Raw genomic sequence first — 214,969 nt, forward strand, 5'->3', positions numbered from 1 at the left:
TCCAATTCTAATCTGAGATGCAAAAATAATGCACCTTCCAGAGCCATTCCCAAACAAAATCCAGGTGCTGAAGCCTATATTGAAATCAGTATAATCTGAACCAAAGATAAAAAGAGGCAGACTCACCTTTTAATTGCTCACATGGTTTCTGGGTGGTCTCTGTGTAAAGGGCATTACAAAATGTGAAATGTTTTTTTCACTGCCAAAGGAGTTGTTACAAAATTGGCATTTCTAGCAGAGGTCTTAGTGATTATAGTTTATTAATAGCTTTCTAGCAGGGCTTTCATACATAAGCTGACAACAGAAGTTTTGCAAAAGAGTTCTTTATAGCAGAACTAATACTCAAAATACGCTGGAGACATTTAAAGTTCATCTTTTATACCCAAAATGAATTTCATCAGGAACAGCCACTGCTAAAATGGTGCCACGTATTTGTTTACAGGTTCTCTGGTGGGTCTCAACGTCAAGGGACTCAGTGCTGTGGTGTGGACATTGCCCTGGCTGCCTTGGGCTGCACCTTTGTCACCAGATTGTCCCCTGAGGGACCACTCAGCCTCTGCAGGGCAGGCAGAAGCTGCTCCAGTGCCCAAAGAGCAGCGCAGCAGTCACCCCAGCGTGATGTGCCAGCTCGTGGGCACAGGGATGCCCTCCAAAGGCATCAGTCTCTTGGAGAGCCAACCACCCTGCCTGGGGCAAGTACTGCAGCAGCACACGCCTCTGCGTGGATCCTATCTCCCTTCTTCACATCTCTCCTAAGAAGAGCTGCATGTAAAGGTTTAGGATGAGTCCTCAGTCACTTCCCAGCACAGCCACAGGTTCTGCTCTTCCTGAGGCCAGACCAACTCTCCTCCAACACACACAAAATGACCCCTCAGGTCAGACCTAGCTTGGGAAACCAGGCTCTATCCTCCTGAGACCCCTCTGCCTCACTGAGATCTGCTGCTAGAAGCAATTTCTGATTTCTGACAAAAGGAGCAGCATGTTTTTTATCAACTGCAGGAAGTCACAGAAACACCACATTGTAATTTCACCGTTCGTGTTCTTTTCAAAGCTCATCCATTTCAACTTGGGACTGTTTTCCCCCTATAACACAGTTCCTACTCCTTCAGGAAGGTTTACCAATTAACCTAATCCACTTTTTCACCTTTTCATACAAAGCTGACAGGCTGCAGAGAGATCTCTTGGGTCCAGAAAACTCACTAGGACCGATCTTCTACCAGGCTCAGCTTACCTGGGCCCCGGGAAGCCAAATGCCCTGGGGGCTGATTTACATTCACACAAAGGTGGGGGCTGCTCAACGACCAGCTGACTTTGCTTGAATCAGGTGTTGTGACTAACACTGATCAAAAATCAGTAGTGAAACAAGGGCTGGAAAACAGGGTATCATCTAAACAGCTTCTTCTGCACAAAACACACCAAATGCTGGAAGAGAAAGCTCCACCACGTTTTCCAAGCTCCAACAGGCTCCAAGCTCACCAGCTCTGCAAGTCAAGCATTGCTGCGCATCAGCATCAAGCTCCTCTTGCTTTGAGACAGAATGAGCATGTGTTTCATCCCAACCACTAAGTGGGATTACAATGCATTCCATTTGTTCAGAAACATTTTCACAGCAGCTCTAACACAAGCCACATCTTGGAGGAAATTTTCTGATGTGCTGAAGTAGTGCTGAATAGTTTTGTATTCACCTTAGAAACTTTTCTCTGTGCTGGAGTGGAATGAGATTTTCCCCAGGCAAAGGGGAAGTGCTGCCTCCTCCCCTGCCCCAGCTGCACGTTGGCTCTCTCTGAGCTGAAACTGAAAGTTCCTGCTGAAGGAAAATAAATGCTGCTACCACCCCGTGGAAAGCCATCTCACAGCCAGGATGCCTGGGTGCTTCACAAAACTTTGGCCAAGTAGACTTTGCAAAGACTAATCCCAAACATCCCTCTGGTACAAAGCTTCCCGTTCTTATCCTGCTGAGTTCATCCTTGTGGACACAATAATCCTTAAATTTGAAGACAAAAACCTAGAAGGTTTGAATGCTTTTATTTTAATTTTTATACAGCAATACAAATTATACAGATTTGTTACAGTACAGATTTTGCAGGGGTTTATAGAGGTACTTTGTGAGTTTTTGGTTTATTTAAAAGAAAGAGGCAGATCTCGGGAGCACGGTGACATGAACAAAACAATCTTGTGGTAGGAAAGAAATCCTGACCACAGGGAACACTAACCTGGCTGAAACCTACTGGGCAGAAAGGTGGTGGTAGCATTCCCAGCAATAACATCCCAAAAACATCAACCCTGGGATACTCTAGAGCTTTACACAGGAATTGGTGAGCACACAGGTAAGAGGGTTGTTTTTGTAACAGTGCTGAAAGTCCTCGAAGCCCTTGGATGTACTTTGCTGCAGAGGGGACAGAAATGAGGGAAGCTGATGTCACATTGAACCCGCTGCTGAGCAGGTGGTGTCACAGAACAGAGAGGCTGCCACGATGGGAAAGGAAACCAGAAAATGCTTTAGTCACTCAAACAGGTACAGTGAGATGAGGAACATGATTTCAAATCCAATGCTGACACCACGTGCCCACCGAGACACCACCAGAACCTAATGGCTCATGCCTTGTGTCCACCTCAGGTTCCTGTGAGCACACACAGGAGAACAGCAGAGCTCCCTGCAGGCCCTAATGCACAGGAGAGGGGCTGAACATGTCATGTCATCAAGGTATTGCTATTACTAATGTGCACCAGGCTTGGGGTCAAGTGTCTGGCACTGAAGGATTAAAGCCTGTCAGCAAGCAGGGTCAAAAACATGATTACACCATCCTAAATGCTTCTATTCAGTTTGGTTTAGTACTGCTACAGCAAGTGCTATCACAAACAACAGAATAAGTTACAGATTATATAAATAAAATGTATGCACCAAATAAAAGATGTCTCTCTGCCACTTTTAATATACTTTGTTTCTGCAGTAGCTAAGTGGCATTTAAGAGAAGGGAGTCAACTACCAGATGAAAAAATTCCACTCTCAGCTTGAAATCAAATTCTTTTCCAGTCACAGAAACTCCCCTTTCTAAAAATTTAAGACAAGCAACACCAACTAAATTGCATCCCGAGAATCCATCCCGGGGAAGCCCTTGAGAAGTACAAAGGTAACTGTATATTCTACACTGGAATAGACAAGCAGCCCCTTTCCTTCAGAGCCTTTGCACTCCACTGGTAGTGAAACACAGAAACCATCAGAATGTAAAACATCAACTTAACACAGATTTCAAGATGCTCAATGTTAACAGCTCCTCTCCTTTGCTCGTTGTGAGTGCAAGTAACCACGAGACAGCTTCTGTGCACAGAGAGGGGATGGGGCTGGCACAGAAAAGCTGTGACTACGCCTTGGAGCCAACCTGACACACAGAGCTGGTGTCCAAAACACACCCAGGGGAACAGGGGGTTTCCAGCAAAGCCACTCCGAGCAGATCTGTCCGAAGCAGGCAGCACAAGGGCTGCTCTGCGAGCTGCAACACGCCAGCACTCTGGTTGAAGAGGTTGCACGTATATTCCAAATTTTGCTGGATTTAGTATTAATTTTTTCCTACAAATAGGAAGGGTTGCAATATTACAGGATTTATCCTAGAATTCTCACAGTTTTATCATCTTTCCTGAAGACAAGTCAGCAGCCAATACTACAGGTAGCAAATACTTCTACTAGACTATCTGCTAAAGTCAGGATTGAAGCTGTAACAGTGTTCTTAAGTTATAAGTATCAGTATCATCCAAAACTGCCCTGGGACAGCAGCTTGGCCACAGTCATCATCAGCCATGGGACACCTGGGGAATTTCAGAAATCCAGTCAGCTCTGGAGATTCATAGCAGACTGGTGAGCAAGTTGTTGCTGCTTTAGGAAGGCCAGTAAACCACACTCAAGGGCATGAATTTAATGTGACTCTACCATCACCAGCCCATTATTTGAGTGGGTGAATGCTCCTCCACCTCTTTCTCCAGCCACCAAAACAACCTTGACAGCCACAAGCACAAAGAGCCCTCTCAGAATTTGCTCCAGGTTTACACAGGCCAGCGAGTTGGCAACACACCAGTGCCAGAACTGGGTGCTGCCCTGAGGACTGGGATGAGCTCTCCCAAGGGCATTCCTGGACTCAGGAGTTCAGTGGGGGTTGTTTTTTGGTGGTTGACAGCAGAGGTTTGCAGCACATTAAATGCTACTGTCCCCTGCTGCAGTGTCCAACAGCTGTTCCAGACTCCCACCTTCCCCACTTGCTGGAGTAACATGGAAAAGCACTTCCTAGAGTAGCAAAGCAAACTCGGTTTCACTTCCAAAACCTGCCTGGTGCCTTCCTGCCTTTTGTTTTATTTTTCTACGTTTAAGCTGGAAGAAAGCACTGCACAGCTACCAGAAATAAATCAGTGAGAACATGAATAGCCACAAAGTGAATGATCCATTTGCTACACTGCTGGTACCTCCTCAGTCTGGGCTTTGTCATGCCAGGCTTAGCTTTATGCAGCAGGTAAAGTTAGGCATCACAGGTTAAACCTCAGTTGCTTTTCCTGGTAGGATGGGAAGAAAATAATATTACTTTCTCCTACAAAACTTAAATGCCACACCCATATATTAAAAATAGTTGTGTTAACTGTTGACAAAAGCTGGTCTAATAAGCTTCTGTATAGGAAAATGTTCTCCACTGAATTTTTGAAGGAAGAAAAGAAAAAGGACTGGAGGAGTCTGACCCTGAGCCACACAGGAAGCACAGTGTGGAATGCTTCAAATAAGCCAGGAAATGCATATAAAAATTCTTAAAAAAACCCACAATGATTTTGGGATCAGGCTGCATTCACTAGTGGGAAACCCTTAATCAAACCAGTATTAGTAAATACAAAAAAAAGACATCTAGAACTAAGATGACCCATTTGCACCTCTCTCTTCAGGGCTCCTTTTCTCCATAAGTGATGAAATCCCTGCTTCCAGCAGCACCAGATTGACAGAGCAGTGTGTATAAATGTGGCAGGAGCTGCAGAGGACCTACTCTCAGCCAGCCCTGCTCTTCCACGCTCCTCAGGGTGACACAGGACAGCCAGGTGCTGCCACACCCAGCTCCAGTGCAGGACTGGGACTCCACTCAAGCTGTGGTAAGAGCAGCTCTAAAGAGAGGGTGGACTGAGTAGCTGGAAGCAGCAACACTTTCCATCCTTTCAGGCTATGGAAAGCAGGAAAACCAGCAGGCAGGTCAGAGCTCATTTCCTCAATGAAAACATGGCTCTACCTCTCTGAACTTATGCTGCAGTACATGAAAGCACAGGCCAGCCACAGGCAGGGGCAGCAGCCTCCTTAACCATGATGCCTAGTGGGAAATGGGTCACTTGGAAAAGTTTGGAGGAAGTTGGCAGAACAGCAGCTGTTGATCCATTTACTGTCTCAGCACAAAGCCCACATGACACTGCCCAGCACTCACACTGAAGGACACGTCCTGCCAGCTGCAGGGCAGCAGCACCCACTGGAGGAGCACAGCCTGATCAGCTGCAACACCTGCAAGCTGCAGGAATTCCAAATCCCACCTGGCAGCCTTAGCAATGCACTCAAGTGACACTAAAGTCACAGGACAAAGAAGTTGGGCTCATTTCCACCCATAATTAATTTTTACTTCAGTGTTCCAGCACTCTTTAGATTCCTCCCCTTTATCTTTTCCTCTTCCCCCCCTTATCTTGTATCAGAATGGGACAAATTAACAAAATATTTGAAAACTGAGGGGGGGAAAACATGGTAGAGTAGACTCAAATAAAGACCAATGTTAAATATTACTTAATGTTTTCTTTTATTTAAAAGATCATTCACAAAATACCATATCCATAAATTTATTTTGTTATGAAGCAGAATGTGCTAAGTGTTTGGAATTTTTTTTTTCTCCTTTGTTTTTACATTTAAAAGTCAACTGTCTTGACTAGAAGTGAGGTTTTATATGGGAATTTGTTCTTAAAATATTTTCCACATTGAAGATGTAAATAGATCAATTATTGGTTTGGAATACAACCACACAAATGCATGTCTGTCTTAAATTAAGTATTAGTGTTAGACAAATGGTTCTTATCTCAGAAGCAGATTAAGTGAAAGGCAGAAAGAAGGAAAGAGTAGTTCTGTAAATTGCTGGGACTCTGACTTACAATGGGAACCTCAGGGAAGAAATTCATCACTAGCAGTGGTGCTGGTAGTGGGGCAGCCATGCTTCCAACCTCCTCTTGTGAGTACTCTGGGGTGCTGGCTGGTTTATCTGAAGGCTCTCAGCACTGGCAATATGGGCCCAAGCTTTTCCCATACACTGGACATGTCCAAACTTCAGTGTGGTAGAACCAGGTTTTGGTTTTAAAAATTAATGATTTCTCCTTTTCCTTCAACCTCCCCTCCCCTCCTCCCACAAAACACTGACAAGAAACATTTCAAGGGAAGAGAGGTGTAGTAACAAGAGATGCTTTTTACCCAAACTTCCACATGAGAATCTACAGCAGAAAGATTTCTAATCTGCCCATTTTCAAGGTATTCTGAAAGCTGGGGTCCTAAAACTGTACCCCACTGGGCAAAGAAATACAGGGGATAGTGACGATCAAATACTGCATGGCAAAGTATACACTCCTTCAACAAAAATAAAAAAGTCAATTTTATTTGTAGAAACTTCATTTAAAAATTTACCAAACATGTAAAACCCAAAAAAGTAAGCAGAAAGAGCCAGTGAGCAGTTGTGCTCAAACAGGCATGGCTTTGCAGCACTAACCTTGAGCTCAGAGTTGTAGTAGCATCATACCATATGGAAGTCAAGAGCCAGCAGGAAGAGGCTGCTGGCAGAGGCTTTATCCATACTGATTCCACCAGCTATTCACCAGGCCTGTCAGGCAAGGCATCCAGTAAATTGATCCTTCCTGGCAACCCATGTGAAAGTGCAGCTGCCCCCCTTAGAATTTAATAAGGGGCTCTGCTATGAACAATGACTATCACCAATTCTCATAAATGGTATTTCACTACTTGCTTAGAATTGTAAATTTCTGTTCAACTCATCTGGACTCTTCAGTTTTCCTCTTCAGAGCCACAGCAATACAGAACGAGACATGCAAGTCAGAAGAGGAACACTGAGGAAGTAAAAGGAAACAATACAGGGAAATAACTAAGTCTAACCTGTGCTTCTAAAGTAAAACAAACCCAGAAAGGAAGAAGTGAAGCAGCACCTTTGTCCAGAGACCTCCACACTTGTGGAAGCAGCCACACTGCCTTATCTACTGGCAACTGTGCTGCTTAGAAGGAAACAGAAGAGGGAAACTCAGCACAAAGCAGGCACTAGATACAGCAAAGCCAAGAACGTACTAAAAACCACTTGTTAACAGCTGACATGCATTCACAAGCTCTGTGTTTTCGGTTTCAAAGAGGACAAATACCAGATGGCAGGAATGGTAAACTGCAGGGTTGACATTCCAGCAGAGCTAGTCACTCTGTACTGTCTTGCTTTTTCTCCCGCCTCCCCATTCCCTCTCAACCCCAAACTCAGTCGTGTTCTTTTACTACTTCCTCCCGGGGCTTGGCTCCTCCAAAGATCGCAGAGTTTGGATTGGCTACTTGATTGAGGGGAGTATCAACTGTTCGAGGTTTGAGCTGGAGTCGGGGCCGCTGTGCTCTTTCCTCTGAAAGGAAAAACATTCCACTTGTGAGATCTGCCTGGGAAGGGCAGGAGCTTTAGCCTGACAAAGAAACCAGGAGTCTCCTTTGTGGAGGAAGGCCAAACCACACCCAGTAGGGGTTTACCTTCTGTTGGCTCTCTGAAGTCCATGGAAGACCCACGAAGGGGAGGCCCATCTCTGAAGCGACCAGTGCCGCCACTTCCCATGGAGGCACCTGGTGGTCGCCGGTCTCCAGGGCGGGTTCCTCTACCCCGACCTCCCAAGAAGTCATCATCTTTGAATCCTGAAGATGGAAGACAGTGAATTTAAAGAGCATCTTTTGCAATGTATTTAATTTAGATTTATCTGGATGACTGGAAAACCTTGCTAGTCACCGCGGTCAGTCCAAGGTGATGCACTGAGAGCCTTTGTCTGCAGACAGATTGTTTCACAGAGCTCTAGCACCTTCTGGAGGAGTTGTTCGAGTTCCATTTGAAACCAAGTATACCACGCCAAGTTCAGAAAGTGCTTTATCCACTTAGAGGTTTACTGGAGTGTTGGAGAGTGGGTCAAGTGAGTTTAAAATACAAACCTTGGCTGAAACTTGAGTTTGTTAACATCATTAGCTGAGCTGAGAGACAGCACTACAAGTACTCAGAGTACTTCCATAGCCAGATCATCACACTGGCTGCAGTGTCAGCGTGAAATCTGCAGGAGCAAATTCGAAAATAGCTGGGGAGTAGTGAAATACACTTATAAAATAGAGTAAAATCCCAGGGCTGTTTAGCTGTACTATGAATTTACCAGTCATTTACTAAATTAATTAAAGGACTGGGGGTGGTGGGGGTGGGAAAAGGAAAAAAAAAAAATCAGATTTTAAACTGACTGCATTTCTTCAGTTTACAGATCACAAAAAAAAAAAAAATTAAATCGAGAACTATCTGTCACTGACCAGAGCTCCAGTCTGTACCAGTGACTACCCCTGAGTATCTCTCCAAGCCACCACTGCTTGCATTTCAGTGGGAGAAGGATACTTCAGGCTATCAGCATACAGAAAGGGAATACACTCAGATTTTCAGAAGCTGCCTGGAAGAGAAAGTTGTTTGGTTCCCAACTGAGATTTGCCTTTCCACTTAAGTATTTGGCAGAGTTGCAGAGCTGTCTTTACTTACTTCAGTGCCAAACAAGCCATCTTTAAGGGCTTGATCTAGAGCAAGGCTGTACAACCTGAGAAGAAAAGCTTCCATAGCAGCTAAGGCTGAAATGCTAAACTTCTGGCTCACAAATCACTCATCCAGCATTTAACAGGCTGAAATGCATCCACGTTTGGAGAAGCTGCCAAAGAAGGTACGAAGCTGTGACACAGAATGCTTAGCTCCAAAGGCAGGTTAAGCGCAGCACTGCAGCAAGCTCCTCTCTCCAGCATCATGCTCCAGTCCGTGCTGGGGGCAAGGACACACTTTGCTTCTCCTACATCACTCATGCCACTCACGCAGAGACCAGACATTGCAAAGTTTTACTTGCCAACATCTCTCCATCAGAAAATGGACCAAACCCATGAGTTCAGAGGACAAAAGCAATTGTGTTAATGGCACCCTGCATTCTAATAGCTGGAACTGACTGGAAGTTAGGAGCAAACCCAGTGGCTCTGTCACTACCTTCCATTCAGCAAGCTCAGTCATTTGCTGCACCTGCATTACCAAAACAGGTCTAAAAGTTCAGGAACATTTTACATTTACAAGTGCTTTGGAACAGCAATCTGACTTAGGAGAAGTCAGTTACTTCAGGGACACACACATAATGACATGACATCTCCTTAAGATCAAAACCTCTGCTCTGACAGAATATCAGCCTTCCTACATGATCTGTTTCTGCTACTATTCAGAAATTACTCCGCTGTATGCTTGAGAAATGCTTATAACAGTCACTCATAGGCTGCATCTGGACAAGAATTCTGTCATTTATGGTTGTTTCATAGAATTTTCTACTGAGACACTTTTCTCTCAAGGCAATGGAAGATTCCCCATGAGGAATCCCATCACAGCTGCAGGATGTCTAAGTTGGTACATACAGTAGATTCAATCAAACCAGTAACGGTGACAAATGAAAATGAGAACATTTCAGTGCCTTTTAGGCTTCCTATCTGTATAAGTGTTAATACTGATACCAGAATTGAAGTCCTCTCTGGAATCCCATCCACCTCCTCTGGATTCTCTGGAACCTCCTCCCATTCCTAGGAAAAAAGCCACAATTGTGTTCAAGTCTGAAGCTGTGTGAAAGACTGAGCAAGGGAATACCAAACCAATGTTTCAGTCCTTCAATAGTCAAAGTTATGCTGCTGGAAAAGACTTTTCTTTTGGTACTACCAAGTTCCATTGCACAGGAACAAACAGTCAGTTTAAGTTAACCAAGAATAAGTGGCCAGAAAAGTTTCTTCAGTTCACATTCAATGGAAACCTGTGGCGAGTCCAGTTCAACCAACCTTCAACTACAGGCAAGAATGTTTGTACACTGGAACAAGAGACACACTCCAAAAGAAGCACTTGTCTACATGTGCTTACTCACTTTTCATACATCATCATAAAATAATAGCAGATCAGACTGTTGGGCTTATCATTGTCCTCTGCAAGACACAACACATTATTTGGGGTATTGGTCTCACTTCCTGTGTTAGGAGTGACAACACATCCAGCCTTTGGATACAAAGCACAGCTAAATTTCAGACACCTCACGAGCAGCAGCAGCAGCTGGTTAGAAACACATACATATTTACATACAAAATTTCACCTTTCAATATCATCTTCATGTTCACTTGCATGCCTTGTCTTAGCATTAGTCAGCACGAGAAGCCATAACTACAACCATCATGTTTAAGAAGCTACTTAGGAAAATGGAAGTCACCTCTGTCATCAGGCCCGCCACCTTTTCTGAAGCCAAAGCCACCTTTATCCTGTTTCCTGCCTTCTGCTATGTCCACTCGGAGTGATCGGTCACCCAAAAGCTGTTAAATCAAGGGGAGAATCTCTTCAGGATGTATCATAAGGGCTGCCAAAGAGTTTGAGACTTATGCTTGTCTTTGATTTCACAAATTAATTGCAAGTGTACTTACTGCACCATCATATGTAAGAGCTTCCTTAAGTGACTCCACCTCATCGAACTCTACGTAACAAAATCCTGTAAGAAACAAATCTCAAGTTAATAGCACTTTAAAAGGCCTTTGTAAGAGGCTACTCCTTCCTGCATGCCTGCTAATAGCCTCCTCTTTTAAACACGAGTTGTGATGTGCACATGCAAGATGCACATGTCTTAGAAACACATCATCATCAACAATGAACACATTTATCTGCACCTGTTAATGATGGGGCAAATCCAAAAACAGAACTCTGGCACTCTGTGAATAACAACAGCCCAATTCCCTTTTCCACAGAGTTCTCATTATAGATTAGATCTGATCTATGCCTTCAGACAGTTATTCAGCTGAATATTGACACTTCGTTCCTAGAGTTTTTAAACAACAAATTGAAATACTTATGTGGTCAGCAATGTGATTTTGTGTCATCACATAATTTAGTGGATTTACTCCTTTTCAAATGCCCTCTGTTAACCAAGGTAAGTCTTTTCACCCCATACAGTAACTTATAAATATAGTCAATTTCCTCCAAACAATACCCATAGCAGTTGAATTTGCATCCTCAAAAGCAACTGCCTGAATGGGTTATCTACTTGCTTTTTCTCCCTGTCTACTGAAAAAAGACAAGTTGAAGCAATGGGAGTCTTCTGATGTAAAGGAATTACTTAATACTTAAGGTCATAGGATTTAAGTGGGTCAGCTCTGGTAGAATTCATACCAGGCAAGGTTTGAGAAAGTTCTGTTATGTCAGGGCAGATACTGACTCCTCACTCAGGTTACTCTGTATCTCAAGATGATGGAAACAATGACTCTCACTCAAATGATACACTTATATATCAGTGAATAAAAAAACCTGCATAAGTCAAACTAACAGGCGAAAATTGTGCTTTAGACTGAAATTCCTTATTAAAGTGACTTTCTTTCCTACTAATTTTTCATCTACCACCAAACACCGCTGAACACTCACCTTTAAATTTGTCTGTTTCCTTGTCTCTGACTAGTCGTACACTCCTTATGCTGAGATCCTTGAAAATGGCATCTATGTCTCCTTGGACAGTGTTGAAGGGCAGATTTCCCACATAGGCTGTGAAAGGGGGTTCTGTTGGCAGCTCTTTATTTCTGCGGGAACCAAGGCCACCACCACGAGACCTGTTGGAAAAAGCACAGTTCCTCTGGACCTGTCTCCCAGCACAGCCAGTGCAGTCCATTGCAGAGCTCAGGTGCTCTGTTTAGCTGCAAGTCCATTTTCCCACAGCTGTGCTTAGTTTTTCTATCATTTTGCTTGTACCTGCCACCTGAACTGCTGGTCACCTCCTTTCCAGTATTACCTAATGCAGTAGTTCAGTGAGAAACTGAATACATTACCAGGTGAATTCATTAATCAAATGATGAATTAACTTCTTAACCCACAATTCACTAAGGAAAGCAACATAAGGTTACCTCTAAGGACCCCTATTCAAAAACATTACCTCTAAAAACCAAATCTTAGAATCAATTCTAAGAACAATTTATGGCAATGAAGAAATACTTGTACGGCACAGGTTTGTCAGCTTATCCGGAAATTATGCTGGTTCCAATGCTTTTAACTAAAGAGTATATTACCAACATCCACTCCACAATCATCCAAATTATCTCAGCAACATTTAGCTTAAGAGAAACACCTTCCCCTAAGTCTGAAGCCGTGACCATAATTGTTGGCTATCTGGACTGAGATACTCTGAACTGAACACAAAATAGATTTGGCTGAACAAAGGGTTCTGAGGCAGAAAAAAAAATCACATGCTCTCTGGATGCTCGCTTATTTTGTCATTTGAATTAGAGGTAAACTGGGTGGTCTTTTCCTCTTTCTCATCCCTCAGTACCAGTTAAACTCTTGGCACTGTGTGCTGAGGAACTAAACTGTACCAGCTACATTCTTTACTGTACTAAGGTAACACATCTGTGTGAACTTCCTGCAGAGCCCAATCTTCAAAAGCCAACCTGGAATTTCTGTACAGAGAGCAAGGTATGTACAAGGCAACCTGAAGTTAAAGCTCCTAGACTTGTACAGGATGCCACTGGTTCCAACACCATTTGTCCTATATAAGCAATCTCTGAGCTTTACCTGAAAAACCTACTTACTACTCTGTCCATCTTTCCTTTATCACCTTCCTTCTACTGGGCTTTGCTTGTGTCTGCTCCCTTTCCCTGAGGCTCCCCGTGCATTTAAAACCACAGTGGAACACAAGCTGTACCAAAGCAGGATTTGCCAATCTGACATGGACCAATTAAATAGCTGCAGAGTCCTTCCTAAAATCCAGAAGGTCAAATAATTTTATAATTTACTTTTATTTGGGCTGGTTGCATGCAGTCAAAAAATTCATTGGGTAAACAAGGTACTTGACAGTAATTTTTTTTCATTAATATGAAATAAATACTTTACTAGTAATGAATCAGATAATGAATTAAGATTGAATAAGATTCCATATTTCTTCCTAGGTGAGCCTGTCATTTGTGCCTTATTTAGCAGCTCCATGCAAGAATCATTTGTCACCAACACTATCAACATGCTGCTAAATCTACTTGAACCATAATCTACATATCTTTAATTAGCGTCCACCCAGGTTTGCATTTTAGCATTTTTGACAATATTCCTCATCTGCCTTTGTCTCATTAACAAGTCAAAAAACATACTGGAGAACTAAGACTGCAATAGTTTTGAATTCCTTTAGTCAGAAGACTGAGTTTTACGGAGGAACGCAAAGAAAGCCCAGTTGCTGCTCTAAATAATCCCATAATTCATAGAATCAGTTCCATGCTTTGTCCTCATTTATCATTTACAGCATTAGGAACAGCTATTAACATACCATACATTTAACTTGCATCCAAAAAAAGAAAATCTGAATGTTTAAGTCCTACAGAACATCAGAACGGGGTTTCAAAGGAGCATTCTCTCCTTGTACACATTCTCAGGACAATCACCTGAAAACCCACCCTGGAGTAGAGTCCACAGCCAACAAGGTGATCAGGACAGCTGCAAAGAGCACTCTGCCAAGCTAGGAATGAGAACAAGGCTGGGACTACAGCTTCCATCAGCAACCTCCACTCAGCTCCATTTGAGCCACTTCTAAAAGCACACTCTCAATCCCCAAAAGGATTTTTTTGTGCTATAGACAAACCTCTTTCTACCACAGTGCACCAGAACTTCATGGGCTGCATGTGTGGAAATCCATGCCCTATTATGCAATCAAGACTGATTTTCAAGTCAGAAAATTAAATATTCTTCTCCAATTTGATATTAAAGCTTTAGTTACCAAATCTATAACTATAACCTTTGGTATTTTAGTTTCCATTTGAAGAACAGGAATGGTCAATAACTAAGTTTCAAACCAAGTTTCTTATGGAACTCAGGTACAGCAACAGAAAAATAAACTGTTTCTGTACTTCCCTACATTTTTTCCAACGCTGAAACAGTGAAATAAAAGGGCTGACTTCAGTAACCACACAATGAGATTGGAAGAAGATCCTCTCATTTGTAATGAAGTAGGACAAAAGTAAAAAAATAATTGAAAACACATCTGAATTAGGCAAGTCAGAGTTCTGAATGAATATCTGCATTTCCCACTCTAAACTTTTGTTTAGACACAATTAGGTAATAATAATAATTATTAAATCATCTTATTGTGAGACTCTGAAAGACATGACTTGATTTCCTTCTCAGAAAAAGCAGAAAGCTGAAGAGGAAACTTGCTTCTAGCAACACCCCCCTAATTAAACTCTGGTGGGCTGAGTTAATGACATTGGCCATACTGGGAAGAAAACAGCTCAACTCTCATTTTGAAGGTACTCTTTTGCAAAGTTTAGTTATGTCTCCAGAAAAGAGTATCTGCCAGAAGTTCAAAATGAAGGCTATTTTGAATCCCAGTATCTGAGTTCAATAACCTTTCCCTAGAGATCAAAGCTCAAGATTTGCCTTTTGCACAGCACCAAGACAATAGCCTACCCTGGGTTCTGACATTAGAGCTTTTCTGGGGCAGCACAAGGATCAGCAGGATGACAGTGCCAACCTTCCAAGACCACAACACTAAATTCAAACCAAATTTATTCAAGCAACCCAGGACATGTTTGGAGTAAGTATCAGCTGTCTTCAGCAAAATGCTTACGCTAAAAAAGCCTAAAAATTAGGAGTAATCCTTTAATGGTAGATGGGTAAGACACAGGATCCAAGCTGCCAGAAGCACAAGGACTAACTCCCCCTTTTCACTGAACTGTGCAGCACTTCAGCAGGTGAATCTTAACCTTTAGTAGGGTGCCCAGCATGTGAAGCCACACCTAAATAAACAGCCTAGCAGCGATTTAGGAGTGGTAAACACTCCCCTTCTTTCAATTCTGACAAGCTTTACAGACAGTTTCAGTTTCTATTAGGCCTTGGTATACTCACCTACAGGTTTTCCTGTCAAATTTTGGGCTCCAAAATACTTTCTAAAAAGATTATAGTAAGCCTATTGTCATTTATGTCAGCATCACATTCTTCACCAGGAATAAAGTGACTTCTGCATCTTCTAATATTATGATTCAGCTTTTAGTCAGTGCATCACTAAACATCCCAGGTGTAGCAAATCCCATCTCATCACACCAGTCATATCTTTATGCTCTTCCACCATTATTTTGATGATTATGAGGAAAAGAAAGATAACTTCCATATGTTAGAGCCTGTCGGGCACTGATTTTCCATCTGTCATACTGAAATCCTGTGCTCACACACTGTGTACACCAAAGGTTATGCAAAATGCAACGTCCACAAAAACTACTACACCTCAGCTGAGGTTACACTATTCCTACAGTCCTAGAGTGTCTAAAAATGAGCAGGAGCCACTTCAAATTAAATGGGATTCTTTAATCAGAACCTTCAAGAACAGTCATGTTTTCATTACACTTCATATATTACAGGACTTCATACAATAGACACAAACTAAATTGTGAGTTAGCCAATAGTAACTTAATAGTGATAATGATAAACTAGATAGAAGCATACACTGGACTCTGATGTTTAGAACTGCAGGTACATTAGAATAAGTACATTTTCTTATCTGTAAAGACATCTACTGATTTGCAGGATGCCTTTAGTTTATCAAGCAAGGATCCACATCTTCCCTGGCAGCAAATTTAAGTTCTCTTATAGGAAGCTAAATAACATTTTACCTGGTATTTTATTACTTCACAGAATATGCCTACACTGACTAGGATACACTGTGCAGCAATATCTGAGTTCATAATGAGTCAAGTATCACTTTAGGCTGGTGGCAAGGCTATGTTGTTACAGAATTAAAAAAAAACCAGAAATGCAAGGGGCTACATCATCTGTTTGCTCTGGGAAATCTCCAAGTTAGACACAAAAGGCATCAATGCATGAAAATGAGCTTGAAAAGCTTAAAGTGTCAGAGTACTTCCAAACACAAGGAAAACTTACTGCTGTTCTAACTCCAGCAGCTCCTCCATGTTGCCTAAAGAGTCTGAAACAAAACTAAGTTATTTATCTAAGAGCAGAAAAGGGCATGAACACTTTTGATCAGGAAATAAACCCTGGAAGATTAGATTATAGAGTAACACACTTGTGAAGATTTGCTCACAAAGAAGTTTATTCCACAGACTTATGCCTACTGTTTTATTTCAGAGAAATTTGTAACAGCACCAGCCTCCAAAAAAAATCAATTGTTTGACTGCACCTTCCCAGCTTGATTTAGACAAACTTCTATTTACGGGTTATTGTCTCTGTAGCTCCTCCCCTAAACAATGTTCAGCAAAGAGACGGAGACAAGTCCGATTGCTCAGGATCAGGGATTTGCAGTCAGCACCCGGAGTCCCGGATAACGCAGGACCGCGGCTCCTGGCGCTACTGGAGCGGAGACACCACAAAGGCCTCCCATTTCCTCCCGCCGCAGGCACCACACCGCTGCCCGCTCCCGGGGGCGCCTCGTCCCGCCAGCACAGCGGCCTCCTGCCCCGCTCCAGTCCTTCAGGAACGTTCCCTCCGCCCATCCGCACAAGCTCCTCACGGCCTTCCTTGGCTCTGGCCCAGCACCTCCCTAAATCCCCCCTTCACTCGCCTCCGGGACGGCGGGAACAGCGACACCCTGCTCCTCCCGCCCCTCCCCGGCGCTCCCGAGCCGCCCGGCCCCGAATCCTGCGGCGCCGGCCGGAGCAACGCGGGCACGGCCGGGACCCGCCGGCACCGCGGCCCCCACCCCGCCGCACAAAGCGGGGCCAGCGGAAGGGCACCACCCGCGCCAGAGCAGGATGGGCGGAGGGCAGAACGAGCTCAAACAGTTCCCAGGGGCAGCGCTCCAGTCCCGCAACCCCCGCCCGCCATCCCTGCGGAGCGGGGCAGGCCAGGCCCTGCGGCCGCGCCCCTGCCTCACCCGGCCGGGGCCACTGCTCCCTGCTGCCGTCCCAGCTGCGGAGGGAGCCCCGAGTGCTGCCCCCGGCCCCGCTCACCCGCGGCCGCCGCCGAAGCTGCTGTAGGCCCGGTCGTCGTAGGGATCGAAATCCGCCATCGCCGCCGCGGCCTCGTCCCCGTGCGAGCGTGACAGGACCGCGCCCGAGGACCCCGCAACGCTTTTATACGGCGGCGCGCGGGCCGGGGCTGCCCCGCGCGGTGCCTGCCTCCAGCTCCCCGCCCCGGCGGGGCTGTCCGCGCGGCTGCCTGTCGGGAGGGGCCCCGCGCGGCTCGCTCCCGTCGGCTCCGGGACGGGATCCGCTCGGGGATCCGGGCGATGTCTGCTCTGCGATCCGCGCGGGATTCGCCCGCGGCTCCGCCCGGGGATCTGCTCCGGATCTGCCGGAGGATCTGCATGGGGTCTGCCCGGGGGTGTCGGTCGGGGATCCCCCCGGGGATGTGCCCGGGCTGCGCTGCGGTGACGCTCCGGTGGGCGCTGGGCCCTCCCGTGCTGGTACGGGGCCAGCCCGCGGCTCTGATTGCCCGAGCATCCCGCTGCCGCTGCGGGCAGCGATCACAGAGCTCATGGAAATGGATCCTGCTCCGGGTGTCACAGTCACCCACACTGACCGCAGGCATGGATCCTGCTCCGGGTCATTCCCTGCACTCCCGCGGGTGTCTGGCAGCAACACGCAGTGTTCACAGGGCTGCTGGAGGATAGTGCTGGAATTTATTGCAAATTATGACAACGGGCTGTACCCGAGAGTCCCGCAGTCTCCTTTAAAAATACCATTTGTACCAGCTGGTTTGTCTCCTTTTACCAGGCCATAATGTAATGTTTTCTAATAAAACCACACAACAGATTCTCATGTGATAACCAACTGTGCGTGTCCCTCCCTGATCCTGTGCTGCCGATCCCGGCTCACCCCGCAGGCTTTGCCCCTCTGTCCCCCGTCGATCCAGCCTGGATCCCGGATCCCGGATCCCAGCCTCCCTCCAGAACCCGAACCGGGCGAGGGAAGCCCAGGAGCCCTTGGGGCAGAGGAGGACTGATGAGTCCTGCAGAGGAGCAGGGTTGTGCCAGGGAGGGAACGTGGCGCTGAGGGGAGCAGGGCTGTTGAAAAATGAGGAATATGTCAAGATTATCTTAAGTAGTAATGTTCTTAATGTAAGATCTTGGCATACTTTCAGCAAAAACCCGTGGAGAAGGCAGCAGCTAGCATCCCTTACTCAAGGACATCCTGGAACGAATGAGCATTAAGGATGTAGTAAATTCAGATTTTGGTGTACATCTGCGTATACTTTGCTAACTTAGCAGAAGGCTCCAGGACCATGTATCCCATAGCTGATCTATGTTCGTTATAATTCTAAGGACCCTGTGAAAACCCCCTCAGCTTGTGAGGAATGTCTACAAGTTAGCTGAGGTTATGCAACTTGTAAATTACTAATCAATCCCCATATATATGGGGAGTACTTGGAAAGTTAGTAACTCTGAACTGAGTATAAAAAATAGTGTGAAAAGCCCGGTGGGGTGTGCTGGATTTGTGGAGCACAACCGAGCACCGCAGCTCACGCAACACTGAAATACCAATCTCTGAAAAAAAATACCAAACTCTGAAAAATCAATGTGTCCGTTGAGTGTATCATGGCTGGCTTGTAGCACACCGGGAAAGCAATCCAATTTTGTGGGATGAGGGGTTGAGGGAGCGGGGTGGGAAAGGTGGCCATGAGGGGAGTGGGGTGTGAGGGGACACGGGAGGGGCCAAGAAGAACTGAGGGGAGCAGAGCTGAAGGGCTGGGAGGTGCTGAGGGGAAACAGGGCTGAAGGATCCTGGGGAGCTGAGGGGAATGGGGCTGAAGGACCATGAGGTGCTGAGAGGAATGGGGCTGAAGGACCATGAGGAGCTGAGGGGAGCGGGGCTGAAGGACCATGAGGTGCTGAGGGGAGCGGGGCTGAAGGATCATGAGGCGCTGAGGGGGAACAGGGCTGAAGGATCATGAGGCGCTGAGGGGGAACAGGGCTGAAGGATCATGAGGCGCTGAGGGGAGCGGGGCTGAAGGATCCTGAGGCGCTGAGGGGGAACGGGGCTGAAGGATCATGAGGCGCTGAGGGGAGCGGGGCTGAAGGATCCTGAGGCGCTGAGGGGGAACGGGGCTGAAGGATCATGAGGCGCTGAGGGGAGCGGGGCTGAAGGGCCCGGAGGCGCTGAGGGGAGCGGGGCTGAAGGACCGGGAGGCGCTGAGGCGCGACCATGCGGGGAGCGGTACTGAGGTACCGCGGGGACTGAGGCGAGCAGCTCTCCCGGCGGCCGAGCCCGTCCCGCTGCCCCGGAAGAGGCGGAGCGGGCGGGCGGCCCCACGTGCGGCGGCGGCGGCATGGCGGGGATGGAGCCGATGGAGCCGCTGGAGCCGCGGGGCGGCGGCGCGGCCGTGACCGACCCCCGCGGGGTGCTGCGGCAGGGCCGCGCCTTCCTCGACTTCTTCTGGGACATCGCTAAGCCGGAGCAGGAGGTGCGGCTGGCGGCCACTGAGAACCTCCTGCGGCACCTGCGGGAGGGCAAGAAGGTGAGGCGGGCGCCGGAGGGGCGGTGGGTGCGGGCGGGCAGTGGCTCGTCCCTCCGCTCCCGCTTGGGAACGCGGCAGTGCGGACGGGGCACGGGCCGGGCGCGGCGGTCTGGCGGCCGGGCCGCGCTCGGAGCAGCCCGGACACGGCCCAGCTCTGTCTCTCTTGCAGGATGATGAACTCAAGTACACCCTGAAGCGGCTGGTGGAGGGACTGGGAGCCACCCGCGAGGCCGCCCGCCCTGGCTTCAGCTTGGCCTTGGCGCAGGTCAGTGTGTCCAAGCGCGGGTCGGAACCGTCGGCAGCCTCTGTCCATGCTTGGGGTCACTTTTGCTGTCTGTGCAAGGCTGGAGCCCTTCTGGCTGCTCCTGTGTGCACATGGGAGGGAAGGCTCTCACAATAACCGTAGTTTTAAATGGTGCTACTCTGCTTTAGAAACTTATAAAGTTATGAACTATACCAATATCTATAGTTATGAACTGTAGTTATAGTAATGAATTATGCCAATACATTCATACTACATAGTTCTGCTTCAAGGACTGTCCTTGATTTACAAATTTTGACCAAGTTTTCAGTTATTCTGTGTTTAGCACTATTACTACTTCTTGAAACTGTCTTGCTCTTGGTTGGTTGATGTGGATATCTGCCCTTTCTCTAGACCAGGTTGCTCCAAGTCCCATCCAGCCTCGCACTGAACATTTCCAGGGATGGGGCAGCCACAGCTTCTCTGGGCAACCTGTGCCAGAGCCTCACTGCCCTCACAGGGAGTGATTTCTTCCTAACATTGAACCTAAATTGGCATTTTGTCAATGTGAAGTCATTCCTCCTTTTCCTGAGACTCTGGGACTCCAGAGTCCCTTTGCAGCTCTCTTGGAGCCTATTTAGGCCCTGGGAGAAGCTCTAAAATCCTCCCTGGAGCCTTCTCCAAGCTGCACAAGCCCAACTCTCCCAGCCTACTTCCTGTTCTTTACTGATCTGGTTGTCTTCATTCTGGCCTGATAAAGCAGCACATCTGCTGCTGTGCTGTACACCTCTTCAGCTCTATTTTAGCTTAACCCAAGGTAATGTCATGAAGTAGAAGAACTGCAAACGGCTATTCCATCTCTCTCCTCAGGTTTTGCAGGCTTTTGAGGAAATTCCACTGTGCAGCATTTTGGAACAGATAAAAGAAAAACACAATCTGGAAACAGTGAAAAAAGTAAGTCAGCTCATGGCAACATTTGCCAACTGATACTTTAAATGAATTGTTCTCTATTCTTTGACGTCTTGGTGTATAGTGTAGCTTTGGGGTTCGTGTTAAAGCAAGCAATACAATAAAATAACAAATATTTCTAAAAATTGCAAGTTGATGACATTGTAATCTGGCCCTGTTTTAGGTGAGATTTTTCAGTGTGATGAAGAGGTACTGTAGGACAGTTCTTAAACATTATGTAGCAGGTTGCTTTTCAGTATGTTCTCTTCCCATGGTGAGGTGTTCAAGGCTGGGTTTTCCTGCCATCTTGCTCCACTGATTGTGTAGTTGTGTAGCTGCATGTGAGCTTTAGTCTCTCAGGAAAGTAGATTTTTACTATTTTCTTTTTTTTTTTTCCCTTCAGAAACTTGTGAGAAATGCTGCTTTTGGGAACTTTTTTGGAGTGATGGCTCTATTCCAGTCTGGGCGGCTTGTGAAGGTAACACTACTGTCAGGTGTGCCAATTCTGCTTCTGGGGCTTCTGATATGGAAAGAAGATTGACAGAGAAGGGCTGGGTCACTGGGTAATCGATGCAGTGGCACTTGAAGCATCAAGTTCTGTTTATTTCTATTGTGTCATCCATGGACTCTTTGTGCCTTTTTAATGTCTGTTCCTGGGCAGAATGTAGGAACTGTGTCAAATAGTGCAGGAGGCTCCTACCTCTCCTGGAAGGAAAGGATCTGTTGTCATATCCATCTGGAAAACACAGTTTTGGAAAAAGCTGAGTGACCAATCAAGAAACAATTGTGTTTCTTATTACAAGTAGGCATAAACATCTAAAGAGTAGATTATTACCTTAGCCTTCAGATTAATTGCTGATATATGTCCTCTGGTTTTGGCTTATCTTTCCTTTGTAGGACCGGAAAGCTCTGCTGGAGAGCATCCAGCTTCTCCAGCAGCTGACAAATCACCAGACACACCTCAGAGATCTCCCACGCAAAACTCTCATTGACATCACCTCTGAGGTACGGGCACAGCATGTGGCCTTGGGGCTTGGTGGGGCAGGAGGAAGAGAGGGCTTGGCTTTGGGGCCAGATCTTCCTTTAGTTTGTTCATAGCTGGAAATTACAGGGGGTGTGGAACAGTGAGAGTAAACTGTGGGAGCTGTCCCTGTATGGCTGTGGGCAGATGCTTGTGCTCTGGTTTAGCTTAGTTTGACTTCACCATGGACAATCCCACAACCTGTTGTTTCCCATTTTACTTGCTTGGATTATATGTTAGACCATGTGCTCCTTTGAACAGATGTATGCTGAAAACTCTGAACAGCAAAGCAGCTTTTTTTTATGCATCAAGCTTGGGCCTAAGGTTGAATTTTGGGCTGTTGGGAATGAAATGATGTAGGAACAAAGGAGTAAAAAACTCGGAATATGTAGTAAAAGGAAAGAGTTTATTTCCTTTTTTAAAATGGATATTATTTATAGACATGAAAACTAGCAGTGTTAATAAGAATAGAGTTTCCTTGTCCCTGGGTTGCCCAGCTGTACAGGCAGAGCAGACAGCAAGAGAACAATTGCAGTTAGAGTCAGTTGGCCAGAATTGCTGTCTGATGACAGCATACTGTCCTACTCCCCATGGTTAAGCACCTGGGACTGTCTGGCAGTCATGGACACATCCGTTATTTATTTTTCGTTGTGTCACCATAAAGATTATTTCTAGAGTTTCCAGAGCACTGCAAGCTTTTAGTAAAATGTCCTCCAATGCAGATACTTTAACATGCTTACTTCACTGCAAGTTAGTAAAATGCCCTCAGATATTTCTTATATGCTCTCATCCTTGTTCCTGTCTAGGTACCTGAAACTGTGTTTGAGGAGGTCCTGTTTGACATCTTGCAAGGTGACCTCTCTTCAGCCTTCACATCTCCAGAGAACCTGCACCTTTTGCTTGTGGGTATGCAGAAATTCCCTGGTGTTCTGAAACCTAAAAAGCTGAAGAAGCTGTTTGGCTCACCTACTGTTGTAAATAAGGAAAATATTTCCAGGTAAATTCTTAAATAAGGAGGTTTAAATTAACATTATTTTCTTCTTGGCTAGCAGTGAGAGAAATGTGGCTGATTCTGGTTCCTGCTTGTATTTGCCTCTGCCGGTGGTGCTAAGGGTTAGGTGTTAATTGTTATGCAGATTCCCAGGTTATAGTTGTGTCATTTCTCCCAGGGGGCACAGCCTCCAGTTCTCGGGAAATGTTCTGTCTTTCTGCGCAGGATGAATTTGGCCTTCAGCAATTCCCTTTCAGGTCAGATCTCACATTATTTTATTTCTTCTTCTAGACTTGTAGAGCTTCTGAAAAGTGCTGCCAAGTCTGAGAAGGAAGACAAGAAATTGCCCAGTGTAGTCTTTGATTTGCTACAAGTTGCACTGAAGGAAGGTGCCTTTGAACTCTTCTGGAGTGAAGTTGTGGAGAACGGGCTATTGAAGGAGAAATCAGGACCTGTGAGGTTTGTTTTAACATCCCCTGTTTGTGGTTTCCCATGTTACCCATCTGTTTCTCTACCCAGAGGTTTTGACTTTGTGTCCCTGCATGCTCCTGTACCCTGCCCCAGCACTTCGTCTGTGTCTTAGCCCTGCCTGTGGATTTACTGCTGTGCTTTAGCCTGAGGGAATGTTCTTTGTTCCCACTCAGTTACATGTGCTACCGATTGCTGGGCAGTGCTCTCCCCTTGCTGTCCATGGAGCAGCTGCAGGTGGTTCTCAAAGGGAAGGTGATGCTGCACTATGGAGAACACGTGGTAGCGACTCAGGTAGGTCTTTGAACAAGGTAAAGGCCGGGTCTTGAGCACAAGGAAGTCTCTACCCAACTTCTAGTTTCAAATAATCTTGTATAAAAAAAAGTAGATGTAATTTTAGGCCTTGAACTCTAACTAAAAGCAAAGTTACTGTATGACCACTGGTTGCAGTGGACTGAATATAGCCCATGTTTGATTGTCATTGCCTATTTTAAGGGAATGGAAACTGTTCAGCACTGTCTCACCTGCTTTCATTGCTGCTGCCAGGAAAGCTCTAATGGTGGGGGAAGCAGAAGAAGGGCAGCCCTCAGCAAATTGACAGTGTCATGTGTTGTCCTTTAACAGTCCCTTTGCTTTTGTGTGTCCAGAAACTCCTTTTTGTTTATCATTGTGCTGGGTGTCTCATGAACATTGGAAGACAAAGACAAAAAGGGACAACTCGTGCTTTTGTTTGTTAGTGCTTGTTTCAATAAGCACATCTGAGGTTAAAGCACAACATTTATTTGGAATTGGAGTTTTGAACTCCTCTTTCTCTACTGGGAAGCCAGCAAACAACACAAGCCTGCAATAAACACAAGAAAAGTAAAAGGGGACTATTGATAGAACTAGCTTTTAGCTTGACTTTTTGTGGTAACACAAGCCCAAACCTCCTCACGTGTGTCCAGAAATAGTTGTATCTTGGGAGAGATGGGTCTGTGTGATCATTTTGTTCTGTCAGAGCAGCTATAGGTGTGTGGGTTTGCTGTGCAAATACTGCATACCATGGTACCTCCCTAAATGGACCAGCTTTCTCTGGGATTTACCCGGTGGCTTAATAGTTTTCCTATTTCTTACTTTTTGTGCTTGTTGCAAATTAAATTAGGCTGTAATCTTCCATGTGCTTCAATTTTTCTATTTGGTTCCTGTCCCCTGAAGACAATGAGATTAAATGGAAGAAGCTCCTAATATTGTTGAGAGAGTAATGATGAAAAGATCTTTGTTTGAATTTGATTCTGGTTTGGGGGTTTGTTTTCTTTCTTGGCATAGGTTGTTTGTTTCAAGAAGTAAATGCTGTTACCTTTAGTTCCTTATGGGATTCTGGTGATTGTTAGAGATGGAGATAGAGTCTGATATTTACTGGCAGTTATCTTCTTAATTCCACTTTTTTAATCAACAAGAGAGTAAATAAATCTGATTCACTTGAGAGGTGGTTGATGAACTCCCTGTTGTCAGCTATTAACCTGTTTACAGTGTCTTTTCTGGAGTTTTTCTCCCAGTTTTCATATTGATGCACAAGTATTGAGTTCTCCAACAGTGGAAGCAGGAACTTGCTAAGGTGTATTTTCTATGAGTTTTCTCTCAGGGGTGTTTATGTTATAATTGAATGGATTTGTAGTTGTAATAACAAGTTTATAGCCCCTTTATTTAAAAGAACAGTGTCCTCTAGACTTTTGTTCCTGTTTCTGCTCCTGCCAGGTCACTGTATTGAATGTGACAGTAGACCAAATGAGTTGTTTTATTAATTTAAAAAGATATGTTGGGCTTTTGGAATGAGACCACCTCTTAAAGATCTCTCCAGTTAAGCATTTATTTTTTTTTTTCTAGAACAAGTTGAGTGGGATTGAATACTGTGGGCTGTTAAAAACTGTAAGGGAATGGGATGCACGGTGGAATGGGACATGTCCTGGTGGTCCCTGTGCTGCTGGACAGTGTCCAAGGCCAGCAGTCTGCCAGCTGTATGCCTTTTGGAGCAGTGACAGGACTGAAGATAAAGCTTGTCACAAAACAGCTATACCTCAGGATATGAGTTTTAGCTTAAACATATCAACTCCCCCTCCTTTCAGAATGTCTCAATGCTTCTGAGACACCTGGGAGAGTAGGTGGCATTTATTCTAAGCCCATGGGTCAGCAGGCCCCAGGGTTGCTACATGAGACTGGAATTGATGGTGGGGAATTTCCAAATCTAGGCAAACTAAGGCAGATGATAAGAGAAACATCCTGGAACTTCACCCAAAATAAGGAGTTGATCAGCCTGGAAACTTAGTTGCACTGGACAGCATGTGATCCATCCTGCTGAAGCCTCACTGTTCTGCAAGGTGCAAATTGCAGGGTTGATGTTGGTCCATGGCAGCATTCTGTTGTTCCTTGCAGAGGCTGCCGCTGTGAGAGGACAGCAAGAGGTGAAACTGATGACTGACAGTAACCCTGAGGACAAATATTCAGGCTTATGACTTTAATTTACTTACTGCAGCCAAATTCTTACATGTGATTTACACTGCAAGTGTTCAAGGCCAGGTTGGATGGGGCTTGGAGCAATCTGATCTAGTGGAAGTTGTCCCTTCAGGCCCATGGCAGGGGGTTGGCACTGAAATGAGCTTTGAGGTCCCTTCCAACCCAGGCCATTCTGTGATTTTTATTTACAGAGCCATTCAGTCTGGGTGTGAAGTTCCTGATCTTCTTCTTCTTTGACCATGTTTTTCAGTCTCCCCAGGGATTTAAGTTTGCTGCAGAAATGGAGGGATATATAGATACGTTTCTGAGTGGCTGCGATGACCCAGAGAGGCAACTGGCTGTGATGATGGGCTTCTCTACCCTTACCAATGAAGGGAGGCCAGTGTTGTTGAGTGCTTCCAGAGTAGTCAGACACCTGCAGGCAGTGGCCTTGCAAAAATACATCTCCTGGCTCAAAGACATGTTCCTCAGCCCAGACTTGGACTGTTGCTTAGACTTCTCAAGAAACCGGCAAAAACAGAACCGGCAAAACACAGACATGTGAGTACATGGGTATTGCACCTTCCTCTCAACGTTTGCTGGTTCCCTTGCCATGAGTTGACAATTGTTTATTTCCTCTGTCTCAGAACAGTTTAGCCCCAGCATCAGACTCTTTCACTGGGGTAAAATTCAATTCTGCAAATTCTGCTAGCATATTGAGAACCAGCCAGCCTGCCCAAAGCAGACTGGATCACCATAAGAGCCTTTTCTTTTTCCAGTCCTGACAGTTGCTTTGGAGAGTATATCTGGTGGTTTCCTCTTTCGCTGCAGCTCCTCAGGTCTTCGTAGGAATTGTGCCTCTCTTTTATCTGTGTGTTAGACATGCTGGTATTCAGGCCAGGTTACGTGTTACCTGGCACCTGTAAACCTCACTCTACTGACTGCTGCAATTCTTGAAGTGCTTTTTGCTCATCTGCAGACTCTCTGTGGGGTAAATAGATAGCCTTTTGCATAGTAAAAAGCAAACCTGAGAAGATTATATATCTTTTTTTGTGCCTGTTGCTTTGTTACTACATAACTTTGTAGTGTAAAGTTTTAGTGTAAAGCCTCTAATATCTGAAAGTCACCTCTTGATGTGGATTGTGCAGTATTTATGTTGGGTTAGTGTTCAAACTGATTGTGCCCACCCTCTTATCAAAGAGCACCACAGAAGATTGCTCGACTGAGAAGATGGATCATCCACCGACTGGTTAGCATCACTGAAAGTGCCACAAGAAAAGAAGAGAGCCTTGTGATGGACATTGCCAGGTGAGACCGATGTAAAGACACATGTGCTTGGGATAATTCTGTGTAGCTCAACAGCAGTATTCCAGATAAGCTGTCCCCATGACACTAGGCAAATCCAGTAGTGGAAATGCTCCATAATAAATCATTCAGAAGTCTAGATTTTGTTTTCAAAATACCTTCTGTGTGATTGGACTAACCTGTGTAATATATAGTTGGCATTTAAAATCACATCAGTCCTATTTATTTTTAATAAATTTTCCATTCCTGCTTGCCTAAACTGCTTGAAGATACTATTTTTAACATCATGTCTTAATAAGTATTTTTCTGTTGCTTAAAGTGTCTTAGAGGGTATAACCTGCATCTGACAGTCTTAGTATTGTGTCTTGTGACCTTACGTGTTGGTACTTCACTTTTGTGAAGTCCTGAGCTTCTTTTTCTCTTCTTTACCTTGTGTATCTTGAGAAAAGTCTCATTGTACATAGTGCTTTTTTCAGTGCTCAGACTTCCTTGAATGTGGAGCTGTTTGGTTTCCATGCATGGGTTGATTTTACTTTGTTATGACCAATCTGGGTTTTCATTTTTTCCCTATTTCTGTCTATTCTAGGTTTTGCTTCTTTCATGCTTTCTTTGTTGCTAAGAAGAAAAATTCCCAGATAGCTGAGGCTAGTGTCCTTCCATCAGAGCCCCTAAATGAACGGGATCATACGGAGACAGAAAACTACTTCTTTGGGTAAGGATTTGATTGCATGCTTTAAGCTTGGAAATGTCTCCTTTTTCCTGAGGATGAGATCAGCTTGTGAATAGTGGGGCAAGAAGTTTGGAATAGTAGGCTGCTATTGGAGCATTTCTTTGATGCCAGCACAAGGAAGTGGGTTTTTTAATGTAAATGGATTTTTCAAAGATCATATTTTGTCCATGACAGATGAGTTTATATGAGATGATGAGTATATGTGAGATGATATGGCAGGTGTGGAGTTGAGCTTATACTGCTTTTTTCCCATAGTATTTCCATTGCCTCTATTGCAAGCTGAAAGTGGAAGGACCCAAGAGGGAGGTGCTGGGGTTGTGCTGGTGGCTGTTTGCTTTCTGGCACTCTGTGTGTGAGGTGCTGGTGACTCCACAGCCCTTCCTGTACTAAGGAAGATAGAGTTGGTAGTAGATATTTTTAGATGATTGCCAAACCTCAGTAGAAGAAAAGTAGAGGACATGATGGGATACAGAGTGAGAAGCAAGTGAGATTAATAGTGTCCTTGAGAACACCAGGTACCTTGGGGCCACCAAGATAATGAGCTTTACACTACTATCTTGACTACATGTGTGGGTTGAAAGTTGAGCACTGTCAGTTTGGGCTCTGGGATGAGAGTGCTTTGCTGGTGGGTGTTATTTTGGTAAGTAGGAGCAGGCCATTTGGTTCTTCTGACAGTAACACAGTGGCTGTCTTTCTTTGCAGGTTACTTCAGACATTAAACACCCTGCCTGTTTTGGGGGATACAGCAAAGGCTGCAGCCTTGAGAGAGAAGCATGTCCATGGTGTGACTGCAGATGGGAAGCTGTGGGTCTTTCTCCTTGTTGAGTATGCCAGCAAGCTGCTCTCCAGTGAGCATGTCAAAGCTGTGAAACCTTTTACCAAGGAGCAGAAGGATATCTGGGAGAGGTGAGATGCTTGGGAAACTGGGTGCTGGGTTGGCGAAGTGAGAAAGGTGGGAAAGTCCTGGTCTTGGCTTCTCTTTAGGACAGTAAAAGAGATGTGTTCTCTTTGCCTTGTGGTGTTCTGGTTGCTGTAGCACAGCCATTTCACAGGCAGTGGCTGTTCTTTTTCTTGCCTTTTAGTATACTGTACCCATGGCTGGGTTTCAGACTGTCTTTCTGTTTCTTTTCACCCCATTCCTTTCTTCCTCTTCCTTCTATGTGTTAACTATGTGATAGTCATGTCCTTCTCTATTTTTGTTCATTGTCCTTCTCCCAAACATGATTGTAATAGTCTGTTCATCTTTTCTCTTAATAATGCCTGTACAAACTTCTCTATGACCTTTTCTGAGTTTGATTCCCCATAAAGGTCTAGCCTTGGCTGTGGTATTAGGAATGTAGTCTGCACAAGTGAAGATTTTTATAACCCACATTTAGTCAGATACTATTCGGGTTAGGATTGTATACTAAAAGAGCATCCCTGACAGCATTCCAATAGATGAAATGTTAAGTACACAAAACAGTACTGTAGTTTTGGTCACGTTTTTAGTCTGATCATACAAGATCATTTGCTGTTATAATTGTGAAAAACTCAGAGAAGTTTCTTTCTTCAGAACACTTCAGTCTGTGAAGAATCTGCAGAAGAAGGAAAACAAAGCAGACAGTGCCAAAGTTGCTGCTTTCCAACAACTTCTGCTTTCAATAGCCATTCATCTTTTCAAGGTAAGATCTCTGATTAATATTTCTGTAGTATAAAATAGGCTGATAGCTGGGCTTTCTGAACACCAAGGTGGGGAGTTTCTTTGTTCAGAGATCCAGCTTTTCAGAACCTCTGGCTTCTGAAAATGGGCAACTGACAACTAATAAACTGTGATTCTTACACTGTCTGTAGACATGAAGTGGGCAAAGCTTGGCCTGACCATTAGTTCTGCCCTTGATTTGCTGCTGACTTGAGCAGCAAAAATTTGAAGGTTTTTTCCTGCAAAAGAGTTATAGTAGTTGATTGTAATATTTGTACCTGTTTAGAGTGCTCCTTAGATTTGGAGTATATTCCTTCTGTTGTTGGTAGTGGGGAGTTCTGAGCCTGTTTCCTGTCTGCTTGTGACCAAACAGAATCAGCCTGAAACCGTGGATGTTCTGAGCGACCTTCTGAACTGCACAGAGAGGGCGTTCAGCAAAGAAGCCAAAAAGAAGAAGAAGACTGGTGAGTCCTTCCTACAAAAGAAGGGGAGTGGGATTGTTAGTGGTCTGTCAAAGACAGAAGATGGCAGTTCTGTGTTAGTGAAGCACTCTGCATTGGTTCTGACTTGATGCACTTACCCTCAGGAGAATCCTTTCTTCATTCTCTTTCCGTGGTGGAAGACTCTTAGACTCTTATCTAAGTCTCTGCTCCAGCTCTCTGTCTGCACTGTCAGTGGGTTGTGTTCCTGTGTGCCTTGGAACGGGGAGCTGAGCTCCCCAGCTGCCCTTGTTTGGGTGAGCACTCCAAGGGAGTTCATTCTCCTTGAGGCATTGATCTGTGAGGGCCAGTGGATGGTGGTGAGCTGGTGGTGTCTGCCTGGCAAAGCTGTGGGCTCCAACACCCAGCAGGCATGAAACATGTTTTCTTCTTAGCTTGAGTTCTGAGCAAGCTAAATCTGTCCTCTGAGTATACACAGCATGTTTGGAGATAGAGGCTGGTCCTTGTTTAGGGCCTGTGGACCCTCTAGGCTGGGACTTGACCAGACTTAGTGTCATCTTTTGATTTCCTCTCCAACTGTAGTCTTGTTCTCCTAAAATCTGTGTAAATCAATTTGAGGGCACTGTGAAAATAAAAGCTGTAATTCTTTGGTGGTTTGGTTGGTTGTAGAACAGGATTCCCAAACCTTTGGACTAAAGGACAAATTTCAAATGCCATCACTTTTCATGGGCTGCTATGACTTCAAATTTCACTGGAAACATTATAAAATGCATGTACTTTTGCTGACCAGCTGCTTATTGCTTTAATGTGGCCAAGTAGGTGCCAGGCAACTTGCAGAACTGCTAATCTAAGTAATTTTTAAATAAAGAGTAGCTTTTGTTACCTGGTAAACCTTTACAGTGGTCAAAAGACTATTTCAAGCATGGTTTTCCCTGTGGTTTCTTCCTTCCAGCTTTCTGGTCTGTTGTGTTGTTGAGTGGTAGTTTTAAGAGTCAGCTAGAAGGACAATTTCAATTTTTTTTCCTTGGTGAATTTTTCTGCAGTTTCTTACTGATATACCAATACCTCTTCCTGTCATTGTTTGTTTGTTCCTGTGCAGACAACTCGGAGCCAGGATGGGTTGAGGTGATGGTGGAAATCCTTCTTTCCCTCCTTGCCCAGCCCAGCCTCCTCTTACGTCGGATTTCCAAGAGTGTGTTTGTATGGATATGCCCTAACCTGACCAAGAGGGGCTTGCAGCTGATCCTGGATGTAAGTGAGGCACTATCAGGGTCTTGTACTGTTTTATCCTTAACAGATGTATGTACAAGCATGTCTCGATTTTGGGTTTAATTTAAAGTCTACTTGGTTTAGGAGCTGTCCGATGATGTGTGCTGCTGAATTTGAACTGTAGTTTAGAGAGAGTTGGGGCTATTTTTTGTTTTTGTGGGGGAGGAGTTTTGTTGTTTTTTTTACAAGAGCCTGAAATCTGCTAACTTCAAGCTGTATTATTTGATAGTTTTAGGCTGAAGAAATTCCTGGGTCAATTTATATAACTGGTAGATTTTATATGTGAGTATAAATGGTAACATTTCTTTTTTCTAAAAAGGTGCTTTTTTCATAGAGATGCTAAAAATAAGTGACACTGAAAATCTGAATTGGTCATACCACTAAGAAAAGTGATGCCTACTGAGAAAATAATATGTGAATTGCAAACATGGGCTGTCAGCTACTTTGTGATGAACTTAATACTTAATTTGTAACAAACCAAGATGTGTGATGCCACCAGCCTCTTCAATTTTCTTCACCTTTTTTGTTATTTACAAAAAGAGCTTGGCATGTTAACAAGCAGAAAGTTAATGCCCTTACTTCAAATTCCATTATTCATCTGATTTACTGTGCTGAAATTTCTGTCTGTTGTACATAAGAAATGGTTAAAAACAAAACAATGAAAAAATGCAAGTGCCTTTTTTTTTTGTAGGTTTTTGACCCTAACCAAGAGCAAAATGAAGAAAGTGCAGTTGTTGTGATGGAAGAATCAAACAAAAAGACCAAATCTGCCCAGGACACGGTAATTGTGCATTGCCAGTGACAAACACTCTTCATATCCTCAATATTTAATGGCTCTCCTGAACTGTGTTAATAGATTGACATAATTTCTCTACTTGAGGAAAATGGCTGTTACTCTATTAAGGTTTATTTTAAAGGTTCAGCACACAAATAGCTTGTTGGAAGTGCATGCTTGAGTCTCTTGGCCTGCTGTCGTAGGTGTGGCTGGTTGAATAGATGCCTTTCTGAGAAGAAGTAGCTGCATCCTGAAATGAGCACAGGCCTGTTCTTTTTGCAGCCACAGACAGAATGGTGGTTGTGATGCACAGCCAGCTGGATTCCAGATCTCACGTTTTTATAGACTGTAGAGATTCAAGTCACAAAGCATTACAAGCATCAGCAGAGAGGAGGGTCAGGTGGGAGCTGTTCCTTAGAAGCTTCTCTTTGATACTTACTTAATGTGACAGAGAAGTCTTTATTATATTCCACTTTTAGCTCTTGTGGATACCTGGCATCTCATTATCTGAGGTGTCTGTACTTGGATCTGAGGGCTAGAAGGAAGGCATTAGGGGAGGGTTGAAGTTTTATTTCTGAGAATTGAGTTGGGCTTGTATGGTGGGCTCAGGAGATGAACTTTCCTTCCTTAGGATGAAGAAGGAAGTGAGGACTCTTCGGATGAAGACAACACTGACAGTGAAGATGAGGAGAGTGAAGAAGTTGATGATAATTTTCGCAGTCAGCTGATGAAAGTTCTCCAAGCAGGGAATGCTCTGGTATGTTTTCACTGCCTACCTTGATACAGATACCAGGAGGTTGGGATGGTGAGAGATGATCTAGTAACCCTCATCCTGCCTGAACTTATGCAGTCTTGGCCCTTGCAGCCATCTTTGTATGGCACTTGAAACAGCTTATGGTCTTAGGTGAGCTGTGGAAATAAGTCACTTGTCCTTTTATTTATTGTTCATATGTCTTAAGCACTTTAGCTTGTTCAGTCTAGCCTGACACAGCTTGTGCTCCTGCCTGTAATAAATGAGATTGATGAGAACTAAAGCACTGAGATACTGTTACGTGTGTTGGCTGGCCTGTGTGGAGGAGTGTTCCCTGAAGGCCACTCTGGAGACTTACTATAGCAGTGATAGAGTTTGGTTTAATGATCCCAATAAAGGTTGCAGGCATAGCAACATATGAACCTCTCTACTGAAGGAGGAACGGCACAGAGAGAGTCAGGTCAAAACCTCAGCCTCTTTCCTCTCCTGATCCTCTCTACATATTAGTGCTGTGCAGCTGGATTACCTGATGGGAAATATAAGTGAGATTTCTCATGGGTCTGAGCACCTGTATTTCCTCCATACGGTATTATTCTGGCTTAGCTACATCCCTCCCCCCAGTCCTTCTGAAGCATATGAGTTGATGTGTTGGGTTTTCTCTTCTCAAAACAAAAGGAAGAAGATAAGAGTGATGAAGAGCTGGATGATGAGGCTATGATGGCTCTTGACAAGAACATCTCAGCCCTTTTTGCTGAGCAGCAGAAACGGATCCAGGCAAAGAAAGATGAGAAAGACAGAATGCGAAAAGAGAAGATCCTGCGGAGGGACTTCAAGGCTAAGGTGGGAGACAAGTGTTTGGTGTGAAGACCTCTGGCTTAGTAGCATGTCACTTGAAGCCTGCGCATGCCATGATCTACCTAAAACTAAACAGCTTGGACATTCACATATGTCATGAACTCCTGGAAGCTGGGACTGGATTGTTCTGGCTTTGTACAGCACCTGGCACAGTACTCTTGGGGTCAGTGACTGGGGCTTCACAGGCCTATTTGAAAACCAGGCTTATGCTGTCAAAAACTGCACCATGATTTTCATTTGCTGATTTGAATTGCTTAAACTGATAAGATCCTTTCCCTCAACTACTCAAAGATGCTTGTCAGTTTTTTTATTCAACTGGACAAGCTTGGTGTTCCTTAAAGAGACATTCATAAAGTGCCTCAGGTCATTTTGCAACATGAGCTTTTTTTTGCCAGTAAGATTGGGGATTTTGCTAAACCCCCTGGTTGTTGTGACTGTAATGCTGAGGTCAGGCCGCCTGGTGTCAGCATGGACCTTCTGGGACATTCCAGCATCCAGGGACAGCTCCAACTGCTCCCAGACAAAAATGGGAGTCAGGTTAGCCAAGTGAATAGCGAAGTCATCCAGTGGCTCTACTGCATTTCCCTTCTGATGCTGTTCTATGAAAAGGTTGATTTTATGCTAGTGCACTGTCTGTAATTCAGGGGAGACTTGCAGAGGTGTGAGCTGTCTAGTCGGTGCTAACAGGGACCTGTGCCAGGTTAGACTGACTGCAGGTCTGGCCAGGTGACACTGATTCCTGTAACTGTTCTTTCTAAATGGTGTCACTGCATGAAATAAGAGTTGGAACCAACAGATAATTCTCAATCTTCAGTTTCAAATTTTAATTTTCAGTTTCCCATGCCTTGAGAGCAGAAAAGATACCAGAATGTGTACAGATCTCAGCTGTAAATAATTTTCTTCAGTCCCCTCCAGCTGCTCGACAGCCTAGGTGCTCTAGGTAAATCCATGTTGTTTCCATGTCTGCTGCACTCCTCACATGGATAACTGTGTTTGCAGGTGTTGGATCTGATTGATGTGTTCCTGGTTAAGCAAGCAGAGAACCCCTTGGTGTTCGATATCATTGAGCCCCTGCTTCAATTGATTGAACAATGCATGAGTTCAGACTCTGACAAGCAGGAGGTTGACTTCCTCCAGAAAACAGCTAGTATCTTCAAGTAAGTGTCCTTAGACCTCCAGGTAATAGGCAATGGCTTTTGATAAACAGCTGTGGTATTGGTTGAACACCAGGAGCTGGTCTTTCTAAGGCTGAAGGCAATTGCTATGCTTAGAGATTGTGTAGGTTAGATTACCAACACCACACACATACGCAGTGCTTAGTCATAACTTGCAGGAAAGGAATTAGCATCTGGATTTCTTAGGTTAAAGGACTTGAAGTATCAAATCTGTTTGCAGGTGGAAGCCTCAGGAATAAACACAGGTATTGCAGGTATGGAGCCATGTCACTGAATATCTCCATGGGCCTCTGACTCTGAATCAGACCATGGAACAGCTCCCAAGGCATACAGAGCTGCTGCTGTGGCTGGAACAAACTCTGAGCAAGTCATTTCTGAGATGGTCAGAGTGCAAATTCTCTGTTCAGGGCCAGAAGTAAGGGATGATACCAGCTAGACAGATATAATGCATAGTGTGACACGTGTCCTCTGTGCACCACTTCTTGACATCCTCAGCACTCTAAAACATTTTCAGTGCTGCTCTCTCACCCCAGTTGAGAAGCAGTTGTGAAGTAACAAGGTTTGAGGTAGTCATTGCCCTTTGTGGGAGCTCTGAAGGAAAGTTGTCTCTGATGCCTTAATTTACGCTTGAAGGTGAAGAGTGTTAAGTGTCCTCACCCTTCTTGCCACAGCCCTGTGCTGCCCACAGCTAGCATTGTTTGTTACCACTCACTGTGTTCTGGTTTTGCTCTCACCCTGATAAAATTTTAAGTGTTCCTGGCCATCTGCTCCCCAGAACTCTGTCTGTAGGTAATGGCTTTGCATTTGTTTTACTGCTGTGCAGGAACTCGTTGTGCCGCAATAAGCAGTACTGCAAGACAGTGGCCTCCCTGCAAGAAGATGTGCATGCTTTAGTGCAGAGACTGGTCAAGAAAGCCTGCAAGCACACAGACTCTGCAGTGGCTCTCTATTACTTCAGGTGAGTGTTCACAAGGAGCATCTCTACTGATGCTGTGAGATCTGAGCAGGTGTGATGTTTTGTGTTAAGAGGTCTGGGAAGCAAGAGCCTTGCAGAAGCCTTCATACCAGCATCTGTGTCTTACAAAAGGATTAGTCAGTCCTGGCAGTCTGAAGCATTTTCAAATATGTCTCTTCTTTGGTGATTGTCTTTTATAGCTTCTGTGATACAGAAATGGTCTGGTATAGTGTTGTTGCTGCTGGTGGGAAATGCATTCTTGAGGCTTACTCTGGGAATAATGCAGTGTGTGTGCTTCAGTGGGGGATAATATAATTCCTAATCAACCTGTGATGATTGTTCTTTAAATGCAGTGTTTACTGTCTCCATGATAGCACAGTGAGGGTGATAGCCATCAAGTCCTGACTCTATCTACCAGTATTTTCTCCTTTGTTGTAGAATAGAGGAAAATGAGGATCAGCCAGATACATATTTGTTAGAAAGATGAGTGACCTTGCTGTTCTGTGGTGTAAATAGGAGTGTTATTTACCAGCAGGCTCTCTTGTGACATTCAGTCAGTTTCATGAAGGCTTTCTTACTCAATCTGGGATTTTTCAGCTCAGCTGTGTGTGCAGTGGGTACCATGTTGCACGGTCAACCCAGTGCCACTGGACATTCTTGGCTGTGCAGCACATCCCCCTATGGCTGTGCAGGAACCATGGTACTTCTGGCAACATGGGGCTGGCTGTGTGTGCTGCATGGTTCCCTGACAGCTTCCCAGCAGTGGCAGTCCTCAATGGAGCAGTGCCCAGTAAATACTGCATTTTCTACAAGCACAGAGCTCTTTGCATGCTCTCTCAGTGGAGAATTCTCCAGCCTGAGTTCTCTGGCACATGGCAGCTGAGGCCGAGGCCATGCTGCAGCACTGGCTGAGCTGTGCGGGCTCAGAAATCCTGGGCTAGGTGCAGAACTCGTACAGCAGTGCCAGTCAAAAGCATGGGCTTGAGGAAACCAGGCTGACAGTGGGGATATCTGACTGTGATGGCACATAATGAAATGATTCAGCTTCCTAAGATTTCTTTGTCTTTAGGTCTGGCCAGTGTGGGTTAGATTGAGAGAAGGGAGCTTCTCAAATTCAGTAACCATCTTTGCTACAGAGTGAGCTGCCTGCACCCCTTGGCCTCTGCCTCTTCACTGTGGCACTGTGGTAACTGCTGTGTTCTCCTGTTTTCTTCTGTAGTGCCTCATTATACCTGCTCAAAGTGTTGAAAGGAAACACATCATCAACTCTTCCTCCCCCTGAGCCCAAGAAACAGAGTGACAGCAGAGCACAGCAGGCATGTCAGGTAAGACATGAAGCTGCTCCTGAGGATTTTTTTTTGCTGGTAAAGCTGCATTACCTGGTTCTGCTGGTGGTGGGCCTTCCTTGTTCATTGTCACTGGGCCTGCTGCTTGCAGGTACCTGTCTACCTGATTTCCATGACACTGAAAAGTTCTCCATCCCATTCTGGCCCTCACTCTCCTGGCTTTCACCCTTTCCTGCCTGCTTGCCTATAGGGCTGCTGATTTAGTGGATCCAGGTTGATATCCAAAGAAGCCTCATGTGTATTTGTGCTGTTCTCCTCCCTGATTTGCTGTTTTTTCCATTAAACTCCTGGCAGTCACTCTTGAGTTTTTTTCCAGAGGGTGCTGAGTATCAGGAAGACACAGAACAGTGGTGGATGAGAGTAAACGTCTGTTCCCCTGAGGTCTGGGTTGAGGTGAAGAGTGAAGGGTGAAGAGTGTGTGGAGCAGCCCTGATTTCTGTGGTAGTTGTTTGGAGGCAGACTTTATGTGATTGTGCTACAGGTGTCCATTACTAGAAGACCCTTAGTCTGATCCCCTTTCACCTATTGTCTCTGCTGTATTTCACAGGTCTCAGAGTATGGTGACCCTTTATAATGGGCATCCCACTCCAGTTGCCTTCACTAGAAATGTAGCAGTGTCTCAGTCTCACCAACTGACCCTGGCCTTGCCTCTGAACCCTTTAAATTGAGCACAGGAATTAGTGTCATAATCTTGCATCTTGTGGGGTAGAAAAGTAAACAGAGCTCCCTCATGGAAATTAGAGACATTGAGGTATTACTGGAGAGTGACAAGACAGCCAGTGTTTCTAGGGCTTAGGGAGAAGTGGAGGGTGTTAATCCAAGTAGCTCCTGTGCAGTGCTGGGCCTTCTGTGAAGGAAAAACAAAGTGGGAGATCTTGGGGGGGGGGGGGGGGGAGTTACAAACAACATTCTTTACTTTGATGCTTAGAGTGAGGCATGCTTTACAGCATCGTTGTGCAGTTTTGCAGGGAACTTTCACTGCTCTTACTCCAATGGGAGCAGAACTCTGGTCTTGAGCAGTCAGGGACAATGCCAGCAGCTGACATGAGCTGCCAGTTTGAGGGAAGTGACAACTCAGTTCATGTGATGCTGCTGATGCTGACATTGTGTTGAGGCCAGGGAGATTTTACATTGGGGAACCAGAGACAGAGGTGTTGTGTGTTTCCAGTGAGCTGTGCTTCATGAGCATAATTTGGAGCTTTTTAATAAGCAGGAAAGTGGAACTGGAGCAGACACTAGGATGTAGTAGCCAAATTTATGGAAAAACTATAGAAGAATTTTTTTTCAGTAAATGTATGCATGGAAGGAGAAATCAATTATTTCCCCTGCAGACATGTGTCAAATAAGTGCTAAGTAGAGACACTCAACTAGAAAAACGGAGGTAATATTTCAAGACCCATCTTCCTTGTTCCACTTGAGCCTGTGTTCAGCTGCAGTAGTACTGGGAGTTTGACCTGAGAATGGGACACCATGTTAACTTGGCTTTAGATTTCCATGGGGCCGTGGAAAAATTCATTGGGCAGAGGTTCACTGCAGTGAAGATTACTTTTTCCTTTTGGGCCCCAATTGTTCACTCTTCCCGAAGAGCAGTACTTCCCTGTCAGTGTAAGAGCAGTCAGGAAAGTTGGGATGCAGTGCCCCACACTTGGCTCTTCAATGGCTCCTGTTTCTTTAGATCCATGTAGCCTGAGCAGGTGTCAGCTGGTTGCTGTGTGTCTGGGATTCTTGTTCCCCACCAGAGGGGGATATTGGAGCATGGATGCAGTGCTGGGATTGCTGGATCCCTGATCAGTGCTAGGGCTTGTCTGCTGAGTACCTAGGAGTCCTGGACATAGGTGCTGAGTGTATGTAGATACAGATATGTACATACACTAAAATCTACAGATACATATAGCTCTTCACCATGTGCACAGCCCAGCTGCTCCACGTTGGGCTTACATTGCCCTCCTGAGCCTCGTGTACTAATGTGCCAACCACAAACCTAGAGCACAGCCCACACTACATAGAGTGTGTGTAGTCCTACTAGAAAGCTGTGCTGCCCTTCAGTGACAAGGTCATATGGCTGTCAGTGCCTGGGAGAGCACATTTGGGGCCCAATTGGCTGTTTATTCATGGTTCTGTGTCACATCTCAAGCATAACTAATTGTTGGAAAAATCTCTTAGAACTTCTGAACTGATGAAAATTAATTTATTCATTGTTAGTGATTCATTCTTGTGTTTCACTAGAAATGCTTTTGTTCTATTTTCTTCCCTACAGCTTTTGAACCCAGGCTGTTTGAATGTGAAGAAGGTGGCTGTTATCTACCAGCAGGCCCTGACCCAGTTCCTCAGCAAACGGAACAGTCCCCTTACGTGTTCCATGTTCCATGATCTCTTCAAACGCTTCCCAGTAAGTGCTGCTGGCTCCGAAGGAGGATTAATTATTCTGGGGAAAGTAGGAAGAGAAACTTCTCTGCTTTATTGCAGACTTCTGAAATTGCTGTGAGGTTTCCTTGGGTTTTCACCTGCTCAAACTCTTAGACTCAGTTTTTATAGCAGCACTGGAGGAGGCCAGGATCTCATTTATGGTTTGGACTGGGATGCTGCATGCAGAAAGCAGGTGAACAGCAGGCTGGTCTTTAAAACATAGCCTAAGAAGCTCTAATTTTTTACCAGTATTCAAGACAACATGGATGAACAAGGTTTACACAAAGGCAAAACAGGTTGTTTGAACAACTAATGTAGCTCCTGTCCAGCTCTGCTCTGCTGGCTCAGTTTCTCAGTTTTCTTCCAAGAAGGCTGAGGAGTGTCAAGTCTAATTGGAACCTAATCTTCAAGCCTGATACTCAGACAATGCAAGTGTCTGAAATGTTTGAGGTATTTCCTGCAAGATTGACCCAAGCCTGGGGCTGGTCTCTTCTATGAGGAAACAAGCCATGAGCCTGAATGTCATACAATTCTTCAGGAGATTTTAGGTCAGGCCAAGCTAGAGACAGCTGCCAGAAGCCATTTCTCAAAACTTTTTAGAACTGATGTGTGACATGAGAGTGGGAGGAGATGTAGGCTTGTGTAACTGGGGCAGGATGCTTTCAGACTCTGAGGACTCCATCCAGGAGAGACTCCATCCTCTGCTTGCCAGGTTTCTTAGGACACCAGCCCACAATGCCTCATACGTAAGTTTGAGAAAAGGAGGGAGAACAGGGCTGTGTGTTGCCCACATGGACAGCAAACTTAAGATTCCATCTACACATTTCTAAAGCCTTTGGATTCCATATAACTGTTCCTTGTAGAATAACTTTTAAAATCACCACATCCACATGTCTTTCTAAATACCTCCAGGGATGGTGACTCAACCATTTCCCTGAGAAGCCTGTGCCAGTGCCTGACAACCCTTTCAGTGAAGAGATTTTTCCTTATACCTAATGTAAACCTCCCCTGCTGCAACTTTAGGTCCTTTCCTTTTGTCTTGTCATTTGTTTTCCTGGGAGGAGACCAACCCACACCTGGCTACAACTCAACATGTTCTTTGCCTGAGACTGGGGGTTCTGCACAAAGTGAATTGACACTACAGGAAGTGTCAGCCAAATGCAGACTTTAGTTTTCACCTGGCAGAACACAGGAGATGGAAAATATTTGCCTGATTTTTCCAGGTGAAAAGAGGTGAAGAGTTTTGCTGCTGCTTTTTGTTGTGATCAAGATTTCACTCAGAGCTGGTGTGAAAAAAGCTGTTAATTTTCAAATAAACTGTTGCTGATTTCTGGGCACTTTCTTGTGTCATTTTCTTCTTACTCAGGAGGCTATGTAAAACATAGACTGCTTTGCTTGAAAAACAAACCTGTCAGCAAACCACTAATGAGAGACTGTCTTTCTTTGTTACAGATCATGTGTAAGCCATTAGTAGATACTCTTGTTGAGTTTATCACAGCAGCAGCCAGGCAACATCAGCAGGTAAGAATGAAAGTAAACAAACAAAGCTCTATAGCAGTCAATCAGAGAAATAACTTAAACATGGCAGCTCAGATGATTTTTGATATGTTTATAATATGCTTTTAGGGCTGCCCAGTTTTGGAAGTGGCTCCTGGGGTGGGGGCAGAGCTTTTGCAAATACTGCCTTGCTGCTTCAGGTGTATAAAGTTGTGGAAGTGCCACACAATATATCCACAGTCATGGGGGTTCTTTGGTAGCATCTCCTTTAAAAACTGCCTGCAGCTTTCAGGGTTGAGGTCTTACGGTGGTATGTGTTGACTCCAGTTGCTTATTCCTTGATTACTTCCTTCTTGGTAAGATGTTCCTTAGTATTAATGGAGTATGCCTTAGTCCCTGCCTCCTCATGCTCCCTGGAGGTCAGGTTCTTGAGTCTGTTCTGTGCCTTGCTAGCTGTCCTGCATTTTAAAGTCTGTGTGCTGCTGTATTTTGTTTAAAACCACCTGTACCACAGATCTGATTTTTGATGGTTGGTTGCCTGTGCCTGACTAACACAAAATTACTGGAGCCTTATCAATAAAACGTTGCAGGGTGAGTGCACAGCTCAGTGTTGCTGGAGCAGGGAATGAGGCCTGTCTGGATTTTCACTGCAGTGGTGGGGCCTTCCACACAGTTAATAACCAAAACCCCTCTAGGCCAGTAGCACTGTCTCAAACTTTCCCACCCCCCAGCTGTACCCTGTGTCTGCCCCCTGCAGAAGTGCATCCTAGATTGATCTTCCTGTATCATAAATAGCTGTTTTATTGTTTCTGATCATTGGAGGGAATGTGAAGGGGTAGGTATGTGTTTATAGTGGGGCTGCTTTACATTGTCAGTGTAAATTGCAGTTCAGACTGTTTTACCCAACAGGAGTGGCTTTGATTTAAAGAAGACAAAAAAAAAATTAATTGAGCTATTAATAATTTCAGTGGATTGTAATAAGGATGTGTTACACAAACAACAAATTAATTGTAAGGTACATACTTGATCTTATCCTCAAGAGACCAGAACAGCATCCCAAGCAGACAGCTCCATTATGTGGAGCTTCCATTATTTTTGCTTCTCCACAGGGAATAGCATTCTGCTTCTACCAGGGCTTCTACCAAGCTGATTGATCTTTGTTTGCAGAGCCTGTTTGCCTGTGGGTGGGAGGAGTAGGGGAGGACATGTAGAGTGTGTGGGAGCTGGGTACAGAGCATGGATATCCTGCTGTTCAAACAAAGGCACATGGAGAGTGAGCTCTGGAAAGCCTGTGGAGCTTGAAGCTGCAGCTTTACATTTTTTACACAGTGTTTCCTTTTCAGGAATTCTGGCTTCCCAGCATCAAATGTCCAATTTGTCAGGTTTTCAGTTAAATTTTCCCACTGATTCTCAGTGTAAATGTGTTTTGGTGTTACTCTAGTGAGTAGGGTAGAAGTCAAGCTAGGTGGGTATATGTGGCAAAGTGATGTGGGTAAAGCAGGGGGGGTAACTTCTCCCTGGCAGCTTCTGGGAAAATGAGGTGGAAGGACTCAGCTTCCAAAAGGGCTGTACTAACTCAAGAGTCCTGAAAACACCAAAGGTCTTATGGTACTTTGAATTTGACCAGCCCTGATGACTGAGAGGCAAGTGGGGTGGTCTTCCACTTTTAGCCCTGAATATTGGCTTCTAATTATTAAACTAGCTTAGTCACAGGGACTGGAGGCTTAATTCCTGTTCTAACACTCTTGTTAGTGGAGATTGTTGTGGGTATGGCTGCTGCATCTCTATGAACAGTTAATCCCACTGGGATTCTGACTTCCTGGCTGTGCAAATAGCTTTAGCAGGGTGTCCCAGGGCCGTACCAGGTGGGAAGAGCCATGATCTGCATGAGAAGGTGGCGGCTCAGCTCTGGGCAGGTGTCTTGTGTTGGCCTGATCACAAACTCTGGGGCTGTGGCCCAGCAGGGCTCCTGGCCCCTGTCCCAGCCAGCCTGGGGGAAAAGGAGGTGCACCTTCAGTTTGAGCTTTAATATAGTTGTGAACAAAATGAAAAGTGATTCATGAAGAGGATGTGAGGGGGCTGTTCCTTCCTCCTCACCCTATATACCTGGAAGTTTGTGAGAGCAGCATGGAGGCAGGAGGTCTGTTCCACATCTCCTCTCAGCCAGACTGGTCCTTAATTTTAGGGCCTCTAAGGAAGATCTTGTGGCCACTGGCCTACATGCCCAGCTCTTACTTCAAGAAACTCTGCTCTTGTTGGGGCCTCTAGTGTAAAGGTAAACTTGGTCATTAAGTGATTCCCTTGGACCAGCCTGTCTGAGGTGGTTTGCAGAACATTGTGTACAGCAAGGCCTGGGTCTGCCTGGGGTCTGGTTAAGAAACAGCAAACCTGGACTGTGTGTGCACTGTTGTTCCTGTGCCTGCTGCTGTGTGCTGCTGCAGGTGTGTCAAACTCAGTTTCTGGGCAGAGGTAACAGAGAAGATCCTGTGGGAAATGCAGGAGCCATTCAGATGCTGCTCAGCTGACACTGGCTTGGAGAGGAGCAGTCTGGCCTCTCCAGCCCCAGCCCTTAGTCCTGGGGACCTCAGTGCCTGCCTGCTGCCCAGGTGTTCGTGCATTTTCATCACAAAATGGGACATGAGGATGATTTAGATGAAAACTTATCTTGCCTTTGCACACATAGTTTGTTTTTTTCCCCTTTTGCTATGTTAAAGTTAACTTCAGTCAATTCACTTACAGCAGAGGAACAGTCTGTTCAGGGGCAGGAGTGTCTGGGTGAAAGCTGTGATGTATTTCATCAGAGGCAATGCTCATTAACATGGAATTATGGCTTCTGTGAAGTCAGTACAAGAATATTGTAAAGGAGAGGCTGTATGCACTGAACCTGTTTCCCTCAGCTGGTCACCTCTAAAACCTGGAGAGCAGCAAACCCTCAGCAGCAGTGCTGTGTCTTTACAAGCAGAGGTTATTTGCTGTTGGATGGGTGTTACATGTTTTTCTGGAGCTACTTTCTTTTGCCCTGGGCATTTGCTGTAGAGTATGGTGTTCTGGAGATATTCAAAGGTTGTATCTTGATGCAGAATTTAGCAAAAGAATAGGAAACTTTAAAACTTTAGCTAGTGTGACTGACATTGTCAGCCCTTTTCCTCTGACACTGTTCTTACATGCCTGAAGGAACTCCATGTTGAAGTAATTTGTGAGATAAAACAACACTTTAGGGGGGTGAGAGCTCTCAAGCCAGTTTTAATTGTGGCTCACAGTGAAAGGGTTGGTAGGTTTTCTTAGCAGTAAGCTCTACCTATCTAACGAGTTTTAAACTGGAAAGGTGAATTTGCAGTGGTCTTACTGAGGCTGAAGCTTGTATCTGTGGCCAAGTTCTGCTTCTCTGATGTTACTGCTGGGGCACACATGCCTGCAGGAGACAGTAATGCAGCAGTTTCCCAGGAAAAGGAAAGAGATGGAGAGACTGGTGTTATTTTTGAGTGGGGAAACAAAGACAAGGGATGTTTTAACCAGGGAAGGGGTCATCCCACCTTGAATTCATTTAGTACCTGTTTAAACCTTGTATCAGAAAGATACAAGATGTGTGTGACAGTGATCTGAAAAACCACCTTGTTCCAGGCAGTTCATGCTTCTCAGCTGGGCTTCTCACCCACTGTGAGACCACACTGGCTGCAGGACCCTGTGACTCGTGCTCTGCTACTTCAAATGCATTGTGCCTGTGGCAGCTGGTGCTCTGAATGCTCAGTGATATTGGCTGGCCTGTTTTCAAACTCTGCCTTTCTTCAAGTGGGAAGTTTAAATCCCAAACATGCCTGTGTGAAAGTTAAAATGCTTCAGGCTTTAAAAAAAAATAGCGCTTGGTTGTCACTCGTTTATTGAACTGAGAAATCTGGTGGGGTTTGTGATGGTTTGGGTGGATTTTGTTTTGTTTTGTTTTATTTGTGGGCTTTTTAATTTTCTTTTTTTCTACAGTAGCAGTTTGGATCCCTTTCACAAACTTTTGTTGATCCTTGCCATCCCATATGTATGTTAGACCAACATATAACTTAAGGTTGTACTGTCTTCTCAGAATGTGGCCTGCCTCCTCCCTGCCATGTGTCCTTGCAGTGTTCTCTGTTGTAGAAAGTAGTGACTAGAAACTATACAAAATCACTTGTTTGCCAGCAGCAACTGTGAAGCTTTTCAGGAGGACCTTTAGAGTGGGAGAAGTGCTACAAGTTAAAGTAAAAAAAGGAAGAAAGAGGTAAAGAATGACTCTGTAGTGCAGTCTAATTTAAGTTGCTGAATGCAGTTCTGCAGACTGAGGTCGTAAGAATCAGTCACACTGTGACCTTGTCCTTGCAGAAATGTCTTCAGTGGCAGGAGATGGGGCCAGTGCCCACATCACAATCTTTTGGTACATCCAGGCAGGTGTGAGAGCTTTCCCTTAGAGACAAGGTGCTGCACCACAGCGAAGTGCAGCTGCCATTCCTGGAATGCCTGTCACACACTGCTGCTCCCAGTGGCTCAGGCACAAATGGCAGCTGGGGAAAGAGACCCCAGGGATAACTGGTATGGGAAAATGGCAATCACAGGTGGAGCTGCATTATCCCTTTGAGTTGTCCTGGTGCTAGTGAATTGTGGTAAGTGTCTGGCACAGATGATCTCACTGGTAGTGCAGTTAGCCAGCAGAACGTATGTGGTGCTGACAGCATGGAGGAGGCTTCTGCTGTTTCATGGATGAGGGATCTTCCTGACAGCCTGATGTCTTTTACAAGCACTAAATATATTCTCTCAAATTCTGTTTGGAGAAAAACGTGTATGAGCTAGTCCTCACTTTCTCCTTTCTTAGGACAATTCATTCTTGCTGCTACACTTGCTTTCCAGGAGACTTTGAACTTCAAATTATTTCCTTGTGCCTGTTTCAGTGGGTGTAGTGTTGCTCTTTCAATATGCACAAAAGCCTGGTTTTTTAGTTTGTGCTGATGGAGCATAAACCAGGGATTAAGATGTGTTTAATTTAATGATTCTTGCATGACTCAGCTACATACCAGAACCCTCCTGAGCATTAGGTGAGGAATGTCTTCCTGGTTTATTTTTAACTGCATTGGTCTGATGAGCAGAGCCAGAGTAACATCTAATTCTGTAATTGTGCAGTCCTGGGCTGTCCCTGGGCTGCTGCTGTTGCAGCACAAAGCCCTCAGTGCTGCACTGTAGTTGTGAGGTTCTCACTGCAGTATCCCCCCATTCCCATATATAAGGACTGGATGAGTCCGTGAATTAATGTTTCTACCTTAAAAACGCTCTGTGAGCGTGAGGATCAGGTGGAGGGGGAAATGTAGCTCCTTGCACTGCAGTACCAAGGTGTGCTGCTGATGCAGGCTCCTGCAGGCAAGGGCACCTGCCAGCTCCCAGCTGGAAACAGGCTCTGGAGCACAGCCTCTCTGGAAGCCTGGCCTGGAGCAGCTGTGCTTTTCCATGAGAAGTCCGACTCCCTGAGAAGTCCAGCTTGTTGGCTAGCAGTATTGGAACCAGTTTGGAAATGAGCACTAATAAATGAAAATTACTACTGCCAGGAGTAAGGTGTTGTCACCATCTTGCTCATGGTAGACACTTAAAACCTCTTCTAGTGTGAAACTTTTTCCATGGGTTTACAGAAATGGTTTCATGTCCATCCCTTGTTCTTTTCCTTTGGGAAGGGCACTGGGATTGTACACATCAACACAATTGCTAAGAGCCTCTGCAATTACTTTTGCACTGTGGTCACACATCCATTTGAATACATTCCTGCCTTCTTATTTACATTCAAAGCTATATTGATTGAGGATGTTGCAGTAGCTGGAAGCATAATAAGGCTATATTTGTCCATCAAGTGAGTTTATTTTCTGTGATTTGGCGGGAGCTCTGCAGAGCTGATGTAAGTGCAGAGCTGTCATGAAACTAATAGAAGTAATTTTACTTAGTGTGGAAATGAGAATGGGCATTGAGACAGAGTTCAAAATGTCATCTTATGTCATACAGATTCATTAGTATTTCAGAATATGTTTTTTCTAAAGCTGTCTGTGACAAGGAACCCTTTAAGATCTAACAGAAAGTGTATTTTAGGTAAGTTGCTAATTAATCTTGGTGCTTTGGCAGTCTCCCTAAAGGGATCAAACATACATAGATATAATTTTACAGAACTGAAGCAGGTCTGTACCAGAGCTGCCGTCACCAGAAGAGTAAAATATGATCCCAAATTCCTGCCAAAGAGGTCTTGGCTGGTTGACAGTTATCCTTCTGAACAGTTTATGTTCTATGTAAATATCTAAGTTAAAAATTAATTAAACTTTAATACAGCGAGAGCAGTAAAAGTGCTGCAAAGCCTCAGAAGCCAGCACCCCTCTGTGTGAGTGTTTGGGAGTATTTCACTTCATGCTGGGGGAGATGAATGGATCCCCACATTAATGCACCATGCCCTGCCTGTGTGCTCACAGATAGCTGCCAGCAGGTAGTAGAGGAAGAGCTTGTTATGGAACATTTTGCATAAGCTGTTACTAAAAATGAAGCAAAATAAACCTCCCCAGATAAGAACCAGCACCAGTTCAGCTCTACCTCATTTGCACGAGGAATGAGCACTGGGCAGGCAACCTGTGAGAGCTGAGCAATAGACCATGAGTGAAAGGCTCCCTTTCTTCCGAGCATCCTCTGTCCACAGGTGCCTGTGTCCTCTGTCAGGGTGTCACTGGTGGTCAGACCTTCAGAAGGTGACTTGTCCCCAGGCAGTGAGATCCAAGGGGTGCAGTGCTGGAGAGGCTGTTGCTTGTTGAATCCATTCTTTTCATCATCCTTGGTTCAGTATGTGCCCTCTCCTCAATAAAAAATCATTTGCAGCTGGAAAATCTATGTCCAACTGACATGCTTTGGCTCCAGTCAGTGTCCTGTTCCTGTTTCTGTTTTGTGCAAGGAGAGTCTGTGTTTTACAAGGTGAAGCTGAACTATGTGTGGGTTCTTGAGCATTTTTGATTTATTTCATGAACAAGCCAACAAAGCCCTGTGAATGGACAGCTCTAGATAATGTAAACTGTCCGCTGAAGTTGAAGGGAGAGCAGTTGAATGCTTAAATGCTTTGCTGGGTCAGAGCCGGAGTGCTCTACATTTTTGTATGAAGATTTTGAGTTCCCAGACCTTCAGGATGCTTGTGCATGTGGATTATTGCATCCCAACCTTGCATTTTTGAGAGCATTTCTTGCAGTGGGATTGTGCAGAAAAAACATTTTCCTTTGGTGAGCAGAACATAGACAGCATCTATAAATAGTCTCTGATGTTCTTTAGAAAGGTGTCTGATGCCACAGCAAAACGTTTCTCCCTGAGGAATTGCTTTCTAAGCTGTGTTTCTCTCTTACCTGTTTGAGTTGGTTGAAAATTTAAAAAGGTATGTTTAAATTTTTCAGGTCCTCCTGTCTGCATTTAAATCTGAGTGCCTGAAATCCCGTGGCATGAGTTTTCACTTGTGTTTGTATTGAGAACTTGGTGTGCTCGTGGTGTATTTCAGTTCAATGTGGGACCCCTGTCACTGAACCTGCAGGGTCCCTTGGGAGCATCATGCATGTTGTGAGCTGTTTATGTGTGCTTGTTTTTCCTTCATACATTTTTTTTTTTTTTGGGGGGGGGGTTTGGTTTGGTTTTTGGTTTTTTTTTTACTTCTTGGTGCCTTCTAATGGCCTCTGTCTTTTGCCAGAAGTGTCTAGCAGACAGTTGTCTGCATTGCCCACAAACAAATCCATAGTGATACCAGCATTAATTGACTGGCACAGACACTGCCCTGTTATCTTTATATTCCACCATACTCAATGCAGCACAAGCAGAACATAAAAAAGCTTCTGTTTGCCTCTTTGTTGTGATTCTGGAGATCTAGGCTGTATTTATGCTGCTAACTGCTGTTCAGCTGATTGTATTGATGATCATATAGCAAATCCTCAGTAATGGAGGAAAGATTCTAGTTTGTTGCTGGGAAGAAATAAGAAAATTAAAAAGTCACATAATCTAATTCTTGCTATAGAGACAGCTGCTGGTAAGAGCTGTCCAAGGAGAAAAGTGCTCCAGAGCAGTAACAGCTCTGCATGTAGGATGGACTTGCTGAGTTAGATCTAAACCATATTGCAGTGATTTTCCAACTCTGAGTAATTTCCTAGCCTACTAAATTAAACTTGCCATCTGACACATGGGGAGTTGATAGTTTTTAAAAAGCGAGTTGATAGTTTTTAAAAAGAGATTGAACCACTCAAGTGTGTTGTGCTCAGCCTCCCAAATACAGCCCCTCCAACAGTTTGAGGAGTAGGTGTTTGTGTGGAGCAAATGGGGAAAGTTTGCTCGGAGACAAGGTTATTGCCATGTATTTAATAATGGTATAACAAACACAGGAGGGGAAGAATTGGCTGTGGTGTGAGAAAATGAGCTACTCTCAGTCATATGGACTCAAGATATATTAATGTTGCAAAATATAAAAAGAACCCAGGATAGAATCCTGTTGAAGTTCTGGGGAATGATTTATACTCTCTTTACAGTGAAATCTTGGTGTGGGAGTACTAGGAGGTGTGTTGGGTGTTTTGTTGGCAAGTGAAAAAAGACTAGGGCTTCAGCAGCATAAAATGAAATGCCAGTCTGGGCTCTGCTCACTGACAAGGATGTCCCCAGGTGTTTGTATACCAAGTGGCAGGTCCATTTTTGTTGTAGTATGGGGGTGTGGGAGTAGTGGGGTTTGGCTGCTTCTCTTTCTGCTCTCCCTTGGCACATATTAAAATGCCACTCTGCAGAAGTTGAAGCACAAGAAAGGAGTTCAGGTATCTCTGCAGGATTTCTCAGCAGCCTCCACACAGAACAGGGTTTCCAGCCCTGTCCCACTTCTCAAGGGGACTGTGCCCTCTGTCTTGTCATCCTGCCTCTCTCAGTGGATTCTGCAAAATGAAGAGAGGTCTGCTGGTGAGCATCCAAAGCAATGGATTTATACTATGTGAAGGCTAAACTTCAGTGGTTGATGTTTGAGTGAACTGGAATTCTAATTTCTCATTATCTGCTGATGAATGTTCTCAAAAGATGAAACCTTGGTTCTTGCAATATCAAGCCTGGTCTAGTGTATCAGGGGCAGCAGCTAAAATCACACAGTGCCTAGGCAACACGGGCTTTTTTTAAATGCATGCTGCTCTTAAATCTCCTAAATTATTAAATTAGACTTCAGCAAAGTCTCCTTAAATAGGCTGCATTATGCTGTAGCTGCCTTCTGAATTGCCTCAAGAAAATCCTATTACAAGTCTCTTCTGAATTGAGGGTTTTGCTGTGCAGAGGAGACAACTGGATTGGAAAATGTTGGGAGGAGCAGTGAGGGTGAGGCAACTGGGGACAGTTTTGGTTTTGGTCTTACCAATATGTGTGAGTAACTTGAGGTGTCAGTGAAGCCTCATGGTGTTCAATACTACAATATATAAGTAATAAATAAATAGAAATTGACAATTTCCCATTTGGGGATGGGTTGGTTTGGGTTTTTTTCAAGAGGAAAGCCAGTGTTGAGAGCGAGTGTCCCAGATGATTTCCTGAGAGCCTTCTTGGTCATGTTTCTTTGAGCCTCAGATGCTGGGATGTCCTGTAAGAGTCTTTGCTTTGATTTCTTGACAAAAGAACATTTCTCGCTCTGATGTTTAGAGTGAGAAACTTGTAAAAGCAAAGTAAAAATGCTCCAAAATAAACAGGGTCATATTAAGAAACCAAATTGTTTTTGATTATTTTTTAAATTGTGACTGTATCCTTAACTTGGGAGAGAAGAAGAAAATGGGCACATTTTCTGATTCTTTTTTTTTAATGTGGGAAAGGGAGGCTTGGTTGAATTCCACAGAATCCATTCCTGTTCTTTTCTCCTCTGGTCTCAGTATGTCACATGGTTCCAGTGTTCCCCACCAGGGTTTCACTCCTGTAACTGTGCATTACAGGAAGAGCAAAAAAACAGCAGAGCTGATGGATGCTAATTTGTGCTCTGCTGCTGATTTATCTTGTGTCCACATGGCTCACTTAATTATGGCATCTTTTCATTTTTCAAGAATTTAGGGCAATAATATATTGATTTTTTTTTTTTTTGAGCGAAATATTTAAACTGATTGGTCTTTCTGATATGGTAAGTGGTTACCCCAGGGAGAAATGAATCTCTGTGTTGACCAAAACAGCAGTCCAATATCTGGATTGCTGTGTCCCAAGGGTCTCCCTGCTGGCCTGTGTGAATGAAGAGCACAAGGTTTTCCCCAGCCCTGAATGCTCATGAGGGGTGATTTTAGATGATTGGCTTTAAGGCATTTGGTGTGGCAAAAGCTGATAGGCCAAGAAACACATATAATGTATTGTAATTAGTTTGATTCTGATCGTGATGGTGTGAATTATAACATCTGTGTTGTCTCACCCTTCACATGAGACTGAAAATAGAATAAAAGTTTTTAAAAGGCCTCTCAGTTGTCCCATCTCTGGGTCAGAAAAAGGCTTAGTCCAACACTCACCATTTGCTTGTATGCCAGTGAAATACTCAGAGCTGGTATCTAATACCATCAGCCAGGCCTGGCCCAGGGGTCCTGTGTATTATTTTATATATTTGTTATTTTGGCTGCAAAAGTGTCTTGCAGACCCTTTATCTGAGGCAGAAAACCTGCCAGTGCAGTCCAGTATTTAACATGCAGGAATCCTCTGAAAAACTGCACTGTCAGATCTCTCTGTGGCTATGGACTCCTCTCTACTCCCTTTAAAATACAGCAACTTCTTATTTGTATCTTTACATCTTGTTAGAGTGTGGTGACCATAGGGTAAAGCTTTAATTTTTCTTCTAATTATTTTTTTGCCTCTCCTAGCTGCCAACAGAGCAGTGCTGAAGGAAGCAGCTGCACCTGTGCACTCTTGTATTGGGCACAGATGTCCTGCTGCAATGAGCAGACTCTCCCAGATGGCCCCTCTGGTTAGTCAAGTGCAAGTTGAGGCTTTTCCTCTGGTAAGAACATCCTCCAGAGCACTGTTTGTAGGAGAACCAAGCATGGAAAAAGTCCATTCCTTGGCAGCAGTGAAGAGAATGTGATTTGCAGAGTCCCTGGTTAAACAAAGTAATGATGGTTTAGGGCCTGAAGAAACCTGTGTGTAGGTAGGGTCTGCAGGCTGTATAGATAATCTGCCAGGATTGCTAGCCCTGGGATTTCTGCTGTCTCAAGTACATTTAAACCCATCTGTTGTGACTGTGTCAGTGAAATCAATGAGGATCTTTACCTGTAGGGTCTGGACTGACACAACTCCTGCAGGTGCAGCTGCATTATATAAAGGTGGGTGATGTGGGGTGGAGCTCAAGCCACGTTTTCAGACAGACTGAGGAGCAGTGGTTAAAGTGCTTGTCATGCTATGACCACTTTCAGATTGTGGAGGAGGAGGAGGATGTGCCAGTGTAACTTATGGGATAAACTTCCTGTTGTCTGGCAAGTGCTCAGTCATAGCAGAATGAAGTGAGCAGCTTGTCTGATCAATCAACTGCTGCTCTTCAGAGCCCTGGGAATGGTAGTGGATAACAACAGTTTACTTCTCCTTTCTACTACCTAGAGCAGGACATCTGAGCCACAGGTGAAGAGGTTTGTGTTAGCAGGAGGGGTAGGAAGATGGAGATTCCTTCACAGACAGTTTTGTCTCTGCTTCCAGGGAGCTTTGTTCTTTTTCAGAAGAAAGGTAGCAAATCCTGAAACCCAAAAGCAGAGTATCCAAAGTAGGGACCAATGTCTGATCTAGCTCCACATCCTGTGGTTTTCCTTTCCTTGGAGGCACTTTTGCCATCCCTGAGTCCTTGGGATGGAGGTGTGGGATCCAATCCACCTGCTTTTCCATTTTTTTCCACTGTTGAGATAGGGACTGGGAAGTTGACCTGCACTGGGAATGTCTGTATGGGTGTATGTTCTAACAGTCCCAGGAAGACACAAACCTTCTTTTGTTTGCAAATTGCTGTTCTGCATGTTTAAGCCAGCCAGAGAGAGGGAGAGGTTTGGGAATAAAAGTTAAACCCACAGAGTTCATTCATCATTTTTTGTGCTTAAGAAGGCCTAAACAGATCACCTATGATGCTGATGGTCGCATGAGCAAAATATGTCTTATATACAGTTATTTTCAATGTACTAATTATATATAAACTGTTGTGAGTGGTTTAAAGGTTCCTGCCAGATCTGTGGAAATCTGCATTTTTCCTGGGAAGGAAGAGCAGGTAAAGATGCCTGAAGCTGGGCTGCAGTGCAGGTTGGCTTGTTCCAAACCACTGAAGATTGCTTGATGACATAGGATGTTTGGTGGGAGTACACTGAGATTGCCTTTCTTGTCCAAGGTTGTAAAATGTGATTTAGGTGTCACTTAAATGCTTTACTTGTTGTAATTAACCAGCCTTGCAAAATTTTTCTCATCCATTTGTTGAGGAACTTAATTTAAGGTGTAAATTTGTTTTCATCACTTTCTAGCACAGAGAATTTTATTCCTGAGCTTATAAATCTCCTTTTTTTTTTTTTTTTTTTTTTTTTTTTTTTTTTTTTTTTTTTTTTTTTTTTTTTTTTGGCAAGGCCAGACTGAGGGAGGAATCTGCTTTCTGGCCAGGACATGATGTGTGGAGCACTGTGAAGGTGTGGGAGCAGGGCATAGTGGATAATGGCTGGGGGTTTCTGATAAGTTTTTACTTCTGCATTCTTCTATGATCTCTGTTTCTGGAGGCAGAAGGACAGACCTTTAAACTGTCATCTGTGTCCTGCTCATGTTCTGCTGACCTTAGACAGCAACATCACACCTTGTCAAGACTGGTTGAGGGAATGCCTGGGAAAAGCCATTTCCTTAGTCTGAGGACACTGGGTTGTAGCAGAAATTACTGAATTCAGGCTCCAAAGCCAGGTGATCATACAGGAGATGTTTTCATGGTCTTTGTGGGGAGTGTGAGCTGTCTGTGACTGTGCTTTCAGGCACCAGGAGCCTGTCTAGTGACTGGCAATGTCCTTGTGCCAGGCAGGAACAGGGTGCAGGGAAGGCTCTTCTCAGGTCTCTTAATCAGAGGGATAACAGCGTAAATTTGGGGTAAAAATTGATGTCTAATTTTTAAACCAAGAAATAGTTGTGGTTTTGCACAGGTGTCCTTTTATGGGCAGTTCTGCACAAATGAACATGGCAGCCACGTTCTCCTAACAATCCACTTATCCCAAAAGGTGTGAGCACTTCCCACACTGAAACCTTTTAGACAGCTACTAAATGTCAGTCTTGGCTCTGCTATTTGTGTGTGCTTTGTTTCAGTGGTGGTAAATGGGAAAAACTAGCTTTTGTTACCAAAAATAGTTTCCTTAAGCCACAGCCAGGGTTTTGTCTTAGCCTCCCTCCCTGTTGGATTTGAAATGTGTATGAATCATGTGTGCACATGCTGTCTGTGAGATACTGCAGGACATCTTGGGCATTGAGGAAAAAGGATTTGGCAAATGTTTCTTGAGCATCTCTGGCTTTCATATATCTATAGCATTCAAATTTCTATATCTAAAGCATTCAAATAAGGTTTGTTTGTTTTTGTTTTAAATAAATAATTGGTGTTTGATGCTTGTTCAGTGAGGATACATGTTAAGGATCTTGAAGCATAATTTCTTGTTTGTAAATGTGGAAGAAATCTTCTTCTGTCCCTATTCTCCTCTTCCCCCAAGGAGACCATGGAGATGCTTCAAGAGCTGGAGCCAGGCCAGAAGAATAGGGGTGCTCACCTGGAGAGGAGAAGGCTCCAGGGACACCTCAGAGCCCCTTCCAGTGCCCAAAGGGGCTCCAGGAGAGCTGGAGAGGGACTTGGGACAAAGACCTGGAGTGACAGGACACAGGGAATGGCTCCCACTGCCAGAGGGCAGGGATAGATGGGATATTGGGAAGGAATTCTTGGCTGTGAGGGTGCTGAGGCCCTGGCACAGGGTGCCCAGAGCAGCTGGCAACACTTCTCTGGAAATGCTCAAAGTCAGGCTGGACGGGGCTTGGAGCAACCCGGGACAGTGGAAGCCCATGGCAGGGGTGGAACAGGATGGGCTTTAAGGTGTTCCATCCAGGCCAAACCATTGCATGATTGTATGGTATATACAGCATACATGATACATGCAGCCCTTGCCTCTGAACAGCCTATTGGGAATGGGAATTTGCTGTGTGGAACACATCCATTGTTGTGGTTTATTGTCCTATCCCTCTCATAATTTGTCCTTGTGAATAACCTTCAAGGCTGAGTTTCTAACTGGGACTCAGCTCCCAAACCAGTATCAAACAGACTTGTAGCTCATGGGCTCAGAAATACTCAAGTGGATGATCAAAGATGGTTAAGAAATAAGAGGCCTTGAAACTCAAAACTGCCCCATTGGAGCCTTTGTCTCCATCCCACATCCAATGGGAATGTAAAATTAAAATAGTTTGACTGTATGAGCGGAAATGGAGGTATATTGGCACTTGCTTCATGGCTTTGGATGCTCTTTGTTTTCTTTTTAAAAAAAAAGCTGTAAGAGTAATTGGAAGAAGCTTTTGCTGTGGTGCTCTGCATCTCCTGCCCTGTGGTAATAAATGACAGGTTGTTCCGTAACCAATACCACTGTAAGGTGGAGCTTCTGGTTTTTGGAGTGGGTTGGTTGGTTTATTTTAAACATGTAATAAATTGCAGATAGCTGAGGAATTTATTTCATAGTTTAATTATTTACCAAAATTCAAAGAAAATTTATTTAGAATTTCCCATGTTCTTGGCCTCTGTTCTTTTACCCAGCTTTCCTGGTAACATTTGTCACAAATGCAGCATGTGATTCATGAGATTGCAGTCTCAAAGGGCTTGGGAGGAGAGAATTTCTAGAAGTGCAATTATTTTTTGCCATATCCCTGTTGCTGTAGAATAGTCATAATGCTGAGGATTACACACTGAGAGCTGCTGTTTTATGCTGTGTGCTGGCACTAAGTCAGATGTGCTGCCAGGGCAGGCTCTGTGCCACAAGGGAGACATCAGTGCTCTGAAATACCAGTGTCCTCTCTGGTGTGATACCAGCTGTATATTTTTGTCTCCTGGACTTCCAAGAGCAGTTGAATGTTGCTATTACTAAAAATCCTAATGCTTCTTCACTTCTAAAAATGTATTTGAGTTGCACAAACCTGTAATTTTCCAGGTAGAATATATATATATATATAACATAAAGGGAATGAGATGCTCTTGCCACACTGGTAAGTTTCATGTTGATAAACTTTGTTCATGCTGCAAAAACAACAGGCAAAAAGATAAGGAAAATCCATCTTCATGTCTTTGGTTAGCATTTAAACTCCCCACTGCTTCCCTTACAAAGTGTAAGGAGATGTGATAAGCTCCTAATACTGTCCTGGGTAGGATTTAATGAGAGTTTCTGTCCTGCCATGTGCTTTAGACAAGCCAGGTGAACTTGCTGCCTCTTTCATGAAAGCTGGAATTGGCTGTCAGGGAGTTTGGAAGGGTTGCTCAGCTGTAGCCTGCAAACTGCTCTGGGATCACCCAGCAGAACAACTGTGTGAAAACTCAAGAGTTGGGGTTTGGTGTGTCACAGTGCAGGCACATCTTAAGGTTCCTGCTCCTGTGATGGTGGCAGTGGTGGCTGCTCATTTCTTTGTCTTTTCTCTCAGGAGTGTGCCTGGGTGGCAGGTTTTTTTTCTTATTTGCAAAGCCATCTACAGCCAGTATCCTAAACCACCTGGGACTGAAAAGTGTGTATTTTTGCATCAGAAACAAGTGTCCTTATATTAACAGAGTGCTTTTCTTTGGAGAAACAACTCTGAATTTAGGTCATGCCTTCATCTCTTCAGGATTGCCAACAGAATCTCTGCAGTATTGCAAAGGCTTATTTGTTTTGTTCTTTTTCACAAATGCAGTGATTGAAAACATCTTGATCTGTTCCCCTCCATCCAGCTCACCTGGCTGGTGACTGGGGAGAGCAACTTCTGACCTACTTGTGCTGCTTTCAATAGGAAACCAGTGCCTGGACTGGTAGGGCTTTAATACTTTTTAAATTTTATTTTTATTTATTTATTTATTTAGGCCAGATGTCTTGTCCTTCCCTGTGCAGGATAAATTTGGGTTGTATGCAAACTCCACTCATACTCCTTTTTAGTATCTGGTTAAGGTGGGTGAGCACACCTGGGAATTACCAGCACATCTTGATTACTGCAGTGGGCACATTGCTTGTTTCAGAAAGAAATCACAACCATTTGCACAGAGGAGTATTTTGTGTAATTGTAGTAGATAAGAGAGAAATGAACAAAGGCACAGAAAACCTTAGGGTCAGTTCTACCCTTAGTTATTGTTTGTTCTCTGCTCCCACATGGACTGATAATGAGCCTTTCTGTCTTATTTACTTGTATGCTTGATAGATATATGTGGGAGTCTGTAAATGTATCTACTGTGCCTGTTTCAATAGACTTCCCTTGTATTTTTTTTTACTATTTTATGTTTGTTTTTTTTAAACTGACATTAAGGAGAAAATGTTTTGATTAGGATGTTGGGTGGCTGCTAGTGCACAGGATGCACTGCAGCATACAGCTCCCTTTAGAAAAATCTCTAATCTGGCTGTCATCTGCTTGTAACTGTTCTCACACATTCTCATTTCAGCAACTGTGCATATGGGGGGGATGACAACCCTCTTTCCTGAACTGGACTGGAGTTTGGTAGCTGGGACTCCTGAGTCTTCTGCTATTTTTGTCCATTTGTGAAGTGTTGATAATACTTGGCTCTCTCATAGAACACTCTGTCAGGAACACAGCAGGTTTGATTTGGCACTGAGAAAATGCAGAGAGTCTTCTATGATATTCTTGGGGACAGTATTGTTCTGCCAGCCTCCAAAATTGCCAAATGCTTGTAAGACATTCTAAAATACCAGTGTTGCTGGGGAGGGCAGGAGGGAGAGAGACAACTGGGTTGTCAACCCAGTGTTGGATTTTGTTGAAGTACTTTCCAAACTTCAAATTACTGATGGTCTGTGATTTGATGGTAAAACATGCAGCTGGTCATGTGTAAAAATCACATCATGAATATATTAAATGATGAGCTGTGAGAAATTACAAGGGTTGAAAGTATTGATGCAAAAGATTTGAACTGTCTGGGGTGGCTTGGCTCCTGCTAAGGTGCTCTGTGTGTGGTTTTGTATTTCAAAAGTCTCAAAGAAACCTCTGCATCAAAGAACTGAACATAGGTAAATTTTGTGACTATTCTTTATTTCTGAAGAGATCTTTCTGTATTCTAGTATTGCTGCCACTGTTTGATGGTGCTCCAGTGATGTGTTTCCAGAACTGGCTGGGTATGGGAAGATCCTCATTCCAGAAGATGGCTTCAAAAATCCCCTGAGCAGTCTCATTTTTTTTTTTTTAGGCTATTTTCATGAAAAACATTGAGTGTTTGCATTCCCAAAAAGTGGGATCTGTTGAGATGGGCAAGAAGGTGGCTTGTGCTATCTCTGGGTAGCCCTCTAAAGCAGGTATGGGGTGATGAACGTTCACTGCCATGTGTATGCATGTCACACTCTAACATGCTGGCTTCCAGCTGCATTGTGTCCATGTATTTGAGAAGATAAAGCAAGGAAAATGAAATGCAACAGCAGAGCTGTTTCTCTTCCACCTCAAGGTGATGGCTCCTGAAGTTCTCACTGATTTTGGGTTTCTCCTTACTTTTGAAAACTGCTCATACTCTAAGTTCCCCTTATATTAGCTGATAAAGCAAAGCTTTTTTTTTTGCCTGGTGAAGCTCCTGAAGGCCATGAAAGGGATTGCTGTTTGAGTGTCCAGAATCCTTTTTGAAAATCCTGTCAAGGATTATTCTGGAGAGCTATTCCATGCCTTTGCAGCCAGTGGGTTGATGTTTCTCAGCCCTGACAGATGAATTGTGGCTGGAAAGCCATTGCTGAGGACTGTTGCTTTCCAAGGGGGTGTGACAGCTTTGTGTTCCTGGTTGCTAGATTGTTTTCTGTGGGTACATTTGCCTGTTAAGCAATCTTCTGATGACATTCAGGATCCTTCTTCATGTGCTTATGGATGCTATCACTGACATTGTTGCACCACCTTCTAAAGAAAACTTGGTGCCCCTCCTGGTTTGGTTTGAATTTGCTGATATGGGATGGTATGAGCAAGAGGATTGTGGAGTTACTGTTGTTTCTTATTTGGTTTACCCTTAGAGGATTGAAGAACTTGATTCTACTTTTGATTCTGCCCCTGGTGTTTTTGGCTGAGTCCACTGATGTCAGTCCCTCTCCCTGTGGTTTAACTTTTGCTGTTGAACTTTTCAGGTTGCTGTGAAAGAACAGGCTGTATGTTAATAACAGCTTTAGGAGCAGAGACATCTTTGGCTCTGGGATAAATATGATAACCTTAAACTACAGCATAGCATGGTACTGATGACCCTGTAGTTATTAGTGTCATATTTACTCTCTTGACATGTTCTTAAGCCAAATTTTATTTCAATCAACAAGTAAATATTTTAGTTTTGTTGTTTCAAATGAGAAAAGTTGTTCATGCTTAGGCCCATTGGTTTGAAAAACAATCAGGAAAAAGAATAATGTTGAGTAGAGCAATAGCAGTGTTTTAATTATGTGAAACTCAAAACATATTTTCACTTTACTGGAATCCAATACACAGGCTGGAGGTGTGAAAGCTCTGAGTGTGACAGAATTACTAAAGAGTGCTAGCACCAGCCAGGATCCTCAGATGACTGGGTGCTCTGACTTCCTCATTTATGTCACACAGAAGGCCATGCTCAGTGGTTTGGGTTGGTGTTTTTTTTTTTTTCCTTTATTTTAAAATACTTTTTAATTTTAGTGCTTCCTGAGGAGTAGGTCCCATCCAGGGACTGTTCTCAGTGCACTGTAGGAGTCTCAGCTCTCCAGAGCTCCCATTCCATTGGACAGCTTTGATTTCCTTCCAGTTCTTTTCCTCTTGAGCTTGCAGTGCTCCTGCCCACTGCTGACTGGAGCAGTTCCCAAGCTGCCCCTTGGCACTGGTGCCTCTGGAGTTAACGTGTAGTCCTGAGATATCCAGGATACCCTCACACAACCCTTCTCTCTGCTTTACACCCACTTGCAGTATAAATGTGTTTGTGTTTGTCAGAGAAGAGCTGGTGCCTGAGGGTTTGTGACCCTGCCTGGGCCTTTCAGAATGAATTACAGTCTTTCATCTACTACAAGGATCACATTCTCTTTTTAATTGCACTGAAGTGACTTTCCACTACATTTGGTAGACACATGCCATAATTTTTTCTGTAAGACACAGCCTCACCATAATTACAAGGAATATGTAAGCCTGCATGCCTTGAAGATGGTGTTAGGGTATTCTCTCTCATTGAATGAGCATAAATCTTATGATATGGTCTCACTGGTTCCCTGCTGCATTTTCACCTTCCAGTGAAGAACAGAATTTCTGTGTGTAATAAAATATCCATCTGTTTGGATAATTCTCTTCTTTGGCCATACTGGTGCAAGCTGGAGGTAAGCTTACAAGGATGTGTGACATTATCTGTTGTGAAACAGATACAAGTGCTGATATTCTCCAGGGAGCAACCTGTGTTCCAGGATCCCTCTGTCCCAGAAGCCTGGAATGTGTTGTGTAGGAAACACAGACCTCCTTGAGCTTGTGATATGTTCTGTTTGGCTGCCTATGACTCTGGCTGGTCATTCTGCTCCCAGGAATTCCAGGGATTTCTTCTCTTTGCTCACTTTGAGTTGTTCAGTAAATAGCTCCCTAGAAATTGAAACCCTAGAAACCCAATAGTTTTCCCTAGAAACCCAATAGAAGTTTTTAGCCTCCTGCTCCATGTTTTTCAGGTTGCTTCTGTTTGATCTCAGGGGTCCCTGGAGGCCAGGCTGGGTATCTCCAGGCTGCTTTTATCCTCAAGGTCTCAGACTTTTAATCTCAATGATGTCTTTTATAAGGAGCTTTACAAACTTTGCTCATTTGTTTTCTATGATATGTGGTTAAGGAACAGCAGCCATTGCTTTCTTTGGATAAGATTAGCTCTTGTAAATCCTTCTGATTTTTGATATTTGTAACTGCATTCAATTTTGGTCTGTGTGATGGCAGCTAGAGGCATAATTTCTTTTTGTATGAGTAGAATTTGCTCACTAACTTTGTGCTGCTACAAAAAATTCCCCCTTAAATCCTCTAAGCTATTTGTACTAATCCTCATTACTGTATTTTGTGCATTTCTCTATTTTGCCTTTGACTAATGCTGCATTTGTCTCTTGTACCTAAGAAAGTCTTAAAATAGGAATTTTGGAATAGAACAGGATATGTAAGAAGATTGCAGATTACTGTTGGTTTTCTAGTGGCCATTCTTTTCATTGCTGTGTTAATGTAGAGGCTTAATGAGCAAGTTTGACTCCAGGGCAAGGCCCAGTGCTGCTCTGAACAGCAGTGCCCATCTAGTATCCCTTTGAAATGAAGTATTTGCTCTCCTGCAGCTTTTATTTTTTATTATTTGTGCCTTTTGCATTGGTCAGGGCATAGTAAAGGGTGCAGTCACTCAAAGGTGCTGCCTGAAAACTTGGGGAGATTCACAGTGTTGCCCTTGGAGCAGCTGCTGAAGCGTGTTTTGGATATGTGTGCCTAAATCTAGAGCTGTCATGATTCCTTCACTCCCCTTCGACCTTCTCTTTTCTATATGTGCATTCAACCAAAACCCACCACACTTTCTCCTGAGGGGTCACTCTGTAATGTGCTAGAGAATGTTTTCAAGCAGAGCCTTTTGCTGAAGGAGGGCAGGTTTAGGTTAGATACTAGGAAGAAATTCTCCTCTATGAGTGCGGTGGGGCCCTGGCACAGGTTACCCAGAGAAGTTGTGGCTGCCCCATCCCAACAAGTGTCCAAGGCCAGGTTGGATGGGGCTTAGAGCAGCCTGGGATAGTGGAAGGTGTCCCTGTCCCTGTTCTGGTCCTTGGCAGGGGGTTGGAATGAGATGATCTTTAGGGTCCCTTCCAACCCAAATCAGTCTGTGATATACTTGTTTGGTGAGGATATGCAGCCTTTGTAAGCTGGCCTCCCCTGGATGGTGTGTGTAGCTGTTTACTTCAGCAGGGTATTTTCATTGCTAACACCTTCCCTGAAGAGTTTCATGTTCTTCTCTCCCGTTTCTCTTTCAGGCCATGGCCTGTTTGCTTCTCCACAGAGTTCTGCTACTTCATGAACTGAAACTCTTCGTTACAGAGGAGGAGTGGGAGGAATTGATCACCAGAAGCATCAGCCAAGTGACAGAGGTAACAAGTTCCAGCATGTTTGAAGAACAGATGACACTTAATGGAAGCTGCTCTCATTTGTCTGGTGCTTGGTCTCAGAGCTGCAGTCTGGGACTGGGCTCAGTTTACGTGGTCTTAGAGACCTTGTGCCTGATGGCACCAGCTCTGAGTAGTGCCTACCAGGCTGGCAGAATTCTTGTAACACCATTTTGATGTTCCTGGCGCACCTCAGTGAGGCTGTATAGATCCAAGAGACAGAGCTTGAATTTTAGGGAATTCACTCCTACAGATCAATTGAAGGTGTTAAAAAAAGAAAAATTAAAAAGAATGGAATGGTATTGTGAACATTAATTTTAGGACATGTAATGCAAATTCTGCATTGGAATGAACTTCAGGCCCACAAAAGTAGAGCTGAGGTGCCCTGGACTTTTGACTCCTGGTGAATTGCAGGCCTCCTGGACCAGACTGCCTTGCTAATATTGCTCATCAGGGAAACCTTAAAATACACTGGAAATTCCTTTGTACAGAAGAAACAGTGACACAAATTGCAGGGCTCCTGAGTCAGTAGCAAGTGCAAATTGTACCTGAGGACAGTGTTTGGGTGCAGCTGTTACGTGGGAGATGATCTTGGGGCAGGAGGTTGAAGGAGCAAATGCCATTCACCTTTATTCTTGTGGATTGATGTGGAGGGAACCAAGCAGACAATTAATGTTGTGATGTGGTGACTAAAGTTGATGACATGGGAGATTCCAGTGTTGGAGTTTCTACGTAACTGTAATAATGACCTCTTTCTAAGGGTAGCTTTCATTACTTACTCAGATGCTGGCTACATGGTAATTTAGGCTATTCTATAATTTACTGTATTGAAACAGAACAATTAGATCTGTTTCTTTCTGTCAGGGACAAAATCTAAGCAAGTTTAAAACAGAATTTAAAGATGTTGTTTATAATCTGGATCCTCAGTTTCATTAAACACTTTTTATTTAAAGATTACATCAGGAATCCAATGGGTGGAGTTAGGTATGATTTTGTTTCTCAGCTGCATAAAACATGCCACTCCTCCCAACCTGGTCATTTCTATGCTTCTCTCTAGCAGCTGAATGCATGCAGAACTCAGTGATTCACTGGGAAACCACAAACATTTACAATGCCTTTATGTTGTTCTTGTCAGGGAGAGTTTAGCAACTTGCAACCCAGCCAAGATTATGATGAGCTTTGCTGTTAAAGTTTCCTCAGTGCCTCTCATTTCTGTGGTCATGTGTGTTTAAGTAAAAATTCCTGAGAAATACTGTCAGTTTGTTTGGGTTGTCCAAGGTTTACCCTGTGGGCAAGAGGCCTCCCATATTGTTAAGTGGCAGTGGCATATAGCTGCTGGTTCTCTTTTTGGCCTGAGAAAGTCCTGAGATACCATTTTTACTGCTGTTGGTGTTCATACATGTGAGGGTTTTGTCTCCCTTCCTCCTGCTTCCCCCATGTACTTAACCCAGCTGGTGTGGCCCTGTGGGGCTGGGGCAGCTGCACATTAAATATTGCTGTAGTGAGAAGGGGTCAAGGACTTTATATTCCACATAATTGATTCATAACCAAAGGCTGGCACTTGTGCTGAAAGACTTCCTAAAGCTGTAAAAGAAATGCTGTGTCTTTTTGGTGGTGCAGAAATGCTCACTTCTCTGATTGAGAGCTGTAAAAATGTGTAGTGGCTCTATGGTGTAGTAAAACAATACTCACCGTGTCACTGATCTCTTTTAAAGATGGTAAAAAATCTCTTGTAGAAGTCAGAGGCTGGGAACTGAGCAAATTTAGAATCTGTAGAAAGTATGTATTTGTCAAAGAGACTATTCCACCACTGAAGTAATTTGCTGAAGGGTTTATCAGCTCTGAATCTCCAGGTGGAAGCTGTGTGCTTGGCTGACAGAGAAGCTGCAGGTGGGTAGAAGTTCCAGGCCTGATGTTGAAGTTATGGGGTGAGTTTGTCTGGGACGAGCTTAGACTAAACAACAGCCCTTTCTGTCACTGCTGTCCTCACACACTCCTGCTTAGCTGGAGGACTGGGAGGATGTTTGCAGAGCTCTGAGTTCTCCTGCAGCTCAGTCTCTCAGTCTTCTGAGACTTGTTTCCATGGACCATTCTAGGTCAGCTGTGAATTTAGAGGTGAGTATGTGAGTGAGTAGATGCTGGCAGATGTGGGTGCTTACCTATGAGAACCTGGATTGGAAGCTGTGGCATGCTGTGGAAAATTATAATATTTATTACCCTGCCTCTGGTTGAAATGTCTGCATTTGTCATTGGCCATTCCTGCCACTGTCCCTCACAAATAGCTGTTTTAAAAGGAAAAAAAAATTATAATTATGAATTTCATACCTTTCTTTGACCCAGGAAGAGGTTTGCAGCTCTTTAACTGATGTGTTCTTGTAATTCAAGTGGTGCTGTTGCTCACAAGGACACTGTCACCTGAAGGCTGTGCCACACTCTGTGGCCTGGGTCACATTTGCAGCTAGGAGGCTGTAGCTCCCCAGGTGCAGGACTGCCCTGGCAGGCTTAAGGCTGTCAGAGAGTACAAGATATTATCTCCTGGTGTCTGCCTGCTTATCCTGTCTTGCCTCAGGGATTGCACTGCATACCTGCTGAGATCCCTTGGTGAGGAGCATCCTCACCAGGGAAATCTGGGCTGGGTTAGGCAGTGATATGAGCTGGAACTGGGGAAGAAACAATGTGAGACAGTGCAGTCTTGGATATCACTGAATTATGCAGGCAAAGCTAAGAGGCAGATGAGGGAGAATCAACAGCCAGGAACATTAAGTGAAGAGACAGATTCCTGAAATAGCAGCTCTAGCTGCTGCGAGGCAGTGGCTCTTGTGCTTACATAAGCTAACTTGACCTTATTTGTTCCCAAATTGTTTAAGCATGCTTATAAAACATACATCACAGCCATGAGGGATTCATGTTTGCCCTCTCCTTAGGTGAGGCAGGCCTGGATGTCCCATCAAGTCCTTTGGAGCTGACTCCTTTGTGTGAGAGCCCTGCTTGCTGTTGGTGCTCTTGGCTGGTGCTGCTGGGTCACCTGGGCAGAAAGTGTTGTCCACAGCCCTGCCCTGCAAAGGTGAGGAAGCAGAAAAGCAGCTCTGGCACACTTTTGGCCTCCCAAATCCTATATAGTTACTTTATACAAAGCAGAATCTTGCTACAGTTGTTCAAGTCTGTTCTAACTGGGGATCTGGATGGCTCAGTTGTGTTCATGGTATAAAGAAATAAAGTTGCTTCATGTTGTAAGTGACAGAGCTCACCTGGGATGCTGGAACATTTGACAGAAACATCTTCCTCTTGGAGAGCTTTGTTCCTTATCAGTTGCTCTCAAAGTGCTTTACAAAGGTAGTTCAAAGCACTGAGTTGTTGATGTAATGGAGAAAGTATTTTGCAGAAACCCAAGACATAATGGATTTCGTTTGCTGCAGCTGTTCATCCTGTTCTACAGGTGACACTCCTTGGCTGGGAGCTGAGCCAAGAATCAAACTTGGGTCTCCTGAGGCATCTCAGAGACCCTGTTTGTGCATGGAAAATCTGGCTGTCTCTTAACTTGGCTTCAGAACATCCTTGTGTGTTGGACAGTCATCTGTGTCCCACCTCATCTCTGCTGACTGTGAGGCTGCTCCAAGAACAAGTGAAGCAGTTGCAGAGCCTGAGAGGTCCAGTTCCCCATTCCATACAGGAAGCTCTCACCCAGTTTTGGTGAGGGATCTCTAGGTTTGCTGCTAGGGCCCACACACACTTTTTTACTCTATCCAGCATCTCTCCATTTGATCTTTCAGCTCTCCCAGTTGTCACTGTGGGCAAGTTTTGGTGTTTGTTTCCCTTGTTAGATATAGTTATGTTTTCTTTTTTTATATGTTACAAAATTGCTGTCTTGGCTTTGGAGCGACCTGTACCAATTTTTTAGTAACTCACTGACAGATTCAGGGCAGGAAGTTCTAGGCTTCGAATACAAAATTTCATTACCTTTTTTTGTCATCCCTTTCCTAGGGGCCAGCTTGCCCTCCTGAACTGAGATGTTCTGTGTAATTCCCAGCTTATGCTGAAACTCCCAGTTATGATGTGAGTCAAAGGGAGTGGGGATAGTCCAGAAAATACATATTTTGATGATTGTGAGCTTCAAAACAGAACAGCCCTCAGAAAAATGTTGTTAAAATTGCTTTCTTTGGCTTGAACACAGTGATTTCCTGAGGGTTTCCTTTGTCTGTCTTCTACAATAAGTACATCCTAAGAAGAGACAAACTTTGCTGCTGATTTTCCCTTACTTGTTTTGTCAGTGTCATAAGGACTGGGCAGAGCAGACAGGGTTCCATTGGCTGTTTGAAACCCAGATGGGATCAGGGCAGCCTGTGCTGTGAAAGCACTGACAGAATCCAGTACCTAGGCTCAGTGCAAGACCAAAGCACTCCCAGTCACCACCTCTGGAGGCTGTCAGACAGGCACACATAGTCCCAATGATTTGGTACCTCCATACACTTAGGTGGTTGCTTAGGCATGGATGAGGACAGACAGGGAATTACATGTCCTGGGAAGGGATGGCACAGATAACCCCAGAGCTTTTTTCCATATCATGTGGAAGTTCCTGTGTGCTCCCTGAGGACCATTGTTATACAGCATTCCAAGGTTTTCTTAATCTGGTGTTGTTCAGCAAGGGATTTAAAATAACTATATGGAGATACTGAGAATGTGTAGGGGAGAGAGGTATATACTATCTGGCCTTCCAGTGTAGACATGCCCTTAATTTCTGAAGGGCATCACATTTGATTATCAGTGTCTTAATTTGTAGCGAGATAAATTATTAAAGTGACTTCAACAAATCTCTACAACAGCCATCCTTCAATTTTTTCCTTGAAGATTGCCTTTATCTGTCCATCTTTATAAATTCTTAATTCATTGCCCTTTCTCAGCCTCTTAGCTTGTAAAATGAGGCCAGTAGTGATTTAACTGATAGCTTTCAGATTGCTGGATGTCTCTGTGGAGACTTCGTTTTCCTATGTTCCCTCAGCTGTCCTGTGTGGTTTCTCCCTGCTGCATTTTCATATGGCCTTTGGAAAAAAAAAATTAAGATCATTATACTTGGGAAAGTGTTGACATTTTCTGTGAGGATGGCTTCTGGATTTTTTGTCTCCTTGCTCTAATAACTGCCAAAATAAACATCACCAGAAATGTCTTTATTTACACCCTTCAGCATGTGGGGTCTGCTTAGTCCCTTGCCTTCCCTTCTTCTCAGTCAGGGGCAGGCAGAGACTTGGTGGTTCCCATCCTTTGGGAGCATTTCTTCACAACTTGTTTTGTTAGAGATGCAAGGAAGTAAGTTTTGAACATTTATACTTTCAGTCTTCAGAAACTTAGTGAGAGAAAATGGCTGGAGGAGGGACTGTCAGTGCTTCTTTTCTGCCTTTAAGTGCTCCCAGCAGCAGCTGCTGCTGGTCAGGTGAGTGGTGTGACAACCTCTCCTTGTGTGCCTGTTACCTGGTGTACATGGAGTTGGAAATGGATGTGGCTCTGGATAGATGAAAACTGGAGTGAAACTACATCCTGCTCTTCCCTCTTCTTTGTCTTCCATGGTTTAGTCCTGAGTTCATGGTTTGGGATCTATGGTATAGTGAATATAACCATGAGAGGAAGTATTTGGGGCTGGTGTGTGTGGGTTTGGGAAGCTCAGAGTTGATTCCTGGCTCTGCCATGGTTCGTGTGGCATCACGTGTGGCCTCTGTGAGATGGGGGAATGATGCTGGCTTGCCGCTTACCTCTCAGGAGAAGCACAAGCAGAATGACAGGTGAGGGGATCCTGAGCACCCAGCATTCTGTATGGGGCAGTAACAGGAGCTGTGAGCACACAGAACACTGCAGGCTTTCAGTTGGTTCTCAGTTTATGCTCAACCTCTCAAGAACACAGGAAGGCTCTGCCTTTCCTTTACCTCACCTGTCTGCTGACATGGGATATCTTGTGCCTTGGCTCAGGTACTGGACACGGCCTGTAGGACCCCAAATGTGCTTGCTGGGCCTCTCTGGGTGTGATTCCATCACAGGGATCTGAGCCACACCACAGCAAAATCCCAGGCTGTGCCATTGCTCTGGGATCCAGCATGGAGCTGGGGCACAGCTGGGAGCTCAGACCTCTGGCACTCTGTGGGCTGGAGCCTTTGCTGAACCCTGCTGCTGGAGAAGAGGCTTTACCTCAGGAGCCCCAGGCTGTCCAGTGGTGTGAGGTGGTGGAGGGGTGTGCTGCAGAAGGACCTGGTGCCCTGTCCAGCCATGAATCCACACATTGATCCATCAGCTCCTGCTCTGCTGTGTGGGAGAAGGGCATGGGTGGAGGCAGCACAGCAGGAATGCAAACTGACTGGGCTTCTGCAGCTCTCAGTGATGGATCTGTCAGGCTGATGGAGGGGAAAGGCTGCTTGCTTCAGCTAGGCTGAAGGACATGCTGGGAATGCATAAATACAAAATGGTATTCAAACTTCTAGCTGGGAGCTGAGCTTGTCTCTGGTGGCAGAGCACCCTGTGACACTTGGAGTTCTGCTGTATCTTGTGAGTCTGGGCTGAGCGTGTCCCCCAGGGGTCCCTGTGGCGGGGGCAGAGGTGCAGGCAGGTGTGGATGTGGAGACTTGCAGAACCATTGCATGGCTCCATGTAACAGCATATTGCCATCTCCCCTGCAGGGAAGTTGGGCCCTGGCTGGGATGCTGACTTTGCCTCTAGGTGTTCATACAGCACTTCTGTGTGATGGCTTTCAGGGGAGTTTTGGACTTTGAGCTGCGTGGTTATAACTACCTGCCAGCTCTCTGTCCTACCTGTGTGACTGAATTACTGCAGATATTCACCTGTGCTCTTTTACACTTTGTGAAGATGGGGGAATGCTGTGAAGTGCAATGTGACATGGAACAAAGGCTGGGATATATCCATGTGTGATACAGGAATGAGTGAGATAATAAAACCTACTGATTGCTAAGATGCTGGCAGTGTGCAGTACTTCTTGTAGAAATCTGAGAAGCAGAGAGCTTTGGATCCAGGAGTGCCCTCCTCCAGAAACAGCCAGAGGCTTTTGGAAGCAGCGTGTCTGACATAACAAGACAAAACCATCTCTGCCAGCTGCATCCACGTAGGGTGAGGCAGGAGCTCTATTGCTGTGTTGGCTTGAGGTGAGATGGGAGTTCCAGCTGTGGAAATTGCCTCCATAGTTTTTCCTTCTGGAAGACGACCTGCCCAGATCTGCTGACAGCTCAGATGTGCAGACTTGATTAACCATCACAGGTATTGCTGAGCTGGAACTGTAAAACTGAGATACCCTGTGAAATGGGACTGGCTGTTCCTGAAGCAGCAGAGTAAGAAACGCAGAAAATGGGAGAAAAACAACATAAATCAGCAAGTGATGCCAGTGTAGCTGTTGGGTATGAATCATGAGGCCTCTCTGCTTTTAGTAGTGTGTAATTGGGTTGTGTGACCCTTGGGTTGGTAGTGCTTTGAGAGGCCAGGGAGTTGGATACCTCTGGAACAGCACATGGCACAGAATCAAGGAATAGGTGGTTAGACAAGTTCTTCTGGGTTTTCCTTTAACTCTCCAGCACTGACCTGTAACATAGCTGGAAGCAAACCTCTGCTTTGTGCCTCAGTCTTGCTATGTAAAACACATCTTTACCAGCCTTGTGCAAGTGTTTGTGATCTGATCAGTGTTCAAGGCTCTCCCAGGGGTGCTGCAGAGGACTGAAATACTACTTGTCTTTTAAAGGCATGTTTGCCATCTGTTATATAATAGCTTTTGCTTTGATTTTATGGTTGGATGGTGTACATTCCCCAAATAAAATCAGGCTAGGCCTGTAAAATGATTGACCTCTGCAACTGGGGTGGCAGAGCTGACTTCATCTCTGAAATCAGACCTGAGTGAGGGAGCAGAACACTTCATGCAGACAATAGTTGGTGTCCTATGTAGCGGGAGGTTTTATAATTACTTGGGATTAAGTTATATAAATTATTGGGGAAGCTGCTTTTGACTTCTGGACCCAGTTCCCATTGAAGGGGCTTTGGATTTCATTCCCTGGGATCAATTTCCTCATGCTTGCCAGCAGTCCCAGCCCAAAGCCAGCTTCTTTTACATAACCAGAGTGAGCATGTTTGTGTTGGTGTCTCATGCTAACACAAATCCCATTGAAGCAAACGATGTAAATAACACAAATCCCATTGGATCAAATGCTCCATTCTGTGCACTCTGTGCTCTTGGGGGGAGGAGAATGAAGCAATGCCTAATCCAAGACACCATCTCATGGAATGCTAATGGGAAGTGCTCTGAGTGCTGAGATCAAGATGTAAGAACTCTGGGCTGAGCAGGAATTGGGCCCAAGTCTTTAGGGAGGCTTGACTGTCTCAACCTACCACATACAGAGGTGGTGGTGGTGGTTTTGTGTTTTGGTAGCAAATTCGTTTTACACCTTTTGTAGCAGAAGGGAAAAGGAGGAGGCATGTGTTGAGAAACAGTAAAATTTTATCTGAATCCAGCTTCCTTAAAGCCAGTCCTCCTTCCAGGCTAGAGAAAACTGTAGAGTCTGTAGGGATGAATTATCTGCTGCTTCTTTGACTTCTCCACTCACCCTCATTCCTTCCTGGTCTTGGAGAGCTGTTTTAAAGGGATCCATTTCAGCAGGGAGCTCTTTGTTTGCAGAGCATCTAAATGGTACCAGTTTGCTTCTGGCTGTTTGTACTGGTGGTAGTGTGGTTGTGTTTCCAGATTCATGCAAAACACTGCTTTAAATAGAGATATTTAGTCACTAGACTAGTGATGTTTTCCATCTCCAGCTGGGCCAGACACTCTTTTCTTTCCACAGGTCTGCATGAATTTGGTTTGGTACCCCCCACTAGATGCATATCCCAGTTTCTCCAGCACCTGGGAAAAAAACACAAACTAAAAATCTGTATATTGCTGAAAATCAGCCCCTCAGGTGTTGTTTCAGAGGTACAGAACTTTTCTGTTGACTTCAGTAGGATTTATTTCAAACCCTTCAAAGCATCAGGGCAGCAAGAACAGGCAGAGCCAAGCCAGCATGATTTAAATGCAGTTGTCCACATCACTCATGTACAGTGAAGAAAAAATGCAATTTATTTTTAACACCTTTTTAATTCTAAAGTGTTTGTATATTGAAAAGATGAAATGACAGTTGACTTCACTTTGGCTCCATCTCACAGCACTGCCCTAATTCTTCTTGTCCCAAGGAGCTGACAATCCATGCTGATTTTCTTATACTGTGAACTTAGGCACAGCTTAGCAAAATAAGGATCTCAAGCTAATAGTCTCTATGAAAGGTGATCTAACACAAGGAAGACCATTAGCCTGGCAATATTTTGTTCTTCAAATTACAAAGAAAAATTTTTTAAAGAAAATGTTGATGTAAAACAGTCTCTTTGTTTATTATTATTTTATTATTATTAGTGGTAAGCCAAATAAACTGAATGTGCCTGACCCACGAGGTGTTACATCCTACATGTGAAGATTTTTTTTTTTCCCCTATCATACCCCCTGTATTTGTCTCTTTTTACGTGGGAGACTTCAGAGCTATGGAATTGTGACCTTGTAGGCTAATGACAGCTCTGGAATAGAGTTGCAGTGCATCTGTCTGTATCAGGAGAGAGTAATTAGCAAGTTATTGATAGTCAGATGAAGTTGCAGCTTGAATTCCAGCCAGCAGAATGGCTTTCTAATACAGGGCTTGAGTGGACCATCCTGAACAGGGAATAGCTGTATCTTCATTATTTAAAAAAGATACTCCCAGGGTGTGGAACCTGTACAGATAGTGAGTAATTCTACTTGAAGGTTGCTGTTTTTGCAGACAGGTTACCTTGTCTCCCCTCTTTCTATGCTAAAAGGGTTCCCTACACTCTTGCTGGCCATTATTATTTTTTCTGTTGTGTCATTCCTGAAAGAATTTGCTTTGGGGAATAGATTTCCTATGTCTCTTAATGTCTGCAAGGATTTATTATTTGCCAATATTATGCTGATGTAGATGGAGAAGAGTTTGCTGAGTCCTTAAATTGTTTCCCATCTGACTGGAATACAGGATCTGTGAGAGAACCATGACACACCACTGCTGGGTACAGGTTTGGGGCAGAACTTCTCAGCCTGAGGACTGAGGGTGCTGAGCATGGGATGGGCTTTGCCCCATGGCTGTGATGAAATGTCCAGGTTCCAAGGAAAGGAGAGCTTAGCCACAAGTGCAGCCTTCTCTAGAGGAACAGCCTTTGATGGGACATGCCCCTCTCTCCAGCACACTTGTCCCTGCAAATCCTATTTCATATTAGTGTGATCTGTGTGGGGTTTGCTGTGGTGTGTGCCCACACAGAAATGGAGTGGGGAGGAAAAGGACCATGCAAGCAGGGATGAAGGACCAGATGCAGGCAGAGGATCAGTGCCACTGGGCCACCTCTTTGATCCAGCTGCCTTTTTATGGCTATTTTCTGCCCTTTTTATAAATAACTGGCTTTTATTTGATCTATCTTTGGTGTTATTTTCCTCTAAGCCAGACCTTTCATTGTCTCAGAAACCCTGCAGCACACAGAGAGCACAGGGGAGATTTTTCCCTCGGTTACTTCAGTAAACTTAGGCTTGACAAGCCATGTTGCAGGCTGGCCCTTGGGATTTCCTGGGCATAAGTCTTCATGGATTTTTGCAGTAATGCTTCATGTGTAAATCCCAGCTCCAGAAGCTGAGTAGCTGTGGTCCATCAGGTGTGTCTGTTGTCTGGCAGCTTCTTGGCCTTTCCAGGGTGGGGTCAGGGATTATTGTACCTCATTTGTCTAGGAAAGCATCTCCACTTGTGCTTTAGCTTAGAAACTACGGGCAGCAGCAAGGCTGTGCTTCTGTAATATTGCTTGCTCTTACTTTGTGCAGTTGTTTCTTAATTAAACTGGGTATCAGAAGCTTTCACTAAGTGCCTTCCTGAGTTTTTTCAGAGTTTGGTGGGGTTTGTGTTCCAGAATTACTTTACTGACAGGTGAATCCTGCCATTCATTACTTGTTTTCTGCTTTCTCCTGTGAAGTGTGATTCGTTTCCCCATCTAATGTCTGTTTCTTCTCAATCTTCTGATTTAATTTGCAGTGTTTGAAAGCACTTGGAAAACCCATCATGAAGGCTGAGAAAGAGAAAGTTGCCAAGAGCTTGGAGCTGTTGAACTTTCTCCTTAAAACTGTGAAAGGGCAGGTGAGTGTGTGACCCAGGATGTGACAAATGGCTGTTTTCTGAGTATCTTCTAAATGTCACACTTGGATTTTGCCATGTGATTGCTACATCCCACCTCACTTCCTACCAAAAGTACTTCTAGAGGGAATGCATGGTTGGATCTGAGGGCAGAAGAGTCTGAAGGAGTGATCCATAATCTTCATGAGCTGATCTCCAGAGGAGAATTTGTGCAGTGCTCAGCAAACACTTGTGGCATCTGCTTTCTTAGCAGCAGAAATAAAACCTGAGGTACAGTGAGGGTGGGTTTTATACCATGTGATTGCTCTTTCCTCTCCAATGAACTCCAGAGATCATGATTCCCAAAATCAGACTTAATAGCTTTAAGAGCAGAGGTGAAGCTTTGTTCTGGGGCTTTGTTTTCCCTAATAAAAAATTACTTTTTTCAGCATGCACAGATTTTCTATAAGTGATAAAATATGTCCCTAATGTGGTCTTATTTATTGGAGGAAAACACCACAAGCAGCAGAATTGCTGAAGCCCAGTTTCCTCCTGATAAGGCCAGAGCTCAGACCACAGCCTGTTTCTTTGTGAAGACCTAATAGGAAAATGGGTGGAGAAGAGAGATTATTTCCAAGGCTCTTGTAGGAGCTGCATAACCTTTGAGACAGCCCTTTCTGCCTGGTTGGACTGAGATTATGCAGTGGGTTACAGAAGAGGGTGCCAGATCTTCAGAAACCAGACTGAACATGCTGCTGCTTTTCTCCTGGATGGGTACATAGCCAGGTGTCTTCTTTTCCCTGCTCCCAGTTGTGGGCAGGAAGGGAGAGCAGACCGAAGGACACTCTAGTTCTTTTTATGCCACTGCAGTTCTGTTAGGCTCATGCTTCTCATGGTGGAAGTTTTCAAACAAACCCAGTGTGGTGTGGTGTGACTCACCAGTTTTTGCCCCAGACCAAAGTGGTGCAAACAGCCTCAGGCAGGGGCTTGGAGGAGCCAGGCAGGATTAGTAATTCCTGCCATAGCCTTCCCTAGGAATGGCCTGGGCCCTGCTGCTGTGAGTGCCCCTACCCTGTTCACTCTGCAGATTGCCTCTCCTTGCCTCTTGCAGAAGCTGAATGTGCAGCTGACAGAGGTGGAGGAAGTGCTGCTCAGCCTGCAGCAGCTGGAGGACATTGGGAACTCCCCACGGCTCGACTCTCTCTACTGGAACGTCATGCACTGGCTGAATTACACGTATGTGTGCTTGGCACCCTGGCATTGTGCCTTCTCTGGGGCCTGCCTGCCTGTCCTGCTGGTGCACAGGGAGGTGGGAAGAGAGGAAGTCAAGGCAGCAACTTCAGGGTGGAGTTCTATGGAGTTCCTTGGTTGGTGGGGTTGAGACACTCATTAATGCTTGTTTGGAATAATTCCAGGCTCATTGTTCTGTGTGCTTACATCTTGGGATTTGTCCTTGATGGGGAAGGGCTGGAGCAGGTGACTGACATGTCTGATGCCTGATCCTGTGCTGCCAGAGGAAAAGAAAGCCAGGGCCAGAGGCAGGCATTCCCCACCTCCATGGGCAGTACTCATCCTCACAGCCCTCATCCTCACCCTGTGCTTCCTGCACCTTCCTGCTGCTGCTGCTGTTCGTGGACTGCCTGTCACATGGATCACACTGTTCCCTGCCTGTAAATTAAGTTGCTCTTGATTTTTGGCATTCTCTGCAGGAAGCCCAAGAAAGAGAAGACAGCCACTAAGCCCACACAGGGAGCGGAGCTGCTGAAGCGGAAGAAGAAAGGATTCCTGCCAGAGACCAAGAAACGCAAGAACCGCAAGAAGGGCGTCCAGGAGAACGGGGTGGGACCAGGGGAGGGTGGAGAACCAGCCCCAGAGGAGCAGCCCCTGGGAGCACAAACCCCCAAGAATAAGAAAGGCCCCGTGCCTGGTGGCAGCAAAAAGCACCCAAGCAGGGGGGGCAGGGAGAACGGAGTGGCAAAGGCGGGCGGTGGGGACCTCCCCACTGCTGATGAAGGAGAAGCTGTGGCTGACAAGAAGAAGAAGAAAAGGAAAAGGAAAAACAGAAAAAGAAAAGGTGCTGCAGGCGATGAAGCTGAGCAGGTTCCAGCTGCAAAGAAAAGCAAGGGGAGCGTTGTCCAGGAGACCCAGAAGCAAGACAAAGCCAAGAAGAAAAGAAAAGAGAAACAAGTGCTGCAGGAGTAAACTCCATGGACTCAGCCAGGCCTGGCATGGCTAGCATGGCTCAGTAGATTTATGAAATATCTTTAATATCTATAGTTTTTATACTCTCCATGACTTTTAAATAAACCTTCCATGATGCTGAGCTCTAAAGCTTGTCTGAAGGTCTGGCTTGTGTGAAGGGTTCAGCCTAGAGCACAGAGAGCTTCAGGAGGTTACACAGGCTCTGGAAGATGGCCACTCTCTCTTCTCTGGCAGTGCCAGAGAATCCTGTCTCCATGATTTCCCAAGGCAGAAGCGAGAGTCTAGTTTGGATTCCTCGGGGAGTTGAGGTGGGTGTGCTGGCACAGCTGAGTTAGTGGTCAAGCCCATGTGGGAGATTCAGAAGTGGCTCCTAAAGGCTCATCCCTGTCCTGCCCAGGCCTAGCAGTGCTCACAGCTTTTCCAGTGTGGGAGGTGCAGCTTCCAAATGGCTGTGGTTGAATGGGTTTGCACAGCAAATTCTGGGGTCAGCTATTTCCAGTTTGACCACTCTGGTATTGTCTGTAGCTACCATGATCTGCTTTTTCTTGCCTTTTTGCTGCTGAGTGCTGGAGGGGTCATGGCCCCTGTGGTAGTGCAGGGAATCAATAAATCAGTGAAACAATTGAAATGGTTGATTGATTGGCCACTGTGCCAGGCCTGTGTGCAGCCATGCAAGGCACCTGGAACAGCAGGCCTGCAGCAAACAGTCTGGGAAGGCGACTGCCTGGAATTGCATCTATTTATCCCCAGGCTCCTGAATGCTGGGATGCCATCATCCCTTTGGAGAGTGCCAGGACCAAGTTCTCCCAGGCGCTGGGTACCTGATCCTTGTTGAGAGCTGAGGCTCAAAGTGTTCGAAATTCTGCTCATGCTGGAGTTGCCACCAAAGCTTCCCCTGCTCCTGGATCCAGAACATGGGTGTTGGTGCCTGGCCCTGACTCCTCTCCATGATCTGAAGGAGCAGTGCTGGGTTAATGCTTGGACCTGATGACCTTTTCCAACCTTAGTGATTTCTGGGATTCTCTGAAGGCCTCACTGCTCTCCTCCCTACTGCAGAGGAGTTTGGTGCTGGTTCCTGGCAGAGGGAAGGGCTGGGAGCAGGGCTGTGCCTGTTGTGCCTTCAGCTCTCATCCTGCAGGTGGGTCTGTACCACCAGGCAGAGATAAGGGCACTGGAAATGTCACACTGCCTTTGGAGGGGGTGAGAGAAGAGCTGCAAAGGGCTGTGTTTGCCCGTGGCTATTTATCTGCCTTTGCAATGATTCTCTGCTCAAATGGCACAGAGCTCCTGGGAGGCAGCAGCACAGACATCATTGCAGACCCACAGCTTCCACCTTCCCTGTCCCAGCAGTGATCCCACAAGCTGAGCTGCGCATCCAAGGCGTGTGCTGGCTCCTGTGAGCAGCAGGTGACAGCTGGAGTTTCTGTGCCACAGTTCAGCAGGGAATCTTTCCTGTGCCTGCCTTTCACTTCTGCCTCCACAGCTGCTCCCTTGGCACTTGGGGCTCAGGACTGAGGGGTTGTGGTGCTGCCTTGGAGGCACAGCCCTTGTGCAGGCTGGATGAGGAGGAGCTGGCAGGCTCTGGACTCTCCAAGTCAAGACTGGCACAGATTGGGCAGGAGGTGAAGGGCAGCTCCCTGTGCCCACCCTGGATGACTCTTGGCTTTCAGCCTCTGAAGGGTTTGCAGAGGTACCCAGGCAGGATGGAGATTTGGGCTGCAGGTGTCACCAGGATGTTGCAGGTCAGGCCTGCAGGAGGTGGCTGATTCCTTCTGCCCATGGTGCCCCCATGCGTGTCTGAGCAATTCAGGGCTGGACTCACCCTGCTGGACCTTTTCTCCCACAGCACTTACTCATCTGGAGGTGGCTGTAGGCTGGAATAGCTGCTGTTGCAGCCTAAAGAAGAGCTGCAAATCCCTGTTCTCAGGCAGAAGGTGGTGGCAATTACTGCCAATCCTGTCTCCAGGAAAAAGGACACTTCTGCTCCAAATGGGCCTGTTGACACTGAGGATGCTGCCCTGCCTCTGCCATTTACTGCTGAAAGCTGGTTCATTGCCTCGTTAAAACCTCAATCCCAGCTAAGCCCCTCCAGCTGTCCCCAGTGATGACTTTTCATGTATTATGCAAATGTAGCACACAGGAGGCCAGCAGGTCACGGCTGTCCCTGGTTTAATGATCCAGAGGGACTCCAAAGGGGACAAGGGGCTTCAGATCTGAAGTGTCTCACTAATGATTTCTTTCTCTCCGTGCCTGTAAGTAGGACATCCTGGGAATTTGTGCCTCGGCTGTGTGGATCCAGAGGAGGAACAGCAGGCAGGCATGATGGGTGGGAAGCAAGAGGGAGCTGGAGGAGAGGGTTCTGTCCAGGTAGTTCAGAGAGGGAATCCCCACCTGGCTGCAGAGAGTGCAGCTGTGGCACCCAGAGCCACCAGGCTGAGACCCCCAGAGCCTGGCTGAGCCACTCTGGGATCACTGCCAGGGTCACTGCAGTGGGGAGTTCACATGGATCAGCTCTGGGGTACCTGCCAGGGTCACTGCAGTGGGGAGTTCACATGGATCAGCTCTGGGATACCTGCCAGGGTCACTGCAGTGAGGAGCTCACATGGATCAGCTCTGGGATCACTGCCAGGGTCACTGCAGTGGGGAGTTCACATGGATCAGCTCTGGGATCACTGCCAGGGTCACTGCAGTGGGGAGTTCATATGGATCAGTTCTGGGGTACCTGCCAGGGTCACTGCAGTGAGGAGCTCACATGGATCAGTTCTGGGATCACTGCCAGGGTCACTGCAGTGGGGAGTTCACATGGATCAGCTCTGGGATACCTGCCAGGGTCACTGCAGTGGGGAGTTCACATGGATCAGTTCTGGGATACCTGCCAGGGTCACTGCAGTGAGGAGCTCACATGGATCAGCTTGTCACTGTCATTGTGGGGAGGCCAAAGCCGTGCCAGCTGTTGTTCCTGACAAGGATGTCACTGGGTAGTGCCAGCTGTCAGGCTGGAGAGGTTGACTGGCCTCTGCTTTCTGTGTTCATGGGTGTGTTTAGTATCCAGGACTTGCAGAGTGGTCAAGGGGAAAAGGGACAGGACAGCTGGAGGGCACAGTGTGACCCATGCTGCCCTCTTTTGCCAATTAAATCACCTGGCTTTGGGCTGGCTTTGATGCAGTGCTTATAGAATGCAGTCACTAATCCAACAAGTCAAATTGTGTTTCACCAGCACTTGTTTAGACCTTTTAATAATCACAAAGGTTTCATTTAACTTGATTTCGGGTCCTGTTGCTCGACTGTTAGGGCTTTAGATGACTGAGCATGCTCTGATTTAAACAAAGTCTTTTCTTCTCAGCTGTCCTGGGCTCAGAGCTCCATGGTTCTTCAGGATGCAGAACAGGCCCAGGCCCTGGGCACTGAGCTCAGGGGAGGGAGGCAGTGCTGGAGAATGGCCAAAGCTACAGAATAAATCCAGGCACGTGGAGTCCTGTGAGGGTGGTGAGGCCCTGGCACAGGTACCCAGAGCAGCTGTGGCTGCCCCATCCCTGGAAGTGTCCAAGGCCAGGCTGGGCAGGGCTTGCAGCAACCTGGGATAGGGAAAGGTGTCCCTGTCCATGGCAGGGGGGTGGAATTAATGGGTCTTTATGGTCCTTCCAGCCCAAACCATTCCATGATTCTGTGATTTCTGATGTGATATCCTGTATGTCATGCAGAGATTTTGCCAGGGACTCTGGGCATTGGGTGCAGTGTTGGAGTTGCTCAGGAGAGGCTGCCATTCAATCAGCACCTCTTTGTACAATGTGATACATGTAAATGCACCAGTGACACAAACAGCATCAGCTTGTACAGACCAGCTCAGGAGAGGGTCAGGGTAGTCACCCTGTGCCAGCCCATGAGGCTCTTGTCTGTCCCAGCATGGGTGGCCCTGTGAGAGCTCTGCAGGCAGTAAGGGGTTTGTGAAGCAGGGGGGGCACACACATAACACACACACACACACACACACACGGGTATGGCCCTGATCCAAAGCCAGTGTGGACAGTGTTAGCAGTAGTTGGTGGATGGAAGCTAAAGCTGCTGAGCTTCAAAGCTTATCTGCTGGAACATCAGAATTTGGAAAATTATTCTTAATCAAGTAATTTACAAGAATGATTAAGCTGAAAGGCCTGAGAAGCACTGACAAAAGGCCATCAGGGATGGTTGTTTTAAGTGACAGAGCCTTTGCTTTTGCAGTTTCCTGGCTTGGACACTGCCCTGTGCTGAAGGAGGACACTGAAGGGAGGCCCTGCTGTGGGAGGGTCTCAGAGCCTCAGAGACCCTTGTCTGTGTCACTCAGCCCCAGGCTGAGCTGCAGGGCTCCCGGGGCAGCTGCAGCAGCCCCCCTCTGCTTTTATCCTGTGAGCTTGGTGGGTGTGGCTGCTGTGGGGTCACTGGAGAAGGGCAGCCTTGATGCCCACTGTGGGGCCACTTGGGAATCATTTCCTGCCTGCCTGTCCATCCTGCTGAGCCCATGGCTCCCACACCACCCGTCCCCATCAGTCCATCAGCCAGGTCCTCTAGCTGTGCTGTGAGGGGCCTGGATGGGGCTGGAGCAGTGTGGGACTCCTTCCCCAGCTCTGATCCTGGCTGGATCCAGCTCTGGGGAACAGGAGGCTGTAATCCACCACCTTCCCTGCTCCTGCTGTTATTTCTCAACAAACTCCAGGCAGGCTGGTGTCCAGGGAAGTTCTTGGCAGCTCCGTGGCTGCTGGAGCTTGGAGCATCCTTATCCCAGGGACCAGCCCTGCAGGCAGCAACCACAGGAGTGCACAGCCAAGAGGTGACACAAGAAAAGAAGCCAGGGGGTACATTTTAAATACTTTTATTTCTTAATTTACATAAAGGTATATATTTGGCTTATCTTTTTTTTTTTATACTCTGAGATTCACAATCAATTGCTCTTCAAAAATAAAATAGTAATTTGCTTCTGAAAGAAATCAGAAAACTATTTTATACTCCTCCCTTGTATAACAAGAAAATACACTAATACTCCCATACATCACGTAGTAAAAGTGATTGTAAGTGCTGGTTTACCAGACAATAAAGCCAATGGAGAAGAGAACAGCATTTGGGGTGGAGCTTGGAAGAACTCTGCTTCCCAGAGCACAGCCAGACACTTAAGGGGTTCAGTCACCCTGGCTGTCAGGGGAGAGGCTCCTGGGCCCACGCAGACCTGCCCTGGCAGCGCTGGCAGCAGGAGCCACCTGGGATGGCAGCTTGCTGCCTGCTGGGTCATTCTCTTGCCTCTTTGGGCAGGTCCCGTTGCCTCAGTTTCCCACAGTGTGTACAATCCACCTGACTGCCAGTGCAGGAGCAGCTGGGGGGAGTTAATGCTTTAAAAAAATCCCCTTTATGAAGTGGAGTAGAAGAAAACCCTCGTGATTAACTGAGGGGCAGCTGGAGCCTCCCTGGTGCCTCTGGACACTTGCACAGACCCTGCTGAATGCAGCAAGGATCTGAAGAAGCCTGAGCCTCCCTCTCTTAGCCTGGAACGTGGCAGCAGGGATTCAGGGATCCTGTGGTGAAGGTAGGACTCGTTTCTCACTGCTTTGTTTGCTCCCTTCCCTCTGTCCTTGTTTAAACAGAATCCACAGCACTTCATGTGCACAAAGGGTGAAACCAGCACTGAGCTCTGACAGGGACTGGAGTCTGTCACAAACAAGGACTGCCAGTGACATTACAGAACACTTCAGTTCCCTTTTCATTGTTGACTCCTGAGAATTAAGTTTAAGGAGAATTCCTAATCTCTGAACCTTAGCAGAAATGTTCCATTTTGTTGACAATAAATGCTACAACAGAGAGCCTATCAGAAAAGCAATTTAGAAAATGTGGTTAATCTTCTTTGGTCTCTGAGATGAAATGACTGATTGTTGGGTTGCTTTTTGTTTCTTTTTAAACAGCTTAAAAAGGAATGTCTTAATGGGAATCAGAAATTCATGTGCCTATAAAGCCAAATGTTTGGCTCCCAGATTACAGGCCATGTTTCCCCTCTGAGTGTAAATACTGGCATGAGGTAGGAAGTGAAGCATTGTTGGGATTTGCTTTGCTTTGTTATTTCTAGCACCTGCTTGGTCAGGCACTAGAGGAACACTTCTGGCTCTGGTTCTTCAGGCAAGTCTTAGAGCTATTGTTCAGGAATTTCAGGTGACAGAATCCTTGCAGAGGAGTCCTGTGAGGTCTGGGGAGGAGGAAAGGCTCATGGGATTATAGGAATCCCCAGCCTGGGCAGGGACTTGCTATGGGTGAGCAGCTGGAATTGGAACCATCTCTGCTGCAGTGTTGTGCTGTAGGTCCCAGCACATCCTTGCAGGGAATGGGAGATAAACCCAGATTTGCTAACAGTACCTTGCTTATGGCACAACCAGGACAGCAGCTCCAGCCTTAACTCACATCTAGTCCTGGTCTGACATTTCTTGAGCTGATTTAGTTCTCCTTGGACCCCACGTGCAGTCACTTGTGAGCCAAGAGCACAGGAATGAGGTGCTGCCACCTGCTCAAGTTGTGCTGAGCTGGAGGGGGGATCTGGACTGTGAGAGAGGGCTCAGAACACAGGGAATGGGGGCCTGCTGAGCCACTGCCCTGCTCTCTTCAGGACCTGTGCTCCCCTTCCCCCATCCAGCTGACACAGCCCAAATTTCACTTGTGGAGGCCAGGTCCAGGAAACAAGACTGCAGTGGAATGGCACCATGACCTGCTCCTGCATTTGAGCCTAACCCAGCTCAGGCACCAGCCTTGTCTGAAAGCCCCCAAAGGCACCTTTGTAAAGGTACAAGTACACCCCAGTGACAGGTCAGCTGGGTGTGCAGGAACCCAACACTGCTCTGAAGGCAGAGTCAGCTGCCTGCTCTGGGATACTGGCAGGGAGAATTAGCATTGACAGTCTGAGTGATATGGCATCATGTAAACAAAGCATGAGGTCACTGGCACAGCAGTATTGCACTCCCAGGCCCAAGGTGCAGCCATTCAGCTAGGTGGATTTTGGTATTTTAAAAGCCCACAGGCTTTTAAACCTTTTTTAACCTCCTAGGAAAGCTGAATTTAGCATATGGAAAACTCTAGAGCCTGTAGGGATTTCTGTCCAACGTTCTTCTGGGCCTTTCTGTGACAACCACCAGCATACCCAGTGCAGTGAAACTCTCTCCTCTGTCCCACTGCTCAGTCTCAGTGACAGGTAGGTCACCCACTGGAAATTTTCCTGTGGTGCCCTTGCAGGCCCTGGCACCAGGGCACTGAGAGGAGGAGAGCTATGGACGTTACTCATGTCTGCTATGGTTGCACAGGCAGCTTCAGATTTCAAATGTTTAAATAAAAACTTTATCTAAGTATATATATATATATATATATATCTCATCTAATGTCTCCAGCAGAGATAAAGCATCTTATAACATATTTAAATAAAAAATAATAATCTGAATCAAGCCTTCAGTGTCAAAGAAAAGGTGATGTACAAAACAGGTCCTCAACTAGTGCAGTCTGTGGGAGTGGGAGTGCTGGCAGAGCAGCAGCATTCCATAGGACACCAGCTGCCCTACAAACAATGTGGACTTCATTGGCTACAACTAAAACCATTTACACAATCTACAGTTGCTCACTTGGGCAGCTTTTCCTGGGTCCAGTGGACAGTTGGTTTCCATGCTCAGGGCCCCCGGGAATGTCCTCGCGTTCCACGTTCCCGGCTGCCCTGCTCATCTCCCGGTGCCTGACCCCGCAGGCTGCAGGGAGGGATTTGGTGCAGAGACCCCCTCTGTGGTGTGGAGCTGAAGGATCCACTGACAGCCAGCACAGAAGGGCTTCCAGACTGACATTGGGATGGTGGGAGCCGGAGTCCACGTGTCCTTGCCTTCACTGGCAGCTGCAAACAGGGAACAGAAGGTGGTCACTGGGGAAGCTCCAGGTATGGACTGCTGATGGTGCAGCCCAGCTCCTGAGGTGGTGGGGCCAGCTGTGAGACCCCTGGTCTCTGGCAAAGCTGCCCAGGGTGGAGGCAGCACCTGGGGATGTGCTGAAGCCATTTGGAATGGGAACAGATGCACTGTGACCCTGGCCCAGCCTGCTCCAGGAGGTGACTGCAGCTGTAGCTCCCGTGGAGCCTTAAGGGCAACGTGGAGGCACAGCTGCTCCTGCTGTGGGCTGAAGCAGCTCAGCACGACAGGCTCCATTTCTGTGGACTGTTTTTGACCCCCTCAGCTTACTAAAGAGGGACTGTCTTGTGCCTTGAATTGTCATTTTAGAAATGGCTGTCCCTGGAGAGGCCAGCTCATGTGTCAGCTCAGCAGAGCCCAGCTCGGTGTGCTGCTGACAGGGCAGAGCAGGCACTGCTGGTGGCCCGTGCTGGCTTTAAGGAGCATGTCAGCACCTCTCCTCCCTGCTGAGGTACCACTGGTGGCCTCTCTAGCAGCCAGCTGCTTTCCTAGATAATGGGACAAGGATAACCAGTTCTCTCACTGCAGGATTTCCTGTGAGAGGGTCAATGCTCCATGTCATGCAGGAAATTGCCCCGACCTTAAAAATCAGTGGCTGCTGCATTACAGAAAAATTCCCCTGTGATGGTGCCCTGGTTTCTTTCAAGCTGTATAAAAATTAACCAAAAAAGATGAAAGTGCAGTGAAAACCTTGGTGTGCCCAGGACACAGGTAGTGAGGTTTATAAGCCACTGGTTTATAAGGCAAGTTCCAGCAACAGCACCAAGTATTTCCTCCCGGATTTGTTGAAAAAAAAAACCCTCCAATTTTATCTAAAAGCTACTGTTAAATAATACTGTGTGACTACACATCCAGCCCAGAGCCTGCAAACTCCAGGCAGCCCTATGCCCAAATCCACTCCCTTCTGTGGAAATAACACATCTGCTGTGCTAGAGATTGCATTAAGTCTTTTCCCTCAAAAGGCCATTCTGAAGTGTCTTTCTGAGTTCTGATTTTCTGATTAGTCTTTCAATGCATTTAATTTATGGGAAAGAAATCTCCTCTTCAAAAACTTGCTTTAATTAATTTTGGCTCCAGTAAAATGCTGGGAAGTGTTTATCACTTGTGGCAGCTCCAAGCAGCAGTGCTGTGGCTGTGGGGGAGTGATAAGGACAGCATGGACACAAGAGACAGGGTGGGCAGCAGGGAGGGGAAGGTCCCTGGTCCCTGTGGCTCAGAGGTGTCACCCTGCATCGAGGGTTGCAGAGGGGACAGCCCAGCAACAGGGTCAGGTGCTGCCAGGAAACACTTTCTGCAGAAAATCTGGACTGTGCCAGAAATGGTGGCTTGGTAGCAGCCCATGTTTGACCCAGAGCAGGGCAGCAGGAGGTTTTGTGAACACCAAAAGGTTTTCAGTTCTGGCCTGGGACAGTCACACTCCTGGTGGTCAAGGGGACATGGGTAACATGGGCTCCTATGCTCCAAGAAGGGAACACCTGGAAGCAACCTGATGCCACAAAGGACACTTGAGTTGAGCCCTGGTTTCCCTGTTCTTGATTTGCTCTGCTCTGGGCTGAGGGCAGCAAAGGTGCACACCAGAGCTGGCTAAGGAAACTTCTCTGCATTTCATAAGGAAAGAAATGGGCTGACAGGGGTTTGGAGCAAAGCTGTAGCTTGAAACCTGCTGCTGGTTTGGGTCACTCACCGTCTCAGACTTTCACAGAGGCTGGTGGCATCACAAGCTGATTCACCCTGGTGAAGAGAAAACAAAAGTGTTGTGTGAGAGCTGCAATTAGCAAAGAAATGGATCCCTAATAACGTACCAGGCTGCTAAATCCAGGTTTTGGTTGTTTAACAGTGTTTAAAGCAGTGGGACATTAATAACTGTCCTCCACAATTGGTATAAAGCTGAAACCTTGTCACACAGGGGTGCCTGTCAGCAGTGCTGACAATGGCTGGAACATGCCAAATAACACTGCTGGCACTAATTGACAAGGATTTGGGAATGTCCCAAAGGCATCCAGGTAGCTACTATTTCCCTAAGCCAGTACAAGATTGCACAGTGGCTGTTGGTGTCCTTCAGCCTGACAGCACAAATGTAAACAGTCATCACTGATAAAAATTAAGAAAAAATGAGTTGTCTTTCAGTTTGCAGCTCCTGAAGACCTGCTGTTGTTCCAGGCACCTGCTCCTGGGTGATGGACAGCGTGTGGCAGGGACTGCTGTGTCACCAGGCAGGAGCTGTCCTGCAGCTCTTGGGATGAGGGCAGCGAGGGGAGAGCTCCTGTCTGCTCTGTGGGACAGCAGCAATAGTCCAGCCAAGTCCATCCCTTGCACCTCCTGCTTGTCCTTGCAGCACAGGCCCTGGAAATTTCAACCTTCCTCAGCAGCAGCTCCTGCCCTGTCCCCTCCCATGCTGCTCTTGTTACTCAGGGACAGGAGTGAGTGCCTTGACAGTGACACACAGAGCAGGGCCCGTGGGAACTGCCAGAGGTGTCATCCTCACCCTCCGAGACCTTTGGAACTTGCTCACTGACCTCAGTGGGAACACCCGAGTTCTTCCTCACTGGGAAACCCCCAGCACACCTACAGACCTGCCCTGATGGGGCTGTGTGAGGGCTTTACCCGAGGGCTCTCTGGCTGTACTTGGGCAGCAGGAACATAAATTGAGTTACAAAGGGAGAGTCTCCACCTACCAATGAAGATTGGCTGTGCCAGTGTTGTGGTTTAGGACTTTTTATTTCTCTACAAGAATTTTCTGCTATATGTGCTGCTAGGAGACAATAATGACCAGGTATTAAGAGAGACAAAAGAAGTGGCAGAGCTCAGGGGAGGGGTCCAGCTGGCTGCTCTTTTTTTACCTGGGGGTTTCTCTGGGAAAGTCAGAGACACTGGAAGAATTGGGATGGGAAAAAAAAGGGGCTGGGGCTGCTCTGTGCTCGCCTTGTACACACACACTCGAGTAAGAGAACTCTTGTTTCCCATATCCCTGCCTGAGAGCCCCGTAATTTCAAAGTTATAGTAATTCAGAGGGAAGGGAGCTGCATTTTCCATTCCAAGGGAGGCTCCTGCCTTCCTTAGCAGACACCTGTCTTTCAAAGCAAGAACCAACCTGCCCCAGCAGTGGTTTGTACCTCTGCTGTCAAAGGCAGCTTCTCTGCATCAGTGAAACCCTAGGACAGGTGCACAGGGAGCATCACACAGCTGCCACTGCCTGAGGCCCTGCCAGGTGACAAATTCTCAGGAAGCATCACACTCTTTTGGACACACTAAAACTTAGTTGTGGATCTTCACCACACTTTGTACCTGTCCCGGATTGAGAAGCAAGATACATTCTATTACCATCTGTACTGCAGTTGTCTTGTGTTAAGTGAACAGTTTTCCTTATCTCTTCCACAATCAATCCTTCCTCTGGGGAGACACCTGCTGATAATGGGCCACTGAGTGTCAATGCATGACTGATAAGAACTAGAACATCCCATTGGGAGGTGCTCTGCCCAGAGGGAGGAGCCCAGCATTCCTACCTGGATATAATCTTGATTTTCTGGAACACCAGCATGGCTTTTCCTGCACTGGATTTCCCAGAGGAACAGCTACCTCTTCAGAAGAAGACTGCACCCTTTTCTACAGGATCACTGCTCCAACAGAACCACACCTGACACTCCAGGGATTGCAGCCATAATTCCAATTGGACTGCTGCCAACACCCTGTCCAACAGGGGGTCAGGTTGTGTTCTGACTCTCAGTGTTGTTTTGGTTCACTGCATTGTTTATATTTTTATTTTCTTCCCTAATAAAGAACTGTTGTTCCTGGTCCCATATTTTTGCCTGAGAGACCCCCTTAATTACAAATTTATAACAATTCGGAGGGAAGGGGTTTACATTTTTCCATTTCAGGGGATTTCCTGCCTTCCTCAGCAGACACCTGTCTTTCCAAACCAAGACAGTACCTGACTCAGAACACTCTTTTTCACTGAAATGGATTCAAACACGGTCCAGGATAAAAATTAATCAGTACTCAGGGGACACCTTCCAAGAAATCTCTACATCAGGAATTGGTCCAGTTCAGCCCACAGCTCTTAACTTCACACCAACCCCACAGGTCTCCAAGGTGCATAGAAGCCTCTGTGCTTTTTCTGCTTTTCCAGGCTACAAACAGAAATATTTCTGATGGAAGAGCTGACCCAAGTTTCTTCATACAAGTCCCATTCTTGGTAACCCTATTGCACTGGAAATCACATTGTATTGAACATTGGAATTGTGCAGAATACATCAGAGAAAACTACCTGGGAATGCTACAGCCAACTTCCAAACTAGGAAGCAAGCTATGGAATGTCACAAACCTATCACAGAACACTAAAACTCCAGAGGTTTGAGTGAGCCATAATGTTTGAAAGTCCTAGCTCTTGCCACATCATTCCACGTTCTTAGAGGACACAGGATATATACAAAAGAAGTTAGTTTTGCTGTGACTTGAGCATGGACTTGCATTGCTGACACAACTGGGAATAGACACAACTTTCGTCCTTGAATTCAGCCTCCTATGAAAAAATGTACCCCCCTTTTATTTTGACACCTTTCTCTCAAGTTCTGCTTTATCTCTGTTTCACAGGTGGGAAAAGCGGCCTGGAGGTGCTAATCCTGAAAAGCTTTTCAAGATTTGATGGGAAATTAGACTGCACATGACTTGTGAACCTGCTGGGGAGAGAAATGACTTTCAGGGATCACACAGGAAACTGGTGGACAGGAGAGAGAACTGAAATAGTCCCCAAATTTGGGACAGTGCCTCCTCAATCCCCCTGAAGCCCCATGCTGCAGACAGTGGTCACTGCCACAACCAATGGCAGCGGGGCTCAGTTTATGGGTCAGGTGGGATTTTGTGTACTTTTTTACAGCAAACCTTCAAATAATAAATTTTAAACTCTCTTAGGTGGCAAAATGTAGTACATGGGCTTAAAATAACATGGCTCAAGAGCATCTAAATCCCTCATTAAGTACCATTTGCCTGTCTAATAATGATAATCCCACACTGAATGGATCAATGAACATTGGCTCCTAAATTGTTCTGTTTGCTCTGCAGTGTTTTTTTAATATTGTGAATGTTTTCATTCCTTGAAGAGAGTAGGGTGGGAACCAGTCTATTATTTCTGGAGGAGGAAACTCACCCACATTGCCTTTCAAGAACAGAAGTTGTACAACTTTTTGGGTTTTTTTTACAGACTCCTCTAGCAGTTAAAAATGTGGCTGATTCTCTCTAACTCCACCACTTCCTCTCCTGTAAAACATAAATATTTCTCCTAGCTCCTATCAGGTAATTTCCATGTACTGTGACAGCATCTATAATTCTGAAGTATTTATAAGTCTGTCTGTTTAATATTAAACTACATGCTCTAGAGCTGTTAAATATTTATGCTACGTAAAATGGATCTAATTTCACTGCACCTCGGCCAGTTAGAGACCTGCATGAGGACAAGACAGCCAATTTAAGATAACAGATGACTGGCCAGCATCTTTTACAGGTCAGCCATGCTCTATTTCAGGAACTGGGCAGGATTATTCTCCAGATGCTCTGTCCCTTCCAGCCTTGCTGCTCCCCAGGCCAGCAGCTAATGGAGATTACAGGTTGTAGTGCAGCCAGCACTGCTGGGCAGTGCCAGGGGTTTGAAAGAATTCCTGCTGCCTACATCCAGTGCAAGAACCTTCTCTCCTCCCTGGGCCAGCAAGGGGAGAAGCCAGAGCCACTGCTCACCTGCCTGCTCCAGCTGTGAGGAGCACTGGTGGCATGTGTGTGCCACTGACTGTCCTGCTGAGCTCCAGCGACGTGTCACCTCTGTCCCTGAGCTCCAGCCAGCAGCAGGGTGCCAGGAAGGAGGACACACCTCAGTGTGGGGAGCACTGCTGTGCCCAAGGCTGTGCTTACAGAAAGCTTTTGGGAATGCTGCCAGCCCAGTTCATGTCAAGTTCCATGCCTAAGTTAAACACCACCTGTATTTCAGTATCCTGCAGCTTTGCAAAGCCCAGTTTTCTTGCTATCTAAACCAGCCAGACTCTGGCTTTTGTATCTGAGAAGCACATTAGGAAATGTTGTCTTGGTTTTTACAGTCTACTCTATTTAACATCACTTAGTTTTTACAACCAGCAATAAAATGCTCCAGTAGGGTCCTTCCAAAGTGAAAATAAATCAGTTTTTGAGTTATTGAGCAGGAGGTTTTAGTACTGAGTTGTCAAGCTGGACCTCATTCAGCAGACAGAAGTCCAGGGGCTACAGCTAGTACAGCTGGACCACTGGATTTAGCAGCAATTCCTGCCAGTGATTAAGGATCCTTCTCCTTAATTTCAGTGGAGAGAATTCTGTGTTTCTACTGCAATGTGCCATCAAGTGCCTGTTTGAAGCAGTGCTTTAGGAAGGGACACAGAGGGACCAGTCACTAACAGCAGCCCCCAGCAGATTCCTCCTGTCTGAACTTCCTCAGATGCTGGGAGGTCAAAAACATCTCCAAAAGGCCTCGTAAACACACTGAAGCTTGAAATTTTAGGTGATGAAAAGTTCACAGCCAGACATCCTTGAAAGGTAAGGAGACTTTATGGCCTTAATCTATGAAAAGCAAATCAATTTTCAAATACAGCCAGTTAAAGGGTGTTTTTTTGCATCAGAGCCAACACCACCTTCCACCCGTGCCTCAGGGATGATGAGCAGCCCAGCCAGATGCAGCAGTCTGAAATTCCAGCTACTGAAACAGCAGCATTCAGAGCTGATGATTGAGCCTCAAATGGGAAAAGGAAAACGGAGGCTAAGGATGGTCACTTGTAGCTCCACACCTGCTGTAAGAGTGAATTTTATCAACTGATCTGTGAACACAGGAAGGGATTAGCACTGATGCTGCTGTTACCACTAATTCCTGCAGGTAACTCATGAGAGAGGTGTGGAGTAGGAGAGCTGGAGCAGCCCCTGTAACAAATCAAAGCCACAGCTGTTCTTTCACTGTTTTGCTCACTGCAGAAGCCAAAACAAACCAGAGATCTCTCAGCTGGACTCTGCCACACTCTGAGTGCAAACACCGGTCCCAGTCCTGCAGCACCTTTTCACCAGACACTTCAGGAGGAGCAAACCCAGCAGGCTGGACACTCCAGTTCAAGTGTGTACCTTCTATGCCCTTCATGCCAGAGTTTTGGTAACAGTGCAGCAGGTTAGCTGGGTTAGCCATTGCTGCCCTGCAGCAGCTAAGCCCAGTTCCCAATTTCACCTGCAGCTGGAAGGAGATGGCTTTGGTTCCCTGCTCCACAACAGTTCTCCTGGGATGCTGAGCAAGCTGCCACAGCCTCCAACTCCTCCCCAAAAAAGGCTGCAGAACATTAACCCTCACTATGACCTGTTACCCTCAGTAAGAACAGCAGAATCAAGGATTGCTCCCAGAGAGCAGCTCCTGCTCTGACTGACCTCAAGCTGTTTTGATGGTGCAGTCAGGAATTCTGGGACAAGATGTGACTGACAACATGAATTCCTGCAGAACTCCAGACTCCAAGCAGGCTGCAGCTGGAAACAGGGACTGAAAGGGAAGGAGAGCAACAGTGATCCATCAGCCTAGGGCTCCCCATGAGTGGCACAAGGATAGGATGGCACAGCTAAAAATAGTCCAGGCTGAGCTTCCTCATGCATCTGACAGGTTATCCAGCCTGCAGGAACGGGCTGTTGATGGAGCTGAGGTCAGTTTGCTGGAGGAAAAGGATGCTAAGAGAACTCTGACAAAATTCAGCAACAGTCTGGCACAGGAGGAGTTCCTTTGGAGCAGGAGCAGTGCTCACTGTGCTGCTGCCTGCCCATGCCCTATTCCCAGCCAGGGGCTCTGTGCACCTGCAGCTCTCCATGCCAAGGCTCCCACAGGAGCTGGCTGTGCCCAGCCCTCCTGCACAGCTGCCCTTGCCCTGCATTGTTCAGTCACTGTGGGGTGACAGCTCTCTGCTGGGGACAGGGGCTCCTCCAGCTGCACTGAAGAAATGAATTGGCTCAAATCCCCTTTTCTTCCTGCATGTCAGAGGGCTTAGCAAACAAAATATGATAATCATGTACAGCAAATATATTTCCCCCTCTGTTTGGTTCAGCCCCTTAAAGCTTCACTGACTGTGAGTATTTTCCATCTGTTCATTTAATCCAGGTGCAGATTTGTCTCCAGAGGCAGAAACATGGGTCAGCTTCACTTTTTTCTTCTTTCACATATCTTTACTGAGGAGAAAACTGCCATAAAGGAAAAATCAATAACCTTTCCTGCTATTTTCCCAGGCAGCTGCAGCAGAACAGATGTGAGGATGAGCAGTTTACAGCACCAATCAGGGTCCCAAGGACCTGGATGGAAATGAACTCCAGAGCTCACCAGCCTGTGGGGGTACTCTGCCACAGACCTCTGAAGTATCTGAAGATGTGGGTCTTGAAACTTTGTGCCTGAGTCTGTCTCTATAAGTATAATTCTGCCAGATATTGATGGGTTCAGTATTGAGGTGGAGGGTTCTAGTGCCACGGAAGATCTGTGGCATTAAACATACACTCACATCCTCAAAAATAATGGAGAAAAGAGCAGTGGAGTGTCTCACTTTTGATTGAATGATTGGATGGCAAGGGAGAGAAAACATGACATTAAAAGCAGGTAAAAATTGAAAAAATCTTAAAATTAAATCTTATTAAATCTTAAAATAGAAAATCCCATAGAACTTCCTGATGGCACTTGATTAAAAACATATTTCTGATCCTCCAAAATAACTGCCTCATGATACATCTCTTATCACCAACCTCTGAGCTACCAGGTGTGGGAAATAACAGAACCATGGAAGGAGTTGGGTTGAAAGGGACCTTGAAGATCATCTCTTCCAACCCCTTGCCATGGACAGGGACACATTCCAGTAGACCAGGTTGCTCCAAGCCCTGTCCAGCATGGCCTGGAGACCTCAAGGGAACATCCATCCATCCATTCCACTGTAACAGTCCTGGCAATCCCCACGTGGCTTGTAGTGGTCTGGCAGAAACTTTGGGAATGACCAAGCCAGAGCACTTAAGACACTCCTTACAGGAGCAGTGGAGGTAATACTCCAACAGTTTGTCCCTGTTTCCCTAAAAGATGTCAGTCAGGCTGTGCTGGGTTTGGCTGGAGTAGATTAAATTGAATTTTCTTCCCAGTGTCTCGAGTGGGCTGAGTTTTGGATTTGTGCTGAACATGGGTATAATATAGAGATGTTTTTGTTATTCCTGAACAGGGTTTGTACAGAGCCAAGGCTTTTTCTTCTCCTTGTCCTGCCACGCTGGTAAGGAATTGGGTGTCCATGGGAAGTTGGGAGGAGATAGAGCCAGGAGACCCAAACTGATATTGCACACCTAATGATGCAGGGCTCAGTATATAAACTGGGGAAAGAAGGAGAAAAGGAGCATGTTTAGAGTGAAGGTGTTTGTCCTTGCATGTAACTTCTTGTGTGTAAAGGATGGGGCATGGCTGATCCCCCTGCTCTGATGGGGGATGGCTGAACACCCACCTGCCATGGGAAGTGGGGAGTGAATTCCTTGTTTTGTTTTGCTTTGTTTGTAGTGCAGCTTTTGCTTTCTCTATTAAGCTGTCTGCACTCAACCCACACATTTTTCAGCTCTTATCCTTCCAGTTCTCCCAATGCACTGGTGGGGCAGGTAGTGAGTGGCTGTGAGGGACTTGCTGGGGTTAAAGCCTGGCCCAGGTCAAGGACCCAGCCACAAGTAAATTGCTCTCACACAGCCACAGTCACAGTGGCTGCCTTGCAGCCTGCTGCACAAGGAGAGGTCACTGCTGCTCATAAAGCCAGTACATTTGCAAAATGCTCTGACATCAGGAAAGAGCACGGCTGAATTTTTCATGATTTCTTCCATTTCCTTGTGTCAGAGATTGTTTCTTGCTTGGAAGGCTGCTGCCTTCTGCTCAGTGCTCCAGTCACCTGCATGGGATCTGATCAGATTTTGTCTCTGTGCCAGGACAGCCTTAGCAAAGAATCTGTCTCAGTGAGAATTTAAAATCTCCTCCTGCATGGCAAAGTCCTTCTATGCCAAGAATTCTCCTTTGCAATGCCAACACCAATTGACATGCTGAGTCCATTGGTAGCATATGATTTCAGTGCCTCTTGTACATTGTGGGAAAGTGCCTCCAATCCTGCTTTACAGCTGATGAGCATTCTAGAACAATGTCTGACTTCTTGGGGCTCACAGCAGAGTCAGTAGCCAAGACAGCAGGAGAACTCCCAAGCAATTCTTGATCTGGAGCTCCTGGAAAAATGAGCTTTGTCTCTCCTACAGCATAAGGCACATGGAGAAGTTCCATTCTTGCTCTGGGAGAGCACTAAGTAGCTAGGAATAGTGCAGGAATATTGTTTCCTTTCTCTGGCACAGGGGATGAACCTGGGAAGGTCAGTCTGGCAGGGAATGGGTGGTTTTGGAGAAGCCAGAGCTCTGCCCACAGCTTGGGGGGTCCCAGAGCTGTGCCAGCACCAGCTGCCCCCGTCCTGCCTGGGCTAAAGCAAAGCTCCTGCTGAATGAACCCTGCCAGATCATTTCAAACACCGTGTAAGGACCACAGCTGAGCTCAAACTGCCTGTGAACAGCCACACTGACCTTTGACGCCTCCCTACTCGACCTGCAGGAAATCCAGAGGCTGGCTGAAGTGACACAACAAATCAACAAATCTTCTATATGAGGCTATTTTCCATCTGCATGACTCCAGCAGCTCCCAACTGCAGCAGCAAACCAGCACTTAAAATTCAAGTCCCAAGCTGTTACATTCTTGGTTTTGCTAAGTGGTTATGGAGTTACAAACATGGCCAGTAAAAGGTGAGGAACCAACAGCTCTGCAAGGAGCTTTTTCAACCAATAGTAGAACTATTTACATTTTCACCACCTCTCCCCTTTGTATTCTTAGCACAGATTCCATATAAACCATCTAATAGTCTAATCTAGTTCCATCTGCAGTCTGTGAGTTTTTATCATGCCTCTCTCAGATACTCAAAACTCACTGCTTGCTTCTCTCCTTCCATCACCACAGATCCTCTGCATCTTAATCTGGGCTTTTTGCTGTAAGTTCATGTGGCTTTAAAGGCCAACGATACCTTATCTGGGCTCAAAAAGCATTGTGAGTTTCTACCACTGTAGGAAATGCTTAATTATTGGTCATTTGTAAAGTCAAAACAAATGAAGCAATCATATTCCTCCCTATAAGCAGTGGAGTATCAGCAGTGAGCAAATTGTTCTCAAATATCCCTTTTTTTGGAGTTGTTAAAGTCTACTTGCAGCTCCTGAAATCCTCAAATCCAAACTCAATGCAGCACTGACACATCTCTCTAAAATAAGTGTCCAGCGTCTTGTGATACAGCCCCAGCTATTTCAGAGAAGGAATGTTCTTTTTGGCAATGCAAACCACCAGAATGGAGCACACTCAGCATGTCAGCTGCCACTTCAATACCTGGGAAATGGTTAATGGAGGGGACTCTGGGCTTTGCTGGTCACCTGAGGGGTCCTTTCTGTCTCCAGCTGCTGCCACAGAAAAATGAGAGAAAGGGAGGTTTGACAGCTCTGTGAGTCCTTCCCCTGTCCCACATAATAGAATCTGCAAAGCAAAAATAAGGTCAGACACTTTCAAATTGCTGCAATAGGAGAACTGGGAGATAATTTTATATCCAGTTCTGCAAAAGGCTAAAAATAAGCCTGTATGAGGCAGAAGAAAGAGCCTGAAAATGGATTATTCTCATTTTTCCTGTAATGCAATTTGAAGATGTGCCATGTTTAAGACAGCAGAATGGCTGGACTAGGGATGGTTCTTTTTGTGGATTTTGCTATCTCCTCTGTAAAGAGGATTTTTTTCTAGTGTTTGTACACACCACTTTTAAAATGAAAGACCCACCAGCACTTCTACTCAGCAAGAGCTTCCACATCAGATCAAAGGTGTTAAGAGTAAATTTTTTTTTCTTATTAAATGTTTAATTTTCATTTTATGAGAAAAAAAAAAACAAACAAACCTGCTCGAGTTGTTTAAATAACCTGATTCTTAATATGCAAACCAAGGGGTGAATGACTGAGGCTTGCAGGCTCTCAGGTGCTGAGTGGTCACTGGTTAAAGACTTGAATTCTTTTGTTCTGAATAGCTGCATCAGTGCAGCTGTTTATTCCTGTCTGGCTGCACCAGGGATCCACACTGCAGTTGCATCCTGCTGCCTGATCTGCATTGCTGTGTCCTTGGCAAAAATATCAGCCTCTATCAGGCAGAGAGGGACTGAGCCAGTACAAAACTTGGACAGCCATCATAAGAATCTTTTCTTACCTTTGGAAAAAACCAGAAAATCTGATATCTACATGTGTAAAGCCAGGAATTAAGTTAAAACAAACAAACAAACAAACACAAAAAAAACCAAACCAAAAACCACAAAACCCTCCAAATTAAACCAACAAAATCCTTTGAGGAGTAGAGTATCCCACATCTGCACAGAGTGATTTTTCAGGAAGAATCCAGATGAATTTGGTTTTCCCTCAGCAGCAGCTGGGAGTGGCCATGGCTGGGGACAGGGCTGCAGGATCACTGCACTCACTGCCCAGGAAAGGATCCTGATACACACTAATCGTGGTGATTTATATCCCTGGTACCCAAAAGTTGTCATAGCTTGGGAAAAGGACTTTTTTGAATCCCTTTTCCTAATAAAAAAAAGCACATTTTTCCTAATTATTGATGGAGCTTCTATCAAGTACCAAATGTGGGCTTTTCTTCTGCAGCCCTCCAGGGTGAAGCTTTCTTTGTCCCAGTGCTCCACACTGTGAACAAGGAAGGGATGAACACAAACCACAGACACAACTCTCAGCACTGCTGGGCTTTTACTTCTATTGAGTGAACCTGGACTGCTCCCAGCCTTAGAAATGGCTCTTTGGAATGGCTGCACAGGTACCTGTGATGGAGCTTGAGGATAAAAGTGCAATTATCAGATTTCTGATCCACTCCAGAGGGCCTCTGCCATGGCAAGACTGTGTTGTCTTCCAGAGAGTCTAAAATTTAGCTTTATAGTAATATTGGTCTCACCAATATTCCCCAAGCAGGTAAGAAAAAGAATCAGTACAGTTCAGAGTGCTGATGTTTGGAAATAAAATATAACTGCTTTAGGTCTCCTCTGCAGAGGCACAGAGCAGGAAAGAAACAACACAGTCAAGTGATATCACAGAAGGAGTTGCAGTTGAGTGGTTTAAAACACAATCGAAGTATTTATCATTGCTAGTGCCTCTGACATCTTACAGAACCCATTCTTAACTGTTTTCTCTCTCTTATCACTTTGGATTGGTGGGATTAAATTTGTGTTATAGAATTAGCCCCCAAAATGATTGGATTATTAGCACAGGGTGATGTGCTATCCTATTAGAAATTTCCCAGCCTTTCTTAGCTTTATGTCTACTTTCTGGGGCCTTTTTGCACTTTCTAAAGTCTTTTACCTTTTTATAGTCCTACACTACTACATTTTCTAAAAGCCTCTTTAAGATGTCAGACTTCTGAAGCAGCATGAAAATAGTAATAAAAGAATTGTTTAAAAAAAAAACAGAATTCTATAGAAAGAACTTTTTTCATTAGTGTTTTGTGAGCAGCCTTCTTGACTGGAATTCCTGTGCTAAAAAAGTACAAAATGTGCCAGGAATTGTGGCAATGATAAAAGTAGTGTGAAAGCCTGGAAATTCTTTTGAAAGGAAGCATGGTGGAAACAGGAGGAAGCTTTACAGGAAACAGTTGCTATCCTGGTATCTGCCCTGCCTGGAAGAAGAAATTATTTCTAAGCAAATGCCCAGAGACGGTTACACAAAGAAACAAACACAGAAATCCCAGCAATGACTCCCTGAACGACATTTCACAGAAGTGTGGGAACGAAAGCAGGGACAGCTCAGTTTCCATAGGCTGTGAGAGCAGTGTTCCACTTCTCTGCTCCTGTGCTGGTTCCTGCAGGGGTGGTGACCCTGTGCCCTGACCCTGGCAGGGATGGATGGCTCTCATCTCTGGCGGGTGACACCAGTGCTCGCCATTCCCGCAGCTTAATTGATTTCTTTTGGCAAAGCCAGTTTCCAACTCCCGTTGTCTGAGCAGCAGGACTGACTGCAGAGGGAAAACAAGGCATCCTGAAATAGAAATTCCTCTGTACCCAGCAAGTAATGGGTAGGATGGAGGGGAAGGCTGGCTGGGCAGAAAACAGCCTCGGCCAAAGGTGTGTGGTGCCAAGTGCAGATGGCCTGACAGGTGGGAGCTGGACGGTGAGTCTGGGGTCCAGCACGGAGTTTTTATCCACTAATAGCAAAATGCTGTCACCTTTCCTCTCACACGCAAGCATGGAGATGCTAACAAATAAATCCTGCTCCATAAATTCTGAGGAGCCGCTGAAGCTGCTGGCAGGGGACCTGGCTGACAGCACAGACCCTGCTGCACAAGGGTCCCTCCACAGTCTCCAGCCTTACTTCTCTCTTATTTCACTCTCACTTCTCAGAAACTTGAGTGAAACTGTACTCCAGGAATCTCACTGCAGGATGCCAGTGTACTTTTAACATAGGAGTGGGCACACCCTGAAAAGAGCACCTGTCCTAGGAGTCACTTGAGAGAAATTATTTTGTTAACCTGTAGGTCTCAGATTCAGTCAAAGAGAAAACGTAAAATTTCTAACCAGGCAGAAGACTGAGAAAGTACTGAGAAAGAATGTAAATAAGTTCTTTATCTCTCTTGTTGTTCACATTGTTTATAGTTAAGTTTTACTACTGTATGTCATTCACTGCACACCAATAGGTGAGATGTTTTCACTGCAGGACCAATAGAGTTGGTCTGCACAAAGCACCGTACAAAGAAACCAATGTTTTTAAAACTAAATCTAAGTTATACTCTCAACCTTCTGCACAAAGTCTATTCATTCCTGTCCTACCTCAACAGCGTCAGTTAACCATTATTTATGACAATTGTTCTCCCCAGTTTGCAACACAAAATAACTGTGACTAACTAATACAAAATTCATAAAGAAATGTGAGTCAGGAAAGGGAATGATGCTAAAAGGGAAAGAGAAACAAAACCAGGTTTGACATCTGAATGTTTTTCTTCTAAGAATGAAGCAGTGGCTGTTTGGGAGGCTTGGTTGCTCTGGATGTGGATAGAGTACAACCAAAGCTGCTAAGGGCAGACAGAAACAGAGGAATAATCCCTTTTGTGCAGGAGCAATTAGAGGTGTGGATGTGATCTCCCTCCCACATTAACACTGCTGCAAAAGCTGGGGCTTTGGCAGAACAACTGTGTAAGACACACCAGTGCAGGCAGCCAAGCAGAGTCACCCAGCTAGTGATCAACCAGCCTGTGTCCTGTGGCACCTCCTGAGTGAACCAAAACCCTCTTCCTTGAGATCTCCACTGGGGCTGAGAACAGCTGGGTACCACACTGCCCTGCTCAGCATGAAGGTCCAGGTGGGCTTGACATGCTGAAAAAATGGGAGTGATCTGGAACTCTTCACTATCAGAGTCCTGGGCCCCTCCTTCACCACCTGAGTACTATCATGCCACAGACAGCACATGTGATGCAAAGGGACACAAATCACCACAGTTAGAAGTGGAATGAACACTCTCCTCTCTGAACACAGGAAAGACAAGCCCAGAAGCTTTCCTATAATCAGGTGAGCACCCTGAGCAAAGGAAAATGCTACAGAGGGTGTTTCATCTGCTGCACTGACACCAAGTAGGACTTCTGGCTTCTTGCAGCAACAAAAACACCTTGAGCACCCAGAAACTTATGTTCATCTTGCCATGTCTCCAGGTGGTCACTGCCTGGACTGGCAGGTACAGCTTATGTGCACAAGCACAGCACAAGCACAAAACAGGGCTGGAGAGCAGATCCATAAGCTGGAGAGAAAATGTAAGCTGGAGAGCAGATTCCACCTTCCTGCCTCATGCCATGCCAGGGAAGCCATCAGAAACAAGAGACAGCTTTCATGTCTTCCCCAAATAATCTGCTGTAGTATTTACCTCTTTTTTCTCTTAGGAAATCCTTCCTAGCACCTAATCTCCAACTTCCCTTCCTGCCATTTAAGACCCTTGTATGCAGATAACAAACCAGGCATACCTCATGTCCCCAAAGCCACACTGAAATTCAACTCTGTAGGACTTCCCATCCTTATGACATGAGGTCTTGTTTTTCCACAATGTTTAAAGATATCATTATACAGGAACTTCTCCTTTCTTTGGTATTTATGTATGCTAGTAAAAGGAGGGTGGAACTGCACTTACAGGGCCATAGCACCATCTGTGGCACTGCTTCCAAATCTCTTTCATCCATCTGATAACACAGTGTGAGCCAGAAACTGTTCACACACTTATGTCAGCCCCTAATTTTCCTTCTACCTGTACAACACATAGAGTGATATTCCAGGGCCCTTCTCCTTAAGGTAGATCAAAGCTCCCATTCTCTAGTGGGGGAAAAGCAAAGGCAACTTACAGTCAACCCCAGACTAGTCACCTACCCCCATATTCAGCATGACATTACACATAGTAACTCTTATTTTTCAACAATTATGAGAAAGAGACTAACCCCAGAAGTTTGTATGTCATGTGGAAGCGTCTTCCGAATTACTGTAGTTGCCAACCGTGAGATGATCCGAATCGGTTTCTTTACTGAAAAACAGTAGCTTTTTTTTCACCAAGCTGCAAGAAGGGACTGGGAAAGACTCTTTATCATAGCAAGCCTTGAGTGCACATGTTCCCACACACAGCTTGCTTCCTCCTTGCCTCATGTTCTTGACTGCCAGAGTGGTCAGTGGGGCTCTGGGGATGGAGGCGGGTGGGTGCAGCCTTGACCACCGAGCTCTGGGGAGCACCTCCTGCTCCTCACCTCACACTCCACCGGTGCCAGCACACAGCAGCCCCTCACCATGCACAGCCTGGGCTGTGACATGCTCAGGCAAGGGTGTAAGGAGGGGCCTGTGCTCCCCTCTGAGCCATGTGGCCAACAACTGAGATCCACCAGAGCAGAAGCGTGTAAAGGATGCCCAGCCAGCATGACCCAAGCCCCTGTGCTTCGTGCAGCCTCATGCACTCTGCTGAGCCCGGGTTCTTAACACACAGCCCAACATCCTTTACCTGGAAGGGCCAAAGCCAGGGGAAGAGTACAAGCATAATGTTCAAGAGAGCAAACAGGCTGTGGTGCCTCCCCGTTCGCAATGGCCAGGCTACTCACTGTTGCTCAGCTTTAGCTCGGTCACTGAGGAAGAAGAGGGCTGTGGCCAGGAAGAACATCCCTCCCAGGACAACGACAAACGGGCAGAGCATGAGCGCGTAGCCCAGGCTGAGGAACTCCCAGACCGGCGACTCCTTTGTGCTTTGTCGTATCAGGTCGGAGATCTAAGAGAGAGGGGTAAAAAAATGAGTCACTTTGATGAAAAAGAGACACCATAATAGTGCAGGGAACACGATTTCTGAAGCAGCCACCCACCAAACATGTGTCAGGCTTAAAGTGGAACAGTGTGTTCAGCAGAAGCTGAATGTCCCTCGCACCCTTCAGCCTTCCACTCTGGAGCCTGGGCAATTTATGCTCTGAGGCTTGGCAGGGGTTCTCCACTCACTGTCACTCTTCTGGCCTGATCTAATATTATTCCCACAGCCCTTTCCATGTTCTCCCAGGCTGTGTCAGTGACAGCATCTGTGGGTGTCTGACCTTGCAGTACTGCACAAACTCCGTGGGGAGCCAGCAGGGCCATGCTGGTGCTGCTCAGGGGGTGAGGGGGTGATCAATCTTCTGCAATTCCTATCAGGTCCTGCTTACTCCCACACCTGATCTACTTTTCAGCAAAGGGAGGTATTAAATTCCACTTCTGTGTACTGAGTGGGAAGGGGGAAATGTTTTCCAAAGAGCAAAAAAACCAGAGATCCCATCTGATTTGGGGAAACAAAACTTGAATGTGGGGGGGTTTATGCCCATGTCTGAGGTATGGGGCTCATTCCTTCTTCCAACCTCCCAAGCCTGAAGTGTAATTGTGTGCAAGACATGGCTCTGTGCCAGGCTCAGATATGGGGCTGTGGTGGCACTGCACACCACCAAATTTATGAATTAAGGCAATCTGCACCTTCTGACAACCAAAAAGCATCATTACATGAAAGCAAACAAAATTATTTACACCTACACAAAGGAGCAGAGACATGCAACAACACTCTTTAGCTCGTTATGAAGAGCTTTTGCTAGAACTCAGTAAAATGTAAAGCATGTCTGTAGCTAAAACTTCTACATTTTAATATTTACTGCCCAGGAAAAAACTTTACTCAACAGAGAGGAAGCAGCAGTTGGGGTGGGCCTCAAGGCATTGGGTATTTAAATGTCCAGCTCTGTTTTTTATCCATGACCTTTTGTTGGGGGAGAAACACTAATTTATACCAAAAGACTGCAGGGAATTTGCCACATAAAATCCTACTGCTGTGCACACGTGCAAATCAGCTCCAGAAATAGTCAAAGTTTGTGCAGCAACTTCAAAATTGCCACATTACTGGTTATGGGAAAGCTGGAGTCAAACACAACCTACAAGCAAGTTCTGACATTCAAGGCTTAATTCTTGACATTGAAAAGAACTGTCCCATGCAGGAGAAATCACCAACTCACACTCTGCAGAGACCTGGAAGGTAAATGTGTGTGAGGAGATGCCTCAGCAGAGCCAAGCACAACAGAAGGTCCCAGAAGGATGATGCTCATGGGGACTCAGAAGAACACTGGGTGTGTTTGAGCAGGGAGACTCTGCAGCACTGGAGGTCTCAGTGGTTTATGCCCTGTCACAGCTCAGCCTGGCCCCTGGGGAGGGATGGAAAGAAGGAGCTGCCAGCCCAGTGCTGGAGGTGACACCTCTGCACATGCTGGAGCTGAGGACTGTCCTACAGGATGGAGCCCTCTCAAATAAGGGGGAGTGAATCAACACTGGAAGAGTGTAACTACAGAAAGAATTGAAGGGTTTTAGCCTGATTTGTCTGTTTCATGCCCTGCCCTAGAAAGGATGAGGAGAAAATTTCAGTGTTTGGGATATAGAAGAGTTCTAGTCCTCTCAAAAAGAACTTTATTAACAGTGTAAAACACATGAAGAAAAACAAGAGTGTTACAAACAATTCTCATGTGAGACTCAAGGCAAATAAAGTGACCACTAGTTGGAGAGATTTGTTTAAAAACAGCAACAAGACTTGAATGTGAAAAGGATGCACCCCCAGGAAAGCAGCAGAATGTGCTCTGCATCCAGCAGACGGGGACATCAGCTGGTCATTAATTCCCTTTGGTATCCAGACACCTTAATTCCAAACACTTCCCTTACTCTTCATTATGAACCAGAATTTGGCATTGAGTCAATGTCTCTGTCAGGCTGCAATAGCCAGAGTTGAGGATATTCTAAAACAGAAATCTAGACATTCTAAACCACTTTTCATTTTTGGGAATGGATACAATTATTCTCTAAAAGGACCAGACAATAAATCACTTGACAAATTGACATGGTAAGTCAGCAGCAGAGGATGAATGGCCATGCAGGTACTCCTGATTGCTTTCTCCATGGATGACATGATATTCTAGGCTAAAAAACAGCTTTGAAAGTGTAAGGTCTCCAAAAAATAAATCTCCCAATGCATTTTGTCCCCCACCTTCCCTTCTAATGCACTGTGTTGACCTTTTATAGCAACAAATCATGTTATTATTAAATCTGCTGTATTTTTCATTTTTAACCAAGCACATTCTGTAAATGCACAGTTTAGAAAAAAATGTCTTTCCTCCCTTTCAAGGTATAATTCTTTCCACCAAGCTGCTGGGCTTCCTCACCCAGGTTCCATAGAATTTGCTCCCCGGTGTCTTCGTCTCTAAACTAGAGAATTTTATCAGTCCACATATATGTTTTTGCTGTTAGCAGTTGCTGTTCTCTGTTAGTTTGTTCCAAACCACCTGCTCAGGCTGGAACTTTGGCATCTCCTCTCAAGAGGACACAGGACATAATTACAGACCTAGGCTCCAAGAATGACACACCGTTTGCCAAATGCTCTGCTCTGTACTGCCAGTTTTGGGTTTTCCTTGCAATGACAGCATCCTGAGCTGGCCAACTCTGATTTGGCAAGACCCAACCAAGCATACTTTTTTGTGTCTTCTCTCTTACATGAGGAACAAACTGCAGGGGCTGTGCGTGGCGGGTGCCAGCTCTGCAGCACAGTCATGTGTGGGATTCCTTCCTTTGTTCCTCCAGCTGGGAGGTGCCAAAAAGCTTCAAAACATCTATGCAGAACGTGGGGGTGGAAAATCAAGAGGGAAGTCCTGTTGCTGCTCTGCAGTCTAATCACAAGCCTTTGATACCAGCCTAGCTGTGAAAAGTTCACATCTCCTCCCTCGCTGTGCAGCACAGGGCTCAGACCAAGAGGAATGACTTTGCTAAATAAACCCCAGCTTGAGGTGTTTTTACAGCAGAACACAGCGTGTGCTCAGCTGGTGGCAGCCCCCTGGATGGAGTCCAGCTGGAGAGAGCTCCTGCTGGCTGGAGAACCAACAATGGGCACCATCCCAGCCCCAAATCCCCAGCTCTGTCTCCATCTGAGAGCAGGAGACAACAGAGGAACAAAGGGAAACTTCATTACTTCCTTGGGAAGAGTGTGCTGTGTGCTTTGGAACTGGGGACAGGCCATGGCTACAGTAGATGCCAAGGTGGGCTGAAGCCCAAGGAAGGCATCTGGATTCCATGTTCTGTCTCTCCTGAACAGTCTGGGTGGGTAAATTAACTGATTTATTAATTACAGTGTAATGGTAACAACATCTCCGAAATCACCATTTCATTTCCTCTCTCACTGTTGCTGAGTCAATATCTCAATTCCTCTGCAATTGGCTTCTCTAAATTTCTGATGCTGCCACTTGGGCACAAATCCTGCTACATAAGAAGGGTATTTCTGGCAAAAATATCTGATTTTCATGACTACCAGTTTGATACAAGACAGGTTTTCCCTGGCTGATCATTTCAGTACAGTTCCTTAACACAGTATTCCCTGTAACCCCACAATGGTTTGAGATCCACCCACTCTGAAGTCAGTGTGAACGTGAAAGGTTTCTTCAATTTTCTAAAAAATGGAATATGAATACATATGAAGCTGAGAAAGCAAAAAAGGAGGGATTTTGTAAAGTAAACAATTTTCTGGGCCTCCAGGGGAGCAGAAGAGTTTACACTGTACTAAATAGCATGAGGAAAACTTTATAATAAGAGGAAGTAAACATGTTTTTTAATGATATTTTCCCCTTCCCAGGATGACGAGGCTGCATGAAATACATGGTGCTGCCTTGAAAAAGGCTACAGTAAATTAAGATACTCCACAGGGATGCTGCTTGCTGTGCCAGGACATGGACTTGGCACATCAGAGCAATATCTGCCCCATTTGCCCTGGAGAGGGTTGGAAGTCTCTTTTCTTCAAGCCATTCTTCTCTGCTCTGGTCTGCCCAGGGATTTTCTAAGTTAAGACTAGACTCTCTCTGATCCCAAGAGAGATGCCTCATAGCATGGGGAATGTGAAGGAACTCCCATGACAGGGCCCAGGCAGAACCTGTAGGGATGGGGGAGCCATTCCCATGTAGGAACAGGTCTGTGGCACAGCACCTTGAGCAGCATCCCTGTCCCCACCTCTCCTGGCAGGGCCCCTTCCCTGAGATCTGTTGCTATATCCCACGAGTCCTTGTGTGGAAGAGAATCTGCACACATGCTGAAAGGTGCTCAGCACCATGAAAACTGCCATCTTGGGAGCTCAGAGGAAGAAAACATTTATTTCAGGAGGTTTTCAGTGCACAGAGCAGTGACAGAGCAGATTAGACAGTCTGAAGTACTTGAATGCAACAACGACCTGCTTTGGATTTCTGGGCTTTCTCTAATGAGTTACTTTCACCTACATTAAGCATTTATCAAAAATACTGAGAACCTGAACATCTAACAAAGTCATGAACATGACAGATGCACAGAACTCTGAAAAAATACCAAAGTAGGCTGGGAACCCTTGGCACAGAGCATTTTAGGGATGGGAAGTACTTTGGTATTTTACTGGCAAACTTAAATTTTATCTGTTCCTGACTCATCAGGAGTGGGAAGCTTGTTAGCTTGTTGCAGCGAGGAGATCAATCCCATGAGGACTGGTCTCCAGGTGGTTAATGGTCTTTTTATTTTACAGCTGACAGCTATGTCAAAAATTTAGCCTTTCAGTGCACTATGAAAAAGACTTTTAATTACTCAGGACCAGAGAAATCCTCAACCTAAAGTTATTGCTTGAAGAAACAGGTAATAAGGAGGAGGGGCTGGAGGCTCTCACCCTCAGATTATTTCCCTGGCAAGCACAGTGGATGTTCAGACTAGTAAAGCCAAGTTCCATTTCACCCACCCAGTGTGGGTCATGCACAAGCATGAACGTGGGGAAAGAGCTCTACAGGAGGAGTGATGCCACCAGGGTCACACCACACCTGTCAGGCAGCTGGGACTTGGTAAAGGAAATAAAGTAAAAACCATAAATGTGGATCACATTTCATCTGCCAACTCTCTCAGGTGATGGGAGATGCTGCTTATACAGACTCATATTCACTATATTAGAACATGCTGCAAAAGGCCACAAGACAGAGGCCTCTGTTCCATCCTCAACCCCACAAGAGCAGTGGAATAACAGAGAGTGATGCCAGGAGAGTATTTTGCACATTTTTGTTTCAGGACATTACTGCCTTTTTGACCTTGAGCTCATCTCTTAGGAGGAGGCAGGAAGGACAGGACCCCAGCAGGCACCTCATGGGCCATGTGTGAGGAATGGCTGGATGGGTCACCCAGGGACACAACACCCAGACTGCAGCAGCACATCCCAACCATCCACTTTACTGCAATACCCTGTTTTAAGTCAGACAGAAGTGGATTTGACTCCCAGTGGGCTGTGGCCTGTTTTAGTCTAGCAAACTAAACTGGAAAAAGTGTCCTTCCAGAGTAAGCATGTCCAACTCTGAAGCAGCCATAGCATTTAAAATCATAAAATATGAATTTTAAACCATAATACATGAGTTCTGTTTTCTCAGGCAGGCAAGTCTTTACACATAGAGCTACATTCTATACAGATACACTTGGTGAGGTAAAAACCTTCAAACCAAATCAACAAAAAGGCTGTTTCAAACTGGGCCAAGACCCTGTGAAATCTGCACCTCCAGGTAGAACTTTCATTAAAAAGTATCTTAATTGCTGCATTTACTACAGTTTTTCTTGCCTTGCCCCTAATGAAACGCTGATCTGCTTGCCCTGACACCAGGGATAATTAACACTGCTCTACTAACTACTTGCTAAAGGAAGGTCATTAGTATTCTTGCTGCTTAAATAGCTCATTAGGTTTATCAGCCTGCTCAGAGGAAAGCTGGAGAGGGAGAAAAGTGAAGGGTGCCAAGGCTCCCACAGCCCAGCTGGCAGGGAGTGGCTGGAGGTGGTGTCCCTCCAGTAAAACTGAGACAGCCCAGGAAGGCAGGAAAGATGGGAACCACCATCAGAGGAGTTCAGGGAGTAGGTTTTAGCTCATCAAAAGGTGCTGGTGGAGGAGAGCTATCTCTGGCACTTCAGAACATCCTCCTCACAGGCTGATGTTGCCAGGTGGCAAGGAGATAAAGATCTCCAGGTGACAAGGAGATAGAGATTTCATCCTCAGACCTTCTGAACCGCTGCACAGAGAAGATGAGAGGGAGTTTAAGTGAACAGGAGAGCAGCCAGCAGCAGGGCAGTGAGGACAGTGTGTGCCCACACAGCACCTGCCTGGCACACAGGGACAGCACTGCCTGCACCAGGTCCTGTGGGTCTCACAGGCAGAGGCAAGGCAAGGGTGGAAGAGCAAAGTGCTCAGCAAATGACAAACCTGGAGGAAGGAAAGAAAAAATCCCAAGTCACAGCCTTGAAAGAAAACCCTCCTTCTGCCTGTATTCAGCTTTCCAGAAGCAGGAGAGCAGTCAGGAAGTGGAGGGGGACACAAGAAGGATGATGTAAACCCTGAGCAGGGAAAACAGGTTCATGCCTGTGCACAGATGGACACAGGAGCAAGGACTGACAGTTGTTTTATTTTAAAGGGTAACCAAGATCAAACCAGAATTAGTGATACAAAGAGCTGGAGTTGTGATGCAGCCTGAGAAGAGTTAACTATTTCACATGCTGCTGTCACTGCCTTCCACTTGCTCTTCTGAGTCTGAAATGCTGTTTGGGCAGCAGTTGAAGACCTTTATCTGATAGTCAACATTAATGGTGGGATTTGGGGCATTTCTCTTCACACTTCTGTGCTCCAGCAATCGTGTCTGCATAGTGGGAGTGGTCAAAGACAAAAGTACTACACATACTTGGGTGCAATGCACTGAGCAGGTGAGATTTCTCACCTACTGCCTCAACAATAAAGCTTGGAGTAACTCTGGAGGTGTTAAAAAGGAGTTATTTAAACTACAGGTTGGTTATCACAAGGATCCTGAAAAAAGTACAGCTCTCTAGGAATAAAAGCTGTCTCATCCACTGAACTTCTGCAGCAATGCCTTCTTGGCATTCTTATTTGGAAATGAACAGGCAGTGCTGATTTACAGTAAATGATCTCAGAGCTTGCCATGTAGTAAAGCTTTATGCAAATTACAACTGCCACCCTAAAGCTGCATTTGCATAACTCCTTTGTAAGTCAATCTTAAGCCTTTTTACCATAATAAAAGTTATCAATATTTACAGAGACATGAAAAATAGCCACACATATGTGCTCCCTGCCACTTAGCTTTTAAGCACTAATGTGTATTTGCTGCTTTGGGTGGTTAAAGGAGATTCAGTGCTCCCGATCGGGAATGGGATGAAGTTATAGAATGTCACCTTGAGCTCTCAGGACACACCACAGAGCACAGCAGCAACTGCACACCTGAGGCTGTGGCTGATCAGCACCTTCTGTGTTCCACATGGGGATTTTAAGATCAATACTACATTTATTGGTATCCTGCAGAGATAACTGCCTGCCACAGCTCCGTCCTACAAGGACAAGGGTCTCCAGTTCTTTATTAAGAGCATTGTTAGAGGGAGTCTCACTATAAACTCACCTAAACCATGTAGGATTCCAGCCAAGTTTGATTAAAGCTCTGATCATTTAGTGAGGGAACTTCAGGAGAATTCTGTAAGCAGTTGGAAGGCACAGCAGAGCTCCAGGATCCCAGGTGAACCCAAGTGATCAGGGGGCTGAGTTTCACCCATTCTGAGCTTGCCTGTTATTGCAGCTCACAGAATCATTAAGGTTGGAAAAGATCCCTGAGATGATGAAGTCCAACCTGTGACTGAATATCAGGTTGTAAACCAGACCAGAGCACCGAGTGCCACATCCAATCCTTCCTTGGACACCCCCAGGGCCTTCTGCTGCTCTCCTTCAGAACCTTCCCCCTGCTCTTGGTCTGCTTTGTGAAGAGTCTGGAGTCACAGCAGCGGGAGCTGAGGATTCCCAGAAGGACTGTGAGAATCAGGTTCCCAAATTTCCCTTAAATCCAGCAGGAGTAGGTTACTCAGCCCTCACAGACTGCCTTGAAAATCCTGGTCAGAATCTGAGCCCCTTCTGCAGCCTGCCCAGGTAGGGTTTCAGTGCTACATGGGTTTCTCCATCCTGCACTGAAACTGGACAGTTCCTGTGGTTTTTAATGCCCAGGTTCAGTGCTTGCTTTAGCTCTGGTACAGAAGTTGGCTGTCCTTTCACTTTAAATAGTATTTGTTTGCCTGTGTTATGTGGAGCTGTAGCTGACCTTTCAGTCCTGGTAGCAGAGGGAGGATGAATCAGGGCAGCCAGAAAAGAGGCTGCACAAAGGGATGCTGGCTCCTTTCATGGCATGAGTGCCTCACTCCTCTTCTGCACAGAGCCTTGGACCTGCATCACCTCCTCCCACATCACAACTGCCCAACAATTACAGCATTAGAAAAGGAGAATTCAAAATAATAATGAATAATTTCCCAGTATAAAGAAAGCCTAATGCAGCTATTAAATTGGGGCTATATTTATTTCAGCCAAGAATCCTTAAGTAACTCACAACTTGCTTGATCTCTGAATACCAGTAGGGCAAGGCACATTATTTCTACAACCAAAGACTTTTTATTTTTAATCTATGACATTGAAGAGCCCCAGGCAACTTTCAAGAATAATTGCAATCATTCAGGGCCCCAGGTATTCCTCCTGGACATCCCTCTTCTGTAAGGAAAAGGATGAACATGCAGAAGTCACCTGAGGCAGCCTGGCCTGCCCAGCCCTGCCTTCATCTCCAGCCCCTGTCCTGCCTGGCTCCTTCTCTCCCACATGCCCCACATCACCTGCCCTGCATGAAGCAGCCTCTCCTGCAATTCCTTTGTTGTTGCCACCTTCAAATAACTTCTAAAATAAGATTACTTCTCCCCAGGTACCCAGAACATCAAAGCAAATAAAGAGTTAAGCTAAATTGTGCATTTTTATTCTCTTGAGGCATTTCTCATTTCTCTGGTCTTCTCAGTCTTATCTCTATCTGCCTTCTCCTGTGTGCTTCAGAGGGCTACAGAGCAGCCATAGCATTGCCACTCAAAAGTAAACACTGACGTATATTTGAGCAGATATACTCACAAAATTAAATATATATAAATTAATATGTGTAGCTACACACATTGGTGTCTACAGGATGAATAGATGAGCAATGATGGCTGTAAAAAATAAAAAGCCCCACATGCTTAAAAAAGCACTCAGCAGCTGTGTCTGAGCTGGAGGAGCACATTAAAGTCCTGTCTCTCAGCTGATGGGACCAGGGAAGATCCCAGTTACATCCCTGGGAAGCAGCACTTTCAATACATAAGGATCACTTATGGATTTCTGTGGAAGCTACTATATTTTATAAATTATGATCTGTGATCTCTGAAACTCCATGCACCAAACTCCACTGAAGGAGCAAGACATTTCCCCAGTATATCCAGATTTCTTTTCCTTATTATATTTCCAAGGCCTTTTCTTTTCAACTGTGAATGTTCCCTGACTGCCAGATTTTGGAGCTGGGTCTCTTGTTCTGTTCTGCAGTAGGATAATGGTGGCATAGGAAGGGAGATCTCCACTCAGACCAAGGCCAGCCACTGAAGCAGTCACAGAAAGGAATCCAAAGTGAACAGCCCAGGAAGGAATACTAACAAAATCCCCTGTCTGGGCACTGCCAGGCTCCCCAGGGCAGGGCCATGGCCCCGAGGCTGCCAGAGCTCCAGGAGCATTTGGACAGTGCTCTCAGGCACAGGGGGGATTGTTCGTGTGTCTGTGCAGGGCCAGGGGCTGGACTGGATGATCCTTGTCAGTCCATTCCATCCCAGAATATTCTGTGCTTCTAAGATTTACGATCACATAATGCAGGTACAGCTGTGTGTTGCTGTCCATAAACAGATATTTGGTTTCTGAGATCAGTTAACAGCTAAACACACACATGACTGTCTTCCAACCTAATTTCTATGGGCCCCATGTCCACACCACAGCAAGAACAGTCTCTCTTTCCAGAGCTGTGAGCTTTATAAACACCTTAGGTTAAAAAGATGTGGAAGTTTATGGTAGATGCACCCAAGCAGTCCCCCCTGGTTTGAACTGCAGCTCACAACAACCCAGCCAGATAAAAAAAGTGGAGCTGCTCTGCGGCACTTCCCATCCTGCTGACAAACACAGGCCTTCCTTCCCAGCAGCATCTAACCTGGCATTTCAGATGAGCAGTTTGGAAACAAGAGCAAAGCCTGCCAGAGCCTGCTGTGAGCACTTACAAATCCAATGAGATAAGGACTGCCAGCATCTCCCAGGAGGTGTGAAGTGAAACTCTGCAAGGCCACTGCGGTTGCACGGCGAGTTGGAATGACCACGTACTGCAAAGAAGGGGAAAGAAACAAAAATAGGTGAAGAAGCTGAAATAAGAACCTGCCCATCTGCCTTGTACTGCTCAGTTCATGCCCAGGGCAGCACAAAACAAACCAGACAACCCAGACAGAAGCACTGGCCAGCCCATGGCTGGTTCAGGCAACTGGGAGCCTCAGATACCCTTCCTGCTCTGGAGTCTCCTGCTGGCAGGGGCTGAGGGATGAAGCTCTGCCCTCTGCTCCACTCTCAGCTTTGCCCACTTTGCTGTTGCTCCTCAGTCTTAATTTTACTTTGCTGGTGGGGAGAATGAAGTTTAAAGTTGCTCAACACCATCAGCCTTCCAGTCAAGGACTGTGCTGTAACCTGGGATATTTGGTTTATTCTGTAACAAAAGTGATTTTGTTTCCTCAACTATCAGCAATCCACATCAGTATGAAAGGTCATGGTCACACATCCTCCCTTCCCACTCCATCTCTAGCCACTTTACATTTTTCTCAAAAAATTGTGATTCTATTTGTGAAAAGTGACAAAGGCACATTAGGAAAATTTTCCATGGCCAAGATATTGTATTTTGGTCTTCACTCCTCTAATAGGACATGACACCCTTAGCCAGGCCATGCAGAATCAGTCAGATTACACAGGAGCAGTGGAAAACACAAATTACTTCCCCATGAAGGGACTAGAGCTCACAGATAACAGAGCCCTAACCACAGAAGGGGATGAAAAAATTAAAAAAAAAAAAAAAAACAGCAATCCCCTGTCCTGTGGAATGACCTTAATTTTATAATACACTTTTTAGAGGCAGAAGGAAGTAATTGTCTCTTGCATAAATTGTTAAAGACTCTGGCTAAGGACATATGCATCAAGTCCACATATCCCAGTTTATGAATTGATTCTGTCTTGATTTAAAGGCTGGAAGTAATGAAGAATTCAATAGGTCTCTAAATCCAAGTGAGCATTGTTTCTGCCTGGAAGCACTGATCTCACTGCGCCTTTTGCTGTGCCTCTGACAGGAATGACTCTTGTTCAGCCCTTTGGAGACCATCATCCCTTTTATTTATCCACTTTCTCTCTGATGGGCTGTCTTCAGGCTTTCTTTAGATGTCCTGCCTTGCCATGATCCTGCAATCCTTTTCCAAAGTAATTTATTAATTAAATGTGACATTTCAGGAGTGGCCCATCGCCAGCCAGAGATACATGGATCCTTCACCTGGACTGACTGGCAGGGAGAACTCACTCAGGGCACAGGACTAAAGTACAGAGCAGTGCTTGAACTATTCCTCACAGGGAAGGGGAGTTGCCCTGTCTGCAGTGGAAAGAATTATCATAAAACCAGAAACAAAATAAAGAGCACTGAGAAAATCCACACTAAAAAAGAACTGATGCCTATTTAAAATTATCATCTCGTTCCAAGCACAGACAATTCCCAATCATGGAAATTGGAAAATATGAAAATATGGAAAATTAGATTAAATGCATTTCCATATGAAAATATGGAAAATTAGCTTAAATGCTTTTCCTTAGGGTTTCCCATGTGTGTTTAGATGACCTGCCAGTTCTTTCATCCCTGTTTGACAAAGCTGCAAATGCACACTGCTAATGCACTTTCATGCCATGTATTAAGCAGGCACCCTGTTCAACTTCTTTGTGCAACAGAAGAGCAAGATATGTTCAGATCCAGAGCAGCTGCCCAGCTGTGGATGTCAGGCCCTGCCTTCCTTTTGCATCCAGTAACTCAGAACATGGCTTGAAGAGAGAAATCCCTAGAGGAAAATCAGCTCTAAACTTCATTAGAGACACAGAAATGTGCTGAAGGTCAGCATGTGAACAGGAGGAGAGCCCCACAATTCATTCCCACTCCCCAAAGAGACAGATAATGGATGCAACCTGCATAGACCAGACAGAAGAAAAAAAAATTAAGAGTGAGTTATTTTCGTTCTTCCCACCTGGCCCAGTTCACACAGGGCCAATGGAGAAACTTTCTAAAAGATCTCTTTGGGAAAGGGCATCTGAGTAGATAAAGTGAAATTCTACCTAATTCAAGAGCTGTGCATAAATGTGAAACACAAAATTTAGAATAGAAATATTTTTTCTTTCTGTGAAGTTTATGTTAACGAGTCTGGAAAAAATAATCTGCCTGGTTCTGTATTCTCTCCATTTCTGTAGCAAAAGGACAAAAGAGATGGCACATTTACAAAAAATTTACCACTTTCAGGGTGTGGCAGTGAATTGATGCTATTTAGAGGAAGAAATCGTAATGATACCTGTATCATATGTGTGCATGCATATATAAATATTTATACACATGAATACACACATATATTAGACATAATTTTGCATGTGTAGATATATTATGCAAACACAGTTTTGCAAGTAGGAGTACAGTTTCCAGCTTAACTGAAGAAGTTAGTGATGGTTGAAGCACCATGAAGTGCTAAAACTTGGTATATTTGGTCTGGAATTCAAGTGACGAACACCCCCTCAAAGCAAAAACCCAACATGCAGCAAGCAAATGAATACGACCTCCCTGAAAAACATATTGGAAAGAAAAAAAAGCTTAAACCAGCGCCTCTAAAACCAACAAAAAATACTCCACCCTATCCCTACTTAAAAAACATTTTGTTCTGATGGACAGGAAGCAGTTGGTAGCAAACATCTACTGTTCTTGGAAGACAGAAGTAAATTATAACTCTAAATGGGCATTTCAATACTAAAATAGACCTAAATTCAAACCATGCACAGCCTGGTTTGGACATCCCACAGAAACTGGAGGTGGGAGAGCCACAGCAGCCAAGGAGGAAGCCTGTGGGATTGTCCTGGCTCATCCCTGATTCCAGGTTCAGAGGATGGGCAGGGTGGCTGACCAAGCAGCTCTGCAAACCTCTGCTCTTTAAATAGAGGTTCAGAAAGGCCAGGGATTACTGCTGACATCTCCTTCCTGTGATGAAACCAGCAGGACTTGGTCTGAAAAAAGTTAATGGGGAAAGCCAAGGGGAGATCACCTCTCTCCCAGGAAAAGGCCATGTGCCAAAGAGGTAAATTCTGATGTTTATGTCTAAGCTTGAATAGAAACTCTACTCTCTCAAGCACTCTGCTGCCCTTTCTGGGTCCTACTGGCCTCTTTCAGCACCAAAGACAAAGAAAACATGCACTAACACTTCCAGCCACTGACAGAATCTGGAAACGGCCCAGTTCTCCCTGCTGCTCAGAAAAGGGAAAGGCTGGGATTGAGAGAGACCCTCCATAAAAGCCAGGCAGATACTGTAAAAACAGACAAAGAAACAAACAAACAAAAAACACGCCAAAAATCAAAACAAAACAAATAAACCACGAAAAGCCCCTAAATTAAGCGAAAGGAGGCTGCAGTGGTTTCCTGTTCCCAGCACCATGGAGCAGAACACCTCCAGCTGCAGCCCCTGGATGGTTTGGGGTGGGCTGTGTTCCCTCATTCTCAGGCAATCCTCATCCTGCCTTCAAATCTAACCTGCAACACTTGGAGTATTGTGTGGAGACACTCGCAGAAGCAACAACAAGAACCTTTGGAAATGAAATTTATCTTCGGCTATAAAAATAGGGCAGCATTTTGTACTAAATAAATAACTGGGTTTTATTTTTAGGGAAGTTAATCAGAATAAAAGCAACATTCCTACATGCCTATGGCACAGCTGAGCACCAGTCTGTGCCTGTTTCAAGCCTAAAGGAAGACTCTGACTTTACAACAAAGCATCAAAGCAGCTTCTCCATGACAGGTCATGACCATTTAGAAAGAACTAATGTTTTAAAAGAAAACAGAAATATGCAGAGCAATTTTTCTGCATGAATGTCAGGACTATGAATGAACTGGAGGATGGCTTTTCTCAGTAAAGTCCTAAAGAGACTGTGATCGAAATAGAGGCACTCTAAATTTCTTTGCAGCTCTTAGACAAAAATTCCAAGCCCCTGTCCATCATCTCTGTTTTTGAGATGTGGTATGGAGGAAACCCCCACTATTAGCACCAGACTCCCACAAAGCCCCACACACTGCACATGTCTCAGAGTGTTTCACACTTTCCTGCTGCACTGAAGCTCATTCATTATTGCTGTTACGAGGCAGTTTTAATGCTACTTTGGGGTTCTGGTAATTTTAAGGCCAATTTGCAAAGATGGCTGATGAAATCTGTTTCATAATTAGCAAGCTCCATACAAAACATCCCTCCTTTCCCCAAGCACCATCTGAGCATGTGCTTGGGAGGAGATATGGAGAGTTGTGCTCAGGAGAATAAGCCCTGCTTTGTACAAATTTGCATTCAGAACAAATATCAGCCTTTCAGAATCTCACAGCACTGCAGCACTGACAGTTCATCAGAGCCAGCACTTGGCACCTTGGACTGCACAAAAGACAGGAGCAGTGGATGCAATGCAAGCACTGAGCTAGGAAGAGCCAAAGTGAGATTGGAAGGTAATAAGCAAACATCCATGTTTTGCCATGGAAATTAAATTTGCAAAACCTCTGGAGGTCCCTAACAACTTGCCCGATAGGATTCTTAAGCAGTCACGGGATCTGTAAATCTTGGGAAAGTTCTTAGAAATCATCTGGGATGCAGTTTCCAAAAAGCCTCACTCTTGGCATAATGAAATCAGCAAGGACAGTGTTCAGCCAGTATTGAAAGCTTTTATCCATGAAAACAGAGTAATATTTATGTATAGGATGAAAGTGTTGTTAAGCTTACACTAATAATGCTTTTAAACTCTTTCTCAGCCTCAGGCAAGAACAGACACACTTCTGATTACACCAAATAAATAGTAATCAGTAAAATTAATTTGCCAAACATATAAAGTGCATCTGCTAAAGCATTTCCACATCTTTCTCTGGCAAGGACTTCCCACCAAGCAGTCTGTCAAACGTGGCTGTAGCCTTGCCTCTCACCTATTGACAGTCTGAGCCCCCTCTCATCCCCTGTGTGATCCGTCTGCACTTCAGCCTGGCTGCTTCCAGCCCTGTCCTCACCTAAGTGATGTTTACATTTATTTCTTTACAACTTTCACACGTCCATTGATGTTGTTAATGCATCAAGCTGGGCATTATATACAACCCTTAGTCCATTTTCCTAAATAGACCAGAGAACAGTGAGCTGAAAAGCTGGCAGCAATTACCAAAATCCATTTTTCAACATGGCTTTAGTTTCTTTCCTGCGTTTTGGAAAATTGAGCTATTATTTCCAATCATTTGTTACAGAACTCTTTTGCACTAAAGCAACATAAATAACTGCAAATGCATCCCTACTAAATGCAACTGACTATAGGATGCTGATAAGACAGATGGCAAATCCTATAAAAACTGTTAAAAAGCTACAGGATATTGAAGTCACATTGAAATCAACACAAAAAACCTCTGTAATTAAATGGACAATGATGGCAGCCCTAATACCCTTAATATAAAAGAGCAGTTGGTTGAAAATATCATTTGAGGTTACCTTGAGACAACACAGGTCAAATTTCAGGTCAGATTTTCTGGAGGACCTTGGGCATGTCTGACAGGATCCTCCCTCCTGGCAGCTGGGACCACCTCAGCTGAGCCCTCACCTGTGCCAGCCAGTGTTAAGAAGGGTGTAAAACAGCTGTTACTTAAACTTTTCCAGTAATTCTGAGTGGAGAGAACTGGGATTTTTCCTGGGAACACCACAGCCAGAGGCAGGATGTGATAGGAAGCTCTGGCAGGAGGCAGGAATGAGCAGCTACACATATTGTACTGTAATTTCTTCCTCAGCACAGCTGTCTCCAGGCTGCACATCTGTGCAAGTGTTGAGATCCCACATGGCCACAGCAGCCTTGAACTCAGCACAAGCTGCAAAAGCCCATGGAAGTCCCAGGGAAGCCCCACAGAGCTCTGTCCCACCACTGCTGACCTGGAAGGAGGAACCTTGGCAATAAAAGCCATCCAATATTACCAGAGTACACTGCCAACCTTTGTTTCTCTGTGCTTTACCCACACTGAGAGGAGTGGATTTAACCACACACTGAGAGGAGTGGATTTAACCACCCACCCCACCTCTCAAAGCATTCCCTGCACAAAGGAGTGAAAGATGGAAAGTTCATCAGGCAATGCAATGATGGCAACTGCAGAGCTACTTCAAAATAATAAACACAACCTTGAACTTCAACATAAACACAGCTTAAGCAGAGGCTTGAAGTTCTTTGCTGAATCAATACATCAACACCATTATCTTTACATCTAAGAATACTGAGCCCGATTGTTTCCTCGCTGATGTTTGCATAACCAACAAATACAAGTCAAGGGAGTTTGCTATTGATGCCAGACTGATTATATTTTTAGTTCTGTCAACAAGCTGACAAAAGACCTCGGGAAAGTCCTGTAATGGTTCTGTGCCTTAGTGCCTTTCTTTTCATACAATTAGCAAAACCTCCTTCACAACAGGGCTTCAACATATGTTTGTTGGACTCTGATGGAAACCTCTACAAAACATGCAGAGCTCTTGAACACAGGTCCAGACTATTTCATGTGAAAATGGGGCTGCTGAGGTCAGCTTGCTGATTTGAAAGACTTAAAAAGCTCTGTGGTGGAGAAAGAATAGAAAATGAAGGACACAAGCTGAAAAGTCCCTGACAATTTCCTCTTGGACAAGGTGAACATGGTCCAAAAATTCTTTATACTTTCTTTTCCTCTCTGCTCTCCCAGAGGTGGGTTTCCATTGTGTATGTGTTGAATGGTAGGTAGATGGGCTGCCTTTGTGGTCAGAGGAGGGAGTTAGGGAGGGAAGGATTTCCTATTGCAGAACAAAGCTGAGTTATTGATAACAAAGCCCACAAATGTGCTGACATTTAGGTAATGCTGCCTGAATTCTGTGCTTGTGGGGTTTTGCACAAACACTTAAAATTTTGGGAAGTTATTTGAATTCAGAAATGTCCTTTCTGGACATCTCTCCCTGGTGCTCAGAACAAAGAACAAAAAGGATCTTTTTGCTCTCTTTTTCCCTATGTCTCTTTTCAGTAAGCAAAAATAATAACTAAAACTAGAATAGGCTAAAGTAGGGACTAGGATCTAGAAGAAATTGTGAACTTCGGGCTGTTCCTGCAAGTTGACAAACTGCTCTGAACACAGGAAGATGCTGTTCCAAAGTGACTCACCATTAGTATGTCTGCTGTGATAGCCCAGTTTGAGAACAGAAGAGTTTCTCCGATAAAAATGCAAATCTGTTGTAACAAAAAACACACAAAAGGGAGAAGATTTATTCACTTGACATTCATATGAAAAATAAACTGTCACAAACTTTCTTTTGTTGCTTATTTTTCTCATACCTACACAGCACACTCCTTGTTGCTGTTGTAGTTTATCCTGATATTAAGAAACCATAGACTTGTATCAGAGCTCTAGAGGGCTGAAATGTTGTTATTGTAAACTAAGTTTATGATCTACAGAGCAGTTGAATTAAAGGCTGACACATTTGATTTTAGAAGAACATGAAAAACCAGCCTGAAGACACAGCCCCAGGCTTGCATACTTAGAATCATAGAATTGTTGAGGTTGGAAAAGCCCTTTAAGGATCATCAAGTCCAACTTGCACTATTCTTTTCCAAAAAGCCAATTAGAAAAGGCAAGAAAGCCACAACTCCCCAAAGCACAGCTATTTCCATTCCTGGCAACCAAGTTATGTGTTCAGCTGTGTAGCAAACCAGCTGAAGTTCTCTGCAGAGACCTTTGGAGGATCCCTTCCCTCCCTGACAGAATTAAACAGGTAATATCTGTCCAGAGGAGACTGGAATTAAATATGGGCTTTGCAACATCAGTGTCTTGTGGTGAAATACAATCCTTGACTCTGTGGAGACAGTCAGCAAGAGACATTAAAAGCCACAGAACTGCAAGAGTGGCAGCTGATGGGACATGGTGTGACCACTGCCACTGTCTTTCCCACACACCAGTTGAGGCTGCCTAAACCCCTCAGACCACCCTGTCAATGCCAGGAATAATATGCTTTATTTAGCAAGACTTATGCACAGGAGCTTCCTCTATTTGTTTCTAGAATTGTCTTTGCTTCCCAAACATTTTCCCTCCCTATCCCCTTTCTCTGTGACTGGATCTGCTCTCTCTGTGATGGTGTCCAAGCCAGTCATTAGAGCCCAGCTGGTCAGTTAGGAAATCTCTATTTCCATTTTCCCATTGCCCACAGGTCTGGAAATGACACCTGCCAGGGTAAGAACACATCCAATAAACCAAGGTGCTGTCAGGAGTTGAAGCCACGTGTCCCGTGGGTACTGGATACATATTCAGACCTGCTCTGAAATCTGTCCTGCTACAGCTTTGCAGCTGCTGTTCTGTGGCTGGGGAGACTAAACTGAGCTTGGGAACAATGGAATCACACTCCTCAATGCAGCATCAACATGCCCTGCCTGCTCCCAGCACTGCAAACAGGCAACTGCTTGCCTTGAGCTGGTATGAACTGCACATATTTGAATTGCTGCAGGCAGCAAGAATTTGCCCCTTGTGCAGGAATTTAGCACAAGTCCTTTAAATAAATCACTGAAATGCTACAAACTTCAGAGCACACCAGTTCTGAGCTGATGAATGTGTATTTCAACCAATCCATGAAATGTGAGATGAATAGGTGGGTACTGGTAAAAGGAAAAGAGGAACAAGAGGAAGATCAAAAGTAGGATAGAAGATACATTAAAAAATGTCTGTCCTTCAGGTGCTGATGGGGGCTTATAAAAATGAATTCACCCACTGCAAAGGGCATGTGAGGATATTTCTGCAGAAGAGACTCTAGGGAAGCTTACAGCAAATAGGGCAGCCCCAGAGCAGATAATAGCTCCTGAAATGCTCACAGTTTTGACTCCTCACATACTTTTTGAAGCCTCATTTTACACTGAGACTTCACCTCTACTTATACATCTGTTTCTGACTCCAGCTGTGCTGTGTAACATCTCACCAGTCCATTTGGTGTCTGATTGCTCATCTGTGTTTTTCTGTTTAAGTGATTAGTTAGCCAATTCTGACTCCCAAAAATGAGAAATAAAGTAGATTTCAGAGTGGACACACCAGCAGCTCTCATAGCAAGTTCTAAGCAGGTTACAAATGCCTTCCATGATTGTTTGCAAAGGGCATAGCTGTCAATATCTTCATTATTTGTATTTCTCTCTGAAACGGTGGGTAACACATCCTCATGCACTCCTGAATTTGGAGCAATTCTAACTCCAGCTCAGTTCTGGGCAATATTGATGTCTCATAAGTAGGGAGGTCACCCACAACGTGACAGCAGAAAGTCCCTGGGGTTGAGATTAAGATGCTGTAAAAGCTCTCTGGCAAGGTTTTACCCTGGGATTTGCTGTTTCTGCAAGATCATAAAACGTCTTTGAGGAATTGAAATAGATGTGGAAATGAGGAATTTGGAACAGTGTCAAAGGAAGGCAAAGCAGAGCATCTCTCTCCAGTCACTTGGAGATTTAAACAAGTGTAAAATCTGCAGTTGAAATGTCTGAGCAGTGTGAGATGATGATGCCACACATATAATGGGTTTCCAGAGACAGGTTTGAAAACCAAGTTTCAAAGAGTTTGTATTTCAGAAAAAGTGGGACTTACAGATATGTAAATTGGTGCTTTAAGGAGCTGGATTACAACACACAAATCCACATGCTGCCAGGAAAACTGAGTAAGAGGTGATTGGACAGTACAGCCAAGCAAGATAGTAAAAGAGAGAAATACAGGTGTCTGGGCTGCTAAATTATACAGAATTGTTGTTTGCCAGCCACTTTGCCACTGCCAATAATTTACTGGATCAGTATGAAAAGATTGGCTGGAAAAAAGTCACCTGTGTACCTGCCTCAGATGGGAGTGGCTGCTACAGAATGGGAACAGCAACTGCCCCCAGGGAGCAAAATCAATTGCAAGAAAGGACTGAGCAAGACAGAAATAGTACATGTGCTCAGGGGAGGGAGAGAGCAGACAGCACACAGCATGTAAGGGGCAGGGTGATCGTGTAATGGAAATGGAGGTCTTTTCCAAAAAGATAAAACCTATAAAACCAAGAAATTAAAAAGCAAGGGCTCTGCAGGTTCTTGCTGGAGTACTGAACACTTCATTTAAGCTGATGCCTGTATCAGTCAGCAATAAAGCCCCTGACTGTTAACTAAAGCAGGGAGGGAGATGGTGATCTGGTGGCCACTGCAGCTCTCTCTCACAGTGAGAGACAACATCATCTCACGGGAACCCACCTAATTGCTTGGAAGTGAGAATTTTAAGGCTATGAGCCAAGGAGGGTTGCAAAAACATTCACTGTCAATTTTTGCATGGTGTGATCCATGACAGAAGCCTAAGGACAGTCACAGTACAGAAGGTTGGCAAATACCACCATGCTGGGGGACAGACATTGCATTGCCTTGCACAGACACAGAATTCAAGGATGTGAGCCAGCACAAGCTGTCAAGGAAGATATCAGAGACAAGAAAATCCACCCATTAATTTTACTGTATTGTTTCCAGAAGGAGATTTCATCCTGGGTTTTGAGATAAGGAAGGTAACCCAGCCCATCATCCTGTCCACCAGCCACAGAACACTCTCCCCTTCATTATGGACCAATGAGACTTAAAACAAAGAGCAAAGAGAAACTGCTACACCATGCAACCTGGCAGTGCAGGTCTCCTACTCCTATTGTCCTTGAAGTACAAGGGAACGTAACTCTCTGGAAGTCTGCAGGATTGCAACATCTCTTTGAATGGCATGGAAAAACATGAGTTTGTGTTAGAGACTTGCCTTGGAAAGTCAATGCAGTATGGCACTGCCACACAATACCCAGACCTGTCCTCTCTTTCTGGGCATCAGGTTTTCAGCAGCAGAGAATTCAGGGATATGGAGAGGCAGTGCTTCTTGCATCAGCCTCACAGCATCACAAACAGGATCATATTCCCTATACCCCCTCCACATGCAGCTGTAACTTCCTTTGCAAATCATTGACTCTTTATTAGATTTACTGCTCATCCATAATAAAATAAATTGTTTTGAGGATTGTTTAGATGACACCATCTATATTTATATACTTAAACAATGCAGACTAGTCACATGGCTATTAAAAAATAGAAAAAAAAAAGACAAAAAACTTGATTAATAGCCACCTCCTGCTGCACAGTTTCTGAAAACAGTATTTCGAGCCTAGAAAGGGAGAAGTTTCTGTATAAAGAGACTGAACACCACAAACTAACTTGTCTGTTTGACATGTTCAAACCTAGTGTCTGTTCTCAGACACCAGGTCTGACAAAGGACAAAATAACAGCTCTGTCTGCACAAAGAGATAGAGGGAGCAGGTGAGGGGTGTGAAAGATCAATAAAAGGAGGGTTAGTGATTTACCAACCAGTAACACCCTCTCACAGGTTGTCTGAAGTGATAATTTTTCTGCCAGTTCAAATGTTAGTTCATGGTCACAAACCAGAGACCTAAATCTCAAATAGCTAGAGGAGATATTCTTGGCTCTGTCTTAATGATTTTCAACTTCCACTCTTTCTGGTTGTGCTTCCCCATAACTGTGGCAGCTGCTGAAAGACTCAGCAAATAACCATGGCCAGGCCAGTGCTCGAAACACAGAAAAATGAGGAACAGCAGTTGGCTGGTTCCTTGGACAGGAATTCTGCTTGCTGGATGAGCAGGTGCTGCTATATGGAAGTGAAGGGTGGAGGGTGGGCTTTCAGAAGGGATCCCACTACTTCAAACATCTCATACTTTCCTTTCATAAACTTCTCCCAGGTCCCAGGCCTCTCTCATTCTGACATTAAAAGGGAACCAGAGTTCAGTGCCTAGATTTTTACTCCCCACTCAAAGCAAGATTCTAGCCTGAGTTGAGCTCTCCTTTTTCCCTTTAGTCTAACTAAAAGATGGTTGGTTTAGACGAGATGTAAGGAAGGAGTTTTTTAAAAGGTGATAAAGCATTGGCACAGGGTGGCCAGGAGGTGGTGGATAATTCATTCCTGGAAATATTCAAGGCTGGGTTGGAGGAGGCTCTCAGCAGCAAGGTCTAGTGGAAGTGGGGATTGGATGACCTTCAAAAGTCCCTTCCAACCCAAACCATTCTATTTATCTGAATCTATTTGGTATCTTTAAATTTGATTATAAGCACTCAGGGAGGGGCCATATTTTAATCTGTATTTGTGCAGCATCAAGTACTGTAGGTTCCTGGGCTATGGTAATACAGATAACAAATTGAAATGACTGGCTTATTAATATTGGCCTGGTGCAATCCACCTAGTTATGGAAATGAATGGCACTGAAAGGGAGCCAAAAGCTTGCCCACAGACAAATTACACTGTAATTGTCATCTGGTACCACTGCAGCTACATTACCCTCACTGCAAGGGAAGTGCTCAATTTTCCTGTACCAAAACATTAGGCAAGAGCAATAAAGGTGTGGATTGAGGTGCAGATACAGCCCAAAGGCTGTGGGTTTCCATGGAGCTCTGAATTCTGATGGCAGCAGGGATAAGCAGTTGAGATTTCAGGCACACTTAGATAGTGCCAGAATGCCAAGAGGCAAAAAGAAGGACATTAAGAAGGGCACAGGCAAGAAAACATCCCAGGCTTTCTGCAGGGCACAATGCACGTGGTCTTTAAGGAGTTTGGCAGGGGCTGGCATGTGGAAAGGATTATACTTACATAGGCTCCCACGATGCTGCTCTTGGCTGCCACAAAGATCAGACAGATGAAGATGGCTGATCCCAGCATTCCAACAGCACAGACAAGAGGATCAGCTCGCTGTGTCTTGGACCGGCACCATTTGGTGGCTCCTGCCCCTGTGATTACACCCAGGAAGCCAGTGAAGCACGTGATTGCTCCAAAGATCAAACTACCCCAAAAAATAGGAAAGAAAAAAAGAAAATTAGCCCAAAATGGGCATGGTCTCTGAGTATTATTATGTTATTAGGTATTATTATTTTATTATGTATTAGATATTATTATTTTATTAGTAGTAATATAATTATTTGGGTATATTGACTAATGGAAATTTGTACAATGGTTTTTCAAATTTTAAATAAAACAAATGCTCATGATCTTAGCCATCTTCCCCTGCAATTAAGAAAAACACAGCTCATGAAATTTATCATTGGACACGGGCTTTGATCCATGGGCAAAGGGGTGCAAAGGGCTCACACTGCTTCCTTGGGTGGAACTGGGATTCCTAGGAAGTGTCCTGAACAGATAATTATGTATACAAAAAACTAATTAATAACCTGTACATTGATCATGTGAGGGGAAATCATGGATAGGCACCAGGAAGCTTCAGGACAAGGAAATCTAACAAGACTCTTAAATACCATTGATTTCCAACATCCTTTATAACTCCTTTCAGACCACTTTGAAGAAGCTTTTTGCTGTTAAGTTACACATTTGAAATGTGTTAATTTTAATTTAAAGAGCCAGGAGGATTCTCCATATGATATGTGCAGGACTTGGATTACAGGGTCTTGGGCAACCACATTAGAGTAGCTTGAGGACAGTTCAAAATTGAGGTGTCATCAAGGAGGGGGACCTTCTCTTTGTAAACAGCAGACAGGCATTCAGGCTGGAGCTGTGTGTTTTGCTCACTGCATTTTTATGGAATAGCCTGAGCTTGCCTGCTGGACACTCTGGTTGATGGACTCCACATCACTAACTACTTTAATTGAGATGGGATTACGTCTGTTATGGTAAGAAGATTTCCCTAGTATTATTTTCCCTCATGAGCTAAAAAGCAAAAGATCTGACAAAAGGCTTTTAAAATATATTTTATTTACCTGGAGGAATGCTTTTATAGCATTTCCTTGTTTGTGTCACCGTTGTAAATCACAAAATGAAGAATTATTTTTCACAGCTTATGTGTTGCAAGTGATAGTCCATAATGAGGACTGAAAACCCAAATCATTGTATAACATCAAACACTCCAGCCCAAAGTGTCCCAGATCTCTGGGACATTCTTCAGCAAAACTCAGCACATACAGCAGTTTACAGAGCAATAAAACAGGGAAGTCCTGCCTCACAGAGAAACAAAAGCCTACAGGATTAGTCCCTGCAGCTTTAGAGAAACCATTCCAACCCCTGAATTGCAGGCACCACTGGGGCTATCTAACCTGCCATCTTATTCTGCTGCTATCACTGATGGGTCTTAAGGAACCAAATTCTCAGCTCTCCAAACATCCTCCTTAGGGGATTTCTCTCTTCTACTCTGCACTGCAGCCTGGGAACTAAGACAGAGCTGAGGTCATTGCTTCTCCCTTGGTTTGACTTCATGCAATGAAGAAGAGAAATAAAGCCTAGTTTACAATCCCAGCATTTCCTATCATTGTTGCAAGGATCTAGAGGAAATTACAGACATTCTAGTACCTTGTCTCTGTGGGACTTGCCTGTTTCCTCTGGTAAATAAGCCCCCACCCCCTCTCCCCTGTGTAAAGCAGCTGACTCTGACTCTCACCTATCTTTGGTGCCACAGGGCTGGGAGCTGCAGGTCTCTGCTGTCTTCTGTATGACCTGTGCTCTGTGAAGATACAGAGGGATCCACATACCAAGTGCCCCCGTGGCAAAGGAGACAGCTGAGGTGGCCAAGGATGAGAACACATAGCTGCGGCTGTGGAGACAAATCCAAGAGAAGGTTTAGTGGAGAAAGTCAAAAAGCAGGACCCCCATGCAGGAGTCAGTGCTTCAGTGACAAAGCCCAGTGCTCCCCCACACTTGCCACCTCCTTTTGCCAAGGGGCAGAGGTAATATAAGATATAAAGGAATGGAGAATAAGAAGCATGGAAGGTTCACATGTGATGCTCCACTGATAATAATATACTGAACTCATCAGAGATGCTTCACAGGTCTGTGTCAAGGGTCTCGTTAAGGAGAAAATCAGTACTTGGTCACTAAGACATGATATGTGAATTACAGGGCTTTCACCCTAATGTCACTTGGAAGAGTAGTTTCACTTCTCCCTCCCCATCCATGCCACCATATGGTTACTACTTACATAAACTACCAAAAGCAGTAACATAGAAATAATGATAAATTAGCTCACATCACTTTCCACAGTGTCCTTTGGCACTGCATGACAATACCAGGGAGGTATTCTAGCCAGTTGTTCCATCACAATCTTCCCATCAGAATTACAAGGTAACCCTGAATTCACAAGTGAAAGTATTTGCACATTCACAGGACAAATTTCTGGAAGGAAGTGCAGCTGCTGAAGCACTCATGAGCATGTGAACCTTTATGCACACATACAAGTGCCCAAGCACATTCAGTTCTCATGGATTCAGTCACATGTGGCTGCTCACATATATTTAAAATGGCCATAGTGCAAGCTTCTGTGTGTTTTTTTATATTAAATTGCTAAAAGTCTCTTTTCCCCTCAGAAAAATAGCTCTTTTAAAGAAGAAAAAGGATCTAAGTGTCTGAACAACAGTGGCACAACGATTAATACAGGAACACAGCAATTTCTACACTTCAAAAGCCCTGATTTGTGTGAAGTATGAGCCAAACAAAGCAGGCTTTTTCTTAGATGTCAATCTTGGAAAGGTTAGAGCAAAACTTGAAATTCATCATTGTCACAGCAGTCAATAACTCATGTAACTGTGATTTTCTTCCCTAGATCCACAGACTAAACTTCCTGCAACTCCCTGCATGTCATCACTTTCCAGTGTCACCACACTAAATCCAGACCATTGGACGTTCCAATTAAGCATTAAAGGCAAAATATGGTTTTTACTCGTGCTCTTACTTTCTAATCAATGCTTTCATGTCTCTCAGCCATGAAGTCCGAGCCTTCAGCTGCCCCCCAAGTTGTTCAGCATTTCCTCTTTTAGCAGCAGGCACAAATATCAAGATGAGTGTCCCAGTTATCATTCCTAGGAGTGGAGATACCTGTAAGAAAGGAGCAGGGAATTATCACAGGAGTGAGGAGGGTTTGCTTTGACTGGGCAGGTTTCAGTGACTTCTGGTTTCAGTGACTGCTCCTCACAGCCAGTCAGAACCTGTAAGCATCGAGGCATCTTCTCCTTTCCTTCCTCCATGTCATTCCCTGGACTCTCTTATCTCACTCTGGAAACATGCAGCTTTGAAAATACTGTGAGTAAGGCAGTCCATTGTGTTAAAAAAGTACCAAGATTCATCTAAAAATGATTCTTGAGTGATGTTTAACCCTTTGGAAATCTACTCCCAGCTGGGCTGAGAGACCAGCTGGTTTCTGGGTGAGTGCAGAAGCCATTTAAAGGCAATTAGACCAGCTGAAAGAATTCTGGATGTAGGGAATGTGCTGGCTTTGAAAACCCTTGCTTGATATACATTCCTCTTCCAGCTAACCCACTATGGCTTCCTGTTTTCAGGCATCTTCCTCAGGTTGCCTCAGTACAACAGACCAAGAAACACTGAAAATTCAGGCTGGAAGGTAGGGAAACAACAGATTCAAGGGTTTGGTTTCCCAATATCCAATCCTTTCTCCCAAGTACTAGGCAAAAATACAAGGATCCCACAGCATTTTGCAAGCTATAAAAAATATTCTTGTTTTGCCACTGAAATTCCATTATTGCCAGAATGGAAAATAGCTCCATTAGGAATACAGGAACACGGATTTCACTGAACTATCATCTCACCTAGACATGCTATTTAAAAAAATAAATTCCTGTCAAAAAAAAAAAAAGCAAAAAGCAAAAAAAAAAAGGCAAAAAAAAAACCTAACAAAAAAGCTTTTATTATTATCCTGAGAATGGCCTTTACACATGGAGCAGTGTTTCATGTCCAAAGATGACAAACTCACAAACCCTCTAGGGAAGGAAAGACAAAAGTATTTCAGAACTTAAAAGTCAGGAAAATCGCTCATCCAGGAATACACTGAAGCCTGATACAGTATCCTTATGACACCTGAACAGAAGACACAGCACTGGTAAAAAATATTGGAAATGCTGTTTTTTTACAGCAAGTCTCTTTGATTATTATCCAAAAGCTTATGTACCCACCAGGACAATATCCATGGTCACTCAGTAACGCTGCAGTGAAACATTCACTTTATTGTTAAATTCAGACACAAAGCTGCCACTTGTCCACGTGCCCTTCTGTCTTTTTCAGCCCACTGAAGTGTGGATTATTCCTGACCTCTTCTGTGTTTGGAGCCCACAGGAGACCACAGAGGGAAGCATCATCTTGGGGAATCACTCCCATCTTGCAAGAGCACAATAATTGCCACAGGGATGGAAACTGCTTTACACTGATGTCTGGATGCTTTCTATATGGGCTGTGTGACTACAAAGACTGAGCAATGGTGTCCAAAGCAAACACCACAGATGTGTGTGCAGCTCATCAGATTCCCCGTATTTTGTACAGCCAGGGAATCGGGCACCAGTGTGTCATTTCTAATGGAAATCACGACCTGTAAGGGGAACAGTCTTGCAGATAGCTTGGATTTCTCAGGATAACTGTGAAGACACCACCTGAAGAGTCCCAGTGATGATCTCTTTTCACTGATTAACCATATGGGTTTTACAGACAGATTTGGGTTTTCCAAGAGTGCTCCAATTAAAGCCCACTGACCAGAGGACAGGCTTTGGGGTTTTCACTTCTTGGTTCGCCTCTGCTCAAAAGTTCATATTACTCTTAAATATTTCTGCTAATAAGGCAGCATCCTTCTGGTGGAAAGCTTTAGGCTACTCCACTTTCCACTCCAGGTGCACAGCTGGAAACTGCCCTCCACTCTCCCAGATGAACATGGTGATGTTCCTGACTCTGCTTACCCTGGGCATGGCCTGTGTCACAGAGGGCATATTTGCCTCAGATGGGAATCCTTGCATTTCATCACCAACTGTTATAAACAGTGCTGGCCTGAGCTTCACGAGATTCATGGTCTCCATGAAGTGCCAGAGCCAGAGAATGCACCTCACATGCCACCCACAGCACCAAAGGTCAGAAACCAGTTCTGCTGGGCCACTTCCTCTCAGCTCTTTCAAGACATCTTTGTGTGCAGAAGCTGTTTGTGAGTATGTGATTGGAGTGGATTATCTTTTCAGCCCATTTATCAGGGTCCCAAGAGGTTAAAATAGAAGGAAACGGACTGTCTCAGGGCAGAAAAACAAGCGGAAACTGGAACAAAGTGTTTTTTCCTCAAAGCCGGAAGCCATTCTCAGAGTTTCTTGACAGCAGGAGACTGAAAGACTGTGGAGTAGATTTAAGGCCAATGCCTCGTCTTCCTGTCCCCATCAAGAAGTAATGATTGATTGATTGATAACAAAGTGATTGGAAAATTCTTGCTCCCAGGCAGGGAAAACACCAAGTCCCACAAGCCAAGCCCACACATCTTTGCTTAGAGGGTGCATCTGCCATGCACTTAACATCCACAGACGTAATTTCCAATCCTTCACCTTTCAGATATAATAACAGATTGAGCCATTGTGTGATGGAACTCTTCCTAACACTAATCAACCAACCCATGCTCATTAAGATGTGTCATTAAGAGGGACTTACCCGCAGTGCCCAGTGCCAGTCTCCAGCAACCTGCTTCACGCTGGACCCGGTGATGTATCCCAAGCCACTGCAAGAAAGGCCAAGATACGAGTTGGTCAGAGCTTTAATTGTGCCACAGTCACAGCTGTTCTTAGACAAAGGCAAAGAGAGGTACAACCAACTGTGTGTCCTCAGCTGTCTTGTCCTACAGGAAGCAATATGGGGATTGAAGCAGATGGTGGCTAGTATGTGACTCTACCCAGCACTGCTGATCTAAAAATGTCCAAATCTGATGGAAATTTGGAAGTTTATAGCTGACCTTTCAATCTACAGTGGATGAAAAAAAAGACTTAAAAAGAATTTATTTCCCAATTTCACTTCTACATCAGGCCTTTCTCTGTGCTAATATGAATATGAAACAATTTTATGTTCAAGCTTTCAGTTAAAAAGTGCCCTTCAAGGACAAGTGATATTCCATCATTAGGTTTTTTTTCTTGCCCCTAATTAGTACTTGGTTCTAATTAAGCAGGAAGAGACTAATTTCTAGTAGCTTGGAAGAAAAACCAAAAGGAACATGCAAGAAGTGTAATAGGAAACCTTCAGCCACATATAAAACAAAAGGTGCATTAGAAGAGACTAAAGGTGAACATAGCTACATTTCTCTCAACATGAACTGAAGGTAACAACCCTTTTTCAAAACTGCTGCATTTGTTGCTGAGACTGCCTTGGCTAAAAGTTGCCAGGATTGCAGTGGGGCAACTGTGAGCCTCACTCCCTGATCCCTCCTTCCTTTACTGAAGAGTCTGCTAAGCTTTGGAGGTTGTCAGCTATAACCTCCTTAAAACTGGGTATTTTACCCAGACAGCCCCCAAAATCTAAACATGAATCATCACAGACTGGTTTGGGTTGTAAGAGACCTTAAAATCCATCCAGTTCTACCCTCTGTCATGGCAAAGACACCTTCCACTGTCCCAGGTTGCTCCAAGCCCCATCCAACCTGGCCTTGGACACTTCCAGGGATCCAGGGGCAGCCACAGCTGCTCTGGGAATCTGTGCCAGGGCTTCACCACCTTCACAGGGAACAATTTCTTCCCAATATCCAATCAAAACCTCTTCCAGTTTACATCCCTTGTCCTCTCCTCCATGGCTTGGTAATCCACGCTGTTGCTGGATATTGAGATAATGAAGTCCCAGAATCAGGCTCAACAAGATGAGTATTTGTAATTTCTTTTTAGTTCATTGAATTTTATATGTGAATACTTGGAATCCTTGGTCCTCTTGGCAAAATATTCTTTTCACCAGTTAAAGATCTGTTTCTCTCTTTTTTCCTCAAGAGCAAAATGATGATTGTGAGTTTCATCTCACAGGTAAGTGCTCCAGCTTGTAAAATGCACCACCAGAAGTTTCTCTCTGAGTTTGGAACATGCTGCCCATGTATTCCCTACTGGAAATGAACCCATATTGCCCTTTTTCCCAGGATGTTGTTCAGCTCTGGGAAATGGTATGCAAACTATGCAAAGCCAACTTGCTGACAATCTCACAATAGAGGGTCAGCCATTATTTTAAAAAATAAAAGATAATGGCAGATTCCCTCCTGACCCAACAAACAGATACTGTGTTGGGCTGATAAAGAAATTCCACTGAAAGAAAAAGCTAAAATATTTTTATTCCATTTCCACCCCATTGCTGTAAAAAAGTAGGAAAAAACCTAAATAAACCAACAACAAACTTCCCATTTATTCCCAAAAGTCACACATGAACCAGTAATGCTAAAAAAGAATCTAATTCCTGCAACTAATTAGTCACTGCTCACAATATTTTCCTGTCTACATTCCAGCCAAAGTCAAGAACTATCATCATTAGCAATTTCAGATCTATGTGAGTTTATTTAAGAGAAAAGCCCTAAGCAGATAGAAGAGCCTTCATGTCACTCACCTGCCCAGAGGAATTGCAAAGTAGAAAACAGACAGCATAAGGGTCCTCGTGTTTTTGGTGAACAGGTCTCCAATGATGGTTGGTGCAATAGTAGAATAACTCGCTTCACCGATGCCAACCAAACCCCGTGAGAGCACAAGGAGCCAGAAATACTGAGAAAAGAAATAGAAACATTAGCATGCCCCCCTTGGCTTTTTTTAATTCAGGATGGACAGCAGTCAGGGAAATACAAATTCATGTGACTGGAAAATGATCCTCCTATATGCATTTATTTTTAGAACTTCAGAGTTGTTTCATTTGTCTTTTGCCCAGAAGAAAGGGACAGTATTTTTTGTGAAGATTTATAGGCATGAAAGAAAAGTAATAATAAAACATGTACTCAGTGACATTCAAGAATATATCCTAAAAGAGGCAGAAGACCCCCAGTTTGTTCCTAGATAATTCTTGCTGAGTTGGGAAGGTCTGGGGAGGTGGGTGAGTGTAACTCTGCTCTGGGATCCAGGAACAGCAACTCCTGCCAAGCACAACCCATCCTCCCCAGTGTGCCAAGGACAGGCTCTGACTGGGAAATCCTAAAGGCACTTCAAAGTTGGGAAAGAGTGGAACCTGAAATCCCCCAAACTAAATGTCCTCCTTCACTAAAAGCTATGGAATAATGGAATCTTTCAAAGGTGCTAAGCACCCATCTCACTCCACTTGCTTTGAACAGCAGCAGACACCTCCCCATAACTGTCAGAGGAGACCTGAGCTTTACTGGGAAGCCCAGGAACATCCGTGTACTCTGTAAGCAGGACCTGCAGGGAATGACCTGGGGCCACACAGGGCAGGAGCATGCAAGAGGCATTCAGCTGCCCAGGGAACTACCTGCCTCTCTGGGCAAAGGGCAGTCCCACAGGAGGAGGATACACTTCACAATCGGCACAACACAACCTAAAATGGTCTAAAAGGAATTGCTTATCTAATAGATTTTTTTAATGGCCCATTTCAAGCAACACTTTCATGAACTGTGAGGACCTGATTTTCAACCTAAGCTCTTTCACTGCCCCTGCAGTTTTCTGGGTGCTGCTGAGTGCAGGCTAAGACACAATGCTTTGATGCCTGAATACCAGATACATGAGAAGGAGCAAACTCTCAGCCGTCTAAGCAGCTTGAGCTACACCCAGAAATAATTGCAAGGATAGAAATGAAGCAGTCAATGCAGAAATTTGTAAGCACAGGGAAATCTATTTCTACAAATTTAACCTATACAAATCCTCAATTTGCTGTCATTAGTCTGTAGATCATTTGTGAGAAGAACAGCAGGGATTTAAATTGAAGGAAGGCAGGTGTAAATTAGGTATTAGGAAGAAATTCTTCCCTGTGAAGGCAGTGAGGCCCTGGTATGGGCTGCCCAGAGCACCTGTGGCTGCCCCATCCCTGGAAGTGCCCAAGGTCAGGTTGGACAGGGCTTGGAGCACCCTGATAGTGTTGGGATAGTGGAAGGTGTCCCTGCCATGGCAGGGGGTGGGATGGGCTTTAAGTTCCTTCCCAACCCAAACCACTCAGTGATTCTTTGCCAATGATACATCCTTAACCATGAAAGTGATCTGGCAAAATTGAGCAATTACCAATTCTCCTTTTTCAGATAGGAAAAAGTCAAGGGAAATGACTGATTTTGTGCCCTACAGCAAAGCCAAACTAGACTACAAGTCTCATTCACAAACATGGAAAATGCCATGCAGACTCCAAGCCCCATGCCCCAGTCATAAATATATCCATAAGCAGACAAAAATCTATCACACTGACATGTTTGCATTGTTTTCTTCACTGTAATTCCTCGTTGAAAATAATATTTTGAGGATTCCAATAGCCACAGAAACAAAATATTTTTGTGTACTCTTCACTTCCTCATATTTAGGTGTGAATTCTGGAGCAATACCCATTTTCTGCAGGAATACAAGTTCCTTGTTTGCTGGCAGGGTGTGTGCAGAGCTGCTCACATTCATACATCTCCCACAAGCTGCACATACGTAACTCACACACGTGGGTGTGAGCAGAAAGGGCAATACCGTGACTCAAGTGATTTAATTTATGTCAATTGCCCAACGCTCAACCACTCCACTGCAGAAATATGCTGGCAGTCATTGGTGCACAGGTAACCAATGTATTTTGAATGAGCAACAGTATTTATAACATGCTGAAAGGCTTAGTCATGCAAAATTAGAAAGCAAGGAACTGGAGGCTGGCTGTGGTTTCTGAGGAAGTTTAGATCTGGATCACAGAGAGGGTAACAGGCATAGTAGTCACCTGCCTGGGATAAGCATGGACAGTGTTACCTACAACTGAAGAATGTCAAGTTTGTAAATGCACTGGATGTTCCTCAAATTTGAAATACCTACAGAAAAATGACACAATTTTGTGCTCAGCAGCCGGTATTGCTGCCAGTGAATGCACTGGGTAGGAATTTCCTCCAAACAATGCTGGGAGAAGGCTCCTCTTACAATCATTGTGCAAAGCAGGAAACTGTACCAAGTATTCCTTTTGTGGTAGAGTGACTCAGTTTCATCAATACCATGGAATCAGATGCCCAATACAATGAAATCATCTGCAACAAGTAACACATCCACTCTTCTCTCTCAGTTCCTCCTCAAATCCTTCTCCCTGGCTTATCCTATGCTGACACACTCCAAATATTTGTTCAATATTTAAACAATGTTCTTTGAAGCAGTGGTATTCTAACTTAAGTAATGAAATTTTTACTTCATAAAAAGCATAATCCACATAAAGACCTGAATAGTATTGCCCTTCTGAGATCAGATATTCAAGACTATGGACCATCCAGCCATGGAGTTGTGACAACTAGATTAAACATACAAAAATCTAAAACAATGTAGGGAATTATTTATAATTGATTCTATACTGTGCCTGGTTTTGGAGCTCTATATCTAGGATTAAAGAGCTAATTCCTCTTTTTAGTTCTTTGGGATCTTTGGCTAGCATTCATCCTGTTGGAACAGATATGATAAAATTAATGTACTAATATGAGCTGGGACCCCCATCTTCCATCTCAAATCAGTCACTCAAAACGTATGTTGTAGTTGTCTCTGAAGAGGGACAGCTGGGGAGCTCCTCAAGGCAAAAAGTGGTCCCATCCATGACAGGCCTTGTCTTTTTGTTTTTCATATAAGAAGAAAAAAATACAAACAACAAAACCACTCAAAAATTCTTATGCTGTTGCTCATTTGGACCACAGGCATTCCATGAACCACTCATGGTCTCAAAACCACTCCATATGCAATACAGACAACTGCTATTTTTTGTGTACATTTATATACACACAGCCATAGAACATCCCTTTTCCTCTCCAAGTGTCCATGGACATGGCAACCTGTACAAACACATGGCAAAGTCAGATATTCCACATGCTGAGGAAAATTCTGTTCTCCTCCACAGCTGTAGTAGAACACCTCTGCCACTTCTTCTGCAGTGGATCTCCCCCCACTGCTTTTCCATTTATGTCCTACCTCAAGCTTCTCTGGAGTTTAATGAAAGAAAAAGGGCTGACACCAGCTCAATTCTGCCGGTGCTCAAAAGCAGAACCGGCAGCTCAGACTTTAACTGAATTTCACTGTTCCCCAAGCAGAAATTGATATATATTGAAGAAGCCAGTTTCTTTCTATATGACTTGGTAACTCTGCTGTAACTTGTTCATCTGTGCAAGCAGGTTTCTGGCAGGAAAACTGAAAATATCTGAGTCAGCTTTCAGGACCTGAACTAATTCCTTCCCCATTGGTTAAGCCCAGCAACCCCAACACTTATCAATAGTATTTTCCTAAAACAAAAAGCTTGAAATGGAAAGTTTTTTTGAAACAAGGCACTATTAGAGCAAGCAATTAATTTGTCTTTAATTTTGCAAAGCAGTCATATGAGAGCTGCCACCATCTCCTGGTTTGGAGAGATGCAGAGGGGTTTTTGGAAGGAGTTCACAGCCTCAATCCTCCTTGCCCGTGTGCCAGCCCAAGGTGCAGCTCTGTGGCTGTGCTGGGATTCCACAGCAGCAGCCATGGAGCAGTGCGGTGCCAAGGCACCAGCCTGGCTGTGCCACTGGAAAGGGACACCTGAGCCACACAACCTGGCTGCCATGAGTTCCAGGAGCAAGTCAGGATGCAAAAGGGCTTCTGGTCCCTTTCTCCAACTTGTGGGGCTGGTGAGACACAAGCCAGGGAGGATTCCAGTATACAATAAACCACCAACATATGGAAAGAATGTTGGTTGCAGAGACCCAGAACTGCCACAGCCTTCCTGGGAATTTCCCTTGAAGAGATGACATCACCAGAAATGAATGCATGGAGAAAGCACTCCTACCTATGAATGGGAGGTACAAAGGGTCAATGGATGTGCTCTCTTCTTCCCATCTCCTAAATATATAGAAGGAAAAACACCCTCTAGCCATAAAGCAAAAGAAACCAAATTCCTCAAAATAGAAGTGTTCTGGAAGGGATATAAAACCTTGTGCCCTGGGGATGTGCTAATAAGGAACAGAGAATTCTACCTACCAACTTTTACATTTCTTAAACTGTCAGCAAGCCATAGTTAACAAGAGTGACAGATCATGGGGTCCAAGGGACCTGGTCTCATTACTGTCACCAGTGTCACCAAACACTAGAAGCTATGCATGTGACACTCCTTCCAGAATTTACATCTGGAGAAGAGCTTTCATGGTTGGAACATCAGGTCCAACAGATAAAATGTATGATGCGGTTTCTATTCACACCTTCATACCAACTTTACTCTCAATCTCCTGCACACATAAATGTTTGTTGGTTAGGACACATGACTGGCTTTAATCATGTTTGGTGAAAGCTCCTAATTATACATTTATCCTAGTTGCATAGACCACTCAGGGAGTAATATGTATTTTAAGAGGTCTAATTACAGCTTGAAGTTCTTTCTCCTTTTTTAATTAGTTAACAAAAGGAGTAAAGCCACTGGTTCTTTAAAAGATTATCTGCCAGTGGTAAACCTATAATCTGCCAAATATGTGTACAACTCTGAGCAATGAGATTTTCTGTCTAAAAAATCATATGATCCTTAAGCTTGGTTTATTAAGTATTTGCATTTGAATGTGGAATAGCTTGTAAGAGTCTCAAAAGAAGCTGAACACATGCTGCTTTCAGATGAGGGACACATGGACTGAGGAGATCCCACAGACAGAGTCACTCCAGAGTCATGAATTGCTGTGTGTGCACAGCACCAACGCAAACCATGTTTAAAATTGCTGTTGCTGGTCTAAAAGAAGGATCTTTTATACTGCTATAGCACCTGCACCTGTACCCTTCCCTATGTGAGGATGTTGAGTTAAACTCCTGTGGATAATGCATTTAGCTCATGTAAAAGAGGACTCAGTACCATTAAATTCCTATTTCAGCTGAATTTTGCCATATTTTCCTTCTTTTATCTTATGAACATTATGCAAAAATCAAGAATATAGAATCATGGTTTGCATGCTTTGAAAGAAGATGTGCATGAAGTCATTCCTACCACAGGCACCTGGGGTTGCCACACAGAGCCTAAAATGTGGTGAAACTACAATAAACTAAGGAGAAAGCATTGGGATTGACCTAATTTCCCTGAGTTACACTCCTGTATTTCTCCAGATGGCTGAGCCTTGTACTAGGCAGCAAGGGTGGCACAGCAGTCACAAGTGATCAGTTGGATAAATGTGAGACACTGCAGAAGCCATTTGAACAAAATAAACCCCACAGGGCTCAAATATCAATTTAAGGACTGCACAACAGTGGTTCCCTTTGACAGCTGCACTCCCATGCAAGAATTTGCCCTCCTTGAGCAGACCCTGAATTTCTGGCCAGGCAAACACCACTTCCTCCTCTGCTCCAGTAAGTTCTCCCATCACTTTGCAGGATTTAAATGGTTAATGATGACACACCACACCTTTTGCCAAAAGATACACCATTAACTATGAGTTAAGCAAACCAGGAACCTGCTCTGAGTATCGGGGTGGTGACTATGAGCATTGACTCCTGCACAGTCACAGCTCAAATTCCAGCTCATTAGCTGAGAGTCACTGAAGACTTGGGCACTGGTATGACATTACATATTTGTTTAAACACTAAAAGCTCCAATTCTCTCAACCCTCCCAGGAATGAGGGCTCACCTTGAAAGATATGAGTTTCCAAGTCAAACAAGGACACTGACATAGCACGATAGAGAATCTGACATTAAACAATGAGCTTGATGTTTCAAATTCCATTCTGTGCCTGGGTAGATGACAAAGGCCACAGCAGAACAGATAAGCTTAAATACATCTTCCAACACTGTGCACCCCTAAAGCTTTATGAATTTTGCATATGTATCACCAAGGCACCTGGCTTCCATTGGTGGATATAAGTCCTGGGCCCAAATACTTGATGGGAATGCTATGTCAAATCCAGATATGGAACTCAAAGCTACATGCCTCACCTCCTCAAACATCAATGGTTCTAACTCTCCTCTAATAAAAACAGAATAAATGTTGTAAAGATCCAGAGAGGGACTACATAGTACTGGTGAATTGTTCCATTGCCAATCCTGAAGAACATGTCCTCCTATCAAGTTCAGCCCAGATTTTTAAGTAACTGAATATTCATTCCAAATTTTGGCCATCTGATGTCTTACCATCTGGGAGATCTTTGATCAGGAACAAAGGAAGATTAATTTCTTTTTATTTATTGACAAGTAATCTTACCTAATCCATCATGGGAATTGCCAGCCAAGAGACCAAAACACAAACCAGCATGAGGGCAAAACTGCACTGAGATGTTTTGTTGATCAGTATTTTTCTCCCCTGTTCAGCGATTGGCTAGCACTGGTTTCAGGATTTCCTACAACCAAAGGGAGTGGGTTATGCTCAGCCTCTGGGTGGTACAAAGGGACCAGCAGGGCACATGCTCAGGTCTGGAGACTGGTTGGAGACAGAATGATGGGTTATCATCTCTGAGTCAATGCTGAGAGTTATCAGTGTTTATCTGTTTGTTGTAGAGATACAAGTGCATTGAGAGGTTCATGCTAAAGCTACCTGTCAGATAAATCTAATTATGAACCCTTCTCACCTCCACCAAGAGTTCTCTCCCCTTATCAGCCCTGAGTCCTGCAGGCAGGGCAGCCCAGGGCAGATGCATTGCAGCTGCTGCTTCTTCTGCCATTTGTCCCATTGCAGAGAAGTGATTGGGTTTAGATTCCTCTTTTCTTCCCTCATTGTGTGTGCTGTCTCTCACCCACACCTACTTCCCACTCCCCATCTCTACTATCACAACTACTTTGTAAGTCATTACTGCACACAGCATTTCCCAGAACTTCCATCACTACTGGATTCTATTTAAGTTTTACAGTTTTCCTCCCTTCAAATGGAACTCTTGATGGTAAGTCCGTCTTCCATCACCATTTTTTAACTACTCTTCTCCTTTGCAAGCACTCACAGAATAAGAGAATACTTGAGACTGGAAGGAGTTTTGGAGATAATCTGGTCTATGTCCCCTGGTCATAGCAGGATCAACTACAACAGGCTGGTCAGGACAATGTCCACTTGAGCTTTGAATATCTCTGAAGATTGAGGAGCCACAACCATACTGGACAACCTGCTGCAGTGTTGGATCATCCTCAAAGTAAAATTGCTTCTTCTGATGTATAAGTGGAATTTCCAGTATTTTAGTTTGTGCCCCTTGCCTCACCTTTTCTCTGGTGACTTTTGAGAACAGTCTGGCTCCATCTTTACAGCTCCCATCAGGTATCAATACACACCAAAGCAGCACTATGGGCACAGAAGCAGTTTTAGAGTGAGGAGGCCACTTTGACAAAGGTATTTAAATTCAGTTAAATCCATACACTATCTCACATTTGCTGTGTCTCTGCCACGTTCACACTAACCAGGTTTTTCTTCACTCCTTTTCCTTAAGCCTGCTTGGCATAGAAAGTATACTAGTTTAAATATTTATGTCTGGCAAAGGATGCTTCTCTTACCCAAAGATCCTCCCCTCAACTCTTCACAAGCAGGTCACTAAAATTCAAGTGCAAATGCCCCAGGCCTTCTTCCTTCAAGTGTTCACAGGTTTTATTCCCACATTCATGTTAGTTTTATTCACATGTATTTATTCTACATACCCTGGCTGGAGGTTACAGATGAGACCCCAGCAAGCTACTGATTTACTGAAACCTTAATGCATTTGATTAATCATGTGCTCAAGGGTCAATACCAAAACCCTTTGCATTTAGGATGGACTTATACAACAGCTTCTAAAGCAGGTCTGATTCCTCTGCAGCATCCATTTACACTTTGCCAAACACTTCCAAACTTCAGCTCATTTGAATGCATTGAGTGCCTCACTGATTCTCAGCTCTGAACACCTCACCTTTGAGCAATTCCCTTTTGGGAAAATTCAGCTGCTACTCAGAGCCCTACAAGGAGAAAAGAGACTACAGCGAGAACAAAGAGATCAAAATACATATTTAAATATAAAAATGAGCAATGGAGAAGAAGCAAAGTCCACTCACCTTTCCTTTGATTGTTTCTAGTATTTATTAATGGCTTTAGTTCTCCCAGGTAGCCTCTATTAAGTGTGCCTCTTCAGGCACACTTAATAGAATGTGGAAACTTTTATTTGGGAATGCATTTAAGATTCTGGCTGATTACAGCATTCCTGTTTTATGATATTTATATTATTATTTAGTGTATAAAAATAACCATTAAAGAATGTAAGATACTCCCTTTTTTAACTCATCACACCCTTTGATCAGCAACTAAAGAGTTTAACAACTGCATACCTACAGGGAGACTCTAGGGTGAAACACCCAATTAAGTGTTCTGGACATAAAAATAGCCCCAACCTACCCTGGAAGTAGCAAGACTCCCTCAGCACTTCTTCCACAGAGCTGCTTTGTGCTTCACAGGGACAAAAATCTGTGGCAAGATTTCCTGAGCTATTTGCAAATGTTGAATGTGAAAATCCCTTTCAACACTAAAGTTGCAGTGTCTGAAATCCAGGTTCCCATCACTTTCCTCCCTCCCAAGCTATGGCAGCCCTGAGGGAATCCTCTGTTGCTTTTCAGTCATTTTTGTGGAGGACAAAAAAAAGAAAACAAACAAATAAAACAACCAAAACCAAAAAACAAGCCAAATTCCCATTCTCCATCCCATTAGGCAGTGTAATTACAAGACACTGGGTGATGAGGCAGCACCACCACATCCTGATAATAAACTGAGTAAAGACAAAAGCAGCATTTCAGCTCCCTAACTGAAGGGCTTTTCATTTGATTGACCTGCCCATGGTAAAAATACTACAGCATGCAAATGGTGGGATCTACCTTCTCCTCAGTTTAGTTTATTGGTCATTAATATTGGATTAATGACAGGGACTTGGGATACAATTGGGTGGAAGGTACCAGGTTGCTCACTCACCAAACCCCACCCAGCAGATGCAATGTTGCTGTAAAATAGACCTTAAAGAGAAAGGCTGATGTTCAAATAAATCACAGGGTTCATAAAGAGCCCCATGTTCCCAGTGCCTGCTAGAAGACAGAGTTAAAACACTTCTTTTCATCCTTGACTCTGGTGTAAGGCCCAGAGGAGTCCATGGCCCTTCACATGGCCGAAATAGTGGTCATTTATCCCTGTTACAAAACCATTACACCAGAATGTATCTTCCAAAACTGTTCCCCTAAGAACACTGATAGTTCTGGGTTGGAAGCAAATGGTTGCTTTTTGTTCCAGATCTGTCAGGTGGGACACACTTACCAGCACTTGCCTCAAATATCTCTGGCATTAGGCACTATCACAGTTTCCTTCCTGAGATGTGCAAACACAGCCATAATCACTAAAATAGGCACTGGAAGAAATACAATGTATTTTTGCAACTGTGGAAACACTGCAAGGTTTTTGACACACACAGGTTCCCAAATTCAGCTGGAATATGGGGTGGCATTCACTGAACCAAAAGATATTCACAGGTACTAATGGGCTACTGTGTCCCAGCCACAGATGGGCCACAAGCAAAGCCTAAATCCAAGCAACAAAGAGATGCCAGATTTTTCAGAACAAACATTTACAGGCATTGATACCTAACACCATCTCCACCTCCAGTGATGTCTACAGAATGTGTGAGATTAACATGATGGGCCATCTTGGCTCAAACTCTTTGGTCTTGACCAATTCTTAAGCAAAAAAATTAGTCAAATCCATCAGACAGGTTGGATTGGAGATTCCTGGAGAACACAATTCCATACCCCTATCCCTGAAATCATTGCAGAAAATGATTTCTCAGCACCCTTTGAAAAAAGCTTCAGCCAACTGCCTGAGACAGGTGTGAACACTTTGCCTGCACTAGACACATTTTCAAGTATAGAACAATTGTTGAGAGTGCATGAAAGATACATTTTAAGGGAATCCCTCAAGGTTTAAATTAAATTAGCACAAAGTTACAGTCCCTGCAACTTTTCCCATACTGTTGGTTCTGCTGATTCTTGGCATATTTTGCTTTGCATATGCTAAAAATCAAGTACACCAGCAGGTCAGCTCTTGCAGGCAACTTTGCTGAAGAACCATTTAAATCATTCCAAAATCTGATTTTTGTTCCTGCTTTCTGTTTTCATGCTTCCCTGGCTTGCTGACTCCATCAAGATGCAGAGGCCTCCAAGAACTGTGCAGAAGGCTGACCTTGCAGTATGTTTGGCCAATATCTAAGAGATGCCTCACTTTTAGCATCAGATTTCCAGAGAGAAAGTGGTGCATCTACCAATTCCTTCTACTTCAGAGCTGTTTCTTATTCATGCTCTTCCCTGAACAGTTGTCATGTTCCTTTTTGAAGTGTTATTAATTGACAAGGTTTTGTCATGCCGTAGTTTAATTCCATTCTTTAAATCCAGCCTATCTGACAAAATGACAGCCTATTAAACCACACTAAACACATTTGGATGTTTTGTGACTATCTTCTCATGAGGCTTCATCACTCATGTTTTCAGATTTGATGATCTGCACCACTCCCAGGGATTTCCAGCTCAAAATCTATTAAGTAGGGTTGAGATTAGTACTCTAATTCAACTCATCTGAATTGCAAATGCAGTGTTTTGTGTAGCCTGGGAACTTTTATACATTTAAAAGAAATGTCAACACTTCAAAAGACTAATTTAGCACCTGGTACTGTAAAACATTTCCCTTCTTCTCACTATTTGCACATGACTTAAAACATAATGGTCCTTTTCCCAGCCTTTATGCACAACCCAGGAGGCCAAGACTGTGTGGCCATTGAGGAAGCACTTACACTTCCCAAGGAGTGACTGATGCATTTGGATCAGCAGGCAACCAGGAGCTCAACCAAAGAAAGGCTCAAATCCATACTTTTGCATCTGAACAGGAGCCAGAGCCTGAATAACACATTGTCTCTCTCCTGCATCCTGGTTTTCAGGACAATACTCACAACTGTCAAGAACCACCCTGCTAATAGAAAGTTGAGATTTGGCCTCCTAATGAGCCTAAAGCTGGGATGAATGGGTTGTTTTCTTTGTGAGGCATCATTAACTGAACTCTGCTAAAGCACTGTGCTTCCTCCCAAGGCATAAGCTCTAAGAACACCATCCATAAGCTGTGTCACATATATCCATACTAAACACACATCAGTTTACAGCCTTCACAAATGGTAACATTTCTCCAGATCCATATCTGACCATCCCAGTGGATCATGAAGGCACAGGTTCTACACCACCAACTTGGCACCCTCTCTGTACCAGCAATACACAGCTAGTTGGGAAGCTAATTCCCAAAATAACAGGACCACCCAGGCACTGCAGCAGTGACTTGCTTTGCCTTCTGAACTTGTCTGACCAAGCCAGGCATCCCCCTATGGAAGGCCAGCATGCACCCAAGGACCCCACACCAGGAACGACTTGTGTCCCTCAGGCCACAGCACTGCTGCAAGGATACTGGCAGGCTGATAGGAAATTTTACAGTTCCTTTATATTTTAACATTTGCTTGGAAACTTACATGCAGCACTACTACTTTTTTAAATTTTGTTTTTCACACCAACTGATTAAACCCCAGTCTATTTAAGGAGCATTCTCCCTTTCCTCCATTCCTTCAATGTTTTGAACAGATGAGCTTAAGACACTGCCATAATTATTTATAAAACATAATGCTAAAGCATTATAGAGATTTCCACTTACACAGGGTTAAGAAATAAGATGTTATTTGTGTTCCATCAGCACACCCAGGGGTTAGGCCTCTGCTGCAGCTTGACAAGCAGAATATACATTTTAACAGACAGCATAAGAAGAAGGAACGTTTCCAAGACACACAGAGCCTGGAAATAAAACAAACATGCCTTTTTCCCCCTGCCTCATCAGCAAATAACTGGCCCAGGTGAGATTGTTGTCTTTAAGCATTTCCATGATCCAGTGCAACAGCACCAATGATGTAGAGCCTGACTCAATTGCCAAAGACACAGAAGAGGTTCCCACAGATTTCTAAAGAAGGAGCTGAATCAGAACCACAATCACAGACCCTGTGATAATGGTTTCAACATCTTCCAGTACCCAGATAACAAACAGTGCTCTGAAACAGGACAGGCAATTACAGGGGACCCTCTCTGAGACCCTGTGCAAATCAGCATTGAGCTTTGAGCCTGTTTCTGGGTGCTCTCCCAGCACAAACCTCTGTCCACCTGCTCTAGAAAATGCCTGAGCTCTGAGGGGCAGGTCTGACATTTCAGTGCACTGTCCTCATTCCACTGAACTGGAATCACAGCCTCTGCAGCAGCACACAGTGAGCGAGTTCTGATGCTAAGCAATGGAAAGATCTCTTCTTTCAGTATCCACAGTGTTTGATTTCAGTATCCACAGTGTTTGAATCCAAGAACTGTGATTTCAGACCAGTTAATGACCTAAAAGGAAGAGGTAGGGTGCAGAAGGCACATTTATGGACACACAGCTGCACACAGCTGCAGTGATTTGAGAAATTTGAATAGGACACGGTGCCAGACTGACCCCACCTGGGGAGGGTGGGACATGGGGAGTGCATATTGATTGCTCTCAGGTCCCAGAAGGGAGAGCAAAACCATTCCTGTTCCAGACACTCTACAGATGGGAAATGCAATGTGTGGCAGAGATATTTCTTATAATAGTTACTTGAAGTTCATTTTTCTCATCACAGGAATAAGCTTTCTGAGTAAGCTTTGTAACTGTGCTGTTTCTCTCTCCTGGCAGCCATCACCAGCTGTGTTTTCAATATCTCATCCCAAATGTTTCACAGATACACGGACACAGATACTGGATGGAAAAACCCCAACACTGAGCAGAAAATGCACTTCAATTTCTGATAACACCTTTGAAAAGCTGCCTGCTCTCATAGATTGGCTTTTTTGGGTCTGATGCTCTGAGAACACCTTTATCTGGTTTTCATTTATAGTTTCTCTTGGAAGAGTGACAGATACAAAGGGACAAGGTAAGAACATAAAACAACCAGAAGACAAACACATGACAGTAATTCTGCACTCTACAACTATTTCATTTATATAAATCTTTTCCCAGTGCTTCTGTCCTTGCTTAGCAAAATCTGAGGGAACAGTGAGGACCCAAGATTCAAGAGTTCAAATCATTGCACTTGTCTCTGCAAGAGAAGATATCCTTACAGAGAAACAGTTTCTCATACAGTATTTGGAATCAGCTGGGCTGAAGATGATAGCAGACTTGACAGATACCCAGAATACCTTAAGACCACCTCAGTCAGTTCTCCATTATTAAAGGAATAAGCAATAGTGTATTTTTTCCTACATATAATCCATATGAAAAGATGTGAGATATTAAAATTTACAAGAGCACTGGGAACAGCACGTGGAAGGAACAGCAGGTGCCCTCTTGCTGGCAAGGGGTCAAAGAAAGGATGCCCTTTAATTTCCTCATGGTGGTGATACTGGGTTAATGGCTGGACACCATGATCTCAGAGGTCTTTTCCAGCCTTAACAAGTCTGTAATTCTAAAAGGGGCTGTGGGAACTATCTCTCTATAAATTACCTCCTTTCAGACATGCAAGAGAGGACAGTGGGGCAGAATCAGTCCCTACAGAATTCTACTCTGCAGTATAAAGGGAGCCCTTAACTCTTTCCCTCTCTCACTGGGATTTCTGAGCCCCCTAAGCCCAGCACAGCACCTCCTGCACATGGCACCCACTGCCCCTGTGGGGAGGAGGGAGCTCTGACAGCTGGCAGAAGAGGAGATGCACAGATTGCACATCTCACTTTAGAGAGCAGAGGCCATGCAGGAGGCTGAGGGCATCTTGTGGTTCAGGGGGCACTGGGGCAGAACAGAGGGACAGAACTGCAGCTCAGAGGGATTTGGGAGCTGACACCACCCACGCAGGGAGCACCAGCACCCACCTGACCTGCTTCTGGTAACGGAGTCCACAGCAGGTAGTATTTCTCCTGAGCAGTCTAGCAAAGGCCAAACGTGCAGAAATCCAAATATCAACAGCATGGGCTCATCTGCAGGGCTCCTGTGCCACATCAAGGCTGGCAAAATACAGCAGAGCCAGCCAAGGGCTTTGGCCATGGACCTCTTTAGTTAGTCCAGCAGCACTTCTGTGACAGCCTGCTGGGAATTGCCTACGAGGGAAGGGACTGAATGCACATGCAGCTGACTTCCCAAAGTTGCTGGGAGAATCCCTTTTGCCTTTTTTCTACATGACAGTTCTGCTCAAAACTAATAGGCCGGAACAGTAGGATATAAACATTCCAGTAATTCATGATGACTTCAAAGACAACACTCAGTCTCCTTACATATAAGATGTTGGCTTGGGGATTTCAGTTTTGTTTGTTTATGTTTTTCAAGCTGTGTATTTATCTTGCACAGCAGAACCACAGGCACAGGAGCTGTATGTTTTATATTACAACTTCTGCTGGAGCACCTAAGACTAAAGGCTTTTTTTTTTTTCCTATAGTGAATCATCATGTGTAGGGGGTGGTTGCATTATGTTTATGATTTTTAAAATTAACCCAGCTAACATTTGTTCCATTCTGCACACAATTTGTTGCTTCTCTTTTAGAAACTCTTTGAAAGACAACCTTTGGAAATAAAAATACATCTGGCAAGTCTGAAAAGACAGGAGCAAGCACTGCAGACTAACTGGAACTCCACCACGTACAATTTCCTTCCTCTCCCAGAGAGAAATCAAAATAAAAGGAAAAGAAAACAACACTAAGAGAAAGACCTATCCAGAGGTAAATTGCAGTGGGAGCAAAAGGTTTTATCATGTTAGCTATACCAAAACCTGACCAGAAATATTTACCAAGAACTGGAGAATTCAAAAGCACATTCCTGGTTTACCTTGTCAATGCTTTGCTTTTCCATTTCCCAGCTTTCTAGCATGTGCAGCTCTGGTGTCTCCCAGCCAACCCACATTACCACAGCCTGCTCTGGCTGCTTATGAGGTACTCGTGGTCTCCCAGCCCGGTGGAGCAGAAGCCCTTGTCCATTTGTAGGCCAGCACACCTTTCACACAGAAATATGCTTAATTCAAGATATTTACATGGACATAACAGTATTTTAGAAGACAAGAGAACAGTCTGCAAATTTTCACCTCCAAGCTCCTTCTTGCTTTAAGACAGAGGTGTCTGCCCACAAGGGGAGGGGTCCTGATGTCCCAGAGGGCTGTGCTGAGAGGGGCAGGAAGTCTAGCACCAAAGCCCAGCGATCACCTAAGACCATCTGCTGCTCATTCAAACCAGCTGAGAACATTTGTCATCACTAACAGACGTGGATATCCAAGCAGCCAGAAACAAACTCTCCTGATAACTCTCCTGATGATCACTCCTGATAACCAGGTTGTGTCCTATCAAGCTGTTCAGAAAGAGAGAAGTGGCGCAATTGGGATTACAGACCCTTTGCAATGACATCTTGGAATATAAACCACCTCAAGGTGATCACCACAGGCAATTAAGCACTGTGCTCATGAAAATGCTACCTAGGGAAATACACTGGTTACTTATTACATCAGAGTTTATATTGATACAGGGGAAGACAAACACATATTTAGTTTTTTGTCTGGTTGGAAACACATCCAGATAAAGAAACTATATGAAGATTGTGTTCTTGGTTAATTACTTTGATATGACTCCACACCACACAAAAACCTACTGATTTTTTGTTGATTTATTACAGTTCATGAACCAACAACCAGCAAGTGTTTTCCCCAAATGCTTGGCAAAAGCCAAAAACAACACAAGAAAGGGTTTTGCAGGTGAAAGCACCCAAAGTTGTGCTGGTAGATGCAGACCTGATTTAAAGTCAGGTTTAAAGGGAGAAAATCTCTAAGCAGGTGTTTGTACTTAGAAAATAAAAATTAAAATACATACATTATTTATTGAAGCTTCTATAAATTGAGTTAATCTAGAGATATGTCTAAATATGTACCAGCTTTACATAATTTTGTATTATTGAACAAGTTTATTAATGATTTCTTAATGGAACTTTTACTTTAGCAAGTGCTAAACAGTGTTATAGAGCAGAAATATGCAAATACCAAAGCAGAGGAGTTTTCATATCTTACCTTTCTACAGAGAAATTCTGTACTAACATAAATTATGAGACAATATTAAAAAATGAGATTATCGATATTATCTCAGTTTTACGACTTCTGATGATTTTCTTTAGTTAAATTTATCATTAGCTATTTTTATCCATGGAAACAGGAGTATTTATGGAATCACTCTGTGATACAGTATTTGATTTCTTACTATGATTTGTTTCAAAATTAATTTAAGATCTCATGAAGAATAACCAAACTTTTAAGCATGAGTTGTCCTGTTTGTATTTTGCTATGTGTTGAATTAATGCATTGTTCCTTTCTATCACCCCCTTTATGCACTGGAACTACCCCCAGATTTTGGCCTGATTTTCTTTTTCATTGTGAGAGCCTATTATATACCTATTTAGTATCTACCAGCAGATAAGACATTGATTCTACATTAATTTGACAGTCATTATTCCATTTTAGGAACCCAGAGATACTTGATAATAAATAACTAATGATATTTCAAAAAGGCAGCGCTCTCTAGCAACTGTCTTCATGGCCCATGTATCCAATTCCTGATTTATCTGCTGATTTTCAGTTACTTTTTTTTTAACCCAGGCAGAATAAAATAGCATTTAGACAGTATCTTAGATGAGCTGTTTACTGCACTCCAATCCTTTTGTGCTGGTTTTGGCTGGGACTGAGTTAATTTTCTTCTCAGTAACTGGTATGGGACCATGTTTTAGATTTGTGCTGAGAACAAAGCTGGTAACACGGGGATGTTTTCATTACTGCTGAGCAAGTGCTCATACAGAGTCAAGGTCTTTTCTGCTCCTCACCCCCCAGAGAAGGGCTGGGGGACACAGGAATTGGAGAGACACAGCTGACCCCAGGGATATCCCAGACCACAGGGCATCCTGCTCAGCACATGAACTTGTGGCAAGACAGTAGGACAAATAAGAATGAACATGTGTCTTTCTGTAAATCTGTTTGCACAATAATCAAATCATTGACTCAAACAACAGCAGTTTTCATGGCTTCCTTTAGATGTTCAGATTTTAGCCAGGATCTGACACACTACCAAAGAGCTTTACAAACTGGGTGCCTTCAGATCTCACCAGCTCTGTAGCTGCTTTTGGCCTTTGTTAAGTTGTCTCTTTCCATTTGCACTCCAGATTTGAGCTGTGTGGCTATGCATTCTATTTAATTACACAGTGACAGGATGCATGAGGCACGAGGCCCCATGCAAATTTGAAGAAAGGCAATCCCTGAAGACAGGGATTCTGCTATTCCTTCTGAAAGGCTACTCTTTCTCACCTAATTCAGGATTTTTGGTGCTGCCACATAAAGGAGTTCTCTAATGGGCTCAGCCTGTGTCAACTTGGTCCTTCCAGACCTGTGTTCTCATGTCAACTTGGATGTGAGACCTTCTCTACTCACAGTAGTCTTACTACTGCTTTTATTTGTGCCAGCAAAGAGTTTTTGATATTTCAGCTCTCTGTCCTCCTTCCCAACAAATACATATACTGTCTTAAAAGGAAAAAAAGTGTTGAGAGAAAAAGCAACATTTTACTCCTCAAATGAATCCCAGACAACAAAGATCAGGAAATATGCCTACATGAAAGGAAAAAAAAAACTAACCAAACAAAAGAAAACAAAACAAACAAACAAACAAACAAACAAAACCAAAACAAAACAACAAAAAAAAACAACTCTTCCCTTCTATCATGTTAAGAATTCAAAAATTTTTTTTTTGTTCAATGTGGCATGTCTTCCCAATTAGGGATCAGTCCTCCAACATGGACACCAAAGTGGGAGGGATAATATGGGAAGCTGGATTATTCTTAGGACCTTGCTCAGCTGCTGCAGCCACTGGGTAGAGAACATCCTTACAGCAGCTGCAACATTTTCCATTACCTCCTGGAGTCAGGAACAGGAGCTCTGGGTTTTCTGGCAGGAAAATCAGGGCAGGGGATTTTTCTAAATATTATGGTGGTTTATGTCAAGATGGTCTTTGGGGTCCAGAGTTAGTACTGATGCATATCCAGGATGACTTAATACACGTCTGGCTATTTTGATCTTGTCTCTCTTAAGATTTCCAAAACATTGGGGTTTGGATTCCAAACATATACTACTGCCATTCTGAGCCCCTGTATACAAATAACCACATATATTAATATATATTAATCCCTGAACTACTTCAGTTTATAAGCCCCAAATTCTTAAACTGAAATTCAACTCTGAAAACATCAGTCCAGATCCAGTGTTCCCCTACTTCCAGCTGTGGGACCCAGTTGGCTGCAGGGAGATCAGTGAGAACCTAAGCATAAATATAAGTCTGTAACACAAGAAGTGTTTATAAGAAGGTCATTGGTTCTCTCTAAAATGCTTCTCTCTTTGGGCTCTGATCAAAGATGCTTTTGCAGAATGTTATGAGAAACATTTAAAGAAAAAATTTAAAGAGAAAGCAAAAAAAAAATACTTCCTTATTTTAGATGAGAGACATTCTTTCCCTGGAAAAGGTGCTTCCTGGCCAAGGCAGAAAAATTTCCTGAGTTAAAGGCTTCCAATTTGGCCATATGCATCTTTCTTTAGAAATGCAGCAACAACCAATCCTGGTGAAAGCCACACTGACATGAGTGCCACTGCCTGCTTTAAGTGGAAACTCTCTGTAAAAACTGAAGAGCACGTGGGAGGGCAGGATGCAGAAGGGTGGAGAGGTTTAGTCCCTGGTTGTCATTCTTTAGGTGTGACCACAATGCTGCAATCTCTGGAATGCAGCTGGACAGAAAAGCATGAGGAATGCCCCTGCCTCCCTTGGGGACATCAGTCTGATGATGCCAGGAGCTGTGATTGTCTCTGCAGGAATGTTGCCACCTGCAGCAATTAAATCTCTGCTTTAATATGATTTAAACAAGAGGATATTTCCCCCCAGAAAGTGCCAGATAATTGTTTCCTCCAAATGCCTCTGACAGACAAGAAAATTAATGCAGTGAGGTGTGCTCAGAATTGGGGACTGCAGCTGTCCTGGGAGCAGGAGAGGGATGCAGAGCTTGACAAAATTAGGTGAGCCTGACAACCAGTTTCCCCAGACATATCTATAGACAAGTGTTAAAGGAGCTGAAACTGTGTGATCTCTGTGTTGCCATCCACTTTCTCTGCCTTGGTGGACAGAAACCAAAGTGCATCTGTAAAACCACTGCTAGATGCATTTTGTTATTCAACATATCACGAGCAGACTTCCCAACAAAATCCAATGGCTTCAGTTACATATCAGAAGACAAAAGAACCACTGTGTAGCCATGGATTTATTTTCCCAAGTCTTTTGTAAAGCCTTTTAAAGCTTCTTTAGGATCTCCCTCAAAACAAAGCCCTTATGTCAACAGAAACTCTTGCTTAGATGTGCTTCATCTGTTCCTTTTTATGAATATGCACGATCAAAGGGTGACAGCTTTCACAGTTAAGCAAACACAGTTACACAGAGCACACTTCTCCCACAAAAGGTCAGATAATACAACAGGCTAAATGTTAAATACACACGAGAGGGATACATTTCCCTTGAGCACACTGCAATGGGGAGTTATTTAGGAATATATTGTCCATCTTTTCAGGACACCCTGCAAAGCATCTTTGCAAAGCTCTTACCTGTTCAGTGATGAAGGAGCTTGAAAAAGTGACAGCTGACCAAAAGAAGATCCCACAGCTGAGAATGATCTTTCTGTTGAACCGGTCACCAAGGTAACCAAAGATCGGCGCCGCGACCATGAAACTACAGATAAAAACTGCAAAGGAGAGAAAATGGAAAGAAACTAAATAAACATCAGACCAAGAACAGGAAGACTAATTTTCTGCAAGCCAAATCCTCTAGAGAACAGTTCTAAATAATTAGACATTCTGCAGCCCTGCCTTGCAGAGATGTGCAGGCCGATAGGCTTTCTGAAGTCAGTGCTTCCTTAATCAAACAGAATTTTCATCCCCAGAGAAACTTCAGACCAGTGAACTTGTATTACTTGAAAGCACCAGACCCTCAGAGTCAGCTGAGCTCAGATCTGGGGATGGGCAAAACCAGGACAGAATAAATTAAGAACTTCTGCTTAAATGTTTCTGGGAAGGTGAAGTGGAGGTTGGAAGGAGTTTCAAGCAAACAGAAAACAAGCAAGGGCTCCTTCTTGGCTCTTGCAGCAGAGACCTGAGAGAAATGGGCTGAGGTTCTTTCATCCTTCCATCCTTCCTATTTAAAAGAAATTATGAAACAATGAGGAGCACCAGTAAATACCACTGTCATCCTACTGACACCAGCCCTGTCTCCTCACTAGGTCCTTTCATCATCACTAAACTTTTATTTAAACCCATCACTGAGCAACAGCTTCACTAGAACAAAGAATTTTAACCTACAAAGTCCAAACAGGCCAGGATTGTCCTCATCTGAAAGACTCCAAGTTGATCCTTTGTTCCCTCCAAAACCCCCAAAGCATTAACCTAAGAGCTCCTGTCGTGTAGGAATGAGGCTCTTGAGAGAGTAACTCCTGCAAAGTCACCTCAATTCAGAGTTCACTCCTCTGCCCATCTCAAAACAATCTGGCCTGTGAACCCCCTGAGAACACCTGAGATGGGGCGTTCACACCATCTTCCTTATTCATTTGCATTTTGGCAGAAATTGCCATGTTTTAAGCTGATTTACAACTGCCATTTGTCTGTCCACATTAGAGAATTGGATAAGGGCAATTACGTGGATTTTATTGGTGTGTACCTGAAGTCTGACTATAACTGACTGTCTGGGATTCAGCAAATCCAGAAGGATTTGGGTAGGACACCAGAATACCTGGAGGTCTCTCTTTAGTCACACAGTCCTGACACTCATTTGTTTTCAGGTAGGTCTTGGAGGGCTTTTGGCATAGCCTAACCCCAGCTGTCTACTTTTCACTGTATAAAATGGAGTGGGGGGGATAGAATAGATTAAAAAAAAAAAAAAAAGACAATAGCAGAACACACACCCCGTTTTGGGTGGAATGTGCATATAAAATTTAAATGGTTAAGACCCAAATAATGAATTTTTCATGGATGATGATATATGATAGTTCAAAAGATGCAGAATGCTGAACTATGACTAAATGTCTTTTTTTTTTTTTAGGAATATTAAGATGTCAAAGCAGCTTTATAAATAATACACATCCATTTGCATCTGTGTTTTGTGACCCACATGTGTATGTATTTTGCACTGTGATATTTGAACTAAATTACAGGATTACTCTTTTTACATTTAGAGTAAAATAAATGAAGATAATGGAGAAATGTTAAGGCCTGGAATGCAGCACATGCAACACATCACACATACTTCAGTAGTAATGCTATGAACAGTTTTGCTGTTTACATAAACCCTACTGATAGAACTCAGTCCCTGCATCTATCCCAAAATCCTTGTGCAAACAACACCTATGAATAAAATTACAAGCAGTGTTTTCACCTCTGTTTTACAGAGAAACTAGACCAGCAGTAGCTCACAAATCTCTGCTCAGCAAGGGCACATCTGCCCTGGCCCCACTCCAACAAGGCACTTAAGCACATGCTTATATTAGGCACTTTAGAGTCATCAATTCCATGATTAAGTGCTTTCCTGAATTAACACCAAGGGCTTGGCACCTTGCAAAGCTGGTGCAACAACCTGGCACAAAGGATACGTGGCTGTTTACTGGGAATGAGAAGCAGAAAATGACTGTGACTCGTCCAGTCCAGTGTGACCACTGCAGTTTGATCTTTTTCTTGGAAGGACACTACAGCTCATTCATCTCAGAATCCCATATTCTGTCATTTTTATGATGTAAAAAGACACAAAACTGAAAAAGCTTCCAAGGGAAAATTAGAAACATCCAAGTCAGCATCCCACCATTTCAAATATCAAATAATATGGTTAATTCAACTTTGAGACACGCAGGGTGTGATTCAAAACTCACATTAATCAGTGGGATTATTAGCTTCAATGACCTCTGGATCATAAATGAAAAGTATAATTCTGGAATTTGGGCAAAATGGACAAAGCTACTCTTTCAAATAAAACAAACCAAAAAAAAAAAGATTGTCCAATGACTTTCCAACAATATACATCCTTCTGCTGCTCAAATCCCTTTGGAGGATTTATTTTTGGAAGACTCTGAGCTGTGATCTTTGTCAGTGGTAAGCAGCTGACTTGACAGCTCCACAAGGTGTAAAATGAAAGGACAACAAAGGCAAGTAAATAACAGGTAATGGAACACAGCTGTCACAAGAATAAATGCAATTTATATCAGAGTATTTATGACCCAAATATGCATCAGAGCATTGATTGACTTAAATAAATGCAGAGTATGATGGCTGTGTGGTCTGTCAAAAGGATTTTCCTGTTACAGGCATTTCCCATGAATCAATTTTTGCAATTACTCCTGCCAGTGACAGCAGAGACTCCTGAAGCCCAGCCTGGGCTGGCAGAAGAGAGGTGAACAAAAGTAGGGCACATTCCCAGGTGGGATGGAAACCTGAGTTACTCTAGAACAGGAGGTTCTACGAGCTTCTGTGACAACTAAACACTACAAAGGAGAGACATCATCCAGAAGACATAAAACTGCAGCATATTCAGTTGGAGAGAGGAGCAGCAGAAACATGTTTAATCTGTAGGCAAGAGGGCTGAGCATAAGGCAGAGGGCTGCATTCCAGTGAAGGAGCTTGGCACTTGTGCCAGCCTCTTCCTCTTTGGCTTCTCTCCCTTCTTGCACAGCGTTTTCTGTTCCTTGCACTCACCCACTCCCAAATTAATAACACTGAAGTGACACCACAGCAGCTGCTGCTTCAGCTCAACCACAGCCACAAATCTTTTCTATTAGGACAGCAGTGGGACAGAGGTTGGCACTGCACTTTGCTCTTCCCAATCAACAGCTCCTCTTCCCATTTTCACTTAGATACATCCCAGAATATTACAGCTCCTGAAGAGATGTAGAGTGCAAGTCAGGGCAGGGTTAGAAACCCACTGGGATTTAAGATGAGCTACTGTGAAGGCAGTGATGGCACTGGGAGCAGCTGTAGGCAGGTATAGCTCTGGCAATCCCATTATGGATGTGTACAGCTTATTTCTCCTGGTAAATGATCTCCAGCAGTGCCAGCAAAAGTGGCTCAGTCCCAGCACAGGGTGGAGCTGAGATACATTTCTGAAGGAGTAAATTATCATGTGAGCAAAGGATGAATAAACAGACACACAGTGAATGCCATCAAGGAGGGAGGTTCTCTTAAGTACAGGTATTTTCAAAAGGAGAACCCATTTGTCTTTATTCCTCCCTTTGTGGCTTAGCCACTGAAACGCCGCCTGTGGTGAGAAGGCAGGAAAAGTGTAATTGCCCAAACAGGATGGCTTGGTGTCTATTTCTGCCTCTGGATGCCTGTCCCACCCTGTACAGGTGCACAAGCACTTTCTCAGCCAGCTCTGCCCAGCTTTTTCTGTGCATGGCTGGAATTACAACAATGTGCACCATAAAAAGTCTTACACGTCCCACCCAAACACCCACCAGACACGGAAATCCTCCAAAGCCTCTATTGCTGCTGCATGGACTGCAGTTTCAGTCCTGTTTCAGGACTATGGCCAGGGAGCTGCTATTCAGACACACTTTCCCCTCTCAAGAGCTGCCTGTGTACCCAGGGGAAAAGTAAATCCAACAGTGGAAGCAAAGGAGATGAGAGAAGAGGAAGGAACTGTAGACTTTATATTTAGCAGTCACAAAAAGCTCCTGCCTCCTGGAACTAGACACTATCACTTTTATTTTCCTCTTCTTTCTTTCCAAACAAAACTTTACCAGGTTGACTTTTACAGCTATTCCCTGAAAAGGCTCTGACCTGACAGCTCTCCACCCTGTGATTCCAAAGACACTTGCCTCCAACTCACTTGCTCTTTTCTTTAGTGGACTTTTGTTTAGTGGATTTATCAACCCAGAGATAATCTCAGAGAGGGGCTTCACCTGCCAGCAGGTCATCCACAGAGTAGAATCAAGAAGGAAGAGAGGCAGTGACAGAGACACACACAGGGACTGTCGTTCCTCAGTTCCTGGAAGGTTGATCAGATCACAGGCACCTCTGAAAAAAGGTGCCTTCTTTTGGTTTTGACTTTAAGCACACAGGGCTTATCTTTTCCTATCAGGAATAATGCTAGAAAGGTTCAGGGTCAGGTGAAAATAGCTTTCTCTACACAAGGATGCTCAACAAAAAACCCTAGTGGGTATCTGAGCTTTGAGTCAGCACAAATCGTGTGTACACATCTAATTGAGTGCTGACAGTGGCTCTGTGGAAGGCAAACCCAGACAGCCTCTGCCTCAAGGGACTGGCATGCACTGAGACACTGCTGAGAACTGTGTGCTGAGAGGTTGATAACATCTTCCCAACAACAAATTTCCAAACAATGAGAACACCTAAACAGGCAGCTTGCCCTGGATGGGATACTTTATGGGTGTGTACAAGTACAACCCTGGGATTTGGCTGATCCATTTCTACCCCAGGGACTTTCAGTCATAAGTGCACGTGTTTCTCAAGCTGCTTGTGACACCAGTTACCATCTACCTGCAATGGTGAATAAAGACTCTGCAACATCTCAACCAGCTTCTCTACTCCAAATACATGCTTCTGCAATGCCTTCCTCTTCTAATTTTTGTTTTCCCTATGATTTTATGCTATAATAATAGCATAAACTTAGCACATACAACACAGCACATTTAATCACAGTGAGGCATGGTACAATTTAGAAAGAAAGTTTAACATTATTTTCTACTTTAGGGCTAAGGAAATGAAGACACAGGAGAGTGACCTGCCCATGATGAACTAGAGATATCTGGAAACCACACAAGTCTGCCAGCTTCCAGCAGTGTCCTCTTTATATGATCATCTTTATGCTGGAGGGATTTATGAAGGTCTAAAGCCACAATTTAAAGTGATTTTTTTTTTCTTACAGCACCATTCAAGCTAAGAAAGAACAAAGATCCTTTCATGCTACTTAACCATTGAATCTGAATGGTGCCACAGTTCATGCACAATGTGGTGATTGATGGTCAAGCACTGGAACAAGTTGCCCAGGGCAGCAGTGGAATCACCATCCCTGGGGTGTTCAAAAACCTGTAGTTGTGGCATTGATGAGCATGGATTAGTGGTGGAGTTAGAAGTGCTGGATCAGTGGTTGGACCTGATGATCTTAGAGGTCTTCAACCTTAATTGTATGATTCAACCTTGATTGTATGATATGACCAAGGTGAAACTGATACCCAATGGTGGGACAGTCCAAGGCCCCAGGAACTTCAGCAATGTGATTTAAAACATTCATCTTTTGAAGGAGGATGAATTAATACAATTGATTTTAGAAAATATCACCCTGAAAACCATTCCTGTCACAGATATTATTATAGGTACTCTGTTACATCACTCTGCACACGGGCTTTGTTTTACTTCATTGCTAATTCAACAGACAACAGATGGATCGTGTTACTGCGCTTTGCTGCGTGCAAAACACGAGATCATTGGGTTCCAGACTCATGCAGACAAGAAGTTTCTGACAAGTGTGAGGAGCTTTGAAACACCATCAGTTCCATATGTCATGCAAAGCTGTCACACACTGATAACGTCAAACACAGAGCATTAAAAAAAAAAAAAACAAAAAAATAAAAGCTTGAGAATGCATCAAATCAATTGGAGTTAGGTAGATGAAAGTTTGGGTTGGATATGGTCTGAAATGCTCTCCCAGAAGAGACCACAGGATAAAACGGAGAATTTTATAGAAGCTTCGTTGTGTTCTTGTGCTTGTCCAATAGGGCAAAGTGAGAAGTCCTGCACTTCAGTCACAACCCAAGGCAGTGCCACAGGCTGGGGACAGGGTGGTTAGAAAGCTGCCCAGTGGGAAAGGATCTGGGTGTGCTGGTCAACAGGGGCTGAACATGAGCCCAGGTGGCCAAGAGGCCAATGGCATCCCGACAGGAAAAGTGTGGCCATGAGGAGCAGGGACACTGTCCCCCTGCAGTGAGCATGGGTGAGGCCACACCTTGAGTGCAGCATCCAGTTCTGACCCCTCACTGCAAGAACAGCACTGAGGGGCTGGAGCATGCCCAGAGAAGGGCAGCAGAGCTGGGGAAGGGTCTGGAGCACAAGGATGATAAGATGCAGCTGAGGGAGCTGGGGGAGGGCTCAACCTGGAGAAAAGGAAGCTCAGGGGGGACTTTCTGGTTCTCCACAGCTCCTTGACAGGAGGAGGCAGCCAATGGGGTTTGAACCCAGCTCCCAGGGAACAGCGACAGGACATGAAGAAACGGCCCCAAACTGTGCCAGGGAAGACTCAGGCTGAACCTTCAGGAGGAATTTCTTCATTGAAAGAAGAAATTGGAAGCAGCTTCTTGGGGAGGTGGAGAAGTCTCCATCCCTGTAGATGCTCAAGGATCAACAGGATGTGCCACTCAGTGCTCTAGGCTGAGTGACAATTTGGGAATGAGCCAAAAGTTGGAAAGAGAGAATAAGTGTTTTCAAGGTGTGGCCTTAACTACTGACACAGTCTGTGTTTTCCAGGGCGTGTTTCTGTTTCTCAGGACACTCAAGACCGTGTTTCCCTCACTGCAGATGCCACTCATCAATATTCAAGCTCTAATCTTGTTTTTTCCATAGGGAGCACATTGCACCATGAGGTGTCAGTTTTTTTCCTTAGCACAAGCTGATACAAAATGTAAACAACAAGTTTAGGATGAGTATGTGCACACACAGCTGACACACACATTTACACAGAGAAGGAGCCTGTTGTACACCACCACTCAGTTCCATTTGCTGAGACAGGGTCAGAACCTGGTTACAAAAACACCACTTAAGAAGCCAGACGAGGCCTGAACACAGCTCGTCTGACAAGTTCACAATTCACTCAATAATACACAAGAAAGATGCAGTGCTTGGAAGAGTTCAGTACTGATAATTCCCCGCCTTTTCCTCACTGCAGAAACCAGATTCTTCCAAGGGTTAGCCCCTATGTTCCCAGCAAAGGATATCCTGAAGTTTGCTTTGTTCACCTTAACTAACAAGAATAATTGCTTCAGTGGGAATTGCTGGGAAATCCACTCTTTTGGAACAGAAAATAAGACTATCCAGAAACCCAGCACTCAATGTTTTAACTGCTTTTTTATTAATTTCCTATATTGTGTCCATTGAAGCTGCACTTAAAGATTCAGCCTTTCCTATCTTCCTTATTGCTGAAATCATAAGGAAATAGTTCCTCACAGTTATCAATTCACCTGTCATCAATACATCTGAAATTCAGTTCAATTCTGCTGTACTTCAAAATTTTTTACCTAAGTGTACAGTGGAAAAGACAGAACCCTGCTGTATTGTTATTGTTTTATCTCTCTGGATGTCCAGCAAATTTACTTGGAGCAGGAGCCAACATGCTACAAGACTAGATTTTGAACAGCTGTGTAGAGACATCATTTAAATAGAAAAGAGGAAACCCCTTACTTCTGCTTTTCATTGTGGGAATTACAGAGATCACATTAGCACTATTTTAAAGGGATTTGGGCAACCTCATCATCAATAAAACTGTTACCCCAAGGAGCAGTTCCAGCATCCAGCTCCTAGTCCATCACTTTCCTTGTGACTGAACTGGTGCTTGACTGACCCTGCAGTGGGAGAGCAGCAGCCATCCAGCCCTGAGGAGCAGCTTTTCCAGTGAAATGATAGCAGCAGAATGTCTTCTGTGGCTGTGAGAACACTTGAGGAGGAGCAGACACCATCTCTCCTCATCAATTAAAAAATAATATTCACATGGGGGTCAGTTCCACAATCTGGTTCATTCCATGAAGAGGGAATAGGAGGCTGTGGTACAGCTGGGTTTCCATGGCAGTGCCATACAAAGCCATGCAGATTACTGCCTAAGACAGCATTAGATTGCTGGCACTTGTCAGCAGAGCCCAGAAAACGTGCTTTTTTGGCAGTGTTTAAACTCTGCTTTTGCATTTCTTAGTGTTCAGAAGCGATGGATTAAATAAGCCAAGGCCAATTCTGTTTTACAGCTACTTCCACTTTGAGTTCTTTTCCTGCGAAATGCTTTCAGTGTGGTTTCATTTAGACTCCTGACCAAAGCTGATGGAAGGACTCCTTGATTCAGTGGGCATTACAGCTGAGAATTTTGTTTAGATAGAACTGCTTATGGCTTCTACTATGGCAGCAGAGATCAGAACCTCTTTGCCAATAAAAACACTAGTAAGTTTACTGCATCCCTGTAATATTAGAGGTTATTACTGGGAAAGGCACAGCAGGCATAAAAAAAAATGCCAACAGGATATAACAAGTCATTTTACAGTAAAACATTAAACATCTGGAAAAGGAACAACCATGGATATGGAGGATATGGAGGAGATCTAACACCACAAGTGGAAAGGAAAAGGGGAAAACTGAATCACCTCCTCGCTTAGAAGACTGCCCAGCCAGGTGACATCAAATAAGTCTGGCAGCTGAAAAATGCAAATCAAAGGAGACCTTTCATTCACAAAACTTAACTAAACACTGGAATTTTATCACAGCCCCAGGAGCTAAGAGTTTATGTTTTGACAAAACAGGATTGGACAAAACCCTGCAGGAATACTAATTGAAAGGCTGCTAAAGGTAGCTCCTCTTGTTCAGGACAGCCTCAGCTAGCCAGTTGACTTGGTACAGCCAGGAGCTGCCACCATAATCTCATCCTGTTCATCTTTTTCTTCCCTATATATGTGATCACAACCGAAGACTGGCTAATACACTGAAAGGATGTGTGGTCTGGAAATTACAACTATTCCCACAGTATTCTGGGAAAAAAAAAAAAAAAAAAGAAAAAAGAAGAAGACAAAACTGCATCTGCATCATTTCCAGCAGCTTGATCACATAACAACGTAACAACTTATGCACATATCCCTGAGCTGCACCTAACTTATTTCTAAAAGCTGGAGTGGCTCACAGTTACATTTCTAAAACCACTAGTTACTTTGACCCTGTATAGACACAGTTATGAAGTTCCCAGTCAGAGCGTTGTCCTCTTGCAGTTTCTCCTCCATTTGACTTAACCAGCCTTAAGTGTTTGAGAACTTTCTGGTCACACAGGGCAGCAGGACACATCAGCCCTGCCCAGCTGCTCAGTGCGTGACAGGGTCGGTTTGCCTTTGTGCAATCAGTTGCAGGGAAAGTTCATTAACTTAGTTAGCCAATTAGGATGGATTTGTATCCATTCTGGTCAATCCTGAATTAGACATGAGATCCCAGAGGTGCAGAGACTGGTCAATAGCTGTGCAGCATTGCAGCATTGTGAGTGACACAGCTATGACACGACTAAAATATATCTAAACCAGTCTTGGCTGCTGTTACAGACACAGCCAGCAATCACTCCTAGCACTCATGAAAGTCTGCATCTTAACAAATAGTAGTTTTTCTTTTCCGTTTCCATGCAGTTTTCCAGGATGTTCTGCCCATTTGCCATCCCTCTGAGAGCTGCAGTCACTCTCCAGCTGGGAAGAGGCTACTCCTATTTGCCAGGAGGATGAAACTCCTATACCCAGGGCTCACAGCCAGAGAAAGGTGTCTTAAAAAATCATTTAAATAACCACAAACCCCAAAGGAGCTTTATTTTGCTCTGTTCCCTTCCTCTACTTGAAGAGCTCTTTCTTTTGCCATTGCAATTATGACTCCAGGCACATGCACAGAGCCACATCCGCAGGAGCCTTCAGAAGCAAAGGCGAGGTCTCCTCAAGAAATTGCCCAGACTTTCCCTTGTGCCAGTACAGAGCTTATGTGACCATCTGGAGAGCAAAATCTGGGGCCTGCTGAGGGCTGAAAACTAATCTTGTCTCTTTTCTGGCAAGTTCCCTGATCCAAGAGAGGCAGCATGAGCTGGTGGCAAGAACTACACTAAGTCCCTTGGGGCAGGATGTGCACCTTCGCCCTCAAAGCCTTTTCAAGCACAGCAGACACTTAAACACATCAAGAAATGACAGCCTAAAGCTGGTAATGCAGGATAATCTAAATCCCTTGATCCTTAAAATCTGCATTGAGTACCATGAATTAGATTTAACTAGTAATAAAATACTTTAAATCTGTTATTCTCATAATAGAATGATGCTTCATTTGTATCTGGTATAAAGAGAAACAATGTTCCTGGTTCCTAATTTGAGATAGAGAGGGAAGACTGTTTTCGTACTAAAAGGAGCTTTGCCATCCTTCTTTACCACAGCACTACTAATCCTGCATCCTTCCTCAACTAACATCTTAATTTCAAATAATTAACTAGGATGCAATAGGAATTATACTGTCTCAGTCTCAAAATCTACTTCCTGCAGCCATAGAGAACAGGATAGAGAGGAGACACTTGTACTGGGTATTACTAATAAATTCCTTGCTACATGTTATTTACCAGCAACAGCAGTTTCCTCAGAAAAAAAGAAAAGAAAAACAAGGCAATAGGAAGCGCTTCCCCTTTTCTTTAGAGTGGAATCAAGAGTTCCTCATGCATTTGTGACAAGTTACTGAGGGAGATCATCTGATATATTCTCATCCCACATATTTCAGACTTAAGGTTTGGTTTTTAAATGAAAACCCTAAATAAATTACTATTTCACAGTGGGAATGCCTTGCTGACCTCTGCACTCAGCTCTCAATATCTGCTGGATGCATTTACAAAGAGTTAGAAACTCTGCAGGAACCAAACATTCTCCTCCCAAACACGCCACACGCAGCCGGGGCACAGGAGCCTCGCTCACTGGTCCCTCACGGAGCGAGGGATTTGGGGAAGGCTGGGACAGGGATGCTGCTTTTGCCAGCAGTCTTGGCCAGCAAGAGACTCTCAGCCACTGCCTTCCACCAGGGCCTCAAGCCCTGGGGGATTTTGGAGTTACCAGTCCTGATGGCTACACTGCTGGGAGCCAAGCAAATGCTGAGAATAGTGAAGAAAACCTGCATCAAAGCCTTGAAATCCACATGGCTCTGCTTTGGGAATGGGGAGGGGGACACAGCTCTTTGCTGACATTCTCCCCAGGCTGGCAGTGGCACTGATTGATTTCTTATTAATTATTTTTACAGTTCTTTAGGGGGCTGTTGTACCATCTATAGTGGGTTTGGCAAAACACATGCTCCCTCTTTGGAAGGGAAAATGGTCATAGCTGCATTTTAATGATGGAATTGGCTGTCAGCTACCACAGCACCAACAGCCTCGGGACAGATCTAATCTGGTAGCACACACGGAGTAAATGAGAGTTTCCTCTCATTTTTAATGTCTATCATTGGCACCCACCAAAGTTGTCCTACTTTGAGTTAACACTGAAGACATTTCTGCAGATTATGTGCTCCAGAAATTGCTCAGGAAAGCACGTAAGCACAGGCAAATGGGCAGGAAATGCTCTGGGGTGAACGAGAGACAGGCAGGACACCCCAGATCTTGTTTCAGTGTTATCACCAAGGCACAGGAGCAAAGCACTGATGTCCGCACAGGGAAGGACAAGGAATCACATTCACAATGTGTGGTTGTGCATTCGCAGATAAAAGTGTGTCAGGGCTTGGTAGCAAACTCCTTCCACACCATTTTTCACAAAACTGTTCCCTTTCCAACTCAAGCCATATGTCTTCAAGAGTGCTTTTAGCAGATCAGTAAAATGCCACCTTTTAAAATCAATAAAACTCAATAACTAAGCAAATTATCAATCTGAAGGGTAAACATACAGCTTCATCTCTGTATTACAGCTGACTTCCTTCACAGGGGTCAGTTCACATCTTTCTGAATTTCTAAACACACTGACTTCACCCTGGTCTCACACTGCCTCCCTCTAGATATCTGGAGGAAGGCAAACATTTGTTAAATTAAACTGAATTCTAAGGGATGCAAATATATTATTTCTCATCACAGAAACTTCAAGAGGACATCTAAAATATCTGATTTTTACTCACTTGCTCTAAGATGCAGGCAGTGCATGCAGGGGTACTGCTCTTTATATCCTGCCATCTGCAGCCTTATGCTAATTCATTTTTAAGAATAGAAATCACTGTGGAATGAGAATATGCTAAAATTCACAGAAGATATGGATATAAAAGCCATTGTAGGTAATTGCTTTGGTTTGATGCTAATCCAACAACCCAGAATTGTCTTATTTTCCTCAAAGATTTCCCTCCTCCCAGGGCCGTTAGTGCTATTGATAGCTTCACCTTTATTTGCAGAGGAAACACACACATTTCATAACACTGCCCAGCCAATCCTTACTTCTAAAGAGCTGTTTGCTGGTCACAGAGGGAATTTCAGTATTTTGTCCAGCTTAATTACCTACTTTTTTCTGGATTGCCTGTAAAATGCAAAGTATCTTCAGCAATGACAGCTCTCTAAATGAACTACCACCCATTAGGGACTGGCCCAAAACCACACTAACTTTACAGGGGGAATTTCTGCAGTGTTGACTGGGTTTCAATTCAAAGCACCAACACAGAAAGAGAAAAAAAATCATCTCACTGTGGAATCTCACAGTTTCTCCCTAACAGCCATGTCCATCTTTCTGCCTAAGGCATTGCCAGTGGATAAGTAAGTCCCCCAGTAAGATATCTTTCATTTAACCTCAGGAGACCACTTCATAAGAACACAAGAACAATGACAATGGATCAGAAAACCATGTAGTCTTGCATCCTGTCTGTGGCAGGGACTGCAATCAGATCCTTCCGAGGAAAGTACACAGAATTCCTACACAGGCAGCTGAACTACTCAGAGCCTGCCTTCAGCACTCCCAAGAATTAAAATGTTATCCACATAAAAATCAGATCTTTTAAGCTCAGATCCTGACAATATTCCTCATGACATTCATTTCCCCAAGATTTCCACTCTTCCTTGAGAAGTTTTTGGAATGCTTTCCAGCAAACTGACCCCTACTGATTGTTTCTTCATTGTGAGGAAAACAATCAGAAAAACATGCACCCCACATCCTTTTCAGGACATTCATTATATTATGTGATTTTACATTCCCCCCCTCAAATTTCTGATGACAAGCAAAATAAAAATAATGATTTTTGAAACTACTTCTGTGAGAAGGAAGTTGATGGTGTACGTTGAGAGTGCAGCAGGAGCCAGGGCTAGCTGCTCTGGACCAGACATGTTGGCCCAAAGTGTGGTTTGTGTGTAAATGTACTCGCTGTCTGGTTTCATTATGAATCACAAATCCTCTGCAAGGCAAGGAAGGAGCCATTTGCTCTCACCCTGAACCCTGAGCTGATTCTCATTTATTACCCACCATTAAACTCACCCAGCCACAGAAACCGTGTGCTCGGACACTAACAATCATCACCAGCTGCAAGAAACAGGTGATAAAATGCTGAACCACTTCCTAGTCTGATTAGCAGCACTGTGAGGGTCAGGGAGGAGTCTGAGCCACCAGACAGCAAGATCTCCCTTTGGGAGAAAACAAGGCTCCAGCCCCTCAGCAGTGGTCAAGCTGCTTTCTCCCGTGTTAAAGCACACCAGGTAACTCAACCTATTCTCCTCTGAGAGTCAGGCACCTAAACTTCAGCACAGATATAGATACAAAAAACTATCTACTGATTCATCTATCTAGATATATACATAAAGACATCTGTTTATTTTAAAATACAACAGGCTTTCCAGACAACCAAAAAGCCCACAAGCGAGCCAGAGGCCTTGAAGATGACCTTAGGACATCCAGAATACCCTCATCTCCCACAGTTTTTTACGGACAGCAAGTTTTAGGGAGAGTCTCACCATCATTCAAGCACCAGTGGTCTGAGACAGGTCAGGGACCACAAATATTTTCTGTTTCCTATCTAATGCCACATGATGCCCATCAGCACTTCCATGGGCTAATCCATCTATTATTGCAGATGCCAGTAACATTTTAAAAGGCTTTTACATCACAAAGTAAATGCAAAGAAACATCATCATTGACTGCCATTTGCAACTGTATATTGAGGACTAGGACAAGAGCTGAACAGCCAGCCACAAATAAACACCTACAGTCACAGCAGCCTTCATCCCACAGTGAAGAAACATCCCAGGACATAGGGAAGCCTCTCACTCTAAGTGGCAACAGAATTATTTGCCAATTCAATGTTACGCACAGTATTTAAAAAAGCTCCCGCCTCTTGCTGTTATAAATGGCAATTTAGACAAAGAGCAAGTGTTTCACAGTGGCTGGGGGGCCATCAAAAATGGACAAATTAGTTTAAGGAAATTGTTGAAATACTGGCATATCCCAGTGTTTAACTTGCCACGGTTTGGAAAAGGACCACAGCTACACTGAAGAATAAATCTCTGTGTGTCTTACAGAATCTCTGTTTTACAGTTGTTATTTCTAAGATGATCACCCATGTGTCATTCCTGACTTGGAAAAATACTCTAATGCCAAGCTGAGCTGCAGTTCCAGGAGTGAGCTGTGCAACTGAACTTGCTCCTACGGATAAAAGAATATGATATCTGTAGAAGACTCCAGGGTTAATCACAGTTTGAATAGCCATAGAGTGTGACTGAACCTTGTTTTAAATAATCCCTCATTTTAAATTTCTCTGGACCACTATCTTTCTGGGAGAACAAGTACCACTGGGAAAAAAAACAACATCCTGAAACAAATACTGCAATGCGCAAGGTTTGCAAATGCAATTCCTTCATGCATCATCAATTACATTAATGGAAAAAAGGAAAGGCGAGATTTGGTAAATCCAGGGGCTGTCAAGGTATTAAAGAAGCCCATTTCAATTAGGTCTAAAAATGTAGGTGGGCTTGATGAGTGACCAGCGGCCCATCTGGTGTTGGTTTGTGTTCAGTGCCTGTTCCACTCCGCTCCCAGGAGACCAGAAATGCCCTGAGGCAGCAGCTGAGCTCTGCTATCAGAGTCCTATTCAGCTGGAACTGAACCTTGGGGGAAAACTTGGCGTGGTGCTGCCTGAAGTTTATTTGGCTGGTGTCTAGACAAGAAACCAGTTTCTGGATTATGAATCCAGAAAGAGTAAGTACAAATGAGACAAATTAACACATCTTTTATATACAATGCAAATATTTTCTCTGCTCAGTGTGTCATACACTGTCCAAGTCTCTGGGAAGTGTAACGTTAGCAGCTGGTAGAAATATCTCACTTGGGAGCTTTTAGTGAAAATTCAATATCCATTGTATAATATCCTGTATTATACCTCTTCTGCCATAAAACATCCTCTATGAGAACAGGACAACTTTGGACAATTTGCTTTTAAGGAAGATGTTTGCTCTCTTCATGTGTTTGGGGGTGGTTTGTTTGTTTTTGTTTTGTTTTTGTTTTCCCAGAGATATTTTCTTTTAACATATTCTTTTTGTTTTGCCACCCTCTCCCCAAAAATGACATATTTGCTGTCACACTCGCTAATAATTTTCCCCATTATCACATCCATGGGTTTCAAAGAGTTGGCAGGCAGCATGGCTGCTATAGCAGCCAAAAGTCACTGAAGTCTCTGGGTGGGTAAAGCAGGAATTAATCCACCTACATTTTTGTAAGAATTTTCTAAGAAATGCAACCTGCTAGCCCTCAGAGACAGAGCCTCTTTCCAGGCCCCCATGAGTAAGGCACAGAGCTGAGGCAGTCTCAGCTCCCTGAGAGGCAGTGGTGCCTCAGTGGTGCTCCCTGCCCAGAGACATCGTGGGCAGAAAGGTGATGGTGGGATATGCCAATTTAAAAATAAAGCAGGAGATGGTGAGAACTAAACCAGCAAAAATTATGATACCTTTTCATGCTCCTGTTCTGTAGTTTTACTTTCAAGAAGACAGATAAAGGAGATGGATTTATCTAGTGAAATATTGCATGGTTCTCACTGTAATAACTATTTACATCAGCCCTTCTGAACTAATATTTATTTTTAGTATCAGGCTTTTAAAAGATTCTTAGCTCAATCACTAATTTTGAGCTTTTAATTTACCCTGGGAGCAATTTTTCAGGTGGAATTAGTGTCACTTCACTTTGATTTGTGGGCACAATTAGTAAGTTAAGTATTTACATATCCTAAACTACACCTGGAAAATGGAAGGCTGCTTTTAAAAAAAGCCCAGATGCTTAAATTTAATGGAACTCAGTAAAGACTTTTCTAAATTTTTCTTTCCTTTTTTTTTAATTGGTGGTAAAGTTATTCTTTAACTCACTTATTTCTTAATATGACTCATTCTATCACAAAAGCTCTCATGAAGCTCTCTTTCTTTATCAGACTTTGTCAATGATTTCTAGTGCTCAAGAGGTGTGCTGAGGGCACTATGACAATTTTATTGTTATTTATACTGCCAGGTAGGTTGGACAAAACCACAGGATGGTGAAGACACACATTGCTGACAACTGATACCATTGATTCCTGAGGTGACCAGGACCATTCACATCCCAGGGTGAGGCACAGCCCAGGAAAAAAAACAGTAACTGTTAATAAGGCAGAATTAAAAACAAAGAATTCAGAATGTATTTCAAACATCCTTCAAGGAAAATAAAACAAATCCAAGCCAACCCCAGACAGACAAATCCTCTGGTGAAAACTTCACAGTGTAACTCTTAGCAAGGTCGCTTTTAACAGGCATTCATCAGAGGCTGACAAGGGATCCTCTTGCCTCCACAAACTGATGATGCAGACAAAGAAGGAGACAGGCAAATGACACAGAGAGCACCTTGGCCCCCACTGTCAGTGGAATGATCTCAGACACAGGGTGGGATTGTTGGGGTGTCCTGTACACAGCCAGGAGCTGGACTTCATGATCCTTGTGGGTCCCTGCCAACTCTATGATTCTGTGAATTGTAAATTCATAGAATTTGCAATAAAGAAATCAAAGCTCAAACTTTTTACTTGCACTACCTCCCTAATTCACTTTCAAGTCCACCTCACAGTTACTTATTGTAACCATCCATTTAAAGTTAGTGCAGCTCCAAAAAAGCAAGTTATTGAAACTCCTTAGTTCTTTAGGGCAGCTCTTTGCAGAAAAGGTGTATTACTATTAATGTTCTCACTTCAACATCACTGTCCCACAGGGAAATAAATTAGACGTGCCTCATCTCCAATTCAGCTCACCTACAAAGAACAAGGGGAATGATGCAGTAGGAGAATATGTAAAGTAAGTCTTCTGTAAACATTACTGGATGAAAAGTTTGGAAGGACAAATGGTTAAAACTGTTCAAATGTTTAATTACTAATAACCTAATGTATAACTGAGTGAAAGAATAAAAGACATCAGAACTGAACTTTCCCTAGAAGTGTCCTTTCCACTGAAAACCAAAGCACTTCCCTGCTTGCAACAGCAAGGACCACAAAAATGTGTGTGAACCCCTCCTCCTACTACTCATCCCATCAAATAACTGTTTGTTTTTCACCTGTAATTTAAAAACTTGAACCTTCCACAGTCATTTTTCTACCTTGAAAAAAACTGAAGGGAGTTTTAGCAAGAAATGTTTATGTACATTTACATAACTGTAAATGTACAATGTTCACAACTGTAAATGTGAATGAGGCTAAGTAATGGAATACGATCAGTAATATTTTCTCTCCAAAACTAGGCTCCCTACATAATTTAAGCAGAAAATGGGTCTTTGCTCTAGAATCTTACATGGGTCTTTGCTCTATAATCTTGCATCAGCATACAGGAAACATCCCCAAATATGTGCATGTACTGGGGGCAAGGGGAGAGCATTGGGAGATTGATATAACAATACACCATTCATGCAAGTCAGGCTTACTTGTGTTAATTGGAATCTAGTTCTGCAGGCTGCTAACACTACCCAATACCATGAAGAATGTTCACTTTTTACGTAAGTGGAATTCATTTTCAAAGCCAGGTACAAGTGCCTATGAATGAGTCACTCCTCCTCAGGTGCATATGGGTCTTTATATGGGAATCACTGCAACCCTGCTGACCTGTTCCTGCTTCTGCCATGGCTATTGCTCCCAAAACTGTGGCCACAACATAACAGCATGTTCTGTCCAGCCAGACATGCAGCAATGCTACTTTTATAGTGGTAATAAATCACTACACAAATTTGATTGTAAGGATGCAGACTGGCCTGGAACACAGCCCAAAAGATTTGAGAAGCACTGGTTTGGAGGAAAAGTCACCTGGAACTCCAGATAGGACATTAGAGAAACAAAACAATTGCATGGACTGGTCCAGGTCCCCAACATTCCCACTACTGCAAACACACCCCTGCACCTCCAGGGTCTTCTGGATGCTTCCTGTATTACAGCAACCAACCTCAGTGCTCTTCATTCCCAAACAGCAACTTCAGTGTGCCAGAGTCCTTCACATTCTGTCAGGACTGTTTGGGTTATCCAAGTGATCTCTCTCTCAAATCCAACACCACTTCCAACAGCAATGCTTCCAACAGCTCTGTATCACCCTGGGGATCTCCCAGTGGGCACAGACCAAGCCTGACCTCTTTGTCACCTGATCTCTCCCTGCTGTTCACATTCTCACTACACCGTACTTTGCCCTGCAGAACTGCAGGTTTGTGCTCTGAAAAAATAAGAGTTCTTCAGGTGTGGGAGACAAGACAAAACCAAAACAACCCTAAAATAAATCTTTTAAGAGAGAGCACTTGAGGCTCCCCTGAGATGAAGCATATTAAATATATAAAATGTACTATAAATATATAAAATGTACTATAAAAATTAGTTCTATTTTCTCACCCCTAGTTCATAAAAGACCCTGATCCAACTTCTCTTAAGGTCAAGGTAAAAAACCCCTTCCATTCTGAGCTAACACCTTTATATTGGGTCCAAGATGTATCAACAGCAACTGATACTGAGACCACACACAAACACTCCCCTGGTCACCACACTTGAAATTTAAATTTATAGGCACAGTGAAAGCAAGAATTAAAGATAAGCAGGTTTGCCACTTACTACCAAAAGCTTTTAGTGCCACTGAAGAAGGGGAAGGAAAAAAATAACCTACTTATAAGGTTTTTGAACATAAGCCATTAAATACATAATAACTGATAATGCAGATGTTCATCTCCCTCTTTCATAATTACTGCTAGGGTGGTAATGAAAAAAGTCAAAGGAGCCAGACCAGCCCTTCTGAACTATTTGTGCAAAAACCAGTGCAGATACCAGTTATATGAGACTGCATTGCTGGTAATAAGAGGAAAATGTTGTATGAAAGTATTACACAATAACAACAAAAACTCTATCATACAGTGCCTGAGTCAAATTCTGGGGTTCGAGGAACATCCGTGGGGGGGATGGATAAGGCTGTGTTAAAAGATGTGGGGACTTTGGGTGGAATAATAACTACTTCTCTAAAATCTGTGGGAAATCTTTCCCCTCGTTATTATAATAAATTACCGAAGAGAAGACAACCTTGGCAAGAGGTGTCTGAACTACAGCCTGAGGGAAGATAGGCCAATTTCTACTAATAGAACAGATGTGCCACAGGCAGCAAAGTTTCCCTCGCAACACCCAGCCCAAGTACCTGAAAGGCCAGTAGTGAGGACAAAGTTTCCCTGTGCAAAGCAGAAAGACGTGATGGGGGAATGAATTGTTACCTTGTGCTACTGGCCATGCATTACCATAAAGTGGAGATATTAATGAATAGTAGCCTGCACTCACTTGCTGACACGAACAACAGAAAGACAAAATACAACATCAGCTGAAGCACTTCCCTTCTCTCAGCAGGAAACAAGGACACCTTCCCTTCCCTTCCCACCCTGACCGTTTCATCCACCCCAAAAAAGATTTACTTTGCAATTCAGGGCTGTCCAGTGAGAACACGGGCTGTAAATGGCATTTATATAGTTTGGTCCTTGGTGTGTGGGGACTGGGCCAGGGCACAAACATGTTTTTCTCTAATCTGCTCACTGATTCAAGACAATACTCTCCTTCTTGACTGCAGAGCCATTTCCAAATAGGTTTAAGTGCTTTCATGAATCAGACCCTCATACTGCCATGACTTCTCAGGACTAGAACACAGGCAAAAAGGACTGTCTGAACTTGTAAAGGATGTAGGTGGGAAATAATCAAGCTCTGTACTTTGTCAACTTACTCCAGTAAAATAAGACAAATCCCTGTCACAATATTAATCAAGGCAATATAAAGAGCCCTGCTTTCTCCTCTTCATTGCTTAAACTGACCTTGCTTAATCCCTACATCATCAGCATCCTATAGAAGATGGAAAAATGTCAGAGAAAAGGACATAAAGTCATGTATGGAGGGGGAAATGGGGAGAAAGGTTTGCTCATTGTTGAAAGAACTTAGAGGATCTCCTGGCAGAAAGAAGCTCCACCTTGTCCTGCCATTTGGAGCACCAGACCGCCAGAGAGGTAACCTGGATTTAAGAATGCTGAGTGTTGTTGGAAGCAGGGAAGAAGATAGTGGGTAGGACATGGACCAAACCATTTGCAGTCATAAGAAGAGCAAGCACAAAGTATTCTATAAGCATTCTATCTCACCTCCTGGCTTGGACACCTGAGGAGCCACCTCCTTGGGAAGTGCTCGGGTGCAGGAAGCCATTCACCCAAAAAGGAAAGCCCATGAACTTGGAACAGAAAACAGAAAGTGTTTAGATTATAATTTTCTCTGTCCTAGCAAGAAGAACAGTTAAGCAGGTCCAGTGGGAAGCAAAATGTGAAGATGTAGTTCTGTTCTGCAGAGCACAGCTGAGGAGAAAAACAGTGTCCATTAGGGAGAAGCAGATGGTAGAAAAGAAACAAGCAGTACCTGCAACTCATGTAATATACACATATTCAGGGGTAGCACCTGGAGAATGTGGCTTCTGCATGGAATAAACAAAAATGTTAGAGAGGTACAGCTGCCACCATAAGCCAATGACAAGAAGATGGAAGTCAAAGGGAACTGAATTTCATCAAGTCTGATTTATGCTACCATTGTGCTGCATCCCCTCTGTCAAGACCCCTTCTCAGTGCATGTGTTTATAGCTTGGTGGGAACAATCACAGCACACCAGAGCTGATTGTGTATTTGTAAGGCTGTAACCTACTCCAAAGGTTACACTGTGTCAGCTCAAGAGGTAGGGCAACACAGGTAGATAAAAGTTCCACTTTTCAAATTAACAGAGATTGTAGCTGGAATTGACCCTTACAGGAAAAGTGAGCTCACAAGAAGATTTACAAAAAACCACCTGGCATTGCTTGGCTTTCTGGGAAACCAGGGGCTGAAGGGCATCTGGGGGAATGCCCATCTCTCTGCACATGAGACAAATTCCTTCAGAGCCCCAGTTATCTATGATTATTCACCTTTAATGAGTCCTTGCAGACCTCCCACCTCCTTACATTTCCTGGCTACTATACACTTTTGCCTGCTAGGGTTTCCTCTAATGACATCTCTATGCTCTTCCTGAAGACACTTTCCCCCTCTGCATTCCTATGGAATCCTTGCAATAACCTCCATTTGATACCTCTCAGTTTCCACCTGCAGAAGTCCCTGAGCTGGAGCTGTCTGGATTGGAGGATTCAGGTGCCCAGTAACAAGAACCAAATCTATGGGTCTAAGCATTAACCTCATTAATTAATTCATTCATAACAATAATGCTGCATTAGTAGTAGTCCAGTTCAGGAACTGGACTGTAGTTCTCATCCTGGCTCTGCCTCAGACCTGCTGTGCCACTTTGGGCAGGTAATTTTTCCCATCTGGCTTTCTTGGTTTCCCCATCTATAATGGCCAGCCTTATAAGCCCTTCTGATATAAAACATCCTGAGATCTTTGGACAACGAACTGTATAGTGAGCCAGCCACTACTATTATTAAGAGCTCTTGTGTGCTACAGAGACACTGGCAAGAGACACAAAAGCAAAATAAATTCAAGGCCACAGAGAGCAGACAGAGCAATAAAGCACAAAAATTGTAGAAAGAAGGAAAAATAATCTAGTCAAAACCAGAGTACAGCACTGAGGCATTACTCCCATGGTATAGTGTATATGGAAGGATAACACTATTTTGAAGCAGTTCAAAATGTAGTTGAAGCAGTACAAATCCAGTTGTCCACCTTCCTAGTCTTTGTGTTCCTAGTGGCCTGCAGTTCTGCAGCTGCTCCTACCTAACTCTGCACATAGATAAGACTTTTTGAATGGTTTGGTTTATAAATGTATTGACTGGCTACAGCTGTACAGCTCAAGTAGGCATGAGATTCTCTACCACCTTCTGAGTTCAGCCAGGTTTATCCTTTCTCTAGCTGGGAAAAGCAGCCAGTAAGAACTGAAAAGCACAAGAAAACTTGGATGCACACCTGTGGGACAGTCAACGAAATCAATATTTACACAAGTGCATATGTAGTGCTTTAAAAGGGAAGATCAGCACACAGTTACAGCATCATCCGGAGATAAGTGAAGCTCAGATCACCAGTTTTATGTGTGCTACTCCAGAATGCTACTGAGCAAGCAGCAGTTGTGCTCCATCTGTCAGTGTGTCCTCTGCTGTCACAGGATGCTTGCTGTAGAGACTACCATGGTCTGCTTCTTTCTATTATGGATGAGGCTGGATTGTCCTGTGATTTTTTCTGTACAGGGAGTTACAGTGTCCCTTGAACCAGTTTACATTATCTCTTGCTTAAAGAGCAGCTTGTACGTCAGGATTAATATAAAAGAAGAGAAAAATTCTATTTGTGTCTGCAAATCCTAAGGAAAAAGTCACCTTTGCTTTCCAGACAGCATCAGAAGCTGAGAGTATGGATTGGCTTTCAAGTGATCAGAGGGAGAGAGATACCAGATCAGCTGTGCCTGCAAAGAGTGAGGTGTGGGATGAACACAGGGTCAAACACTATCCTTGGTAGATTTCTTTTCCTGGCTTTCTGTATGGATTTTCAGAACCATTTCCTCCTGAAAATTTGTGCAACCTTGTTTCTAAGTTAAAAGGCTTTTAAATTTTTAAAATACTTTTATTTTATTGCCTTTTTGATAAGTGATATGAACAGCATATATACTACATTTCACTCCCCCTCATTAATGTTGTAAATTAATTTAGGACTGATTTAGATACAGGATTAAAAACTTGAGGACTAATCCACTCTTTATTCAGAGGACATAATCAGGATGAACAGCCTTTCGTCACTCAATTAGTTAGCAGGACCATCTCATGGGAAGCAAACAATATTTGTATGTCTGCTGGCAGAGGAACCGTTCAGGGTTAAGGCAGAAAAGTGGGAGACACCTGTGGCCTGGCCCCAGCTTTGCCCCAGGCTTCTTCTGCAACCCTGGGCAGGTGTTTTTAAACTCTGCACCACTTCCCCTGATTTTAACACTGAGAAGTCAGATTTAGAGAAAAGACAAAAGATGAGAAGCCATGTTTGTGGTGGCTTAGGGCAGCATCTTTTATTTAACCAGGATTAAGGATACCTGGCCTATGGGCCACCTGCCAACACAGAAACTTGGTAAACTGGAGGAATAGATTTATTAAGCTGTCAGTTACATGCCTCTACCCTTATTTATGTGAAATGGTGTTTTGTTTTCTGAGCACTCTTTTCCTCTGATAGCACTGTGATTAGTACATTATTATCTATATTGCAGAAGCAAAGTCAAGCCCTCTGTTTTCAGATCAGCAAAAAACTCCAAGAGAAAACACTGCTTTTCTTAAAGCAACAATTACCTGTTAGAAAACTTGACACACTCAAGAGAAATCCTGCAATATCTCAGTGATGCTGTTTTCAGATGCCCTGTGTGTTTGCCAGAGAAATAAATAACTTATCTTGCAATTAACAAATGAATATCCTGTTGAAGTTAGCTTTTACTTTCTGTCAATGAATAATCTTCAGAAGCATTTCATCCTGAAGGGAAGTAAGATTAAATACATGCTTTGGCAAGTGTCTTTTCCACCAGAATATTTTCTTGAAAGCACTTTGTGTTTAATGATACATTGAGGACCTGTTCCTCTGTGTACAATAAATAAATACAAATAAGTGCTGTAGAAAAGAATCTGACAGACAGCCAGTGCCATTTTGGGCATAACTGATTGATGCTACATATAATTAGTGACACTTGTAAAGCTGAAACCTTCTGTTCTGGACACATGCTGCTCACATCAGCTGAGCTGAACTCTGCTGTCCCACAAGGACAGCATTTTTTAAACATTTAATACAAATTGTTATTAATTGTTTGTATTACAACATCATCAAGAAGCTGCAACCACAGATGAGGACCCTGCTGTGCCATGGGCTGGCGGAAATAAAAACAGAGGGGAATTGCAGTGCTTCACATCATTTGAAATCAAAGACCAATTGATGGAGCTCCAGAATTAGTGAGATCATAAAGATTGAATTATTTTTACAATTCAGTGTTGGTCACAATTTCACAGACAGCTCCTGACAGCTGTTTGGTATCCACTGTGATAGCATGGGAAAACATGTCATGCTGGCACACTATTTCTAAGCCCAACAGAATTCTCACTTTTTCAGAGATATAATTGTTCAAGTGTGGTTCCTTCAGACAAATGACAGTGACAAGACAGCTACAGTACCACAAATCTATGACTCTAATTAATAGTTCTGTAGGAGCTTTTCAAAGCAGACTGTTTTCTTAAAAATACTGCTACTCCTTTCCACTCTCCATGAGGATCAAACGTGCTGTCGTGTCTGCATGAGACTTGCACTCCATGTCATCCTGGGCAGCCCACTGACACAGGCCCTCCCCTAAGCCACCTCAGGACTAGAGGCAGAGAAGCTGGGGCTCTTCTGGGGTTGTTTCAGCTCCGCCTAGAGATGTCTGAGACATGAAAATGCCTGCTTCATTAAAAGGACATCAGAATTGCAACAATCCTTCCTTACACAACAAGAGAAATGTCGGATGCTTACAGCACCAGAATTCCAGGGCTATTGCTCATCCATGAGTTCTCGTGGATGCAGTGGTTGTTAGCCTTGCCTACAGCTTTCATTCTCAGGTTCTTGCCCCAGTTAGTTTTACATTTCATGCCACACCATGCTCCCAGGGACTGTCCATTCAGCAGATTCTCTGTCAAGCACTTGAAGGGCAAAATACATCACACTTATTACCAACCTAAAGAAGCAAACAGGATCCTGGTGTTGGTTTATCATGAATTTCCTAATCTAGGGGAAGGAACCATCTCCTGTTTGAATTTAGTTCTTGTAAATAAAATCATCAGGTTTGTTTGCTTTTGGTCCAGTCTACACTCAAGTCATTGTGAGACCCAATCTCTTGCCCAACAGCAAATCAAGGCAAAAAAACCCTCATGTTCATTTAGCTTCCCAGTAGAAGTGTATTTATTCACCTGTCTAAGAGTAGATTTCACAACTATGCATCATAATGAAGAAATCCATAGACATCCATTGGACAAATGGAATGTTACAAAGAGCAGTGAGAGAAGAAACACTTTCTTACCTGTCTGCAGCAAGCCAGCCCCACTGTCTTTGACTCCAAAGTGCTGCTGGATGTCTAGTAACACACCTACAAGGAAAAGGGAGAACATGCTCAGTGCCTTAGCCCCTGAAAAGCATTCAACTCAAACCTTTTGTGACGCATCAGCAAAGCTTCAAATACCAGTTTCAACACATAACTTCTAAAGGTTGTACATTTTTTTCCCCTATACATGAACACTCAGTAATTTTGGGCTACTACAACAAAAGCAGAGGTAGGCAGACGGAACATCATACAATAAGCCTGGGAGTGAAATCCTCATGAATGGAAACTGGTCTTTCCTTCCTACTTAAATAAGATCAGGCTTTTCTTTCTGTGTGGTTTTCTGTTTGTTTGTTTTTGTTGGGTTTTTTTCTTTTTTTTTTTTTTTTCATAATCCAGACTTCTTACTTCTGTTATTTCACAAAATACAGGGAAACTGATTCTGCAGCTAAGGTTTGACAAGACAGACAGATTGAATCCAAGACAAGTTTTAACAAATCTCTGCTGGGAGGAGATATGACAGATTGATAGGAATGATGAAAGGTTTCATATTTAACTAGTTCTGGGGAGTTTCTACTTTCAAAGCCAATATAACAAATATATTTAAAATACCTTAGTAAAGATGGGTAAGTGACCAGATGTTCAGATTTAAAGCAACTACAAGCAGTACCAAACCAAATCTTGTCTTCCTTGAACCCCAATATATTAATTGGCACAAGCAAAATTAACAGGTTTTGGAGTATTTACACATTCAAGTAGATTTAACATTTTTGTACCAAACATTTTCACACATGTAATATCAGGTATATGGGACAATCATGTTTTTGTAGCCAACAAACCAATATGAAAACCCACAGCAGAGCTTCAATAACTCATTTGGGGGCTCACAGGTTTGCCAAACTCTACATGGTCCAGTGGTCTCAGATGAAAATCCACAGGCCTGAATATTTATCAGTGGTCTAAATAACCAACATCTGACTGCCTGGGTCTGGAATTGAGGCTTGCTCTCTTTAGATCTGAGACTTCCTTATTTCGACCACTGTCTTCCCCAAACCTGAGGATATGTGAGTTTCTTTTCTAAAAACAAGAAAATCATTCTCTAACTACACTGAACATCCACAGAAGTTCACCTCCAGCTCAAATTCTGATCCAAGGCTTTATCCAAAGTTAATTCTTCTCATCTCTGCAGGTTACAGAAATCAGCTGAGCACCAACCTGAATCACTCACCATAAATGTCCTAGCTTTTGGGACTGCCAAGATCACACTAACTGACAAACACAGACAGAAAAAATACTCAGAGATAACTATTCCCAGAAGACATCTGGGACAATGCCAAGGGAACAGTCATAAATTAAAGATACTAAAGGAAAAGAAGATGGAGAGAAGGAAAGAAAAAGCAAGAAAGCTAATTTGAGCTGTTCTGTACTATTTGTACATCACTATTTACTCAGAACAGCATTCAGATGGGCTTTAGGCCTCAATATCGGCCCAGAAACATTAGTTCAACCTCCTGCAACAACTCCTACTTCCCTATTCTCCCATCAGGCTGTTTAGCCCCAAACAAGAAGGCTGAGGGTGGGGAAGGGTGTGAACCTAATTAATGTATGTCATTACTGATAAAAGTGGGTAGATGCAGAGCCAGGCTCTTCACACTGGTGCCCAGTTAAAGAGCAAAGGGCAACAGCTGAAATCTGGGAAATTCCATTTAAACATAAGGAAAAGAATTTTTGCTGTCAGGGAGGTCAAGCTTGGAGGTTCAGAGAGGTTGTGGGTTCCCCATCCTTGGAGATATTCAAAACCCAACAGGACACACTCCTGTGCAACCTGCTCCAGCTGACCCTGCTTTTAGCAGAGGGCTTGGATTAGATGATCTCTAGAGGTCACTTCTGACCTCAGTTATTCTGTGATTCAATACTTTTCTGAAGTATTAAGTACCTGATTACATCCATCCTGACACAGTGTTCACCTAGCCTTTCTTTTCCTTTGGAACACTGCTGTCTACTACAATTTCAATAGGAATTTCTTTGCTTTCTCTTGGATGACAGATTTAACTCCATTTCCAAAGCACCCTGGCACTTCTTGACTGTGCTTCCCTTGTTTGCTCCATTAACAACTGAGATACTATTATCCAGGCAGCAACTGATGAGCAAAAATAAATTTGCATCTGTCTAGCAAACCCCTCAGTAGTGTAGCTGACTTGCCTGCTCCCTTGGTGTTCCAGCTTTCCACAAAAAAAAAATCATGCCATTCATGCCACCCAACTTCCCATGCCACCTAACTTAGAAACCTGACTGAGCTTAACCAGCTCTGAGCACTTTGGGCTCCAGGACTGCTTGGTCCCAGATTGCCCACATCAGGCAAAGCTCAACAAGTCAAAACAACTCCTGGGCACTATAACCCCAATTTTAGGGATAATTAACTCAACATCCTCAACAACAATGTGGAAGAAGGGAGGAAATACCAAGTACAATATTTTCTCATGCTCTCCTATCATCACACAGTCATGCTGCACAGAAATGAAATACCCTACTCGTTGCTTGCAGCTGAGTAGGGGGTTGGACTAGATAGAATATATTTCACGAGGGAATACACTCACATGTCAAGAGCTCCATCCAGCACCCTGAAAGGTGGCTCTCATACCTTCAGCAACATAATTCCAGCCATGACAGAATGCCAAAGAAGCACATTAAACTTCTAAAAGTTATGAGAAGCAGGAGCCTGGGATGTGATGGAAAACAAACCTATGGATTTGCATCAGAAACCAAAGCAGAAAGTAGAGGGGAATATAATGGTGCATACACAAAAAAAAAAGCAGAGGAGAGTTTCTAGTTTGTGACAAGTTATTTGTCCAGTGACAGTGGTTTCACCATTCTCCAGACCATAATGAGTTTTACAAGCTCGAACTCCTGTAGCCAAAAATGAAATACATTTTGGACACAGACGTGCAGACACTTGGATTAATCCTACAATTTTATCCTGGTGGTGGAGAGGAAAGTGGCTTCTGTTGAGAGTCAATACTAACAGGACAATGCAGAACCACAACTTTAAGTCCTGTGCGACCTTGGAAGAAGGTCTCAGATGATTAAGAGAGATCTGCATGTCTAAATGACATGGATTTCCTACTCCCAAGTTATTTTATATTCTCTTTGGACTACAGGTGTTTTGATTTGGGTTTGGAACATTAAATTAGAGGCAACAGCGGGCGTGATCCAACACACCTATGAAGTGATAGTAGTTCTCTGCTGTGGGAGTTTTCCTGCTCAGCCACTCACCTGGGAAGACACTCCTCCTCTCTTAAATTCACTCAGCTCTGTTTCTACCTCACTGTGGCAATGACTCACCCCAGAATTTAATAAGATTTAGGGATACAATTAAGCAATGATAGACTAGGGGAGAATACAGGACAATGATAGAGATTTTGACTTTCCCTTCTGCTTCTAGATGATGGGAAGGGAGAGAGCTGGAGCCAGGCTCCAGACAATGACCACATTGCTTGCAGTGCTGTGTCTCACAGCACCTGATGCAATCCAAGAGGTGAAGCCACCACACATGGCTGGCAAGGTCTTTCTTGGATTAAAGCTCATACCTATAACCCAGGAGGATCTCAAAATAGCCAAGAGCAGCCAGCAGGCACCAGTCTTCCTGAGAACCTCTCTGGAGGGCTGCTGGGCATTTGGGATGGCTGTATGATTACATGGCACCCTGTGTTCTCCCACCTATTATTTCTTAAGCACATTTCTGTATTTTCAGGGCTGTGCAAACATACAGAAAACGTGGTGCCAATCTCCCAAAGCATCTCAGCAGCTGAGCCAGACGCTGTTAATGCTGATGTAGATTTGGAACTCAGTGAGATGAAACACAGGCAGCACCCAGCCAGGAGTGCTGATCAAGATGGGCACAGGGACAAGACTTCCTGGGAACCCAGAGAGCAAAGACTGGTTACTGCAGCCATCTCTAGGGAACTTTCACCAGGCCTAATGTCTAAGAACCTGACAGACACCAAGGCAGCTATCAGACTAATGTGGGCACTGGGCATGAAGAAGACTTTGAGGAGCAGTTTGGAGGATAAAAGGTCATGGAGTGTTACAGATAGGGAGGGATGTGCCTGACCTCATCCACTCACAGGGTCACTAGGGTACTGCTGATATTTTTACTGATCATTTCACAAACAGTGATTGTAAAAGACCCGATTCTGAGGCTTTTGGAATGCAAATCCACATTTAATGGCCCAGGTTATCTCTGGTTTAGGGGAAATACTTTGGGAAAGCCGAATTTTCCTGGAAACGTGTGGTTCACACTTCAAACAGGGAGGTAGGTGGTCCTGATGAGGCATGAGGCAAGCTGCTTGCCTAGATAGGTTTTGTGTCCCTGAACAAATCAAAAGCTGCAGGATTCTATGTGGGCTCTTCACCAAATACTGCTGCCTGTATACATTGCCATGAGAAGAAAGTGTCCATTAGCTAAACCACAGTAAAATGACAATTTCAAAGCAAAAACACATTAGAGCTTTCCTGGGACAGCCCCATTTTCCAGTCACCAAAACAAAACATCATGATTTGCTTTCAAACTGCTTCCAAGGCAGGTGCAAAATGTAGAGTTGGCCTGTGCACAGAGTGCAGAGCTTTAGAAGTAAAGGCACAGGTTTGCAGCTTACATTCTTAAATACTGTGTGTGTGCTGCAACACCACTGGCCAACGTAACTACTTACTTAAGAAAGCAAGTTCATTTTTAAAGACATTTTTTATTGGGGAAAAGGATAGTGATTGAAAGGAACCAGCACATGGCTTTCCAAAGGATACAGGACGTGTGCCCTTAGCATCCTCCCTCCTGCCCCACTGCAGGTCTGGACCTCTCTTTATGGAACCCAGATTCACACTCTCGACTCCCTGAGAACCAGTGCAGACTCTGTACTCACTGTTTCTTCTATTACCTCTTACTACCTACCTCTCTACTGAAGGTATTTGCTTCCCACACTGTGATCCCTGGAACTTCCAGGACCAGCTTCCTCAGAGAGAGGTAACTAAGCAGGGATAGCCAAGCCCCGGGCTTCTATCCATTAAAGACACAAACCACCTTCCTCCCATCAGGCTCCTCCTCATGCCTGCAGCCATATTCAACCTCCTTCAAATAAAACACTAAGGAGGCAGAGGAGTGGTGCAACACACCTGTCTCTTCAGAGACATGTGAAAAGATTAGGTGGAGAGAAGTTGATTCTGAAGTCTCTGTGATTGTATCTTCACTGCAACCCCAAGGTGCAGCAGCAGTTCACACACAGATCCCTGAGCTTCAAACAAGCTGCTTCGGCTCAGCCACCCACCAGCTATTAAACACCAGCGGCACAGTTTGAGTCCTATTTAAATATTCAGCTGCAGAAAACCACCGTGGTAGCCCTACTGATATTTGTACCTCAAGATAAATTCCCACTGCTGCCAGAACTAGCAAGTCTAGAATATAAATGTAGTACTACCTTCTTTGGATTGCCATGAAAGCATTCCCTGCCTGCTCTTCAAGTACTGATAAATGCCTGGTGACATTTAGCTTGAAAACATTGACAGGAGCTTCTTTAGGACATAAACACCAACTTTCCTTCTGCAAAACTAGTTTCCACTGTTGCATGACATTACAATACACACTGCTGAAACAGTCTGGTTTTGAAATAATGCTGCAGGATTAAAAAGGAACAAAACAAACCCAGCAATTAGACAAATCAAAACAAGGGTTTCCTAAGATCTGTTCACACTGGAATGCATGAGACTTGTGACCTAGAAAGCACTGAAAAGCAACTGCCAACACCCACAGTAGCATCCTTACTAAGGGGTTTCCCTGAGTAATAAAGTGCTGGGAAGAGACAGTCACAGCAGCTTGAGCTGAAGATCAGAGTGAGCCAGGATCCTGATGTCATTCATAGGACATGAAACAGTTGCTTCAGAATCACAGAATAGAATGAGAGAATATCCTGAGCTGGAAGGAACCCCCAGGGATCATCAGTCCAGCTCCTGGCCCTGCACAGACACCCCAGCAATCCCACCCTGTGCCTGAGAGCACAGTCCAAACTCTCCTGCAGCTCTGGCAGCCTCGGGGCCGTGCCCATTCCCTGGGGAGCCGGGCAGTGCCAGCACCCTCTGAGGGAAGAACCTCTCCCTCATATTCAGCATAAATCTCCCCTGACAAAGTTCCAGCCATTTCCTAACAAAACCCCAGAGAGGTGTGAGAGTTCACAGCCTTCACAGGCACTCCGAACCTCCCACTATCTGCACAAGGCAGAGGCTTGTCTCAGATGATGGTGTTGGACTGTCAGGACACAGCAGAGGAATTACTGTTCACTCCAAGCAGCATTTGCAGTGGGTTTTTGGAAGGACAGGTGCTGTAAGCTCTGCAAAGCACACACTACTGCTTGGGAAATGAAATAGAAATGTCTGTCTGAGGTGACATTCCTATTCTGGATCAAAACCAATGTTATCCTTGGAGACTCACACCACCTGTCACACCCACTTTTTCCACTCAGTGTTTTTGTCCTTATTATAGTATCAGTAGGGAAGTATCTGAACTATTCATTTATTCATTCATTCATTCCCAAAGGCTACTACTGGCTTACCTGCATAGCATGTAACAAGTAATTAAGCATCAGGAAAAAAAAAAATAGAAGGAATGTGATTAATCAAGAACACGGAGAAGAAGTATATTAAAAAAACAACTTCACGCTCTGGCAGCAATAAATGATGGTTACTCTAACAGCTCAAACTCTACTGTAATGTGGTATGCAAAGTCTGAGCACAAAATTGCCTCGAAGACTGGGAGGAGATAAAAAAAGTTCATCAGTTGTAGAATCGATTAGCACAAGGCATAATTAACACAGGGTCAGGGCGTCTAGGGAAGGCAGCACAGGACAGCCAGTCTTGTTGGGATTAAAAAAAAACAAAAACAAAAAACCAAAACAAATAGGAGTTTGAATGCAACCATGGCTGTCAAATGCTGGGTGTCTCATTGGTAAATCCGCACCCTAATCAAATCCTTCATCTCCTTAATTACAGTGTATGTCTGTTCCAGGACCTTGGCTGGGAAGGATGTACTTGTCAAATACAGAACATGGGATACTTGACCAGCATGAAACAAAGACCTTAAATAAATTCCAAAACATGGAACATTTTCCATTTATGACCCATTGCAATGAAAGTTCTCAGCAGTAAGACTTAAAAATTACATGGGCCAAGTCTGAGGAAAAGCTCACAGTGTCACTTCACTGTCCTCTCCACCCAGGGCACAGCTCCCTGCGAGGAGATCCCTAATTTCACCCCTGCCTCATCTCACTTGCAGACTCCTGCTTAGCCTATATAATCAGCCTGGCAGCTCCCACAAGCTAAGGGAAGACTTCAATTAGAGATAAGTGACAGGATTTGGCTCAAAGGACAGACTAAAATGAATTGGCACATAGACCTGAACTTAAAACCAAACTTACTCACTGAGACTTGAAACAGTTCCTTTATGTGGAATGGGAAAAATCAGAACCTCTTACAAATCTGAAAAAACAAAAAAACTGAAGTAGTAACCGAGGTTTATATTAGTAATCTGAAAGGACAGGAACCATTAATAGTTTTCAGACAATGCTTTCTCCCACACCCAGCATCTCTAGCTCAGGACTCAGTTTAGATCCAATTTTTGGGATTCCAATTTTTATCTAATGCAAACACAGAATGAAACACAATCTTTACCAGAGGGGAAAAAAAACCCTACTCTTGGGACATTTTAGATCTAAGCAGCAGCCTCACCAGATTTTCACATCAAAGAGGAGAGCCTCAAAAAATAATGTTATTATTTCAATTACTCAAATCTCAGAAAATTCAGATACTCCCCCAATTCACATTCTCCTTGTGGACTCTGTAGCAGAAAAAAACTGGGCCTGCCATCAGAAGCTCTACTTGTTTTCTGCCTTTCTAATCTTTAGACAAGACTAACAAGTTGAGCTAATTCATACAGTGAAACCTATCTCCAAGACTTTGTATATACACTAATTAAAATAAATAAAATCAGTATGGATAATGATAGAGCAAATCAAGTGCATATGAATTCAGTCAGTGACTCACTGCTCCCTTGTCTTCCTTGTTGGAAAACTTGGCTTATCACCATACCGGGGTGACGATGAGTCAGGAAACTGGCATGAACCACAAATTGCAAGGAAATTAAAGTAAGTATCTACAAAATCTCTTTTTGGAGATATTTTGGAGAGTTTTGCTGTCTTTGTATGGATGTGGTTATAGACTTTACAGTTCTAACCTCATGGTTTTCTGACTAGTTAAAATTAAGAAAGGAAAGAGGCATTTATGAGTTCCAGAGACAATACATAATGACTGGGCTCTTGCTCTCAGAATCAGTTTGATGCCTTTACTTTTATAAAAGTAAATATTTCAATCAAATACATTCAAAGCATATTACCATATTCTACTGAATGCTTGATACTAGCTTTTCAGGTAAATAGGTGAGTATTAATCACTTAGAAACAGTCAAAGCACATGCAAATACTTTAACAGCACTAAACTGAGAACTAATAGTGTGCATGGCATGAGGTTAACAGTTCTAAACCCAAGTCTATGCAAGCACAACCACTTTGCTGCCACCTCACTCACACAGAAAATGAGAACTTGCTCTGTTACACCTTCTGACACACCACCTCTTGGATTTGAGGTTTTCAGGTAGGTTGGGAACACAGATGCCACCAAAAAGCCTGGGTTATTATGTGCACTTCTATGTACAAGCAGCTATGTCTCTGGAGCTCATTGATTTTATTTCACAATAATAAATTAAATTCAAACTGTTAAACTTAAAAAAATCAGAGAGACAAAAAAAAGTAAATTTCAAGGTTGTGAAGGTGAAAGGAAGAAAGCCTCAATGTTCTCTAGTTCCACACTCTAGCACTTTTTGCCCACTTCCTTTTCTCCTACAGCTATGCACATTTCTGTGACACAGGAGTCTGAATGAACAACTGGGGTAATTAGTGACTGATGATTTACAGCAGATGACAGCTAATTTCTCCAGTTAAGAAGATTTCTATCAAATATGTAGAAATGTGCACTCAGATTGGACATACTTCCAAGTGACTGCATCTCATCTCTCATTTGCATTTTGCTTCTGCTTGGCAGTGCCTTGCAGCTATTTCAGAACATCACAAGCTGCCCATGGCACATTGATATATTGCATGTAATTGTAAGGAGATTCCTATTCTTTTTTACCATGAAGAACATTTTATAAAATGCAAGGGAGATGCCAGATGCAGAGGCACCTTGTACAGAGTGATCTGCAGAAGAGCAGCAGCCAGGAGCAAAGCAGCCCATCAGGGAATGTCAGGCACATTCCAGGCAGGTTTCTGCAGTGCATGACTGTCAGATTTCTCAGTCAAAGAATGAAACATCCACTGTCATGGTCCTAGGCTAACAAAGAGCTCTTGTCATCAACTTCATGCCAGTACAGGGGTGTAAGAGCACATCTTCAGTGCTCCTGCACACTGATTTTGCAGAAGTGACTGTGCAATGTTAATGCCCACTACACAAATCTCTCTCTGTGACCTAGATCTGGAAAGGCTGATGAGGCTTTAAGTGCACAAGCAGGAAAAGCTGGAATTGTCCATAGCATCTCATCCACAGATTAAAACCTGGATAAAACTGTGATACAAACTTGGTGCTGCTATCCTCTTTTAAGACAACAGGAAGTCTGTAAAAAACCAAAAGCCCCACTATTTCAAGTAGCTACCTAAACCTTGTTTAAAATTCCAGATTAAGAAGCTTTTGGACTCAGCTAAAAATACTTACCCTAACTTTAATAATCCCAGAATAGCCTTTACTCTTGGACACACGCTTTAAACACCCCTGAGACTCTGCTGCTAAACAGGGTAGGTAGGTTCATGAACCTGTCATCCTACATAAAGAATCATGGAATGGTTTAGGTTGGAATGGATGTTAAACCTCATTTTGTTCCAAGCCCCTGCTATAGCTAGGGACACCTTCCACAAGACCAGGCTGCTCCAAGCCCCATCCAAGCTGGCCTTGAACACTTGCAGGGATGGGGCAGCCACAGCAGCTCTGAGCACCCTGTGCCATGTTCTCAGCACCCTCACAGCTGAGAGTTCCTTCCCAATATCCCATCTCTCCCTGCCCTCTGGCAGTAGGAGGCCATTCCCCCTTGTTCTGTCACTCCAGGCCCTCATCCAAAGTCCTTCTTCAGCTCTCTTGGAGCCCCTTTAGGCACCAGAAGGGGCACTAAGGTCTCCCCTGAGCCTGCTCTTCTTCAGCTGAGCAAGCTCAACTCTCTCAGCCTGTGCTCCCAAGAGGGAGGACAAGAAGGGAGGGTACAGCTGCTCCAAGGCCACTGTAACACGTTTCCTTTCATCCACCTCTTTTCCCTGTTCTCTCTAGAGCACTATCATTAGGACTTTTGGGGTCCCCTCATCCACCCTGATCTGGAGGGCATTGTGACCCCTACAGCAGCTCCTCATATCCAACACGCATTCCCTTCCTTCCATTCCTTCTCTCCATCCTGGTATTCAGCTGGGGAACTCTCCCATCACAAGTGCCCCGATCTGCAAGAATCCTACAATCTGCATGATGTAAATAAATCAAAAGGTTCTGTTTTATCCTCACATGCTCTGGGGGAGACATTTTTCCCACAGATGAGGCTGAATGGGGGTACATTCCTACACACTGCCCATGTTTGCTTCCTGGAACCACCCTGAGCTTTCTGTCACAAGTGTTTAAAGCAGCCACTGCAGAGCTCTAAGCATGGGCATATTTTAATTCATGTATGAGTGGAAATACCCTCCTGTCACTGCCCATTCCAACATCTCCCTCAGATTAAAACACCTTTCCCTGAGCACAAAGCAATGTGACACTCCTCACATGCATTTATCTCCCACAGAAACACACTGAGTGTTTCATTCTGGGTCCTGGTCAAGCTGTGTTAGGTCACAACTGAGTATGGTGCCCAACTGTCCATTAGTTACTCTAAGCAAAGTGTCTTTAAATTCATTTACTGGCAAAGCAAGTGGCTTTGTACAGGTAATTAGTAAAAACACACAGGTATTCATTCCAAGATATGTGTAGTGCACAAAAGCTTGTTAAGGAACCCACAGCTTACCCACAGCACTATTAGAGAAAAGAAACCAGCTTTGGAGTTATCACAGGACATATTTAAATGCATTGGTCTAACTTCTTAAAAATTATCTAGTAAAGAATTTACTGTGTTCTACAATAGGTCCATAGCTGATATAGCAAAAATCTGTGCATAAAACCTTATACCTGCATGTGAGTGTGTACTCAGATGAGAACAGGGGGCACTAAAATAAGCATGACAGGAGGGCTTCTCCAGAACTGCAAGGAGTCAGTGGTGTGGGCATGTGGCTACAGCGAGACCAGGAAGTGCTCACAGCATGAAAAGGGCTTGTCCTGGTTTTTTTTTTGTTGTTGTTGTTGTTTTTTTGTTTGGTTGGTTTGGTTTTTGTTTTGGGGTTTTTTTTTTTTGTGGGTTTTTTGGGCTTTTTTTGTTGTTGTTGTTGTTTTTTGTTTGTTTTTAATAGAGTGTTTTATTCAGTGCAAGTTGCAGTGGTTTCTGGAGCTAAAACACCCTTCACAGCAAGGTTTTGGATTTTGCAAAGCAGCACTGCCACAGGACCTCCATGAGAAGCGCTGTGGTACAGGACAGTTATGCACACTCCTAGGTGACAGAGCAAAACCTGAATTCAGCCCTGAATTAGGAGACAGGGCTGCTCTGTTCTCAATCCTGACACTACATCATTATTTAACCTTGGGCATGTTACTTGATCATGCAAAATTTCAGAGTCTGCATTAGCCTAATGAAGATAATAACAATAATCATGTGTGTCACAGATACAGTTGGGTTTGGTTATTATGTTCCCATGAAGTGCTCGGAAGAGCCCCAGATGAAAGGGAAATTAGGAGAAGGAAGATTAATTATAAGATGTGCATCCCAAATAAAAACCAGACAGGAACATTGTTGTTGCTGTTATTAGTGGAGAGTCTGTCTTATTTAGGCCAGCTTTTATTTCTCTGTTCATAACGCAGACCATTTTAATCACTTTCCATGTTCAAATTTTATTTGTAGATGGTGGGTAGATGATAAAGGCTGCTGAGCTTCTCATACTGCAGACATAAGAGCCTTTGATTGAAGGTCTGATTTCATAGTAACCACTCTCTGTGATATGACAGGCCTGCCTGTGTTTTTACTGTTGTGAGGCAAAACAAGGAACCAAAAGTTTATTGCCACTCTGAAGGAAAGACCAGGATTGAAGAAAAGGAAACATTTCCTGTAGCAAAACACACTACAGTGAGCATAGTCATAGTGGGAATCATTACATCAAAATTATATTAACATGCACTTGGGTATTTAACAAAAACTTGTGCAAATGGAAACATCTTTTCTACATCTTTTTTGTCTCAGGAAGTACCAAGTATTTCATTTAGGTTAGTATCTTTGCCTGTTACAACATGGGAAAGGGAAACAGGGAAAGGCACAGGGATACATCCGAGCTCATATCTAACTGAGCAGCACAGCCCAGAAAGAGATCCAAACATTTCCCCAAGCCTCAGCCTGGGCTGCTGTCCCCTGGAGCTGCCTTCCTCCTCCTTCCTCCTCTGCCAGAGATCAACCCTTGCTCCTGCAGCATGCTGAGAGCATCCCAGAGATCCCAGAATCACTGAGGATAGAAAAGATGCCTCACATCATGGAATACAACCTGGGCCTGATTCCCACCTTGTCACCCAGCCCAAAGCACTGAGTGCCACCTCCAGTCATTCCTTGGACACCTTCAGGGATGGGGACTCCATCACATCCCTGGGAAGCCCCTTCCAAGGCCTGATCACCCTTTCCATGGGGAAATTCCTCCTGATGTCCAACCTGAGTCTCCCCTGGTGCAGCTTGTGGCTGTTCCCTCCCCTCCTGTCCCTGTTCCCTGGGAGCAGAGTCCAACCTTCCCCTGGCTGTCCCCTCCTGTCAGGAGTTGTGGAGAGCCAGAAGGTCCCCTCTGAGCCTCCTTTTCTCCAGGCTGAGCCCCTTTCCAGCTCCCTCAGCCATTCCTCATATGACTGACTCTCCAGACCCTTTCCCATCTCCACTGCCCTCTGGACACACCACAGCCCCTCAGTGAATGCCAAACTTAAATTCAGCATCATCCAGTGATAAATACAGTTCCAACTCTAACTTCATTGTGATACCAAATTTCCTTAAATATCTCTTGGGGTATTCAGTAATGAATTGCTTAAAAATAGATGAGTACAGGAACCTGGGAAAAAATTAATAATCACACATTCTTTCCAGGACACACACACTCCTTGCTTTCACCTTGCATAGAAAGTTTTCAGGTTTAAAAAAATAGGGTGGTATGGAACCCTTCATTACTCAACAGTCAGATTTTTGAAAATTGCTGTCAGCAAGTCACCTACACCTTAATTTCTGGTAATTAACAATGCAGTAGAAGAAATAAAGCACATAGCCTCCACTTGTTTCAGGAGACACTGCAATACAGCTAAAGAAGGAGTTTCACCCCTTAACTATAAACAGCAAAAGGCTCCAATTTGTTCAGCTTCTGCTCATGAAATGTGAATTAATTCCTTAATGGCAGGTGCACCTTGGAGTCAGGACAGCTAATCACTAGATCAGGAGCTCACCACAGTACATGGCTCGGAGAAGCCCACATCTTTGTCAAAGAAAGCCTTGGCAAGGTCCCACAAGCCAGTTCACAGCAAGTTTATAGCAAAAGGTTATTTCCTAAAAGTAGAACTAATGATCCTTGTTTTTCTATGGCTTTATGCTTGAGACAGCAATCTCCAAGCTTTTTCAGAGGTGGTGGATATTTAAAATCTTTTGCCTTTGTGGTTTCTTTCACATCTCATAAACATTAAGCTCATCTTACAGGGACTCCCTCCTTTCCCTGGCTCCAAGTATCTGGGAAACCTCCCTCAGTATTGTATCGTGAAGTCTTCCTTCTAGTGTGGCCAAAATTGCCAATGGATTAAAACAGGGAGGAGGGAAATAATGAATAATCCAGAGAGAAACCAACTTACAAAATACTCTCTGTTTAAAAAAAAAAAAACTGCTTTCATTGCAATTCATGTCTCCATTTATTTGAGTTGCTGAAGTTCTTTAATTTTCAATTCCCCATTTTCTCCCATAGTGACTTTCCTGTTTCAGAAAAGCCATCTGCATTACAGGTCCAGAGTCAGCCATAGCAGCTCCTCCTCTCCATACAGAAGCAGTATTATTCCACAGCATCTATAAACTTGGAAATGTGTGCATTATCCCTTGTCTCTTACAACTCTCTTCTGTTAATCAACACTGTTGGTCATTTAGTAAGATAAACACCACATAACTTTGATGATGGTTGGCTTTTGGGGTAGTCCCTAACTTCCATTCCTTATCTCAGGATGTTATGTAAGAAGTAGAAAGCTGTTAAATCTTCACAGATAATCAAAATCAATTACAGGTGCTGCACACAAGGGACTAACACTGAAATAAAGCAAACAGAATCTTTCCCTGCCTACCCACACCCTTCTTTTGCACAGAAACACCTAAACAGCTGGAGATGGGGTCAGGAAGAATATGCTTAGCCACCAAATGGAACACAAAAGGCAGAGCTTTGATAAAGAAGCCTGTTGGTGTCCTGTGAACTTCCTTTCTCACTGAGAGAAGAAAAAGAAAAGATCCATTTCAAAAGTAAAAGGTAACACAGTCCTAAATCTGGGCAGTCAGTAATCCACACACTGGTCCTGCACTTCAGTCACTGGTATTAAAGGCACTTATTTCAGGAAACATGTCAATCCTTATCATTTATTCTTGAGTTAGACATTAAAGCAGAAAATGAAGCATCTGAGTTGTATGCCCCTTAGAATGCTGCATAATATATAGGGGAGGAAATAAAAACAGCGCCAGTCTGAAGGAAAAGGGAAAACCAGCCTCAGTGCTGTTTGGGTGTTGAAGGCAATGCACACTGTAACAAAATGCTTGTGGGGTCAGTAAATTTAGAGTAAATGAGGATTAAGGAAGTACTGCAAACTCTGAGCACTGAAACTGATACCATCAGATAAAGTGATTGTTGGATTTAAGAAACTCTATGTCAAGCATTCTGCTGTGGGGAATGCATGCTGGAGGTGGAGAGCAGGCTTAAGACCTCACCCAAGTGTGGCAGACTTTATCCTGCTCCTGCCACTGGCTGGAATCATGCGTGGCTCCAAGCACCCTCCTGGTGAGGAGGGGTTTGCTGGGCTGCAGAGCACCTGCTGACCACTGCTCACATCAGTCCCCCTGTGGTGAGGAGGCTGCCCTGGGGAGAGGCACAGAACACAGCGTGGTGCAGACACAGGTGCCACTGAACATGTTTGAGCACATGTGGGTGGCAGGTAAACCCACGAAGACCTGACAGGGTGCACAGGTGAGCTGCCCCAGCACAACAAGCTGTTTTCAAACAGGCCAGAGCCACGCTAGCGAGGGCGCTTTCAAGTCAGTCCAACAGCCTGCTGTGAGTGCCACCCAAAGCCAGCAGATCCCTGTGCAGGTCTGAACAGGCACCCAGGTGCCCCCAGGAGGGATGCACTCCACCAAGGGAGCTGCAGCATTCCTCACCAGCCTCCGCACTGCAATGGTTTTCAGCCGGAGCCCCAGAAGAAGTTTATTCCTTAAGCTCTTCCCCACAAGATATTGGGGATGATGGAAATGAAAACAAGAGAAAATTAATCTTTTTATTAATTTAGAAAGATGCAATTCATGACTCAGAGTCAGCTTGTATAAATAATGACATTGTTTAGATCTTATTTGTAATTATACTTAAAGCCAGAGACTTTCAAAGCTGCACTGAGAATAAGGCATCCAACTGTCTAATTTATTGTTATTTTAAGCAGGTACTGTATGCCTAAATTCCCTTGGCAGATTATATCTCAGATTAAGTGTTTTGCTAGAGGTAATTTTCACATGTTCATGACAGCAGCAATGAGAGGAAGGAAATCAAACAAAAGAGAATTCCATCTATGTCATCCAATTTCTTCCTCTCTCTGGCAAGCCTGGAAGTGCTTTGTGCATGACTGAGAAACTGCACATTCCCCCTGCTCCACCTGGTTTGGCAGGGAAGAGAAAGTGGAAGTGAGGAAGGACCAAATGCAAGTGGTTTGGGAAAGGAAACAAACCAATAGTCTTTCTTTATCTTCAATGCAATCTTAGAAAAATGAAAACCTGCTCTTTGTACATTTTCTCATTCTATGAGGCACCTGTTCATTCACTACAGCAATGGTAATAAGGAGCACAAACTCACAAGTAGATCATCTTGAAAGTCTTGCTCATGCTTCTTCAGACTCCTGCAATCCCCAACCACACTTAAATTTAATAAGGATCAAAAATATGTATTGAAAACTAGAAGTTATCAAGGGGAAAATAATTTGTGCTAATGCATATATAACCCTGGAACAGCAATCTGCCTAGGAAATTAGTCTTATTAACACCTCTTTTGAAATACCTATGGCATGCTTGGAGGGCACCTGCTGATCCTCAAGGAAATTGATGCAATTTTGAGGACCTGTCATATAGCTGGTTGATCTGGAAAAGTTGGTCAGAGAACAAAAATGGTTGGAGAAGTGCCTAACATGTATCTACTACTTTTAAATACTTATCACAGTGCTGCACTTGTTGCATGCAAAACAAGATGTAGCAAATACATGGAAAATTATCATCCTAATATATATAACTGCTAGTAGCCAGAAGGATCACAGTCACCCATTTATTCAGAACAGAAGTTGGGCTGGGAAAGAGTTACCATCCACCTTTCCTCAAGACACTGTTTTAACCATGAGAAATTTCTACATGTAAGTATAATCAAATCCTAAAATCCCATATTTAGTAGGACTGCAGGATATATATTATATATTCAGAAAAATTATACCCTAAATCATTTTAACTGTTTTCTTTCCCTGCTACTAGGAATCTGGGGTACTCCTCCCGAAATGAAGAAACTTGACTTTCATGTGAACTCAAACTGCCACACAATAGATTTCATTTTTGTTTTTTCTCCTGCTCATTTTGCTCCCACTTTGTGATGGAACTGACACTGAGGAAGCAGAGCTGCCCCTTGCACACTGAAACTGAAACCAAATAGAGCAGGTTTTCCTTCTGTGTTCAAAAACAGGATCAGCAGTTTGATTTTTATATGGCCATTATTTAAAAACACACATACAACCTTTTCCAACCTGGAACTGACTTTTAGTTTCTTTCTTGACTTAGCTGTGCCCCCATCAGTGTCTGCTACAGGTAAGAAAATACAGCTCGATATCTTCAGTGGCAGAGACTGAGAAATCTTTTGCAATTAATGCATTTTAAATGGCCTACAATTTCAGAGAACACCATTAATTCACCTCCTCACATGTGGGGTCACAAACTGCTCTTCCCTCTCTTCTGATACAGGCCCTTCTCCTCTAAGGGCCCAAAGAAGGACTGCAGAGATGCAGGAACAATAAACATTACATGTTCAAAATTCAGGTGTTAGAAATGAAAAAGACATTTATCAAATGCAGACACACTCCATCCTACTCCTGCCTTCTTTTTTGTATCATTTCCTCCTTTTTATATTGTTATTAATGCCATTTTTGGGGAGAGAGGAGGGAAAAATATTCACCTCAAGCACACCACCCTAGGATACTTAAAAAAGAAAAGACTGCATAAAACATCTATAGACATAAGGTTCCTGCTGTGTGCTGGAGGCAGAGTATATCACCATTCAGCTAAATGGTGCAATAGAGAAGTGGAGAAAAACTACAGAAATTGCTTTGAAAACAAAAACAAAAAACTGCTTTCCTGGAGCTATCATCAGGTTTACTTGTCAGATCGGATGCTTTTTTCCTGTGCTCCATTCAAATGCAAAGAAAATGCTTGAGGAAAATTGCTACTTCTGATATTTACACTCTTCACATATGCAGCTGGAATGAGATTTCTACTGTGGTGGAGCAACAGCATCGACAAAATAGTCTAAGCCTAATGGCAGTCACACTGCAAGCACTATTTAAACATATGCAAAGGATTTCTTGTTTCCTTGTTACATATTTTCTAGTAAACTTCATGCTTATATAATTCTTAAGTACTTATTTTCACAGCAAACTTTAGGAAAATGGGCCAACTCAGTGTAAGATGAGTTTGCAAGTAGAACTGGAGGAAGGAAGTTAATAAAGGCAGATGGAGTAATCTGTAGATGTGAGACTTTGGGACATGATGACCTTGGCAGTGCTGGGAATACAGTTAGACTTAAAGGTCTTTTCCAATCTAAACAATTCTATGATTCTCTGAGAAATCTCCCAACTGCAGCAAGGAAAGCAGAAGCTTCAAAGAAATTCCACATAAGGCAAATCTTCCCTGAGTCACCAGCAAACATTTGTTGTGTTTTAGTTTCCATCTGACAGCAGCACACGCTCTGCCTCATGCCATGGCTTTCCAAGGAAGCACATACAGAATCAAACCAAATTTTTAGAGAAGTAGGATTTAAGAAATGCCATCTTCTATGAGATTTGGCATTCTCTTTAAAACAGTTGTTACTGAATACTGTAAGACTAAGCTCTACAAACCCTCATGGTTGTACAAAAAAAACCTCCAAACAGGAAAAAAACAGCCTCCAAATCCAGAATACAACTCTGTCACATCCAAAAGCTATTTATCTCTAAGTTTCATAGCAAAATTGAAAGGTCTGCTCATTATAGTGGCCACAGTTGTGGCAATTACTATCTGTGGGGTGTAAATTTCCATCAGACATCAGCACCATATCTTTTATTTTTTTGCAAACAGAAAAATTATGATTCCTGGCACAAAAATCTTGCTCAGACATAAGACAACAAGGCCATAGATTAATAGGAACACAAATGAAAGGAGAATACAAGAAAACAATGCATAATTTCTGTCCCTCTGACAGGTATCCAGAGGTTTAGGTTGGATACTAGGAAAAATGTCTTCACTGAAAGGGTTGTCCAGCCCTGGCACAGCTGCCCAGGGCGGTGGTGGAGGCACCATCCCTGGAGGGATTTAACAGATGTGAGGATATAGCACCTGGGGACATGGGGCAGTGGTGGCTTTGGCAGTGCTGAGGGAATGTTTGGACTTGATCTTGGAGATCTTTCCCAACCTAAAGGAATCTATGATTCTATGCTGATCAACTCAAGGCCTATTTTTATAATATAACTGCTGCAAAACAAACTCTGCAGCCATAGAGCTACAAGTAAACAAAATCCTCTGCTTTTTGCTTTGTTAACAAAATATTATCTTGCCTTAAGGATGTTGTCTGGGGTTTTGCCCCCACAAAAAATTAATTGCCTAATCTCTTTTATCCAATCAGCAGTGTCCCAATACTTTGCTTATCAGCTGCTTATTCCCAGAAATCTGCCCTGCCCTGATCCTCTTACTGCTGTTCCCCAAGTCACCTGCCAAAGCAACTACTTGTGTGGCCATGCCCAAAGTAAAGAGGGAGCAAAATCACCTGGAAGGGAAAGGGGGAGGTATGTTATTGCATTACTTTTCTCTCCCTGCGGAAAGCAATGACTGATTTGCCTTTAAGACAAAATCAACAATGCTCCTGCCTACAAATATTCCAGAAAGCCTTCAGAAATGACCAAACACACTATTCCAGCTGAAGCATGTCCTAATCCTCACCTCCCCTGCTCCAGGTAGACACAGGCTGGTTCCAGAGCATCCTAAAGTGCTTTGAGTTGCATCACTTTCCTCTTCAAGTCCTTTATACCAATTGATATATTCTGAAACACATCCATTTCTGTTGCAGTACAGGCATTTAAAAGCCCTCCATCAACACTTTTTTACTGACAGCCCTTGCCCGATTTCTCCCTTTCAGACAGACACACTCTCAGAATAAGCAGGGAAAGCTTCCTGTTTTAATGCACATTTCCATCAATTGCAAACAAGAGGTGTGAAAGGAAATTAGGCATGCAAGTCAGCTCATTCACAAATTAACTGCCTATTCATTTGCAGGAGCACTTTAAGGCCCTGCCAAATAACAGGAGGTGAGCAGCAGTGCTTTTCTAGCAGCCTGGAAACAACTGGAGCAGGTAGATGACAGATACCTCCATTTCTCTGAGAAGCCATTTCAGGATCAACTCCCCCTGGCTGCTGTCCCCAGTTTCCAAGCACAGGGCAGACATCAGCATGATCACCAACACTACAATATTAATGACAAACAACTAACTTACAGGGCCACTGTGAGTACTGATTATCTGGGAGTTTTTATGTGCCAGAGAGCCTTGCTGTGGTAGGTAGGAAAGCAAAGCCAGGCAGGCTGTGCTTAGTCATGCCAGGGCACAGAGCAGGTCTGAAGAACCGTCTCCCTGAAGAAGGGCCACTGTGCATTCCCTGTGAGCCTGCTGAAGGACCTGACATGGCTGAGCCTCCCCTCTCTCCTTGTGCCCTTGCTGTCCTGCTGCCAGCACCACTGCCAGGATGCAGCAGCTGAAGAGCACCGAGACTTCTGCAACAGGATCTGCCCCTGTGGACCTGTGGGCTCTGTGCCAATACAAACAGCAACACTTCATGGCAGTGCCCAAAACCAAGCTTGAGCTTTCTGTCCCTTCATCCATTTATCCTAACAGAGGAAAATAAAATAGTAAAATCTAGATCTCAGTTGTACAATATAAACACTCTGCAACTGCCCTGTATTCACACTAACATGAAGAGACTTGAGCACAGCTATGTTCCTTCCAAACTTGAAATTACTCAACTTTGATCAAGATACGCACATCCTTTCCTTTCTGAAACTTTTTGACCCAAAATAAACATTCCTCTTTCACAATTAAATGTCTTTACAGAAACCCACTACTAACATTTCAGAGCACATTTGAAAAATAGATGCTTGCAGCCTATTGAGTAAAACACTTTGCTTAAATGACACACTCTTCTTTCATGAAATTCCAGCATGTGGTTTTGCCTTCTCTCCATCACTGGGCCTGAACAAGAAAACACTGCAGGCCCATAATCTGCTTCATATTAATCAATATAAAACCCCATTAGTGTGTTGAGGAGCAGACAAAGATGGTCAGCCTTATCACTGAGGGCTGCTGAGGGCAGAGATTGAGGTAATAAAAGGCAGTGAAGGAATCCATGCTAGGGCACAGGTGATCTACGTGCTAAGCAGAGCTCCAGACTCCTGGCAGTGCCCTTAACAGCAATTCCTGAGTGTAAATAGAAGCAGTCCATAATTACTGTATAACCAAAGAGCCTTCCCCAGGCATTTCAGGTTCAAGATGCATCCATGACTACTTTAGTAAGCATCAAGACTTCAGTAAATTTTAGACCTGAGCAGAAAAGTAAAAATACCAAGAGCTGAAAGTGTCTTTGTACTTTGAGACTGACCTCCATCCTCAGCTTCAGTTACCCCAAAAGCCCCTGAATATCTCAATAATTGGTTAATTGCATTTACTTGCATGTCCTCTTACTTGAGAGATCCATACTAAGGCTGTAAGAGTAGTAACAGTCATAACAACAGCAGATGCCAAGAGGATAAAACTGATGCAAAAAACAAACAACGAAGAGTAAGGTTAAATTTCTTTGGACTCCTAAAAAAACCCGAAACCAAACAAAACCAAGATGAAACCCAACTGAAATGATGAAAACCAGATCAAACTGGAACTTGCATCCATCTCTCCTTTCATCTCAGCATTTAAAGTTCTGAGATAAGCTAAAAAATGATATATTCTTTCAGTTTATGACATAACAGTTAAACATATGGCATAAAATAAAGAGACTGGGTGCTAGCTGAACCTCAAAGCATGCAGCTAATTATTTCAAACCAGCCAAAGGCTCATAGCAATAGCTTATCCTTCCAGCAGCTGATAGGAATTATAGAGCAGGGCACATTATTTGGAAAATTCTTGGATTTTCTATCGCAAATGCCTCAGAATTGTTCCCACAGTATCTTGATCTCACATACTGAAGTACTGCAGAAGAGGACAGCCTGTTTCTCCACACACCCTTCTGCTGGATGATTACACTGCTTTCCAAAGGGTACAGATTTACAGCTAACACACAATCCAGGGGCTGCCTCCACACTCACAGCAGGCACCTCCTGCACCCCTGCTCATCCTCACTGCCTTCCAGGGCTTTCTGTCGCAGCAAACCCAGAGCTGCTCGTCCTCCCTGCAAGGCACGAGCCTCCACCTCCACCAAACAGAGAAAAACCATGCTGAAGAGTTTAAAGTGTTCAAAATTCCAGCTCAGAAAGAGAGAGGCCCATGGCCAACATTTCTAACGGCAAAATTACAGCATGCGGGAATTACAGATCTGCAGGAAAACCAGCAATTTGTGAGGAATTCAAGTCACCAGGAGCGACAAATTAGGACCACAATGCTAACAAAATTAGACACAGTCTCCTTTTAACCTCATCTCTATTTTAAGAGCTTTCTTTTTTTTTTTTTTTTAAAGAGGGTTTGTATTTATTTTGTTGTTGAAGTTTCCATGAAATTGGGCTGGGACTGTTTAAGAACAATGTTTCTCTATCATTTACTTTCTTTACTTTAGGATGTGTGAAATTATGCCCATGCCTGTACAAGGAGGTTTCTCTCAGCCATTTAACAGTGACAGAGTCACCCAGCAGAGATAAAATTCAGTAGCCACATGAAAACTTCCATCACCTTTGCAAACATGCTGCTTGACTGGAGGCTGTCAACTCTGGGATTTTTTTTTTTTTTTAGGTTCCCTTGCATTCTTCAGTCTTCTCTCAACTGGGGACAATACAAGAGTCAAAAGACAGCTCTTTCCCAATGAGATTCTCACTCATCTACAAGTCAATAGACTGAACTATGGAAAAACAAAACAAGAAGCGAGCCAATTTCCACCCGCTCCACTCAATAACAATAAAATCACACAACAGCATCTTTAAAGCCATGCCTGTTCATATGGATAATTACTCTAACAGCCCACCTAAGCATGGGCTCAGCCCTGTCCCCAATGGAGAGACCAAAACCTGAAGGAGAAGGAGGAAACAGCTCATCTGCTGAACACAATGTTCGGAAATGTGAGGTGAACATTCCTCACCACAGCAAGATAAATGTTCCCACCCCACAAAGAAAGGGTTCATATTTCATATGTTTTCCATTGTTTGAGCTTGCTTGTACATAAGCAACTACATTTAGCAATTACCAATGGGAGAGACTGAGCAGCTAAAAAGATTATCATGTTTTTAACAATGCAACAGCAGAATCAACAAGGGAGGCTGCACCCTGTTCAGTTCCATGAATGTTCTCCAATTCCAGCAGAGAGACACCTTTCCATGGGTAATGTAACCTGTAACACTCACTCATGGGATGTGCATCATCTGCTGCACAAATGAAAATTATCCATCACATGAGAAGTTATCCTCAGTGGGGGGGGCTGCAACAATGATTTCCAAAGGAAGCCAAACAACACCAATATAGTGTTTAGCCTAAGCAGGGCTCTTATATAGATCCCCTGTGCTCATCCTGTCTCACTGGTGTCTTCAGTGATAGAAAGGGAGTGGACACACATCTGTATGGAACCAAAGAATTCTGGATTGAAACAAGTCAGTACTTTGAAACATAAAGTATTTCAATGAGATGGCTTCATGACATAAGGAAATACTCTGTAGGTAGTGATGGAGATGATGGTTTTGGACTGGTTTGACTCCAAGGAGTTCACCAGGCAGTGAAGAACACAGAGGAAGGACTTGCACAACCCTGGCAAGTCTCACAGCCTGGTGCCTGTTCCACACTCGTGCTGCTGCATCTCCACCCTGCCCAGACTGCAGCTGCTGTGGCTGGAACAGGGTCTTGCACAGGGAAAAGGCAGCAGTATTGTACTCTAGGGAAGGCACAATGCCCAAGGATCTCAATAGAAACAGCAAGAAAGGTTTTACCAACCTACAGAGTTTCAAAGAGAACTCTGCAGTGGTGCATGAGTGACTGCTCCAGCTCGAATGACACAGCGTCCTCACACAGTCATCACTGCCCAGCAAGTGCTGCCTTTATGTGTTTAACAGAAACCTCCTAACACTGCCTGCTCTAGCTTTCATTATATGCTCTGAAAGCACTCTTCTCCTGGACCCTTACAAAAATAATGCAGAGTATTTATGGACAAAGACAAGCTTTAGAAGGCTGGCAAGGAATTAAGTGTCCTTAAAACTATTAGTTGGGATGGAAGGAACAGGGAACGCTTATCAGTACAGGCTGCTGGCACACGAGGGCACAGCAGCAGCCAGACACGGCAGGTGCAAGAGATGAAATCTGTGTGCACATTCTGGAGGGACAGCTTCAAACAGAGCTGCTCTTCTCTGCTGTGGCTGCTGCTTAATTTGATTACACACAAGTGAGAGCCAGGGGGAGGGAGGGAGGGAAGGAAAGCAAAGACAGGCACAGGACCCTCTGGGCACCCATGCGGAAGGTCCTGGGTGCCCGCAGCTGCGGTCTCAGCTCAGGCTCTGAGCAGGATCTCTGTGAAATTACAGGGGCACCAGACAGCTGACACGGCACGAGCCTCTGGGAGACACAAAATGACTTGCTTTCCCCTCAGCAAACCACATGCAGCATAGCAATTTGGACTGGAAAGATGCTATTCTGGATTTAAAGGGGAAGGAGTCTGCTGAAAGCAGAATTCTTCTCAGTTATCACCCCTTGCACACACTGTGACACTTTGTCCCCAGCACTTACAGGTGCTACATTCCTTCAGCTTCACACCAACCAAGTCTTCTACTACCTGGCTGCCTAAGAACTGCCAAGAGACTCTTTTGTAGTGATAATCTCTAACCTAAAATTATCTAAAGTGTGCTCTTGCTTCCCTCTAGCCCTGAAATCTCACAGAAGCAGCCTGGGACTCTTCCTTTAAAAGACAGAACAATTCAGCCTCTATTGAATTCTGGGCTAAAAGTTAAAAAACCCAAAGCAAAAAATCCAGAGTCTAGATTCAAGTCCTTCAGACTAAGCCCAAGAATAATACTAGAGAAGAAAAATTGCTCTTGTTGGGATATTTAGATACAAGATATTTTTAAATCTACCTTAAAATTGTTATGACACTACCTACCAGAGTCTAATTATACTTTCATAATTATATGTATTAATATCTATAGTGTGTAATTACAAAGGAGCCAATATATTTTAGAAACACTATACTTATAAACTTTTTTTTAAAATAGAAACTTCCTGCATGACTGTATTTTAGTTCTTCTGTCCTAATGACTCAATACTAGCAGAGGCAACTGGAGTCCACATGTTTGAATGGAAGCTGCAAACAAGGATGTTCTACATTATGTCAAAGGCATTGATCAAAAAACCCACCAAAATCTTGCTCTTGGGCAGAATAAAAGAAACACCTGAAAACAGTGGAAAAATAAAATAAAATAAAATAAAAAATAATTAATAATAATGAATTTTCTTCTCAGCAGCTTCCTTCATTAAAGCAAAAACTTTTTATACATTTTTTTTAATCTACAAAGAGAACTGGAGCATTGAAAAGTAGAGATCTTGCCAGCAAAAAAAAAAAAAAAAGGTGATTAATGGAGTTTACAAACATCTTAATTATCAGATCAGTGATACAAATCTACTAAGTAGTGGTGTCCACACCATGGCTGAGCCTGCCTGTTGTTTTCTGGCAGACTCTGGACAGAGGCCACAGGTGGAACATCTATGACTGCCTGGACAATGTGAGCTCTCCCACTGCTGGGCTCGTGCTGTACACACAAACCTCTTCTGCAGGCCGCAGTGGCCCAGGAAATCTCTCCCACTCAGGACTGAAGTGGTTTGTGCTTCAATTGCACAAGTCTGAGTGAATAAAACCAAACATCATCAGGTTACAAAGCCCAGTAATTTCTAAATGGTGATGAATGTATTTCCCAGTCATGGATGAAATGAGAAGGGATGGTATAATAGAGCTTGACTAAATATTTAAATCAAAAATGTTAAATCCTGATTCAGTTTTGATTGCATCTGCTTACAGACAGAAACCTTTCTCCAGCTACTTACATAACTTCTGGTTTTATTGAAAACATTAGCTCCACTTTTGATTTATTCTTGTTAAGTGGCTTTCAGCAATGCAGGTGATTTAAATGCACACTTGAGAGGCAAATGTAAGCTTGCAATAAGGTGCAGTTTGACATTTAAACCATTACATATTTTCGAACATACTACAACTACAGAAACATTACTAATTTGGCCACTTCCAGCCAGAAGTTTAAGAAGCACAATGAAATGCAGACCAAATGTGATTTATCTCTCTTTTCTCCAGCAACTGTTGCAACTCTCTTGATTCACAGTCCAAAAACTTGAAAATTTTGGTAGCTTTGTAGTAACATAAAGCTGCACCTTAAACAGCTGGAATTACCAGCATTTAAGAGGTGAAAATTGCAACTACTTAAAAATGTTTCAAGAAGGAAATAGCAAGTGACCCTAGACTTCAGCAGATCTGCCAAGACCCTTCTATAATGAAGTAAGTAATGAAGAGAACTTGTTAATTTTATTGCTTTTGCAGCTCCTCTGTACAGTTCAAGGTACACCCCACAGCCGAAAAGCACACAGCAACAGATGCTGGGGAGGGGTTGCTAACTGCTCCCGAGCATCCAGCCTCTCTATACCTGTAAAAAGGAGAATAAAAAAACACAGAGGTAAAGGAAATAAAGTTATTTCCTCAATGACTAAGAAATGCTGTTGGAGAGAAGGGCAAGGGAGGAGAGCAGGAGATATACTCACTATGTGGAGCACCAGTGGCTCCCAACAACCTCATGTTCTGTCCAGCTACTCAAGGTTTTTCATTGGGGATTGAGTAATTGCTTATGCAGTCTGTATGTAAGTGCAAATGAGCAAAAGCACCACAATTCCTCTCATTTAGAGGGGAAAAAAATCTTCCTTTGGGAAGATTCCTTTGTGCCTTCCTTTATTCCAGTTGGGAATACAACATGCAAACTGATCATCAGAAACTCAGGAACCTCAGCACATTGTTCTTACAGTCAAAAATCAATGACTAGAAACCAACACTTGGCATTTTCTCTACCTTGTTACAGGAAAATCATTATGGAGAGATTAATGTTTGCCCTTCCAAGCACTATTACTCAGGTACTTTGGTACTTCTGAGTTACAAATTCCTGGAAAACTGCAAAGGAAAAAAAAAAAAATCTCATATCCTAATATTATTACATTAAACAATTTTTTGTCCTCTGTCTTCTCTTCCCCATGAGAAAAGAAACTAACACAGCCAAGATGGAGCTGATCAGGAACTGTCAGTTTTAATCAGAGCACTGTAACTGTCAGTCACCAGTGGCCCTTGGGTATTTTGTTTCCTGAATATATAAAAGATTGTTATCCTGAAAGTTAGTCAGCATTTCTGGCTGCTAGACGGAAATAACAAGACTATTAGAAATGTTTTAACACTGGTATAACTGCAGCAATATTTGAGTTCTAATACCTCAGCACACCAACACAGGCAATGACCCCCCCCTTTATGAGCCACACTAGTGCAATTGAAATAATTTCTCCTTATTGCATAGTTTGCACAGTTGGTATTTATTAATAGTGTTGCAATTCTGTATTAATTATTATTTAGCACTGAGAGCACGCCAGAAACTGCACAAAATTAGTGCCTGGCCCAAAGTGCTTAAGCAGCTCTGATTCAGCATCCCATAAGCAACATTTCATCCACCAACCTGCCCAGGGACTGAAGCCTGGATGGCAGTGGCACTTGGTCAGCTGATGTCACATCAAATTATTTACATCCTACAGCCTGGGACAGCCAAGCCCCAGTGGGTCTGGCTGGGGCAAAGTTTACAAGCACCAGTCTGATGGAAAAAAACCACCAACACTACAAGCAATGTGAAAATGAGAATACAGTATCTTGTGCAAATTCTTAGAAAAGAAATCCTGTCACAGTCTCCCATTTTCAAATGAAAAGTCTCACTGAAGAGGAACAGAGCAAGAAGACACAGCGATTTGTGAACTTCCCAAACTGCCCACCTGACAGGAAAGCTGTACTAAAGTAGCTGCCTAAGCCAGGATTAAAAGCAAAACTTCCAAGGTCATCACCACCACACAGGCACAAATCATGAAATGCAAACATGACAGGCAGAGAAAAGTGAAAATTGCGAATCAACAGCAGGGCAAGACCCCCACCCTACCTTTCAGATCCATACTGCTTTGTTGGCAAACCCTCCTGAGGGATCACTTCTCTGAAATGAGAATATGCAGAGAGCACAGAACAGCAAATCCCAGGACAGCCATGGGAATCAGAGTTAACCTTCAGGCAGTTCAATTCAGGCCCTGCAGACTTCACACAGACACCAGTCCTGTTGCCACTGTCATTTTACCCATTTTTGTTGTTTTCCACGTTGCCAAGAACACAGAGCTGTATTCTAAGACAATAATGACATGTTAGTAATACAAATAGAGAAAATAGGAAGCTATGAAACAAATAATTAACTGTGATCTGTTATTTACATAATTATTGGCAGAAGTCTGAACAAGGAGTAAGATGGATTACTGCAGTTTTGGTTCAATGGAGCCTTAAAATAAAAAAAATTAAACAAAAAATCATCACATGCCAAGGCTGAAAGGATTTTCATTCCAGCATGGGGTTCTCTCACTCTGCCAGCCAAACTCCAAGCTGCTACTACAGCTACTCTCCAGATAAACACTGGTCTTTTCTCCCTGCTCTTCTGTTCGGCTACTGCAGTTGTTGGCCACCAGCAGAAGCATAAGAAAAATACAAAAAAACCCCAAACAAACAAACAAAAAAGAAACAAAAAAAAAAATCTCTGTAAGAGATAATATTGCTTACCAACAACATAGCCCTGGTATGTTTATATTGCTCAAGCGTGAACTTAGGAAAGGCAAGACATAAAGCCTAGTTTTTATTTTCTCTCCCTTCTCTTAAGCCAAAATTGCTCTATGATTTCAGTTGTGGTAGGAGATCAGCTCTGGAGAAGGAGGATTGATACCTATCTCCTCAAAACCAGAAGTACAGAGTAGGTGGGATGTTGTTCTCACAACATGCTCCATTGCTGTCTAGAAAGTTCAGCCTGGCAGAAGAATTCCTTTCCTTACTCTGTCATTTTTAAAATGATAATGATAGTGAAAGATAATGTGGTGGTTCCAGCCACGTGCAGAGGCTCTCATGAAACACAGAGCACCATGAAGAGTGGAAAGAGCAACCCCATTCAAGAACCTTCCAAAGGAAACCTTCAGCCATTCCTGACTGGTGACAGGTCCAAAGCCATGGCCACAAGCAGGAAGGATTCCACATCCCTTCAGTCAGCCAGGATCCCTTCCATCCTCATCCTGCTGATGTTTTATATACTGCTGTAAAACCAGGAGCACGGATATTATTGCTCCCTGCCTTTCACTTCCTTTCCCTGCAACCCTACAGAAATAGCTGGGTTACATCAGACAAAAAACACACACAATGTAACAATGAAAACAGATGTGTCAAGAAAAGAAAAACCATGCATGAGATGCCTGCTGTGCTCGGCAGCTCAGCAGTTCTAGGTGGGGTCCTCATCCAGTTGATGAATCGCAGGGTGAGAGATTTTACAGTACCAAAGAGGGCATCTAGTAGTAAAGAACTCAGTAGTAATGACTACTACTGGGGAATTGTTATTTGGTTTGGGTTGTTTGTGGGCTTTTTTCTCTTATTTTGCCCCTTATTTTGTCTCAGATTTGCCTCTTGATTTTCAGTACAAGAATTTCAGGCCAGTTCACCAAAAATGCAATTTACAGGAGAGGTCCATGCCAAGATGTGTACTCTAAATTTCTCTGGAAACCATGAGGTGTTGTTCACCTCACTTACACCTCTCTGGGCTCTGAGCCCAAGCCCATTTTGCTCAGCTCCCATTAACTTCCCTGGTCCCTTAGGCACCTCACAGGTTCTTTGTAGAACTCATTTTGCACACACACATTTTTTCTAGAACACTCATCACCCTACATCCATAGTGCAAATTTCCACAAAACTCTCTCAGCCAGAAGGGCATCATCCACCTTTCTCCATTTCCAGCAGACATCTTCATCCTTTCTCCCGTGACACTCATCATGTCTGGAAGATGCTGTTTGTAAAGTCCTGTTGAAAGCTGCCCTTTTCTTTCCTCACATCCCCCCTCACCCCTTGCCTATACTGCCTACCAAAAAGCCACATCTGCTCATCTTCTGGGACCTCTCCCACTCACCAATGCTGTCTCTTGTGTCCCTCTGACTCTTCATCCTTGGCCTACAGCTCTGATATCTTGGAGATATGGTGATAGATGTGGGCTATAAGTACTTTGGGTGCACCACCTTATTCTATAGAAGCTGCACAACAATGTCCTGGTTATAAAACAAATCAAGCAATGGTGATGTAAACAAATAACTGAGAAGAATTCTGATCTCTGGACATCCTAATTTTTATCTGTCCAATAAAATAATGAATTATGGTTTCCCATTGAATCTCCTGAAGAGGTACCAGGAGCTTTTTTTGATAGTTATATGGAACCTCAAGACCTTTACAAACCTTATTTGATGTAGGTGATACATTATAACACCTTTCAACCACAAGTTCCTCAGCAATTGAAATACCAAGCAAGAGCTATGGGATTTTGTATTACAGGAAAAGTCAACAGTTTTTAACAATATCTGTTCAAATTTATAACCCATCATGCTACCTCATCAGCAGCTTATTTGCTTCTCATGCACAGTGTACCGGAAAAAATGAAGAGTAAATGTTCTCAGTTAGTCCCATTTATTAGAATTTAACCCTCTTGCAGCTTGGTATGGTATTTGAGAAGTCTGAAGGAATGATTACAGATTTCCCACACTTTTGACCAAAGAAGCTTTATCACAAAGCTTCTGGTGTTGACAGTCACAGAGATCAAGGGACAAATAAGAACATTACATTATTCTTAAGAAAACACTCAATATTTATGAGTATATTAACTCCATGTAATAAAGGCCACATTCTCTGGCTGTGATGGCTTGGATGCTTTGGGGATAAAATTAATCAACATGCATGAAAGGGGATCTCAGAGTCAAACAGGAAAATCTGCACATAATAACAAAGATAGTTAGTATCTGGCAAACCTACAGCACAAGGAAGAAAAAAATCCTATGATTAAACATAATAAGACTTCACTTGAAATGTAAAATACTCTGGAACAAATCCTGCCAACTCGCATAAGAATCAGCAAACAGGAAGCAGCAGCCTTTGCAATAAAGCCCATCCCACAGGGAAAACAACACTAGAGAACAAGATACTATGGCACAGTCCCTGTCATTGTGCTGCAGAACATTTTCTGTCTCCTGCTTTTGAAGTGCACGAGGTTCAAGTCTAACTTCAGCTCCCAAAGCAGGACTTGTTCAATTCTGAGTCAGTAACAGGTCCCTGCTGCCCAAGTAAAACACTGTCATCCTTTCACAAACTCTCACATGTGTGAGCTGGCAGCACTACTGCCTCAAGTGCATTCTGTCAGTATTATTTTCTAATATTTTCCAGCATTACAGCCCTTCCAGAGCTGTGTCTTAATACTTCCCTCCCTAGAGCTATGAGCACTGAGTATAGTCTTGTTACGAGAGGAGAAGGGGCTCTTTTTATCCTATTCCATGTGAAATCTCTGGCTACATTCACTATGAAGCACTCAATGGGGCACTATGTTACTATCAGAAATGTGAGCTCACAAGTAAAAAGAAGCCGTTTTAGCTCACATCCTCTTCAATGTCTTTGCACTTGAGAGTTAGTGCTGAACCTTTCCTAACCCTTCAGCTGGAGTCTGTAGTACATAGTTGTAAACTTGACTTTCAACTTTCCGTGATCATTTGCATGTGTGTATCTTCAAAGAATGGCATTTGATTTGCAACTATGTGTTGTAATGAGAGGCTAATTAACACAAATACAGTTATTAGCAAGTTGCAGACACTTAAAGGACAAAAACAGCTGACCAAAGTCTGTGACATACTGTGTGACAGGGATGGAGAACCTCAAGGATGAACTGATACCAGCCAAGGCTCTGCCACTAACTCCATTACCACAGGCAAATCACCAGCATTCTGCAACTTGGTTTCCCCTTCTGCAGTGGGACAGTGAGACTCATTTACTTTTCTGGGTAGTTCTGCAGCTTAATTAAATCGTTACCTTTAAATTAAAGCACTACAGAAATGCCAGGAAGTAGCATCTGAATTAGAAGGTGGAGGTGACACCCTAATGAAGCAAGACTATTTTCATCGTCAACAGCAGGCACAGTAAAAGGTCACCCATGGTATAATTGTGAAACCACATTCCAAGCTTCTGAAAGTTTGGAAGGCAAGATGACTTTTCCCAAAACTTCATTAAGGAAGAAGATATGTCCTAGCATCATGGGATGGCTGAAATCCTACAGTTTCACAGGAAATCTGCAATGGTTTCATTACTTTTGTTTTCCCCTTGTCCTTACTCGTTTGCTATCCTAACAGCAGTGAAATATCACAGCTTTTGAAAGAATGCTTTCTCTCCAGGCAACTGTTGTCAGTATGATCAAAGACCTATTAAGAAAATTGCAGAGGATCATTTCCCTTCAAAGTGGTAATGGTCAGCACTGATTGAGTTTTCAATCTTTTCTTTACAAGAGCCACAGTAGAGGCACTGGCACTTTTTGTCTGGGACAGCTTCTTCCAAATATCAGTATGTTCCATACTTCACACATACTGGAAATTTCCAACTCTTTGTAAACATAAGGATCTTATTGAAATACTCACTACTGCTGTACAGACTCTTTATTTTTAAGCACTGGAAGGAACTTATTCTGAAACATTAAGAAACAGGCCAGTCCTCAGTGGAGGCCCATTTTCATCATGGATTCCCAAAAAAGCAGCAAACTTAGTGTCAGGTGTGAAGCTGTGTATGCCCTGTATCTTGGAAACTGCACTCGAGCTCTGTCCCAGATACCAAAAAGGCACATCCAATCATAAACTCATTTAGTCCATACTGGGAAGTCATTAAACCAAAGCCAGGAAAATAAGCAGCTACTTCCTTGTGTGTTGCACTTGAAAAAAAGATTACCCAAACCCAAATAATTATACACAATGTTTATGTGTCCAGAGTGTAAACACCAAGAAATAATACGTTTGCTGTTTGCTTTGTAGCAATGCAAAAGATTTTACTTTTAAGAGCAAGATGTGCTATAGGACAGGTCAGCCTAGTTCTTCCTATCACATAAGATGCTCTTACATTGACTGGATACATGCTATCCAGCTTCTGTGAGGCTATGTTAGAAAATAGTGGAAGACACTCAGGAAATTACATCTGGAACTAACTCTGTGTATGATTTTTTCCCCAGTAAATAAATATACTTGCATACACTTGTTTATATATATATGTATATATGTGTGCGTGTGTGTATACACACTAAATATATACTTGCTTTTTCTTATACTTTTTGGCCAACCAAAATGATTGCAACTAAGTTCTCAAGTAAGACAGAAGATGTACTTGGGGTATTGTGCCCATACAGCTGGATACACTGTTGGCCTATGTCTGTCTGTCAGCTGCCTGCTAATTCCTTTTGAGGCCACTGACCTGCCTTTGACTAAATTTGACAGCAGGAAGAAATCCCAAAGCTTCCAACACTTTCATTTTTAAAAAATAGTTGGGTAGATGCAAGCCTCTTACAAGACAAGAAGAGAAAGGCTAATGACAAAGGTCAACTTATTTGACATCAGAGAATCCACAGCAGGGATCGCCCTAGAGACAAATCCTCAGGAACCAGTTTCCATTGGTACTGCTGCTCTCCTAACACTTTGTTTCCAATAGAGCTGGAACCAGAAATTAATTCCAGTTCTCACAACAGTCCACTTGCCTTAGGTAAATCATAACTTCTGATGCTACTTCCCCTGCCATAACATGGCTGGTGTTAAAATCTCTTATTACGTTGCTGCAACAATTCATATTTGAAATGTACTTTGAAGGTCTGGAGAGTTGTATTTACTAATTATTACCTGTCTTGAGACATAAGCTGCATATTCAAAGTGCTAGCTTGATTCATCTGCAAGTGCACATCACATAAGCATGTGGTATGTGCTAAGACTCAAAATACAAAAGTAAAGATTACTTTTAGAGAAGACTTTATAATCAAGTCAGTTTTGAGCTCAAAACATATAATTTTTATTACCACAACTCTTCTATTACACTGGATTTAAATTATTTCATGTTTTAGATTAGCACTTTATATAACACCAGTTTGAAAAGTAAATACTAATTGACAGAAGACAAAGTCCATGCAAAGTTTGATTCTGTCCCCAAAGGCAAGTCTGATGTCTGAGATCTTAAACCTTTGATATCTAGCTGAATGTTAATAGATAAGTTCCACAGGGCAGTTATTGAGCACAGTAATACCAGAGCTTGTCCTAGAAATACCAGCTATCACAGACTGGGTTTGGCAATGCCACATTACAGTAGGCAGGCATTTTTATCTTCTGCTTGGTCAGGCACTTTCCAGCCTTTCCAGAAAAGCTTTCAGTTTTTGCAGGCAGAAAAATCAGATGGCAAAGGTCTTGGTGGAAGTGCTAGAGCAAATAGGTGAACTAGATGGGATTTTTTTCTTAAGAATGCATGTTAGAGGAATAGCTTCCTAAAAATGAAGCTGACCATGCATTAAAGGTGCTTTGAAAAACTCAATTTAGAGAGGTCCCTATTTGAGGGCAAGGGAGCACACTACAACTTCCTTCAATAATAGCAGCTTAACCTTCTATCTTCAAGCTTCCTTCTGTAACAGACTGACTACCAGCAGAGAACTTAATACCTTCCAATACTGGCCTTTACATTTCCTGAAGGAACAAGCCACATCTAAAAAGAAAAACAAAAAATCCACAATGGTGCCAGCTAAATTCTCCTTGTAATCCTCCCCATCTCCCTACTCCAGACAAAATAAATACAACCTGGCCAACTAATTCTAACAATGGTGACTTAGATTTATGTCCCTTGCTCTCTATCACTGCCCTACAAACATATATTATTTTAATGTAGTATAAACAAATATTGGATTTGCTTAACACCACATTGAGTCCTAGTGATTAAAACATATATATGCATAGAGAAAAATTTATACATGCACAAACCCCTTTGTAAACTCTGAAGATAAAATTATCAGTATTGCCAAACAGAGAATATGTATTATATTCTAATGACATGAGACGGTTGATTACCAACAAGCCTACTTCATTTCTAATTAGAAAAAGTTCAGTGATGATCTTCTTCCCTGCTGTTATTGCCTGACAAGAATAAACAAGGAGTCCTCTCTAGGGATGGCACAGTAAACATCCAAACAGACATTTGCTTTGGAGCGGAGCTTCACAGTAGTAGTAAGTACTGAGGAGCATAGTGGTTCACACACTACGGCTGGTCACACATCCACCAGCGCATGATTTTAAACATTTACCTTAAGAAACCCGAGCTCTGCAAAGTGCATTGCAGCTGCCTAGCTGCTCCTCCTGCGGCCGCTCCTGCCAGCTCTGCTGTCACCTGCTCGGGAGTTCTGCAGCGAAGGGACCCTCCTTGGCACAGGGCTGAAGGGCAGCCGGCTGTTCCAGGCTGGACGCGCTCCGCAGAAACAAAGCAAAGGGGATTTGCTTCGCTGCGATTTTCACCCAGGGACACACCGCGCTCGCACGTCTGGCAGCAGCCTGTGTGTCTCCGGCCGCAGCTGCACCTGTCGCCCGCAGCCTTCACCCCCGTGCGGGATCGATACCGCGTCTGCCATCGCCCAGCCTCGCCGAGCGCCCTCCGCTCCCACCGCCGCTGCCTCCCGAACCCCACCGGGCACCCATTCCGCCATCGAGCCCACACAAACAAAGGGCGCTCCTCTTATTTTCGGTAAAATTCAGACAAACTAGAGAACAATACCGGAGCGGCCGCACAATGGGCACCGGCCGCGCCGCATCCCTCACGCCATGCCTCCTCTCCAGCCCCGCTGACCCGAGCCCGGGACAGCCCCGGGACGGCGGCGGCTGCACCGCGCCCGGGCAGGGCTGTCCCCGGGCAGCGGGGGATGCTCTCAGAGCCGCGGGGTGCGCTCACCTGCCACGGTGTACCGGTCCAGGTAGTTGAGCACGTTGCCCACGCTGAGGATGCCGGCGGCCGCTACCCGGGCCCGGCCGAGGGTCGGCGCCTTGCGGAGGGCGGCGGGGCGGTCGGGGTGCTTGCCGGCCGCCGGGGGGTTCATCCTGCCCGACAGCGTCTGCACCTCGCCCTCGGCACCCCGGCCGCAGCAGCCCCGCTCGCCGTCCTCCTCCTCCTCCTCGTCGCCAGCTCGGAGCCGCCCGCCGCAGACCGGGCTGCTGCCGGAGGAGCCGTCGCTTTCCAGGCACATCATGGACTGCGGGAGGGAACCTCGGCGTGCGGGAGCCCGGGCGGGGAGACCGATGGACGGGCGGACAGACGGACGGAGAAGGCGAGCGGAGCGCGCTCAGCGCCGCATCCCGCGGTCGCCCCGAGCCTGCCCGGGACAGGCCGGCTCTGACAGCCCGGGCGGGGCCGGGGCCGGCGGGGCGGGGCGCGGGGAGGATCCGCCCCTTCCCCGCCCCGCCCCGAGCGCGCCCCGCCCAGCGGCCCGAGGGCTCCGCGCGGCCGCCGGGAGCCGGCCCAGCAGGTGCCTGCTCGCCCGTGCTGTGCAGCGCTCCGGCGGCCGTGCGCGCACCACCCTCAGCCCGTCTCGGGCGCCTTCTCATCCCCCCTCAGACAGCCCCGAGAGGTCCGCCAGCCGCTTAGGTCGGCGCCTCATCTGTTTCCAGCGTGGGCCTGAGGGTGTCCCTCCAGCACTCTCCGGTGCCCTGAGGGAAGCCCTCGGCCCCGCCAGGAGCGGGCCGTCCCTCAGCCGTGCCGGCGGTGCCTCAGAAAGCTCGGCTCGGCCTTGGGGATCCCCTCGGCGCGGCTCTGAGCGGATTCTCCCTCAGCTCCCGCAGCGCAACGAGCTTCAAACGCACGGGTGGGTGGAAGAAAACCCACCAAACGGAACCAATGGCTCCAGCACTACCGGCGTGTACCCAGCAAGGAGTTCATGTGGGCTGTGCAGGCCCACCCTCAGATGTGGGTTTTAAAAATAAATCTGTCCAAAAGTTCTCCGTGCCTATCCTGAGTGCCCAGAGCCGTCTCCGGGGCAGGGAAGGGATAGGCGAGGGCTCTCTGGGATGTGCCACTGACCTCACAACTTCCTGCTTGGCCCCAGATGATTTTCCTACTGCACAAAAGTAGCTTCAGGAACAGCACGCATCTTCAAAGGAAGTAAAATTGCTCTGGAGTTCCCCCCACTGCAAACAGTTCCATCACGCTCCATATAAAGTTCCACCTTTGAGCTAAGAACGGCCAAG

At 44.1% G+C, this 214,969-nt stretch overlaps 3 protein-coding genes across 4 annotated transcripts; 1 reads left to right on the forward strand and 2 right to left on the reverse strand.

The window, feature by feature from the left end:
* Positions 1 to 6,790: 6,790 nt before the first annotated feature.
* On the reverse strand, positions 6,791 to 17,363 carry EIF4H (eukaryotic translation initiation factor 4H). Of its 2 annotated transcripts, XM_021551037.2 has the most exons (7): positions 17,231 to 17,363; positions 11,724 to 11,905; positions 10,736 to 10,800; positions 10,528 to 10,627; positions 9,794 to 9,859; positions 7,772 to 7,930; positions 6,791 to 7,650 (listed from the first exon to the last, which is right to left on the reverse strand). In XM_021551037.2, the coding sequence occupies exons 1-7, from the start codon at positions 17,287 to 17,289 to the stop codon at positions 7,514 to 7,516; spliced, it is 768 nt and encodes a 255-aa protein (XP_021406712.1). In that variant the 5' UTR covers positions 17,290 to 17,363; the 3' UTR covers positions 6,791 to 7,513. The 2 variants fall into 2 exon arrangements, with proteins under 2 accessions (XP_021406712.1, XP_021406713.1); XM_021551038.2 differs by lacking the exon at positions 9,794 to 9,859 and having other exon boundaries at positions 17,231 to 17,360.
* A 2,168-nt stretch (positions 17,364 to 19,531) lies between these two features.
* Positions 19,532 to 75,800, forward strand: MYBBP1A (MYB binding protein 1a). Its single transcript, XM_021550944.2, has 27 exons — positions 19,532 to 19,736; positions 19,906 to 20,001; positions 20,848 to 20,931; positions 21,329 to 21,403; positions 21,823 to 21,930; positions 22,753 to 22,943; positions 23,229 to 23,396; positions 23,582 to 23,699; positions 26,146 to 26,435; positions 27,075 to 27,182; positions 27,766 to 27,891; positions 28,612 to 28,815; positions 29,462 to 29,570; positions 29,961 to 30,051; positions 31,127 to 31,278; positions 31,988 to 32,077; positions 32,703 to 32,828; positions 33,498 to 33,662; positions 34,677 to 34,834; positions 35,676 to 35,810; positions 37,027 to 37,132; positions 39,411 to 39,542; positions 41,012 to 41,080; positions 62,185 to 62,298; positions 73,392 to 73,493; positions 74,581 to 74,705; positions 75,179 to 75,800. Exons 1-27 carry the CDS (start codon positions 19,548 to 19,550, stop codon positions 75,669 to 75,671), a joined length of 3,924 nt encoding a protein of 1,307 aa, XP_021406619.2. The 5' UTR covers positions 19,532 to 19,547; the 3' UTR covers positions 75,672 to 75,800.
* A 4,701-nt stretch (positions 75,801 to 80,501) lies between these two features.
* LOC110482089 (sphingosine-1-phosphate transporter SPNS2) lies at positions 80,502 to 214,105 on the reverse strand. The gene is made up of 13 exons (XM_021551033.2): positions 213,681 to 214,105; positions 177,641 to 177,706; positions 151,985 to 152,121; positions 131,814 to 131,965; positions 129,900 to 129,966; positions 127,168 to 127,310; positions 125,881 to 126,033; positions 124,089 to 124,278; positions 118,583 to 118,648; positions 111,367 to 111,465; positions 100,812 to 100,975; positions 85,302 to 85,348; positions 80,502 to 83,547 (listed from the first exon to the last, which is right to left on the reverse strand). Exons 1-12 carry the CDS (start codon positions 213,973 to 213,975, stop codon positions 85,306 to 85,308), a joined length of 1,575 nt encoding a protein of 524 aa, XP_021406708.2. The 5' UTR covers positions 213,976 to 214,105; the 3' UTR covers positions 80,502 to 83,547; positions 85,302 to 85,305.
* Positions 214,106 to 214,969: the final 864 nt, after the last annotated feature.

This window comes from Lonchura striata, chromosome 20 (assembly GCF_046129695.1).
Source record: "Lonchura striata isolate bLonStr1 chromosome 20, bLonStr1.mat, whole genome shotgun sequence".
Lineage (NCBI taxonomy): Eukaryota > Metazoa > Chordata > Aves > Passeriformes > Estrildidae > Lonchura > Lonchura striata.

Excerpts from the sequence above, each read along its gene's own strand:
- EIF4H (XM_021551037.2), bottom strand. The coding sequence starts at position 17,289 with ATGGCGGATTTCGATCCCTACGACGACCGGGCCTACAGCAGCTTCGGC. Across the intron at positions 10,801-11,723 it reads GGAAACAGACAAATTTAAAG|GATTTTGTTACGTAGAGTTC; the intron begins GTGAGTGTTCAG and ends TGTTTCTTACAG. Across the intron at positions 7,651-7,771 it reads CTTCAGAGAGCCAACAGAAG|AGGAAAGAGCACAGCGGCCC; the intron begins GTAAACCCCTAC and ends TTTTCCTTTCAG.
- MYBBP1A (XM_021550944.2), top strand. The coding sequence starts at position 19,548 with ATGGCGGGGATGGAGCCGATGGAGCCGCTGGAGCCGCGGGGCGGCGGC. Across the intron at positions 41,081-62,184 it reads CAGCCAGGCAACATCAGCAG|GCCATGGCCTGTTTGCTTCT; the intron begins GTAAGAATGAAA and ends TTTCTCTTTCAG. Across the intron at positions 73,494-74,580 it reads TTAAAACTGTGAAAGGGCAG|AAGCTGAATGTGCAGCTGAC; the intron begins GTGAGTGTGTGA and ends TGCCTCTTGCAG.
- LOC110482089 (XM_021551033.2), bottom strand. The coding sequence starts at position 213,975 with ATGATGTGCCTGGAAAGCGACGGCTCCTCCGGCAGCAGCCCGGTCTGC. Across the intron at positions 126,034-127,167 it reads ATGAAAGCATTGATTAGAAA|CCGCAGCTATGTGTTCTCAT; the intron begins GTAAGAGCACGA and ends TTGTCTCCACAG. Across the intron at positions 124,279-125,880 it reads CCCTGTGGCACCAAAGATAG|TTTGATCTTTGGAGCAATCA; the intron begins GTGAGAGTCAGA and ends TTTTTGGGGTAG.